Consider the following 258,296-nt stretch of genomic DNA (forward strand, 5'->3'; position numbering starts at 1 on the left):
TTGCCGCCTGGCCCAGAAAGGGTTAAGAGACACCATGTAAAAAATCTAACATTAAAATTTTCTAATATTTTCAATTATTTTTTTAGAATTTCAGTATAATTTGGAAGAAGAGTAGCAAAGACAATTAAAACTCATTACCATTACATTAACATCACTGAAGTTAATGACTTGGACAAGTCAATAAAGTTTGTCCCATTCATTAAATTTTAGGTCGCAGGACTGGTTGTTAGATTGCACTGTTTAATTAATTGTATTTTTAGATTACACATTTTTGTGGTTTAGTCAAGAGAAAACTGTAGGTTACAATTTTACTTATTAACAATGTATTGGTACATTTCTGGGAAATTTTATTTATACCAACAGAAATGTCAAGCTGTATTTTGACTTGAATGGTCCATGTTTTCTCTTTATGAACAGTTTTATTTAAATTCATGAAACTAAAACTACAATGGTGATGTAGTTGGGTGGTGTCCATGGTTTATTCAACTTCTCAAAGAAAGAGTTTTGTTTGTTATTACATTTGATTTTTATTATCCATTACAGACACTGTTTATCATTTATCCACTACAAATTTAAACATAATCTGTGACTATTGAAGGAGGAGCCCTCCTTATTGGAAAACTATTTTCTATTATTTTTATAAAAGAAAGCTCACAATTGTCCAATAATTTTAATTTTTTCACTCGATTGTTGGCTGACGATGGTATCTTTGATGTTGAAACACCTTGTGTGAAAAATAAAAATTATTGGATAATCGTGAGTTTTCTTGTATAAAAATAATAGAAAATGATCTTGATATTTCATCTAAATCAATTTCTTTTACATACAATTATAACTCTCAAGTATTTATTATTTACACTTCCCGCAATTCAACTTTTTTAGCAAAATAATTGGATTTTGCTTAAGGTTTTTATTATTTTATTTAGTTATAAAGAAGAGATATATCCATCCAATCTGATAAAGATAGATGCCTTTCCTATCCTATTTAAATTCTCTTATAAAAATTTGGCTTGTGCCCTCATTAATCATAAACCATAACTAAGAATACAATATGTTAAATGGTTTTGTTATTACTAAAACAAATCTAGCCAGTAGGAGCAGACAGCCAAAAATTCCAAATCACCTTTAGCTATGATAAAAGATTCATCAACACATTCACTGTGTTGGTAAATTTATTTTTCTCATATTGCGTCGTGAGTCACAGATGGCTCAAAAACATGCATTGTTCAGGTGCCAATGGCTCATGGAGATGGTGGAGTTAAGCTTCTGATAGTCTATTGTAAACCACCATTAGAGTGCTCTAGTTCAAATTAGATATACCACATAGTATTATGTTAGGGAGTGGCACTGTGTAAGGTCTTTGCTTTTTAACTGTCATCAAACACTGTTTATATTCAAACCATTATTGAATAAAGCTCTAATACAGGACAAAATGTAAAGGTCTACCTGTACCTTGGAGGCTGATGCAGTAACGTAGCAAAAAGTCAACTGTGAATCTCTGGTTCCATTAAATCTGCTACAAAATGTATATTTCAGAATGTTTATTAAATAAGTATAAAATTATTGTATTAGCTGTTGAATATAAAGATTTTTGGCCATTGCCATGAGATAACATTTTTTAAATGTTTCTTAGTGATCAAAATCATTACACCACACATTGTTTCATTTTTCCATCTCAGGTCTATAGTAAAATAATCTAATGTCTTTATGGTTAGTTATCATTTAGGTTTTCAATATCCATGTGAAATGGCTGTGTAATGTTTAGGTAATTTGGCAAGTCCCTTTCAAATCCTGAAATCATAATAAAATAAATGAATATTTACAATTTTTTTTTGTATTTATGAGTTTAATAATTAAAAAGGTTTAATAACTTAATAAGATTTTCAAAAAATAAATAATTTTAAAAGTGGAAGAAAGAAAATTAATTTTAACAATGCTTTTTTGAAACCACGTAGAGGTCTCAATAAATTACTTTAGCTTTATACAAAAATATAAAAAATAAATTAGTAAAATGGTCAACACTTGATTCAGTCTATGAATAATTTATCTTTCAATGAAAATTGTTAGTTCTTAGAAGACAAAGATATATTATTTCAAGTAAAAATTTTAGGATGGAGTTATATTTGTGGCATGGTTTGCTTTTGTATAGAAAACATTTCTTCCTCATTAAAGTACATGTTATTAATTAAAAAAAATACTTTGTTCACTGTATTGGGCCTAGCCTTATGGAAGTATGTCGTCCCTTGTTCATCAAACATATTGAACTGTGGTAAATCATTACATTTTTAGTTTATTCATATATGTATATGAAATAAGATGAATTTGTTGGTTGAGCAAAGCAAAGGCTGTAAATTGTGAAGAAAGTTTTTGTTTGCATATGTGTATGTCCATACATTATAATGAGAACAGTTGTATACAACAAGGAGATAGGACTCAAGTTGGTATATTGAGTAAAACCAGACTGCCCAGCAGAAGTTCGGATATTTGACTCTACCCTTTAAAGCAAATTTTATTTCACTGAAGGTTTATATATGGAATACATCATATATGGTGTGTGTAAATGATATATCTCTCTCTCACACACACAGTGCACACACTTCTTAATTGGACCAACAAGGCAACGGAAATATAATGGTTCAAAATCATGAAAAGTTTTATCAGATGAAATTATGTAATTGATTGTATATATTTGTACAGTAATAAATTGAGAAATGTTAAATTGACATCCCAATACATAGATTTAAAAAAATTAAATGATCTCAAAAAAGCTATATTGTATTAATTTTTTGTTGACAGTTTGAATTTGGAATGCCTTGTTTTATTGTAGTTTATTTTTATTGACTATGGCATTTTAAAGCTGTGCAATGGTTTTAAATGTTATTTTTTACTTTCTTTACGTTACTTTTATGCCTTGAAAATCACTCTTTGATCACTGAAAAAATCTCAAAAATTTGTTGATGATGTGTAGTGTAGAATATAGGTTATTTGGATTGTGCCTCTTTCATATTGTTATTTATTACTGTTTTACACATGGAATATTTCCAATGTTCTATTTCTAGTTTTGTAAGTTTATATCTCGTTATACCAGTATATAGCAGTTAAATTTAAAGGCTTAAATTTATTTATCAGACCTATTTAGTTGTACCATAGTTGACTTGTACCAGATAATTCTCAATTTAATACCCACTCCAAAAAGAAGTTTGGAAACCTTAACCCTTTAATCCAGATGTCCGTATAATTACAGACGTAAAAATGGCGTCAACTGCCAATTCCATATAGTGTGGACATGATTTTTTTATTATTTTACTAGTTACTTACTTACTTTACCAAATGCTTTTAAAAATTCCACAGCCTTGTGTACAGAGATGGGGTTGCATCAAAATATATTAGTTAGACTTTGTAGTTTATCAGTCCGTCAATTGCAATTCATCTCAGCTGTCTGCTCACTGATAGTAGCTGTATTTCACTGCGTTGTGAAATATTCTACCTTGCTTTAATGTTTAAAGGTTAACATGGTATAAAATACGGTAGTTTAATATTAGTTTGTTATTTATTTGATTTGAGAATGAGTCAAAGTGTCCCGTAATCAAAAACACACTGATTAGTAACTTAGTAGCAGGTAGTGTGGGTGTGGATAGTGACGACAATTTGGAGTGATAGCTATCTTGACATTTCTGAAAACTTTTCATACAAGAAAACTCACGATTATCCAATAATTTTTATTTTTCACACAAGGTGTTTCAACATCAAAGATACCATCGTCAGCCAACAATCGAGTGAAAATTTCAAAGCTCGTGTTACATTTACTTGCATAGAATTGGCAAAAAGGGGAAATAATAAGTCCTTACAAAAACTTACTTGACTTTGAATAAAGTATGCCTATAATTTTTGTTTTCAATTTAACGTAAAATAAATAGATATTTGTGTCAAATATTTTTCTCTATATGGTTTTCATTAACAAACTTGAAATATTACAATATATATATTAGCTTGATAATTTATAAAAGTAGCCTAGTTTGATGTTTACAAAACTCATACATTTTGTCTAAATTGGCTTGGGATTTTTGGCACATCATTTGATGTAATGGCCAGGATTAAAAGGGTTAGTATTTTGTTTTTATTTAGACAAATTATTTATCAGACCGCCTAATTTATAAAAATGAGTGATACCATAGTTAACATCTATCAGATAATTCCTAATTTAATACCCACTCCAAAAACAAATTTGTAAACCTAATGTTTTGATCTTGAAAATGTATTTATCACACCCGTTTAGACAAATGAGTGGTACCATAGTTAACATGTACCAGATATTCTGATATTCAGATATTATTTGATCTTGAAATCTTTATATAATTCCTTCTTGTATTTAAATGAAATTTGCTTTATTTTTAAATTTATTCAGCACTTTTAAATATTTTAGTTTTGTATGACATGTCTGTTTGTTCAAGCTTGTTTGATAAATAAATCCTGTCTAACAAACATTTAAATAATTATGAAGTAAAATATTTCAATATTGGTTTGATTTTTTATTCGTTGGTAAATAATATGTACATCTTATATTGTATGAATTAGTTTAATTCAATGCTAAAAAATTGCTGAAGAGGTTGTACATCTATAGAACCAATGTCAGTTAGAGGGTAAAACCCTTTTTTATGTAGGAATAGTTTATGACTTTTGTAGTTAGTTGAAAATAGAATTACATTGTGTATGAATGAGAAATCTCATCAAAATGTTTTATAATGAAACTTTAACAAGGATCTAAAGCAATATTGTTGTTTCTGTCTTCCCTTTGTTCACTTATTTCTGAGACTTACAAAGGAAAACTGACTCAGTAAGTTTAACTTTTGATGAAAATATCAGGGATTCATTTATTATAAGCATCAAGATCTTGTTTGAAGTGTTGTCAGTTTATGCATTGTTAACCACTACTTGATGGTACTAGGTGTTCTTCAGCTTTCACCATCCTCTGTTAGATGTGTACACGTCTTAAGTTGTTCATGAAGTAAGTTCATTAGCCTCATGAGTGGAGTGATTAAAACGTAACTACTCAGTAGACACTACAGTGTAGGTGATGCTTTATTCTGAATCAGTGTGATTAAACAAAATCTGACACTTTGAAGTTATATCTTCCTTGATCCAGGAAATCTGAAGATACAAGTTCACTAATAGTTATAAATGTCTTTCACACTTTTTTCCCACTCTGTGTTCTCCCTTCTTGGCAACTCACTAGGAAGTGTCGCTGTGATTGAGTAGAGTAGTTTTTTTTTTGTGAAGCTTAGTTGCTTGTTTTTTTTGTCTTGCATATCATGTATTTCGTATGTCATGCATATCATAGAGGAAGATGACAATGACAAGAAAATTACGGACTGAGAATAGTTTATCAAACTTCCCTTTTGAGATTGTACTATCTTTATAGAAATTTAGGGTCCCAACAGTTTTTTCTGAGACAAGAAGGAGTGGGAAAGTTTATAGTTAGATTAGTCCCAAGCAACAGAGACTCTTAACCTTTACAACTCGTACGTTAGACCTCATCTGACATTGTACTATCGCCGTACCACTTGTATGTTAGACAGCATACATCGCCATGACATCAGTTATCTTCCATTTGTAGCAAGTCTGCGATGTCTTTGATTGGTGCTGAGGTCGCACAGTAATCTTAGGAACGAATACTAACAGCTGAACAAAAACAATCGTTATCTGTTGTTTTTGTTTCTAATAGTCAATGTGTTAACCTCATTTGGTGTTCTTGTCAACTGAATGTCGTTACCAGGCACGTTGTTTCTTTTTGATTCTGATAGTATTAACGAGTTAGAGAATGATGACGAATCGAATAATGAAGAAAGTAATTGTGAAATTGTCTTGTCAACACTGGAAAATTTGTTAGGTAGTGAAAGTTATGAAGGCCTAGTCCCAACCTGAAATAATGATGTTGGTGGAAATGGATTTGACAACTGTTGGGCTGTTTATGACTGACCAGATTTTCCACATTTTCATTATTCTTTAGTAGGTGGGTATAAGAACCTAATCAAAACAAACCTGTGAGTATTTCAGACTTTTTAATTTGTTTTTAGTGTTGAAATACTAAAAGAAATTGTTCCTGAAACTAATTGTTAAGCAGAAGAGAAAATATACAAGCACAGAACACTTGGGCGTTGATATATATATGGTCCATTTGCATAAATGTCTCCTTAGAGGAAATAAAGGCTTTCTCAGATGTTATCCTAAACATGGCACTGAATCTTAAGCCATGTAAACAAGATTATTTTTCGTCTGAATTGTATACTGTGAAAGAAGTTGGATATTTAGAATTGTACTCTGCTGGCTGTGTTTAAACAGGTAAGAAAATTATTTAGCAGATATGTTTGGTTGATGGTTGGTAAATGAATGCTTTCCAAGCTTTGAATATCAGCTATACACTCTGTAAACGAGTTGGTTGTTCTTTGGACTTGGTAAATTGCCTCCTTAACTGTTTGTTGTTTAGCTCTATACAGTAAAATTGTATCCATAATTTTGTTGATTAATAATTTTGCAGATGTGTCTTCAGACAGATCAGTCATTATAACACTACACAATTGTCTTTGAATTTTCAGAAGTACCATGAAAATTAATTTCCAATCATCAGCCATCTGCATATTGATCATTTAAATGAATTTTACTAAAAATTGTATGAGGCGGTCAGGTACGGTACCATTGCAGTTTGATGAAGAATGAACCATCTGTTATGCTTTTGGGAGGTGATGTTCCTCTTGACCGTTCTTAGTTTTGCTGTGAAACCCATGCAATAACAGTGGTAATTTGCAATCCGATTTCTGAGGCAGAAACTAGTATTACGCCACTAAGGTCTGCAGAAGGTTGTTACTGAGCTGTATATGACACTTCTTGCTTGACAATGGTACACAATTTTAATTTGGCATTTCGTTTAGTAGACCACGATTGACAAAATATTGGTCTACTCCTGTTTCAGTTAAGTACACTTGATTTGCCTCGAGAGTATAAACACTGGCATAATATACCATTTAATGCATTGCAATTTTGCTTCCTCAGTATTCAAACCCAACTATCTCCCGATGGTTGCTCCCCAAACAAATACAGAAACGCTGTTTCAATGTAGATATAAAGATATGTGAATACCACTATAAAGCAATCAGGAATATTTCAATTCAATAATTAACAATTTACGGTTGAGGGACAAATGAGGCTGAAAGCACAACTGGGAACTAAAAGATCCTATAAAAGGTAGCCATACATAATGTGAATTTATCACACAGCAGGGATTACTTATGGCTGGTTTATACTTTCCTACCACTGGGCACAACAGAAACAACTGATGTATTATTTAAATCTGGGCAACCTTATTGATGTCCAGGAGCGGCACATCACTAACACTTTGTAATTTTTTGTTTGAAAAAATATATCAAACCTTCAATAACACGGATTCACTTATATTTTCAAGGCAATTTCTGTTTCATGCTAAATGTATTGAATAAAACTACCATTACTGAAAAGGTTTCAAAGTTAGTTGTAAAACGGATGTTAAAATTGCTTGGACAAAATACGCTTGACTTTAAACGTACATTATCTGGTCTTGATGAATCACTGTAGAAGTTGTTTAATTCAGATGGAGTAGTAATTGACATTAAGTCATTAAGAGAAAGCTACTTCATCTCTAATGATCTGTATGAGGAGCACAGAGAGGACATGGGGAAGTAGCCCAAAAATACTAAGATAATAGTGAGATCCAGAATCACTTAGAGCCATTGCTTAGGCTAACAAACTAAGACACAGTAACATCAGAACAAAATTGCAAAGGTGAGCATATGTAGCTACTACAGGAGCTATGAGATAAGTCCTGCTCGACAGCAGTCGTGGAGGTATTGCTAGACTTCTTATCTCTACCAATTATAGAGGAAGAACCATGGGAGAATATCAGTCAGAATGGTGAAATCGAGTTTCATTGAGAGAAATATAGTTGGTGCAGCTCAATCGCTACAGACAACCACCTCCTAATAGTGCAGTCATTGAAGCGAAAAATACGGTCTTACCTCCGAATTTTTTTACTGTGAACCGATTTGCATGAAATTTTGGAATTAGGCTCATTTTAACCCTTAACTTCAAAAGTGAAAATGATCTGAAACTCTGCTTATTATTTTTAGGGGTGTAAACAACCCCTTAATTGACATTGAGCCCATTTTATCGCTAGAAAACATGTTTAATAGTAAGTGGTGAAAATTTAAAGTGTTTTCTAACACAACTACTTCATATTAAAATCATTTTCAACCCCTTGAAAATCTTACAACCCTTGCAACAACCCCTAAATTGAAAAAATCACAAAAAAATACTTTTGGTATGACATAAAAAGATGTAATTATAGAGTAAAGTAAGATTTTATATTCCTCTATAATAAATGTTTAACCCCCTTTCAACCCTTGAAAACTACCCCTTGATAAAAAAATGGTTAAAATTTTTTTGATAAAATGAAATTTTTTGGATTTAAATATTATTCTACACTCTCGAAAATGATTATCATATTCTTAACCCTACATTGGACCTCTAAACGGAGTTTTCCTCCGTGTATTCTTTATTATTAAAAAATAGTACTACTTTTCTGATGTTGCAGTAGTTTCCCGCAGTGTACTTCACGAGCATCTTTCGGGGAAGCGAAAACAATAGCCTCCCGCTTATTTTTGTCAAAATCTGCCAGTATGAGGTCTAATTCCGTGCGAGAGACCGGACTATTCCTCCGTGAGCACCTGATGTTGTATTTGTAGTGTTTGGACGAAATCTCCGTGAGCGCCTTATTGTTTTTAGTTTTTATGGAGTAAAAATAATCCTTGTGCGCCTACATGTGTGGCCTGTGATGGTTTCTTTTTTAAGTTTTTACAATATATTTTATTTGAATTTTGTGAAATGGAGAATGAAGACGAGAGACTTGGTCAGTACAGTACCAGTGTGCTAGGGAACATTTCAGTACTGTTTATGGAGTGAACATTGTCGTTATAAGAACCAGAAAGAAAATGTTTTTAAACTTTGTGTAAAAAGATTTTTAGTAAAGAATAAATTTTGATTTCAGAGTAATAATTGAAATTACAATTGTATAATATCTCAAGAATTGAAGTAAAGTTGTTTTTGTAAGAAGTTAAAAACTAAGTTAATTTCCATATATTATTACAGTAGGTTAAACATTTTTATAATTAATTGCATTATTCCTTAAAATAAATCATGTTGTTGTTATACAATAACATTTTTTAAGATTTTGAATTTCTTATTTGGAAAATTCATTACATAAGAGAGTAATTTTTATTTCATTTCTAAAAATGAGTATATTACATTGTAATGAAATCAGTATGAATATTTTAAACAAATAAAAACAGTTTAAACGACTATGATATCCATTATTCGCTAACCTGGAGGAAACCTCCGTGAGCGCCTGATGGTGTTTCTAATTTTAAGCGCCTGATGGAGGGTTAAGCTTTTCTACCCTTAAAACTACCCTAAATTAAAACAGTAAATATATATGATTACATATTTAAAAATAATTTAATTTAAAGTAAAAAATTGACATTTATTGAATAAATATTTACAAATTATATAAACTTCACTCAAATGTGCTATATATACATATAAGAGAACGTTTGTATGTATTCATGCCTACGTTTCCAAAATATATGAGCCATATTATGTATATATATATATATATACATATACATTACAATAGTTTTGGGTTTCTATTATACTGGGTACTTTCACATTGCTCCAATATTCACAGTCCGAAATTTTCAGTTACTAAGTAGAAAAAAATATGATAATTTTTGGACCATAACTACTTCAATTTTCATGCTATCACAATTTATAAAAAACCATTGTAAAGGTAATTAAGAGAGCTACAACATCCTGCATTGCAATATATAGTAAAAAACCTTTTTCTCAAACGGTGAAGGGTTAAAGGACTTAAGAGAGGCTGTGACTGCGCTGCCACGCGCTCTTTAAACAATCATATCTCCGTCAATTTTTGTTTGACAGAAAAATCAAAAAATCCACATTGTTTGTCAGAAAAGTACCTACATTTTTGATCCCTACACTTTTATACGTATCTGTTGTCATTTTGAGATATTATGAAAAAAGGTGGTTTTTTTTAAAAATTTAAATTTTTTTTTAATTGTGACTTTTTATAAATATATGTGTCCTGAAGCAGCCAAACTGTTACAATCTATCAAACTCTTCATAATAAAGTTGATTCTAGGCGGAATACGATTAATTTTAATTTTGGTTGAAATGGCACTTATGAAACCCGTCGATTTAAAAGAAAAACATTAGATGCTCCTCTTATTTGCAATACAGCTCACTTATTTTACCTGCAATAGACTTTTAATAGTGCTCTTTTTAAAGCTTATTTCAAGCACTACAAAACCCTTTTTTTTATTTCGAATGCCTAAAATGCATCTGGTCGCCGCTAGATGGCATTGACCACATCGATTAAATTTCAGACAAAATAAAAAAACAGCTTTGATTTTTAATATCTAGCTTAATATTGCACTTAGAATACTTTATAAAAAACCCGAATTGTTTATTGTTTTACCTGCTACAATTGTGTTCTTTATAAAATTTTCGATAAAACGTATATTTTTGGAGATATTTGCAAAAGACCGATGAAAAACGTGAAAAAATGTGAATTTTCAATTGCCAATAACTTGAAAAGTATTGGATTTTTTCGAAAAAACTTTATAGATGATTTTTTTGCTTAAAATTAGGGCCTTCTATCGACATCCAAGGTTATTTTGAAAAATAAAAATTCACCCCGAGAAGGAGTGGCAACCACCCCCAGGGTGGTTGCGGAGTTCAAATCATTTTCACTTTTGAAGTTAAGGGTAAGATGAACCTAATTCCAAAATTGTATGCAATTTGGTTCACAATAAAAAAATTCGGAGCAATAATGCTTCAATGACTGCACTATAAAGTCACCTACCTATAACGACTAGGAAGAACAATTTAGAAGAAATTACAATGTGGCTTTGAGCATAAAAAAGGAATGTGCACAACATGCATACAACACACTTAGTAGCATACCATCAGGTGGTATACAGATGGGCCAAAGACTGATGAGGAAGCTGGATCAGACATGTTTGGATCACGAATCAATCATTGTGAGGCTCTCTGAATCATTGCAAGAATCACTCACTATAAAAATACAAGACATTGCCATCTTATCCGAGATTGAAGCAGTGAAATCTTTTGTAATTAGCTCTGATAAGAAGTGGGACCTTAAGCACATCCTCAATGATGTGGGGTGAAGCAATAAATTGGATGTTAGGACACATATGAAACACAGTGAATAGAGTAACTGATAAACTAGCCAGGAAAGAACTACTATGACTGGGTTTTCCTCCACCACGTATATATTAAAGAAGCACAATTAAATTGACCTCTATGGTCGTGTTTTCCCCTGACTTCCAACAAATATAATAAAAAGTCATTACATTACTTGTGGGGATAGACATATGTATATCAGGACTCAAATGTTTGAGATCTGGAGGCCAAAACACATCTCCTGCTCAGTTCAGATAGTCTCAGGTGGTTGTCCTCTAGACTTGTCTGGCCACGCATAGTGACCTGCTGTGTTCTGTGCCACCACTCAGTGCTTGCGTAACCACTCGCTGCTTTGCTGTTCGCCTCACCAAGTCACTGTGTGTGGCCTGCTGAGCTGAGGGACAGGACGTGGTCATAAATCATCAACCTAACACAGAGAACAGTCATGTCCAGGCAATCTGAGAGGGCAATCAATGCCAATATCGAGCAACTTGCTGTTCACAACTTAATGTACTAGATACATACTGTTTTTTACTACTGTACATTTTATATTCAATAAGATGAAAAGGTGATTAAAATATTCTTCAAAAAATACAATTTGGTTTATTAACAGTTTGATATCAATACAAAAGTTGGACTTAAAATTATTTAATACTCAAGACAATTACTAGCTACACAGTAAGTGCTCAAAATGAAAAGTATTCAACAAAATTTACATGACTCTTTTAAGTGGATCACATCAAAACATATTTGTAGGCAGAGGACGCTCTTCCATCCTTCTGAGAATTGTTTTGTACTCTTTCTCAGTCTCGGTAAACATCTTATCCAAAGTATCAAAACGCTGCTCCGGAGTCTTCAACCCTAGAGCCGTTGATAATTGGGGATCTTGCTCCAACTGAGACTTCAGCTTTTTAATCAGAGCTGTCTCTTTCTGTTGACACATTATACAAGTTAGAACAAATATAGCTAAACTTGTTTTACAGTTAACATCAACATTTAAAATTAAATCAAATATGTTTACATTTTAATAAATAATTATTCACTTTCAGATACAAATGTTTTAGTGTTATTGCTTTCAAAACCATACAAAATAAATGGCATTTATATTTAACATTTTATACACTACAAATTATAAACATCACTCGAACACTCTTAGATAGAAAAATCTAAATGTTATTTTCAATCTAGATCAAGTGTTGTTTAATAAAAAAATTATAAAACTACAAAATTCATGTGAAACTAGGTACTAAATAAATTGTAATTCTAAATACATAATAGCAATTTGGTAAGGCCTATTACTCAATGGGGGCTGTCAAATAATCTCTCTTAGTCTTTCTACTTACGATATCTCTAGGAACAAATTGACCTATGGATGTGAACTTTAGCATTAATCTTCATTACTGTATATATATGAGTAGTAGAGAATATCTTTACATTAGTGTTAAACCATGAATCATGTTTAAAACTCTCTGACAAATTTGTGTTTTAACTAATGAAGAATTATTCATTAACATTGTCACCTAGTCACAGACCACACGTTTTAACATGCACAAGTAGTGTTGCATACATAACTATATCTCATATGCAGAATTTATGTATAGTAGCTATGTTAACTAAATTTGAAATATGTGCTCTTTGAAACAAATTTCGTTGATTAAAAAATATATATGTTATTTAGTTTGAAATAAACCTCCTACTACTGTAATTTATTTTCCTTGAATTTACATAAATTATTTCAATTTTTAAGCCAGCTAAACTGCATAGCTGTTCTTTATACTCATGAGGGGAATCTGGTTCGGGTTTTAGTAAAATAATTTTCTTCACTTTATAGAAGGTAAACAATCTTTTTTTGTTATCTTTACATTTTACAGATACTATTCTTTATAGAGTATGTTAAAGTTCAATTTGTATTATTTATAAATATGCAAAGACTTTAGAACATTTTTCTTATTTTTACATCATATTTTTCAATATCTTAATTTTTTATTTCGTAATACTGAAATAAATAGTACAGACTCCAAAACTTATTTTTAGAGACTTATGTTGTAATTTAAGTAGAAACACTCTTGACAGATTATGATGAAACTTCTTTTTTTGTAACAACTATAGTTGTAAGAAGTGTATTATCTGATTTACTTTGACAGATGGCCATAGTACATTTTAATTTAGTACATATCCACTTTATTTGAGTTGCTGTTTCACATATAAATTTGGCCTTATTTGGCCTTTATCAAAATATAAGCCATAAAATTGTGGAAGGTGGCAGAAATATTTATCACATGGCCATTTTCAACTTCTGAGCTTTTATCTCTGTAAACTTGATATTTTAATTAAAGCCAGTCAGTGTTGATCTTATTGATATTTCTTCGTTATTTATGAACTAACATCAAATTTAATAGAATGCTTCATGTTAACTAAGTTTCCACAGTACCCAAGGTACTCTCTGTCTCAGTTACCTCAGTCAATCGAGATTCTAATGTATTACATTTTTTGTTTATTTAAACCTATGAATCTAAATAGTTCTTTCAATGCAGTTGTGATAATTACTGATAGCGATCACTTTAAAGCACTTTAACATATCAAACTAGTATTAACGTACATTGGGTTTGACTGTAAATAATTATTTTACAAATTAAAAACAAAAGATGAGACATGGGTTTAGCTATTGCATAAGTAAACAATTTGATTTAAACATGATTGAATACAACAACTAACCTGGAATGGAATGTTGAGCCGTCTTTTTACATCAAGACGATATGAAGAGTAATCACTTTCATCGTGGATGTTAGTTTCCTTCAGCCGAAGTATCTCATACACACGACGAGCTTGTTTCTGCAACATGATAAATGGCACATAGAAAACCAGTTTTAGAACTGTTCCAACTATTTTAAAACACATATTTTATTACCAAATCTTCAGAAAAAATTCCCTGAACTGAGCTCCAAGATAACCCACTAACTTTAGACATTTGATCAATGGTCTGCCGACGGTTTAAAAGTACGAGGGGGTAAGTTTCCCTGTTCTGTAAAAAGACGCGTACGTAACACAGCGTGCAGCTGTGGGCGGGGATATGTAGCGCGTTTCTTGACCGCCAAAAACGAAACTGCCGTTGAAATTCATCGTCAGTTGTGTCAAGTGTATGGTGAACATGTTATGGTCCGTTCAATGGTCCGTCGTTGGCGTGCAATGTTTTTGGGAAGGAAGAGAAAATGTTCATAAGCTCGGCAATCTGACGTCATTAATGCTGTACGAGCAGTTATTGACAATGATAAGCGAGTGACTCTCGATGAAATTATGGATAAACTGCCGTCAAGTGTTGAAGTTAGCCGGTCATCTGTGCATAATATCATGACAGAAGATCTTCAGCTTGCAAAAGTGTGTGCAAGATGGGTGCCTGCCTCGCTTATTGAGCAATGCCCATAAACAACAACGAATGGCTGCTGCCCAGTCTTTCTTGCGATTGTTTGACGATGAAGATGAAAACCTTTTCAGTAGAATAGTCACTGGTGATGAAACATGGATTCACCAACTCAACTCCAGAGACCAAACGCCAGAGTATGGTGTGGCAAAAAAAAGGAGAGGCAGCTCCTTAAAAAAAGCCAAAGTTTTTGAGTCGGCAGGAAAGGTAATGGCTACAGTTTTTTTGGGACTGCCGTGGAGTGTTATTGATTGACTATCTTCCTCGTGGCGAAACCATAAATGCAGAAAGGTATTGTGAAGTTCTCACCAGACTTCGGCGGGCAATACAGAATAAACGGCGCGGACTTTTGTCGCGCACGGTTCTGCTTATTCAAGATAACGCCCGACCACACGCTGCTCGTGCAACAATGGAACTTTTGAGGAAATTTAAGTGGGATGTTTTTGGTCATCCTCCATACTCACCAGATCTTGCGCCTAGCGATTTTCATCTGTTTCGGAGCTGAAAAGACACCTTGGCGGTCGGCGATTTGCCAACAGCGATGACCTTCAAAATGAGGTGGATACTTGGCTTAAAAATTTGGCGGGTGAATTTTGTGATGCTGGAATAAAAAAACTACTTCCTAGATACCAAGAGTGCTTTAGAAAGGGATGGTAACTATGTAGAAAAATAAGGTATGATGTAAAAAGTTGAATAAATGTGTTTCAGTTATTTTCTAAAATCTAAAGCTGTGGGCAGCGATGAAATTTCTATTGACATGATTCAAGTCAGTGAGCCCTACGCAGTCAAAAACCATTACACACCTGGTAAACGTTTCCCTGGTTGGCAGCGTGTTTCCAAAGTCATGGAAAACAAGTATTGTTCGGCCAATACCGAAAGGGCAAGCTGCCAATCAGGTAGACCAGCTTAGGCCAATTTCAATACTCCCAGCCATGTCTAAGATACTGGAAAAGATTGCCATTAGACAAATAGACAGTTTTATGAAAACATCGGATATTTTACCGAAGCTGCAATCGGGCTTCAGGCGCAATCATAGTACATGTACAGCCCTGACAAATCTTTTTCAGTGATATGATTGACGCCAAAGACAGGGGTAAATATAACTCCATTGTTATGTTGGATTATTCTAAGGCCTTTGATTCAATGGGACCATGAGATGCTTTTAGCGAAGATGAGCTATTATGGCTTTGACTTGAGCGTAGTCAATTGGATAAGGTCATACTTAGACTCCAGCTGCAGGTGACGCGTCTAGGGAGTGAAACATCAACCCCGCTTGTGAAGTATCGAGGCATTCCTCAAGGTAGTTGCCTAGGGCCTATTCTGTTCAATATGTACACAGCCGATATGCCAAGCTGTGTGCAAAATTGCACAGTTCATTTGTATGCTGACGACTCGCAGCTGCACTTGTCTTATGAGCCATCGCAGATGGTGTCAGCCATTGATATGATCAATGTCGACCTTGAAAAAATATTGGGGTGGTCAATGGCGAATGGGGCTGAAACTAAACATAGGCAAGTGCACTGTGTTGCATACGGCGCCACACAACATTGTGCAGTCCCTCAGTGAAAGAGGAGTGATTGGTGAGGCTCGATGGTCAGAGTTTGGCTGTATTTGATAGGGCGAGAAACTCTTGGCGTTGTGCTAGACAGTGGCCTCACGTTCTCTGACTATGTCACGCATGCCTGTCAACGAGCACTCGGTAGACTGAGGGGGACTCTACAGATTTAGAGATATTTTACCTGAGTCTGCGAAGCTACGTATCATGCAGTCACTAGTCCTGTCCGTTTTCGCCTACTGTTTCCCAGCCTACGGGGAATAGCATTTCTGGAGAAGACATGCATCGCATTCAAAAGTTGCAAAACTCTGCTATCCGTTTCATTTTTAATTTGAAACGATTTGAGCATGTCTCTCCTTACAGAGATGCCGCTGGGGATGATGTCGGTAGAGACCGTCTGCAGGGTCATGACGTGTTGCATGGTCCACAAGGCTCTTGTTAATCAGGAGCCTCAGTACCTTAGTGAGAAGCTCTCATTTCGGGATGAGGTCTCTCAGCGCAGAACCCGCCATGGGAATCTTCTTCACTTTCCCAAAGTTAGGCTGGAGTTGGGAAGAAGGAGCTTCTCTTATTTCGGCCCGAAATTGTACAACGACCTCCCACCAAACGTGAAACAATGTTCAATAGCTACATTTAAGAATAAGATGAGGCAGAATTTGCTTAATGTATAGATTTTATTTATTTATTTCTATTTAATTTTCATGTATATGTTGTATTTGACGATAGTTGTTCTGAAAAGCAGTTTGTTCTGTATGTAACTGAGATAAATGCTTGATGAAAATAAAGACAAACATTATTATTATTATTATTTTTTTGAGTCTTTAACTTTTTCATAATTAATGGAAACTTACTTTTTGGATATCCCTCGTACAATTTCTTCAATTTTCAGAACATTTTTATCTATTCAAACAGTTGGTTGGACATCCGTAACGAGGCTTGTCATAAATGGACATATCAACATTTTTAAACTAACAAAACAACTTGTACACTTGAGCTTTTCCACAAGCAGCATCTTTGGAGGCTGTATTCAACATTAACAACATTTTTATCAAGTAGGAAATAAAATTTCACACCTACGCTGTTCACTCAAACTTGCCTTCATAAAAAAGGAAAATAGCATAAAACTGCAACGTCAAAAATTGTCACTACAGAAGAACCGAACAAGCTAAGTCGACAATTCAGGCGGCACTGAAATGGCGATAAGTTATGCTACAGACACCTAGCAGCGGAAGTTTGTATTGCACAAGCCCTGTCCACAGCAGAGCTATTCCGGGAACGTTTGGATACCCCCTCGTACCGAAGTTTGTATGTATACAATATTTGAACTAAGCAATTAAATACAAATCTTTAATTTTAAAATTTCATAGAAATGGTTATCTCCATTTTATTAACTATTATACTAACATTAATTTAATATATAGACACAATGTCCGAAATGATATCAATGTCCTCAAGCCTTGACCCTGGAACTGTAGTGAGTGTCATAAGGACTCCAGACATCATAAAGTCATTCTAGTTTGTCAGTTTGATTTGATGGTGTGTCTGTCTGCAGCAGACACATTTGGAGACACAGTCATTTTAAAGCCCTTTTCAGTGCAATGTACCTACTTGTAAGATTATTTTTTGCTATATTTTAAGCTTTAATGATATACATTTTGAGTTTTAAATATAAATTTATGGTTAAGTTTATTTTCATTTAAGTTTGACAACAGATACAAATCAACACGAAAGACTGTTATGGCTCCCTGAAGTGTTGAAAAAGAAATTAGAGAAAGCGAAAGCACCACATTAGAAAATAGAGATGACATGAGAAGGCAGTTATTTTTTTGGCCCTGAAAACAGCTGTGAAGCAGAAGAATCAGATGATATTGTCATTGAGTGAGCGGGATTGGATATATTTGAAGTGCACCAAATGACAACAGGTGTACATGATAAACAGAGTTTCACTTGAGGATTTGAGTTGGAAGAGCACGTGGAAGCTGAAAACCAAAACTTTATTTTAGATAAAGAGAGTGCTACACAGTGACCTACACATCTCAACAAAAATAATTTGCTGAGGATGTACATCACATAATTTGAAGCGAAGAAATAAGTATACGACTACTCTGTCCTCGTAATAAAGCCCGAAAAATAACATCAAGGCCATAAATCTTTTATTTTCTAACTGTATTTATCTTCTCATCAACTGTATTATTGAGTTCACAAACATGTAGATAAAAAAAATTGAGAAAGATATACCTGGAAAGACACTAAGACTACTGATGTAGTCGAGATTTGTTTAATTTAAGGCTTATTGTATTTGAAGGTGTTTTAAAATCATCACACAAACTTAATTGATTTATGGGCTTCTAATAGCATAAGAGTAGTACTTCAGGATTACAGTGTCTTTAAAAAATCTCAGTTATACCTTTGTACTCCACACTTAGATGATATACGGTAAAGGAGACATGCACTTGACAAGTTGGCGCCAATTAGAAAAAATTTTAACATTTTTATTAGATACTGAAAGACCTACTATAAACTTAGTGAGCACTCACAATAAAAGCACTTGGTGTAGATTTCACCAGTATATAGATTAAAAACCTGTTCACTAAGGACTCAAACTCTTTATAACTCCAGAACAACCTATACTTAAATCTAGAAGTTTATCTGAGAAGTCAATTTTAAAAAGAAAGTATACTATAATGAAAATTGCTGGTATTAACATGTACATAACTTTGTGAAATAATGAAACAAACAGTAGAAGGCAGTTTTTGACATCCTTGGGCATGGAACTTTGTAGAGACCATAAGACGAGAAGAACAATGACAACAATCCCGCTGGAACTCCATCAAACTATTTGATGACTTACAGGACAGTCAATAACTCCTCCACTTTCTGAAGGACAAAACAACCAAGTACACAGAGATTTTACTTGCGCGAACATGCTAAAGACAGAAAAAGGCAAACTAGATGCTGTAACTGCCACACTTTTTCTGCAGTGAACACATCAGATTTTCTTGTGTGGAGTGCAGCAGGGGAAAAGAGGTAGAAATCAGCAGATCACAAAAAGATGTCAAAGTCATAAACAGAATTTTTACAAGTCTAACAAACAAATACACTCATTTCAAATACACAGGACACACACATACAATAATTTAACACCTTCACTGTAGCTCTATTTGAGGTGATCTTGAGTAGTGGTACGAAACTCCTTCGCACTAGTGTGTCTGCCGCAGTCAACGTGTTAAATAACTAATGAATACTCTCGGATAAAAAAGTTAAATACCGGTACCAAAGATTGAAAGATAACCACAAACTAGCCAGTAGAGTCAAAATAACGGGAGTTACATTAAAATTTAGTCACAACAAGGAGTAACTGGTGTACCAAAAAGTTTTGAAGTGCATGGGGAAGCCTACATAAATATCTTAAAACAAAAAAATTTTGATTACATCTCTACACAATTACAATAAAATCACCTTATTTATTTTAAACTTGAGGCAAGCTTCATTTGCCATTGCTGGGTTGAAACCCATTCTGAGTTTGTCCGGAGAGAAACTGTCCAGCGTGGAACACAGACTTGCATCCACATAGTCTCGGAGATGTTGGAACTCTTCATTAGGATCTTCCACTGGAACAAATTGGTACAATGTTTATCAACAGAACAACTCATAAATCTTTCTGTAAAAGTAAGCTATTTTTAAAATGTGTAGAAAGTTGTATGTTGAAAAGTAACAGGTATAAACACACATAACTACACACACGCACACAGACACTAACCTATACACAGACACCCTTTCATAATATATTGCAGTCAAAACCAGGATTCAGTAAAAACTGATATTGACTAGTCAAAACTGATTTTAAACGAAAGTCATAGTCAAAACCAGCTTTGCCAGTCATGTGCTGTCTAGTACAAAAATATTTTAAATTATATTAATTTTTTGACTCCGTAGTGAAAGCATTTTCATTACCTCCCCTCAATATTATTATTCAAATTACCTCTCATCCCATTCCTTATTATTTTTTTGCAGTAAAAGTAAAATAATATTATTTAGCACTGTTAAGAAATTTAAGAAAATCAGGATTTTTAAAATTATACTTCACACAATATTGTATTACATTAAAACACTAAAATTGTCAATGACATATAACATTTTACTTTATTTCTCTTTGAAAACAAACCATATCAGAAATAGCAAAGATAGAACACTGTCAAAGAAATCAATGTCAGCATTTCCCTTCAGCACTTCATAAACAAAGAGAACATGAAGGCAATGGTTAGGACGGAAGAGATAAAGGGCAGCACCACCTATGGCCTTATATTTTGTTCCTAGACCTCAATGTCATGGTGTGTGTATGAATTTTATTGGTTGAGGTTTGTTAAATTGTTTCCTAATTAAATTTTTTCAATATTACACAACTGAAAAAGAGGAGAGATTTCAACCCTCGAAACATAGTCTCAATATTTAGGGGTTATTTTACAGAGATGAGTGATAAAGAAAAAAGCCTGGTATGAGTTATTATAATAGAAAGTTATAATTTTTAGGTTGGACTTTGTACTTGATTTACATCTTGCATAACACTTCAAAACAATGTACATATTGAGCTCTGCTTACGTTAAATCTTTTTTCAGAACTCCTTGTAGACCACCCTCCATTGGATATGAAGAGTCACTAACTACCTACTATTTCTTAAGTCCAGTATTCATTTACTAAGTTTTTAACTTTCACAACTTAAGCCGTGACAAGAACATTAAAACCATCTAGAACAGAACCTACATTGTAAATGTTTCAAACTTTACACCAGCATAATTTTTAGTGAACCCTTTGAGGTTATATTTGAGGCATTGTACTCTACTCCTAAAGACCCTTAATTTGATGTACTACTTAACATATACTCTCGTTTATGATTTCCTTCTGACAACAACAATATATTGTATAATTAATAATTGCAGTTTTCTTTTAAATTGATCTGATATATATAAACTCTTTCAAGTAGGTTAAAGTTTATTAAAACACAAAAAAACCAGTGTTTATGTTTTATTTTCGGGTTCCCAGAACCCTTTATTAATGTTATTCATGTTATTTCATATGTATGTTATTTAAATTACATGAATATGTAATTAAAAAATTCTAAAATTACATACTGAAAACTCTTACACTTAAAACTATCTTTTGATATATTTCTATTGCTAACAGGATTAATGATTGGAAATAAGGGGAAAATATACATAAAGACATAATTATGAGTGAGAATAACAAATTATTTGACAATATTAACCCTTTGAGGTCTCAATAAAAATTGCTTCAACTATCCTCAGGTCGTATTTAATTTCTGTTAGTTTACAGTTCTTTGACAATACACAAATGCAAGTTTTAAATCCCTTTTTCTGCAACTTTTTTATTTTTTTCTCTTTATATATCAATGTAAATAACCTAAAAAGAATGTTTACATTATTTTATAGTATTTTTTATAACTTTAAGTAACATTTAAAAAATATAAAAACATCATTTTTATTTTTTTATACATATGTAATAAACCAAAATTACATGAATACAGGTGAAAAGGCACTAGGATCTCATCAGATACATGTTATTCATTATATAATATTATATATAATACATTATATATATTATAATTTTGCCTTAGTCCAGCCCTAGGCCTACTTTGGGTAACATGTCTAGCTCTTCCTCTTAGTCTACTAGTTTGTAGCATAGGCCTAACTCTATTATTTGCATCTCCTTGTCCTACTTCTATCACATTATCCACGAATTGATCAAATTCTTCCCCATCATTACCTAAAGTTTCCAATCTAAACACATCACTTTCGTCGTCTAGGTTACCGGCGACTAGGTTACCGTCATTTACCACAATGTTTTCAGAAGAATTTTCACTATGATTCAACTAACAATCACTATCACGGTCTTCTTTAATAATCTGTTTTTCATTTTGGATACTAATTTCACTGAAAATACTATCACAATCATCTAATTCATCTAATATTTCGTCATCGTCAGTAAAACTTGTACTTGGACCAGCCATATTGTAAACACGGCGCAAGTGCAGACGTCAGTTGTATTGGTCTTCTATTTTCACTTCCAATGCCTCCTATATCGTGAATAAAGATCGACGTAGCATTCACGTAACCAAAATAGAAGTCCAAAGTACCGAATAACTCAAATACCGAACAGCAATAGGTTAGAAATGGACAAACAAGCAGTGACATTATCCGGTCGACCTATTGTCGACATGCGAGCGTTCAGCGAAACTGCCCGCGGTCGACCTATAGTCGACGACCAACCGCAAAGGGTTAAAACCTACAGATAAAAAGATTAATCTAAAAGAGATTAATTTCTGTGGTCTACATCACAGTTCATAATTATACTTATTTAGCTGCAATTGTTCCTACTACTCAAGTATTATTTATGTAACTACAATTGATGGAGTATTAAGTAAAGACTGACCAGTTATATCAGTGACGGCATCGACACCTCTGTAGTGTTGATAGACTGAACACAGGAGGTGTACGCCAAGACCACGGCGCTGGAAGGGAGGCAGTACCAACATCTGCGACACACGTGGTCTCGTACGGTCGGGATAGGCGTAGTACTCGTACACTGTACAGTAGCCAGCAACTGCATGACACTCGACACCAGTGGGGCTCTTGTACTTCTCATACCTGGCAATTTGTAATACACAATACTCAGCAATTTAAAAAAAATATACATTTTTAGTAAAATATATGAAATTGTTTTCATACAACAACATACACAACAAACATATTAACTACAAATTTTACATCTATTATATTACTTTACAATTATAGAGTTTTTCTTTTATTTATTTACTTTTCTGGGTCAACTCTTGAATTGTTGTAATCTTTTCTTGTATAGCTTCCAGACAGATGGATAGAATATGGAATGGGAGGGATCTACACTTTTACTACACAAGAAGGCCCTTGCCACTGCAGATCACATAACGCCAAATGTATGAAAAAGGGCGTTACCACAATATGTTTGTCAATATGTAAGTAACAAAATTCTTTATAGCTACTTCTATTGTGTATGTAGAAGCATAAAAAATATCTTTAATTCTATAACAGATGATCATACAAATATTTTTATGCATTTAGACTAAATGTTAATTTATTCAACTTTCAAATTATATTCAACTTTTCAACCATTCACATTTTTATTCTCAGATTGACCAAACTGTTTTATAGGAATTATTTTTACTATGGAAGAATTCAATATTTAAACTATTAATAAATTACATAAAAAGTAGTGGCAACGTCCAGTTAACCAATTGTTTTCAATGTATTCCCAGAAAATACCAAGGCCAACTTAATTTACTATTAGCCCTAAATTAGCTTTAACATATACTTCATTAATTGTCAAAAAATAGACCACAAACAGAAAATCACCTGCTAAACTTTGATTAAGTGCTAGCTGAGCTTTCAATGTCATGTGAGTGCTTCTAGAAAACAACATGTTAATTATACAGTAGTTGACTGCTGACAAACCCAACACCAAATTTGTGATGTCTGGTAAATACTGAGAACGATCAACAATATTTAACAGGTCCTAAAGGGCTAAACATATTGTCAAAATATAGATAATATTATAAAAAAGTTCAACTTAGAGTAAAAAAGTATCTCAAGCCAGTAAAGAAATTGCAGCTAATTTAAATGATCCATTAGTGGGCAGGAGTAATTTTGTAAAACTAAATGAAAAGTCCAGTTTCACACCCTAAAGATATATATACTGAATTTGGCTTTTGTATATGGAGTCGTTAAAAAGTATATATGGGTATCCATACTTTTTATTCACCATGTATATTGTTTTCAATAGAAGTAGTAAAAAAATTGTTTCTATACTCAAGGGGATTTTAAACAAAACTACTAGTAAATTTTAGACAACATGTGGTATATATCCATAAGAAATTTAGATTTGTAATTTGTATCTTTCTTGAGAGAGAAATTGGGCCGGGTTGAGTCCAAACTGTAATACTGGTAGGACACACACTGGTGAACCACATTAACTGGGATAATAACACTAGGATATTTAGATGTGTACTCACAAAACAAAAAATTGCCACTTTGAGTCATCAACATCTATGTAACTGGCTGCATCAATGTAGAACAGGATAAAAGTTTGCAGGCGTTCATGGAAATTCAGGAATTTCTGATTGCTTGTATCACAATGATATATATCATAAGTTTTACTTCCATAATCTGAAATACATAATGCCAAAAATTAAAGTAATTATCATGGAATGGAGTATCATTTTATAACTAAGACAAAACACATTGTTATAAGGAATAATATACAATAGATATAAAAATATTGATTTAAAAAATATTTATTGGTTTTGTACAACTGTTTAAATATTTGATTACAATAACTCTATGATGTCAAGTTACTGAAAGCTAAGGGATGCATCTCAGCTTATCACTTCATAGAATCGTGTTTAAATCCCCACTTTGGTAAAAACCATTGTCAAATTTTAAAATATTATAATAATTATAAACAATAATGGTATCCAATACAGTTTAAAAAAAACAAAAAGATCACACAAAAGAATGTTTTTTGTCATCAAATACAAAGAGTGATCTGCCATTATTTTTAACAATCATTAGAGCCTGGTCTGAAGTAATGTGAAAACCGTTTCATTTTAGAAAAATAAATCATTCCAAAATAGTGTTAGACATACGACTTAGAATTGGATAATTAACATTGTTACCAATAATACATATACATTTCCAGATCTATGTCTAAACATTGCTAATATAATTCAATTCCGGAAATATTTGTTCATTATGACACTAGCCATGTAAGCCTATGAACCAAGATAATAAACATAAAAAAATTATTTATTAACCATGTTAATTTTTAGTTGTCATTTACACAGTATTAGTCAGCTCCTGCTTGTTTGGGAGTGAGTATTGCATATTAAACATGTCACTCAATAAATATAAAAATTAATAAAAACCTCTATACATAGAACTCAAGAATTGAAAAGACTTAACCATATGTCATCTAAAAATAAAAACTGTTTCTTTTGGTTCTTCTCCATGCAACAACTACTATCGTAAAGCTGGTTCATTCTTTGGGATTTTGCAGAGGATCTTCTCTTACTAAGTGTCAATGCACAGGGAAGGTGTCTTCAAGTAACTTTACTCAGATGCTTTAAATTGTCCAAGTTCAATATTTTGTTTCTTACCAGTACAAAAGTAATTTCAGTTCTTACTTTCATCCTGTTGAAAGCTGTATTTATTTCTCAATTGCTTAACTCTACGAAATGATAGTATCTTGGAGAGGATTCAGCCAGATAGGTTGAAATTTTTACTCCTAATTTTAATCTTTACTGGATAACAACGGCTCCTTTAAAACAGCAACAGTGAAAAAGATCACTGTAATAGTACCTAAAAAAGAACTTACTGCACTTCACAAAGGTTGCAACGTACATTACAAAGATAGCCAGAATGGCAAACTGATTGGACACTGATTGTTGCCTCCTGTTGTTGTTGTTCTCCTGATTGTTGTAGGAGAAAGTAATTCCCTCCCACTTTGTTTAGAAACTGTTGCTAACCCCATAGAACAATATACCTTATTGACAACTCTTTTGATGCACTAGCTTTTCATCTTCAAAAGGATATTTTTATTATTTAGAACCATCAAATTATAAAAAAATGTATTTCGTTATCCCGAACAATGTAGTTTATGCAATTTACCGGCCCCAATGTAAAGGTTTGGAAGAACGTCTAATGTAAACAAAGGTCATGGAATGAAATAATGGTTACACTACTGAAAAGATAATTAATTCCTGCATTTTGTGACATTTGGCAATGGTGCGTCAGTTACATCCCATAAATCCTGTGATTGGTTAAAAATTAAGTATTTAGTACTTTCTTCAGACTACTGTCACAAGCTTTCGTAATTATATCTTTGTAAAGCGTTTACCAAGCTTGCTACATTATAGATACAGATATATTATTTATATATATATATATATATATATATATATATATATATATATATATATATATATAAATCTGAAATTTAGAACTTCCTGAATACATTGGTGTAAATATCATCCAAGTATCTCCCCAAATATCACTTTTTGCAAAAAATCCTGAAGCGCATCAATGATGCTCTTCACACACTGATAGGGTTAAATATCAGATAAAAACAAGACCTAAGAAAAACTAAATATGATCTTACACAACAGTTATTACGTTGTTGAATAGTTTTACTGACCTTCTTCAACTGTAAAGGAAGTCATCTTATCACCGAATGGCTGAAAACTTTCATCATCTTTTAAAGCGTTAACAAATTCATCAATATTCTTTATTACATGAGGTATCTGTAACTTTTCCTGGATCAACTGCAATACATTGTCTGGCTGTAAAAATAAATAAATTATAACATTTAAAAACATATATTGTAAGTATACATTTTTATCTTATAAAAATCATACAATATTACAGGCTTGAATATTTTTTAACATGCTTACACAATTTAACAATAACAAAAATTCTACTGTAATATAAATTAATAAAAAAAAGAAGGGATTTGACGATTCATTTGGGATTGTATAGCATTTTTATGAGTCAATTCATACATTTCTAAATTAATCCTAACAATCAGTTTCTTACCTCTACACCATCGAAAGTGTCAGGGTCGACAACAGTTTGGTACTCCTGGCCAAGATACATAGTGAGACGACATGCAGAGTAGTACAGTTTTACCCGCAGACCCTTGTAACCAAATATACTCTCACTGAAACAGAAGTAGATTGAAAAATAATAGGAGTATGATAAAGTAATAATACTACAAAATATTACTTCGTGTCGATGATATTTACTACAACTCTTTAAGTGCCATCAAGTTACACTGCATGTTATATAATTTACTCCATGTAAACATAACTAGATCATATGTTAATTTAAAGAAGATATTAAGTAATTGTTATACATTCTGATTGAGTTTATACATTGAATATTTAAGGTTATCTAGTTGAATTTTGTTGATTAAAGCCTTAGTTTGTAAAAAGGTTTTCTTAGTTTCATTACAATTTTAATCAACATTTTTTGCTATACTAACTTCAATACTCTGTAATGGAAAAACTACTGAAACCTGAGAAATTTGCATGCAGCCCTGAAACAACAAATGCTTCTAAACAATGGAAACATTGGTTTCAAACGTTCAATACATTCATAGAAAATGCTGAAGTTAAAGAAGATAAGAAACTTGGAGTACTAGTGAACTTTCTATCCTATGAAAACTATGAATTTATCAGTGAGTGTAAAGATTACAACAATGCTATACAAACTTTAGAAACATTATTCATACCTAAGAAAAATGTACTTTTTGCTAGACACTTGCTTGCTAATCATAAACAACAAGAAGGAGAATCAATAAATCACTATTTGCAAAACGCTTAAATCTCTTAGTAAGGAGTGTGATTTCGTAAATGTCGATGCTAAAACCTATAGTGATGAGTCTATCAGAGATGCCTTTATTAGTGGTTTAAATTCTTCTCGAATCAGACAACGTATTCTGGAAAATAATGTTTTAACCTTGGAAAAAGTTGAAGAAATAGCTCGTTCCTTAGAGTCAGCTCAGAAACATGCGGACGCTTTAATTCCATGACTTCAGGTGTACCTCAATCATATCATATTACTACTACGTTGATACGAGTAGTAATTTAAAGATTCCTTCAGGACAAACTAAAAACTCAAGGAAGACAATTCTACTGCTGCTGCTGTATCAGCACACAGACTCCGACAGAAATGTTATTTTTGTGGAAGAGCAAGACATATTTCAAGAGATGACTGCCCTGCAAAAGATGCTATTTGTAAAGGTTTGCTCGAAAACTGGTCATTTTCTCAGAGTTTGTTTATCTAAGAATCTTAAAAATGGTAAGATAAATTCAGCCTCTTTAACAACATGTCCCATAATAACTTCAGCAGTAACACCCAAAGTATTATCTAAAGCAATTGTATCCGGAAATGTAAACGGAATTTCTGCTAAGTTTTTAGTTGATACTGGAAGTTCTGATAGTTTTATTGATAGTAGTTTTGTAAAGGCTAACAACCTTAAAACATTTCCAGAAGTCAAACAGGTGTCGATGGCATCTAACGTCACTCGTTTCACCAAATTAAAGGGTATGTTAGGGTAGATCTGTATGTACAAGACAATGCTTACAAACAAATCAAATGCTTGTAATTGAAAGGTTATGTACTGATGTACTGATAGGACATGATATCATGAAACTACATACAAATGTTACTGTAGACTTTGGGGGACCAAGATCATCTTTCTCTGTTTGTAACGTTGCTGTGCTAATGTGGAACCACCATCATTATTTCAGCACATGACTAAAGATTGTCGACCTGTTGTGACTAAGACAAGGCGGTTTTTTGGGGAAGATGAAAAATTTATACAATGTGAAATACAGTCTCTTCTGAAAGATGGTGTTATCGAGGAAAGTGTTTCTCCATGGCGAGCTCAAGTGCTCATTACCAAAAAATGAAAACCACAAGAAACGACTTGTAATAGATTATTCTCAGACAGTAAATAAATTTACATTATTGGATGCTTATCCTTTGCCCGATATCGAATCACTTGTGTTAAAAATTGCTAAATTTGATACTTTCAGTTCATTGGATTTGTCTAGTGCTTATCATCAGATACCAATTCCAGAGCATGAAAAACAACTTTACCGCTTTTGAAGCTAATGGGCAATTGTATCAGTTCAAACGCATTCCTTTTGGAGTAACCAACGGCGTGTCCGCTTTCCAAAGGACTATAAATAAGATTATTTTCAGAAGAAGGACTCGAAGGTACTTTCGCATATATTGATGATGTTACAATAGGAGGAATGGGTAAACAAGATCATGATAAAAATTTTAGAAAAGTTTATGGCTGTGGCTAAGAAATACAATCTAAACATTGAACCTGAAGAAATGTAAATTTGCTCAAGATACTATATCTATCCTTGGTTATCAAATCAAAAATAGAACTATACGTCCCGACCAGAGAGATTACAACCACTTTTGGACATGCCTCTGCCTCATGATGCTGCTTCTCTTAAACGAACACTTGGATTGTTATCATACTACTCCCAAATGGGGATACCAAGGTTTTCTGACAAAATTAGAAGTTTGGTAAGCTGTAAGAATTTTCCTATTGAACCAACCTCCATTGCCGCTAGTGATTTTCAAAACATTAAGAAGGATATAGAAAGATCATTTCTTGTGACTGTTGAACCGGAAAATCAATTGATAGTCGAAACTGATGCTTCAGGAGTTGCAATAGCTGCTACACTAAGCCAAAATGGGACGTCCTGTTGCCTTCTTTTCTAGGACTTTGTCTGGAAGTGAAAAACAAACACTCAACAGTAGAAAGAGAAGCACAGGCCATCGTAGAATCTATTAAGAAATGGAGACATTTTTTGTTAGGGAGACAATTTATTCTCTTAACTGATCAAAAAGCTTTGTCATTTATTTTTGACCAAAAACATTCTAGCAGAATTAAAAACGACAAAATCATGCGCTGGCGACTAGAGCTTTCTCCTTTCTCGTACGACATTCAATATCGACCTGGTAAAGAAAAACGTTTCTGCAGACGCACTCTCTCGGATCTGTAATGCATCTACGACTGACAACAAACTTTTTGAAATGCACCAGGGCTCTTTGTCATCCAGGAATAACGCGTTTCTATCACTGGGTACGCAGCAAGAATTTGCCATATTCTTTGAATGAGATCAAATCAATGACTTTATCTTGTCCTATTTGTTCAGAGGTCAAACCTAGATTCCACAAACAAACCAACACATTGATAAAGGCCACTTCAACCTTTTGAAAGACTCAATATTGATTTTAAAGGACCACTACCATCGTCAAGTAGAAATCGATATATGTTAAATATTATTGACGAGTAGTACTCTCGCTTCCCCTTCTCTTACCCCTGCAAAGAGATGACTTCGAGTACTGTGATAGAATGTTTGGAAAACTTGTTCTCTGTTTATGGGATACCAAATTACATCCATTTTCTGATAGAGGCAAATCATTTTTGTCTGATGAAATAAGGGCATATCTTCATCAAAAGGGGATTGCTACAAGTTTAACCAGTCCATACAATCCTGCAGGAAATGGACAAATTGAGAGGTATAATGGAATTATATGGAAGACCGTTACAATGTCACTAAATCCAAAAGGACTGGACCAACGATATGGGAGTCTGTACTTCCAGAGTCTCTACAATTCGATACGCTCTTTACTATGCACAGCAACAAACTGCACTCCACACGAGGAGAATGTTCATACATCCACGCCGATCAACTAAAGGTACTTCACTACCAGCATGGTTACTGCAACCTGGTCCAGTACTAACTAGGCGAAATGTAAAGAAGCAGCAAATACGAACCACTAGTTGATGAAGTTGAATTAGTAGAAGCAAATCCACAATACGCTCTAATTCGTTACCCCAATGGAAGAGAATCTACTGTTTCACTAAAACACTTAGCTCCCCGAGGTGATAAAAAGTCTAATGGTGACAGACTTATCCAATTGGTCGGAAAGTACAGGAAGTGGAGGATGAACATGAAGATGCATCACAAGGAAATAAGAAAGATTTTTCAAAAGACACTGAAGTTGAATCTGAACAGTTCAATCAAGAAAATAAAATAGTTTTTCTCTCGAAGAGGATCAAGAATAAGAAGGATCCCTGAACGTTTCAATGACTACCTCTTAAATTCAGTGGGGGAGAATGTTATATAATTTACTCCATGTAAACATAACTAGATCATATGTTAATTTAAAGAAGATATTAAGTAATTGTTATACATTCTGATTGAGTTTATACATTGAATATTTTAAGGTTATCTAGTTGAATTTTGTTGATTAAAGCCTTAGTTTGTAAAAAGGTTTTCTTAGTTTCATTACACTGCATATAAAAAGCAAAAAAGACTTTTGAAATATAAAAAGAGAGAAAAATAAAAAAAAAAAAAAATATAAAAAAGTATAGCTTACTAAATTTTCATTAATATGACTCTAACTAAATTGTCTACTGACATTTGAATATAATAGACAAATAAACATTAAAGAGTAAGCATATTTTAAAAACTTTCTGTAAAAAATGTTATTAAATTGTCTACTGACATTTGAATATAATAGACGAATAAACATTAAAGAGTAAGCATATTTTAAAAACTTTCTGTAAAAAATGTTATTAAATTAATTTAAGATTGTTAGGTTTTATTGATTGTTTGGTTGATAATTTATTACTCGAGTAGTAATTTAATTTTTAGGTAATTATTGTTATTGGGGCTTGTCATTGCCGTTTAATCATAAAAGTTGTAAAAATGGATTGCCTGTTAATAAATAAATAATTTAAAAGATGAACTTCAAATTATAAAATTAAGGATTTAAGAAATAGAATTATAGATATTGGCTTTAAATTGTACAGATCACGATGTTATGAATTCAAATTACATACATCTATTCTCAAATTTCCACATTAGAGTCCTATCATTTTTACGAATAGTGTAGTTTTATCCAAGGATACAAATTATTTTTCGTTTGTAGAGGGTTTGAAATGCTTAAAAATGTATTTATAGAAAGATTAAAGTTAATATCTTTCACAATAGTCTATTATCAAAAACCCTACATCTAAAACTAAATACTATGTCAAAGTCAAAGTAAAAAAATCTTTATTCGTTTTTGTTACAATGATGTAACATTTGAATAGTGTCAGTTAAACTAGCTAAAAACTAATATAAAATAAGCCTATAATAAAACTAAAATAAAACTACCTGATTTGCAAATCAAAATATTCATCTAATGAATATAAAGCCTTGTCTATCAAGTATGCCTTAAGCTTTCTTTTAAATATTTTATTTTCTGTTTCTTGTTTGATAGCAAGTGGAATGGATTTAAGAAATTTGGATCCAATGTATGTTGGTTTTTTTTGTGTAAAAATTTAGCCTATGGTGAGGTATTAAAATATCATTTTTATTACGTGTATTGTACAAATGAATTACGTTGGTCATACCAGTATTTAAGTTTTTAATTTTAGAGCACATAATTGTATCCATTATATATTGACCGTAGACAGTTAAAATTTTGAATTCCTTAAAATATTCTTTCACAGAATCATTTATCTTTAGTCCTAACATAACTCTCAGAGATTTTTTCTGTATCCGGAGAATTTCATCAAGATTTGATTTTTTCGTAGCACCATACAAACAGAGGCCATATGCAATATAAGAGTGTATATAAGAGAAATAGATTGCCCTCAATGTATCAGTGCTACAGATAAAAGACATCTTCGTCAAAGCATAAATTCCAGAGTTTAATTTTGTAATCAACAATTGTACATGTTGATCCCAATTAAGATTTTCATCAATAGTCAGACCCAAGAATTTGGTACTCTGATTTTTTATTACCACTTGGTTATTTACTATGATCATTGGCTCAATTATTTCCTTTTTTTGTTGGGTTTTAAAAGATATATAATTTGTTTTATTTATATTTAATTAAATTTATGTAATTGAAGACTGTAAAATACTTACTTATCTCCAAATATTTGATGGGACATTTCTGGCTTGAAGGATACAGAGTCATTTTCTATGTCCTTGACAGAACGAACTGTAAAAAAGTTAACAGTACTTTTTACATGGGTTACAATAAGAAAAATATACTGTAAATGTTACTTTTACCTGCTTTTAAGGAAATATCAATACATAAGTATAATAAAGTTGATGTAATCAATTTTGGATAGTTTGGAAAATATTTTTTATGTTATGCATTTAAGATAACTTCATTAAATATAGAAAGAGTATAAACAATTTTGTTATCACTAAATGTGAAATGACAAGAATCTCAAGATGAAAATTTATGCATTTTGTAATCAGGTCTAAACAAATCACTGAGGATATGAAAGTTTACAATGCTGGCCGAAGTGACATGATTGAACCAAAACAAATCGAGGACCAAAGGAACCATACCGTGGTAAGTGTTTTGGCATCTATTCTATAATCTTTATTGTAAAAGATGTAACTGGAGCGTCAAGGAATATAGCTGTCTTTTTAATTAGTTCTTGAGAAAACATTTCCTAATTTCCATTTGTTAGAAAGTAGAGAGGATGATTTACCTCATCTACCCAATGGATAAAAAAGAAATACACAGTTAAGTCAGTTAAAAGAATTTAATGTATTAAATATAGCTTCAAAGTATTTTCTTGTCAAGAGATCTACAGACATTTTTTAAGATCCACAAACAAATAAACTTAGTACTACATCTATCATCTTCTAGGTATAAGTATTCGCTCAAAAAAATTATTTGTTCTTTCATCGTTATATGTTAGAAAAGATGTAACACAACGTTTCAAGGATTGGAATCCATCCTCTTCGTCAGGTGAGGGAGGTATTAATCTCTCAAAAGTGAGGTATTAAAAATACAATACAAATACAAAAGGTAGGTATTAAAAAAATTTGTTAAATCTTTTGCAACATATAATGATGGCAAATGTCCAAAATCCTGTTATCCTTTTAAATCATCGTCAATAACAAAATTTAAATAAAGAAGTATCCTTTCAGCTGAAAGTAATGAATGAGATAAAGTTAGGAACGTTTAAGTAATGACAAATTACCTAGATGGCAATGTTGATTTATAGTAAAATGAGTTACTATAGATAAAAATTGTATGCTAATTTTACTAGTACTAGAATATTAAATATTAACTGCTAGCATATTAGGTGATTGAAATAGCTGATTAAAAAAATATGATAACATTCAAGATTTCAATTAATAAAAATGCTGTTATTCCCTAGCGTTTCCCTGGTACATCAATTTTTTAGAATGAATATTTTCAATTAAACATAAAGTAAAATAATTATATCACCATAAATAAGCATGTACCATAGCACTTTTTTTTAATTTACCTTAAAAGTTATTGCACAATAGTGGTTTAAAAATCATTGGGGACTCCATTGTACAGTTTGGGGCCAAAATATGAAAAACTATTCTTCTCTAATTTAAGTTCACTTTAGGAAAGTGAAGCCTTTTGATATCATGGTAAGTTCTGTGCTGAGACACCTCACCATGGAAAGAGAGTCTCTTGTACAAGTAGTCAGAATCATGGAGCATCAAATCCTATGCATCATGCAATAAGCCAATGTCCTGGATACATCTTCAACAGGCAGTAGATTAACGCTTCCCAGTACAGGGGCATATAGTTGAATCTCTACAAACTAAAAATAATATGAATGGTTATGTTTTGTAATCTTTGTATGTGGCCCATTTCCTCTCTAGAAATGATATTGCCAAACAAAGGGAAACAGTAATAAAATATGGAGATTATCAGTGTCTGCTCTAATTGAAGTTTTGCGGTCTCTGGAAGAAGACTTCTAACCCCATATAGACCTCTCAATCTCCCAAATCATGCTGGGACATTTATGTGACATGTTACAATCAATTATGACACCGAGTGTCTTAGCCTTGTCTTACACATCCAGACTCCCACTGTCAAGTGAGATGCTCACTCCATTATTTTTAAGAGTCTGTACTAGGTCTTGTGGTGCTGTGAGTAAAACAGTACACTTGCCTGAGTTTAGTTTTAAGCCAATAATTACTGTCCATTCTGATATCCTCTCAAGATCTGCATTAATTTAACTGCTGATCTTCTGTCATAAGGCCTGGTTCATAGGGCAAGTTTAACTAGAGGGTCTCCTGCATACAAATGGGGTGTACAGTTTTTCACAGAGCTAGCAAAGTCAACAGTATACAGGACCGACCGGCCCCAGGCAGGTCCCCTGAGGAACGCCATACAACTTTCCAAGAGGTGTGGATGTCTCACTCCCAAGTCTTAATCCACAGCCTGACTTCAAGGTACGATCTTACCAACGCCGTAACATCATTACTAAACCCATAATAACGCATCTCTGCAATCAAAATTCTGTGTCATAGAGCCAAAATCTTTAGAATAGTCGAGCATTATAAGGAAGCTATATTTCCCCTTGTCCTTGGTGTCAAACATCACTAAATAAATTTGTCAATGCATTACAAGTACTATGTATGACTTTTTCTGAAGCCCGACTTAACTTTTGGAAGTAATTTACTTCCATTCATGTTTCATGTGATTTGTTGAATTACAGTGCTATTTTCTCTAGGAACTTGGATATTGCTAGAAGTAAGGATATTGATATGGGTCTCAGGTAGCCTGAGGTAGACAGGATGTCAACTTTTGATAAAGGGCAAACAATGCTTTTCTTCCAAGCTTGTGAAAATAACCCATTATTAGTTAGTGATTCATTTATCAGACAAGTAACACCGCCAATGGCAAATGGACTTACAATTTTAATCATTTCTATTAATATTTTATCTCTACCTATAGCTTTTGACTTAATTTCATTCATTACTTTCTTTACTGTTTCTTCAGTACAAATTCTGTACATCAGTTAGTATCCAAGAAAATATACATTACCTATCAAGTTTTTCTGATTACTAACAATCAAGCGCTTTTCTCTAGGGAATGTTAACAGAATATGATTTTATTTAAACCTATTGATGTACATTAATAAAAATTACATTCCGATTAAGAGAGATAGTGCAACCATTTTTAGAGTAGTAAATCTGTTTTAATATTATACAAGGGTCTGTTCAATAAGTATCAGGACTGGTTCACTGTATCCTCAATAGTTGGAGGATTGGTTGGAGCGGTGGAGGGGGACCAGTCGGCCTCGACAAAGAGGAATTTTTATCGTGTTATTGCACAAGTTGGAGCGGACCATCAAGCAAAGCTACACTGTGAAGTTTTGCTTTAAGCTTAAGAATTCTTAGACCCTTGAACTTGGGCTTGTGGGGATGATGCCTTAAACTGCACAAAATGTTTAAGGAAGATTAGAGGTTGTCGAAGACAATCACCACGTCGGATGCCCAATGACTGCTCAAACCAATGCTCTTGTGGCCAAAGTGAAAACCGTTTTGGATAGGCAATAAGGTCAATGGTTAAACAACCATTGTCCTTATTAGTATGGAGACCGGCCTTTGAGTTAAAACCGTCCACACCATTGTAACAGAGAATTTCAATGACGAACATGTATGTGAAACTGGTGCCGAAAGTCTTGAGCGTCGAACAAAACTGTCGCAGGTGGAAATGTTGCAAGAAAATTGGAACTGCATCCACGAAGATGAAGATTTTCTCAACAATGTTATTCAACTGGCAATGAATCATACGTGTTCCAGACTTTTTCTTGTTTCCGTGGATGAATAGGGAGTTCAAAGGGCATCACTTGATTCCATTGAGGCGGTTCAAGAGGCGAAGACAAAAGTTCTAACAATATTTCAGAAGCAGACTTCCAGTGGGCTTTTGGCTTAGAGTAGCAGACGCCCTGAACTAAGTGTATCGATGCAGGTGCAATGTATTTTAAAGATTATTAAGTAATTGTGATAATACCTGCAATAAACTTTGATTTTTGGAAACAGTCCCGATACTTATTGAACAGACCCTTGTAAATTCCACTTGTATATCAATGGATAATGGTATTGTAAAATATCTATAAAAAATATATTTATCAAAGCAAATATAGTATGATTGCTAATAGTGACCTACATCAATATAAGACAAAACATCGTCTACATTTCTTCAAACTACAAGAAGACATTACTCTTTTTATTAATATTAAATTTAATGAAAAGCTACTACATAACTCACCAAGTTTAAATTCCAGAACTTCATTACTATCACACACAAACTCTCCTTCTCTGGATCCAGCAATATCAACCTCCATCTAAAAAAAAATCAGAAAACTTAATTATTTTAGAGCTCTATAATTTATGACATTTCTGTAATATGACCTAATTCTGCAAAACAAATTTCAGAATCCAGCTACAAGATTTTGTACACACTTTTAGAACAGGGACTTCTTTTTTACAACATAATCATCAACAATAGCATTATCTGATCTCCAAAAAAATTACAATAAAATAATGCATTAAAACATTACCTATTCAACAATTGGCATATCACTACTGAATAACACAAATCGGTATCAATTTACAATAACGTGACCATGGAAAGGTATGTTCATTTTTTTTCCCCTGAAAACTACAATTTTTCCTGAAAACAATAGTGAAGAAAAAATTCGTCGGCAACGAAAATCAAAGGAGTTACGATTTTTTTGAAAACTCTGTTTTTGACAGTATCTCTGGCAATTTTACTGAAATGATGCTGACAAGTACGTTAATTCTGTCAACGATGCCTGCCCGCTGCGCAGTGCTGCGCACTGCTTGCTCTTTTAGAAAAAAAATTAACTCGAGCTTGCAAAAGTCGAATCCCAGATCACGTGATGCCCCTGATCCTTAACCCTCCAAGTGTTGTTCGACAAAATTTTGTCGGTTATTTTCCATTTTTAACGCAATAATGCCCGAAAGGCATCAATATAATACAATAATATACTTTCCCCCCAGTTTATATGCACCTGTGATAATAATACTTGGCTATAAATGCCCAACCCATGAAAAAAAGTCCATTTTTCATGGTCACGGTATTGTAAATAAATACCCACAAATCAATTACAACTAGGTAGGTTAACCATTTTTTCACAAATAACATGATGATAATTAATACCGGAGAACTGACTCTTCAAATACAGGAAGATTTTCTATAAAGGAAGATGCCTTGTGAGAAGAATGATATTTAATATTTTTCTTGAAAGTTATAATTTTCTTTGCCTTAACCCTTTAAGTGCTGTAAACATATCAAGTGGACCCGGTTTTTATATTGGATTGGCACTTAATCATAACCATCATGATACTGATTAATTATTTTGAACAATTAACTTAAATAATCTATATCAACAGCTGTAAACACTCTAAAATAATACATGTAGGATAATATTTCAAGTTTACATAAGTAATTCTGATTATTAAAAATGGCAGTCAATTTTAGAAAACTACACGATGTTGCTTTTTCGTGGCTTCAACATGTTGGACTCGTACCAAAAAACCCATTATGTGAAATTTGTGGGAAAGAAACAACTGTAACTGTGAGAGGAGTAAATAAGGTCGTCTTCAGTTTTCCTAATTTTGGTTATAATAATTTGTTTGATCACTGTAAATATGAAATTTATATTTTAATTTAAAACATATGATTGTTATTGAGGACTATAGGTACTTTTATATCGATTGATAGTCTAGGATTTGAGATGCGAATATTAGGTATCGATGACTATATTCTTCGATATAAAAAACTGGGTCCGCTTATCGTACCCTACCCATCAAGTTTGCAGCAATCAGGTACTTAAATGCTTATGATATATATATATACTCCTTGTTTTTGTGGTGAAACCGTAGATCATATCATAATGCTTAATGTATGATGTGACTTGTTCATCTTTGTCTATTGGCTACAAAAGATCCACTTGCACTATGGACAAACATACTGTATACATACATATATGTTTGGTTGAGGTGAGGAGGAGGAACAGATTGTGGGTAGGGTACGATAAGCGGACCCGGTTTTTTATATCGAAATTGGCAAAAGATATTACTTAATCATAACCACCGATATAATCAATCGATACTGATTAATTATTTTGAACAAATAATTTAAATAATCTATATCAACAGCTGTAAATACTTTCAAATAATACACGTAAGGTAATATTTCAATTTTTCATATAAGTAACATATGATTATTAAAAATGGCAGTCAATTTAAAAAAAACTACACGGCATTGCTTCGAAAGATGATAAGACATATTTTACGTGGCTTCAACATGTTGGACTCGTACCGAAAAATCCATTATGTGAAATTTGTGGGAAAGAAACAACTGTAACTGTGAGAGGAGCAAATATGATCGTCTTCAGTTATCCTAATTTTGTTTATAATAATTTGTTTCATCAATGTACTAAATATTAAATCCATATTTTAATTTAAAACATATGATTGTTATTGAGGACTGTAGATACTTTTATATTGATTGATAAGTCTAGGATTTGAGATGCGAATATTAGGTAGCCTATCGATGATTATATTCTTCGATATAAAAAACCGAGTCCGCTTATCATACCCTACCCCAGATTGTTTTCACCTGCTATTGTCATAGCCTATTTTTCCACAAGTACAAATTACTCTAAATAACAACACAATAAACTTGTAAAGAATACTCTCAGGTGGGCCACTGACCCTCAGGTAGATCTCACAAGTCAAGTTGTTAGGTTAGGTCAATTTTCGTTAGTGTATTTTTTGCATCAGCAGGTCTTTCCGGTCACCTATCATTAATTTTCAATACTTTCCTAACTAAAATTAGTGATAGGACAGTAATTATAGTTCATATTCCAGAACATTTTAAAGGTGGTTTTAGAAGTTTAAGCGAGTCTTACTAAAATCTATATTTACCTTTCATTTACATAAATATAATAATCGAGTTGTCGCTAATTCATTTTAAACTGTACAAAAGATTATGCAAAATAACTTAGCCTACGACAAGGCACATTAAGTTGCCGTTTAGTTGTAAAGAAAAACTCACCGTAATTTAATTTAAAATCCTAGTATCTAATAATTAATTACAGTCAACAGTATAAGTTCAATGGCTGTTACTTTTTACGGTTTTATTTATATAAAATTTAGGTTCGAAATCTCATTTACCCGTATCAAAAAGTACTAAATGAATAAATATTTCACACCAAAACCACAACAGCAAGATCTATTGAGATCAAAAACGAAATGTCTACAGTACACTCAACGAAAACGAAAGATAGCATAGGATCAGAATGGACTTAAGACATAGAAGAAGACATATGGCGGGAAAATAAACAAAAAGTTAAAGACCAACGTCCAACACAGATCAGCTGATCAAATTATCGTAAAGCTTTGATTAGTCTAAGATTGGGTAATGTTCAATCTGTTTTAAAAATTGAACCGTTGTTTTTGTACGCTGTCTAGCGGCGAACGGAGATACAGCAATTATAAAAGATTGAGTTAAAACTCTGCATAAAATATCTACTGATCCCAATAAGATATATGTTCATCAGAGAGAGCAATGAGAAATATGTGTGGTGTATAACTCTCGCCGACACACTGTACACCCCTTTTCAGAGCTTGGTATACTAATTGCAACTTCCATTTTTGACGTGACAACGTCTTAAATTAGGTTGCGGCTCGGAGTCACTCATGAAAAAGTGTAACGCCCGGTAACGTTACGATGCCCGTCCAGTGGGTCCGCCGCACGGGATCCGCACGGGATAAAGCAGATAACTGTGGGTCCGCCGCACGGGATAAAGCATATAACTATGTTTATTCGTGAAAATGTGGAGTGCTTAGATTCGTCATTTACAACAACTACAACAATAAAGGTAAATAATTGTACACTGATATTTCATTATCGTAAACTATGATTGATTGATTAATTGTTAGATTGACACAAAAGTTGAGAAACTGAGTTTATAGGTTATGTCATACTATTGACAAATGTTGATAGTGTTAAGTAAATTATTAGTTTAAATCACTCTGCAATCAATCGTAATTCAATCGATTGAGAAGAAACAGCGCGTATTGCTAGTCAAACATTTAAAATAACAAATTATAACCTCTAACCTGTCATAACAGTGCGACCAAACAAACGAACTAAACCGACCAATCACCACGCGCGGAGTTAGAATTTAACTGTGTTTAGCAAGAATTTCAAATTCCAATTTTAGTAAATGTTTTATTCAACTTTACCATTTACAATAACAAATTTTAATTAATTTCAAATTATGTACAATGTTTTAGTAAACAAAATATATTTCTATAGTTAAAATTTGTGCAATTCTTATTTTCATTCAATTCCTTGTTCCTATTGTGCAATTTAATAATATTCATATCAATAAATATTCTACCGAGAAAAAGACGTTGTCACGTAAAATCTTCGCCCGTAAAACCGACTTTACAGGCAACAATAATTTTTTGTTTTTAGCTCTCTATTTTATGTTAGGAAACTTTAAGAAAGAAACATCTATGTTCACTATACATGACTATCATGAAAAATCTAGTGTGGCATTGTTACTAGAATGCTTAACAACTACTCTTGATTGTATACAATGGCTGCTAAACAGAAACGATTTGTTTATCACGGAGTCAAAATGTACATTTTTTCACAAGTATTCTGAAGGAATTACTCAATTTAATATTTTTAAATAATGAAAGACACTCGTAAATTTTTAAAATTAGTTTTATAAAATAGTATTTTGTAGTCTTCTGTTAAAAAAACCTTTGAGTGTGCATTCTGGTTTTTCATATGCCATAGGCCAGTTAACATTTAACATTTAAGCCATTTTACGGTGTCCTTCTTTAAAACGAATTCTTTCTTTACTTAAAGCCCCCCCCCCACTGGCACAAAATACTTGGTTTTAAAATAAAAAGAAAGGAGCGATGAATTTATTGATGAAATAGCTACGATGAGCGATGTCGATGGATGGCCTTCACCTAGCCTTCTACAATATGTTTAAAGACATGAATAAAATCTTGACAAAAATGTTTACCTTATTTAAAACTCACACAGATTTAACAGTATATTTATAGTTTAATCGTAATCTCATCGTGCACTTGTCATTGTGTATGGTAAACGTGTTTGTTGTATTTTACATGCCATCTACTTTGTTTGCATAAAAGTTTACTACTGGATAAAAATACAACTAGTATAACATTGTACGTTTAAAGCAAATACGTGCTCAGATTCTGGTTACACATTTAGCCTAGTCATCCCTTGTTACAGTATTTAACACTTCGTCGGCGAGTTTCTCTAATTTAGATAGTCTGATCTGACACTACCACGTGACTCCTTGAATTTGAAGTCCACATAGGTACGTCAAAAGTGATCCAGCAAGAGCATAATACTAGATGATCAATGCAACTTGCCATGATTTTGGTATCCAAAACACGCTCTTGGCAATTCGATGAGTTCTTGATTCCATTTTTTCGACATTACAGATACCTAGGCAACAAAAGAGCTCCGTCTGGCATACCCAGATAAAATCCAGTGTAATCTATATGACAAATCTCGTTTGTCTTATCAGGTGAACAATTGAGTCTAAATTAGATCTCAGGTGCTGCACAAAGCCGAAGGCGAAACTGAGCTAAAATCAAAATTCACATTCAATCAACTTTTCCCAGTTCCGATGATAGCTATGCATGTAGGTGTTTAAAGTGAGTTAAATCTGGATTATGTTTCGTAAATATAATTATTACCCCGAATAATAAAAACATATTCCTCGAAACTTTTACATGTCTCTATAAAGAACCTCTGTCAAATTGCAGCGAATATTTGAAAAAATATCCAAATTGATCCGCCAGTTGTCGGGTTTTGTGCTCACATTTAGTAATTCGTTTTTATCAGTGGCACAAAAAATATAATGGAGGTTCATCGCAAGGCCGGGGGCATGGAATATCCCTATTATAAATGGGGATCTGAGGGTTCTTCCTCAGAAACAAATTATTAAACAATACACTAAAAATAACCATATTAGCAATTAAAAAGACTGACAAATCTTTGTAGAAACAGCTAATTCTACAATTAAATTTTTAATCGTCTGACATTACTTTTATATGATTTTTTAAATACTTGTCCTGTGGTAGGTTTTATGGTTTAGTAAGCCAACTAATTTATTCAATATAAATAAATATAATGGATACGCTCAACATCTTATCGATCATTCCTTTATCCTCTGAACCTAATTTAAGCTCATAAGATGGGGATTATTTGCTTGACAACTTATACTGAATACTTTTAATTTGGAAGAAGAATAACATTATAGTTCATAGTAGGGCTTCAGACTCAGTTAACCTGAAACCTGGTCAATGGTAATTTTTCAACCAGAGAGAAAAATCATGAATGTTGTACAAGGTGGTAATGAGCATTTATTCCGGTACCGGTAATCAAAATTGTAAAAGCAACATAGACATGCAGAAGCGTAAAAATCCGGTCTTGCAGAATTCAACTTGCGAAGTCTATCTATTTAATTAATTTAGGCTGTTCACAACAGTATTAATCGGTTACAACGTTTAAATTACTGTTTACATTTTTACTCTTTACGTTGTTTTAAAATGCGTTCTTGATCAATCTTTTTACAACTAACTATACTAGACATATCTATGTCAATAAACAAGTTTTGATGTCTTTAAACAATTAAATTCTAACAACTTAAATGTTTAGAATAATTACAAAAGTCTTGTTTCACTGAATGATGGCAAATGTCCGGAAAAATCCTGTTTTCTTCATAATTTACATTACTCTTTTTAAATATTGAATACTGAGGCTTGAAATATGGATTTAAAATTCGAAAAAGTGTGCCACAATGATGGATTTAATAGTGCTCGATAATATCCACTAGATTACGGGCCTGGTTCAGTTTGAAGATTTAAGAGTGCGATGTTCTGACTACTATCACAGATTTTAGCGATGTTTGGGACCAACATAAAGATGCGTTCAAACCTACAGCTAGAACAGCAACAGTCATGTCATTTGAGATAAATGTCAAGGTTTTATTTCAACTTTAAACTTTCATTTCACTGAAACCCATAATCGGATCGTAATCCAATTTTAATACAAAGTGAGCAAGATTGTTTTGTTCGTAGTCAAGCCTGAGGAGGCTCAGCCATGCCAGAGACGATAGATGCTTTAAATGAGAAGCTATCATAGAATAAGAGTTGAAAGAGGCTGACAAAGACCTGTAAGAGACCAGGCTGAGCCTGTTGGAGGCTGCCGAGGGCGGAAATCCTATACTTCAAATGCTCTCAGATACTGTAGCTGTTAGAGGATATGAGCTCTTAGAGGCTGAGAGTTCTCGAAATCTGGGAGTTCCCAAAACCCCAGACTCCGGATGTTGATGTAGGCCGGGAGTCCTCAGAAGTCGAGACCTTAGAGCCTTTCAAAGAAGTCAGTTTAGTGTAAATGATTATGGCTTTTACGAAACCAGTTGGTTTGGTTATGTAAGTCTCAATGTAGCTGTCAGTCTTATAAACTGCAACAAAAATCTGCCTGAATCTCGCAGCCTGCGAGCCAAAATGTTTGTTGTAAATATGATAAATTTGGCAAGCTTAGCAAATAGATACATTGATTATTGACAGACTATTGACAGCTGTTATATCTAAATTAAGATACTGATTTCTTTATAATTAATCGGCGGTTGAAATACCAACGGCTTGGCTCAACATAATCAATACACTAAGCTTATTATTATCATTCACACAATAGATATTATGCTTATATCTGAAACTTATTTTACAAATCTGAATTATTTGAAGCTTTCAGATTTTATTCATAACTCCACAGATTATCCTGATAACATTGCTCACAGAGGAGGAGTCTTGTTAATTAGAAAACATTTTAAACACCATAATATGGACAAATAACAAAATTCCAGGAATGATAATTTTCGTGAAATACTGGACAAACCCTCCTAACTATTTTGCAGTTGATTACCTGTCAAGCACAATACTAATATTTAATAGTTTGATATTTTTTAACTGCCAGGTCCTCGATTCCTGGCAGGAGGAGATTTTAATCCAAACTGTAATCTGAGGTTCCATAGACTAGTGTTAAACCTCATAAAAACCTTACTGCAATGTATGGGGATAACTATAATCTACATTTTATTTGTTAACAGGTAAACCTTCTGGCCAACTCGTAGAAAATAAAGTTCCGTAACTTCCAGGTTTTTTGTCACCAGAGGATTTTTCAAAATTATATGAATATTGTTCATATATTGACATTTTATCAAACCATAATTCCCTGTTAATAATATCGCAAGGCTTTCAAATTCCCCCCCCCAGTCTAATTAAGATATACCTAGTGGGAGACTTTTTATAACATGTTATATAGCACCTGAGACCCAACATTCCTTTGCATTGTAACGTACACATACATACAATGCTTTTGAATAACTTAACTAATCTGTACAAGCTTCTGATTGAAGATGTACACTCGATTATTAAGTATAGTAAGTAGTTACATTAATTTTATTATCCCATACAAATAAAGTAAAATTAGCTAAAAAGCGTCTTCTGAGTAGTTTTAAATAATATGTGGAGGTGGTGTGATGTGCAAGGTTGTCTATAAATTAACAAGGCTAAGTCATATTGTAAGAATTAAATAATGGAAATGATTGGATAGAACCCTTACGAATTAAGTAAGTTTTCGGGGTGGAGATAATATAAGTTGTGGCCAAACATCTTAAGGTTGGGACACACATAACCGCACCGTGCCCGACACGTGAGTCGGCCGATTGTCGGTGCGGGCTCGGCTCGGTTACCGTGAGGCCACACATGTCCGTATGCAGTCCGAGCGCAACAATCTCACTGTTTGTACTAGAACATGTTTCTTTTGAAATCGAAGTGACAGATACTTAAAAAATATTCGGAAGATTAAGTATTGCTTGAGAAAATTGTTAATATCATTGTTGTTATTTTTAATTAATCGCTGTGGTGAATGAAACATTGTAATGCTACAGTAAAGCTTTGTACAATCAGCTAGTATGTAAAATTTGTAAATATCATTATCTTGGTTATATTTTTTTATCCCTATAATTTCTTGTTCATTGTGTTTCATTGCAATGAATTTCGGTCAAATACACTATAAACAGTATATTTAGTGTTTTTTTGTCAAGAGCTATAGTGTGATGCCAGAGAGTTTGCCATGTTGCAAGCCCTTTTATAATAATTTGTAAAACATAGTAAATATTTGTAAAATATATACTGGAGAACTTACAAAAAACAGATTTTACAAAATGTTTTTCTTTTATAGCTCCGAGGACAAATAATTTATTGCCAGAATTAGTCAAAAATAGTAGAAACATAAATATATTTTTCTAAAAAAATTAGAGTATGGTTGATCGGTCAAAATGATATTGAGTATTTGTTTAAGATAATACATTAGTGTATGGTTAGTCTTGTCTGCTAAGTTATAATAATATTTTAAATAGACACGTTAGAGCATTATAAAATAATTATTTATAATATAATATTTAATGTTTACATGTGTAAAGCCTAATATTTGAATTGTAAATCATGCATAAATCCTTTATTGTTTAATACAGCACACTATTATACTAAATGTAAACTTTGAAACGTAAGAGTACATTATTTACTACATAAGCTACAATAACTCATTGTTATCATTTCATTCTTGCTCGATTCCGCTATTTTTATTTTTTTACCCTTTTTGTATATGTAGTATCCCCAACACAGACACAGCCTCTTATGGGGTACCTAAATTTCCCTTATTTTGTAAATCTATTGGCCTAATTATTAGTTAAAAAAAAGAAATAAAAATCTAAAAGGATGTAACCTACTTTTTACATTTTATTACTCTAAGTACATAAATTTGTAATAAAGTAAGTAGAAAACATTTTTTTTATTTGTTATTTACTGCTATTTTAAATACGTTATGTCATAGTAATTATTTATTATTAAGCACTGGCAATAATATTTATTTGTAATATTCAGTTTGTTATATGTGGAAATAAATTATTTTATTATTATTATAATATTTTTAACATGGGTTTTTTTGCTTGAAAATCTTATTGTAAATAAAATATTTTTATTTTTACTTTATTGAAGTGAAAAGAATAAAAAAATAAAAATGTCATAGAAACATTCTAAATACGACGACCCTTTACAAAATACCGGAGTAATGTATCAAGTAACTTCAATACATCAAAGAAAAATAGATTTTCGCGCAAATAATTACATGCTTGTTATTTTTTAATTAATGAAAAATGTTTATAGATTTTTCATAATTCGAATTTAGTTGTTTAAAATCACTTAAGGTACAACATGGGTTTTCAAATTTTGTTGTAATAAGAAAATATGCACAATAAGAAAATATATGACTAGTTTACTCTAAGGTAAGAAAATGTAATACTTTTAATAATAAATATGATTTTGTACGCGAACACAGGATGTAGAGTTAGTAGGCTATACTAAATAATTCACTAAAATAGAACGTGTAGACTACTTAAATAGTTTTTAAAAAGAAGAACGCAACAGTAAACAACATATGATGCCGCTCGTAGACCCGCACCGTGCCCGTCAAAATTCAAACTAAACATATCGGTGACGGTGCGGGCACGGTGCGGCCACGACGGTCTGGTGTCGGTGCGGACTTGTGTAGACTTGCAGGTTGAAAACTGCGCTGCAATTCTTTCACCGTATGACGGCCAGCATACAGCCGACTGACGTGTCGGGCGCGGTGCGGTTATGTGTGTCCCAACCTTTACTCTCCTTCTTTCTCATCCGTAACGTGACAAAATAAGAGGTTATAACTAATTATTTACAAAACCCATCAACCTCTGACAGTACTCAGTTTGATCCACAATACAACCACTAAACCTAGAGCTTAAGCTATCAAATATAAATCAATGGGTAGGTAATTTAACTTTTTTAAATGTATTTTATGAAGGGAAACATTAGTAAATACCGCATCAATAAAATTAATTATTGATATATTATACTGGAGCATAATATCACTCCAAGGTATGTTGTAAGCACTTTTCTGTTACTTTAAAAGTCTGTTGGTAATGATGATTGGTTGTCTGTTTTTATTTTTCCAGCCAAATTTAACGGTAGGAAGGCTGTTCAAAAGTTAGGGTTTCGGGATTTGTTTTGTTTACGTTTAAATTATTTGTTAGAGATTCAAGAATATCTACGTCGCTTTAGTACTTTATTACGGTAACTCAAGAAATTCCGAGAAATTGATTCAATTAATTATTAGTAACAAATCTACTCTGGTAAAATCTTAAATCTAATGGTGTGATACAAAATGTTTATTTGTGAGTGCGATGTTGATGAAGTAAAGAGGGAAGCCTCAAAATTTTTAAAACGTTTTGGTCTAAAGCTTAGATTAAAGAAAATTGAGTTAAAGCCAGTAAGTACTCATAAACCTCCATATGTTTTATCATATTTTAACATTTATTCTAAGTAATAGTATAAATAGGTTAGAAATATTTGGATTTATTGTTTATTTTATTATTTCAGTTCACCCTTAACACTTACTAAGGTACTAGCTATATTATTATTAATATTGATATTATTATCGATCCTTTAAAATTTATGTATATTTTATTGTTATATCTCAAATTGGCATTCAAACTCTTTAGCTGGAATAGTGTTTAGGGGTAGGGTACGATAAGCGGATCCGGTTTTTTATACTGAAGAATGCAATCATCGATACCTAATATTTGCATCTCAAATCCTAGGCTATCAATCGATATAAAAATATCTATACTCCTCAATAACAATCATATGTTTTAAATTAAAATATGAATTTAATATTTACAGTGATCGAACAAATTACTATAACCAAAATTAGGAAAACTGAAGACAACCATATTTGCTCCTCTCACAGTTACAGTTGTTTCTTTCCCACAAATTTCATATAATGGGTTTTTTTGGTACGAGTCCAACATGTTGAAGTCACGTAAAACATGTCTTATCATCTTTCAAAGCAGTGTCATGTAGTTTTATAAAATTGACTGCCATTTTTAATAACCAAATGTTACTTATATAAAATTTAAATACATTATGAGTATTATTTAAATGTGTTTACAGCTGTTGATATAGATTATTTAAGTTAATCGTTCAAAATTTAATTAATCAGTATCGATGGTTATGATTAAGTAATATCGTTTGCCAATTTCGATATATAAAACCGGATCCACTTGTCGTACCCTATCCGTGTTTAGGTCAATAACACTAGGCTAATTTGGTTTAGGTTTTCTTCTGCTAATTTATTCTCAACAACTTCTTTAAATGTAGGATGTTGTACATAATTTATCTCTTAAAAATACGTAAGTGAAGAGTTTGATATGCTGACTTGGTCTTTTAGATCAATTGTATACTCATTGATACGTAATACCCATATATTGAATACAAGACCATCAATCGATATCAATATTTATAGTCATAATAACAATCATGTTTGAAATTTAAATACTTTATTTAACATAAACAATGAGAATCTCATTAATGAAGAAGCCATAATGATCGAACAAACGTTACAAATATATAACAGGTTGGTAAATGTCTGAAATCCAATTATCCCTCATATGATTATCCCTTCAAACTTTTTGGATGCAGTATAATAAGTGGACACCACGATAACCAAATCAACTATTGATTAGAAATATCTAAACTATTGAATATAAAAAACAATTTAGGCCTACCTATAGATATTCATAACTAATATTTTCCAGCTGTTTTAATTTTACAAATTTACAATATAAGCCTATAATGTAATTCGGTTTGACATTATTGTTCCAAATTAATTCAAACCAAGTAAAATAATGTCTATGGTAATTGAGTCATGGCTAAAATTACGATGATGATGTATATGTGTTATTTGTCTCATAAGCTGTTAGACAAGATTTTCCTTCAAAATAGTAAGAAGTAGCTAAATTTAGGCTACAATGTTTTGTTTGTTTGTAACATTTTAGACACACATAACCTAGATAGTTTTTAAAATTCATTTTTACTCTCTACCAACATTCCTATATTTTGGTATTTTTTATTTGCTAAAAATCCATAGACTGTTGATATATTGTCATGATTTTTTATTTTATTTATCTAAACAAATATGGGTTTCTTCAAAAATTCTGAACTGACTCCAAATAAACTTAAAATGGATGTGTGGTAATCCTTGTCGAAGAATTTGTTCCAGATTAGCTGGGTTTTTTTATATGTTATGTTAATGTAACTTTCAATAACCAGTGACAAATATTGTATTTAATGCTAAGTAAGTTGGTAGAAATGTATTAACTAAAGCTTAGTAAAGTTCAGTATTTAATTCATGTAAAAGTACCATATTTTGGTTCATTTATAGTGATAAATTGGACTTAAATTGAATGTTATATTATTTTTAGGTTGATAAAAAAGATGCGACAGGACTCTTTAAGGTCCGTTTGGAAAAATTAAGGCTGAAAAAGGTAAAAATTCATCAATACGAGCAGCCAGTTGGCATTCCAGCCTTTGTCGTTGAAGCATGCAATTATCTGAGAGACAGGATAACTACCGATGGGTTGTTTAGAAGACCTGGAGTAGCGATTCGTCAGAGAGAATTAAAAGTAAGTTCCCCCATCAAGCATTTCATTAATTCTTTTGGTGTTTATAAATTCAGGGATGAAGAAAGAGTTGAAAGGACTTTAAGAGTTATGGAGAGTTTGTAGTCTACATAAAAACATATTCCAACACTTATTCAAGGCCTTAGGTCCCTCTATTGTGAGATTAATGTGTAAAAACAGTTCAGATTCAGTTTATTAGAATTAAATAACTGTGTAACACATTATTTTGCAAACATGTAATAACATGCATAGTTGTTCTAAAACATGCACAAAAATAAATAGCTGAATGAAATATTTACCTATAATTAAGTAATGAAGTATAGTGTTAATAAAATACTGAACGTTGTAATGTTGGTAACTAATGGAGGAATGATTTTGTCTAGGAAATGCAAAGAAATCTACAAAAAGGTATTCCTTTTTGAGATTGATTAAAGAAGTCAAGTTCTTTATTGTTGTTAAATAACATAATATTGTCAAAATAGAGTTTATCGAATTCATTCGAAGTTATTTATACTGACATGTATTACTAAATAAATAAATAAAATTTAAAAAAAATCAGTCTTGCTTGTTTGATATTCCGTATAAAAGATGTGTGTAAAATATCTAATAAAAAAAATTATAAAATTCATCCAAACTTTAAAAACTATTTCTTAAAATCTATTTATTTTTAAACTATTTACAGTAATTAACTGTGGTAATTTAGTGGTAACATTTAATGGTAATAATAGACATACACACTGATCATCCATAAGATTTTTATTTTTAGTGTTGTATCCATGCTTACTACTCCTGAAGTAATTCTAAATAGAACTCTTTAACATATATAAACAACTGAAACATACATACAAGATAACAATAAAATACTGAGACTATTAAAATGAAGAATTCATAAATCAGTCTTTCATTCCTTTTAAAATGAAGTATGTATGAATCAGTGTCCTTAATCCCCATAATACATCTTCCTTTCTTTTTTCATATAAAAACTGTTAAGATGTAGATCATCTTTATCTAAGTGTTATACTGTATGACACAGATGACAATAAAAAATAATTATTATTATTAAAAACAAAATATACAGCTCCACATTATAGAATATCTTAAAAACAAATTGTTGTTAGTTTTTATTATCTATTTTGTTGTTATTGTTGTGACTTGTTGACTGTTTCTTTTCATACTTTATTATTGTTGTTATTCTTATTACATATTACTTTTAAGTTGCTACTATCATTGTTAGGATCTCGTGTTATGTACATTTTTTGCTGTCTTTGTAAATGTTGTATTACTACAATATCCCTGGAATTCAGTGCCACGCCAGAGCCTTGATTCAAATAATCCAAAGAAACCTAATTTGAGAACATATTTGGATGAAAAAGAGAGCTATATAAGTGCCAAAGTAGCGGAATTGAGTTGTTTAACAAGTTGGTTTACGTGAAAATCACATTTCAGATTGAAGATGATATCCAAGAAATTTTGTTGAGGATAAACAATCAAATCAGTGGTTATTAAGATAGAATAGTCGAGATTATTTAAAATTCTTTGAGCTTGAATTCAATAATATGGGTTTTCAATAGATTCAGAAAGAGTTTATCAGCAGAGAATTAATCTGAAAGTCAGGATCATGCTGTGATGAAATGCTGGGAGAGAGTATCATGGCCAGTGTGATCACAACTTATACTTGTGTTATCAACAAATAGTAATATACTGTAAGTGAATTTCAATATGATTATTGATGAAATAATTCGGGAGGTATGCACAAAAGAAACAGCAAAAGTCTCAGCATAGAGCCCTGCTCCAGTCTTTACAGCCACAAAATTTGAATGGTGTTTGTTTTCTTGTTTTATTGGAACTCATTGGACTCTACCAGTAAGATAGGATTGAAACCAACTTATCAGTGAAATCCATAGATGCCATACTTTTCTAGTTTTCGACAAGGAGGTAGTGTTGAACTACATTGAAGGCTCTACTTAAATCACAGAATAGTCCTAGGGCATGTTTTGGAAGTCAAAAGAAGAAAAAAGTTATGGAAAATGCTGAATCAGATGAAGTATTAAAATATGGCCTAACTCCATATTAAAAAGGAGTTAGAACATCGTTTCTCTTAAGAAAGTATGAATAGGTAGAAGTTATATTGTATATTTCTTAACAAGATAGAGGATAAAAATCTAAAAATATCAGTTGAATGCTATTGATAGAATTGAATGAATTGTTTCAAAGGGATCAATAAATGATTTGTAAATATGTCTCATTGAGGATATGATATACTATATTGCAGAAGGAAAACTTGTTGAAGTAGATTGATGTAGGCACTCTGATATGTTTAAAAATGAAGACTTTTAAAATTAATATTTCTATTTAAGGTCACAGACAACCACTTTCTCCATAAACACTAAGATGAATCCTTATGGACGAGTAATATTCCCAGGGATGTCTGATAGAGATTCCCCTCAATCAAAGAATAGAATAAAAGCTTGTGTTAAAGATTACTATGCCAAAGCCAGCAGCTTTGTTGTCACAAGCTCTTGAAAAATCAACAACCTTCATTTTGTACATTTATGACCATTTCTAATACCTTCAACGGAACTTTTCTTATGCAGTGGTAAGACCAAACCAACTTAAAAGAGTAAATAATTGGTTTTATCTTACTTTTGTTATCCATAGCAAATGCTGGTGAACGAGGGACGGCTACTGGCTGAGTGTGAGTACAGTGCTGTTGATGTGGCAGATCTGCTAAAACTGTTCTTCCGAGAGTTGCCTGAGCCCTGTATTCCTTATGTCTTTCATGATGTTTTACAAAGGTAAATTAAAGGCCATCAAAAGTTATTTAATCTATTGCAAGAGTTTTATTTTGTTTTTTTTTTAAGTAAAATGTATAACATAAGCTAATATGTAAATAACATCCAAATAGTTTTTTGGTAGATTTACAAAAATATATAGTATATTACATGTTGTAATATACTAATAAAAGAGAGTATGGAAGGATCCAACAATATAACAAAAGAGTTATCACAGTGATGATTGAAATGCCTTTTACCTTTTGACCCCAAAACCAATAAATTTTCTTGGGCCAAGAAAACCTATATACACTAAGTTTCAAGTATCTTGGACCTTCTATCAACAGTTATCACACAGACAGACAGATGGACTGTCATTGAGCTTCTAACCCCAAAATCAATAGGTGTCTTCCTTCGATTAAGAGGAATCTACGTACCAAGTGTCATGTCTTTAGGAACTTTTTATATATAGATACTTTTTAAATACTTTCAATCTCTTTAAGTAAAACTAATTTTTGTTTCTTTTAAAGAAGTATTCAAATTTGTTTTATGTGTTCTGGAAGTTTATTAAATTTGTTAAAATTGTTTTCTTTTATGCATTCCTTAAATACTAGAAACTGTAGAGATTCTGCAAAGTTAATTTTTATGTTTACTTATATAGCACAAATTTGGCTATTTAGTAAAATAATTTTGAACGATTTTCTTGAGTTTGAATAATTTTTCATAATATAATTTGAAATTTTATTAATTTTGTTACTATTTAGTGATTTTTATAAAAAATTAAGAGATTTTTGTAAATTTTCAAATGGCTCCGACACTTTATAATTTGATTTTTAAGATTCATTTTTAGTAAATAATTTACAGATTTTTCATTTCTTTTGATGATGGCTCCCTACAAAGTTGTAGGAACATTTACTATATAATTTTATAGATTTGTTTATGGTGTTTTAGACAGTATTTGTATTTAATTTTGAATGGCTACGAAAGTGGATTAAGGATGACAAAATATGATCTTATGTTTATCAGTATGTTTGAGAGGAACTATTCTTGAATGTTTCTTGTTGGTAGATGTCTGGAGGTAGCAGAGCGAGAACGACAAAGAGAAGCCATCCAGCTTACTCTTCTGCTCCTGCCTACGGACTATCTTAACACTCTTGCCTATCTCATGCAGGTATTTCATCGCTCATTCTTTCAGCAAAATAATTACTTATATTTTCTAATCCAACTAAAATACTAGGAACTTTGTATTATTAGAAGAATACATAATTATTTATTTACGTTGGTCACTAAACATTAGTGCAAAAAAGAAAGTAGAATTAATTTCAGTTATAAATTATGCTCAGTCAGAAAATGTAGACAGAATAATCCAGTATACAGATATCACTATTTCAAGTTAATATTATGTTGTATGAAAGCTGACAAAAGTAACACAAAATTTGACATAATTAATATAAATTGATATTTTATTATACAGAGTGATTGCGATGAAATTGCACATTTTGCAGGATTGATAGAGGATGTGAATTCTGCCAGAAAAACGCAAAACTTCTGAAACTAAATGTTTTTCTTCTTAATAACAAATAAAAGAACAACTTATTGCAAACAAAAATGTAAAAAATATTAAGCAGCAAAAGTGGGAGGAAAATCCCGACTTTCAAAAAGTAAGGCAGTTAAAAAGTAAGGCAGTTAATGTTATGAAGAGTTCAGCTTTGCATCAACACAAACTAGAGAAATTTTCAACATTTGCTGTAATAATAATGTTTGTTCACATCATATGATTATTTTATGTGTTATTACGAAGGAAATAAGGTTTTGCCTACAATGAGGCAATTATCAAGTTTCTCAGAAACAAAACATTTGTGAACCCCACATGTATAGGACAAAACATTTTTGTATTCACATTCTTTATCAATCCCGAAAATCACCTGATATACATTAGAGGGATGCACTGTTAAGGTATTTTTCATGTTTAAACCATTCAAATAGAAGCACTTTTAATACTGATACACAATTTTTTAATCTACATTGAAGTCTGTCACGTACTACTTCAACCACTGGTTTACAATGATATGCAGTTTAGTGTCAAAATTTGTGGTAACCAAGCTTTTTAGTTTAAGCTACCACAATTTCATGCACCAAACTCTGTGAAATTCCATGAATAAGATGTGAGATGTCTGTAAACCTGCGGTCCTAATCATGAACTTGATATGGCAATTTTTTTATATCAATGCATTATTGCCTCACTCAAAAACAGTTGGTAATAAGTTGCAAATGGTTTTTGATATTTTCCCAACAAAAACCTAATCACATAATGAACCTCACAAGTAGTGGGATTTTCTATTAATTATGTGCATTTAGCATACCACAGAGAGCAAAATTAGAAGGGCACAGACCATGTGTTATCACAGTTGGATGCATACTGATTTTGCTGAAATGTTTTGACACAAGATGGTAGTTCTAGCTCCACCCGCCACTGTGATAGGTTGAGACGTCTGTTACTTTTGTACAGCCCTCTTATTTTCAAAATGTAATAGTTAAAACTGTTTACTGCAAAACCTTGAACTTGGAAGATAAATGAATTAATTTAACTAGAAGAAATTTAAAAGTCAATTAAGTATTTGATAGATTTTATGACCAGTGATCTACAGGAAACATTTGATCTATTTCAGTTCCTACAAGAAGTGGCTGCCCACCATCATATCAACCGGATGGATGTCAACAACTTAGCCATCGTGTGGACCCCTAACCTGATGCCTTTCAAAACGGGCCAAGTGGATGACAAACTTAAGAAGCGTGTTACTATTGTCCAGGTTTGAAACATATTTCAAACACACATTTCTTCCATATCGTGTTAGTGATTCAACATCTTGTAATCTGGACTAATAGAGGGGAGACTAACCACAGATTATACTACAAACCACAATTGATAAGAATTGACCGTTACTTAAATAAAGCAATACCTCTCATGCACTTTTTAATTTTTTATATAGTTAATTAATCTAACTAAAATGTCAATTAAATTCATAATCTGTCCAAATATAACATGAAATGTTAAAACCTGCACCATTACTAAAATGTCTTTAATTATAGATAATCTATATTTGATAATTTAATTGTTATATTACAAATTAATTACTGTTATACAAAGTAAACGTCTTTTGAAAATAAATTTGTAACAGAAAATATTTTGTTAAGTCATCAAATCTAAACAATATTGCTCAGACTTTCTCTTAATTGTACTAAATTCTCCATCCCTCAATCGCAGATGGAGGTTATAGTATGTTGTGCATATGCTTTTAGTTTTCTTTTACTTTTATTATTATTTTATTTCTTGTCTATATAATTGATCTCTGTGAAATAAAATAATAAATTGATACTCTTTTATTGTTATATTTGTAACAAATATATTTCTTATTATCTGCTGTAATCTATTGTGTTTTTACTGTATTCTCACATTATCCAGTTGTTCTTATATCTGAATTACCTTCACCCCAATTAATCCGGATTTATGTGGTTGTACTATACCTGTATTGTAATAAGCAATTTAGTTATTAATAAATTAAAGTTTTGACGATTCCACAGCTAACATTTCTGCAATTCAACCCTGTATGATATTGTTCATAGTACGAAATTAACTATCTGGTGACATAATTAGAACATTGGTGGTAGTTAAAAATTAAATAAATAACTAACACAATTACATTAACAACCATTAAACTATTTCAAATGTGGATTTTGAGGATTAATTTATATTTAAATCAAATCACATGGAGTTCCAGCAACAAGTGAGAGCATTTTGGTTAAGGTGGATCGAAAAAATAACTAATTATTTTTTAGAAACTGTTGGTGAGGAAGCTGACTATTGTGATAAAAAGAAAGATATACAAAATTAAAATCAATTACTTTCTTTTGCGCATTTTACTTACAAATTGTGAAAGATTTCAGAAAATCAATATATTTGGGTAACATTTTAAACTGATTGAAATGTTTTCTTTTTACATAAACATACTTTGGTTATTTTATATTTCATTTATGGTCTAACTAAATGAAATAAATTAAAATCCATTCATCACATTTTTTGTTATTCCTTTGTCAAATAAAAAATAAAAAATGTATCAATTATTTCACAATTTTTACTGTCCAACTATATGGTTTGTCTTCAATAAAAACGTTTCTCGGTCTGAATAAAAATTAATAAAAAACAGCTGATTCAAATATTGTTAAAAAATCTACCATTAATTTTTCATTATTCTAGGTGCAGGAAATAAATGGCGTATCAGTACGTTGCTTTACGAATAAAATTCATACAGTTCAAAGAATTTAAAATAATTTGAGTAGTCCAGAAATTATTATCAATGTAAACCACAAAAGAATTATTTTCAAAAAAGTTAAAATAGTATTTATGTATTAAAAATTACATACATATATACAGAATATATATATGCTGAATGTATATATGCTGTCTACAGTAAATTTACTAAACAAAAAAAAATTCAATTCAAATGACAATTTACAGATGCTGATTGAGAACTGGAGCAGTATTGGAGTAGTGCCGGAGTGTTTGTATGAACATCTGTCGTGTTGGCAGCCTTCTGCCTCTCTCTCAAGTCATGATGATCTTGAGACATCACACCACCGCAAGAAGAAGAACCGCAGAAGTGGATCCCTCACAAGTAAACATCATATTGACGTATTTATTACAATCTCAGAAATGTCTCTAGTACAATAGTAAACTCATCATTTAATATGATAACTATGTACAGCAAATGTTTCAACAGTAGATTCTCAATTCAAAATCAAAAAAAGAGAACATTTGTTTTTTGTTTTTTACTGCCGAGCACAGAAAGTATACACATCGACGCAGCACAACATACCTATGTTGTAGGAATTAGGGACTGCAAGCTTAGATTTATATACTAAACTCTGATAAAATTTGTTGATTTGGTTACTTATCTTTAATACAATAAAAACAAGTTTTACCAATCAGTAATTCAGACATTGCCAGTCAGCTCTGATTAGCTGTTGTCCGCAAATAGACTTATTTGAAGATTCAGCAGATTCTAAATCCATTTTCACTAGTCGTGGTATTGTGAAATCATGACTCTTCAAGAATTTTTGTAGTAAAATACATAGGTATTGGAATTGAGTGATTAGAACCGTAGAAATATTGGAATTAAACCATCCCTACTAAATAAATATACTTTGATAACCTTCCTGTTGAAAGGTCTCACAAAATAAAACATAATAACTATTAGTCCTTTGTGATTTAAAATTTAGGGATCACAAATTGAATAACTAATAAATGATAATCAATATATATATATATATATATATATATATATATATATATATTTATATTTATATTTATTTATGAGGCGTATTTGGAAAGTAAGTACCGTAACAAAAAAACTAATTACACTTAAAATTACTTATTTAAAACAAAAACTGAAGTTTCTTCATTCTGTATAGAACCAATCTGTATAATCTGGAGGTCCGACTAAACAAGGTTGTCATGTATTCTCTTTAGTGTGCCAATTATGTATTTATAATGTTTCAGTCATTATTTATTCACTATATTAACTGATGTACACCAAGTTACACAGAACTATAAGTGAGCTCCAATTGCAATGTAAAAATATAAACCATATATTTTAGCACTTTCATATTTTAATATTATTATCAAAAGAGAAAAAAAGATGTACTTACGTAAATTAGACAGTTTAGGACAGGCATCTACATAGTACAGTAATATAACAAATTAAAAATGAACATTTATTTACAATGTATAAATTGCATATGGTTTTTTCCTGCATAGATTTAATCTATACCTAGACAAAGACATTTTAGAATAAAAACAATAATAGTAATCCATTTAAACAACAACAAAAACTGAACAATAAAAAAAGTTAAGGCTAAGAAAAAAAAGCTAAAAGATAAGAAATGTGAAAAAGAAATTTTATAAGCCTAACAGTAAATGTTTGTACTGCCATTATACTGCAAATTGTAACAACTAATATTTTGGGATTCTATGTGTTCTCTTTGGAGTTGGCCTTCCCTCATATACAATAGCTCAGTTAAGGTAGCTTGTGTGCATTTGTGTTATAAACATAAATACAAATATAACCTTGAATTTAATCTAATTACCTGATTTATTACGTGTTTACAATCTAATGTCCTGCGTATGTCACAATGTATTTTGTGAACTTATTTTTCTTTTTAATTCTGCAGAACATGGTTCTATGCCAATTAATATGTATATTTCCTATCAAATTAATTTGAAAAAGAGTGTAGTGAGTGCCAACTTTTAATAAAGGATTGTAGCAAAGGACAATAATCTTTATAGTTGATAAGTACTTACTAATTTACTTTTTTTAAATTATACTTTAATGAATATGAAATGTACTTTTACTTACTTGATTTTACTATACAATATAAAATGGTTCATTTCTAAACTAAAATTGTTAATAATGTACTTTATACTGTATTAAAAATAAATAAAAACATTATACAATATTTGGTGTGAAATAAACCAATTTTAAATTATAAATTAACATAAAATCAAAATTAACATGGTAATTAAAAATAACTTTTTTGTGAAAATAAAAATAAGGATATCTGTAACAAAATTCCTAAGTTTATAACAATTTAAAAAACTCAACTAAATTTGTTAAATTTAAAGTAAGTCTTTATTTTGGCCTAAATTACTTGGATTTACTGTTCAGTTCAGCGGCTGCCCGAAAAAGTAAGAAATAAGTTTTTTAGATTATTCTTATGTAACCGACAGAAATATACATGGTGTTGCTTGGTGCAGGAATGTTGAGTGGTATAAAGCGAATGGTAGGGAAGAGCGGTTCCGAGGAACCATCCTCTGCAAACACTACCCCAGAGAATCCGGTACAAATGCCTCATACTCCTTGCATCAAGTCAACCAGCAAGAAACGGAAAAACAGTGAGTCTGACCTGCCCAGCTCTTTAACTAAAAAGAGGTTAGTATTGAATGCTTTTGCTATTCTTCAAAGTACAAGAATCAGTGTATCTGTGTGTGTAAATATTCATATCGGAAAGCTCTCAATTTGTTACATTAATTTTGTTTCTAATATCATTATTAACTATTCAGACGTATGTTACATATGTCTTAATGGGTTTTGTCTTGACTAACACTAATGAAAAATGCAGTAAATTCATGTCTTTTTTACAATTAATATTGTACTACATACAGAATAGTCTCTAAAAAAGTTAAATCTTTGGCATTACAGGGGTTGGAAAAAACAACATAAAACCAGGTTTGTGGCATCTGGTTTTATTTTGGACAGTCTGATGATTTGCGCGTTCAAACAAGTAGGCTTCGACAATGGAAAATTAACGATATCTGGCTCAATTAAATTTGTGTTAAAAATGAAACGCCCAAGATAACGAATTTAAGCACTCCATTAGGTTACAAATGCTAATTTTTTTGAAACACTAAAGTGAAAGTTGTTTGTAAATAATTATTTATTTTAATTATAAATAAACTTATTTACAACAAATTATTTACTTTATATGTATGCATGTAGAAATAAGCATACTAAATTTAATTTATCTCTCACTATTGTAGCTCAACTAGTTAGTTTGTAGTTAACTTTCAAACTCCAGTATCTATACTCTTTGATCCGAGAGCATTTATGTCCCATATGGTACAGTTGCTTCTACGTTCATTCTCCATCAGTTTGTCTTTTAGCGCATCTATGTTTGCTCCTATTTAGTTTATGTCTGCCTTAGCCTTATCCTATCATCAATGTTGGGAGCATTTCTTGTGTTTTTCATACTTCCCAAATTGTGTTTCCTTTAAAAGTTAGCTGTGTTGACTACATACTACATATATTTATTTGACTTTGAGACAAACAAATTCAGTAAATCCAAATGCATGGGAAGTACCACATTGCTTGTTGGAATACACTGTATGGTAACATTCTGTACTTTGCATGTTGTGTTGTGTGTCCGCATGTAGGAAGGAGGTGCTTGACTCATTGCTACATGGTGAACTTCTGCCCTCAGTGTGTCCTACTCACCTCACTCCTCGCATTCTTGTGGCTCAACCGTAAGTCTTCCTTTCATTAGTGCTGGCTACATAGCACATGTTTTAATGTGAAAAACTTGCAAATCACTTAAAACTTGTATTTTATTAAAAACTTGGTATTTAAACAAAATTCACATTACGTTTTGTATGTGTTCTAATAAATTACATCTTCGGAACACCAAAGTCCAATATATTATTATAATTGCTTACTTCAAGTCAAATAAAACAAATTTTACAATTTAATGTATATAATATGATAGAATTACACACCACTCTTTTGTCATTCTGTCTATTAAGCTTTTGCTATGAATTAAATGATATTCAGCACTATTTAAAATAATAAATATTTAATTACCTTAGTGTCTTGATGTAACATGGAGTGATTTAACATTGAATTGTATAACAGTGATTTCTGGTTTCCAAACCTGTTTTGATAACATAAATTAATTTATAAGCTCCCTTACATTATTGATTTGCTATATCTATTTGCTACATTTAAGCTATTTACTTTGTATACGTTTGTGTATTATGTAATGCTTTTGTCGTGTTTTAGTTGCTGTACACATGTTCATTTCATTTTTATTCTTACTTTGATGACTGTCAACTGTGTCTTGCTAAACATATATTAATCAATCCTAAACAGAACAGTTTCTTGTAAGAAGAAGAACGTATGTAATCTGGTAATTTCCCACTTTTTCTGTGATGGGACAGTTCAATAATGTCTTGTTTATGTTGAAAAACAATAACATGTGAAAACAAGAAATGTATGTGTGTTTGGTTTAAAGAATGCAGTGAATTTTTTATAATGAATTTCTGATTTCACAATAACTACTGATGTAAAAACATACTCTTCCCTTACACGCAGATATCTGTATTGTTATACAAATCATTAATAAATAATATAGAAGTAGTGAATGGTAATAAATAGTATTACATGAGTAAGTATAAAGTATGTCATGACTTTTTACAAACGAAAATAAATAAATAAAATAAAACACAGTAAGTAAATATATAAAATTGGCATTAACAATAGCTTGAAACTTGTTGAATGCCATTATGTGAGTAATGGTTGAAATAATTGCTTAGTAATTAAATATGAAAATAATGTTGTAAATCATTGATGTATCAACGTGGGAAATTTTGTACAAATGGACATTAATTTTATAAAAATTTCACTATACTGTTTTTTTGAACTCAAAAAATTGCAGTTAACTAATTGCTTGAAACATTTATTAAAATTATTTATTTTTATTTTATTAAAAAATTGTATGTGTCATTTAATATGCCAGTGGAACAATAAACTACTCATGGTAAACTAATCTAATAATTAACTAAAGAAAAGTATTTGTTTAACACTTTAAAAAGTATAAAGAAAAGGAGCTCTGAATATAATAAAAAAGGTAACTCAAGTACAAGGTATCAGATACTGTCAAAATCGCTTATGAGATTGGATCCAGAATCCAGGTATTGGAGTTATTCTACAATTTTAAAGAATGGAATTGCGCTGTATCCTGTGCAAAATAACCAAGGCAAATTCAACTGTTCCATCAGAAATATAATTAATTCAAAATATAAATAATCCTATACGTTCAAAACCTGATATAAGAAAAGCCAGTCACAATTTTGCTTAACCTCTGATCCTTTTAACTAAGAATACTGAAATAATGCATATCTGATTATACCTATGTCCATTTAAAAAAATATTGTAGAGTACCATAATATTAGATCAGAAGTGCTTTCACTAAGAAGGCTACAGGTTTTTAATTTTGAAAATTGTGTTTGAAGCTCTGGATAGCAGCTAGTTATTAATGTCTCAGAAACCTACTTGAGTCAAAAAGTGTCAACTTCCAGCCCTTGTAATCTATTTCCGACCTAAGACATTTTGAGTATCATAATTGAGTTTGTCTTGCTGGCTCATATATTATATTTTACACACACACACACACACACACACACACACACACACACACACACACACACACGCACGCACGCACGCACGCACGCACACACACACACACACACACACACACACACACACACACTCTATGGTCAAAAAGTGTTGATTCCATCTGTTTAAATTCAACTCTAGTCTAAGATTTTTCTGGTGCTATAGTTGATTTTGCTTTGTTGCCTCCCCCTCTCCATCAAGAAAATATATCCATATCTAGGCTTCAAAAGTCTACATGGGTAAAAAATCGTCTACTTCCGGCACTTGTGATCTATTTCCGGTATAAGCGGAAGAGTTGGAGTCCTTACTGAGTTCATGAAATAATTCAAAATAATCATTTTAAAAAGTGTTTGCGTCATTGAAGTCTTGTTGTTTTTCAGGCTATAGTCTGGAAAGAATAGCTCATTGGACATGTTAGTGTCCAATCCTGTTGTTTACTTGAAAATGTAGAAATGCCATATCACAATATCAAGCCAGCTAGTTTTGAGTACCTTATGTGCAAAAATTCCCAGCTTTCCTTATTAATATGGGTTTTATAAAAGTGTTTATGTAGTATTTCCAATGCGTTATATGGTTTACATTTATCACCAAAGCAATCTTTAGTAAAAGTTAAATAATAACTTTGTTTTAGTTATCTGCATTACACTAATGCTCAAGTACTGTGTTTTCAATATTTTCTCAAATTTAAATGTAAAATGCTTGAGCTTTTTGTAGCAAAACTCAGCTGAAAGTCTAGTTAGTTAGTTAGGATCAATTAAATTTGGATTGTGTTTCATAAATATATTATCATTATTTACCCAAATTCCAAAATACTTGGAAAAACTTTTGCAATTTTTCTCTTTTTAAAATTTTTCTCGTATTTCAAGGAATATATTTTTCTACTAGCCAAATTGGTACAGTTGTTCTTAAAATTAGCACTTAGTAAAACATTAAGCGATTAATTTTTATTATATGCATCACATAACAGGATAGTACTATTGGATTATATTGTTGCCTATATTTTGAAATATTCAAACCTTTTGGTACTCCAAATTCAGCACCCAATTAGATAATAAAAAACCCCAGTAAGTTTTTTTTACTTATATTTAGAAATTTGGTATTATTGTTTTTGTGATCACATTACACATCTTTTAATTACTTATTACTCAAAACCTTCGGTTTCCATGAAGTTTGGTGAAAACATTTTTATTAGTTGTAGTTTTAAACTGTACATTGCATAATATTTTTATTTTCTACCATTATAAAAAAAGGGCACTCAAAATATATGCACCATACTTAAATGCTATAGCTTCAATAATAATTTTGAAATAAAAAGAATCTTCAGGTATGCACAATATTAAGGGCGGTTAGGAGGTAAATTTATAATTCAAGAATGTTCCAGTAGTAGGAATGAACTGTATAAGTATTCTATAAAATATACAGACAGACATATGGAAAGTAGCATTTTTAAGATATGTTTCGTATAAACTTTTCTTATATTGATCCCTGAGCCGATTTTTAAAATCTTGGTCACCCATCTAATGACACCTAGATAGTGGTTTATATTACGTAATGAACATTTTGATAGCTATGGCTTAAATCATTTCATTATAATTTAAAATGAAAAATAAATGGTAAATCTACTTTATATTAATATTAATTGATATTTAACTAATAAATTAAATTTATATCTTCCATATAGTTTGTTGATTATTCTAATAACTTGTTGCTGTGTTGGTGTTTAGTTGTTCTTAATCAGATATCAAAGTAAAATCAACAATAATTAAAAAAAATCAATAGTAAAGTATTTAGGCTGTATTTTACAATTACCAAAATGTATTAGGTTTAAGTATGGGTCCTTAGTAAAAAAACTGTATATTGTTACAGAGAAGGACACAAGTCTCTTAGATCTTTGTCTGGTACAAAACTCCGGATATCTCACTTTGGTCTGGGCAGGAAACACAAGAAGAAAACTGTGGTGAGCCAAGTTTTACTATACATTACAATACTATATTATACCATATAATACTCCTTTTTTGTTTGAGAAAATGGTCACAGTTTCAAACACTTCTCTTATCAATACAGAATGCAGTTCTTTTATTTTATAGATACATTTTTATCCTGTTTAATCCCAATTAGTAAAAATCATTGAAATTATTCAACATATTACTCCTTATTTCCTTATTTAATTGTGTTTTTAACTAATGCCTTTCTAAAATTCTTGAATGTATTGAATTACCGCTTGTACAGTTAATGTTTAATTTACAGGTCGTCGAAGACTCTGGACATTCTGGGCATGAACTGACTGCCACTCCAAATGGACTTGATGTAACATCGAATTCTGAAGACTATGTGCGCATATCTAGAAGTGAATATGAAGACATAAAAAATCGAGTGTCTAGAATAGAATCGAGGATCTCATCAGAATTTGAGAATATTGTAGGTGTCTCTATGAGTGATTTGGAAATGACTCCAGACAGACCATCAGTAGGTAATTTACAAACAGTTCAATCTGCTTATAAGAAGACACTTGAATCTGCAGAGAAACTGAACAGCCCCACCTCAGACGAGTTAGTTAGAAGATTCAGTAGGGAATTGAAAATTCGAGGAAGTTCTGAGAAGAAAGTTATCCGGTCTCCGAGTGCAAGGAAGATTGGATCTTTGCGGAGAAGATCTAAAGAAAACACTCCTCAGATCAAACGAAATCTATCCCTCAATGTGCCCAGCAGTCTTGCCTCCCGTCACAATTTCTATCCTCTAAATGTTCTACGAAGAGGGAAACCCAACACTGTTTCTAATGGTCTCCCTGATCCTCTGTTGATGCCAGTAGATAAGTCAGAAGAGCATTTAAGAAATTTAACAAATCTTAATTCTGGATCATTTGATTCACAGAGAGAAAGTTTGGGTGTGACTTTAGAGCAAAATGATTTTGATTTAGCTACTTTTGGTGTTTTAACAAGGAGTCAAGCTCGAAGAGCGTCTTCATTCCACGGCTGTGATCTTAGCAAGGTGCCAAATTCTGAGGCATCATCTTTTAAATCCACAAGTAGATCATCTGTAGATGCAACTACTTGGAAAAATGCAGAAGACTTCTTGAATGAAGAAAAGCCTGAAGAGAAATCAGTAACCGGGCGACCTTCTGTTGCAAAACTTAGATCACAAAATGCAGGTATGGTATTGGCTAAGGCTAAGCTTTTCAACACCATGGTGGAGTCTGATAGTAATGCTTCATCTAAAGCCTTCTCAAACAAACCAGTTCGTACTAAACCACGGGAAATAAAAAAGAGAAATTCTTCAAAGTCATCTAAGGAACGCAAAGTGCAGAAGAAAGATAGCATGAATTCAGGTAGAAAAGTCAAGAAGGAAAATTCAGTTCCTAAACAACACAGTGAACCCACCGTTATCAAACCTTCGAAGATAGATAAACATGTTATGTCAAGGAGAGCTGAGACTGCTAACACTTTGTGCAGTGGTAAAGAAAATTTGCCAAAAAACCAGGTTGTGCAAAACTCTTTACAAAGAACTCCTGTATGGATTCGGAAAACTGTAGAAAGCCAGTCAAGAGAAAATATGAATAATGTGTTCACCCCAGGGAAACGTTCAGCTCGAATTGTCTCACCACTGAAGGAACGTAACTGTCACGAAAGTCCCAGGTTAGCCATACCCAGGCACCCTAACAAGTTTATTACACCAGGGAGATCACCACGGATTGCTAGTCATACACTGCCAGACAACCGTGTAACTCCTATGAAGAACACCTCTTATGTTCCTAGAAGATCTCCTAGGCAATTGTTATTGAAATCTCGCCATAACAACTTAAACCGTAATTAGGTGTTTCCTGATTTTAGGTTTGTTATTATTAATTTGAGTGACTAAGAAAAATGTTGATACATAAAATTTAAATACATTATTTATAGTGTCTCACTAGAAGGATTTCTGTGGGTAGATCAATGGCCTGTTTTTAATTTGTATTGATGGTGATAACTTTTTTGTAAATCTTTCCATTTTAATGATATTTATTAAGGCCGTTTAAGACTATAACACAATAGAATGGAATGTGAATTATGATTGAAATAAATTACTAAGTATAAATTTAAATGACTATTATATTTTCAATTTTAAATGAATGTTAGACAAATATTTATTATATTATAATTTTATTATAAAAATTTTGATTTTATGGTTAAATAAGTAGATAATCTAGTTTATCAAAATTCTTATTTCAAAGGGAATTGAATTGAAGGATGTTTTTTAGTTTTGGACATTAAAAATAAAATCTAAAATTTCGTCAAATTGTATAGTATGTAGAAACAGTAATGTTCTATAGTTGATTTGAAAATATTCTTCACAGATTAAAGGTTAATAATTTGCAAATGATTGTCATCTTATAAAAAAAATTAAGTCTGGCATCGGGCTACTTGGTAAGAAAATTTCCAAGATTTAATATCTTTAACTTAAACAGTAGGTGTAATTTTAACTAAAAATTAGATATTGTATGAATGATTCAAACTGTGATTATATTACAAGTCAGTGTTTATAAAATATTAAATTTCTTTTCCAGTAAACCTAAGTGAGAATAATGGTGATTATTTGTTCTTCAGCAGTTATTTCTCATTTCCTAGTGTAATATTATATGTATATCCTCCAATATTTTTAAGTTTTATCCTTAGTGGTATTTAAAAATTTTGACTGCTCCCAGAATTCCTTTAGTAATAAAATCTACTATATTATTTTGTTCTTGTTGAAACATTAAATTTTTTATATATTTGATTAATTTGTATGTTTTTTTAATATACATATTTTATATAGCTTCATAATTATAATTGTTTGTTTGTTTATCAAGTTAAAATGGGGTACATGAAATAAATACAAATTGTAAATACACCAGTTTGTTTTGAACATTAAATGTATCTGAGTGATATTATGTAGTATCTGGAATATCTCAAGGTACAAAATAGAATTATTATTGAGAATTATAGTTATTACTTTAACACTTTTCCTATGTTTTATACAAATCTTTGCATTTTCAAAATTTCACGTAGAAAAGCATTTCCAAACCATAATCCCAAATTAATTGTCAACAAGATTTAGAAACATTCTGAGATATTAAAATCTTTTGATAACACATAATAAATATTCAAATTATTTAACCATATATTTATATACACACATATGACAAGATACAGATATATATATATATATATACACATATATATATATATATATATATATATAATATATATATATATATGAGACAATTTAATCCTTGATACAACACTCCTGTAACAAATGTGATTTTAAGACTTAACAAAATCACTATGCATCCTAAAAAGGAGCTGCTGTTTGAAAGCAAAGTGACTGTCATTACTAGGGTTAACTATGATTCAGTAACTTTGTTAAAAGGTCAATTAGGTATTATGTGAATGAGACCGATATTTTCTAGTAAATTTAGTGAAAATTGTTTTAGGTAAAAAAGGGAGACAATAAAAACTACATTTTATTTAACACTAGTGACTGTTGTACAAATAAAAGAAGTTTGAAAGTTTGTAGATGAAATTAAAAATTCTATTAATGTTTGAAACTATACTTGGTTATAAATGCTAATAAAAAATTTGTTGGATTCCAGATTTGTGTATATATATTTTTTAAATCCTCTTCCAATTTTTCAGGTATTCTAAGAAAAGGTACTAAAAGTAAGGTCAACGTAGTTTTGGCATTTTTTATGAAATACTGGTAGTATAATGTAATTGCACAAGCATTACTTGTGAAACAAGGGAAGAAACCACAGATCAAAGAAAGAAATAGACTGGATAATCTCAAATAAGGACCATTACAGAAGTTGAAACCGAAACATGCCTCTTTGTTGGTGGTAACATTGAACTACTCTTACTGTAATGTATTTCAAATGTCACAGCATTACTTGTAAGATAAGGAAAAAAAAAACCACAGACCAAAAAAAGAAATGACTGGGTAATCTCAAATAAGGACCATTACATAAGTTGAAGACAAACCATGACTTTTTTGTTGGTAAACTAATTAATGTCCAAAACTAGTACTATGACTAAACATGTTGAAAAGTTCATGTATTTGTATTTTTGCTATGCTCACGCAGGAGGAACGAACGGGATCTGTCCCTCCTCCCCTCCACAAGAGCATCATTTCAAAATAAACGATTGCCTAATAGTCTGTTTTCTACTAAAAATGCCATTTATGTTGGAACTTTGAAATCAATCATGATAAAATACATAAACTAAAACTTTATAACTATTTTAATTTACGAAATACATGGCACTGCATATATAGTAAGCTACATAATTCAATTTTGTTAAAAACTCTAAATATTTGAATTTCACAGTCAGCACCACCTACGAAATTGAGGTTAGTTTCTACTGATCTTGTGACTACTACTACAGTACTTGTACCCGACACTTTCAGTATCCAAGTACAACATGTATACTGATTTAAATCATACGTTAAAAAGTACTCTTAAAATGTGCAAGTAATAACAGCTGACGTATGCTCGGAATTATGAGTACGTCTGCGACCCGTAAGGGTTCGTAATATAGACCTCACTTCACGCGTTTCGGGCGAGAGACAGCCAGCAATGGCCATGAACCAGTCATCTCTTTGAACGAATTTGTAATAGTCTAAACATAGTTCTCGTCATTTTCGTTGGCGCTAGTCTTATATTAGTGACGAGTTATTAATGAATACCATTAGTAGTAGTACTAACAAAAATAAAATAAAATAACAAAACCTATAGATTGCTGATTTTATCATTTATAAGTATTATAACTATTAAACATGATTAAATTTTACTTAGGTACTGTTACTGTTTTATTTTACTGTTACATTTCTCCGGTATTGTTTCAACCAAAACTATGTGAGACGTGGACAAAATTACATGGTTATCAAAAAGTATTTTATGATTGACCTACCTGAAAAAGTAAAATAATGAACTTTAAATCGTTTGGTGGTGAAATTCTGATATAGCTAGGTTTATGGAATAGCCCATTTAATTTATTTTATCACATACTTTAACCAAATGTTCACAAAACCTGTTAAGTCCCCAATCATAGTAAACAAAATATCGTCGTCATTTAAATAATATCTGACTTGAAATTCGTTATTTTTAATGTTTTATTTTAAATATTAGAATATGCTTTGCGTAAATCAATTTCGGAAATAAATTTTTAATAAATAATAATATTAAAATAGAATAGTTGATCATTTTCTACATTGCCCTCAAAGGGTTGCCAACAGCAACAATTAAGCCCGTGGCATGGTTAAATTTTACTTTAGCAATAAATGTTATCTTCAAAACTTCTTTAATTTATAATAACTATTAATTCTGATGGGCCATTGATATATAAAATATAAGTATTTTGAAGTTTTCGACTGTTAATTTCTTATTTTTCGATTTAACAACTTTGGCTGTAAAAAATAATGATTTGTCTTTTAACGTCTCTTTCATTAAATACTTTATTCCAATTTCCATGTTGTAATTTTTTTCGATACTTTCCATACTAAAAGTTATCAGTTTCATTTTTTTTTCAGATTCTGCGTACTTGCTCCTAAGAAACTGCTAAATAAAAGACTAATTTGTTACGTGAAAGATTAAAAAAATATCGTGCCTCCCCTGTCAGATTTCAGGTTAATGCTAGAGTTATTTTTCGTCGATTTATATTCGCGTGTGTTAACTAATTATTACGATAGCTATTAACCATTCGCTATAACGTGTTTCAATCACGCTTTGTGTACGAAAACAAAAAATTACACAACCGAAGTAACGAAATATCGTACTTTGTATCGTATTCATATTCTGTATATTCATTTGTCCATCGCCGAGCGTCTGTTACGTCAATGCACAATATCTATAGTGTACGTCAGTCGCGGAAAAATCACAATTATGAATTTTGTCTCAAAATTTGCTTAGTTGTATACACAGTTAATATATTTCTATGGAAATACATGTCAATTTATGTCCCAATATTTTTGATCAGGGATGACATGGTATGAGATAAAAAAAGTTTAAATGTAAATTTCATATTATTTAAGTATAATACATTAAAATAAACCCCCATATTTTCAAGTAAAATATATGTAACCTGGAAGCCCATATTAGAATGAATAAATTCTAAGTATAAGGTGGAGAATGTGTATTAGTTCTTAAGATATAGACACTTTTCCGAGCCTCTGTTATTTTCATTAATACAACGTAATTTTCTTGAAAAATTCTTTTGTGCTATCGGGAGGTCTCCAAAAATGTAAATTTTAGCTTATGTTATTATAGCCATTTGTTGTAGAGAATAAAGTAAGATTAAGAATAATGCCCTCAGACGGCTGTTAAACTACAATCTTTAATATCATTAGCATTTAACATATTCCGGGTGGGGGGAGGGTGGTCCCGTACCCTAGCTTGACTGGCAGGTACGGAAAGTTTGTACTGGTTATCCCCCCCCCCCATTAGGTCATCCTAGATACGCCTATGGGTACAGTTAAATGTTCAAGTTACTGTTGCTGCTAAACGGGAACAGAACCGTATTTTGTGGACCATCCAGTCAAGAATAAAAGTTAAATCTAATGTTGATAATTTAAAAACAACTTTATTTCATACTATTGTAAATTTTAAAATTACACACTCAATTACAGTTGACTTGTATCTATCTTGATTACACATTTGGTTATAATCGAACAAGCAAGTTCCGAGTTTTGAATTTTCACAGTTGCAGTTTGGTTGAAATGTGTCAAGGACCGGTATTTTTTCACTGTTATCGATATAAAAATTAGTTATTGTTAGTGAACAGTTTTGTATGCAAAAACACAGAAATAAACAAGCTAAATTTAAATTTTTAACTTCTGTTATTGTAGCTATATTACTTAGTTTGTGGTCAATTTCCGGGTATATATATACCTACTTGTTGATCCGAGAGTAGACATCAAAATTTAGCGTTGGTCTTCATATGTGATTTAAACTTAGCTGTTTTGTTTAATATTTTGTCAATGTTATGGTTAAGTTTTGTTTGTAGTTGTTTTGTTGTTTGACAAGCTTCATATAAACTGTATTTGTTTCAAAAGATTTTAATTATCCCAGTTTAAGCTTACAGGTGATTGGTGGTCGAGTGATTTTACTACACTCTGTATACACTGTGTATAAACTCTGACTCTCCACTTTGCACTCCTTTTATTAGGTCAACTGATCAACTCCCTACTGATCTGGGGGTGTTTTCATAACCCCTGCTCTACGGTGTTACATACAATTCTTCCCAGAAGATTTTTGGGTGCACCACTTAACGAAAGGTTCCATTACGTTAATCAGTCTATGAACTGCATTGTTAGATAGTTTCTATAGAAACTACATTTATAATGATTTCAGTATTGAGTTGTCTTAACCGTTGTGATCTTTATTTTTGTTTTGTTTAAAATGTCGGTACAATGTCTAACAGTGATGTTAATGTTTGATATCAGGTGAACATGTGATTGTTATCCTATCAAGATCTTAATATATGATCAAACTTGCCTATAATAATATCGATATATCTTTCTAGTCAGCACACTGTGCACTTGAAAGATTTGGTTAGAATTTGAGAAGACTTTGGCGTGTGGTTTTACGTACAAAAGGTTTTCTGGAAGAAAAGTTGTCATGGAAGATCGGATGTAGCCGCTATCAGATGTAGTTTCCTTCTTGAAATTAAGGGGCTGGAAAAAAGGGTGGTACTATGCAAACTCATGTTGGAAAAGGTAAGAGGCTGAATTTAGCGCACGCGGGGTCCTCGACAGTTTTGTCGATAACTCCTTATTAATATTTAAATCTAAGAAAACTTGTGATTACTACCAAGAAATGGACCATGATAAATAATGTTATACTTGGTTTGGGAAGTATTAATAAAAAAATGTAAGAAAGTCTCAGTTATTGTTATGGACAATGCAAGTATAATTCAAAATAAATAGACAAAGCACCTACGAAAAAAACAGTAAGGCAGAAATCACAGAATGGTTGACCAGGAAAGGAGTTCTTTTTAGTTCAGATATGAAACATTCGAACTTTTAGACATAGTTAAGTTCCACAAGTCTAGCAAGATAAAATATCACGTTGGTGAACATTTTAAAGAAAACGGCCACACAGTGATTAAGCTGCTACCACGTCTTTACCACTTTAACGCGATAGAACTAATATGGGCTCAAATTAAAGGTTATGTCGCAACAAATAACAAACAATTCACTATTTATTCTTTTACAAAATTAGTAAAAGAAGCTTTGGAAAAGACTGCACCTGATTGTTGGAAAAAGGTTGTAGGCCTATACCAAAAGAAAAATTATTCATAACGCTTGTACCAGCGAAGGATTACTAGAGGACACTGTAGAGGGACTAATAACTCGACTGGGCGACAGCACATATGACATATGTATGACAATACACTCTAATACATGGGTTAATGTTACCCAAATAGTACAAAATTGTTCCCTAGGTAATATAGGTAATATTTTAATGTGGTAGAGGTTTGAAGTGAGATGCTTAGCGTGTGAGATAGGCCGCTATTACAACAAACTACATGTATAATGCGGGAGAAGAGTATTACATAGGTAGAAGGACGACGACCTGCTGAAGGACTGGCCCTAGTACCATGTAATGCCCTAACCTGGGTGCGCATAACAGTGCTATTGCAGCCATTGTTGTAGATCTTAGTTAACAGTGGTCAATCCCTGCCCAGGTTGATCATTTAAAGTTTTTAAAGAAAAAATTTAATAGATCTGTAATACATCCTTCGTGACATATTTTCGGGCAGATTTTGTTTTAATTTTCACCAATCGTTGTGTTACGAGAGTACCATGCCAACCAGTAAAAAGGATAAAGTTTCAAATAAAACATGAACGACCAAGCATGTTGCTTGGCTTAACCATTACATATTTGTGAATTATATTTTATTGTGTTAGAACCAAATGTATAAATATATAAACTAGCTCAGAATTAGTGCCAAAGTAATACAGTTGTTGTAAAGAAAACCTGATACGGATAGGCGAGCATGTCGCTTTGGCTTGGCCACCACTTTTTTGTAAACAACTATTTACTGTGTTGAGTAAATATTCTAATTCTGCATTAAAACTTACAACAAATAAGTCCTAATTCGTGGTACAATTGTTTAAACTGTGGCATGCCGAACAAGCGTCACTGGCCCAGCAGCATTTATTTGTTAAATACAACTTTCTGTGATGGGTGTATATTCTAATACTGCTGTAAACATTTGTACTGAATGAGCGTAAAACGGTACCTATTTTATATTTATTAAAATAAATTTCCTCGGGTCGATAAAGCGACATGCACATAATGCAGTCACACATGAAACCTCTCCTTCCTTTGGCGGCTGAAAGGACATTTAAATTTTAAACTTAATTTTATTGTCAGGTTCGATTGCAATCTGATAAAAATGTATAAATCAGACACAATGAGCATTACTAACTGAGTGCTACTCTGCGTTTCTGTCCTTGCTCTAGAAGTATTGTAATTTTAAATTTGTTCCACTTATTAAAAATCTGTAATCTAAGGAATACTTATTAAATTTAAGTAACACATGGTGATAGGCGTCTGGTCAATATCCCAAATGTGGTAAAACGATTTCCACACCAGCGTGTTTTACAGTAGGAGTCCTTCCCCAATGTCAAAAAGAAACACCTTAAGGTACACCTAAAGGAAGAGGATAGGTTCCAATTCTCGAAACTTAATGTTCTATTTTTTATCGTTATATGTGCCCAATGTCCGAAATCCTAATATCCTATCAAGAATTCCTATTGATACAGCAGTGTATGACAATGTTTTGTACGTGCACTGGTGGTATGAACGCGTTCGTCGTTGGCTCTCTTAATTACCAATATCCTACGTTATTTACTATAACACTGATACCACTTTATCTCAAATGAGCCAAATTCTAAAACTTTGTATTCAATTTCTTATTTTATAGATTTAAAAGTTACTGTGTAGAAGTTTTTAGACATTCAGAATTTCCTAACCCTCCATATTATAACTGCTAAGACAATATATTATAAGTTCTAAGACAATCTCCAAGATGTGAATACAATTCTTGTTAACGATTAAACTACAAGAATTACAATAAAATAGATAGAACATTAAGTCCAACAATAATACTACACCCAAAGTCTGTATGAACACCCAGCGGCTATTTCAGATTAAAAACCGGAGTGTGTCCTAGTAAAATAAACAAGGATTTGTTTGTTGAAAGCTTGGAATTGTCTGAATAAAACACTTTCTCGTGGGTTTGTTGACGTAAAGTTCCCAAAATTATGAAAAAAATGAAAGTTGTGTGCACTAAGATAAAGATAAACATTCAGGGGTGCACCGAAGGTGGGGGGAGGGGGCGAACGGTGCCTGGTCCTCCTCTCCAAGAGCATTTAATTTGAAAACAATCGATCACCTAATAGTCTATTTTCGACTAAAAATAATACTTATGTTAGAACTTTGAAATAAATTACAATCAAATGCATAAATTCAAACTTCATAACTATTTTAATTTACAAAATACACAGCACTGCATATATAATAATTAATTTTGTTTCAAAATTCTAAATATTTTAAATTTACCGTCACGCAGCAACCTAGAAAGTGAGGTTAGTTCCAACTATTTCTACTGATTTCTACCTGTACTCGGTACTTCAGTAACCGAGTACAAAATGTACTCGTATGCATTTAGACTCATACATTACAGAGTGCTCCTAAAATGGCACAGGTACAAGTTCCAACTGTTGTTACTTCTAAGAGCCCTAGTACTTTGTACCAAGACCGCCGTTAAGTGTTTACAGTATCTGTATTACAAAAGTATTCGTAACAGTAACCTGCACCGGGTACTTTCGGTTTGCGGTAACCTGTACTCTCTGTACAGATGAGTAACCGGTATAAAAAGTATCTTTAACAACAGTCTTCCTGATATGATCAGTCGTTACAGTTGCTGGTTACTATGAATTAGTAAGTGTTGCTCAATTTAATATGTGTTTAAATTAGACGTTTTAATTCAAAAACATTACACACTCAAGATAATGACTAAGCTCCGTAATGTGACCAATGCCGAATTGTGTGGACCACATGGCCAAGAATAAAAATTAAGATTGTAATTTAATGAGAACGTTTTATAATGTTATTCTTAAATTTACATAACACAGTTACAATTAGAGTATACGTGTATCTATCTTGTATAAAAATATTTGATCTTAATCGGATCACCAGTTTCCGAGTTATGAATTTTCAAAGTTGAAGTTTGTTTGAAAATCACCAAAAACTGGCATTTGATAGTTGATATAAAAACCGGAAGTTATTCTTAGTAGACAGTTTTATATTTAAAAACGCAGAAATAAACAAGCAAATTTTGAATATAACTACCGTCATTGTAGCTCTATTAGTTAGTTTATGTTCAACTTTTAAACTCTAATATCTGAACTTTTTGAGTCGAGAGTCAAAAAGCTCAAGGTTTAGCTCAAGGAGTCAAATCAAGGTTTAGCTTTGGTCTTGATTTATGAACTGTTTTGTTCAATATTTTGCTAATGTTAGGATTGTATTTTGTTTCAGTTAAATAAACTTCATATAAACTGTATCTGTTTTAACTATCCCTGTATAAGCTTCCCCTGGTGATTGGTGGTATAGTGGTTTTACTGTAAACTTTATACACTCTAATATGATCTTTGCTCTCCTTTTACTATTCAGAAGTACTATATTTAACGATTTTAGGTGCCCCCTGCTTACGTCATCATTTACAAAGGATAAGTTGGAGGGCGAGCCGCCCAGGGCCAAAAATGGTATTGACGTAGTGAGTGCGTGTGGCCTCGCACCGACGCGACGCTCTTTGCCCCGTGATTTTCGTCTAGCCGTTGTGCGTTACATAAGTAAATTATACATAGTTTATAAAGTAATATACGATAAATGTTTTAGACTTGTACTTTTTCCATTATTTTACTTCTTATAAAAACTTTAAAGGAAAAACGCATAGCCTACTTAACTTAAACGAAAAACAATGTTAATATTAAAATAATAAATTGATTTTATCTCGACAAAAGTATTTCGACTTGGATTAGAGTTATATTTTGCAGAATTAAACATATACGAAACAAAATTGGTGCTCATTATTTCAAATTAAATTCTGTTGATCCAAAATAACTCGAAGTGAGAGTGACATTGAATTAAGGATTTGCTAGTCACTTCAGGGCAGAGTTTGAAGAACGTATATACATTACAGTTTTTATAGAATTTTCAATTAAGATAAAGACTTTGAAACGATTGCTGAGAAATTTTCTAGATAGATACTTTTTCACCATTTTCATGTAGCAATAGTTTTGGTAAATTTAAAGGTTTAGGAACTTCATAAAATAGTATTAGTATTTAAAAAATTAAAAACAATTTATTTTGTATAATTCTGGAAACTTGTTGTGGAATCCATGCTTGTTATGAGAATCAAAACCTGTCTTAGGAAAAAAAAGACAAATATTCGTGATATTCGTGTCATAGTATAATGACTTATTCTGGCAGATCGTTAGACAAAACAAAAAATTACCAAAAATAAAAAAAACTTTATTGCAATCAGACGTGAGTACTGAAAAATGATAATTACAACATTATTCAATGTAGATACACACATATCACAACTAAATCCAAGTTAATTATAAACATATTCCACGTTTATTGTCCTACTCTGCTGATATATTAAGTCCGGTAGCCAACAGAGGTTGAGCATGCACTGAAAACCTGACGCAATTTTATTCTTGATTAATGTTGAATATAGTGGTCATGCAACAAGATGCTGTGGTCTCCCAGTGTGGTCGACATCAGTAGCGGTGGGGGGGGGGGGGTTGTCGGGGGCGCAACCTACTTAACAACCTATTTACCAAGAACCCTCAGGGATAAAAAACATTGTAATTATAGTGATTAAATAAATAAAAATATTTAATTTCGGAAAGGTTATTGTATAAAAAACGTATCTTTATTTCTTTATAAGTTAAATCCAAAATATCTTTCAATCGTAAACTTTTTCAATGATATTTTTAAGATTAGTTAAGGTTTAATTTTTAATCTTTACGAAATTAAACCTAACAAATCACAAAAGCATGCCTTTAGTATGATTTTAAATAGATTAGACATTATAAATAGTAATGTGTGACTTGGTGGAATGTGGGAACAGTTACCAAGGTGCCCGCGTCATTATCCTACTCACAAAAGACTAGAACAGGCTGACGCGTCTAGTCCAGGAGATAATAAGAATTTATTATTTTTCGTCAACATTGGCGTCGGAAATATAATTCACCTGAACCTAAAGTGTTCATACACGTGCAAAGCGTACGGAATTGCGAGGCCGCGGGTAACTGCTAGTAAAATTATATTTACCTTGATAAGACATTTCATAACACAGTAACAGAGTAAACAAAATATTAAAAACAAGTGGAATAGAACAATGATTTGTATTTAGATATATAAAACTCTCTCACTCATATTTTAAACTGTCTTGTAACTAACCAGGAAGCCGTCTCTGTCGTGGCGGTTTGGGTTGACTGAAGACGGTCTAGTTACATGCTGCATGGTTCTCATTATGAATTATTTGAGAAATTTGTAAATTTGTTAGTTTGATCTTGGAACATTGAAATATTCTGTAGGACCAAAAAATCTAAGTCTTTAGGGAAAAAAGGAAACTGCAGTTGATTCATATGTTGTTTTAGAATTCTTGCAGACTCAATATAGCCTGACAATATAATTAATTACTAGATCCAAGTTTCTTGGTTACTTCACTGAATCTCCACGTGGATTTATTGTCTTGAAAGATTTACCTTTCTCCCCCACTGAAAATGATCTAGTTGATTTTAATGCCTTGTGGAGTGGTATAGAAAAATATAATCAATCCTGATTCGTATTTTCCTAGAAAGATAGGTACAACTCGTCTGGAGATTTTCCACGTGCAAGTGTACCGCAAATACCGCTCTACAAGTCCATTAGTCGCTAGATATCCGGGTGTAATATATTTTTGAAAATTTCGGTTGTTTAGACACTAATAAGTGAACTCTTCGCCGATGAAATACTTGCATTGTCGGATACAATAGCCATGAGTCGAAAATATGACTAAAAATGTAATAGTTGAAGCACTGGTCGGTGCATCTGTCATTGGTATTATTTCGGCCTATTTTGATTTTGCGTCAATGCGTATAAGAAAATTATAGTGTTTGAAGGGACTAACATAATATATAGGCCTATGAATTCTCTCCCAGTTGGATATAGGATCCTCCCAGTGATATTCAAGAGCCTTTACAAGGTTTTATCATGTTATTGCGCAGTTTTCACATTTGCTTACAAAACTTTCTTTCTCATTATCAATACCGAGCCAATATACACAGCGCCGAGCAAGTTGTTTAATCTTGGCGATCCCGAGATAAATTTGATGAAGCACGTCATATACAGTGGAATGCAGTGAATTTGGAATTACCAACCTGTATTTCCATCATAGACAGTATATTCAGTGTCTTCAGAATTTCTAGCAAGTTTTAGAACTACTTCATTTAAAAATTAGTATTTTTACGTCTCGTTCATGATATTAACTGAAGTGATTTGGTCTTAGATATTTATACCAACGAAATAAACAATTACGGAAATTTGGAAAGGTGTAAAAATATGTTTGTAAGGGCGCAAATCATATAAGCATTACTTGACATTTGTGTAAGCAGTCTGGACCCCTTAATTTTGATACCACTCTGTACAAATATAATATTCTTTACTGTTGAATTATAACCACTGGTTGTATGACAGCGTCAACAAATATAAAATTAAATATCACAGTAAATAAGATTCACAATTAATTATCAACCATTAGTGTTTTGCAATTACATTATTTCATCACCATCAACATACACGTCATATTAAGAGTATCATTGTTGTTTGTCAAAAGTGCAACTGAATTGTTATTGCAAGCTAACATCGCTGCTTACTGTAAAGTATTTTTTTCGAACTATCTTTCTCTGGTATACTGAAGATTCCATTAATCCAAGGTGAAAAGCTAACAACAGGTTACAAATTCTTATTTCTCACACTTCAATCCAGAGCCATTTAACACTGTAAAGAAAAATACGTTTGGGATCAAAATTTGGTTGACAAAAGTTAACTAACACTTATAAACTAAGCCCCACCGATATACTATTAGTTGGGGTTTACAGTAAATTTCAAACTAACGAATAACAATACAAAATCGATAGTTGGTTCTAAAAGGTTAAACTACGGCCAAGACACTAGTACTTAGTATACGAACCACCATAGACGTGGAGCTACCAAAACAAAAATGAAATTATAGACTTTTTAAAATAATGTGTTGTAAATACTAGATCACACCAATTTGCTATACTTTATAGCTATTTTGGTTTCTTTATAATGAAGACTGAATTTTGAATTCGTCTTGTGTGCTATCTAATACATAGATAAATTAAAACACATAGTTGTTTGCGTAATTGAGATTTGAACTACACTAATGCCTGACCTTTAAGCACTTTTATTAACTAAAAAATTAAATATGAATACTTTAATTAATTAAAGACTAACATGTTAAAATATAAAATACACTACATTCTTAAACAGTTGGCATGAGCTAGGTGTATGACAGTAAAAGGGAAAGAGAACAAAATGTTTGACGAGTTAACGATTTGGAAATAAAATGAAAGTGAACATTTGACAGCAAGTTAGCACTTATAATCGGCGGCTTCGGTTTCGGTGCTGGTATTTTGTGTGGGAAGGTTGGTACTTGTTGCTGAGGTTGTACAACCTGTGGCGCAGGGTGTGACGCGAGGGGGTGGACGTCTAGGTGCCTGGCTCCAGTAGCGACGCTCAGTCTGGTTTCAACCCTACTGCCGTAAGTTCGTCCTCGAGTCGCCTTCCCCGGCCGTCTTTTGGCGGGAAATCATCTCAATTCTTGCTCAATGTAGCCTTTTTTGGAAATATTATTGTCGCCATTTTAGTTTGTTCCTTTCGCGCGTGTTGTGAACTGTGAGTGAGTTTTGATGTGGTGTTGCGACAACGTTAGAATTTGTTATCATCTCTTTAATGGTAGCTGGAATTGTCCATAGCAACAGCTTTTTTAAATAAATAAAACATTTTTAATTGCTCACAGAGTAAGTCCTACATGCTTTTCTTATGTGCTAGTATAATGCAGTAAATAACACTGAATTTAACAATGCAACAGTGCAATTGGTGTAGAACCTAATATAAACAAAAGAGGTGGAAAGGCTAGCCTTTGATGATCGGATCTGCTGTTGCTCACACCTTATACTCCTATTTTTAGCAGCAATTAATACATTTTATTATTGCCGTCATGTAGAATTCAAATGAGTTGAAGTGGACAACAATCTAAATGTTGTACTATAACTGAACAAGACCTTAAATTTTATAGAGTTGATATTTGTATTTAAAAAAATATTATCTTTAGCTACCGATGTAAAATATGGTGTTATCAAAACATAATATCGTAATTTGACATTTACACTTTAACCAAATATATTAAGAGTCCTTAAATTTTTTGAACAATTTGAAATTCCATAACTGAGTTGTTTTTATTATAAATATAATTTAACACCCTACTGTAAACAGCAAATACAAGACATTCAAAAACGTAATCGACAATCAACAGAAAGGATATCATTTTATTTGTAACATTTACCAAATCTACTATACAGACTAATTTAATTTATTTTTTTAATCTTCTTCCTTTTAATGAAATTGATGGTGGCGTTTCCACGGGTTCAGAAAACTTCATCTCTTGACATAAAAATTAATTATACCACAGAGGGAAAAAGTTGAAAATATTTAGGCATTTGTATTCAGTAAAAGGTGTTCTTTATAATTAAAAATCTAGAATAATATATTAATTTTGCATATATCGTATTTCACTGTCGAGTGTGGAACAACAACATACAAATCTTCGATACCTTTATAAGCCGATATCTTATGTTTAAAATCCCTTCCAAATCTTATTTTCAGTAAACATATAAAAAAGATGAAGCAAGGGATATTGCAATGTTTGTAACGCGAACTATATTTCCTTTGTTGAACAGGGTCCTCCCTCCTCCCACAAAACTGCTGTTGTCCATCTTTTCGACTTCTTAACTTCCTGAGGACAGTAGGGCCTTAAAAACTATTACATAGTGTTAAGGTTTTTGGCAATAGGGAGTAACATTTAACAAAGCTTATAATAATACCCCTTATCAAGAAATAGTGCACAGTATGACATTTGTTATGAAAAAAAAAAACAATGTAACGTGAAAAAACAAAATTAGCTATTACGTTGTAATGATATAAGTTAATATCCCAGACATAAAGTTATATCTACAATTTAGTTTAGTTATAAGTCCAAGTATTTGATTTGCGATCTGAAGAGGATTAGTTTGTGGTTAGTAGTGTTACGTGATTGATACCTAGTATCACATAGCTAATATATTCCGTAAATTTATACCATTCTGTAAGTTTATTTCCAATATTGTAATGTTTAACTTAATGTCGTGTTTGTGTCAATATGACTGCATTTTGTTGAGCAAACAAATTGAATGGTGAAAATGAAACAACTAAAATCATCCAGGACTGACTCGTCCACTTAGACTGAAAACTAAGAATATTGATCCTGGTAGTATGGGCTGTGCTCAGGCTTTTAACAAAATCAAATAATAAATATTGTTTTTCTGCATTAAACTTAAAACTAAATTCTTTAGCAATATATTCTTAGCAGGATTGACAAAATGTAAACAATTAATAAGTTTATTCCACAATTTTTGGCTAGTACACAACATATATACAGTAACTTACGTCTGCAAGAGCAACGTTCTACAAATTATGTCCAATATTGTGTATAATGGATTGTCGAGAACGTCATAAATTTTACTTACCAAGTTGCTCTTCTATAAAGTTCTTGTTATTAAACGGGAAAAAAATATATAATGAAAAAGAAAATCAATTCTACTTATGTGACAAAAAATATTGCTGAGAGTTCGCAGAGGAGAATGAATACCATATTATATAAGATCTTCAAAATTTCCTACTTTTCAAACCATTATCACTCTGAAATTGCACGTTTTTCTTACTTAAAACTCAATGAACTAAGTAATGACTAATACATTTGATTGTGTGACACAGTAGATAATTCATTCATACGAACAAGATGTGCTAAGATCTTGGGGATTATTTCAGTTAGTTTTGGGATCCGACGTTAAGTCTTCGACTGTTAACGTTAAAATATTTACCACCTGAGTTTCCGGGGGCTCGCACTCTACAGAGGGCAGTCTGAACGCTCACAATTTAGTGCCTTAAACTAGAACACTGATGAGTTGTTTTTTTGTGTAACGTAGTACATCAGTACAATCAAAGCTAATGTTCAAAAGATAGTTAGCCTACAAAACAATATTTTATGAACTTCTTGTAGTAATATAAAAGTGATTTTGTAATATTACCATTTTCTTAAAAGAGATAAATACAAACATTACCAGAATTAATCCTATGTTTGCGCAATATGAACTTACTAATTATTATATAAGTTAAAATACACACACACTTATATAAGTATATATACACTTAATGGACATATTTATGGGTAACTCACCCATACGTATGATATTGTGTTAATACGAAATAATTGGTGTATTGAATACTAAATTCAATTGAAAGGGGCATACTGCTTCCTTGTTATAATACGTATCAATATCATCTTTTAAAACAACAGAATGCTCTTACATTGTAATCCCTGACATTGCAAATAAACTCATTAAAAGTACTGATATTTTTAATTTAATCTGGAAGTACAGTATGTTGTAAAACTTACACCATTATATAAATTAAAGTTTTGTTCAGAAATATCTTATTTTTGGGATTAGCCATTTAATTTGTTTTATCACGTGATTTAGTTGATTAGTATCCTAAAAAGTATCTTTATAAACAACCGGTATAGTTACCAAACCAAGTTACTAAATCTAAAATTTTGACAGATTAATCTGGGCATAACTCATTTGTGCCCGCTTTATACTTTTTGGAATAATCAGCTTGACTAGTTAGTGCTCTGTGCTGTCTAGATGTAGTATAGTACATCAAGCTTATATAAATTAATTCCTTATTTATATATTCTGCCTATACTTTCAGTCATTTGACAGGCATTAAATGCGGAAAAGAACGGTGTAATATTCTTAAAAGTTAATGTTAAACAATACAATTCATGCTTTAGACTTGTATAACTAACTAGTATTGCAAATTCAAAAATACTGTAAATAAAACATAGAAATGGTTGGATCCTTAAATTTTTGAATGATGATAGATTTACAAAAAAACATTCAATTTATCCAGGTAGCTTCTCATTACAACGGTGTAGGGACTGTTTCTGGTAATAGTGGACTTGATTGTAAACGAGCTACATTAGCTTGATTAGAACAAAGTGTGACACAGTGGACAACCCTGCTAGTGTCAGGGGATCACGGCGAGATGACATGTTAGTGCCTGGGTCGCAATAATTGTTACTCCGACAGAATGCCACACTCCGCTGAGAGACCTGAGTCCATCCAGCTCGAGCATATGGACAAGTATGGACACAGTAATTCCCCAAATGGTGTTATGACTGCTCAAGGTAAGATTCAAATTCGCATTCTTTGTAGTCTCTATGTTAAACCGCTGTTTTTTGTAATTAATTTAAATAACTCACTTTCAGACAAAGATCATTTTATCTTTTTTATAATTAAATGCTTGGTTCATTGTTATTTTTAAATGGTTTATTTAATTAGCTTATTACAATTTATTCTGGATGTCTGTTTGTCGTTATGATAATTTTCTATGGCTGCGTTACTTTTTTATTCCAAATAGCCATTCTCTAATTCATGCTTTTTAGGTTTCGGTGTGTGTTATTGTGTAAGATTGTAAATTAAAACATCTATCAATGCATTCCCCGTACTCGTGCGTTTGTTTGGAACTATATGCAGAACATTGTTTTGATTTCATATTATGTTTTGTACGTGTTTATTCATGTGTTATTTAACACAAACGCTTTGAGAACAACTGACGTAGTAAGTTTATTCACATCAATGCCATTGTTGTGTGCACGGGGGTGTCACAGGTGCACAGCCACCTGCTAATAAGTAGATTTACTGTTAGGCCTATATGACTTTGGAGCAAAAATTATACTATTACTGAAGTACAAGAACTATGTTATTCGGCACGCCGGTGCCGGGTTTTACGTATTATTTTGTACAGGTATTGTTATGTTTGTAATGCGTTGTTCCTCTCTGAACTATTTCCTACTGCCCCTCCTCACCACCACTTGAATGGTGTATAGCCCACTACAAAATAGTACTGTGGTTTGTAGGAGTTATATGTTTAAACCCAATTGTCTAAAGCATCAAAATTCATAATTTTGAGTACAATTTTGAAATATTTTCCATGGGTGGTCCTTCCTTGGTCAGTTTTAGTTTTTGAATTGTTTGCTTTTATGAACTGTTAACTTCTTTTGAGGAAATACTTTGTGGATGATTTTGAATAACGATGGAACACTCATGTATTTTTAAAGCAACAAGTGAAAACTAATTATGGAAGGAAGGCAGTTTTAATCTAAAAAATCGCGTACACTTTAAGAAGATTTTTCACTCCACAGCATGACTTTTGAGTTGTAGTGTCGTGAAATACTACGATTGTTGGCTGTTCTAGGTGAACGGCAGGGCAGCTCTAGGTCTGGTCGCGATAGATGCTGTCTCGAGTACCTCTGTTTCTGCTTCTGGTGTTGCTGTAGACCAGGTTAGACACATCAACATTGTACACTTCCACACCACCATTCACTCTTTCAGGTCACTGGATAGTTTTATCCTCATTAAGTTACTCGATAATTCACTGGCACTACACCGCACACAGTATTACTGATGAGTCTGACAATAGATAAGAGAGTGTGAAATATGCACATATCCTAACACCTATTGAATAAGAATCAAATTTAAGAATCAATGCACATGTAGTTATAATTTTTAAGAATTTAAACCAAAGAACTAAATCCGATGTCACTGAACTGAAATACTTACTTTTAGCCGTAAAGTCAATCCTTCGTAAGGACCACCAATTGAGAACATGAGCACACCTAGAGACGGTTTTAATTTCAGTTTAGGGTCGGGCGTCGCGTCGTAGACTAAGGTACCCATATGAACAATCTGCCCGTGGACGTTTGATGCGATGCACGGCAAGGAAAGAGGGGGGAGGGGGTCAAAATGGACCTTCCAGGCTGCGGCCCAGACGGGAAGAGCGTCGACGACGGAATGCCATAGTAAATATACTAGGTTTACCACCGGTTACGGGTGGGTAGCTCCCTTACTTCGCGAGTTATTCTAGATGGCGTCACGAGTCTCGAGTGTATAGTAGAGAATTTATAGCATGACCGGTGACTTCGAGATGCGCCGTAGGCAAAGACGGAACTAAAGTGGTGGGGGGTGGAGCGGCTCAGTCTGTTGCCGTATTTAGCCTTGTGAACTTCGGTCTCCAGTCTTCTATACGTGCCGCCCAAAAAAACATTCGCTTGTGCCAATTCACGAGTTGTAATACAATTTGTGAATTAATTGCGTTGTGCTCATTACGTTTTAAGTAGGCTAAAGAGTTTGAGATGGATCATAATGTAAAAAGTAAAAATTGGAGGTAGAAAGGTTATACACGGCCAAGCAAGAGGTGCTTCCCATTTCATGAAACGGGAAGCAGAAACCAACACACTTATAAATTTGAAGAAAGTTCAACAGGGTGTCGTAGAGGCAACTGGAATTTCTGAATGTACGCTGAGACGAATTTTGAAGGAGGAAAAAAATAAGTCCAATTGGCAATTCTTTTAGTACGCCTAACAAAGTAAGAAAACGCAAACATACTAAAAGTAATCTGGACAATTTTGATTTGGGTGTAGTTCGAAGAACAATAAATAATTTTCATCGACAACGGGGTTTTATTATGTTAACTATTGCGCGTGGATCGTTGGCGTTATTGTTATTTTAAGTATACATCATAAATTAACTTGATACAAGTTGGTAGATAAAACTGAGTTTTTTCTTATTCTACTGTGTATATTGACAAATTAGTTTAACCAGTTTTATATTAATTTTTAATTTAGCAGCTAGGCAATGTCAGTTGAAAATTTTGTAGTGTATAATTGTATCTACTATCGTAAATCCTGAAGCTTACACGGTTAGTATATGATAAATTGAATTTTAATGGCTAACAAAGCGTAACAATTACAATTCTGAACTGTTCTCGTCATTGCAGATCAAGAATAATATAAATTCCTACCCTTTCCCAATTTATGAGAACCCTTTCTTACCACCAGGTATCTCTACTGCGAACTCATTAAGAAGGGTGAGCTATGAACACAATTTCGGCAGAACATAGTCATTGTTAAGATCACGTACATCCGGTCCCAATATTTCCAAGATTTCCTGTATTGAATTCCCCATCATAAAAGTCCGTCGCCGTAACTTCAAAAGAGTCTAGAAATGTTCAAATATTCTCAAGGTCTCCTATACTAAATTGCCCATCATAAAAGACCACCGTGGTAAGAACATAAGGGTCTAGAAATGTTGGCAAACACTACAATATTCGGCTCCCGCCACCACTATGAGCCGGGAGCCGAAAACTCTCAGTAGGGTTAGTAGCACCGTATTCCCTCCCGTACTTTAGATTGTTCCCCCACGCGCTCAACTCCTCCACTCCTCACGCGCAGCCCACCGGTCATGCTATAACTTCCCTAGAGTAAGACAGGTGCTAAACCTGGCGTAGGGGGATTTCATTGAACATGGTGTAACCAGAAAGATTGAGTTTAAAAAGTAGTGTGCGCTGTTTCTCGTTGTTTAAAGTGCCGATAAATTGAAAATGGATAATTCGCAGCGATTCTAAACGGCTGAACTCTTTTGGGGGAGGCCTTATGTGACAGCTCTTGGAAGTGCGAGGGGAATGCCGTTTACAGAAATTCCCAAAACCAAAATGGCGGTCCCGAGTTTGTGGATCTCGGACGTAGTACGTGTTGAGGAGAATTTTTATTTTTGGACACTGTTCTACGTCCAGAGTTGGCGACAAACAGTGCTACGAGCTATTCTTTGACGTGATAGGTGGGAGAGGGGAGGGTTTCAAAATGGTCCGCAAACTGCAGCCTAGGTGAAGAAGTTAGCTAACCAGGTATTTTTGGCTCTTGTCATGGCTCTGGTATAAAAAATAGGGTTACTGTGAAGAAATAGGCGGTTCGAACAATTATCCGGCCCTGAACTCAAGAAAGACGATTTTCGTTATTAGCGTTTTTCATCGTTTTTCCATGGAACTTTTTTACTGGACGAGTTGATGTCATTGATATAATTTTTTCTCATTTGTGCCGAACCAAGGGATCAGGGGGCGGGTGAACCAAGGGGCAAATTTGGTTGTCCAAACTGGAGGCCCATTGTACACTACTTGAGCCGGTTTTTTTTGCCTTAAAAATCGTTAAAAAAAATTTAAAATTAGGGCTTCGTTAAAAAAAATTTGCCCTATATGGAATTATCCGACACTGGTGACCAAAAAGGTGGCATTTTTTATTTATGTATTATTTCGATAAGGATCGAATTTGGGTCTGTATGAACAAGATACTCTAAGCAGGATCTTGATCTTCTTCAGGACTCAAAGTTGATTTTCTACTAACACTTAATCAGTGTTGTTTAGAAAATTAAATAGAGATTTGGGCCATGCTTTGTGAATCCCCAAACTTTTCAACAATAAAATTGTTGTCTGACACATCACAAATCCTTGGTCCGGAGTTTGTCACCGTTGTCGTCCGTTGTCCGTAACAGAAACCGAGGATACACATTTAGGGGAATCAAGCGGGTAACGGAAATTACTTTCGTGAATGTTATGAAGGTTTCTGGAGCTAGTTGAAATAAATGTGGAAAAAGAGCTTCAATTTTCTCCTCTTTCAGCTAGCCTCTAGCCTTAGTTTGGTGGCCTACGTGTTATACCTATAGAATTCTACTTGGTCACGACTTTCCAGCAGAACATGTGTTTAGTTATGGGTCTGCAAGTTCCGAGGTATTTCTTTTTATGAGAGACCCACTACTTTGTTCATATTTTAGGTTATATGACACGATAGTTAAATGTATTGGAATCCTAAACTCTTTAACAATTTAGGCTGTTCAGTACGACTTTGGTCAATTTATATGTCACGAAAAAAAGACATGCGAGCTTCACTGACTGCGTAACTTACTCAGGTACTCAGGTTATTAGTAGGGTTTCATTTCTTGAAAAAGTGCTGTTTATAATCTTTGAGATTTTTAAAGGTCTGCTGCTTTAATGTAATTTACCAATGGTTGGACGAATTTGTGTGGTTAAATGTAGGCCTCACTAAAAAGAGTAACTTTTGGTTTTCAATACCCAAAGTACCAACTCTACTATTGATTCGTCACGGATAATCAAATCGGTTCATGAAATATAAATGCATTGTAAATTAATCTGTAGGCGAGACAATAAACATACTTCAACCATTTTTCAACATCTGAAGTAATAAGGGTTGTATTATTATTTTATGCAATAGTTACTATTTTTAGCTAGACAATCTACGCTGCTTCTCAGTGTTAACTGGTATTTTAATCGAACATTAAAGCTTGATTAGTTTATTTTGAGCTAATTTAAACTGAGTGCTAAAGATACATTAATAAAAGATGTTCATACAATTTTAAGGAAAGCAAAGTTCTGTGGTCCTAATCACCGTCTGTATCCGCATAATATTTGTAGAATGTTCCTTTCGCCTATGTACTTTAAGCTTTGCATTAAACTTCATTTCTACATGGACAAGATTGGGTTCGTTGATCGTCCTTGTCCTTCAATGAAATTTGGCTGAATCGTCATTAAAGCATATCACTTAGGTCGCTGGCAATATTTCTCTGCTGTAAATCTGCGGGGTGCTAAAGGCTTTTCCGACTGGCTGTTTGTCTGTCCGCAGGATATCTCGAGAATAGCTTGAAATTATTCATACAAGTTAATTGAAGCCTCGTACGAGACCCTAGTCTGGCGTACTCCTGCCTCGTAATTATTATTCATCTCAGTAACGTCTATTCTATATCTATTTTAGTCTTGTCAACGCAGTACATTTCAACAAGTTAATTTCTCATTTCAATATTTATTTTGCACAGTAAGTAAAGTAAAATAAAATGTACAATACTAAAAGCACTGAAAGGTGTGTTTTATACTTCTTAAATACTTAACTTTAACAGGCAATAGTAATTCTGTTCTCTCATTCATGTCGTAGCGCGGCGCGGCGGTGGTACTGTAGACACAGTAACAATGAATCCAATAATAGCAATCAGCCAACAATGGACCGACCAACACACATAGTGGGCGGGCGGACGTTTGTTTGCTTGCAAACCTCAGTTCAGCTTATTGCTGGGGGTTATTCAACAAAACAATGAAATTACAATCTCACTACTGTTGCCATCCTGCAGATAGCAGATTAGTTGTAAACGATACTTGTGTAATATACTGTCCTTTTTGATAGTCATATATTTTTTATTTTTCAAATGAATTTGTCCAAATTATTTGTTTAAGGCGAATGCTAATCAGAATCGGTTGGAGCCTCCCTAGAGACACCATTTGATATAATGATAATTAATTTGACCCCTATGATTAATATAAAATTAATATTTGTACATTAAGTTCAAGTGATGGATACTTATAAACGAAGTAAGGGTTTCATAATTATTTTTGTCACTCGGCTCTTCTCGAGTTTTAATTATAGAGCTGGATATCAATGGGCCACGTAATCTTGGTATATACGAGTAAAGCTCTCTGGTTGAGTTTCAATACCACGAACTAAGAAATTCTTAGTAAATAAAAAAATGTATTAAGTTAGTGCAATTGGTTTTAAGTTGGGTAAATACTTTTAAATCTTTTTAGTCAATGACATACTGTATGTCACGAGGATGGCCCGCAAGGAGTCAGAAGGAAATCTTAAATTAGAGCATAGGTCGAGTAGTACTCTTTACAACCAATGGAGGATGGTCTACAAGGAGTTCGGCAAAACATGTTTACGTAAGCATATCCCAAGATGTAGATTATTTTAAATGAACAATATTTGTTTTTAAGAGTCAAGAACTATCTCAAAAACAATTTCTTAAGTCCAGTATTCATTTACAAAGTTTACCTTTCACAACTTGAGCCAAGACAAGAATATTAAACCACCTAGAACAGGACCTACATTGCAAATGTTTCTATCTTTAAAACCAGCGTAATTGAACCTTTTTAGGTCGGATTTACGGCATTGTACTCTACTAATAGAGACCTTTACATTGATGTATTATTCGACCTATGCTCTAATTTTAGATTTCCTTCTTACCATCCCCCTAACATGACAAAAAACTATGTGTATATATATATATATATATATATATATATATATATATATATATATATATATATAGTATAACATTAATTTTTTCGTTAACTGTTAACTGGCAATTTCTTATAGAATTATAAGAAGTTTTAAAATTAACAACCAAAGAACGAATCCGCCACCTAAATGAAATATTCAATGTTCAGTGTATTTTGTAATTCTGAAGGAAATTTTCGGGGATTCTACCTTGAGTCAAAACAAAAAGAACATAGTTATACGTCAAAGGTGCGTAGCCTTTTGTCCGTTATGTGGACTGTGGGTTTTCCTTAAAAATTTTATTTTATTATTTTAATTTAAAGCGTTGTAATTTGGGATGGCTCTATAATACGCTTACACCTTAAAATGTCCAAAATTAGTCTTCAGTATTATAACCTAATTTTGGGATACGTTTATAAAACTGTTCGTAATAATTTAATCATGGAGACTGACTAAAACTTTAATGGCATATTTTATCTAATTACAATACGTACTATAAAAGTATGCTGAAATAAATTGAAATATGCATGTATGTATAAAACAGGCAATCAATTTGGTATTTTAAAAAAATAACTTAAACACTTCATTTTCCCTCTCAAAACTTAATTAAATTATATGATTGGGCAAAGCCAGCATAAATATATTTTCATCAAATTTTAACAAATAATATAATAGGTACGTTCTTTCTTTGAATCTTTTTTGTTTCTTTAAAATATTATTATTATTATGTTGGGTTCTGTGGAATTTGAAAATAAAGTTTTACAATATCTGCCATTATAAAGATAGTGTAAATGATTTTGATATTGTTGTCTGGAAGGTTCTAGTAACACAAATAACAATGCACAGTGATGTAACTTAATTCACTTGAAATGTTAATTTTTAAGTAAAAACACGTACGAGATTACTTTCTATTGTAACATGTTTATGTTGTATTGTCTCAATGAACAATAGGGTTTATTATATAATTAGCAATACTAACAGTCTGGGCTAAACCACATATGGTAATAAAAAGGACTATAACCATATATCCTCCTTCGCACCGAAAGTAAGTTCTGTTACGCCCCAGGAAATAAATTGTGCTGTCCTATGTTACTATGTACCGTAAAATACCTAGGAAGAGTCAATAAAGGCGTTCATTATTATTGTAGAGTGCTATAGTGAATAGTGTTTCTGTACCGGAGCGTTATATAAACATACACTGTGACCGTGTCGTTATATAAACATACACTGTGACCGTGTCGTTGTATAAACATACACTGTGACCGTGTCGTTGTATAAACATACACTGTGACCGTGTCGTTGTATAAACATACACTGTGACCGTGTCGTTGTATAAACATACACTGTGACCGTGTCGTTGTATAAACATACACTGTGACCGTGTCGTTGTATAAACATACACTGTGACCGTGTCGTTGTATAAACATACACTGTGACCGTGTCGTTGTATAAACATACACTGTGACCGTGTCGTTGTATAAACATACACTGTGACCGTGTCGTTGTATAAACATACACTGTGACCGTGTCGTTGTATAAACATACACTGTGACCGTGTCGTTGTATAAACATGCACTGTGACCGTGTCCATGATACAGCATTCTGGATATTCGTAAATTCGGATGCCAATTAATTATAAAATAATCAAAACTTGTTTCGGAAGGATGAAATATCCTGATTTGTGGCATGATGGGTTCTTTCAAATTATATAGATATCTTGTTCATTTTGTAAGAATCATTCTCACACAAAAGGAATTTGTGATTGTTATTTTTAAATAGTGACAAAATGCCTTCTACTTAGATGTTAATTCCTCATTTTCATGCCATTGAGGTAACATAATCGGTTTTGGTTGGAGTCCTACTTTATTTTAAAGTTGCAATCTTTTAGATAATTTCCCCGAAGAAAAAAGACGATATATTTTAATCTCTCCTTCTTGGATTACAGGTATTTAAAGCAGAAAATGTAGATAATGTTGAAATCAATCCAAATTAAAAGTGTCTGGAGACAAAAATGTGAATTTTCCAATATTTACACGAAGTATTTAGCTTCAGTAAGAGACTATTTATAATGATTTATGAGTTAGGCACATTAATCTCGTATGAAACATAATCAAAGAAAATTGTATTTTTGTAATGGAATTTTTCTGAATTAAATTGGGGTTTTGTAAAGATATTAATGTTTATTTTTCTGGTCACTTTCATATACACACACAGTTCTGTAAAAATTGTATATCATTATCTTCAAGTTTTTCTTGGGCCTGATTATAATATGTCTCTTGTTCTGATTGAAATGCCTACAACTGCTAGTGGAGTAATCGAAACTTTTCCCATTTTTTAAAATTTTTCTGTTTTTAGAAAAAATATCTTAAAGGTATAACTTTGCTAAAAATGTAACAAAGACTATTCCAACTGTACGCCGAATTCACAGGTATAGTATGTTTGTAAGGTGCTTGTAAGGCCCTTAAACGAAAAAGACCCTTTGATTGCACCAACCTCTTAGAACTACTGTGAAAAGTGTATCAGGTCTGCAAGTCTACTTGTGTTCTAAACCAACATGATAACAATCCGGTAAATCACCATCGAGACAAATGGTTATTACCGGTAAGTAGGTGCTTGTAAGGTTTGAACGGCGTTTTACCGTTATCCAATAACTGCATAGCGGTGGCGGGTGGTAGCTGTTGGACTTACGTAAGCCTCACAGTGTCAGTCCTATGGATTTGTCAGTGGGGACTCACTGAACTTTACTGCCCCCTTAGTGTTTACGATTAAGTCACAGAATCACAAGCAGTTTTTGTTTTTTTTTTCAGCGTTGTTTAAGTACCGATTGTTGTGAAACAAGTTGTTATGACAGAGAATGGACGTGAAGATAACGTTTACTATTTATCATCTTTACAACCTTATTCTTCAAGTTTTGTAATTTAAATGTTCCGCAAATGAGAAGAGTTAACCGAATTATATTTTGTTATTTGATTATTAAAACTAAAAAGTAATTAAAATCTGATGGTGTTCCTAATTTTCAGCTGTAGCTAGGAAATAATAGTACTCGTGCATTTATGCTTTGGTCCAATCAATGTTCTACAGAATAATCCAAATATTTCGGATCACACCTATAATGATGCAACTCCTGAAAGATTTCGTGTCAGAAAATAAGTAATAGGAATGTCTGGAGAAACGCTTAACACGAAATATATCAAGAGTCGCTCCACTATATGTGAGGTCCACGATATTTAGATTACAACCGTAAAATTAGTTTTAAGCTGTGTTCTGGTTGCTTACGCTTTACACGATATTATTCTCTGCTGAGTAATGACAACTATCGATACTTTTATTATGAATTTAACAAAACCATTGCACATTTGTAACAAGTAGCTACAAAAATAATAAGACACAGTTTGGTACATAACGTTAATATTACACGCATTGAGATTTCAAGTAATGATGAAAGGGAATAATAGTCTATAGTGTAAGTATTAAAATAACACATTGATGGAGTATTGGCAAGAACTTTGGGTTTTAGTTACTCAGCCTAGATGTGTAATAAGCAGTCAAAAAATGTTCCGTAAAATTCGAAAATACTTTTAGACTCGTATAAAATGAAAATATAGAGAATGTGAAGGTACGTTAAGTATAGAAAGAGTAGGATATTTCCTATCTCACTACAGGTTAATTATTGCCTAAGAGTAACCGTTTAAATACAGTATATCCCATCTAGAAGAAAATTAAAGAAATTTGGAAGGTTAAAGTGATACATGTTGCTATAAATTTGATATTCATCCAACTAAACAAAAGTACGTAATAATTTATCAAAAAGGTACGTGAAGAGACGCAATTCCAAAATATCTTCGTAAGTTCAGTTCTCATTTAGTCATATAAACATTGATCTTCGGCCAACCTTTACGGCCTGTGGATAGTTTTGTATATAACACACACCAGTAACTGGGTGCTTTATGGATTCCGTCTTCAAGTGTTTTAAAAAAATATTAAAATATTTTGGTGCTGACATTTTTACGATATTTTTACTAACACAACCCAATGATCGATTTTAAAAGAAACATTTTGTATCGTAAGCAGTATATAATTATTGAGTCAGTTCATGAAAAGTGATATATTTTTTTATAGAAACGCGCGACTTTGTTGCGCAGAATTTTACACATTATAATGGTCATGTAATCAAACAACCGTATTTTTAGACTTTAGCCAACCATTTTAGCTCGACGAAAAAAAACGAAAGGCTGTATGAGTAATGTGTATAACACACAAAAATATGTAAGTCACATTGTAACAATGGACTACGGAGCAGTATCGACCGCCCGAGCGGACGTCTACCATGTCTGGGTAATGTGGTTAACACTCCAAGATACGTAAGTCACATTGTAACAATGGACTACGGAGCAGTATCGACCGCCCGAGCGGACGTCTACCATGTCTGGGTAATGTGGTTAACACTCCAAGATACGTAAGTCACATTGTAACAATGGACTACGGAGCAGTATCGACCGCCCGAGCGTACGTCTACCAAGTCTGGGTAATGTGGTTAACACTCCAAGATACGTAAGTCACATTGTAACAATGGACTACGGAGCAGTATCGACCGCCCGAGCGGACGTCTACCATGTCTGGGTAATGTGGCTAACACTCCAAGATACGTAAGTCACATTGTAACAATGGACTACGGAGCAGTATCGACCGCCCGAGCGTACGTCTACCATGTCTGGGTAATGTGGTTAACACTCCAAGATACGTAAGTCACATTGTAACAATGGACTACGGAGCAGTATCGACTGCCCGAGCGGACGTCTACCATGTCTGGGTAATGTGGTTAACACTCCAAGATACGTAAATCACATTGTAACAATGGACTACGGAGCAGTATCGACCGCCCGAGCGTACGTCTACCATGTCTGGGTAATGTGGTTAACACTCCAAGATACGTAAGTCACATTGTAACAATGGACTACGGAGCAGTATCGACCGCCCGAGCGGACGTCTACCATGTCTGGGTAATGTGGCTAACACTCCAAGATACGTAAGTCACATTGTAACAATGGACTACGGAGCAGTATCGACCGCCCGAGCGTACGTCTACCATGTCTGGGTAATGTGGTTAACACTCCAAGATACGTAAGTCACATTGTAACAATGGACTACGGAGCAGTATCGGACCGCCCGAGCGGACGTCTACCATGTCTGGGTAATGTGGCTAACACTCCAAGATACGTAAGTCACATTGTAACAATGGACTACGGAGCAGTATCGACCGCCCGAGCGTACGTCTACCATGTCTGGGTAATGTGGTTAACACTCCAAGATACGTAAGTCACATTGTAACAATGGACTACGGAGCAGTATCGACCGCCCGAGCGGACGTCTACCATGTCTGGGTAATGTGGTTAACACTCCAAGATACGTAAGTCACATTGTAACAATGGACTACGGAGCAGTATCGACCGCCCGAGCGTACGTCTACCATGTCTGGGTAATGTGGTTTAACACTCCAAGATACGTAAGTCACATTGTAACAATGGACTACGGAGCAGTATCGACTGCCCGAGCGGACGTCTACCATGTCTGGGTAATGTGGTTAACACTCCAAGATACGTTAGTCACATTGTAACAATGGACTACGGAGCAGTATCGACCGCCCGAGCGGACGTCTACCATGTCTGGGTAATGTGGCTAACACTCCAAGATACGTAAGTCACATTGTAACAATGGACTACGGAGCAGTATCGACCGCCCGAGCGGACGTCTACCATGTCTGGGTAATGTGGTTAACACTCCAAGATACGTAAGTCACATTGTAACAATGGACTACGGAGCAGTATCGACCGCCCGAGCGGATGTCTACCATGTCTGGGTAATGTGGTTAACACTCCAAGATACGTAAGTCACATTGTAACAATCATGGACTACGGAGCAGTATCGACCGGCTGAGCGGACGTCTACCAGATGATGAGTCTCACGGCCTCGGGCTTGTACTGTTCTGCAACAGAAGATTATTGTCAACATGAATATAATATAAGATTTATGACATTTCATGACTATGGCAAGTAACTCACAATGCTTAACTTCATTCAACTTTGTGGTTAACAGTAAAACCGACTCATTATTCGTAGATCATGATTTGATTCAGGAAGGAAAGGGGTAACTTTTAATTATTAGAATGGAACTTTTATTTGTATATTTTTTATCATAACCAATTTTTTTAGTCATAACCATTCAGAAATACTGTTATTGTGTGCGTAATAATAATAATAATTCTTTATTGCAGTAAATCAATTAACAAAATTGTATTGTAAGCGTCATTTCATAATATTGATTAAAAAATCTATAAACTAAACCCATCTTAAGTTATCACAGGCACAGTCAATTCCACATATTAATGTGTGAACCTAACAATATTTTGTATTTTGCATTTTTTGGATATCAGAAAAGGCGAATTAGAATAATAATAAAGTGCTAATTTTCAGCCCAGCAGCCCATCGTAAACCCATCAACGGAGTAAAATGCCTTTGACAACAAAAAGTGTCTTAATCGGGATTTGAATTGTTTGGGTTCATTAATTCGTTTGAGATCTCCAGGGAACTTATTGATTATCTTGACACCCACTTGAGATGGCAAGTGTTCGAACATACTGTAGTCGTTCTATGCTTGTTCTAAGTTGTTCCTGCCTCTGGTCTCGTACTGGTGTACGTCTCTGCCCTGAACCAGTTCACATTTGAATCGGCAGTGCAGGGTGACATCGAGAGTATAGAGGATGAGTGAGGTCAAAAATCCAAGCACCCTGAGGGCAATTTTACACGACTCTGGCTTTTAATTTCGAAATTATTCTAACAGCTTTCGTTTGTGTTCTAAATACTCTATCAAATTTATATTTAGAACAACTGCCCAGTAGTCTCAAACCGTAGGTCAAATGTGGATGTACTATGCCAAAGTAGGTCCATAATATTTGAACCTAGCTGTATTTTGGTACTTACGGCGTATTGAAGTGATTAAACAAACAATTGGGGGAAACAATGATCTCAAAACTAAACAGCATACGTTTTGTTTATACTAGCATAACATGACATATTTAAATATTGGCTAAAACAGCAACGTTGATGTTATTGAGCCAGATTATTTATTTTGAGCCAGACAGCAACAGTTTTTTCTCTAGAAACTAGAAAGTAGGTTTACAAATATACATACATACACCAATAAGATTTATTCTAGAATAGAGGTGTCAAAAATTATTACATATGTGGCGGATAATTAATTCCATTAAATGCGAAAGTAAAGAATGAGCAAGAATAAATAATGGTAGCCTATGAATGTAAAACTACTCACATTATCTGTCACATCACAGCGTGAAGACGATTATTTAATCCAATGTTAAAGGCAGTTTACACTTTACACCGTAGACAGCCCGAAGCAGTTTATTACATTACTTCAGACTATGTTTATTTGATTAGGGAGTAAAAATGCCGTGCTTAAATTCGAATTCGAACCCGAATTTTTGAGATACTATCACGCGGCGTTAGTAATGGAGAGGGCTGCTGGGTTAAGGGGGTTGGGAGGAAATGTTGAAACAGCTATGTTATCATATGGCCTAATTCTACAACTCTTCCCCTACTAAACACGTACAAAATGTATGCCAATATTTTTCGTAAGTTCCATGTTGATAAGTCAATGCAGCTTCCAGGCAGTTCCCTTTCAGAGATCTATCGCTAAAGCATTCGTCGCTGGAAATTCCAATTCATCATTATACGTTTACGCCACTATTAAATAAGAGTAAATTTTAACTATACACCTAATACAAAGTAATCGAGCTTGGCAAACCTAATTATTTAAGTTTGTGTTTTGTAATAAAATCTAAATTATTCTTTAAATTAATTAAAATGCTCCTTATTGCTACAAGGACTGAGAAGTAGGGTGGAGACCATGTGGGATTTACTAAGAAATATGAATTCAAAATAAAAAGAAGCTTTAGACTGTCTATAATGGACCCATACAAAAAGAATGTTATTCGAAGTAAACGATGGAAACTTTTGTTTGTATAACGTAAAACATGGCAACGTGCGATTTTACCAAAACAATAGAAGCCAAGGGTGGAGCAACTCAGACAAAGAGAGGCATATATAAAAGAGGCAGTGGACGAAAAGAGAACGATTTCTCCAACAAAGGGTTAAGTATAAGTGTTTTGCGTGACAAAGCACTCAGTTGAGAGCGGCAAACAGCAGAGCAGCGCAACAACCCAACAACCCGAACCCTCAAAGATAATTATCGGCCGAAAGCGTCTCCATCTCGTGTGTGTGGGCGGGGGTTATATCGATGTCCCGACATGTTGCGACGTCTACACATCTGAACCGAACTTTCACGCGTACAGTCACATTCATTTCGTTACCATGACGGATTTTTAATTGTACTCATTCAAGAGTCGAACAATACATATATAAAATAGAATCGACTAATAAAATAGAAAACGAGTTACTTTGCCCCCAGAGAAACAATAACAAATTTTGTTCAATAGTACCATAACTTTCTGATGAAGCGGGTAGTGTATATAGATAGTACATATACGCTCAATAAATCCATAGTTATCATACAATATTACCTTTTTGGTCTGAATCGGCGTTTTGATAGTTGAAAACTGTTGCAATTTCGTAACCGCAAAGGAAAAAAATACTGGCACCTTTCATGGTCATTTTGAGGATACTCACAATATGTGTGTATCACATTTCAGTGTTGTAGCATATAAATTGTATTAAAAGGAAAATATATGTCAATAGAATATATATACTGACAGACGCAAAAGAAAGCAAAACAACCCACCAATAGCTACCTCAATAGCATGACTTGTAATGATATCATAAATAGTGAAATACTTCTTACACTCTTTTAGGTAAAAGAGCAAGAAACATACATCTCAGAAACGTATTCCGTACAATGGTTTCTAGTTATGTTTATAAGGCCTCCCAGAGAAATACTGATAAATTGAAAATTGTCGCAAGGATCTGTGGGGTAAGCTATGTTTATTTGAAAAACGTTATCTTTGATTATACTAGTTACACAACCTTATGTAATTAGTATAATAAAAACGTTACTCTGTTGCCTCTCTCCTATCTCACTGGTATTAGGATAGATTTTACACTGCCTCCAGTAGGAAATGCCTCACTCAGGCAATTATTATTAACATTGTTTTATTCCTTAGAATCTGAGCAAGTTATGGCGATCAAAACAAAATTATAACTGAGCAAATTATTTTGTCTCGTTGCTTCGTATAATAGACAAACAAATGATCTTTTTCTGAAACTTTAATGAGGACTAAGAAGCTTCCCACAACAACTCTCAGGTAACATGTGGTGATGAAAAGTTCCAATCTCAACATTCATGTACCATATTAGTAGTTATCCTCGGCCTCGCACGTAATTTGACAAAAAACGGACACTATGAGCGTACTCTTTTTAAATGGCATTTCTAACAATCCTGAGATAAGTTAAAGCCACTGAAATGTATTCCTATCTTGTCGATCCAATTTATATTTATGTTTAAATCGGATTCAGCCCTGAATTCGGAAAGTAAAAATGTTTTTCGTAACTACTTCTGAAATTTCTAGAATTTATCTCCAGTATTTAATTATATTTTATTAAATAGCTCCAACAAGTTCAGTAACAATTGAACTATTTTAGTCCTGTGAACAAATCGTTAGTATAAAGTGAACTGTTTCAGTTAAAACACTCGTGATAAAATAAATTATGCCATTTTACTGTAGTTGATTAATCACAATAACAAATTACCGAAACAATGATACTAGACTTTGACAAATGAATAACAACAAATATTTACTATGACGTGTTTTAAAAGCGCAGAAAATTATTATACCTGTTATTCTTGACTTTGACATGTGATTAAAAACAGATTTCCTATCTGCTGATTAAGCCAAGTCCATAAAATAATGGATAGAGGAGTGTTAAGAGTATTGGGAAATAGTCCGGAGGGATTTTCGAAATAGGGATAGGACTGTGTTAACCAGGGATCCTGTGTCCATATAAAATTTCAGTACAATCGGTCCAGTATTTTTACGTGACTGAGTAACACACACACATATACCATTAGAGGTGTATATAATAGTATAGTAGTAGATTGTGACGCCTGTGATGAAGTTACTTGTTGGCAAGATTTTCGGTAGCGTACTTTCTGTATTCGATACTCCATAGTTTCAGCTATCTGAATCTTAATATAAAATGTGTTTAAATATTTAAATTTTTAAAACTTACAGATTTTATTCACATCGTAAGAAAGAAATGTGTGGAGTGAAAACCAAAGAGTTAAACTGAGTATTTACATACTGTTCTATAAACATCAGATTGTCTTGGAATCGGCCCAAGACGATCAATGACCATCCCTCCCACTACAGGAGGGGTTGGAACCAATAATCATGGAAGCCACCCTATTCAGTCCAATACATACATATTTATGATTACGAATCTGTACAACAGCCTAACCGTATAGATCCGTCTCATGCAGTATTGTCAACTATACCCTACGCACATCACTAATAATTTCTTGTACCTTTAGGCTTATCAGTTACCTTATGCTTACGCTCACATTGTTATTTGTGTGCCAGAAGTGAAGACAGTGTTTTATGGACTTTATAACTCAAACCATTGTTGTATGTTATGGAATTTCTGTGAACTGCTATAATATTATTAGGGTAAATCCTGTTTTATAGCATGTAAATAAAATAAAATACATAACATCATTGGAAATATTAACATTAAATTATTCAACATTGTTGTAGGAGTTAAAGCATCGATTATTTCAGAGTTTCACGATTATCAGAGATTATTATATAGTCGTAACGGCAATACCTGGTCTTCTAATCACCTTTACATGTGTCTGGCAAAATGGCGCCGAGAATGTTAAAAACATTTGAACGTTATATTGCGGATTATTACCAAGAGCACTTGCAATTTCGTCAGATTTTTAGCGCAAGGAGTATCTCACTGTCTCACAATATTTGATTGACTCTTTTCCTTGAATTACTAACTGGACTGAATTTAATAACTGGCTACAAGAGTACGAATGAAGATAGACAGCACATTTAACAACCTATTAGTAAGCCGATTACCTTGTGCCTGAGAGTGCTTCATGCTGAACGTTGAACATCTAAGTTGAACATTTAATGATTACTTGAGATTCCATTAGAGCCAATGTAACACAATGGTTGTGATTCTATCTGATGCTGTTTGGATAGTAGCACATTTGGAGTTATTAGATACTGACTTCGGGACACGGTAACCTCTCATAATAATGTAGTGGTTTGTAAATCGCAAAAGTAAACAAATATCAGAATTGCCATTGATTAGCCAGACTGTTTCTCACCTAATGGGCATTTCCCTGAGGTCATATCAGAACAAGAAGTTTTAGTAATTTATTGTCCACAATCCCATTTTCAGAAACAAAGACTGTGTTTAAGAAAAAGAAAACGGTAAACAGTATCAGCATATGCTGCATGAATTAAGACATCATAAATAAGATAGTATAATATGGATAAATATAGCAGTCATAACAACCTTTCTAATAAATATTATTGATCTTATGAGGAAATTCCTTTCTGTGATTGTATGGAAATCCTCTTGAGTTAATTGGAAATTCCTTTCCTTCCATCTTTTTTCATATTCGCCTTCAGTGGTAGCTGTAAATTAAATACGAATACTTATAGAGCAATTCATGGTTTTTTTTCTTTTGATACCGCGGTTTTGAAAATGCAAGGAAAACAATTTGAACCAGAATTCTTTTATCTAGATACGAAGAGAAGATTCATGATGAATTTTGTTCAGCAATCGAGAAAGGTACTATAGTTAGTTGTCTTGACATAGCCAATGATGTTAAAGCTCTATTTACAAGGGAAAATAACAGACGAGTGCTCGGTAGGCAAGAGTGTTCTACATTATATCCATTCCAATCTACGAAAGTACTTCTATCAGCCGCCGGTGCGATTTCAAACGCCGATACGCCTTTGCCAAGCCCGAATCAAGAATAGATTGTCATTGCGGGTGAGTTGAGGGTAATGCACCTACATCAACCACTAAACGATGGAAGCAAAAATTAATTCAACAGGTAGTACTTATAAAATCTAAGCACAAAGAAACATATGGTAGATTATGGACCTAAAGACGTATACGCGGTTTTAACCTTGCTCTGAGAATGAATGTGTTTGTCATCTGATGTTTAGTACAGAAAATTAAGGAATTTAACTCATCGACGTAAATAGAAACATAAAGAGAGCCAAGCATAGACACATCTGATTGACAGGTTTTATGGCATATCTCTGACAGACATACTATTGATATCAGGAAGTTTATTAATAAGGCATTTTAACTGCCGTATAAGCCATATTATGATTTAATGCACGCAATGGTAATAAATAAATCTGTGATGTTTATGTCAATCAATTCCACATAAACTACTATTAAATTTAGAACTTAAGACCTGAACCAGAACGAACCAACTTGGGCATAAATGTTGTGTGTACTAGATAAGAGCTATTGACCTAGTTTCCCTGGCTTTACGACCTATACTGAGTTATAGCTACATACATTCTGCCCTGTCGACGTTATGGTACACTATTTATCTCTGGATCGAAGTTTCGATTTAAAATTACTAAAAAATAGTTGAATATGTAAATACTAGTATTAGTTACAAACCTTGTTATAAACCATGTATGTGACTATAACCATTATGAACTAAATACGATTTAAACAACTTCCCTAGTACGACCTATACTGAGTTATACATACATATGGCTACATGTATTACTAACTAGTAGTTACCCGCGGCTTCACACCCAATTTCATTGGTTTTGCACCCTGTTTGAGAACTTCTGGTTCGAGTTAAATATATTTTCGACCCCAATATTGTATTTGTCTTGTTGCCACGATCAAGAAAATCCGTAAAAAAATGTATATTTATTTGCCATTGTAATTTTAAAAGGTTTTAGTATTTTTTTATTCCATACTCGATTTTACCTGTTTCCGGATCAAGGAACTAGATCACAGATCATATAAGCCTTCCTATATCAAAAGACAACTAAGATGGGTCTTTAAATTTAAATTAAAAATTATATAGTAGCTTTGTCTTTTATATCTAATACTTTATATCTACTAAAAATGTAAAGTTAACAGTACATGTGCAATGACAATATTTACGTGTTTGTTTCTTTATAAAATGAAAAATATTTTAAATATTTTAGAACATTTAGAGCTGTAATTAATGCATTAGTTCCAAAGTACAGTTCAGTAGACTTTCATCTAGTATAGCTCTTTCCGACTGGTTGAAAGGGAGTTTTTGGAGTCAAATTCTGACCATCTTATAATTAAGGACATTTTCTAAGGTAGATGAGCACTTCCCTAATCGCTGAAGTATAAAAACGGCGTGAAAACTAATGATTACTTCTTAGAGAATTTACACACTTTAAGTGTAAACAATTTGAAAATATTGGTCACATCAATTAAACATATTGTTATGCTGTCGTAAAACAAAGTTTACACTAAATAGTTGATGGCATTTGACAGGCTCTTTCAATTATTATTTCACAATTTTAGAGTCAAAGAGGGGGTTTTCGCTACTTTAAATACAGGTGGGGCGTAACCCGGCGGGATTTTTGAAATAAAATAGCCAGGGACATTCATACCAGGGACCGTAAGAATGTTCATGTAAAATTTCAGTACAATCGGTTGAATAGTTTACGCGTGAAAGCATAAAAACAAACAAAGGCACTTTCTTATTTATAATAATAGGATTCTATGTTATGTTTTCCAAAGCTCACATACCTTATGTTATAAAAAGTCTCCTTCGGCGTATCCTCAAATGCAACCATTGTGTTTTATTTTTGAAAAAGCAATCTCAGCCAACGATGGCTTTGGCCCAATACATTTAATAAATATAATCTAAAACAAATTTAGACTCAAACATAAACTTGAACAAACTTAGTTTTAAATGGTTCAATACTTACAAGTAGGATAAAGTGAGTGGTATTCAAAATATATGTTTATTCATAAATACCTATTAAAGTGTAAGCATGTAGTAAATATAGTGTAAGCTAAAGTGTAGAAGTAATATAGTATAATGAGTGTAATAAGTAGCTAGATTTAGAAGTGCTTACGGTGCTAGCTACTCTGATTGTATGAACATTAATAATAAATATCAAGAACAAACCGATGAGCGCGTTTGTTCAGTAAGAGACCTCAGATGAATGGAAAGTAGGAATTGAATAACACAGCTAATTTACTACATTTTGCCAGTTTCCTTACTCTGCTTCTAAGGACAGTGAGTAAAAAAATCAAGACTAGTGTAGTAATGAGTCAGAGGATATTTAACTTAACATTTGACAAACTTGTGAGAGTTATGTAATAAGTAGCTTTTCTTCATATTTGCAGTGAATTTACTCTGCCTGTAGAAACAATGACACCCGAGAACATTCTTATAGCGATCTTGTGTTTCTTCAAGCTGAGAATATTTAGTACTAGACTAATAGTTAGTGCGTTGTTCTTGACGTTTGTATACTAATGTTTCTACAAGTAAAGAAGAGATCCTGGTAACTCTGTGGCAAAGTATCTCTATTATTTAACTTCCACCTCCTGTCAAATTCACCACTCGCCTAAAGCTTCTGTACTTAAACACACACGCTCAGTACCACAGTGTTCTTGATGTTTGGATGTTTATATTCCAAAAAAGCAGAATATAAAATACTAAAAACACTGTGAGAAATCCGCTATATTATTCAACTTAGACCTTCATATCAAACTGACCTACTACCTTAATAAACATGTTTCCTTTTAGAGTATTACGTACACTAACTTAATACTCTATAACTGAGTCATATGTCCAACAGAAATGGAGGATATTAGACCGATAATCTAATGGTCTCAAGGGCGTTATGTGACAAAAAATTGTGGACTTTCTATGGCAAATAATATCTGAAACCTATTTCAGTTATGTTTTTGTTTTAAGGATTGTCAAAAAGAAAATATTCATTTTATTCTTTAACAAATTTTAATTGCGCTCCCCAAGAGTTATTGCTTGTATATAGAAACTTTTGGCTTTTAAGTATTGATTTGAATGTGAATAAATTATATTTGTCATATTTTATATAACATCGTATGAAATATGGTATTTAATACTTTATCTACATATTTCGGGCAATATATTGAATCACTAGGCTTGGTTTCACTCAGCGCGGGAACAAAAGTATACATACAAGTGGCCCGTGTACCAGTTTATACGGTTATAGTTGTGTGCCACCATTACGTCTAAGACGTTAATCGATTAACACGATTATAGCGGCAATTCCAGCCCATGATATTCTGTGTTAATTGTTAAATCGATATATACGGTAATATCGTACAGACACGAAACAAGAGCAATCGATACAGGCACATGCGCGATGTATGTTATATCTGTCAGTCTAACTTACAGCATAATTACATAGCGATGTAAAAAGGACAACACTTTGGTTTCTCGTATTACTAAACTATTTAAAAAGCTACCTTACGTAACTAACCTAAAGTAACTTAAAAGAGTCACAGACTATCATATTACAGCTTCGAAATTTGCTTGAAATTTAGTTAAAATATAGTTCTGTTCGGGTAATTCTTGGACCGTTACTTCGTATCTTATAACGTTAATTATTGCTTTGCTGTGTTTTTGAGACTTCATGAACGTATAATTAAAAAATATATTGACTTCAATACAATATAAGTATACCGGAAAATACTGTGTTTCTGCAAAATCATCAGGGGGTTAACAAAGAAAATGTGTATCAATATCAAGGTGTATTTGTTTAATTTTAGATATTGTGTATTATTAACATTACGGTGAATACACAAAATAATAAATACTACTATTTCAGATAGAACCTAACAATTATGAAATACAAACCAATAAGGTACGTGCCATATAAATTCAATACTGAAATATTTTTGATAAGTTTAGAAAAGTGCCAAATGAAGACAGAGCGAGACAGATCCTTTATGTGCAGTAGGGCGGGGAGATACTGTTCCTGATGAAGCGCCTCTCAGTACAGATACACAGCACCGAGACTGATAACACAGTGTTACCCACAGCTGATGTTTACAATACAGCCTTAATGCTGGCGAGATAGAGTCTTTATGTGCAGTAGGGCGGGGAGATACTGTTCCTGATGAAGCGCCTCTCAGTACAGATACACAGCACCGAGACTGATAACACAGTGTTACCCACAGCTGATGTTTACAATACAGCCTTAATGCTGGCGAGATAGAGTCTTTATGTGCAGTAGGGCGGGGAGATACTGTTCCTGATGAAGCGCCTCTCAGTACGATACACAGCACCGAGACTGATAACACAGTGTTACCCACAGCTGATGTTTACAATACAGCCTTAATGCTGGCGAGATAGAGTCTTTATGTGCAGTAGGGCGGGGAGATACTGTTCCTGATGAAGCGCCTCTCAGTACGATACACAGCACCGAGACTGATAACACAGTGTTACCCACAGCTGATGTTTACAATACAGCCTTAATGCTGGCGAGATAGAGTCTTTATGTGCAGTAGGACGGGGAGATACTGTTCCTGATGAAGCGCCTCTCAGTACGATACACAGCACCGAGACTGATAACACAGTGTTACCCACAGCTGATGTTTACAATACAGCCTTAATGCTGGCGAGATAGAGTCTTTATGTGCAGTAGGGCGGGGAGATACTGTTCCTGATGAAGCGCCTCTCAGTACGATACACAGCACCGAGACTGATAACACAGTGTTACCCACAGCTGATGTTTACAATACAGCCTTAATGCTGGCGAGATAGAGTCTTTATGTGCAGTAGGGCGGGGAGATACTGTTCCTGATGAAGCGCCTCTCAGTACGATACACAGCACCGAGACTGATAACACAGTGTTACCCACAGCTGATGTTTACAATACAGCCTTAATGCTGGCGAGATAGAGTCTTTATGTGCAGTAGGGCGGGGAGATACTGTTCCTGATGAAGCGCCTCTCAGTACGATACACAGCACCGAGACTGATAACACAGTGTTACCCACAGCTGATGTTTACAATACAGCCTTAATGCTGGCGAGATAGAGTCTTTATGTGCAGTAGGACGGGGAGATACTGTTCCTGATGAAGCGCCTCTCAGTACGATACACAGCACCGAGACTGATAACACAGTGTTACCCACAGCTGATGTTTACAATACAGCCTTAATGCTGGCGAGATAGAGTCTTTATGCAAAGCTGGAATATTTATATCAATAAGAGTAAGAAGAGATAAAAGTGTTGGTTGTTGAATAAAAGTGAGTTAAATATTTTATTTAAAATCATAAATATTCTGTAATATTTTATAAGGATTAGGGATTTATTACATATTTTTGAATGTTATTAACTCATTTAGTTATCATATTTATAATAAAATTGAAAATCAATGAAACGTAAATATTTACGGTTTAGCTACATATTTTAAGAATGCTTGAATTAAACATTTGTTCATTATTTTTGATTATGTACCATTATACCATTATATGATTAAATATAAATACACCAGATATACAGCTCAAAACTGTAGCATAAAAACATAAATATGTATTTTTTTTATTTGTAGTGTCGTCACAAGGCTGCTAAGACCTATCGTAATCCCCAAACGTATTATGATACTAGTAACAGTGAGTGAGTGAGATAAAACAAATTATTAATCATACGGTGAAAAATTACAAAAAAGTTGAATAAATTCTGAGTCGGTAATGTAGCTGGACGTATTGACTGCTGGTGTCCTGATTAGAGGCTTAGCCTAGGCAATCCGTCTTCAGGACATAATATAGCTATTAGGTCAGATATCTAACTAGGATGTATTCCGTGTGCTTGTAAAGTGGAGTTCTCTCTACCAATCTAATGCACCCACCACAAAGTGTTACTACTGTAGTCTACTTTAACATTCAGAATCGACACTAATACAATTTAATCATACTGTTCAATAACATTTCATATACTGTAAGTAAATCAATTAATTAAGTTTTTATTTAGCTGTTCACAATATATCTTATTTTATCCCTTAAAATACTTTACTAGATATAGTTCTCACCATGTTCAAAATTCTAAAGGAATATTGCCATTGTACGCTTTAAACCACTTTCTCCAAATAGGTCTTGGTCAACATATTTAATTGTTTCTAAAAATTAACACATCGTGACATCTGTGCACATATTCATGCAAATTTTGTAGCTTTTTGAAAATTGTTATGTCAGTATGACCGTTCGTAGTGCGCTTGCAAAGACTTCTCGTTAGCACATACAGTATGTGGTGACATTGACATTTGAAGAACACTTGTACTCACTTGACCTTTGCAAGTACACTGCCGCCAAAATGTTTGCATTTCATGTTGTTTTAAAGTATAATAGTTAAAAAAACCTCTATTCCTTATTTGTATGTGCTTTGCGTAAACACTAACCATAAAATAGATTGTATAATTAGTGTTCTCAATATAAACAATGTAACATCGGATTATAATTTTATTTTTGATAATCACAACATTGTAAGCTTTTCCATTCGCTAGTCAAGGGTTACATTTTGCATTTACGAATGTCCTACATAGTAAGTCACATTTACTTGTGTGAAGACGTTATCCATGGAAAATTTTAATGGTTATTGTATGGACGCAGACAAAGAAAGAAACGAAATATGTAGTCTTTTTCATTCTACTCGCGAGAGAAACTTTGCTTCCGCTCATCAAATACACTAATTTCATTCCAGGCATCACTGCTAAATCCTGTTCAATGTAATTACATATGTTGTTTAATGGAAACCGGATTGCAGGATAAACGAAGAGAACAACTGACTCATCCTGTGGGACCTCTTACTGCCCCACAGACTGTTTATGTTACACGTTGTATGATGTAAGCCGGGTATAGAGTGCAGGGTAAAGGAAGAGAACAACTGACTCGTCCTGTGGTACCTCTTACTGCCCCACAGACTGTTTATGTTACACGTTGTTTAATGTAAGCCGGGTATAGAGTGCAGGGTAAAGGAAGAGAACAACTGACTCGTCCTGTGGTACCTCTTACTGCCCCACAGACTGTTTATGTTACACGTTGTATGATGTAAGCCGGGTATAGAGTGCAGGGTAAAGGAAGAGAACAACTGACTCGTCCTGTGGTACCTCTTACTGCCCCACAGACTGTTTATGTTACACGTTGTATGATGTAAGCCGGGTATAGAGTGCAGGGTAAAGGAAGAGAACAACTGAATAAAAAATTCACAAAGATTTGCTGTGAGAAATATTTATAATTTAAAGAAATATGATAGAATTTCACATTTATTTAAGGAAGACAACATTTTAACTTTTAATCAACTTTATGTTTATCATTTTTTAAATGACATCTATAAATTCTTAGACAGTTTCGACATTAAAAAAAAATGTAGTTAATACAAGATCATCGCAAGTAAAGCAAATTTCAATGCCAAACTACACCAAGGAGTTGGCAAGAAAGCAATTCACTTATACAGCCATTAAACATTTCAATGCATTCATAATGAACTATGGTGACAGTCTATTGTATGAATCCAAACCAAAATTTAAGATGAAAAGTAGAGAATATGTCAAAAACCTAAATTCTTAATAATTTTATTTTTATTGTTGTGTCACATTAAATATAGTTTATCTCATAGTTTAAAAATTGTTATGTTTTAAGTTTGTTATCAATGTCTGTTGTTAAGCTGTTATTGTTGAAATTGTTTGTTAGATCTATATTGCTGCATTTGTTATTGTTATATATGTGTATGTATATATATTTTATATTAAATCCTGTTATTGTTGGAATTATTGTTAAATAACTTAATATATTTTGTAACAGTTGATTAATTTTTGTATTTAATCATGTACTACTGATATGTGTGTATATGTATATAATATTTATGGGTATGTATATATATATATATGAATATATGTATATAATCTGCCTAATTAGTCCTTATGTTTGTTAAGTTTTTACTATTATTTGGTTTTGTTTGATTTGTGTAACAGTTTATATACTTATAATATCTAAAAAAGTTGAAACATGCAAATTATTTAAATTTAAGTTCACCTTCTGCCAAAATAGGCTTTAAATGTACTTTGCCAACTGTATGTAAAATGTATATATATAATGCCAATATATTAAAAAAGAACTTGTTTTCCTTTTCCACACGTGCTTTGTGTAGCACATGGAATTGTATTTTTTTTGTAAACTTTCTGGTAAATAAAGATTTTTGTGAACTGTGAACTGTGAACTCTGAACTGACTCGTCCTGTGGGACCTCTTACTGCCCCACAGACTGTTTATGTTACACGTTGTATGATGTAAGCCGGGTATAGAGTGCAGGGTAAAGGAAGAGATCAACTGACTCGTCCTGTGGTACCTCTTACTGCCCCACAGACTGTTTATGTTACACGTTGTTTAATGTAAGCCGGGTATAGAGTGCAGGGTAAAGGAAGAGAACAACTGACTCGTCCTGTGGGACCTCTTACTGCCCCACAGACTGTTTATGTTACACGTTGTATGATGTAAGCCGGGTATAGAGTGCAGGGTAAAGGAAGAGAACAACTGACTCGTCCTGTGGTACCTCTTACTGCCCCACAGACTGTTTATGTTACACGTTGTATGATGTAAGCCGGGTATAGAGTGCAGGGTAAAGGAAGAGAACCACTGACACGTCCTGTGGTACCTCTTACTGCCCCACAGACTGTTTATGTTACACGTTGTATGATGTAAGCCGGGTATAGAGTGCAGGGTAAAGGAAGAGAACAACTGACACGTCCTGTGGTACCTCTTACTGCCCCACAGACTGTTTATGATAAACGTTGTTTAATATAAGCCGGGTATAGAGTGCAGGGTAAAGGAAGAGAACAACTGACTCGTCCTGTGGTACCTCTTACTGCCCCACAGACTGTTTATGATAAACGTTGTTTAATATAAGCCGGGTATAGAGTGCAGGGTAAAGGAAGAGAACAACTGACTCGTCCTGTGGTACCTCTTACTGCCCCACAGACTGTTTATGTTACACGTTGTTTAATATAAGCCGGGTATAGAGTGCAGGGTAAAGGAAGAGAACAACTGACACGTCCTGTGGTACCTCTTACTGCCCCACAGACTGTTTATGATAAACGTTGTTTAATATAAGCCGGGTATAGAGTGCAGGGTAAAGGAAGAGAACAACTGACTCGTCCTGTGGTACCTCTTACTGCCCCACAGACTGTTTATGTTACACGTTGTTTAATGTAAGCCGGGTATAGAGTGCAGGGTAAAGGAAGAGAACAACTGACACGTCCTGTGGTACCTCTTACTGCCCCACAGACTGTTTATGTTACACGTTGTATAATGTAAGCCGGGTATAGAGTGCAGGGTAAAGGAAGAGATCAACTGACTCGTCCTGTGGTACCTCTTACTGCCCCACAGACTGTTTATGTTACACGTTGTTTAATATAAGCCGGGTATAGAGTGCAGGGTAAAGGAAGAGAACAACTGACACGTCCTGTGGTACCTCTTACTGCCCCACAGACTGTTTATGTTACACGTTGTTTAATGTAAGCCGGGTATAGAGTGCAGGGTAAAGGAAGAGAACAACTGACACGTCCTGTGGTACCTCTTACTGCCCCACAGACTGTTTATGATAAACGTTGTTTAATGTAAGCCGGGTATAGAGTGCAGGGTAAAGGAAGAGAACAACTGACACGTCCTGTGGTACCTCTTACTGCCCCACAGACTGTTTATGTTACACGTTGTATGATATAAGCCGGGTATAGAGTGCTAGGTAAAGGAAGAGAACCACTGACACGTCCTGTGGTACCTCTTACTGCCCCACAGACTGTTTATGTTACACGTTGTATGATGTAAGCCGGGTATAGAGTGCAGGGTAAAGGAAGAGAACAACTGACATGTCCTGTGGTACCTCTTACTGCCCCACAGACTGTTTATGTTACACGTTGTATGATGTAAGCCGGGTATAGAGTGCAGGGTAAAGGAAGAGAACAACTGACACGTCCTGTGGTACCTCTTACTGCCCCACAGACTGTTTATGATAAACGTTGTTTAATATAAGCCGGGTATAGAGTGCAGGGTAAAGGAAGAGATCAACTGACTCGTCCTATGGTACCTCTTACTGCCCCACAGACTGTTTATGATAAACGTTGTTTAATATAAGCCGGGTATAGAGTGCAGGGTAAAGGAAGAGAACAACTGACTTGTCCTGTGGGACCTCTTACTGCTCCACGAGGAATACAACACAACGGATTGCTTGTTTAGGTTTGCTCTCCCTCACGTATAGTCGGGTATAGAGTGATGGATGAAGGAAGGGAGTAACTCACACGTCCTGTGGGACCTCTTACTGCTCCACGGGGAAAACAACACAACGGATTGCTTGTTTAGGTTTGCTCTCCCTCACGTATAGTCGGGTGTAGAGTGAAAGATGAAGGAAAGGAGTAACTCACACGTCCTGTGGGGCCTCTTACTGCTCCACGGGGAAAATAACACAACGGATTGCTTGTTTAGGTTTGCTCTCCCTCACGTATAGTCGGGTGTAGAGTGAGGGATGAAGGAAGGGAGTAACTCACACGTCATGTGGGACCTCTTACTGCTCCACGAGGAAAACAACACAACGGATTGCTTGTTTAGGTTTGCTCGGTCTCACCTACACCTGTAGTTTCGTTGTAATAATAAACAGTTTCTCTCACATGAAGGCTAAACAAAGCTTTCCGTAATAATGTTGTGTTTTATGTACATGAATTCTTCAATAAAGTTCTCCCAAAATATTTCAATTAATTTCGAAAAATCTTAACCACAATATCATAACATAGACGAGTTAATGATCTCTAAGAATTATAAAATGTACTCGTAACTGTTTATTTCCCCTGAGCTACAGCCTACTTGTAGGTAGTTGATTTGAGAGGTCAGGGAGAGAGAAATGTTTTTGAAATTTTCAGTGAAATATGTAACATGAAAAATAAAACAACTAAAATCTTGACATCTGAAACCTTAAAGGACGTGAAATTTAGTTCAGAAGTTCTAACTGAATTAAGTTCAGACAATTATTAAGCTAGAACAATGCATTATAACTTTTAGGGATATCCTACTGCCAGTTAGTTAAACTTTGATTATTTAAATCAACGGATAGATTTAAGGGTGTTATTAATTATTTAATATTAAAATGAAATCACAAAGTAGAATAATAGATTTTAAAATTGTGACACCATATGCTGAACCAACTTTTGATTTTGTATATACAGTATTTGAGAGGGCAGGGAGAGAGAGAGAGAGAGAGAGAGAGAGAGAGAGAGAGAGAGAGAGAGAGAGAGAGAGAGAGAGAACTTTTTGAACTTTTCAGTGAAATATGTAACATGAAACATAAAATCTTGACACGTGAAGCACACACATATATATATATATATATATATATATATATATATAATATATATAGGTAAATACATATTAACTATATAGTGAATATGTAACGTAGGCTTGTTTGGGGAAATCCTGCCAACACGTGTTATTTAACGGCAGTCGAGTTAGTTAAGGCGGTTTTGTTTCAGTTAGTTCCCTTTGCACGTATAACTTTTGTTCGTGCAAGCTGATTTTTCTCTTTGTGTTCTGGCTCGGGAAACTCGAAACGACTTACCATGTCGGATAGTCGAGGTTCGGTTAATCGAGTCTACTGTCATATCGGTATTATCAGCTATAAAATCGATAATGGATTCAGAGCTCTGATAAGAGCGAAATACGTGTACCAGCCTGGCAATTATTATTGGAATGCGGCATCGCCGGTGCGGGGGTGTGAACTATCAGTGGTCTGGGGGGTGGAGAGGGGTTTAATACAGAGGCGATATGTCTTTGTGCTTCAACTCTGTAGTCAGTGAAAATCAATAGCAGGCAATATATTTTACACTCCATAAAATTAGAGAAGACTATAAAATAAAATTTTAAACAATAAATCCAGGTTAATGTGTTTATAAATCACAATTACGAAAAGATTAGTATGTATGTTACGTTTTTGGTGAACAATTAATCAGTGCAAAGTATTATATGTTTACATCTTTTGTAAATATTGGTTTGTTAAACATTATTTTATTATTGTCTATTGTTCAACTGTATGAATTTTCTATGGTTTGTTTTGAGATTGGTTATAACCTTTATTCTGTTACTTTATTAACTGTGTTTTATATTTCATGAGAATGTAATCATCTCATATTATTTAAATGTTAAATAGTATGTTTTAATTGACACGAACAAGTTTTTAAAACTCAATAGCAGAGATGGAAAGACAGTTTCCCTGAAACACCGCCGTACTCTGGAAAGATAACAAAGATCAATCTATTTTTGTAGCGGACCAACCGGGCATTAATATCTCTGAAGAATCACAAATATAAAATCGGAATATATCTATGATAGATGCGACAAGTAGCTCTTCGCTGGATCATGATCATCTTGCAGCACATCCTCATATATCTTAACCATGTAATTCATACGGTTAGCCATAAGACATTGATTCCCCAACTAAACAAATCCATGATTCAGACTAGCCGCCATTAAGACAAACTACAAGAAATAGATATATATCTTCCAAAAAACGTAGAAGACAATTCTCTATCAAGGAGGGATGAATGTGGTGGAATAATTAATTAATAAAAACTATCATATATTTACACCACATGTGAATACTGTTTTGTAAAATCTTATTTTATTATTCTCTATTGTTCAACGGTATTCATTTTCAATGGTTTGTTTTGAGACGATTAAAGTCTTTATTCTGTTACTTTATTAACTGGTTTTTATATTTCATTACAGTGTTCTTTTATGTGTATTGGTCTAACATGTTCGCTCCCAGAGCTTGTACGTGCTGACTCCTCTGGGCAGTCCATGTGTAGATGTGCCGCTTGGGAGTCAATATTGATATTTAAAAAATCATTATAGTTATAATTAAAAAAATAAAAAACTGAGATTTATAGTAAATTAACTTTACAACTTTTTTTAAGTAACTACATTAAACTTTAAGTTGAAAATAAGGTTAAACCTGTAAGAAATAGAAGAGACATTTAGTTAATAGAAATTAAATTTTACTGGATTCAATATAATGATAATATATAAGCTTCCAAGTATTACAGGACTGTCATATATTTCTCGTAAAGCGTCACATTTAATGTAATTTAATTATGGTAATAAAAATGTTAATAATTAAAAACAATCCTTTGTGCATTATTAAGCTTATATAGTACTAGCTTACTCATGGTCCCCTATAACATCATAATTTGTGTTTACCACATAACCAAAAACTGTATATGAATGGCAAAAAGTAAATGAGGAGTTTTAAAAACAACAGCGTCCATATTTTATTTCTGGTTAGACCTTTTTGTAAGTAAAGCCTACTGACCATACTATTGGCAATAACCATACTATCGAAATACGGGATCCTTTTCAAGTAAATGGATTTATAAACTACGAAAGATGTTAGTTGTAACAAGAAACTTATATTTGTTTTGTTAGTTATTTAAATTTAGGGTTTTATAATATGATTTTACACATTGAATTTGTAATTGTTAGATATTTAGACTATATACAGCATAACTTCCTTCGCTTGCTGTGAGTCAACTAATGCTTCTCACAACCTTTTTACCGACCTCAACATCGGAAAATCATTAAGTAAAGTCTGGCTACCGTTTATATTTGGAAGTGTTGCTAGAAGACAAGTATATCATTCCTAGACTTATCACTAAAGCGCAGAAATGTAAAGTTTTATCGGTTGATAGACGTTTCGTAAACATAGCTGTAAAATATAAACGTTTGATTATCCTCTTCAGTGAGTTGGTGTAAACACGCGGACGAAGTTTGTGATGGAAGTTTATTATTAATTTTCAACGGTGTAAAGTTTCTTAGTCCACTTTAATAAAGTATTAAATTTGTTTGAGTTTTCTATCGAGTGTATACATTTTCTGTGACTACTCTGCAAAAAATGGATTTTAAGATGATAAACTCAATTTACTTTTGTAATTTTACTTAAGTGATAAAAATACTGTGTGCGTAATTAGAAGGTCTGTGTGCAAAATTTCAAGTCTATATTTTATTTCTTTCTTGAAATGTCTTCCGCACATACAGGTACAAACAGGCAGAAAAAAATTCTTAGGATTCCAGAGAGACAGAGAAATTTTACCAGCCTACTTAATACAAGCTTTAATCATGATCAGCCAGCCAATATATCAACCAATCAAAATTTCAAGCTCGTCGCTCAAATCTTTTTTGAAATGTCCAGCGGAAAACCTACACGGGCTCATAAGATAGGCAGACAAACAGAAGAGGAATTTTTCCAGAACTTAGTGATAGCTAAACAAAATATATCAGATTTTGTAGTTCCAAAAAGTTTATAGCTACTCGATTTTCTCGTTGCCATTAATTATGGTTATCGACAGGACCAAAGTAAAAATTTTTGGTAACGCTCAGTAAAATCTAATGGAGTTGTGACGACCCCAGCATATCTAAGACCAGACCGGTAACATCGTATGCGGTCTTAATCAGCCAATTTAAAGTATTAAATTATCAGTAATATATTTTATTTTTATTCAGCATAACATCTAATTGTAGTAACGAGTAATGAATATATGCAGTCAGACTTATTAGGTTAAGCAGTGCAGGTGGAGAAGTCCAAGTCTGTCAGCAGTAAGCCTGGTAACTTTCCATACCCAGGTCAGCTGCGCAGTTACTGGGTGGTAAACAGGCAGGAATTTGCTGAGGTAGCGTCTGGAACAACGCTGCTCCCTGGAGTTCGTTGTTCTGAGTCGCAGTCGTGCCGGGGTTTTGAACGCGTCAAGCTCGCGTGAAATCGCTCTCTCGCTCTCTCTCCCGTTCTAAATTTGTAATTGTTAAACTGATTCTAAATTATGCAATAAAATTAAAATTGTTTTCGAAATAAACTAAATTGTTTTATTTGGCCAACCGAGGAGAGAATTTTTATTACAGCAACCTGGGCTAGTTTCCATCACCGTGTCCGAATTAGAACCCGAGAACTTTTAAAATTAAATTAAGTGTGGTCTTCACGCCACAGAGTGACATGAACCATCATCGAACTTGATGTTACCTATATAGAAATGGAGGTTCGTGCAAAATTTCAGATCAGTTATATCAATGCAGTCTTCTTAATATCAATGCAGAATTAAACTTTAAACCTGAAACTGAAATATTCTGTTCTAAATTGATGCGTCTACCAAACGAAAGTTGTGGAGCGAAACGATTGCGGGCTCTTAATAGTTTGCAACAAAAAGGTAATAAACGTTGGGTAAAGTTTCAGATTTTCTCAGTTAACGTAACTAGTTTAATTAAGTCAGATAATCTAAAATGTACTCTATGTTGTGTATTACCCAGACATTTAGCCCCGTCCTTACAGCAGCGTTGGTACGTAGTGTCTGCGGTAATCCAGTTTAGGAAATACAGATACCTGTTAGTGGTGTATTAATGTAAAACCCTTCTTGAACATTCTAAACTGAACACTTCTAAACTCCATTTAATTAGCTCTTAACCAAGAATAATATACTTCTATTTATTTACGGATTTATTACGATCTTTTCAACAAGTAAATTCAACCCTTTTTTTTGTCTCTTCACCATGTAGGCTAGTGTTCCTTACAAAGTTTTTCAGTCTAGTGCAATTGATAAACAATGTAATTATTGCTTTTTACAATGAATTGAAAAATAATAAATTAATAAAATTATTTGTTCTTACAGAAAAATAATTGATATTTTTCAGAACACATCTGTGCACATGTTTACAAGTTTAACTGGTCTTATTGAGTTGTAATTTATAATCTTAATTACTAGACTTACGAGGTTGTATGTATTTGATCCACCATGAAGCTCTCTACAGTTTGTATTCCAACATGAATGTATTAAAATTCCAGTCGGAACGAAAATACAAAAACTAACCAATTTTAATGTTCCCCAATTTACTCATTTCTGTATTTTTATATGGTTTATTTGTGTTTTGAGGTCAATTATACAGATGTTTTATGAATAGACAGAAACTGTATTTATACAATATTTTGTTACAGGTATTTAAATACAAAAAGCATCGCCATTTGTTCGTGGGTTGATCGACCGCAATTGTCAAAGAGGACTTAGGAAAATTCATGGGAATGTCACGAACAGATCTCAATAAATTAATATTACTTTTTTTCCGGCCTAACACAAGGACTATTTCCACTTACTCCCCGAGTTTGTTCGCCTTGTAATTAGTAAAGTTGGGAAAGTTGAATGAGATCGTTGTGTTCATGCTTTGGTTGCGGCTGGCCAAAACAACGCCTCAGGGAGATGTGCTTTGGCGCCTCTATTGGGTTCAAATCTAATCATGTTAGATGGGAAATGGAACATGCTTATATACTTATAAGCTTCAGATCTACATCAAAGTGCAATTCATGGAGCTAAGTACTTAACAGTTTACTGAATATTTACCTAGTTTAATAAACATATATTTTATAATAATTATTTTATTGGGAGTTTTCTACACAATAAAACGTAATTAACAAAAACTTAAACTAAACGAAAAATTAATCTTATTTCAAACTCTGATTAAAAGTAATTTAGTATGTTTTCAGACTGAAACGATTTTTAGCAATTAAAACAGTTAAAGCTGTAGGGTACTGCAATAAAGCTTCACAAAAAGAACAGCAATTTAAACAAAACCATCTCAGACAGACCTCGGCCTTTCTCAAAATACCAAATAAAATCAGGGCTATAACTAAATTACTATGTGGCTTTGTCACAGCCAATACAACTCCCTCTCTCTGTTCTCGAACAAAGTTATCCCAGCTTTGTAGTTACTACTCTTTTGCTGAGCTTCTATATTATATTATAACCTTCAGTTATTTTTAATATATATTTGATTTGTCGTACATTGCACCTATGAGCGAAAGGGCTGCATTTCAAGCCGTCATTTGATAATGGTAAAAAGCAATGAAAAGATAATGGTATTGTCTTTAGTCTTAGGCAGAACTAGTGTCTATGATTAGTCATTCGATACTTACTTATTTTTAATGGCCGATTTTGTCATCAATTTGTTATCAAGAGAGTTCTTACAGACTCTTCTAGGAATTTAGTCGAAGAAGATAGGAACATATGAGATAACCTCAGCCGCTTCTATGCCAAAAATAGTATCTTCTATGCACGTACTTTCTATGCAGTGTCTGAGACACAGCCACTTCCAGTCTGCTGGATATCAGAAACTCCGGATACGCTTCAGCCTCGGATGGTCAGGCTAAACGTGAATGATCCTTTAGGGCTGTATAGTGGATGTCATTCATGAATCATCCGTTCATAATGGACCACACAAATATTTCTCTTTTAGCAGAGACAACATTTTCTTCAGCAGTTGGATTCGGCATATGAACCACCAGGTTTCGGCGGACGTGCGGAATACGACCAACTCAGTCCAGTGGACTGACAAGCTACTTGGCCGTATTATTAGTAGACTAGGGCATACCTGCTTCGCCTGACCATGTCTCACATGCAGCTCAGGTCTAAGCAAATGATGTATTACACCACAACCTACGGGAGGAAATCACAGCACTCAAGCTCATCCTGAGTTTGGACGTATGGATTATTGCACACGCAGGGATTTATCCAGAAGAAGCTTCCACGTGGAATACGCGGACGGTATTGTTCCCGTTATTACTGTGTTGATTCTCAAAGAAGTTGCACAACTCTTGTATCCAATATTCTAATTCTTACAAACAAAATATGTCGGTAGTGCAGAGTAGGGATACTATTTTGATACAGCGCTTAAAACTTAATATTGGAACCATCGACCCTAGTGACTGCGGGGAGTCTACTTCATTGATTTGCCGCTCTTGAGAGAAACGAGGTTCATGGGGGGAAAAGAAGTGATAAAACTTCTGAAGCCCGATTTCGCAACATGAAGAATTAACTGGCAAAGACGATGGCAGAGCAAAACAGGTAAATGGAAAGATAAATTGATCTGATAGAGTGGGTCTGGTAGAATAATTGATCGGGCGGAGTGAGGATGTGGGACGGTGAATTTTAACTGATCCAGTTCTTTACGAAGCATGATGGGTTCCAGTGCAGTTTAGTCTTTGTTTGAAAAGCACTAACCGGTAACTAACATGACAGAGAAGAACCAGTTACATGGCCCACACGTTCTTCAGACCTCAATACCTTTGGATTGTTACATCTGGGACCATCTTGAATAATTTCAGCACACAATTCGGTTGGTTAAACACTTCATCGACATGTTATGGAGGCCTTCGAAACCGTGTGGGGGTATTGGTTTACCTATCCAAATTTTATATCAGTATTCGAAATTTCTTATAATTTAAATATATGATTTTACATTTACTAATAGAAAATAAACTATTTTCGGAAATATTATTATAAAGTCTTTTTTGGTGTAAGGAATCTATTCCTAACGTTTTTTAAACCCTTTTTTTAACACCCTGTCTAAAGAAGATGCTAAAAGAAAGCAGACTAAAGGTGATGTGCAAGCGCTTTTGTCCAAACTGACGGATAATATTGCAAATATTGTAACAAGGAGTCTGCTGAAACTGAAGTGATGGTGAAAACCTTGTACGAGAAGGAGCATCCTGGGCCAGTGGGAGAGTCATTACCATTCCTCGGAGCTTACATGTAAGGCACACGATAGATGATCTGTATGTACGCATTTTTTTACCAGTTGCTACCTACCATTGATAAGGGCAGAGGTGATATCTATACTGTTTCTAAAAGAACGCGTAATAAATTTTAACTTGTCAACGGTTATTTGCACAGTTCGCATTTTGTTAATCATTTATTCTGATGGAGGGCTATGAATTATAACGTTTGAACATGACTATGTTGGGTTTTTTATTACCCTAAGTTACATTTCACGATCATACTTTTATGAACAAATATATTAAAAATCAATCTATACAAGTAACGAAAAATACACTTTAGTTGTATTTTAACACTTTATTGCAATGTTTGTTATAAATTTAATTTAAGGTGTTACCCCTTTTGGATTCGAACCTAACCTTTTCTTGACCATTGTAGGCGGCTACAGAGCGAGAACAGTAGCGACATGCGAGCTTCTGACAATCAATACTCTAGCCTTGAAAGCAGACTTCAGTCTCTAACTCTATTTTATGTTTGGTAATGAGCTTTTACTACTCAACTGTTAGATTTTTTTGCTTTTTACGTTCTATATTTAGAACCAATAGACCCTTTATTATGAGTCTAGGATAGAAATTCATAAAATCTTTTTAGTTACTTTATTAAAATGTATCTTATTACAATAAACTAGTAATTTCCTGACTAACCTTGTTTGTTCTTAACTCTTATTAGAGCTACGAAGTCGTCATCAACACGTAAAGTCGATAATATTGTAACCAATATGGGCTCAGTTAACTAAGTCTCGATTATCCGTGACGTCACGCCACTTCGGATTAACCGAATCAGTAAAAGAAGGAGAAAACCCAGTCAATTACCTGGCTTTATGGACAGTTTCTAATTACAAAATCGAAAGTAGTAGTTCGTGAAAAAGTAGTTAATTAAAAGTGATTGTGACAAAAAAAACAATTAAAAGTATAAAATTTTATTATAAGAAACTCAAATGTGTAACTTTCAAAATTTAAGATGTTAAGGTATTATGAAATCAGATTTGTTTCAAAACAATCAATTAATTATTCACATATTTAAACGTACCCTGCAAAAACGCACCGCGATGTCCGTAGAAAGCTTTGCTTTAATAAAAACAATTACACATCATTTAACATCCATAATCGATTTAGAAAGTAACTTTTCATTTAAATTTTAGACAAACTTCGTGCTGTATTGCACACTCACTATATACTGCCAAGAAAAGACTTTAACTAGCTATAGCACAATTACAGGTTAACCCTTTATTTGGCATGTATCCCCTTTAGATATATCATCCTGGCTGTGACTATTGCTCGTTCGTGTGGCACACTCACTATAATATACTGCCAAGAAAAGACTTTAACTAGCTATAGCACAATTACAGGTTAACCCTTTATTTGGCATGTATCCCCTTTAGATATATCATCCTGGCTGTGACTATTGCTCGTTCGTGTGGCATACTCACTATATACTGCCAAGAAAAGACTTTAACTAGCTATAGCACAATTACAGGTTAACCCTTTATTTGGCATGTATCCCATTTAGATATATCATCCTGGCTGTGACTATTGCTCGTTCGTGTGGCGTACTCACTATATACTGCCAAGAAAAGACTTTAACTAGCTATAGCACAATTACAGGTTAACCCTTTATTTGGCATGTATCCCCTTTAGATATATCATCCTGGCTGTGACTATTGCTCGTTCGTGTGGCATACTCACTATATTTCGTATCAGTATATAGCGAGTGTGCCACACAAAACATGCTTCAAAGTAAAGGTGTCATGCTTCAAAGTAAAGGTGACGTCTTAAGACAAATGTTGATATTGTGAGCTAACCTGTACTAAAATATAAAGGACGATTGGTTGTGTATACATTGAAAGAAACATTCTTATCTTAAACTGGTTAAGTAGCTTTTAATAGTAATAACCAGTAATCCCTTTAATCGTTCTTGTAATTATTTACAAATCCTTAATTCTATACAGTACGTAAATAACGAATATTATCGTTATCGTTATTTGTAAATACCAATATATTGTTAAAACTCTAATATGGTGTTTCAAACTCTGAATTTATCACCTTCGTCTTGACAAGAGAATAATTCTTGTTCACATATATGTGGCCGTTGTGTGACAGAAACATTGTGCAGCACGTCGTTGTGCACACGTCACCGTGCACAATACTTGGTTTCGAAATGTGAATCTTTTTTGGATCATCGAGTATACGTCTTCATTATTTTAATTTATTAATGGAATTTTGATCTTTTGTAAGAAACTTTTGTATTTTATTTCTACACATTTATTGCTACGTGAATGGAAAATTCTTATATTTGTAAGTCCTTTTGCTGTTGATTTTATTCCTACAGTAGTAAATAATGCCTTTATTGATCCAGTTCTCTTTATTAACATTAATATCACGTTAAATTAAAACAAATGAATTTGAGGTAAAATTAGTCATAAATAATGAAATATTTCTTTAATGTCATACATGTAGAATAGTGTTATATTTTGTTTATAGCCTACGTGTAAAAAGTCCTTTCCTCGATTTCTACTCGTGACGACGTAGATCGATGGCGATCCTTACGAGTAATCTGCAGACTCACCCTTTTAATAAAGATCAATTTTATCATGAAATATTCAAATTTTCCAGATGGAACATTGAATAGACTAGTTGTCGACATCGTTTCAGAAAGGCAACAGTTTTTAGCACTGTACCACATAATTATCTTGTGATGGAATATTGCACTATGAACTGTGTGTGTTAAGTAGTATTTAACACACGGAGTTTACCGTGCGGATTACGATCTGTTGTTTAACTGTGGTTCACCTAAAATAGTAATACCAGCAAAGTTTTTGAATATATTGAAAAAAAAACCGTTTTAATGTCAACGTAACATTATCATTCGGAACATTCTTCATAGTAGATTCTTAAATTAAATAATATACACAATTCTCATGTTAAAAATGATGGCACGACAAAAAATTATCAAGCAAATAAAATAACCGCTTCCTCCAAACTTTACAACTTCCCCAGGACTAATTTCTAAGCAATTTCCTCAAACATGTACGCGTTACTTATGAAGATTTTCCAGACCCTGGTCAGATTATATTGATTTTCTTGTGATCATCCATGCAGGATGCTCTTCAGGGTTATTCTAATGTAAACAGTGTTTTCTCTCTCCAGAGGGGGATACTGCACCGAGCGATGGTTCTGGACGCGCACCCTCTTTTGAGCGTTGCTCCCCTCTCCCCTTTAGTGATAAATAATATGAGCATGGTGATAAGGCGAGGGGGGGAGGAAGGGAGGATAATTGGGAATGACGGGAATTGCATCCCTTCACAGTTAGTAATCTGCGTAACGGAATATTCGACCACATAGATGATTCCAGTGGAAATTGTACAAAAAGTACGGCTAAAGTGTTTAAAAATGTCACTTCGGAATTATGAATTTCATGTACATTTCTGGGTGATAACTATGTATCTACTTCTACTTTATATTTGTAATGAAATGAACTTGAATGGATTCACAATATGTGTTAGAAATAATATACAGTGAAAACTACAACAGCCCTTTCATAAATCCGTAACAAATAAACCAAACTTTGTAATACCGAGTCCGTCAAGATTGGTAGATATACTCGTAAATGATACGGTTGTGGTATATTACATCTTACGAAAAATCTATTTTATTTAGCATAGGGATTAAATTTTTGTTTGTTTTTTATATGTTATTTAGAACGAATGTAAACAGTTTAAAAATTGAATAATAAAACAGTTTATTGTACAAAATTATTAACATCCTATTCCGAAAGTTGCAGTTTCTTCTGTTGATACCTGTGTTGTTACAACAGTGCTTTTGCAGTTACTCAGGGGGACTTCTTACTTTATTTTAATGCACAATTTCTCTTTTTAATTTTAAATAAATAATTTTACTTTAAACACTTGGTGATGATGTTCATTTTCAATTCAAACTTTATGTATTAGGGAGCTTTGTGAAAAAAGCTAATAGGTATTATTTTTAGTGGGTTTAGTGCGGACTTCTATTGCAGTTAAAGATGTATGCATAGGAACAGAATAGTTAATGAATGTCACGTATTCATTCATTGATATTACTACCGATATTCTATTTTTTTACATCCACAAGGACGCCTTACTTGTTCTCATTCCACTGACAGCAAATCGAGCCATTTTCGGTAGTTCGTATGCAGAACAGGTTAATTTTACTGTGTGTTGGTACTATGTATGTAACAGAACGTAGTATCAGAACAAGTATTCCTCCATTAATAACTCCAGTCCAAGCTGTGGCCGATGTCCTAAAGTCGGCAGAATTCGTTTCCTCTATTATTAGAGGAAGACGGAGTTACGTGAAAGCTAATTTAACTTCTCAAAGTAACTTTAACTCACGCTCTCCCTCCCTCATTTCTGAACATCACTTGACAGTAAACACTCCCAATTAAAGAAACACAAAAAACAATTATTTTTAAAACTTTACTACAATAAAGCCTGCAAAAATTAAGTAAACATGTCTAGTTCACATCAGGCTGTCTACTTGAGAATCCATAATTCAAACGCAGTAGTGGTTAAAACTTTGCTCAAACTTTGCTTCTCTTTGAACTCAATGTATTACACAGGAAGTTGGAAAGTTCACAAACTTTGCTTTCCTAGTAACGTTGAGCAGCCACCCCTCTCGACTTGCTGCTATTTTCACCGGTTGTTTTTAATAAAAACAGTTTAAATCAGCCGTGTTCTTTAGGAAATAGTACCCACTTTTACACTATACAGTACAGATGGAGAGAGTTAGCTTCACTGCAGCGGGGTTTTCTGTTGTATTCTACTTTTATTTTACATGTTCATAATTCTGTTGTTACTTGACCATGTAATTTCAATTGTATATTGTTAATCAAGTATACCATAGTGATTACTAGTATACTGTGCGTTCGTGATTATGAATTGGTTTTTGCTTTTATATTGATCAGTATTTTGTTTTTTATATAACAAAAATAGTTTCCAAAATGAGTTCTTAGTCCTAATTCAATGACATCTACTTTGAGTCTACTTATTAATTTGTAAGTTTCAACTCTCAGTATGATACAGTTTAACACGTAGAAACCTATGGTACAAACTTATGGTAAGCCGTTGGTTCGACCTGCCAAATTGTTACGTACCAGGTCTATTGTAGGCTTCATAAAAACCCAATGTTTTTATTTTGATGAATTCCTGAATGGTATATACAAATATAAACTTAATGGGTATCAGTACATGTCACATAAAAACACTGTCCTGAAAACATATTTAATTTTAAGTGAAGGGGGAATGGTCATATACGGATAGAAGAGCTTCTGTATCGTTGCACATTGCACGTCCATGGTGACCTCGGGGGTAGGGTGATTTGTAAGGGGATGAACTTCACTACCGTCATTTCTCTTCCATTCCACTCCAGTGCACGTCCTGTCCTGTGTCCCGTGTCTATTACCCACCTCAAGTACATCGACAAAAACTGTTATGTTTGAGATATTACAGTGCCAATAATTCTCCTTCAGGCATGCTGACATGGAAAGAGCTAATATCCAATTATTGCCTTTAAACTTATATAAAATAAAAGCTTATATAAAATAACCTCTCCAATCTTCAACTAGCATTTCCTTCATGTTTATCATTGCATAGTTCTTTTATCTATATCGTAAACTAAGCTAACACCATTTATTAACTTATAAACTGAAAAGTTTTACAACCTGAAAACATTTTCACTTCTTACACTTTTCAGACAACAAATCTCTCAAATTGTTGTCTACTTAGTCTAACTGAGTGACTCCCAGGTGCCAGAAATAAATATTATAGTAAAAATTGTGTGGAAATCCATTTCAGTGGAGTATGGAATTGAATGTAGTTTAATTTAGTATGATAAAATTATATCAAACATTGACTAATCTCAACATCCAAAAATTTTTACTTTGTGGAAATTGTTTCTATAATGACTTAGATAGTCTCGGGCTTTTACTGATGTGTGAAGAGGAGGGAAACAGAACATGTCCAAACGTGTTCAGGAAATATCCTGAGAACTACGAGGTTTACCACAAACATTAATAAGTACATAGTCTACTTAATTTACATTATATTTGGAATTAAAAAGGTTCAATTTATATTAGTCCTGCGCAAAGTGTTACGGAGATATGTAAGGGTAAAATACAATTATCTGTATTACAACTATGTTTCAAAATACACCAAAGTAATACAAAGCCGTAGTTTTTCGCTTAAAGTTTATTACGTTACTTACATTGAGAAAATATTTTTTCCTGAATAGGTTTAATAGCTGTTATGTTTTATAGTAAGAAGTGCATTATCGCCTGCGCACGTAACGTTGTCTGTAATAATGTGTGACTGTGCCGGTTGGGCTTACTGGCTCGTGAATTAGGGTTTATCCTATAAGAGTATAATGTTCATTGTTTCCTTTTTTATTGTCACAATTAGGCGTTGAAATGGGCGGCAAATACTAATATTGATTTTCAACTTCCTGATGTTCTAGAGAGATACAACTTGATAAGTTTGTGGCTTATGCTGTCAACAGACAAAGTAAAGGTTTTTCATGAAGATTAACCATTCGTAGAGGGTTGACGTAGAGGTTCTGCAACCTCTAGAGGACCTATATAATTGATTATCACAAATCTAAATGCACAAAATCTAAGTGAACTAATTTTTGTCTATGTAAAAACGATGTTACTTGCAGAATTTCCAAGTCCATAGCGTCATTCGTTCTTGAGGTGTCCAGCGGGAAACAGACACATAGACAGATAGACACACGTACAGACAGAAGAGCGTTTTGCCAGAACTATTTGCCAATATTAGCTAAACAAAATATACAAAATTTCAAGATATAGCTCAAATTCATTCTCGAGATATCACCCTGAGTTATAGGATTTGCTAACGTTCAGAAAAGTCCCATGGAGGAACATGCCCAATCATCAAAGTCTACTTTGTCTATAAACAAATAAACTGATACAACGAAGTATCGAAGGATCCAAATTCAAATTCATGCACTTTCCCATTTTGGAGATAACACGTTGTTTTGCAATATCAGGTTTTAAACGTTAGAAAATCTAATCTAATAGATAATAATAATAAATCCATTCATACTTAGAAGCATCTCGCAAACGCGCAGCCATTCAATTTTGTACACCAATTTTGTACAATCCGAAATTCGGCTGATTTTGGACCAATACCATTTAGTTAAATTCCTGATAAACTCACACAATACGACAGGTGTGAATAAACCAGACCAAAATATGCCATTTTTAAGATGTCACGAGAGCAATACTTTGTCAAATTACGCAAAGCATAAAATGCCTGAGACAACTCTAGCACAGACGGTGTTAATATAATGATCAGCCTAGGCACATATAAGAGAAAATCTGCCAGCTTACTGACTGATTAGTCTTCAATGAAGCTCCCAAATACTTGGAGGATTGTTTCCTCTAACAGTACATTATCCATAAACATAATTGGTCTCAACTCCATCTTGTTCATGTTGTCTAGAGCTAAATTTAATGAAAGAGGACTTTGAATGATTTGAGTTTAAGTTTAACCAACCAATCCATTAAGTATTATATGTTTAAATGGCTTACGTCCACGATCATTATGTACAAATTATTCTATGATAATTTTCTCGCTGTCTTCTTGGTTAACCATAAGACCAATGTGAAAATTATCGCTAACGTTCAGCCAAATCCCATGGGGTGACATGCACCGACATCGAACTTGACATTTCTTATGTACAGCAGAAATGAAGCGTCAGGCAAAATTTCAAGTCTATATAGGTCAGTAAATTCTCGAGATATCTTGACAGACACACAGAAACGGTTTTTTTCCAGCTCCTTAGGTAATAAGGCTTAGAAAACGATGAGCCAACATAGCGTTTCTAAAACAAAAATGTAATTAATTAATGAAATTCCATATATTGTTATCTGGCTGGTGAGATATTATAATATTGTTAACTAATTAGCTTGTAAAGCTGGTAGGAAAAGTAATAGCTGGATGGGACCACAAGCAAAGTCGAGGTCGGATATGAGTGGAACGGTGTTAAAAGATTAAGTGAGGTGAGGTCGGCTAATTAAGACCTCAGTAACGAGGTCGGGACTGTTGTACAGTAGCTCGCTCGCCATCTCGGCCATAGCTTTACAAGATCTGGCTGTCATTAGCGATGAGAAAATACCGCATCTCTTGCATCCAACCGCGACGCGACTTACATTTGCACTCGAGTTAATGAATTTACCTTCAATTCAGTTTTGTCAACGGAATGCGCATCAAAGAATTTAGGATTTCTGGAGGAAAATACTAATTCAATTAGTGCTTTAATCTTGATCCAAATGCATAACCAAGAATTATAGTAAACTTTTGCTGTTATTTTTTTTTCGCCATATTTAGTAGAAACTTTTACATCGATCTTGCTAAAATTAGTATTGTTTGAGTAGTGCTTATTGGAGATATTTGTAATGAGGAAATGTACATAGTGATCGTAATATGACTAAAACGAAGTGGATGATGGGATATTTGTAAATCTGTTCCCAGGTCCATCTTTGGTTGGCAAATAGAATTTTTCATTGAAAGAACTACTTTTAAAATTTACTAATTTAGTTCAAGGTGAACCAAGTTCTACTTGGAAGTTTGAGACTTCTGAATAAAAACGCGAAACTTTTCAGGGTGAATCAAGCATTTTTAGATTTGGTTGTATTAAAACTACTTTTTACTCCATAAGAACAGTACCAAACTTCAAACACTTATACGCTCTTGTGTTTGATCGTAGAATTATCGCAGATATGATTTTAAAGTATGATAAATGCTCATCCAAAATCCATACTGAATGGCGACGTTTAGATTTAAAACATTAAAATAGATTTTTAGTAAGCACTAAAACACTGATTTTAATGGAAGAACCATTGTAAAATACCACAATAAAAAGAAATTATGAGTGAATTCCAATTCCACTCGGGCAATTTAAAGTTAATTTACATTATTTTGTGATCATATTTACTGTTTTGTATTTTTATAGCACTATTTAATATTTGATAAAATTTGTTATACTCTGCTGACTGTTAAACCGAAATACAGAATGTATTCATTATTTCTTACTATGAAGATTTAAATAAATAAATACATAAATGTTTAATATTATTTATTAAACTAATTCTAGAATTGTATATCTATACTTTTAAATAGTTTATGTATATGTAATATACATGCATGTACATATGAAACTAGAATTATATTTTTGTATTACAATTATATTAATAAACATAAATTTTATATATTATACATACAATATAATTTTTGTTAAAAGTAGTTAATAGTTAAAATGCAAAAATAAAATAAAAGTTTCATATGCCAGGGAAAACATGCAACCGAAAATAGAGCTGCATGAACGTTAAACAAGATTTCATCTGTTGAGATTAACTTAGGGGATAAGTTCAATTTACACAGAAATCTTGACACGAGTTAATTGGCTGTTCAATACTTTCTGAGCGTGTCAAGAGTATTTACTGGATACCTCTTGTCAGATATTTGTGAGATCTTTTTTTTGGCTCTAAACTATATTTTGTTTCAACAGGTAAATTATTACTGTTTCTGGTAGCTGCGGGCTAGAGGTTCTGTTATCGGTTTCAAACATGTTTAATGACATTTTTCCAGGACAAGAACATTTTTCTTGATGACCGAACTTAAGCTGAACTAAGATGATAAACGATCTTAGACTAGACTTCAGATTACCTGACACCAAAGAATTGTATTTGCTCTATGCAGATGTAACTCTGGACTAACAGTCTAATAAGAACACATTGAAACTAATTTCGAAGTCGTTAGTGATACAAAAGTACCGTAACGTATACATTTATGTTCGCTGTACCCCAAGGTGTCCTAAAAAGATAATATATACGTTTTTAATTAAATAAAGTGCATTAAGAACTGATGTTAATAGTTGTATTAAATTTATTTGGATAACTAACTGTTAACCTAAGAGTTATAGATCTGTGCAAGAACGTAGCCAGCGAGGGGTCCGGATCCCCATAAATTTTCATTCTTTTTCTATTACTTTTTTAGTAAACGATTATTGTTATTTAAAAAATTCATTATTATTAACATGTACTGCTGAAAGATCGGTCTCAACAAAGAAACGAACCAAAACCTTTTAAGGAACCAAATAGGGCCTTACTCTTACTCTTGTCCACTACGGGAAAATATCAATTTCTGGACCACTAAATGTTTTTTTCCTGGATAGGTTCTAAGATCTGTGTATAAATGCACAAATAAAATTAATACATTACGTTCTAATATCCTTATACTACAGTGTTATGATACTTTGAACTCAAACAACCTAACCAGCTTTTAAACATGAAGGTTGTAACTTGGCAACGCCAAAAGGGGAGGAGGTGACCACAGCTAAGCAGGTTGAGGTGTTCCCTAATGTATAGTATACTAAATTATAATTATAACATTAAAACTGAAATATTTTCATATGGCTTTATTGCTCATACTATGTTATTTGATATATTTATGTTTCATGCTGTAACAATTACTTTCAAACAGTGTTACTTTCCTTTGTTTGAAGGTTATTTTTGACGATGGAGGGATTGCGAAGGAAACAGGATTTTTCCGAACATTTGCCATCGTTCAGTGAAACAAGAAATCAGTAACACTACGTTTCGAGATCTGCAATCTGATCTCTTCTTCAGGTTTTTTTGTCTGCCGTGACGATTGCTATTGGCTAGTGCCCTCTGGTCAGTCGTAGGTGGTTAGTATACGAATGCAGACGTATTGTGACCTGTATTCTATAGTTCAGTTTTAATGATTAGTGTTGTGTATAGTTTTTTTATTAAGTGCATGTTTATAGAGTTAGTGAAGTTGACAAACACCATGGTGGTTGTGATTCCTGATTTAGGCGTGCCACAACGCTTTGATATGATTTGTTTATTTTAACCTAGTTTGTAATTATACAGGGTGGCCCATAAGTCAGTTGTCAGAAATGAAAGTAAAAAGTTACCAGAAACGTACAAATACTTTATTTATACAAAGTACAGTATTATTAATGTAATTATTATTATTTATTTTTAATTATTATTTTAAAGAGTATCTAACCTACAATAGGTGCTCTAAGTGGCTTCCACGTTGTTCTATACAAACATCGTCTTAAAAAATTGCAAGTGACAACTGACTTATGGGCCACCCTGTATATTAGGTTAGTTCTTTACCTGAAGAAGAGATCAGATTGCAGATCTCGAAACGTAGTGTTACTGATTTCTTGTATCACTGAACGATGGCAAATGTCTGGAAAAATCCTGTTTCCTTCAGGGTTACTTTATTTTATTTTGGATTTTTATTTAAGTGTAAATACTAACTTTGTTATTTTTATATAATAGTTTATACTTTGTCACAAACACACTTCAACTGTAACAATTAAAGAATATATGGACATTTAAAGCTTTAATTACACCATTTTCTTATAATATAGAAGAAAATTATCCTCCGTCAAGAGTTGGACCATTACATTCATATGTCCTTCCCAGTCACACTGTCCTTGTAGTTCTTGAACTAATGTAATGTGAGGTGTTTGTGCTGAAACAGAATGGCCAAGCGAGGCATAAATCGAAGCAAGGTTGAAAACATTTAAGGCAACACAGCTCACATTCAACAATAACAGCTCTAACTCAGCGCGGTGGGTGGTGGGGGGAGGGAGCTAAACAGCCCTAACTCTACCTCAAAAATAAAGACATATTTCATTCCATTCACAGAAAGTAAGTAAAGCTCACGTTTAAGGTAAGTTCATATGTCACATTCTGTGATAAAATTTCAGCAAATACACGCAGTCTTGGTTCCATTGTCTTCAAATTTCTCACCAAAATCTTTGCTACTTCTAGAAACTCTTCACCGCAGACCTCTGGCACAATAATGTTTAAGTATTTGAAGATCAAGCCTGGAAGCTTGAATAGCAATGAAGCTGAGTGTTTTCATCTTATTTCCTTTCTTACTTCGGTTGAGTTAAGATGTGAAGTTGGCTGATGGTTGACTTGCTCAAGGTAGAGATTTGTACTGCTCTTCACCTCTCACCATTTGTTCGTTTGGAAATTAAGTAAATTCCCTCTTGTGAAATCTGCAAGTGAAAGTAACAAGATAAGTACTTGCAGTGGCTTAAAGTATGCAAACAGTAAATTTGAAATGAAGAGTATGGGAATTAACTCAGATTTACAAATACACAGGAGTATCTACCAAAGGCCCTGAATAAACGTTATGAAAGAGTTACACACAAACGGACAGACGGAAGGATTGACTGAAATTTGCTCTTCTTTTCCCAAAATCAAAAAGGTTCTTCCACGGAGCAAGAAGAACGTATGCATCAAGTCTAAGTCTCTAGGGTCTTTCTATCAAGAATTGCCGCACGGGAAAACAGACGGACAGGCATACGGACAGATAACGATAATGGAATTGTCTTCGTCTTATACACATATATTGCTACTAAAAACTCATATTTTTTTTTTTTTTTTTTTTTTCCTTTGGGATATTGGGGTGGATTCATAGATCCTCACACGTCAACCTGAGCTTATTGTGTGCCCCTTTGATGTTAGAGGGGTAAGCCTATCTTCGTGCCCTTAATTAGGCTAAGAAGCTTTTCCCCGATACTAGCATCTGGTTCGTCGCCTGGTTGTTTGTCACCGAAAAGAGCCCTTCTCCTTGCTCCCAGTCTCTCACAGTCCAGTATTATGTGTTTTGCAGTCTCTTCAGACTTATTGCAGAGTCTACACTCCGAGGCCTCATTTCGTAAACCTAGAGTGTTTAGGTGTTTCCTGAAGTGGCCGTGTCCAGTGATCAAGGCAATCACTTGCTTAACCCGATCCCTGCCCAGCCCCATCAGCCATCTGGTGAATCCGGAGCTAGAATCGGCAAGCAGTCTTTTGCCGAGTGCTTGTCCTTGGTGACTCTGCCACCGCACGCGGTGTGTCTTCCTGGACCATTTGGACTTTGGTAAGCGGCTGACTTGCTTATACCACAACTCGGTTCTGGACCGGTGTATGGCATGCTTGCTCCGCTTTTGGCAAGCCTGTCGGCGCATTCGTTGCCACCTATGCCTGTGTGGCCCGGTACCCAACCAAGACGCACACAGTTGCGTGATCCAAGCTTGCAGAGAGTGTTAAAGCACTCCCACACAAGCCTGGATGAAATGCTGTTGGAGTCAAGAGCTTTAAGAGCTGCCTGACTGTCTGACATTATACAGATGTTCATTCCCTGGTACCTTCTGGTGAGGCCTAGGTTGGCACAGGCTAGGATACCATAGATTTCGGCTTGAAATATGGAGCAGTTCCGACCCAAACTGCCGCTAAGGGCAGTTCTAGGGGATTGACTAAACACTCCATATCCAGTTCTACCCTTAATAAGCGAGCCATCCGTGTACCAGACAAAGCTCTTTCTTATTGTTGGGATGTTATCTTGCGATTTCCACTCATCTCTGGAGTAGAAGTCAACAGAGAATGGCTTATTGAATACGAACTCCGTTCTCATTGTGTCGGAGACCATTTCGAGAATAGCGCTTGGGTTTACAGCTTCAGTGATGGCGCCATGGCTCGCGTTAGACGCGCCATTCCTCCACAAGCCAGCAACCATCAGCCGATAAGCTGACTTACGCGCTTCAGCTTTTATATGGACATCAAGAGGTAGAAGTCCTAAAGCCACCTCGAGGGTCGCTGAGGGACTGCTCCTGAATGCTCCGGTTACAAAGATTGTGCCAAGCCTTTGTAAGCTTTCAAGCTTGGCTTTGGCAGTTACCTGATTCACCTTTGTCCACCAGACTAATGAACCATAAGTGATTTGAGGCCTTACAACTGCTTTGTAAAGCCATAGTGCTATGTGGGGTTTTACGCCCCATGAGAATCCTGCAAGTCTCCTGGACGTCATGAGCGCCCACTTTGCTTTGTGCAGGATATTATTAAGATGATCATTCCACGTAAGCTTATGATCTAGAGTCAGTCCTAAATATTTGACTGTCTTTGACCACTCCAGCTGAGTGGATGCGAGTTTCAGCCTAGAAAGAGACTCTAGGTTCTTTTTCCTAGTGAATGGTACAACTACTGTCTTAGAGGGATTTACTTTCAGTCCCTCTCCCTGACACCAGTTGTGTACATGTTGAAGGTTGGTATTCATGATATCAACAACAACATTTGTATATTTTTCCCTGTACCATAAGGACTATGTCGTCTGCATATCCTTGGACATAGATTCCGTTGTTAGTAAGGTCCTCAAGTAGACCATCTACTACTAGGTTCCACAGTAGAGGTGACAGGATGCCTCCTTGAGGACATCCCCTTGTGGGTGCGATCACAAGCGATACTTCATTAAGATCGGCCCTGATCCGTCTGGAGCACAGCATGGCCCTAAGCCACCGGCACAGAGCTGGCTCGAGGCCACGTCGCTGTGCTCCACTTACCATTGCAGTGAATTTGGCATTGTCGAAAGCTCCTTCAATGTCTATGAAGGTGCACAATGCCAATTCCTTGGCGGACAGGCTATCCTCAATCCTACTGACTAGTTGGTGCAGTGCTGATTCACAGGATTTGCCTTGCTGGTATGCATGTTGGTTGCGATGAAGGGGAGTGTCTGAGAGAACTCCCTTTCTCAGGTGCCTCTCCACCAGTCTTTCTAATGTTTTCAGTAGAAACGAAGATAAACTGATGGGACGAAAAGATTTAGGGACAGAGTAGTCCGCTCTCCCTTTTTTAGGGATGAAGACCACCCTGTTGAGACGCCAGACTTGTGGTATGTACCCATAGGCTAGGCTCGCCCTGAATAGTTCACATAGAAGGGTAAGGAGATTCTCCGGCCCTTGTTGAAGCAGGGCCGGAAAGATTCCATCCCCTCCTGCAGATTTGAAAGGGGCAAATTTAGAAATTGCCCATTTGGCTTTAGAGAGAGTGACAATCCTTCTGGCAATGGCCCAGCTACCACGACAAGCTCTTGGCCATGAGAATGCCTCGCGGTTACCAGACGTTCCAGTGTCGTCATTCTCAAAGATACAGTCAGGGAAGTGAGTCTCAAGGAGAAGTTTGAGGCTATCACTAGACCCGGAAGTGTGTTGACCTCCCTGGGACCTTAAAGATCCCAAGTGACCGGTTGGACTTGAGGCTAGTAAGCGTTGCAGTCTAGCTGCCGCGCTTAACTCATTTACCTTCTGTGTAAACTGCCTCCAGGAACTTTGTTTTGCTTTTTTAATCGCTAGGCTGTATTCTGTAAGAGCTCTATGATAGGACTCCCAGATACGGCTCCTTTTGCATTGATTGTACAGCTTCCTGACATTAGCCCTTTTGCGAGCGAGGTCCGCAGTCCACCACTTAGTATTGGTTCGACTCTTCCCCCGTCGCAATGGGCAATTGTCGTGGAAGCTATTGATTATAGCATTCTGCAGGTCAGAAGCTATCTGATCTATGTCTGTGAAGCATCGCACCCTTCCGCCTACCGATCCCAACTGTGACTGAAGGTCAGACTTATATCCCAACCAGTCAGTCCTCCTGGGATTGCGATAGAGGACCTCTGCAGCCTCATCTTGCAGGTTAAAGAGGATATACCTGTGATCCGATAATGAGGCCTCTTCGCTTACGTGCCACTTATCAACCATTCCAAGTATACCTTGTGTGCAGATTGTTATGTCAATAACTTCTTGTCTAATTCGTGTTGCGAACGTAGGGCGGTTACCTTTATTACATATAAATAGGTCCCTACTTAGAAGAAATTGTAAAAGTGCCTCACCTCTGGGGTTAGTGTTTGTGCTGCCCCATCCAGCAGAGTGATGGGCGTTGGCGTCACAACCTAGAAGAAGTTGTTGACGTCTGGCTTGTGCTTCTTCCACCAGGAGCTCTAGGTCTCTTGATGGAGGGAGTTCCCTGGCATCATATGGCAGGTATACGGAGCCTACAATTGTGCTCTGCACTGTGCCTCCATTCTTCCAGGTCAGTGTGCCCACAGTAAGATCTCTGGAGCAGAATTCGTTGAGGGTTAGAAAATCCAAGCCTCTCCTCAACAGGATGCAGGTTCTGACATTCCTTAGAGAGGTGCAGTAAATTAACTTACCTTTGGTTTCATTTAGGCCCGCCACTCTCCCTTGGTGAAGCCATGGTTCTTGTATCAATGCCAGATCAAATCCCTCTTGGAGGAAGAACTGGCAGAAGGCTGCCGAGGCAGCTCTACTGTGCTGGAGGTTGATTTGTAGAACTCGTGGCATTGTCCTTGACTGTCGAGGAGACAATTGAGACCTGCCAGAGTCCTAAGTTGGCTCTACAGTTGGAAGCCTTCACAGCCTTGTAGCAGACCTCGTCCAGGAAGCAGACGAATCCGTAACCTTTCGGGTCTGGCTTGGATGGAAGGATTTTCCACTCGTTTACATTCAGGTTGGGGTTCTGCTTATTAAACATCTCAAGTACCTTTTCAGGTGTCTTCTTCAGAAGCTTCGGGTGAGCTCTGAAAAACACCCTAGTGGACCTCAAGATGTCCTTACGCAGTCCCACTCTCAGAGAGATGTCATCTCCCAGAGGTTTTATCCTTTGAATAACTTCTTCCAGCCAACGTTTGGTGTGTTCGTTGATGCAGGAAGCAATTAAAACACCTTTCTCTAGGTAGGTGCCCGCAAACGATGGAACGGAACCATCCTCCAGGGGTTGGATTTCTTCCATAATTGCGTCCTCGATGGCTTCTCCTTGCTCTGCACTTAGCTTCGCTTCCGGGTAGCCTTCGAGGGCTATGGCCATTTTGATTGCTGCGACCTCTCTGTAGGTAGCCTTGGGTGTGCTACCAGAGGCCTCGGGATCGTGGGCTTCGGGCTTTTGGGTTTCCCTCCTAGCCTTCTTTGCGGGTCCCTCCGCGGAGGGCGGGGTGACCAAAGTGCCTCTGGGGCGCTTTGGCCGACCCCACCCCCGCCTTGGCACCCGCAGTTGGGCCCGGAGTTGAGACCTCCTGCCGTTCTTGATTCTTTTTCCTCTTCTTTTTCCCCCTCCTCCACTTGGAAGGGTCAAAAGCTTCACCCTTTTCGAGAAGTTTAGCCTTTAGTGCTTCTCTTCTTTGAGCAGTGGTGAGATTGGGCCTCTTCATTCTAAGGTTGCCGAGTTGCTCTGTGGCATCATCCAGCGTACCTGTAGACTTGGGAGTGCTTGGGCTGTTGAGGAGCTGATCTTCTATATCTTGAAGGGATTTTGCTTCCTCAGCGCTTGTGCTGCCTTCCTCAGATGAAGCCTTGCCATGTATGGGAGCTTCAGTGTGCAATGGAACCTCCTGTGTTCCTAAGGCACTTTGTTGAGGAGAAGGTAGGGATGTTGGCATAACAACCTCTTGAGTTGTGTTGCCAGGTGGTGGTATGTGCGAGGTAGCTTCAGGAGCTACCTCAGCAGGAAGAGGTAGGTTTGAAACAGCTTCAGGAACTGTTTCAAGGGTTGGTTTGTTTTGATTTTTGTGTTTGTTTTTTTCCATGTTGTTCCCACGAGAAGCTAGGGAATGGAAGGTCCACCCAGACAGAGCCCCGCATGCCTGGGTAAGCTGCTTTTAAACTGGAGGGTCGCCGGTGTCCAGAGTCCGCATAGTAAAGACTGGTTTGCCACCAGCCATTCAGCCCTGGCCTACGCTGTTCCACCGTGGCTTGGCCCCTAGTGGGAGAAATGAAAGGGAAACTAGATCGAAGAGTTGAGGAACTTTACCTCAGATAGAAGAGAGTGAAGAAGAGAGATAGGCTGACACATAGAAAAGTGTGCCAGCCATAGGCCTCCAGAACAAGAAGAGAAGGGATCTGGAGCATTAGCTAGGGTACCTCGGGGTCGCCATTACCCGTACGGCCTTGAAAGTAAGACCGCCCCTGAGGCAACGTTTTAGATATAGTCAACACATGTCAACTCCCTTGTTCCTTTCTCTTCATATTTTGTTTGTCACGAGCTGTGTGCTTCGTCTGTGTGTTTATATCTTGTGATACACGTTTTAGATATAGTCAACACATGTCAACTCGCTTGTTCCTTTCTCTTCATATTTTGTTTGTCACGAGCTGTGTGCTTCGTCTGTGTGTTTATATCTTGTGATACACGTTTTAGATATAGTCAACACATGTCAACTCCCTTGTTCCTTTCTCTTCATATTTTGTTTGTCACGAACTGTGTGCTTCGTCTGTGTGTTTATATCTGAGGCTTGGCTACCGCTGGCCACACGTCTCAGATTATTATCAATACATATCAACTCGCTTGGTGGATTCCTTCATATTTTGTTTAACACGAGCTGTGTGCTTCGTCTGTGTGTTTATATCTGAGGCTTGGCTACCGCTGGCCACACGTCTCAGATATTATCAATACATATCAACTCGCTTGGTGGAGTACATATCAAACTCATATACTCTGGTTTCCTGTACTACAGTCAAAAGGCATTTTAAAATTAAATGCATATTTATTGTTGTAAAATATGAATCTGGTTCATTCGCCTCATATAACATTGAACATATTAGCTCTTTAACTGGCACAGTTTTATTGTTGGTTTTGATTATAGATTATAAGGATAACAAAAGAAAACACACAATTTTATGCATATCTGATGGAGCAGTTCTGTTTTATTCCGAGTTTGGCAAACTACTTGAACAAGATCTTCAACTGCCTGCCCCTTTACCTTTCCTTAACACTGCACTGTCGATCGGTTTGTTGCCGATAAAAGTTCGATTTATAAGTGTCTCACAAAAACGACACAGAATGAAAACTTTGCTATGATTTAGAGGAAAAAAACAATAACATTGGCTAGGTGCTATTCTGCTTTCTTCAATTGTGCAAACAAACTTACTTAGTTTTTGCGTTTTTACAAAATGTTTGGTTTATTTTTTGTTCAAGATATGTAAATCAGTACCTTTCATTGTTATATTATGAAATTTAATTATACTTCCTCCACCACAGCTTAGGAATAATCTACAAGTACATGCACCTTTTGTTGTATGCCTTAAGAATGGTAAAACAAGCGTTAAAATCGTAATAGGACATGTTCATTTATATTTCAACACAGGTACTTGGTACGGTACATAAGAAAACATTGTACATTTGCTTTACTTACTGTATATTTAATGCATCAACAAATATAACAATACAGTACATGATTTCTATCTGTATAAGAAATTTTAAGAAATAAAAATGTAGAATGAATATTGAAATTGCCGCTAAAAAGAGCTCAATTACTTGTTTCCATCAAATGTTCAATATAAAAAATTAGCTATTTTCTAAAGAAGGAGTGGATTTTTTATATTTTATTTTATTTCAGTGTATAAAAGGTCCACCCATGACCATAATAAAAGAATGGCATATTTTATAATAAAAGAATATTATTGGTTTTGGGGTATTCCTATCCTACATTTTAAACATTTATAAATACTAACTGTTTCGTATACTTACATAATCTAACCTACCCTCGTATCAAAATCTAAAAAATATATTTAACTATGTAAATATATGAAAGTATTCGTTGTAGAAAAAACAGAAACACGGCATTGTATTAAAATAAATTAGAATTTGATTTCTATGAGTAAAAATAGATTTAGAAAACGAAACAAAAAGAACAAATTAAAAGTCAAGAGTCAGCCTGAATAAAAACTTTGGTTTAATAGAAATAGAAGAAATGTGTAAAAAAAGGTTTTCCTATCTATACAACACACAATTTTTGTCCTAAAAAATAACTTATCACATCACTAAAGAAACTAAATGACTATTTCACAACACTCGCAACGGAATAATAATAAAATATGTTATCACTAATACAGTATACAGCACAAACAGAGAACAGAGCAAGGGAAATGTGCAAAAGACGACTGGTCAGACCAGCGAACAACGAAATAACTTATTTCATAATTATTTTTTATTCCCTAGGTCCGATTGACAAATATATGGACGTTATGGCAATTAAGTAAAGAAAAAGCCAAGGCTCGTTCTAACGGGTCAACGAAAAAATTTCAATTTTTGTACAGGTTATATTTTTATGTAACTCCCTTTATTGCAGTTCTACAGATTCGTTTGTAGTTAACTTTCGAACTCGGGTATGTAAACGTTTTGATCCGAGAGTATTCCCTTCACACCTCTAATGGGACCTGAACCAGAATTTTCTTTATAAGAAAATTTAGGGTACTAGGAGATACCCAAAGAAGAAACTTTTGGAACAACCACTCAGGGTTGATACAAGCCCTGACCGTTATTACTTGGTAACTATGACCAGGAGGACCAGTAGTGAGTTAGGAAGCTTATCAAACTCTGTAGTAACGTCATGCAAGCTCAGCAACAATCGCTTGTAAAAGTTTGATTTGAGATAAGACAATACCTGATAAGACTATACTGTGTAGATAGACATACACAACGTACCTCTTAATAGAATGTGGCTGAGTAGAAGAGAAGTGCTACCCGATTGAAGTGGTTGGTTTCCTCGAGACGGAAGTGTTGGGAGAACTGCTGTAACTAGGATTTTCTCCAGTATAAGCTCCTGCCTAGGGGAGCACAATAGATCTTTTATATAGGTCTCGTCGCCTTTCTCCTCCCTGACCCATACAATGAGTTAACATATTTTATAGATAACCATTTTGCTGTCGAACAAAAACATAATTCAGTGACTAAATTTGTAGACTAACTGAACTTACAAAAGATTTTTTTCATTACACGGCATTAAAACTGGCCGTATTTCATGCGAGCATAGTGTCTATAAAAATTATAGAATACAAAAAAATGTACAAATAAAAATATTTGTTTTGAACATGTTGCCTATTCGCTGTAGTTTTCAGAATATGCAGGTTAAAAATAAAAATTATTTTGTTAAACTTATTGTTTATCGTTATTCTCAAGTAAAATATACTGTATGCATCATGATTAGAAAGAGCTATTTTTTATAACTCGTCCACTTTTGCATTTAAGATCTCGATCGTATTATTAAAAGTTCGATCGGTCTTATACCAAAGTGGCTTACTGTACAGTAAAGACAGTCCAAAAACATACATTACGTCTGGTTCAAGGTAGCATCATGACGTTCGGATTTCGCCGGATTTAAAAAATACGAATCCCAGAAAAGATAGAACACAGAAGTCTCACTGGAATGCTATTCACAGCACCATCCGAACGGTCCACATACGAACTACCACCACGGCTAGACATAGAGTATCACTAGCGAACTCTGTTGCCTGGTTCAAGTTAACCTCAGTGAAACCGGCTGGTTTGGATTGTCTTGATATTCAGTTTTTGCATCAATCTTACTGTACGATTGAACGTCAGATCAACGGATTCACATTACAAAAATCCTTTAAGTTTCATCTAAAATCATTGTGACATTTGATTATTAACCTAATTTAAATTATAGATAAAACGTTATAATTTAAATCTTTTAAATCAGGCTACTGCAGCTTTATACAGAATTAACTTATTGCGTGACTAAGCGCAATAAGCCAGACCAGAGTTTTTAAATCAGGGTGGCATTCACCACCCACAGGACAATGAGGGAGTAACGTTACATAGTCATTCCAGCCGGATTACATTTAAAATTCGTGTACACAAAAAACAATTAAAATGTATTTTAACCTAAATATAATATAAATTAGACGCAATAGTATTATTGTTTTAGAGCATACACTATACCTATGTATGTTATAATTAGATTTTAAACGGATTATAAAAAGCAGTATTTTTGTGTACATCTTATATTGTACAATATGTGATACATATCAGTAAAACAGTCAATTGAATGATCTAAATTAATAACTGTATTAAACTTTTGTAACATGTGCTAGTATGGTCTAACTACCACCCAGGTGTATATACCGACTACAAGGTGTCTCGATAGGGTTTTAAAGGGTTAATGTCTCACAATTGTTTATGTAATAAAAAAATGGAATTAAACCATTTTGGACTATAAAAGTAAAGAGACTTTAGTCTCAACCTCTCAATAACAATATTTCCTTTGTATCTTGTACTATAAGTGAAAAAATAAATTTTGGATACTTAAATCATAGTATAAAAAAATTTTGGGTGAAGACGAGTCAGAGCACCATATGATCGAAAATGCTACCTACAACTCTACCTGCTGGAAAGTTTCAAAATGGTCCGAATGTCTCTTTTCTGCAGAACGAACCCCATGTTGAAAGCTTGGTTGCTACAAATTTCCAAAATTTTCTGATAAGCAAGGACTCAAAGAGACCAAAATATGTCAGCCGGGGAACTTCTCTGGAAGCAAAACAGAACAAACACTGCCGGGCAAATATTGAAAAATTAAATATTTGTATGAGTTATTATCATTTAACGTGGCACCGACTGTACATTGTTAGTTACTTTCTATCTCTTCATTTTGGAAAAGAGATCAAATAAAAACACATTTCAGAGTAGAGCAGGTGACTTTATCTCCACCCTATAAAGATGGCACTCTAAAGCTATGCGCGTGGAAGTCGGAGTGCTACTAACCGTCCTGATAACATTTGGGAGGAACTGAAGTGTGATATTTGACCCTGAACGAGTGAGTCAATGTTTTCAGTACGGTACATCCGAGGGCCGCGCGCTCAGTAATTCTGGTTTAACTATATACTGTATAGTACGCATCTGTGTTTTTGTTGGGAATGTACGCATGTCTTCATTAAAAATGCTTCTGTACTTGGTAGATGGTCCATCTTGATGCATTCATTTCTTTACTTCTGTTTAAATTTATGTACATTCATTTATAAAATTTGTCTTGTAATTTCATATATTAGCTGCCTTAAAACGATTGGTGTTTTTAACTACATTGTGCATGAGTTTATTGTCAATTCGCTTTCTAGAATTGTCCAAGCTTATTCTTCTTCAACACTTTTAAATCTATTTCACCTATTCATCTGAAGACTTTTTGAAGAAACTATGAAAGATTTAATGTTTACTAAATACCAGAACTGAGAATGCGGAGAGAACACGTCTAAATTATTTGTTTATGCTGTTGGAAATGTTTTTGTATCCTCGTAAAATGTATGTGAATTGAAATCTAGTACTGTTGTTGTGTAGGGGATTTATTGAAAAACTAACATTTTCTGGGATTTATAACTGACATGTGTAGGTTTGAAGCGTTCCGAAAAGTTAGTATATTTATTTCTGTGAGCATTGGGCAGCCATCATTGTATATTATAGTCCTGCACTGCAATGCATATTATTTACAAAAGTGAACAATAAGATTATATATTTTAGTGTAAAATAGTGTACCTATGGGGATCTGTTATTACACTAATTTCAAAACCTTGTGCTGAACAATTTTAATTTGCAAGTTTTACTCTGAAAATATTTGTCGATGGGAAGTCGTACAGAATGGCATATAAAATATTATTGTGATAAATATTGGCTTAAGATGTTTTATGTCATAAGTTGGCATTTAGAAAAATGTAGCCGCCAAAATAGTGGTAAAATGGTAATTTCAAGTGGTTGATTCAATAATAATCAACAAACAACAGACATTTTTAATATTTTCGTTAAGCATTTTGAGTACCAAACTTATTTTTACTCTCATTTCCAAATAGAAATGAAATCGTATTATTTTCTTAATATTTTACTTATTAAAATATCCGCATCTGAAAATATATAAAATTAGTTTATTCGTGTAATATGAAGTAGACAATACATTCCTAGATATTTTTTTTAAGAATTAGACTTTGACTTTAGAAAATAAAATAGTTAATATGTGAAATGTCACTAAGGTTCATTAGTTTACAAAATCTCGAGTTGAAGAGCACGGGCAGTCCTGCGAATGTCTCAACACCCCAGATGAGGAGGAAACAGTTGCAAGACTCGCCGCTAGGGGCGGGCTGCGGCGCGGCGGCCGAGTTTGGTGCGTGAGATTAATCAATACGAAATGCCGATTGAATGTTAAACCGAACTTCATCCCGCCTTAGTTCTTTACCGACTGCAAATCCGTTACTTCCGTACTAACAAATCTGCCGCATATCAGTCGATACCCGTAGCTCGTAGTTTTGTTCTGTGACGTGATCAGCACGCCTTCCGTCCCCCGCTAGGCTCACGGCAACACACCGGGGCCCCCGCGTAGCCTAGCCCTCGGACACTCGGTCCAGTTGAAAGAGTGGCTTATTTTGATTCTCGGGACAAACTCATAAAAGTGTCGGTAGTGTCCAGTGTTCGAGACATAGACACAGTCGTCTGGCGTCGCAAGCACCTAGTGATGAGTGAACAGGATGTGGACGACGTTTGCGTTCCTGACAGGTTTGGATCACTTATTTTTGACATACGGGATTTAGTACCTCACATGGTACATGTCTACCTCGTTATAATTGGGCCACTTAGGGAAATTAAATTTGTTAAAATAAATCTACAGTGGTTTAAAATGCTGTGCTCGCATTTAAATTGCAATAATAGTAGCCTACTCTACAAACCTGTTTACTCTAAAACAATTTTAAAGACAGTCAAGATACAGTTGAATTATTCGACCATTTTAAATCTAGATTTAAATTAACTTACATATGTTTACATTTATGCAACAGACCTTTTAATATAATAAAATAACATGCTCTGGCATTTCTTTAAAAATTAAACATCTAAAATGCCTATATGAACAAGTAGGATATTCTCATATTTTAAAAACATTAATACAATTTGAGACAAAATAAAATTTCTTCATAACAAAGCGAAATTTCCCATTTAATGTCTTCGACATTAGTTAATAAGCGGTGGTCACTTAAACGCTAATTGGGCAGTTTCATGAGGTTTGATTGATTCCCACCTCTCTAAGCACCTGCTATTGACGACTTCACAACGTCAAAAGCTTTTATTTGCTCTTTAAAGGATTCGTCATTTGGAAAAGATAGCCTATTCGTAAGTGAACGGAATCTTAATTTACCTAAATAATGGGATCACTTTGACGGTGTCAGAGTTATTTAAAGAAGTGATGATTTTGTGTCATTGAAACTAGGTCGTGTCTAGTGCCTGAGTCAAACGACTGAAGTTCAAACTGGTGTTTACGTGAGAATTAGAATGCGACTATATTGCGATTACATCCATCTCTACTCGAAACTGTACAATATAGAAAAGATTCTTAACTTTTCGGATCAATGTATGGCTTACATCTAGATTGTAAAAACTCTTCTCTGATCTTTTTCTAGTCCGTTTATCTTCAAATGTTCCTTTCTCACTATCTCTCTTCTGAGGTCAGCATTCCTAATTCTTAACTGGGATTGCATTGGCAGTAGATAACCTATTACTTACCGCACGCGATCTCTTTACCACTGATACCGTTAACTAGAGAATTAATTGTTCGTGATATTGTTACAACTTGCATAAAACTTAATTCTAATTTGATCTAATACTTAGAGAAGCTTCATCATTTGTCACTTATCACAAGTGCGGGCACTACAGACCTGTTACATCGCACATTGCAATGATACTAGTTTAATTTCACAACGCATACTTGTAAGAGTATTCAAGTGTTATATTTCAGACAAATGTTGGATATCAGTTAATATTTGATTAACCCTTTTACTGCCGGACACTTTTTTTTAGTTTGTTGAAAAATGCCAGACTTTAATTTTACTGACTTGCTAAAAATGCCGGGCTGAAATTGACTAAAATGTAATGATTTAAAAAAAAATCATGGATTCATTATTTTTTATCATAAATTGATAAACTTTATCTTGTTTTTTTCCTTATAAGTTGCAATTTGCTACAAAAAATAATTTAAACATTTTCTGTCATTAAAAAAATATATATATTATGTCATGAAACAAAAATTTTTAAATAAATAAAAATTATTTTTTGAGTTTGCACTTCAACAACTATATTTAAATATTAAACCACCACCATAATTATAATTTTTTATTATATAGTAATTATATATAAACATTCCCAAAAAGTTTTAGGAACATACTTTGAAAAATACCGAAGCTGTGATGAATTTTTGAAATTGGTGCAATATCCTCGAATTTTAAGATAACACTTATTGATAACACTATATCACTTTATAACACATAAATCATTTTATAATACATAAATCACTGTCCACTGATATGAAAATATAATATATAATAGAAAATTAAAGTTAAAAGGCACTTTGATCAATATTTACAAAAATATATATATATACATTTTTTAGGTTCATAGGCCTGCTGATTAGCACTTGTGTTCCCCAAAACATGTGGGATGAACACCTTTTTTGCAGTTTTTGCAGAGTCACTGACAGGTGATCTTCTTCTCTTACTCATTTTATTAATCGTAAAAATATGTAGATTTACAAATATAAATGTCAAATAAAGTGTAAAACACGAAACAACACAAGTGGAACTCACGACTAACGAGATCGACCATAACCTCATCAAACCAAACTCGAGTTATAACCAAAGATGTTCAGTAACAAAAATGGCTTCCATAGATTATAAAACCTGTTTTCTGTGTGTTGTCCATATAGTAATGAATAACACAGCTGAATTTCGATTCATTTGGACAACATTGAAAACCAGTATAAAACAAATACGAGACGGCTTTTATAGCGCACGTCGGCGATTTTCGCACAAACGGCAGCGGGCGCAAATAAGCACGTCGGCAATTTTCGAACAAATCGCAACGTGCGCGATTGCGCACGTCGGCAGTAAAAGGGTTAATTGTAGGTTACAGAAAGGGCTATTTTGTTTTTTAAACGCAATAAAAGAGCAACCAGTTGAAATCCAGTCCCAGATCTATTCTTCACCGTTGGGGTGATGGTGTGTAATATTAAGCGACGTAGATTTGACCGACGCGACGTAACTGATTCACCTTGACCGAGTGATTCGCTGTGAATCGCTTCGTCAGAGCCACTACCGTCAACATGGCTACATTTCAGCAGAAAGCTAATGTGTTATTTTAATTCCTTGTCACTAGTTCTGATAATAGTGTACAATGGACCTTCGAACATGAGAACTGCGAGTGATGCAACAGGTCATAATACTGCTGTCCTTATGTAGATAAACAAACCGAACTATTCCAGCAACATGGGTTTCAGTCGCAGTATTTTGATTGTTCGACTCTAGTTTTGTTAATGTGCAATGGAACTGCAGATAAAAGCACTGTTAGTGACGTTACTGGTCTTAATACGATCATAAGGTACCACGCTGTGCCAATACAGCAAGAGTTTCCTTAGTTTCAGTGTATTGTTTTCCAAAAATAAACAGGAAAGAAATCAACAACAAATCAAAATACCTACGAGTATTTTGATGCTGCAAAAATTACATTTAAAAAACTATGTGAACGTTTGGTGATAGAGGTGTTTAGTTTTTGGTGTATGCTTAAAAATACTTAAGAAACAGAAGAAAATTGTAAAAGTTCTGGGTTGTACGACATGTTACATACAGAGAAAAGTCATGTTCAGGTTAAAAGCATGACATATGATCCATTTTCATGATGCAGAACAAAATTATAAAATAAGTTGGTTATGGGTTTATGTTATAAACAAACATAGATAAGTGGAGAATTTTTTTAAATCAATAGTGAAAATATACAGAAACAACAGAATATATTTTATATTTATGTTCAAAGGCTGAAAAAAAATTATTTTATATATTTTTATGGAACCAAAAACTGAGGATTTTCTTATCACTATTTCCACATTATCTTGCATTTAGTATATGCTGTTTCAATACGTATATACCACAGAAAAAATTAATCACAGATCTCTGTTAACAGCTAGTCACATTGATCATACCGTTAAGGCCTATTATTATCATTGATGTGACCTAGTGTAACAGTATCAAATTCTGCTATGAAATCAATCATACTAAATGAACAGTAGGCACAGTAAATTAAACAAATTTATCTTGTAAGGTACATTTGTTTAATTGCTCCAATTCCTTTTTTAATGTTTTTTTATACCACAGTATACAAGAGATTGAGATTGAGTAATAAATACTAGAGATACAATTATAAAACGAATCTATAAAAAAAACAATAAAAAATGCCTAAATTCCAGTTCATTGTTGAGTAAAATGCTTCATTTTGTAACAAATTAATATTTTTGCCTGCGTCTTGGATTCACCATTTTGATACTAACTTATTTTATTTTAATGCATATGGGGTGTTGTGGCTGATGATTCATGTTACATTTTGTGCTGAAAAGAACTCAACTAAACTTGTTTATTTTGCTGTTCTTAGAATACTAAGAATTGAAAAGTATTTTAGTTCTAGCTTTCCATGTTCTTAGTAATAACGTATAATCATTTGATATAGAGTTTATTTCAAAAACATCTGTGCAAATGATAATTTTAATTGTAATTATGATTTTTTATTTCTTATTTGTCTCACTTGATAAACTTAAAGGAAGTTAACAGCCAAAAAGCCCCTAAATTATAATTACATGAGGAATATTAGACTACAGTTGACACGATATACTATAAAACATATAAATGGAAGATTAGTTTAATATTAAATATATCTAGATAAGTTGATTATGAAGATTGTATTAAAACTCTTAATATCATGAGAAAAATAAAATAAATAAAAATTGAATGCAATATAAAAAAAAATTATGTTCCATTATTTACATCTACCACAGATAATGAGCACAAATGTCAATTATATCAAAATAAGTATTAACTAGTCAGCAATGATAGGCAGTGGTACAATATAAATGTTTAATTATGTAAATGGTTGCACCATTTTTTATAATGCAGCAGATTAAGTACACAAAAATATAGTAATTCAAACAAAATTACAGTAAGTATTTCAAACAAACAACAATAAATATTTTAAATTAAACTACTCAATAATTACTTAACACGCAACAACAAAAAGAAATAAATGCTTCAAAAAGACAACATCTGTAGTCTACCAGTAGCGAGAATTCTCAAAGAGAAAGACTTTTTTAACAGTTGGTTTGCTATCGTTGAACAAATTCAGATGTAGAGGCACCCGATTGCCAAACCTATGGAAGTAGGGTGGAGTACATAGGCTGCAGTTAGTTGCTACACTTTGAAACAGGTGGGAATGTCGTATTTCACAAGGCACTCTGAGATTAGAAGGTTAAGTAGGTATGGACAGTCCACATCCATAGATGATAAGTTACCAAAGAAACACAACGCCATGAAAGCTGCGTATCTTTATGTTAAAAAAATAGAGAAAAATAATGAAAAGAACATTTAAAATTTGTCTTCTGTTTATTTTTAACCAAATTAATCACATTGTTCGACATGTTGGTAAAGACAAAGGTAATTTTAATGGTTTATTTTTAATCCAATTTTCACGCTATTATAGATGATACTTTGTTCTAGCAACCTGCATGGCAATGTATTTATCTACAGTGAGCAGACAGTTAAATGTGTGCCTAGCAAATACTTGGTACTTTACAATAGTGTAATGTAAAATGTAGCATTAACCAGAATTGAGTGGGATACTAATAGTTTTGTTTCATGATGGTGAAGATTCGTTATGGCCAGTCCCTGTGTTCTGCGGTGAGTGTACATCTTGTATTGTGTCACTGCCTAGAGTGTGTATTGTGTAGTATTGTACAAAACATGTGGAACAGTGAATGTGTTATGGTGCCGTAGCGTTGTTACGTATAAACACATAGTGTAGCCTTATGTACATACGTAGGTAGATTAACAGTTGGAACTGAGGTTCATACTCGTATTTAGTGATGGTGAGCCACCACGTTATCTGCATGAAGAAAATTATGCTGTGTCAGCATCAAGAGAATTAAAAACTAACAAAGTGGTCTTGTATTGGCAGTGTTTTGTTTGATCAAATGTAAATACATGTAACTACAGTTTTTTTTCTTTACTAACTAATGACTGGTGTAACAATAGTTTTTTTTGATCAAGTATGAGTATTGTACGTACATGAGACGTTATTATTAATCTTCTAAGTTTGACCCTGTTAGAAAGACATTGTTATGTGTGAAGTTTTAAAGTGCTAATTCCATGACATTGTAGATTGAATCAACATTGAATCATTGTTGTTTAATTTCATTTCCTTCCATGTAAGTTTGTTAAAATCTTGTTTGAGATGTTGTCTTTGTGATTTTCCTGAGTAATTTCATAACTCTTCTACTCTTCTTCTTTCTTAGTGTGTAGTATATTCTTCTAACCTGTGTCCTTTTAAACATTATTACCTATATACAGTACTGTAGCAAAGTTACAAAATAGTACTCCCTTTTATATGTATTGTAATGTAAATTAAAATTAAAAGTAAAATATTCGAAAGCCTGGTGTACATGCTTATTTAGGGACCTGTATGCCAACTGTAGGCAACTAAAGATCAATTTCAATCATCAAAACCTATTAAAATAGTGAACATAATACATCTTTCTATTCACAATACATTTTTTTGTTTCCAATTATTAGAAAATGTAAAAAATGTATATTCCTGCAAAAAAGTAAGAACGCTGACAATTTTGTCATGAAATAGATGTAATTTCTAATTTTAATGGATAGTTCAAAGTTTATAATGAAAACTTATGTTACGATTAGTATAACAATCAAAGACTATAAGAAAATACAAATAATAAGGTAATACATTTTTATTTTATTCTTTAATTGTGTTTATTGTTCCTACATGGAAACAAATTACCCATTGTTTATTCATAGTATAAGACTACATAAAATAAATCAAATTCAAATTTAAACTTAACCTTCTGTGTTAGGTGACAATATGATGGCACTAAGCATTATATTTAGTATATAGTAAACTCTTCAATATCTAGAGTTTTATCCTGTAAGCTCTTGTTTCTGGTTAACATTTTTTTTATGGACAATAAATTATTTCAATTAATGATAAAACAATTATAAATATTTGCAATCTTTATATTTGAAAACTGAGTTAAAACTCAAAAATTGGTGTCTGTCTTTTACTCAGTTAAACACTAAATCATGAGGCTTGATAACTTGAATGTACACTTAATGTTTTAGACTTTCTCACATGAGGAATAGAACAGATACCAGTTTCCAAAACCTTATTTTTAGTGGTATATAACATTTAATAGTATAAGTTTTTTCATTCCATGTTATCATTAGAATTCATTGTTATTTAGACCTTTGATGATACTGTAAAATAATGTTATTACCGACTGGTTTATTGATCATAGTTATGTCTCCTCAAGTAATTAACTTTTTACTATTAAAAATATTAAATTAAATTCATTCTTACCTTGTAGGAGTATACCTAAACACATCTGGATAATCCTTTAAATTTATATACAGCAATATATATTTTATTAAGATTGGCTCTAGTGTTTTTGGTGTCCTAGGTGAAAGCAAATTTTGCGCCCTCATTAAATTGTTTTTTCATAGGTATCTACACCTTGCACATGGTCGGCCAGGCATTGGAACTTTGTAAAACATTAAAAAGTAATGTTGTAAAAAGAATTTCATTTTATTACCTTTTATTAATGGCTGGGATATGTAAATAAAATGAATTATAATTTTATATGAAATACATGTAATCTAATATCCCAAATCTCAATGTATTATGGTACTTCTAAAAGTAGTATTAACAATGGCTTTGTATAGAGTAATAATTATAATTCTAAATTAGTATTGGAAAAGCTACATCAACATAAAGTTTTACATATGGGTATATGGCAATTTTAGTTTTATACTAACATTGTGTACAGTTCCCTCAATAACAAACAAAAACTTAACTTAAATAAAGTAAAACATCATTTACCTTTCATTATTTAGCAATTTCTCTGCATAAGGTAGTAATGAACAGATGTACTAAATTTTTATTATGTATGTGTTTTCAAATCCCAACTTTTTTTTAAATCGTCGATTTTGCACTCTGAAAACTTTGTGCCATATATGGAGGAGCTTGCCCTGTATTTAACAACTAACTAAATCTAGCAGCTTTTAGGATATTATATTTGTAAGTAAATTTCCAAAGGGAAAATGAGTTATTTTGATACGCTTATAGCATCTACTCATTGCTACGAGTAGATAGATCTTAGCCTCTAAAATGCATTTTTTTCAAGTCTATGTGTATTAATATTTTTTTTAATTTTATAAATTTCCTATTTAATTGCCTTGGATAGCTGTAATAACTGGAGATTTTTGGATTTTTCCTTTAAAATATATCAGTTTTACAGGTTCTTCTAATATGTTTAAAAGAAAAAAAAAGATATATAAATTCTTTGAGCCTCTGTGCCTTTCTAATTTAATATTGCCTTTAAAAAAGTGAATGTAAAATTTCATAACAATTACTCAAAAGCATTAATGGTAATTGTAGAATTGCCAAGATCTAACAGAACATTTGTCAACATTTACATTTCTTGAAGAATTCACTATGTCTTTCCTACTAATTTTGTAGTTAATACTGGACTGAGAGCCAATCAAAATAAGTGTGTGATAGTTTAGTGAAACAATATTTGTTAGTATCATTAAAATCACATTTAAGTACTTAAGTTAAGATTGTAAGTGTAATGAAAATTAAAATTATACAAATATTTGCAACTTTATCAAAATCAACCTTATCAGCAAATATCATTACATGTGGCATGAGTGACGAATTAAAAACTACCAACAATTTATGCAGAATTAACAACTTACAACTTCTGAACTTTTGTTCTTACAATATCTGTACCTTTGTACATATATACATATTACCACACATGTGCTCACCAAGAAACTGTTATACCTTCCTTCCCCCCACCCCCCTTATTTAGACCTCCATGATTCGGAAATGATTCCAGAGAGGGTATCTTCCAATGATCATAAATTATATCAAGAATCCATGAGATACTAACCAAAGAGAAGTTAGCTACAATGCCCCTGATAGGTGCAAAACTGAGAGTTACAGCTAAGAATTTTGTTGGAATGTGATGAATGTAATGGAGCATTTAAAATGGAAAAGTGTCCTTTTTAATATTATTTAACTTGGTTGCTATAATGAATATTGTGAATGCAAGTATACTCTTATTGAATACGTCAATTCTATTCAAGACAGATTGGAGGTCTCAAGACATTGGACTGATTTTGAGTTCTAAATTTCAGTGAATAAAGTTTAAACAGCAACAATATATTTAAATAATCAATATCGTAAATATTTAATTAAAATATAACATTCATCCGTTTTGTTAAACTTTTAATTTATTGCCTAAGTCTATATTGGTCTCTAATGCAGATATAAGTTTTAAAGGTATATACTTTCACAAACAGGGTTAAAATATTTTTAAATTAGGTTTGTGTGTAACAGAACATATGTTGAATGATTTCTACTGAATCCTGAAATATCAACTCAGTGGAAATTAGAGTGGAAATTAAATTTGAACATGATATAAAGTCAAACCAGAGGAGTACTAGATTATATCTTTGTTTAACCATGTGTCACAAAACTTTTTGTGAGACCAAGGCTAGAATATTTCATAATTGTATATTACGCTTAGAAAATATTCATTGTGAGAATTAAAGGACCATTTTTTTAGTACAAATAATGAGTTATACTAATGGTATGAGTATACATTGTTGTTTGTATAATACAGGCTTGATAGCATATATACCATATTTCATCTATACACAGTTATTAATTGCCAATAATATGTTGTATAATAATGTATTTATTACAAAAGGAAGTACAGTAATGCGTAACTTAGTTAATATTTCAGTTTAACAAATTTATAACTTTTCATTGTAATTGTATTAATACTAATTTTTATTTATTATTATTTTCTGAAAATGTTTTTATGGTTTGGTTTTGAATCGGTATTTTATTTCTGTATATTGTTATTCATTTTTCTGAAGATTCAGTAGTTAATAAGGCACCTTGCCAATGGTAATATATGTATTACACACTGGGTAATGTGTGCGTGTGTGTTTTTTAAGGGGTTTTAAAATTTATATTTCCTTTAATCTTTCAGATAATATATTAAGACGATTTTAACATCAACATTAAGAATCTTTGCACATTTCACACTCTCCAGACTACAATGATATTTGCGTTTCATTAGTTTATAAGCTTTACATAATAAATATTTAAGTGCTATAACTTATTTTATAATGATTACTAATTAAAAGTTGTATCCTATAAAGTAACTGTTATGTGATCATGTACAAACACTAATAGGTTGTAATAAGCATTAAATGCAACATTGACAGGTGATAGCCAAACTGGGATCCACAAACGCAGTGTCTACGAGCACAATGGAGTTGCAGTCTGTTCCCAGAAGAGAGCACTATGTATCGCTACTGTTGTCATGGCAATACTCTTCACCATATCCCTCATCATCGCCTATGCTGGGCCACAAGCAGGTTGGTACATACGTTAAGTTGATTTTCGCTCATTCTAAAGATAATGTTTACTCACTGAAACATAATTAATAGCAACCAATTCCATGTGACAGTAAGCCAATAAATTGCAAAACCATTCTATAAATCTTTGTTTCCCTTCCAAGGAAACAGACGCACACTCATTGTGCATGATTAAAACTCATGGTTATAATTCAAACTGTAAGGGTATTTCCTCATCAAAATTGGAAATTCTTCATTTTTTATTCTAAAGTTGTCAAAGTTAAAACCATCAATAATTTAAAATTTTGGAATAAAAATATTTTAGGAGAGAATCTCAAGTAGGATGGATATATTTATATAATTCCCTGTAAATCTGGATACAAATAGATGCGTGCTATGTCTAGGATAGCTAAAAGACTGTTTTCTGGCTTCAGTAAGCAAGAGGGTTGGCATTTAGTCAATATAGGAATAGTTTTAAAATTTCAAGTGCCATCGATATGGCAGCACTGCTTTGAATTATAATAAATTTTAGTTTGTAGCAAGTCTAGGAGAAACTGGTACCAATTTTCAGAGATTTAAATTTATACTGTATGTTTAAAATTTTTTTGAATCATGCAAACAGTTTTTAGTTATTCCAACAATTCTTGTAGTGTTGTCCAAAAGTGGTTTGTTGTTATTTCATTGCAATCCAAAGACTTTCATTTTTTCTAGTTGACGAAACATGGACTCAGCTTTACACATCTGAAAATAAATCACAATCCAACAGTAGATAGCCAAAGTTCGTACCAAAAAGAGCAAACATTATTTCTTCAGCTGTAGATACTATTTTTGGAAATTTATTTCTTGACAAATCAGTCTCATGTTTATCATAATCATTTTAACATATTAATGCACAGGCTGTGGTGGACACAGCTTATTACTATTCCGGCTGTCCTAAAGTGGGTACATGATTAGAGTTGCAGTGAAGGTGTTAATCTTCACGTTTGAAGATAATTAAGGTATCGTACAATTAATGGAACATGTGTTCAAAGTCAGTTCTGTGTCTTTTCTCGGTAACAAGATAGTAGCTAATAATAAGTGAAGCCCTTACAAGTGCATGTAGTGATTGAAAGCAAGAAGCAACAGGACATAGTGATTTACAGGCTTCACAGTGTTGTGTTAGTATCAACAGGTTCACTCTAACACTCTCCTCGCTTACTCACTATTTAGAGTGCCCTTGTGCCGGTGAGAAGCCAGCATCATTGGACGGAGAGGATGAGGAAGGGGTCAGAAACGTGATCCCAATAGCGACCAATGGGGAGATTTTCCCCTGGAACAACCCTAGGCTTCCGACTTTTGCCAGACCTACAAGATACCACATGCATATCCATCCCAACTTAACCACACTGGATGTAAAAGGTACACTTTTTATAAATTTATTATTTGGTAATAATATTGAGTGATTGTTTCACACATCATAACTATATGTTTCATTTTTTAGGAGTTTCTTTCTATGCAGATGGTATTTTTAATTGATTATACTAAAAGCGTTAAGGGTAAAATAGTCTAAACCATCTACAAATATTTGTAAACCTACCTGGGAATTGACCCTGTGACCTCTCAGTTATAAAGCCACAGCCTTAGCATTAGAGTACAGTGAAAGTTAGTTTTAATTCTGTATATACGGCTTCATCTTTTAATTTCCTATTATTGGTATTCAAATTGGTGTCCCCATATTGCTGTAAATGCCCTAATAAACTATAGTATGATGAATTGACTTGTTCTCCTGAATTGAAACTATCAAAAAGTAGATTAATAAAATTACTGTTGTAATTTTATTAATAATTTCTTTTTAAAAATTTGATTTTATTCAAATGTTAGGAATTAATTGTTTTACAAGTAAAGCTGATAAGTTGAAAACAAAACTGGACCAGTCCAGATATAATTTCTTCTGTTGGTTTGAGAAAATAACTGCAGAAAGTTTGTTTCAATTACAAAAATGTAACTTGTTGATTCTTATTTTCTAATATTTAAGTGTAATGAGTTTAGTTTGGACAGTTTTTTATAGAAATATAGCTTTAGAAAAAGATTTTTTTATATATACTAGAAAATGTTCCTGTAAATGTCTATTAAGTCAATTTTAAAAAGTGACTTCAAATATTATAGTTACAATTGAAGAAAAAACTACATTTTAAAACCCAAATTTTCTTACTGAGGCCACATATTATAAGAGTACAAAATTTTCAACCAGAAAATTATAGAAGAACATTCAAAGCATTTGGAAAGGGATTACATTGTGAAATGTCTGATAGATGTTGATATACCTTACTTATAGTTCATTCACTGTAAAATATTAAAAAGTATGATTTATTGTTTACCATTTCAACTTTAATTTGAAGCCATACTCACTGTAAATACATAATACATAGAATATACAACTAACATAATATATAAAAAACAAAAGATTTTATTAAAAATCAGAAAAATATTTTTTATTTACATTTTAGAGAAAAACTGATTATGCTTTTTTATTTCAACACTGGAATGAGGCTTCCACTCAGTCCAAGGTCAAGAATATTAGGAAACCCCTCATTGTACTTCCTTCTACAAGAATCTCTGCACTGCTTCTGGAATGACAAAATATTCAGGATGGGTAAGGTTGGGGGTAGGGCCCGTCTCCTGTCAAGATCCTATGAGGAGGGATATGGGCAATATCTCATTCAGTCACCTTGGAAGAAGGGACTCTGTTCCATCCTCTCCTGGTCAAAGCAGGCTGGGAGTCCGGTGGGACAATACTCCCTTATGTTCAGGCTTGAAACAACCTTTAACATTATGGGAACCCCATCCACTCCAACAGTCATCCTCAGCAGTAAACTAGACATGTCAACCAACCCTTTTTATCCCCAATATCTCAACATTTATAGTTAGTGATATGCAGCTTTTGGACATCTGTTGTGTCCACTACACAAACAAGGAAAGAAACATGAAATGAAAAACTTCAGGCCAATTTCCTTATTACCTACAGCCTCAAAAGTTATTGAGAAAGTTGTATTAATACCACTTTTTCATCACCTACAACTGAATAAACTTTTACCTGCTGGACAGCATGGCTTTTTACCAGAAAAATCAACATTGACTGCTCTTACAGAACTTGTAGAAAAAATTATTGACTGCATCGAAGCTGGAAACACGGTTAATAGCACATTTTTGGATCTTAGTAAAGCATTTGATTGCCTTGACCACAGCTTAATTTTAACAAAACTTGACAGGCTAGGAATCAAAGACACTACACTTCAATGGTTTCATAGTTATCTAAGTGAACGAAGACAAATAGTAGAACTGAAACAGATTATTAATGAAAGAACAGTAAATATAAAATCTGCTTCACGAGAAGTAAAAGGAGAAGTCCCCCAAGGGTCTGTGTTGGGACCAGTCTTGTTCGTTCTGTTCACTTGCGACCTCTCCACATTCATGGAACCTTACAGTCAGACAATCATGTATGCTGATGACACTGTGCTGCTATCCAACAACAAAACAGCTGAGGCTTTGGAAATAGCCTCATACATATCTGTCAGCATGGCTCATGATTACTGTATAGCAAACGACTTGGTCTATATAAAGAGAAGACAACACAGATGATTTTGGTTAAGCACAAGAACAAAGTCTCTGGAAACACCCAAGATTGCAACTGTTGAACAAACGAAGCACCTTGGAATGATTCTTGACGACAAACTTTCATGGGACAGCCACATTGATTCTCTTTGCTTAAAACTCAACACCGCTTTGTATGTACTGAGAAGAACCACGGCAGTGAGTACAGAATTGACTACAAAGACAGTCTATCACTCGCTCTTTGAGTGTCATGTTAGATATGGAGTGATTCTATGGGGCAGCTCGTCCTCAAAGAACCTTCAGCGGATCCTACTCATTCAAAAGCAAGCAGTAAGAATCATGGCTTCTCTCCAACATCAAGATAGTTGTAGAGAGGTATTTAAAACACTAAGAATATTGACAGTAAGTTGTGGCTATTTATATAATTGAAGTCATTGTTCATGCCTCCAAACAAGGACTTACTAGAAATGGTGATCTTCATGGCCTGCAAACAAGACATGCTCAAGACTTCAGCCTAGCAATACACAGGACATCTCTATTTTCCAAATAACCATCATCTGCAGGAGCAAAACTCTATAATCTCCTCCCACCTAAGCTGAAAGAAGACAATCCTGAAATTCTAAAATGAAGACTGAAGACCTGGTTGCTGAGAGAATCAATCTACAGCCTGGAAGAATTTGTGACATGCTGTAGAACATCCCAAGGAGAGACATAACCTTATTTATTACTTAGATTTAATTTTTAAAATTTTTTTTATCGATTGTTGACCCTTATTCTGTACTTGATGTTCACAAATAAAGCCTACTGATTGATTGACTGATTGAGTGTCACCTAGATTTAAGTGACACATAGGTTTTTGTTGTACCCAGTATAAGTTCAACTGACCAAAATAAACCAACCAAAAGAGAACCTTCCTTTAAGCACAAAGGGTTAAATTCATGATTTCTGCATTGCACTCATAGAGAACCTCTAAAATACAAAAGATAACACAAATGAAATCAAAACTTTGTATTTTTCATTAAAACATATAAAATTGCATGGAACATTGTTACAATTATATTATAGACATAATACTATTTATAAATGCTATTTCAAATTTAATGAGATCTTTAAAAATTAATATGGCTATTGTTAAATAAAATTTAATAAACTTACACCATCAGAGAAGCCTCTCAAGAATTCCTCCAAGGTATGACAGACTCTGTTCATGAGATACTTATTTTGTCTTTTTTATTTATTGAAAAGGTTTCACTAGTTTTGATATATAGTCTGTTAGAATATTAAAATATTTTGGCTCAAGAAAGTGGTTGTTTTTTTTTTTTTCAAGAATTCATGGTGATGCACTGGCTCCATATGGCAGGTTTTGAATCGTGTGGAATAAGGATGTAGACTATATGTACTGGAAAAGATGACAGGTTTTAAAAGTGAACACACACACACACACACACACACAGACAGACAGACAGAATATATGAATAAGGATGGAAGGGTAAGGAAATGTTCATGAGGGAATACTTTTCGACAACTCTCCTGGCTCCCGAGACCACAAATCACCCTCACAGCCATTTTCTGCATTATAATAAAAACCCGGTTGAAAGAGGATGACGATGAAGTTTCCCAGAAGAGGATACCATACGATACCAGTGGTAAAAATGACTATAATACACCATTTTAAGAATAGATTTATTTAATAATTTTCCAGTTAAAGTCAGGATCTATGTGCATCCCTAAGAAACAAATGGAATTAGATTCAAAATCTGCAACCCCATTATATAATGTGACAAAGTTTAGGATTTCAGTTGAAGTTCTGTGTGGTCTAAAATAAAGTATGCTTATTTTATCCATGTTTAAAGACAAGCTGTCTTTCGAACCGCACACCAAAATTCAGTAATACTAACTGCAAAGTAGTATCAAGTAATTGAGTTTACTTACCTCGGACTACAACACTTGTGTCATCAGCGTATTGTACCAAGTGTTCCTTTAAGTGGGTGTTAAGATCATTTGCATATAGCTAAACATAAAATCTGCTAAAATACATCAAGGTGAAAGAGCAGCAAGAATAAGCTCCAATCAAAGTGAAAACCTTATGGAACAGAATTGCTGTGATGTGATAAAGGAACATTGTTAGTAAAATGGAAACAAACTTTCACATACCTAAATAAATTAACTAAATTTGATCATTATTCACACCACTTAATGAAACAAGTATAAAATAACAAAAAAAAGTCCTAATATTTGTGGTAAAAATTATATGTAAAAAAGATTTTAGGGGTACTACATTTTGTATCCCTGTATAAGAAAAAATGGCAATTCCATAAAAGAATCAATTAGTGATTTTGGTTCCTTTATTTGGATTAGTCTTTATTCTGGACACAACCTTCAAGGAAACGGATGCATTATTAGACATTTGGTACAATTTGTTATTAGTTTTATTATTATTGTAATAATCAGTTAAAATATGTATTTTTATTTTCAGGTCAAGTCACAATCGACTTTAATGTTGAGAAAGACACTTTTTTCATTGTGCTACATTCAAAAAACCTCACTATTACTGACAAAGTAAGTATTAGCACAAAACAATATTATTTAAAAAATATACGAGTTGTAACATTGAGTTCAAATTTGTGTTATTAATATTTTTTATTTCTTTTGGAAGGAACCAAAATTCAACTAATTACATATTTACTTCATGCAGCTCCAAACACTTTATTTGGGTATTTCATCTATGAGCACCTTGCTGTTTACATTTTATCTATGTTTATTTGTGAACTTGATAGATTCACTAACTTTGATATATTGACATTATTCGTTTTAGATCAAGCATTAGTTTTATGAGTCAGCCAAAACTCCTGCCATACATGCACCATTGAGTTTGTTGATGGTGGACATCTACTCAAATAATGCAATAGACAGTTAAATATTATGTGAAATTTTAACATAAATATAATTAAAAATTCATTTGAAAAGGAGTCCTTTCTTAATTTATTACGCACTTACAATATGTATTGCTTGAACCTAGAAAACACAAGAGGAGAGGCATGTTTAGACAACATTATCACTAATATAAATACAAGAAAACTTAAATGTAAAGTAGTAGAACCTCACCTGTCTGACCATGCTGGCATCTTAGCTAGCTTATATAAATCTAATCTGACAAACATACAATGTGCTGTAAAAACGAATGACATGTACAAAAAAAATAAGAGTGATGACGCCTATCACCATTGATAGTTTTAAAAAACTACTTCTTGAAGTAGATTGGACTAGGCTTAAGTTTTTTTATACTGTTGACGAGGCATTTTCTTATTTTATTAATTTATTGACTAGTTTATATGAAGAAACATGTTATTTAAAAGAAGTTATAGTTAAAAATTCAAAAAGGCCAAATATTCAATGGTTTACGCCAAAACTTAAGAATTTTAGAAGTTTTGTTTTAGTTTGTTATGACAATTTAAAAAATAGTAAAGGTACAGAAGGAGAACTGTTGGCTAAATCAGTGTACAAGGAAGCTAGAAAACGGTATAAAGCCTTGATTAAGGAAGAAAAGCTATTGGCAAATGAAGATTACATTAAGAGGTCTAAAAATAAATGTAAAGCTGCATGGAATATTATCAAAGCTGAAAAAAGCACAGAATCGCAATCTAATGAGTCTTATATTGATTCTAATGTTTTTAATGATTATTTTATAAATGTAGCACTAGATATGAATAAAAACTCAAGTACCTGATGATTTTAGTGTAGCTCTTAGCCTAGTAAATAATTATGTAAATAGTTGTACTCCAAGAAATACGTTATATTGGAAAGTAATTGTTGTTGAAGATGTCCTAAAGTGTGCTTCTGAATTAAATCTATCGGGTAGTGAAGATTACTATGGTTTTTCGAATAAGATTACTAAACAGATTATCAGTGTCATAGCTGAACCACTAACTTATCTATTTAATCGAATGTTAATTGAAGGCACATTTCCTCAATGTTTAAAAATAGCAAAAGTAGTTCCTATCTATAAGAAGGGTGATAAAACAAACCCTTCCAGTTATCGTCCCATATCTTTAATACCTATTTTTAGCAAAATATTTGAATATTGTATCAAAAACCAATTACAAAACTTCTTCATGCTAAATGGTCTCTTATGTAAAGAGCAGTTTGGGTTTTTACCAGGACTGAATACTACAAAAGCTGTAGAAACTCTAGTTGGTAATGTTATACATAATTTTGAGTATAAAACAACATCATCTGCAACCTTAATTGATTTGTCTAAAGCCTTCGACAGCATACCTCATGAGTTACTTTATAAGTAAACTTTATTGCTATGGTGTGCAAGGTAGTGAGTTGAATTTGTTGGTGTCTTATTTGAAAAATAGAAAACAAATGGTTGTTCAGGGTTCTACTTCGTCTCTCATAAAAACAATTCAAATTGGTGTGCCACAAGGCTCAGTTTTAGGTCCTTTTTTATTTATCGTTGCAGTTAATGATTTTCCTTTCAATTTACCCTGTATGTCAGTTTTGTTTGCTGATGATACTACTCTTCTAAATCACCATAGTACACTTAATGGTTTAATAAAAATACAAGAAAATGCAATGAAGGTAGCAACTGAGTGGTTTCAGGCTAACAGGCTTGTTGTAAACAATAGCAAAACAGAAAATATAATTTTTTCAATGGACCATGTAATTTACAAATGTTTTAAGCCTGTTAAACTATTAGGAATCTTTTTAGACAGTAGACTAAGCTGGGAAAGTCATATAGAAAATCTTTGTACTAAATTGGCGAGAGTAATTTTCCTATTGCGCAAATTGAAACTCTGCATCACCGAAGAAATGCTAATAACCTCCTACTATGCCTTTTTCCACTCCCACTTAGTCTATGGAATTTCTTTATGGGGAAATAGTTGCCATTCAAATAAAGTGTTTGTCTGGCAAAAAAAAGCAATAAGAATTATAAAAAATCTTAATGAAAGGGAATCTTGCCTGCAAGCTTTTAGGGATTTAAATATCATGACATTGCCCTGTTTGTATATATATTATTGTTTACTGGATGTGAAAGCAAATCTGCAAAGTTATACTGTTAGAGAAACCATACATACTTATAAAACTAGAGAAAAGTACATGTTAGAGCTGCCAAGGACCAGGCTTGAAAAAACAAAATGTAGTCATATCTATATGAAAATAAAACTATTTAATAAATTACCAAAAGGAGGATGGATTGTAAATATAAATAGGTTTAAACGAGTTGTAAGCAAATGGCTTTAAAGAAAAGGCATTTTACTCTGTGAATGAATATTTGGCCTGTGATATTAGTTCCTTAAGTTTATAATTTTGTCTAGTCAAGTTTTAAGTTTTTTAACCTTTATTTTATAGTTTGGAGATTTTATGTTTTAACCACCTGACTTACATATTTTAAATATTTATATTGTTACATTTTTCATTGGGTTTTAATTGTGTGTGTTATTTGTGTTTCTTGTCCAGTCTGTGTTTTTTATATATATTTACCCTACAATGCTTTCTTATTTCTTAAATAATTTTATACAACCACTCTCTATTTATATCAATTATTAGTTTTGTAAGTTCCTATATCTTGCAACATTCCTGTTAATTTTAAAATAAGTCTCCAATTATAAAATTGTTAATTTTTTAAGTATTACTGCCCAATAATGTGACGAAGTCTATTGTAACTAATTATGTTACTTAATGACTAATAAAGACATCTTGAATCTTGAATCTTGAATCTAGCATGCAAACTTTGTAATATAAATCACCCCTTTAGTAAAAGAAAAAAAGTATATATTAATAATATCTGCATTATGTTTATTCACTCCACATCACAGGGTTATCTTTATATTAATATAACCATCAGCGTCATAATAATGATTAAATACTGAAACACGAGTATGGCAATAAAATGTTTTTAAAAAAGGGTTTTACTTGACTGTTCATTATACTAGTATACATTAAATATAAATGGGGCAGATTTTTTTAAGGTTAAGAACTTTATTTTACTAAACTTTCAAATATATATTATTGTTCTACATATATTCCCACTCTTGAAATACATTTTTCTCATCAGATAGGGAGCTTTTGTGTACTCCATCATCATTAAAGTTCCTTGGATGTTTTCTTAGCCATCAGAGCACAAACACCTCTTTATTGTCCATAAAACACTGACCTCCAAGCGCTACTTTGAGGGGTCCAAAAATATGAAAATCAGAAGGTGCAAGTCTGGGTTATAGGGTGAATGTCTTATCCTAATGCAATCAATTTTTGATTTGTGGTGTTAGCCGCATGTGACCTGGCATTGTTGTGCAGATGAATGACACTTGTAATAGATTTCTGCTTTCTTTTCCCTTAAATTGGTAATTTTGCAGCATCCATTATTTCACTATAACATTGTGCACCAAACACTTGCACCAATCATCATGTTGATCACGATGAAAATCAACATAAAATCACCTAGCCAATCAAAAAATATTGTTGCCTTTACCTTTCCAGCAGACTTGTATTTTTTGACTAGGGTGTGTAATAGTTCTCCCAAGTTTCATCACAGGCAACATTATGATTCAAAAAGGCTTTAGCCTCTTGCTGGAATCAATCAAAAAACCACCAATTGATGTCGCTTGTGATCCTCTCATAAAAGACACTATCAAACACTTTGTGATATCCCAAGTCTTTTGTCATGTTCTGTTGGACAATCCTGTAATTGGTATAGAGTTCCTCAATGATTACTAAGAGTGTTATGTGCTAATGTTCTTCAATGTGTTTTGGATTGCCTCAATGTAAGTTGACCACGGTACATGTGTTCATGGACGACAATCATGCCTCTCGTTCTCATCCTTTTCATGCCCTTCAGAAAGTTCTTTATCTTAAACAGATACACTGGTTCTTGACAGGGTATTGCCTCCAAAATATGCTTATAAATCACAAAATTTCGGTTGGACTCACCCCTTCTTGGGTTAAAACGTGAATATGATCAGGTGCTCCATAGAGAGCACGCACTTCCTGTTCACTTGTGATTTATTTTAATAGTAAAGGGATCTAAGAGAATTGTAATCAGTTTTCCCCTCTCCTTAACAGTACATGGTACCTGCGCATTAACCAATTGTAGGTCAATGACTCCTTCAGAATTTTTTACACAACTAGTCCTGTTTATATTTAACACACCTTGTACAAATAGAAAAATGTAACAAACAATAAAATGTATCCATAAATTAATAAACATAATGTTTAAATTAAAAATACTAAGATCACAAATAATGCGGTTATTAATTTATGAAGTAAACACTTGGATTTTTATCCACTTTTCCAGGAATAGTAAACGTTTTTATTTTGAGACAATTTAGTTTTGATGCAATCTAATTGATGGCAGATGTTACGAAGAGTTCTTTTTTGTATAATATAGATGTACATCTGGTCTATTTGTGGAGCTATCTAAATTTTCTTTAACCCTCAAACTGGTAATCAACATTATAATGTTGATCTTATTCGTTTTATAAGTGACAATCAGCATCCTAATGCTGATCTGACACATACGTGTTTTAGACAGTTCATATAGTATATAAATCAACACTACTGTAATGTAAAGTATTATAAAATAAATTAATGTATAAACTAAAATCATAATTTGAAATTCTCTAAATATTATTGGCAAACAAGGTTTCTCACCTAGATCTCGTATTCTTCATAAATCTCAAGATAATTAATATAGATTTAAATATTTGGTTCTAGAATCTAGAAGTTCTACACCAAGAAGTGAGGGATGATTTGTGATATTCAATGTTGTAGATGGTGACTACAGACCGTAAAACGAACAGGCTGCAGATAGCAAGGTTTCTGGAGTATCCAAACGGCCAACAACTGTACCTGGAGATGAAGGAGAAGTTTCGAAGACGAGTGAACTATACACTGATCATGAGGTTTGCCACTCGACTCACAGCAGGGAACTTGAAGGATTCTATCTCAGCAGCTATACTACCAAGGATGGAGAGCGGAGGTGATTGCTGTAGACATTCTAGTTTTACATCTTATAAATTATTTTTGGTTGAATTAATTTATGGAATTCAGATTTTGGATTAGAACACACACAGCTTAACCTGGTTCTAATATCTTGCTAAGGATTAGCACATTTGATACACCAGGCTTCAATTAGGTCTGTCTGTACCGCGAAACACAATACTTCAAAGCTTGAGTATCCATTAATTCTCATTATACTTTTACCACAACAAATGGGTTGGTTAAGATGTTTCTTAATCAGCTGGGGCCTTTAAATTTTGATCATGGTGTCATGTCACATCGTCGAGGCAAGAACTTTTATAGGTGGTGGCGAGGGGATACTGATAAATTACGATCATACTCATCATCTCTAGGCACTCCTAATTGCATGTGGTACCAGTGAAGCCATGGTGGAAAGAGAAATAGGTGTGCCAGTCTGGTGGTCCAGTTTCATCTGCCAACGGGCAAAACGTCATTCATGGATAACATGGTGTTACGGCTGCCTCTGTTTGGCTCAGCAGCAATACAGTTTATGCTTATTGTATGACTTCATATATATATATATATATATATACACAGCGGCGTTGTCATGAACCAAAAACCAATTGTTTTCCACCCATTTTCAAGAGCATTTACTTCTAAAGCAATATTTTTAACACCTGAGAATGTTCACATAAAATTGTTTGGTCACTGTTCGTCCCTATTGAATGAACTCATGGTGAATTAAACCTTACAGTGAAACACTTTCAGCATAACTCATCTACTGTTTTTGTCCACGAAAATTTTTCTTTTCTTAGAGATGTTTTTATTTTCCATTCAGAGGACTGACGTTTGGTTGAGGATCATAGAGAAAACACAATGTTTCGTCACCGCTTACAATTTATTTTCTAACAACTCTGGATCTGCATTGGCCATATCAATAAACTCACTGGTCATTAGGGTTCAATTTTCTTTGTGGTTGTCAGTTATCATTTTTTGAACCATTCACAAACAAATTCAATGTATATTCAAATGATCATGGAGGATGCTGGTTACACTAACATGTGATAAATTTACCTCAAATGCAATTTTGTCAATTGTTAGTCTCCTGTTTGCTCTTACAACTTGCCATACTTGCTCAATATTTTCATCACTGGTTGCTGTTAAAGGTCGTCAACTACAAGGGTCATCTTCAATGCTTACATACGATCTTCACAAAAACGTTTGTGCCATTCATAAATTTGAATCATCTTACCTCGTCTCCCATGAATTAAAAATTCTAGAGCCTCAGTAGATGAAGCAAAACACAGAATTTAATGTTTGGTTACTGTTCAGTTATTGTTATTTTTTAAATATAGAAAGTTAACTTGCAGACACACGAAAAACCTATCCACAAGTAAGCAGTGGCAACTGAGCTTATACCAATAGCACATATATTCTCTCTCTAGGAGTAATACCAACTGCTGCAAAACAAATTTCCCTCCTGTAAGTGCGTTGGGTGTATATTTAAATCTATTCCTGGCACTTTTTGACTCTAGCTTGTAGATATAAATCATGTATGAATTCTAATGAAAATAAATAAATTATTTTTTGTAGAATTTTGTTTGATTTATATGATCTATAATTAACACTGCTAATCTAAGGAAGTGAATGAAGTGTTTGCACCAAGAGATTTAAACATAGTACAAGTTGCCAAGTCTAATAATGATTCAATTAGATTCATTTTCTGAGTCACTGGTGAGGTGTTTTTGGCAGCCTTAATCACCACACCAAAATAGCTTAGGATAATCTTAATTATGATTCAATCAAGCCTTCAGTAAATGGAATAATATACCTGTCAAAATGATAGACATATGGTGTAGGATAATACATTAAACAGTTTTAAATGGTTTGGATTGAACGGAATTGAATTTTTATTAATAATTTATCAAACTAATAAGAAAATCTTAATTTGACCAAGACTCTTGAGATAATTGATGATAATATTTTACAGATATCTCGCAACAACCCACTTTGAACCAACCTACGCTCGCACAGCTTTTCCTTGCTTTGATGAGCCACAGTTTCAAAGCACGTTTCAAGATGTCCATATTTAGAGACAGATTCCACATATCTCTTTTCAATATGCCAATCATAAACACAGAAGATGCTGGCTTCTACATGGGAACAGGATTGGTATGGCCTGATACCTTATTATTTTATTGATTTAAATTTATGAAATTGGATAAATTCAGTAGCTCTGACACATTAATGCCACTCCTTTTTGCCCAAACATTAGATTTTTACTAGTCAGGCAGAAACCTTATCATCAATACTTGTAGACCTGCCAAACTACCTCAGGTAATAATGCATAGAAAGATTAGATTAGTAGAAATGGTTTTTTATTCTTTTTTATTTACACCAAAATTAAGAATCAATTTTTGTTTTGCTAAGAAAACAATTCCATACATATATATATATATATATATATATATATATATATATATTTATCAAAACACAAATTTTTAATTTTTTATATTTTTATATAGATAATGTAGTTACAATTTAAAATACTACATTATTATACTACATACTACAATTAGATATTAAAAGTACTTGATGATCTCTGATTTTACATGTAAAAATATACAGCATTCATGTAGAAAAGAACACTATCAACTTTTGTTAACCTTTCAATAATAATGCATCAATAAAATCTAGTCTAGTTCGACAAACTTCATGAAAATGTTGGTGTATTTTATTTTGATTTACTTAATATAAAAACAAGTACCAAAAGATTACTACTAGTTTTTTTTTAAATGATTTTCATCCTTACACAATAGAATAAATTCGTCCATATCCTATGCTGTCTATGAAAACAATTTGTCATGAAACAAGTAGTTTATAACCTAGAATAGCATTGTTTTGAATATTATTGATATCTGGACAGTAATGAATCTAGAAAAATGTAATTTTAGATGTCCAACTTGTTGGAATTGAGCATATACTAGTTAAATGAGTGACATTCTGTATTCTAGTGTACGTTTTGCTATAATTTAAGCTTATATTTTTTTAAGAACGATTATTTTATTTCCCGCAGTTAAGAGATGACTTCCAAGAGTCAGTGGAGATGAGCACATACTTAGTGGCGTTTGTTGTGTGTGACTACAAGCATATCAGTGGCCGGACAAGCAGAGATGTATCCGTGTCCGTTTATGCTCCCCCAGACTTGATCCCTCAGGCAAAGTTTGCACTGGACACAGCCGTCAGTATGATGGATCACTATGAGGACTTCTTCGGCGTGGATTATCCACTTCCCAAACAAGGCATGTACACAGTACAACAATATTTAGATGTATTTCATTTAAATAAGGATTCATTACAATATTACAACCTCAAAATTAGATAATAACAACTATTATCTTTTATTTTTATTGAATAGCTACCAAACCTAAAAATTCCAAAACCATATACCAAGAACCTGACATACTTCTCACAACTTGGTAAATAATCCATGTCAGTATTTGAAACTTTAAGTGTAACTAAACAGATTCTTGCAAAACAAATCATTCCTAGATATCCAAAAATATATTAAGCCGTGAATACAGACCACGTCTTTACAGAAAAGGTATCATTGATGGTGTATTATATCCATTGCTCTTGTCTTGGTTCTCTCTCATTTCTCTTATCTATTTTAGCATTCTAGTACTGTATGATAGTATTAATTATCAATTAATGCAATACCTGGGAACACATTGTACAAAAGGTAACAATAATAGTGTAAACCAATTTAAAATTTGATCTCTTTGTAAAATTAACTAGAGTCTGTGACACTGTACCATATTAAGTTGTATAACAGAAATTATATTTTAATTCAGTTATAAACATTGCTGTTGGTTCTTTTGATCATATTTAAACAATATGTGGAGACAGTATTTTTGTAAAAGGACCCTTTTCTACTGCTGAGTTCGCAAGGCATGGTATGCCTAAGGGTTCTTGTTCTGTATATGTTGTATATAATAAACTATCTACTTTTCGTGTTAAGTTTACTAAATAATTATTTTTATTCTTATATGACAATGGTCTTTGTCTACAGGATTCTTCTTTGCCTTTAGGAACTAATTTCTTACACAAAGGCATTGATTGGTGTAAACTTTTACATTATTAATCTGATTTATTAAACACTGATAAGAGCCACGATCTTACACTTAGCTTTAGTAATAGAGAACATGTTCAGTCACTTACATTTATATTCCATAAATATAATTTAAACCCAAAGCATCAAAGTAATTCTGTAGATTTTGAAAATTGAAAAAGAAATGTTTGTAATTAAACACTTTAGTTGGAGTTTTTTAATCTTAATATTATCCTTACTATGACGATAGGATAAAGACCAACCTACTTAAATATGAGGTATAAATATATAGTATTAACAGACAGTGAGTGGAGCTGAACCCAGGTAACTCAACTTCAGACCCCACACACACACAAGTGCAGGTGATTAGGACTGACCGCAATCACCTACTGCACTTCCCCAATCAAACACAAATTTTTGTTATTTGTAATTTTATCCTAAAGTGAATATTATATGTAGATGGTAAACATAATAATGAGAAAAATTATACCAAATAACGTATGCTAAACTTGTCACAGAGTATTGCTTAGTCATTAGTCAAAGATATTACTGAATAAACGTGGTACAGAAAACTGCAGGTACTAGACTGACCCCAGCTCGCTCCACTCGTGAATGTGGGAGTGCGTGTATGCAAGGTGAACTGGCCACTCAGCCAAAGTCAACTATTTTAATTATTTTAAGCAATAGATGTATTATGTATCCTAATCATTCTACCACTGATTTTCAGACCTGATAGCAATACCAGATTTTGGGGTTGGTGCAATGGAAAACTGGGGTCTTATAACATATCGTGAGACCTCTATCTTGTACGATCCCAATGAGACGTCAGCAGCAGCTCATCAGTGGGTGGCTGTTGTGGTGGCACACGAGCTGTCACACCAGGTTAGTAGAGTCACAGAGTTTTGGTGTTTTAGAAACTTCATAACTTCACACCAATTATACACAAATAGATGCTATGCTCAATGTTAGCATAATGTCTTAACTTTGTCAGTTTCATCAATAGGTAAATTAGGGAAATATGTTGTATTTGACATAGCCTATTTTAATGAAAAGTGATACTATTTTAATCAAATGAAATCTTAATTGCAACACATTAATTATTACACACACACACACACACACACACACACACACACACACACACACACACACACACACACACACACACACACACACACACACACACACACACACCACACACACACACACACACACACACACACACACACACACACACACACACACACACACACACACACACACACACACACACACACACACACACACACACACACACACACACACACACACACACACACACACACACACACACACACCACACACACACACACACACACACACACACACACACACACACACACACACACACACACACACACACACACACACACACACACACACACACACACACACACACACACACACACACACACACACACACACACACACACACACACACACACACACACACACACACACACACACACACACACACACACACACACACACACACACACACAACACACACACACACACACACACACACACACACACACACACACACACACACACACACACACACATGTTTTGATAATTATTTATTTTTAAATCTATTTATATATTTATGCTTGTTGATATTTTGAATATTGTTTGTTGATCTTACTGTTTTGGGTTGTTCATGGGGATAGAAAGTGTTCTGGCCAAAAAATGTGATATTTGATATTTGATATTTAATATTTTATTATTTATATATTTATTTGTTAAAACTTAATATATTTTATGCTTGTTAAATTTTTTTTTTTTACCTCGTTTTTGTGAGATGGTTCTTGTTAAAATCTGGATTGTATAAGTAGTAAATTAAGTATATATTATGGGCTGATAGTAAGAGTATAGTATTTGTGCACCATGGTGGAAGAAAGCATAAAAATAAGAAAAAAACCTTGAATTGCCAACTGCATGTATATTTAGCCTAAGTTATTGCATTATGTTGTAAATAAGTCACACGTGCTTCCAAGCACCTGACTCTGTAAATGTATGTACATTTTTGAAATAAAGGTTTTTGTAAACTCTGTAAACACACACACACACACACACACACACACACACACACACACACACACACACACACACACACACACACACACACACACACACACACATTGGATCATAATGGACTGACTGTGTATATGTATGTATGTATATATGTGATATGATATATATATATATATATATATGTGTGTATGTTGTGTGTGTATATGTATATAATTTATATTTATTTATATAATATGATTTGTACTATCTAATAATTTTTTTTATATTTGTTAAATATAGATTTATAGATTGTTAAATATGTATTGTTTTATAGATTTTTATATAGATTTAATATTAACAGAAAATCATGTTTCCTGAATGTATTTATATAGAATTGTATGTGTTTTTCCTGTTTATTTATTTATTATTTTATTTATGTGTTATTTATAATGTTGATTATGTTGTTTATGTCATTATAGATTTTTTGCTGGTTTTGTTTAAAGAAAGTATTTGTTGTTATTGTAATGGAATTGGAGGTTGTGGAAATCTGTTAGTATTGATAATATTCACTGTTATTTAGTTTGTAAGGTTGTAATTGTGGGTTTGAGTTGTGGAATGGTAGCTGCACCAGTAAATAAAGGACTGTAAAGGACTAATTGCCAACGATGCAAAAGACAATATAAAATTAAATGAAACAATGTTTTTCATTTCGCACGTGCTATACATAGCACATGAAATGTATGTATTGTACTGTAACTGAATACAAATAAAGAATTTTTGAACTTGAACTTGAACTTGAACACACACACACACACACACACACACACACACACACACACACACACACACACACACACACACACACACGTTTTTAGTGTACATAAATGATCTTTTGGACTTGGAATTGTACTCATCGGTATTTGCATATGCTGATGACACTGCATTAGTGTGCTCTGCATATAACAGAGAGGCATTAAAATTCAAAATTGCAAAAGATCTGGACAAAATTTCTAATTGGTTATCAAACAATAAAATTTTAATTAACAGTAGTAAATCTAAATGCTTAATATTTTTTGACCATCACTCTTCAAATGAATTTTTAAGAAATGAATATAATTTATTTTGTCACAAGCACCAATGTATATATAGTTGTTATTGTAGTAATATAGAAGTAGTAGATTGTGTGAAGTATTTAGGTTTGTACATAGATAAATGTCTTAAATGGGATCACCATATAAATTTCCTGTCAAAAAAGCTTAGAAAAGTAAACTATGTTCTTTATCACCTGAGGGATTTTGCATACAGTTATCAATTAAAAAATGTCTATCTTTCCTGGTTTGAGAGCCTGCTGAGGTTTGGTATTGTGCACTATGGGGGGACCTTCACAACTTATTTAAATACCATAGTTATGAACCAAAGGAATGCTCTCAGAATAATTTACAATGTAAAGCACATGGATAGAATGAGCCACTTATTTGTAGAAAATAATATTTTTAGATTTAGACACAGCTTTATCAGTACTCAGTAATCATGCATATTCAGAAATATCTTGGCCAATTTGAATTTAGACAAATTAATCGCTTTACTAGATCTAGTCAAAACCTGTTGTTAAAAATACCTTTGTTAACAAAAGAACGCAGCACACACACACACACACACACACACACACACACACCACAACACACACACACACACACACACACACACACACACACACACACACACACACACACACACACACACACACACACACACACACACACACACACACACACACACACACACACACACACACACACACACACACACACACACACACACACACACACATGTTTTGATAATTATTTATTTTTAAATCTATTTATATATTTATGCTTGTTGATATTTTGAATATTGTTTGTTGATCTTACTGTTTTGGGTTGTTCATGGGGATAGAAAGTGTTCTGGCCAAAAATGTGATATTTGATATTTGATATTTAATATTTTATTATTTATATATTTTATTTGTTAAAACTTAATATATTTATGCTTGTTAAATTTTTTTTTTTTACCTCGTTTTTGTGAGATGGTTCTTGTTAAAATCTGGATTGTATAAGTAGTAAATTAAGTATATATTATGGGCTGATAGTAAGAGTATAGTATTTGTGCACCATGGTGGAAGAAAGCATAAAAATAAGAAAAAAAAACCTTGAATTGCCAACTGCATGTATATTTAGCCTAAGTTATTGCATTATGTTGTAAATAAGTCACACGTGCTTCCAAGCACCTGACTCTGTAAATGTATGTACATTTTTTGAAATAAAGGTTTTTTGTAAACTCTGTAAACACACACACACACACACACACACACACACACACACACACACACACACCACACACACACACACACACACACACACACACACACACACACACACACACACACACACACACATTGGATCATAATGGACTGACTGTGTATATGTATGTATGTATATATGTGATATGATATATATATATATATATATATATATATATATATATATATATATATATATATATATATATATATATATATATGTGTGTGTATGTTGTGTGTGTATATGTATATAATTTATAATTTATTTATATAATATGATTTGTACTATCTAATAATTTTTTTTTATATTTGTTAAATATAGATTTATAGATTGTTAAATATGTATTGTTTTATAGATTTTTATATAGATTTAATATTAACAAGAAAAATCATGTTTCCTGAATGTATTTATATAGAATTGTATGTGTTTTTCCTGTTTATTTATTTATTATTTTATTTATGTGTTATTTATAATGTTGATTATGTTGTTTATGTCATTATAGATTTTTTGCTGGTTTTTGTTAAAGAAAGTATTTGTTGTTTATTGTAATGGAATTGGAGGTTGTGGAAATCTGTTAGTATTGATAATATTCACTGTTATTTAGTTTGTAAGGTTTGTAATTGTGGGTTTGAGTTGTGGAATGGTAGCTGCACCAGTAAATAAAGGACTGTAAAGGACTAATTGCCAACGATGCAAAAGACAATATAAAAATTAAATGAAACAATGTTTTTCATTTCGCACGTGCTATACATAGCACATGAAATGTATGTATTGTACTGTAACTGAATACAAATAAAGAATTTTTGAACTTGAACTTGAACTTGAACACACACACACACACACACACACACACACACACACACACACACACACACACACACACACACGTTTTTAGTGTACATAAATGATCTTTTGGGACTTGGAATTGTACTCATCGGTATTTGCATATGCTGATGACACTGCATTAGTGTGCTCTGCATATAACAGAGAGGCATTAAAAATTCAAAATTGCAAAAGATCTGGAACAAAATTTCTAATTGGTTATCAAACAATAAAATTTTAATTAACAGTAGTAAATCTAAATGCTTAATATTTTTTGACCATCACTCTTCAAATGAATTTTTAAGAAATGAATATAATTTATTTTGTCACAAGCACCAATGTATATATAGTTGTTATTGTAGTAATATAGAAGTAGTAGATTGTGTGAAGTATTTAGGTTTTGTACATAGATAAATGTCTTAAATGGGATCCACCATATAAATTTCCTGTCAAAAAAAGCTTAGAAAAGTAAACTATGTTCTTTATCACCTGAGGGAATTTTGCATACAGTTATCAATTAAAAAATGTCTATCTTTCCTGGTTTGAGAGCCTGCTGAGGTTTGGTATTGTGCACTATGGGGGGGACCTTCACAACTTATTTAAATACCATAGTTATGAACCAAAGGAATGCTCTCAGAATAATTTACAATGTAAAGCACATGGATAGAATGAGCCACTTATTTGTAGAAAATAATATTTTTAGATTTAGACAGCTTTATCAGTACTCAGTAATCATGCATATTCAGAAATATCTTGGCCAATTTGAATTTAGACAAATTAATCGCTTTACTAGATCTAGTCAAAACCTGTTGTTAAAAATACCTTTGTTAACAAAAGAACGCAGCACACACACACACACACACACACACACACACACACACACACACACACACACACACACACACACACACACACACACACACACACACACACACACACACACACACACACACACACACACACACACACACACACACACACACACACACACACACACACACACACACACACACACACACACACACAACACACACACACACACACACACATGTTTTGATAATTATTTATTTTTAAATCTATTTATATATTTATGCTTGTTGATATTTTGAATATTGTTTTGTTGATCTTACTGTTTTGGGTTGTTCATGGGGATAGAAAGTGTTCTGGCCAAAAATGTGATATTTGATATTTGATATTTAATATTTTATTATTTATATATTTATTTGTTAAAACTTAATATATTTATGCTTGTTAAATTTTTTTTTTTTACCTCGTTTTTGTGAGATGGTTCTTGTTAAAATCTGGATTGTATAAGTTGTAAATTAAGTATATATTATGGGCTGATAGTAAGAGTATAGTATTTGTGCACCATGGTGGAAGAAAGCATAAAAAATAAGAAAAAAAACCTTAGAATTGCCAACTGCATGTATATTTAGCCTAAGTTATTGCATTATGTTGTAAATAAGTCACACGTGCTTCCAAGCAGCTGACTCTGTAAATGTATGTACATTTTTGAAATAAAGGTTTTTGTAAACTCTGTAAACACACACACACACACACACACACACACACACACACACACACACACACACACACACACACACATTGGATCATAATGGACGACTGTGTATATGTATGTATGTATATATGTGATATGATATATATATATATATATATATATATATATATATATATATATATATGTGTGTATGTTGTGTGTGTATATGTATATAATTTATATTTATTTATATAATATGATTTGTACTATCTAATAATTTTTTTTATATTTGTTAAATATAGATTTATAGATTGTTAAATATGTATTGTTTTATAGATTTTTATATAGATTTAATATTAACAGAAAATCATGTTTCCTGAATGTATTTATATAGAATTGTATGTGTTTTTCCTGTTTATTTATTTATTATTTTATTTATGTGTTATTTATAATGTTGATTATGTTGTTTATGTCATTATAGATTTTTTGCTGGTTTTTGTTAAAGAAAGTATTTGTTGTTATTGTAATGGAATTGGAGGTTGTGGAAATCTGTTAGTATTGATAATATTCACTGTTATTTAGTTTGTAAGGTTGTAATTGTGGGTTTGAGTTGTGGAATGGTAGCTGCACCAGTAAATAAAGGACTGTAAAGGACTAATTGCCAACGATGCAAAAGACAATATAAAATTAAATGAAACAATGTTTTTCATTTCGCACGTGCTATACATAGCACATGAAATGTATGTATTGTACTGTAACTGAATACAAATAAAGAATTTTTGAACTTGAACTTGAACTTGAACACACACACACACACACACACACACACACACACACACCACACACACACACACACACACACACACGTTTTTAGTGTTACATAAATTGATCTTCTTTTTGGGACTTGGAATTGTACTCAGCAGAATTGATGCTTCATTGAAAGAAACATGGACAAAGCAACAGTGTTTATAGGTACATCTAAAAGTATCCACAACGAATTGTTTGATTGCATGCTTGCCGTTTGCCAGGACAACATAAAACAAGAGATAAAAACTACTAGGTTTTTATCGTTGATCGCTAAGCTGTGATGGCGCTAGTGTAATGAGTGGAAATCATTCAGGGGTACAGACTCTTGTTAAGCAAATGTATCCCCACGCATTTTATGTTCATTGCTATGCACAACCAACTGAATTCAAATTTGAGTGATTTAACCAACTTCTTTAGCAATTCTCCACAAAGAGTTGTAGTTTTAGACACAATAGTTGGCAGAAGAATCCCTCGTTCTTCCGCAACTAGATGGAACTTCAAGAGCCGTACAGTCAACACTGTGTATGAATTCAGAGAAGATTTAATTGCTTGCATGTAGGAAATAGAGGCCTCATCACATCAAGCAATCACTACCACCAAAGCAGGGCAATCAGACGTATGTTAGAGGATCCCAACTTTATATTTTGGCTCGCAGTGTTCCATAAAATCATGCCCCATGTTGACATTTTGTATAATCAACTACAGCTTACATACACCGATGCTGTGCGAACAAAGAAAAATGTCGAAACATTTATTGAATGCGTCGAAAAAGAAAGGCAAAACATGGATAGTGTCAAAATTGATGTTGATCAACTACCTATGCCTGTGAAAAGAGCCCGACGTGATGAAAATATTCATTTGACGAGGACAATTGCCGCAAAAGAGGTGTGTGATGTTATTTCCAATGAAATAAAAAGAGAGATACTCTTTTTTGACACACCATTCAGCGGTTTCTCTGTTTGATTCAAAAAAGTTCACACACTATGAGAAAACGTTTCCCATTCAACTTTTGGAAGAAACAGTGCAGGTGTATTCATTTTTAGACAAAGAACGATTGAAAACAGAACTTTCAGTGATCTACAAACGAAAAGATTTTCAAGTCATGAACGGGACTGTACCGTTGTTACAGTTCGTTATTGAGAATGACTTACAGACTTCATTTTCAGAAACTCACAAACTTTTGACCATTGTTTCTACCATCCCTATGACAACTGCGGAAGCGGAACGGTGCTTTTCGACCATAAAAACGCATCAAGACATTTTTGAGAAGTACTATGGGGCAAGAAAGACTAACAGCATTGGCTATGTTGTCTGTGGAAAAGGGTATGATCAGGAGTATAACTAACTTTAATGAGCGTGTAATCGATGTTTTTGCTAGGCAAAACGAAAGAAGGATGGACTTCAACTTTAAAAACTGTACATGAACTAATCATCTCACAAAGAGTGTTTTTGGAGAAAAACTGTGTATAAAATCCTGAACTATGATTTCATGAAACATTTAGTTAATTTTCAATTAGCCTATTTAACCTATTTTCAAAGTTACTTATAACCTTACATTTTTCTTTGTATCAATAAAAATAAGATTGTATTCACAATCTCTTTCTTTTATTTGCATTTTATTGAGACGATAACTATGTTGGCGAAGTAAGTTAATTATCTAATCCTACTGTTATTTTCTTGTGTGCACCCCCGTGACCACTTATCAGGAGCCGCCACTGATAGAGTCATTGCATTGGCTTAAAGTAATATAATTAAATTAAAATTTATCCTAAATTTAGAATACAAATTTTTTGTTGAATTTGAAAATAAAATTTTGACATATGTGTTAAATTGTATACAATTAGTTTTCATGGGATTGATTAATAAGGTTCTTGTCACTTAATAGGTCCATGATGACAGCTAATTTCTAGTCTTTTATATGCCATTGAATTTTTAATTAATAATGGCCAAAATATCGTAATCGGTTCAAGTTAACAGCTTATATGAAATCTACCTTTCTTCCAACTGAGGCAGAAGGGATATTTTTAATTAAAGACTATTATATAAAATTTCTTAGCTAGTAACATTCTTTCTTTTATTGAGGAAAGTTTTAAACATCATAATTTTATTTCAATTCAGCTTTCTAATTCAGGTAAGGTCCTGACCCCCCCCCACCCCCCCCCCCCCCCACCCCCCCCCCCCCCCACCCCCCCCCCCCCCCACCCCCCCCCCCCCCCACCCCCCCCCCCCCCCACCCCCCCCCCACAATTTTAATGTTCCCCAATTTACTCATTTCTGTATTTTTATATGGTTTATTTGTGTTTTGAGGTCAATTATACAGATGTTTTATGAATAGACAGAAACTGTATTTATACAATATTTTGTTACAGGTATTTAAATACAAAAAGCATCGCCATTTGTTCGTGGGTTGATCGACCGCAATTGTCAAAGAGGACTTAGGAAAATTCATGGGAATGTCACGAACAGATCTCAATAAATTAATATTACTTTTTTTCCGGCCTAACACAAGGACTATTTCCACTTACTCCCCGAGTTTGTTCGCCTTGTAATTAGTAAAGTTGGGAAAGTTGAATGAGATCGTTGTGTTCATGCTTTGGTTGCGGCTGGCCAAAACAACGCCTTAGGGAGATGTGCTTTGGCGCCTCTATTGGGTTCAAATCTAATCATGTTAGATGGGAAATGGAACATGCTTATATACTTATAAGCTTCAGATCTACATCAAAGTGCAATTCATGGAGCTAAGTACTTAACAGTTTACTGAATATTTACCTAGTTTAATAAACATATATTTTATAATAATTATTTTATTGGGAGTTTTCTACACAATAAAACGTAATTAACAAAAACTTAAACTAAACGAAAAATTAATCTTGTTTAAAACTCTGATTAAAAGTAATTTAGTATGTTTTCAGACTGAAACGATTTTTAGTAATTAAAACAGTTAAAGCTGTAGGGTACTGCAATAAAGCTTCACAAAAAGAACAGCAATTTAAACAAAACCATCTCAGACAGACCTCGGCCTTTCTCAAAATACCAAATAAAATCAGGGCTATAACTAAATTACTATGTGGCTTTGTCACAGCCAATACAACTCCCTCTCTCTGTTCTCGAACAAAGTTATCCCAGCTTTGTAGTTACTACTCTTTTGCTGAGCTTCTATATTATATTATAACCTTCAGTTATTTTTAATATATTTGATTTGTCGTACATTGCACCTATGAGCGAAAGGGCTGCATTTCAAGCCGTCATTTGATAATGGTAAAAAGCAATGAAAAGATAATGGTATTGTCTTTAGTCTTAGGCAGAACTAGTGTCTATGATTAGTCATTCGATACTTACTTATTTTTGATGGCAGATTTTGTCATCAATTTGTTATCAAGAGAGTTCTTACAGACTCTTCTAGGAAATTAGTCGAAGAAGATAGGAACGTATGAGATAACCTCAGCCGCTTCTATGCCAAAAATAGTATCTTCTTTGCACGTACTTTCTATGCAGTGTCTGAGACACAGCCACTTCCAGTCTGCTGGATTTGAGAAACTCCGGATATGCTTCAGCCTCGGATTGTCAGGCCAAACGTGAATGATCCTTTAGGGCTGTATAGTGGATGAGTCATTCATGAATCATCCGTTCATAATGGACCATACAAATATTTCTCTTTTAGCAGAGACAACATTTTCTTCAGCAGTTGGATTCGGCATATGAACCACCAGGTTTCGGCGGACGTGCGGAATACGACCAACTCAGTCCAGTGGACTGACAAGCTACTTGGCCGTAGTAGACTAGGGCATACCTGCTTCCCCTGACCATGTCTCACATGCAGCTCAGGTCTAAGCAAATGATGTATTACACCACAACCTACGGGAGGAAATCACAGCACTCAAGCTCATCCTGAGTTTGGACGTATGGATTATTGCACACGCAGGGATTTATCCAGAAGAAGCTTCCACGTGGAATACGCGGATGGTATTGTTCCCGTTATCACTGTGTTGATTCTCAAAGAAGTTGCACAACTCTTGTATCCAATATTCTAATTCTTACAAACAAAATATGTCGACAGTGCAGTGTAGGGATACTATTTTGATACAGCGCTTAGAATGTAATATCGACCCTAGTGACTGCGGGGAGTCTACTTCATTGATTTGCCGCTCTCGAGAGAAACGAGGATCATGGGGGGAAAGGAAGTGATAAAACTTCTGAAGCCCGATTTCGCAACATGAAGAATTAACTGGCAAAGACGATGGCAGAGCAAAACAGGTAAATGGAAATACAAATTGATCTGATAGAGTGGGTCTAGTAGAATAATTGATCGGGCGGAGTGAGGATGTGGGACGGTGAATTTTAACTGATCCAGTTCTTTACGAAGCATGATGGGTTCCAGTGCAGTTTAGTCTTTGTTTGAAAAGCACTAACCGGTAACTAACATGACAGAGAAGAACCAGTTACATGGCCCACACGTTCTTCAGACCTCAATACCTTTGGATTGTTACATCTGGGACCATCTTGAATAATTTCAGCACACAATCCGGTTGGTTAAACACTTCATCGACATGTTATGGAGGCCTTCGAAACCGTGTGGGGGTATTGGTTTACCTATCCAAATTTTATATCAGTATTCGAAATTTCTTATAATTTAAATATATGTTTTTACATTTACTAATAGAAAATAAACTATTTTCGGAAATATTATTATAAAGTCTTTTTTGGTGTAAGGAATCTATTCCTAAAGTTTTTTAAACCCTTTTTTTAACACCCTGTCTAAAGAAAGTGCTAAAAGAAAGCAGACTAAAGATGATGTGCAAGCGCTTTTGCCCAAACTGACGGATAATATTGCAAATATTGTAACAAGGAGTCTGCTGAACTGAAGTGATGGTGAAAACCTTGTACGAGAAGGAGCATCCTGGGCCAGTGGGAGAGTCATTACCATTCCTCGGAGCTTACATGTAAGGCACACGATAGATGATCTGTATGTACGCATTTTTTTACCAGTTGCTACCTACCATTGATAAGGGCAGAGGTGATATCTATACTGTTTCTAAAAGAACGCGTAATAAATTTTAACTTGTCAACGGTTATTTGCACAGTTCGCATTTTGTTAATAATTTATTCTGATGGAGGGCTATGAATTATAACGTTTGAACATGACTATGTTGGGTTTTTATCACCCTAAGTTACATTTCACGATCATACTTTTATGAACAAATATATTCAAAATCAATCTATACAAGTAACGAAAAATACAGATTTAGTTGTATTTTAACACTTTATTGCAATGTTTGTTATAAATTTAATTTAAGGTGTTACCCCTTTTGGATTCGAACCTAACCTTTTCTTGACCATTGTAGGCGGCTACAGAGCGAGAACAGTAGCGACATGCGAGCTTCTGACAATCAATACTCTAGCCTTGAAAGCAGACTTCAGTCTCTAACTCTATTTTATGTTTGGTAATGAGCTTTTAATACTCAACTGTTAGATTTTTTTGCTTTTTACGTTCTATATTTAGAACCCATAGACCCTTTATTATGAGTCTAGGATAGAATTTTCATAAAATCTTTTTAGTTACTTTATTAAAATGTATCTTATTACAATAAACTATTAATTGCCTGACTAACCTTGTTTGTTCTTTACTCTTATTAGAGTAAGAAGTCGTCATCAACACGTAAAGTCGATAATATTGTAACCAATATGGGCTCAGTTAACTAAGTCTCGATTATCCGTGACGTCACGCCACTTCGGATTAACCGAATCAGTAAAAGAAGGAGAAAACCCAGTCAATTACCTGGCTTTATGGACAGTTTCTAATTACAAAATCGAAAGTAGTTCGTGAAAAAGTAGTTAATTAAAAGTGATTGTGACAAAAAAACAATTAAAAGTATAAACTTTTATTATAAGAAACTCAAATGTGCAACTTTCAAAATTTAAGATGTTAAGGTATTATGAGATCAGATTTGTTTCAAAACAATCAATTAATTATTCACATATTTAAACGTACCCTGCAAAAACGCACCGCGATGTCCGTAGACAGCTTTGCTTTAATAAAAACAATCACACATCATTTAACATCCATAATCGATTTAGAAAGTAACTTTTCATTTAAATTTTAGACAAACTTCGTGCTGTATGGCACACTCACTATATACTGCCAAGAAAAGACTTTAACTAGCTATAGCACAATTACAGGTTAACCCTTTATTTGGCATGTATCCCCTTTAGATATATCATCCTGGCTGTGACTATTGCTCGTTCGTGTGGCACACTCACTACATACTGCCAAGAAAAGACTTTAACTAGCTATAGCACAATTACAGGTTAACCCTTTATTTGGCATGTATCCCCTTTAGATATATCATCCTGGCTGTGACTATTGCTCGTTCGTGTGGCACACTCACTATATACTGCCAAGAAAAGACTTTAACTAGCTATAGCACAATTACAGGTTAACCCTTTATTTGGCATGTATCCCCTTTAGATATATCATCCTGGCTGTGACTATTGCTCGTTCGTGTGGCACACTCACTATATACTGCCAAGAAAAGACTTTAACTAGCTATAGCACAATTACAGGTTAACCCTTTATTTGGCATGTATCCCCTTTAGATATATCATCCTGGCTGTGACTATTGCTCGTTCGTGTGGCGTACTCACTATATGCTGCTAAGAAAAGACTTTAACTAGCTATAGCACAATTACAGGTTAACCCTTTATTTGGCATGTATCCCCTTTAGATATATCATCCTGGCTGTGACTATTGCTCGTTCGTGTGGCATACTCACTATATACTGCCAAGAAAAGACTTTAACTAGCTATAGCACAATTACAGGTTAACCCTTTATTTGGCATGTATCCCCTTTAGATATATCATCCTGGCTGTGACTATTGCTCGTTCGTGTGGCACACTCACTATATACTGCCAAGAAAAGACTTTAACTAGCTATAGCACATTTACAGGTTAACCCTTTATTTGGCATGTATCCCCTTTAGATATATCATCCTGGCTGTGACTATTGCTCGTTCGTGTGGCACACTCACTATATACTGCCAAGAAAAGACTTTAACTAGCTATAGCACAAGTACAGGTTAACCCTTTATTTGGCATGTATCCCCTTTAGATATATCATCCTGGCTGTGACTATTGCTCGTTCGTGTGGCACACTCTGATATACTGCCAAGAAAAGACTTTAACTAGCTGTAGCACAATTACAGGTTAACCCTTTATTTGGCATGTATCCCCTTTAGATATATCATCCTGGCTGTGACTATTGCTCGTTCGTGTGGCACACTCACTATATACTGCCAAGAAAAGACTTTAACTAGCTATAGCACAATTACAGGTTAACCCTTTATTTGGCATGTATCCCCTTTAGATATATCATCCTGGCTGTGACTATTGCTCGTTCGTGTGGCATACTCACTATATTTCGTATCAGTATATAGCGAGTGTGCCACACAAAACATGCTTCAAAGTAAAGGTGACGTCTTAAGACAAATGTTGATATTGTGGGCTAACCTGTACTAAAATATAAAGGACGATTGGTTGTGTATACATTGAAAGAAAAATTCTTATCTTAAACTGGTTAAGTAGCTTTTAATAGTAATAACCAGTAATCCCTTTAATCGTTCTTGTAATTATTTACAAAACCTTAATTCTATACAGTACGTAAATAACGAATATTATCGTTATCGTTATTTGTAAATACCAATATATTGTTAAGACTCTAATATGGTGTTTCAAACTCTGAATTTATCACCTTCGTCTTGACAAGAGAATAATTCTTGTTCACATATATGTGGCCGTTGTGTGACAGAAACACTGTGCAGCACGTCGTTGTGCACAATACTTGGTTTCGAAATGTGAATCTTTTTTTAATCATCGAGTATACGTCTTCATTATTTTAATTTTTTAATGGAATTTTGATCTTTTGTAAGAAACTTTTGTATTTTATTTCTACTCATTTATTGCTACGTGAATGGAAAATTCTTATATTTGTAAGTCCTTTTGCTGGTGATTTTATTCCTACAGTAGTAAATAATGCCTTTATTGATCCAGTTCTCTTTATTAACATTAATATCACGTTAAATTAAAACAAATGAATTTGAGGTAAAATTAGTCATAAATAATGAAATATTTCTTTAATGTCATACATGTAGAATAGTGTTATATTTTGTTTATAGCCTACGTGTAAAAAGTCCTTTCCTCGATTTCTACTCGTGACGACGTAGATCGATGGCGATCCTTACGAGTAATCTGCAGACTCACCCTTTTAATAAAGATCAATTTTATCATGAAATATTCAAATTTTCCAGATGGAACATTGAATAGACTAGTTGTCGACATCGTTTCAGAAAGGCAACAGTTTTTAGCACTGTACCACATAATTATCTTGTGATGGAATATTGCACTATGAACTGTGTGTGTTAAGTAGTATTTAACACACGGAGTTTACCGTGCGGATTACGATCTGTTGTTTAACTGTGGTTCACCTAAAATAGTAATACCAGCAAAGTTCTTGAATATATTGAAAAAAAAAACGTTTTAATGACAACGTAACATTATCATTCGGAACATTCTTCATAGTAGATTCTTAAATAAAATAATATACACAATTCTCATGTTAAAAATGATGGCATAACAAAAAATTATCAAGCAAATAAAAATTCCGCTTCCTTCCAACTTTATAACTTCCCCAGGACTATTTTCTAAGCAATCTAACATGTACGCGTTACTTATGAAGATTTTCCAGACCCTGGTCAGATTATATTGATTTTCTTCTGATCATCCATGCAGGATGCTCTTCAGGGTTATTCTAATGTAAACAGTGTTTTCTCTCTCTAGAGGGGGATACTGCACCGAGCGATGGTTCTGGACGCACACCCTCTTTTGAGCGTTGCTCCCCTCTCCCCTTTAGTGATAAATAATATGAGCATGGTGATAAGGCGAGGGAGGGGGAGGAAGGGAGGATAATTGGGAATGACGGGAATTGCATCCCTTCACAGTTAGTAATCTGCGTAGCCGAATATTCGACCACATAGATGATTCCAGTGAAAATTATACAAAAACTACAGCTGATGTGTTTAAAAATGTCACTTCGGAATTATGTTTTTCATGTACATTTCTGGGCGATAACTATGTATCTACTTCTACTTTATATATGTAATGAAATGAACTTGAATGGATTTAAATTATGTGTTATATACAAATATAAACTTAATGGGTATCAGTACATGTTACATAAAAACACTGTCCTGAAAACATATTTAATTTTAAGTGAAGGGGGAATGGTCATATACGGATAGAAGAGCTTCTGTATCGTTGCACATTGTACGTCCCTGGTGACCTCGGGGGTAGGGTGATTTGTAAGGGGATGAACTTCACTACCGTCATTTCTCTTCCATTCCACTCCAGTGCACGTCCTGTCCTGTGTCCCGTGTCTATTACCCACCTCAAGTACATCGACAAAAACTGTTATGTTTGAGATATTACAGTGCCAATAATTCTCCTTCAGGCATGCTGACATGGAAAGAGCTAATTTCCAATAATTGTCTTTAAGAATAAAATATAAAAGCTTATATAAAATAACCTCTCCAATCTTCAACCAGCATTTCCTTCATATTTATCATCACATGGTTTTTTTTTTAGTTATGTCGTAAACTAGCCTAAAACCATATTAACTTGTACACTGGAAAAATGTTTACAACTTGAAAACATTTTCACTTCTTAAACTTTCCAGACAACGAATCTGTCAAATTGTTGTCTAATTAGTCTAACTGAGTGACTCCCAGGTACCAGAAAAAAATATATTGGTAGAAATTGTGTGAAAATCCATTCCAGTGGAGTGTTAAATTGAAGGCGTTTAGTTTAATTTAGTATGATAAAATTAGATCAAACATCGACTAAACCTCAACATCCAAAAAGTTTTACTTTATGGAAATTGTTCCAATGACCTAGATAGAGTCTCGGGTTGTTACGGAGGTGTGAAGAGAAGGGAAACAGGATACGTCCAAACGTGCTTTGGAAATATCCTGAGAACTACAAGGTTTATCAGAAACATGAATGCGTACAAAATTAAAATCTCGCTTAACGTTTATTATGTTACGTTAGCAAATATTTTCCCTGAATAGTTTAACTTTTGTTTTAACAGATTTGTTAAAGCACCTCAAGGACGTAGCCAACGAGGGGTCCAAGGGTTCCAGACTCCCCTCCCAAATTTGCGATTTTTTCAATTACTTTATTTGTAAACGATTATTATTATTCCAATCATTCAGTATTACTGACATGTACAGCTGAAAGATCGTCCATAACAAAGAAACGGCCCAAGAACTTTTTAAGGAACAAATGGGGCCTGTCTTACTCTCTGCGGCAAAATATCAGTTGTCTGGACATCCCCCCCAAGAATTTTTCCTGGCTACGTTCTTGAGCATTCTCAAGAGAATCAACCACAGGGGATGAAACTGGGTTTGTAACAGTGGAAGATTACAAGGCAGTTCCCCTTATACATTGATGGGAAAGGCAATGCTAACGAATTCTGTTGACTCCTCATTACTAAACTCAGTGTGACGTCCAAGTTCTGATAGTGTTATTAGTGAATAAATTAATAACACGGTTGTCGAGAAACCAAAATAATAATAATACTGTTTTTTACAACCAATAATTACTTAAATCCAAGTAGTGACCTCAAGAATAAACACTCTCGGTTTAAACTTTTCATTTCGTGAGATATTTCCTCTTATTTAAATTAGTTTATTTATCCTTCATTATATTTAAATTTAACAAATTGGCTTGTGTTGTGAACTAACTGAAATAGTTTTGGTTTTTTAATCTTTGTATTATTTCAACACTGAATTTTATATATAACTATGAGTTACACACAGCTTTGCACGCAATTTCCTATTTAATAACAGATATGTCATAGGCATATCCTTTTTAAATGGAATAGACTTTGGAGTTTAAAGAGAAATGTTCTGTGTTCCTAAAAGTGTCTACTTCCGGTCATTGTATTCTATTTCCTTTCTAAACTATTCCCAGTGTCATTGTAGTGTTTCCATTGTTACCCCAAACAAGAAAAAATATACATATGTGGATCTGGAAAGTTTCTTCAGTCACAAAGAGACTACTTCCGGCTATTATAATCAATTTCAGGTCTAAGGTATTACCGGCCCCGTAGTAGCGTTTGTCAAAATAGACAATATAAGTCTATTTCGATAAAAAAATCTCTACATTTTGTTAGTGTGATCTACTTTTAATCTAAAGGATTTCCGATGCCGGTAGTCTAATAAGAGCGTTAGACACGTGTGCAAATTTCACCTTTCTAGGACAGCGGGAAGTTGGAAAAATATAGATCTTCATAAAAATGCTTTTGGTTTTCTATTTAAGGCATGAGGCATGTGTGTGTGTCAAATTTCATCTTTTTAGGGCATCGGAAATATGAAAAAATAAATATATGCCCAATGGGTAGTGGTTATTCCGGAACCTATAATTGTAGGTTCCGGTTTTATTGTCTGTTGAGAGCCTACGCTATATGTGTGTCAAGTTTTATCATTTTCGGATATCATAACGTCGAAAAAATATTTAGTTCTTCTAGAGGTGCAACTCCATTTTAACCCCAATAGATGTTTGATTTTTATGGAAATGCTCTAGTCATGAGGTATAGATGCACCAAATTTTAATTTTCTAGGATATCGCAATGTTGGAGAATTAATTCTGAGTAGGCCTAAGTGAGGGGTTTGCCTTTTATATTTAGAGATAATGATACCATTTAACAATAAAATATTTCATTTTTTCAGTTCAAACTTAAGTGTTACAGATTTTTGAAAGTTTTCCAGATAAATTTTAATTATGATATAACATATTATTAATATTTTATTAAAACACATCATAGTTCGTATAATGAACTATTTAATGCATATATCGTTTTGTAGGCCAAAGGAAATATTTTTGAACAACCTAACATTTAAACGTATTAAAATATTATTTACAACTAAAAGAAGGGTGTGTGGCTGTAGCGAAGAACGCTATTTTTCTTTAAAATGCAAGTATGTAGGATAGGAGTACGCAAAACCACATCTCGCGTAACAGGCTTCGCTGAAGTTGCATGAACAATTTACGTAAATAGCTCATTTTGCTGGCGAGATGTCCAGTGGACAGCCAGACAATCAGACAGAACCGAAATGTTTACAGCCCCAAGGTACATATAAGAGAAAATCTGCCAGCTTACTGACTGATTAGTCTTCAATGAAGCTCAGTTGTATCCAATGATTAGAAATGCACCTTTAGTGAACTAATTTTTGTCTATGTAGAAACGATGTTACTTGCAGAATTTCCAAGTCCATAGCGTCATTCGTTCCTGAGGTGTCCAGCGGGAAACAGACACATAGATAGATAGACGTCTGTTAGCTAAACGAAATATACAAAATTTCAAGATATAGCTCAAATTCATTCTCGAGATATCACCCTGAGTTATAGGATTTGCTAACGTTCAGAAAAATCCCATGGAGGAACATACCCAATCATCAAAATCGATTTTGTCTATAAACAAATAAACTGATACTACGAAGTATCGAAGAATCCTAATTCAAATTTATTTACTTTTTAATTTTGAAAATAACACATTGTCTTTTAACATTAGGTTTTAAAAGTTAAAATTCTGATATAATAGTTACATACATTCATAATTACAAGCATCACACACACGTACAATCATTCAATTTTGTACACCAGATCCTAAATTTGGCTGATTTTGTACCAATACTGTTTAGTTATTCCAGCAACTCGCCATGAACTCACCAACCGAGTAAAACGTTTTCGCCACCAGATGGTCCTTTAAATCAATCTCGAATGTGATTGAATTTTCTGTTTGTTTGATGCATGCGGGGAGATTATTAATCAGATTATTAAACACCAACTTGAGACGACAAAAATGCTGCCGTCCAATGCTGTTGTACTCGCAAGTTGTCTCTCCTCTCGTTCCATACTAGTGGATGTCTCGGCCTTGTACGAATGTACACTTGGCCCAACAGTACATAACCATCTCAAGCACATAAAGGGAGGGTAAAGTAAGCATTTCTAGACTTCTAAACGCATCTATGCACAACTGTCTAAAATTTAGTTTGAGCATGATTATAATTGTCTTTTTTGTAGTCTAAAAACCTTTTTCAGTCTGTATTTGGCGTAACATCCTTATAAACTTCCTCAATACGACATGTGTAAGTAAACCAGTCCAAAACAGGCCATTTTTAAGATGTCAAGGGAGCAATACGTTGCCAAATTACGCAACGCATAAAATGCCTGAGACAACTCTAGCACAGACGGTGTTAATATAATGATCAGCCTAGGCACATATAAGAGAAAATCTGCCAGCTTACTGACTGATTAGTCTTCAATGAAGCTCCCAAATACTTGGATGATTCTGTTTCCTCTAGGAGTACATTATCCATAAACACAATTATTGGTCTCAACTCTTTTTCATGTTGTCTAAAACTAAATTTAATGAAAGAGAACTTTGAATTATTTGAGTTTAAGTTTAATCTACCAATCCAACAAGTATTACATGTTTAAATGTCTCACGTCCGTAATCATTATTTTTACAAATTTGTATTCTATGATTTTCTCGCTTCTTGGTTAACCATAAGACAAATGTTAAAATATTCGCTAACTATAAATAACATAATATGAATAAACCTTTAACACTTTTAAACTTTTATTTTTCTTACGATGTACATTTCGAAATCAGTGATTTCATCTTCAGGTACAAAGAAGATGAAATCACTGATTTCGAAATGTACATCGTAAGAAAAATAAAAGTTTAAAAGTGTTAAAGGTTTATTCATATTATGTTATTTATATTTATAAAACACTTTTCGAGGCTACATCTCTAACATATTCGCTAACGTTCAACCAAATCCAATGGAGTGACATGCACCGACATCGAACTTAACGTTTCATATGTAGAAATGAAACGTCATGCAAAATTTCAAGTCTGTATAGGTCATTAAGTTCTCGAGTTATCTTATAGACAGACACACAGAAATGATTTTTTCCAGCCCCTCAGCTTAGTAAATGATAAGTCAACATAGCTTTTCTAAAGAAAAAATATAATTAATTAATGGGATTTCATATATTGTTATCTGGCTGGCAAGATACAAAAATTGTTAACTAATTAGCTTGTAACGCAGGTAGGAAAAGCAATAGCTGGGTGGGACCACAAGCAAAGTCGAGGTCGGATATGAGTGGAACAGTGTTAAAAGATTAAGTGAGGTGAGGTCGGCTAATTAAGACCTCAGTAACGAGGTCGGGACTGTTGTACAGTAGCTCGCTCGCCATCTCGGCCATAGCTTTACAAGATCTGGCTGTCATTAGCGATGAGAAAATACCGCATCTCTTGCATCCAACCGCGACGCGACTTACATTTGCACTCGAGTTAATGAATTTACCTTCAATTCAGTGTTGTCAACGGAATGCGCATCAAAGAATTTAGGATTTCTGGAGGAAAATACTAATTCAATTAGTGCTTTAATCTTGATCAAAATGCATAACCAAGAATTATAGTAAACTTTTGCTGTTATTTTTTTCGCCATATTTAGTAGAAACTTTTACATCGATCTTGCTAAAATTAGTATTGTTTGAGTAGTGCTTATTGGAGATATTTGTAATGAGGAAATGTACATAGTGATTGTAATATGACTAAAACGAGGTGGATGATGCGATATTTGTAAATCTGTCCCCAGGTCCACCTTTGGTTGGCAAATAGAATTTTTCATTGAAAGAACTACTTTTAAAATTTACTAATTTAGTTCAAGGTGAACCAAGTTCTACTTGGAAGTTTGAGACTTCTGAATAAAAACACGAAACTTTTTAGGGTGAATCAAGCACTTTTAGATTTGGTTGTATTAAAACGACTTTTTACTCCATAAGAACAGTACCAAACTTCAAACACATGAGGTACTTGTGTTTGATCGTAGAATTATCGCAGATATTACTTTAAAGTATGATAAATGCTCATCCAAAATCCATACTGAATGGCGACGTTTAGATTTAAAACATTAAAATAGATTTTTAGTAAGCACTAAAACACTGATTTTAATGGAAGAACCATTGTAAAAATACCACAATAGAAAGAAATTACGAGTGAATTCCAATTCCACTCGGGCAATTGAAAGTTAATTTACATTATTTTGTGATCATATTTACTGTTTTGTATTTTTATAGCACTATTTAATATTTGATAAAATTTGTTATACTCTGCTGACTGTTAAACCGAAATGCAGAATTTGTTCATTATTTCTTAATATGAAGATTTAAAAAATAAATACTTAAATGTTTAATATTATTTATTAAACTAATTCTATAATTGTATATCTATACTTTTAAATTGTTTATGTATATGTAATATACATGCATGTACATATGAAACTAGAATTATATTTTTGTATTACAATTATAAGAATAAACATAAATTTTATATATTATACATACAATATAATTTTTAGCATACAATTTTTTATACTGTAAAAAATAGTTAAAATGCAAAAATAAAATGAAAGTTTCATATCCCAGGGAAAACATGCAACCGAAAATAGAGCTGCATGAACGTTAAACAAGATTTCATCTGTTGAGATTAACTTTAGGGGATAAGTTCAATTTACACAGAAATCTTGACACGAGTTAATTGGCTGTTCAATACTTTCTGAGCGTGTCAAGAGTATTTACTGGATACCTCTAGTCAGATATTTGTGGGATCTATTTTTGGCTCTAAACTATATTTTGTTTCAACAGGTAAATTATTACTGTTTCTGGTAGCTGCGGGCTAGAGGTTCTGTTATCGGTTTCAAACATGTTTAATGACATTTTTGCAGGACAAGAACATTTTTGCAGGACAAGAACATTTTTCTTGATGACCGAACTTAAGCTGAACTAAGATGATAAACGGTCTTAGACTAGACTTCAGATTACCTGACACCAAAGAATTGTATTTGCTCTCTGCAGATGTAACTCTGGACTAACAGTCTAATAACAAAATATTGAAACTAATTTCGAAGTCGTTAGTGATACAAAAGTACCGTGACGTATACATTTCCGGTCGCTGTACCCCAAGGTGTCATAAAAAGATAATCTATTCGTTTTTAATCTTTAATTAAATAAAGTGCATTAAGAACTGGTGTTAATAGTTGTATTAAATTTATTTGGACAACTAACTGTTAACCTAAGAGTTATTGATCTGTGCAAGAACGTAGCCAGCGAGGGGTCCAGATCCCCATTAATTTTCATTCTTTTACTATTACTCTTTTAGTAAACAATTATTGTTATTTAAATAATTCAGTATTACTAACATGTACTACTGAAAGATCGGTCTCAACAAAGAAACGCACCAAAACCTTTTACGGACCCAAATAGGGCCTTACTCTTACTCTTGTCCACTACGGGAAAATATCATTTTCTGGACCCCCAAATGTTTTTTCCTGGCTAGGTTCTAGGATCTGCGTATAAATACATAAATAAAATTAATACATTACGTTCTAATATCCTTATACTATAGTGTCTTATGATACTTTGAACTTAAACAACCTAACCAGCTTTTAAGGATGAAGGTTGTAACTTGGCAACGCCAAAAGGGGAGGAGGTGACCACAGCTAAGCAGGTTGAGGTGTTCCCTAATGTATAGTATACTAAATTATAATTATAACATTTTAATTGAAATATTTTCATAGGGCTTTATTGCTCATACTATGTTATTTGATATATTTATGTTTCATGCTGTAACATTTACTTTCAAACAGGGTTACTTTCCTTTGTTTGAAGGTTATTTTTGACGATGGAAGGATTGTGAAGAAAACACGAATCATCCAGACATTTGCCTTCGTTTAGTGAAACAAGAAATCAGTAACAATACGTTTCGAGATCTGCAATCTGATCTCTTCTTCAGGTTTTTTTGTCTGCCGTGACGATTGCCATTGGCTAGTGCCCTCTGGTCAGTCGTAGGTGGTTAGTATACGAATGCAGACGTATTGTGACCTGTATTCTATAGTTCAGTTTTAATGATTAGTGTTGTGTATAGTTTTTTTTTATTAAGTGCATGTTTATAGAGTTAGTGAAGTTGACAAACACCATGGTGGTTGTGATTCCTGATTTAGGCGTACCACAACGCTTTGATATGATTTGTTTATTTTAACCTAGTTTGTAATTATACAGGGTGGCCCATAAGTCAGTTGTCAGAAATGAAAGTACAAAGTTACCAGAAACGTACAAATACTTTATTTATACAAAGTACAGTATTATTAATGTAATTATTATTATTTATTTTTAATTATTATTTTAAAGAGTATTTAACCTACAATAGGTGCTCTAAGTGGCTTCCACGTTGTTCTATACAAACATCGTCTTAAAAAATTGCAAGTGACAAATTGTCAGCAAGTGACAACTGACTTATGGGCCACCCTGTATATTAGGTTAGTTCTTTACATGAAGAAGAGATCAGATTGCAGATCTCGAAACGTAGTGTTACTGATTTCTTGTATCACTGAACGATGGCAAATGTCTGGAAAAATCCTGTTTCCTTCAGGGTTACTTTATTTTATTTTGGATTTTTATTTAAGTTTAAATACTAACTTTGTTATTTTTATATAATAGTTTATACTTTGTCATAAACACACTTTAACTGTAACAATTAAGGAATATATGGACATTTAAAGCTTTAATTACACCATTTTCTTATAATATAGAAGAATATTATCCTCCGTCAAGAGTTGGACCATTAAATTCATACGTCCTTCCCAGTCACACTGTCCTTGTAGTTCTTGAACTAATGTAATGTGAGGTGTTTGTGCTGAAACAGAATGGCCAAGTGAGGCATAAATCGAAGCAAGGTTGAAAACATTTAAGGCAACACAGCTCACATTCAACAATAACAGCTCTAACTCAGCGCGGTGGGTGGTGGGGGGAGGGAGCTAAACAGCCCTAACTCTACCTCAAAAATAAAGACATATTTCATTCCATTCACAGAAAGTAAGTAAAGCTCACGTTTAAGGTAAGTTCATATGTCACATTCTATGATAAAATTTCAGCAAATACACGCAGTCTTGGTTCCATTGTCTTCAAATTTCTCACTCAAATCTTTGCTACTTCTAGAAACTCTTCACCGCAGACCTCTGGCACAATAATGTTTAAGTATTTGAAGATCAAGCCTGGAAGCTTGAATAGCAATGAAGCTGAGTGGTTTCGTCTTATTTCCTTTCTTACTTCGGTTGAGTTAAGATGTGAAGTTGGCTGATGGTTGACTTGCTCAAGGTAGAGATTTGTACTGCTCTTCACCTCTCACCATTTGTTCGTTTGGAAATTAAGTAAATTCCCTCTTGTGAAATCTGCAAGTGAAAGTAACAAGATAAGTACTTGCAATGGCTTAAAGTATGCAAACAGTAAATTTGAAATAAAGAGTATGGGAATTAACTCAGATTTACAAATACACAGGAGTATCTACCAAAGGCCCTGAATAAACGTTATGAAAGAGTTACACACAAACGGACAGACGGAAGGATTGACTGAAATTTGCTCTTCTTTTCCCGAAATCAAAAAGGTTCTTCCACGGAGCAAGAAGAACGTATGCACCAAGCTCAAGTCTCTAGGGTCTTTCTATCAAGAATTGCCGCACGGGAAGGGGAAGACAGACGGACAGGCATACGGACAGATAACGATTGAGGTTGAGTGGTAGAGAGGGCTAAATAGCCCTAACTCCGCCTCTTGAATAAAGGTATATTTCATTTCATTTCATTTCATTTCATAACGATAATGGAATTGTCTTCTCTTATACACGTATATTGCTACTAAAAACTCATATACCCTGGTTTCCTGTACTACAGTCAAAAGGCATTTTAAAATTGAATGCATATTTATTGTTGTAAAATATGAATCTGGTTCATTCGCCTCATATAACATTGAACATATTAGGTCTTTAACTGGCACAGTTTTATTGTTGGTTTTGATTATAGATTATAAGGATAACAAAAGAAAACACACAATTTTATCCATATCTGATGGAGGAGTTCTGTTTTATTCCGAGTTTGGCAAACTACTTGAACAAGATCTTCAACTGCCTGCCCCTTTATCTTTCCTTAACACTGTGCATTGTCGATCGGTTTGTTGCCGATAAAAGTTCGATTTATAAGTGTCTCACAAAACGACACAGAATGAAAACTTTGCTATGATTTAGAGGAAAAAAACAATAACATTGGCTATACGCTATTCTGCTTTCTTCAATTGTGCAAACAAACTTACTTAGTTTTTTGCGTCTTTCCAAAATGTTTGGTTCATTTTTTGTTCAAGATATGTAAATCAGTACCTTTCATTGTTATATTATGAATTTAATTATACTTCCTCCACCACAGCTTAGGAATAATCTACAAGTACATGCACCTATTGTTGTATGCCTTAAGAATGGTAAAACAAGCGTTAAAATCGTAATAGGACATGTTCATTTATATTTCAACACAGGTACTTGGTACGGTACATAAGAAAACATTGTACATTTGCTTTACTTACTGTATATTTAATGCATCAACAAATATAACAATACAGTACATGATTTCTATCTGTATAAGAAATTTTAAGAAATAAAAATGTAGAATGAATATTGAAATTGCTGCTAAAAAGAGCTCAATTACTTGTTTCCATCAAATTTTCAATATAAAAAATTAGCTATTTTCTAAAGAAGGAGTGGATTTTTATATTTTATTTTATTTCGGTGTATAAAAGGTTTTAATAAAAGAATATTATTGGTTTTGGGGTATTCCTATCCAACATTTTAAACATTTATAAATACTAACTGTTTCGTATACTTACATAATCTAACCTACCCTCATATCAAAATCTAAAAAATATATTTACCTATGTAAATATATGAAAGTATTCGTTGTAGAAAAAACAGAAACATGGCATTGTATTAAAATAAATTAGAATTTAATTTCTATGAGTAAAAATAGATTTAGAAATCAAAACAAAAAGAACAAATTAAGAGTCAGCCTGAATAAAAACTTTGGTTTAATAGAAATAGAAGAAATATGTAAAAGAAAGGTTTTTCTATCTACACAACACGCAATTTTTGTCCTAAAAATAACTTATCACATCACTAAAGAAACTAAATGACTATTTCACAACACTCGCAACGGAATAATAATAAAATATTATGTTATCACTAATACAGTATACAACACAAACAGAGAGCAGAACAAGGGAAGGTGCAAAATACGACTGGTCAGACCAGCGAACAACGAAATAACTTATTTCAAAATTATGTTTTATTCCCTAGGTCCGACTGACAAATATATGGACGTTATGGCAATTAAGTAAAGAAAAAGCCAAGCCTCGTCCCAACAGATCAACAGCTGATACTAATCCGTAAACCAACCTCAATTTGATATTTATAATTTTTTTTTTTTTTTTTTTTTTTTACTTTAATTTATTTACAATCTGTTTATATACAACAAACAATAAGTAAATTTGATGATAAATCTTAAGGACATGGTTAATCAAAGTTCATTAACCTTAATTAACATAAACATTTAAGAGATTGTTCATCTTTAAAATCGATCAGCTAAGTTTAAGAAATCATGTCTTTTTAGCCGAAATTGATGGTCACTGTTGTCCAGCAGATTAATAGCCAAGTAGTTAGGATGAGAGTTTAATTTGTTTTGATACTTGATGCAGAACTTTGGAATTTCTTCAGTAACAAAAGGGATATTCGTGTCTCTGTGAATGACTTCATTACGAACATACCATGGGGCCTGTAATATCTTTCGGAGAACTTTAGATTGGAAACGCTGTATAATTTCAATATTTGATGTAGAAGCAACTCCCCACAGTTGAATTCCGTACGTCCAGATGGGCTTTAGAACAGTCTTGTACAACAACAGTTTGCTTTCTATTGATAAATGGGATTTGTTCCCAAAAAGCCAATTTAGTTTTGAAAATTTTGAATTTAATTGGAGCCTTTTGTTCCATATGTGTGGTTTCCAAGTCAGCTTCCTATCGAGATGTACACCCAGATACTTAGCTTCATTTCTTTGAGGAATTTGAATGTTGTTTAAAAACACTGGTGGACAGGTGTCATGTTTCAACGTAAATGTGACGTGAACAGATTTAGTTTCATTCACTTTAATTCTCCAAGTTTTAAGCCAAACTGTGATAGAATTTAAGTTAGTTTGTAGAATTTGTGATGCTACAACATGGTTGGAGTGGGATGCCAGTACGGCAGTGTCATCGGCGAATGTTGCTGTCAAAGAATTTTGATTAGTTGGAATGTCTGCAGTGAAAATTAAGTACAGCACTGGTCCTAGTACACTTCCCTGAGGTACACCAGAGTTTATTTCATTCAGATCTGAAAGACAATCATCAAACTTGATTTGAAAATACCTTCGTTCTAAATAAGATTTTATAATGTTGTAAACAGTGTGAGGTAGATGACTTTTTATTTTAAATAGAAGCCCTTCATGCCACACTTTGTCAAAGGCTTGACTCACATCGAGAAATGCTGCAGAACAAAATTTTCTTGATTCCAAATCTTGCCTTATTATATATTAGCTACTCTATGGACTTGTTCGATAGTGGAGTGGTGCACTCTGAAACCAAACTGATGATTGGGAATTAAATTGCATTCAGTTATAAAAACCTGAAGTCGTTTTAAAAATAACTTTTCGAATAATTTAGAAGGTATAGGTAGTAGACTGATTGGCCTGTAGGACATTACTTCGTTTTGAGGTTTTCCTGGCTTAGGAACAACAATAACTTGAGCCACCTTCCATTGTGATGGGAAGTATTCAAGCCTCAAAATAGCATTAAATACGAAGGTAAGAAAGAGTATGGCTTTCCTAGGAAGCTCTTGTAGTATCTTACCTGTTATTAACTCATAACCAGGGGCCTTTTTGGGATTAAGATTTTTAATCTCATCATATATTTCAGATGGTTTAAAGGAGCCAATAGGTAGTGAGAGTTGGTTAGGTGAATCAAGAAACTCCTTTACAACATGTCTATTATCAAAGTTGTTATCTACTGTTTGAAAACATTACTAAAATATGCAGCAAACAAATCAGTTTTCTCTCTGTTACTTTTCGCCCAAGAACCATCTGGTTTAGATATTGGAGGAATGGGCACTTGCGGTTTCTTTGTGCTTTTTGTTACTTTCCATAAAGAATAGTCTGTTGCTTCAGTTGGGGAGAGATTTGAAGTGAATTCTTGAAACCATATGTTTTTTAAGTTTTTAAGCAAAATCTTTAACTGTCTTGATGCTCTGTTAAACATTGTTTTATCTCTTACATTTCTAGAATTTTGCCATATTCTTCGTAAGCGACGTTTTTGAGCAATGTGCTGCTTAATATATATTGGGTAATTGATATTGCCACACGTTGTATTATTAAGTTCAGGCGTTGCACTCCAAGCAGATTTCTGAACAGTATAATTAAAAATTTCCACAGCGTTGTCTATTTCCTCTCTTGTTTTAAGTGATATATTAAGACTTAAACTGTCATTTAACGTTTCACGAAACTTCACCCAGTTTGTGCCTTTATTCGATAAGGACGCTGCCTTTTCTTTCAATACAAATGATGAACTTATTGATAGGATGACCGGAGAGTGATCGGACGACAAATCAAGAGATGAAACAGCCTCCATATAGTTAGGAGAAATACCTCCCGTAATAAAGAAATCAAGAAGATCTGGAATTTTGTTGGGATCTGAAGGCCAATAGGTTGGTTCCCCTGTAGATACGTAACTCAAGTGATTGTCATTCATGCAATTTAACAAATTTCTACCTCTAGGGTTAATCAACCTTGAACCCCACATGACATGTTTGGCATTAAAGTCACCACCTGCTACAAAACGAGGCCCTAAAGTTTCGAAAAATTCGTTGAATTGAAGTTTGGTAATATTGTGCCTCGGGGGGCAGTAAACACCAGAAAATGTAAGTGGTCCCATCCAGTCCTCAACCACTATGCTTGTAGCTTGAATATGATCTTCTTGAAATCTAGGTAATTCATAATGTTTTATTTGTTTTCTGATTAGCACAGCGCTACCTCCATGCGCCGTATTGTCAGGGTGGCTTTTTACAAATAAAAAGTAAAATTTGGGATTTTGAAAAAATTTAAGTTTGTAAAGTGGGTCTCAGAAATTAACATAATATCTATTTTGTGTATTGAAATAAAAAGTTGAATATCTTGGCCATGTCGGGCCAAGCCATTGGCATTCCAGAGTCCAATCCTATAAAATCTATTCATTTTAGTTTTGATATGACAGTTGTCAATAGGTTAATTAATGTACCTATTTGCTGGGCTTGTTGAGACATCATCATTTCGAACTTATTTAAAAATCCATCAATTATTTGATTCAGATTGTGATTTGCTTCTATATTTGATTGACCTGATGCCACTCTAGCATAAGATAAGGTTGGTGATACTGGTTGAGACTGATTACCTGTTGAATTTTGAGTACGAACAGATATAGGTCTATCTACTTCTCGATCTTGCACTGGAGGAGGAGTGTCTTTTTTTAACGCTGGTCTTAGAGGTGGAAAAGCCTTTTTCTTAATATCTTTGTAAATAGAGCAACCTTTATAGTTGGCTGGGTGCTCACCACCACATAATACACATTTGGGAGGAACATTTACAGATTTATTACAGCTGCTAGTATCATGATCTGAGCCGCATTTTACACAGCGGTTTTGGTACCAGCAGTAAGCCTTTGTGTGCCCATATCTTTGACACTTTTTGCACTGCACCACATCATTACGTTTGTAAGGGGGCTCAAGTACAATTTTGGCATTTAGTAGGAATTCAATTTTAAAAATGTCTTTGTTGTTTGATGCTGGCTCTAAGTCTACAAAAAAAATTGACAGTGGATCTTTAGATTTGCTACTTCTAAGGTTCGACACATTCCTAACTTTGTGGTTATAAGCTTCTATAGCTGTTTTAATTTCCTGGGGTTCCGTAGAGAAGTGCATATTCTTAAGCACTACTCTATAAGCTCTGTCACCCTTTATTTGGTATGTATGGAAGTTTACTTTCATGTTAGTTAAATGTTTGACTAATGCGCGGTAGGCTTCAATAGTATCAGTGTTAATTTTTACTTTATCTCTAGCTATGCATTTAAATGAATATGACTCTTTTTTAATTACTTGTTCAATGTTTACCATCATTTTACTTATGTTGACAATGTTGGGGACAAATATAGGTGGAGGCCTCACCTTCGTCCTACATTTGTCGTCATTCATCGTTTCTTCTTCAGAGCCTAGGTTGGCGTTACTCAGCATTTCAAATCTGTTGTGCAATTCAATAGGTCTAGCAGTTTTTGCAACGTACTCTGTAGGTCTACAAGGTTTCTTAACATCTGAAACGTTGGCTGTTGACAAATGTCTTTTGTTTCTAGTTGTTTCGATTTGCCACTCGTTTTGATTATTGACATCGTCATTAGAAATAGTTTTTCCTGAAATGATGTTCATTGTTTGCTTATTAGAACAATAATTGTGATCATTAGTTATGGTATCAAAATCCAAACAGTTTGAGTTGTTTGAAGGGGCAAATTTTAAGTTGTCCATTACCTTCTCACTTGAAAAACTACTAATAGTAAACAAACACTGAAAACAATTAAAGTTAACGGGTAAGGTTAGTTGTAGGAAAAGTACTGGAAAAAAAAGATTACGAAAAAAATCTAAACATTTTTATGTAAATTATGAACAAAAATGTTTTAAGAACTGTTTTATATAGTTTTAACCACTAATTGGCTAAAAAAACTACATTTTAAATTAAAATAAAGGACACAACACTGAAACAGCACAGCTGGGGTTCATATTTATAAATGATATTCTTCTGCTAAACGGAGAATTTAACACAACGACTGCTAACTAAAAAAACAAATTATTCCAAGATTCTTAATTGGCAGGTTCCGTTTTGTTAATTAAGAAATGACAAGTGAATCAGCCAGAAAATCTAATTATGTACTTAGTTATATAAAACAATATGTATTCAAAATTTGACAACGCCACTCATATTTATAAAATGCTTGTACCTTAGAAATGTGTATATAATATTTACATTGGACATTACAAACTTAACAGATGTAGTTGATTTTAGTGCATAACGTTCAAGACATTGTTATAGGTCAAACAAAAACGTTTCATTAGTTGCAACAATACTCGATTTTCTGTGACAAACAAAAGTTAGGTTATATTGAATAATCTATTGTACAAAATGTAAACATTCATAACACGACATTGTTGTCAATATGTATGAGATGGTTGTATAGTGCAATATAGTTCCAGACTCTGTTATTCCCCATTTTATTCGACATTATTCTAGTTTTCTGTGACAATAATTTTCGTAGTAAGACAATTTTCATTCCTAAGATTCGACTTTGTCCAGCAGCAATAATCGTACTGAATGTTTTACGTACAAGCAGATGGATAACTTGTAATCATACCCGTAAGGTGTTGAACTTTCGTCTGGCTGCCTAGACACGGAGGAGTTAAAGAGAACAAAGAGGATGACCAACTACCCAATTATTAATAATATATGTCAAAACGAAGAAAATTTAATTTTTTGTACAGGTTATATTTTTATGTAACTCCTTTTATTGCAGTTCTACAGATTCGTTTGTAGTTAACTTTCGAACTCGGGTATGTAAACGTTTTGATCCGAGAGTATTCCCTTCACACCTCTAATGGAACCTGAACCAGAATTTTCTTTATAAATAAATTTAGGGTACTAGGAGATACCCAAAGAAGAAACTTTTGGAACAACCACTGAGGGTTGAGACAAGCCCTGACCGTTATTACTTGGTAACTATGACCAGGAGGACCAGTAGTGAGTTAGGAAGCTTATCAAACTCTGTAGTAACGTCATGCAAGCTCAGCAACAATAGCTTGTAAAAGTTTGATTTGAGATAAGACAATACCTGATAAGACTATACTGTGTAGATAGACATACACAACGTACCTCTTAATAGAATGTGGCTGAGTAGAAGAGAAGTGCTACCCGATTGAAGTGGTTGGTTTCCTCGAGACGGAAGTGTTGGGAGAACTGCTGTAACTGGGATTTTCTCCAGTATAAGCTCCTGCCTAGGGGAGCACAATAGATCTTTTATATAGGTCGCGTCGCCTTTCTCCTCCCTGACCCATACAATGAGTTAACATATTTTATAGATAACCATTTTGCTGTCGAACAAAAACATAATTCAGTGACTAAATTTGTAGACTAACTGAACTTACAAAAGATTTTTTTCATTACACGGCATTAAAACTGGCCGTATTTCATACGAGCATAGTGTCTATAAAATTATAGAATACAAAAAAATGTACAAATAAAAATATTTGTTTTGAACATGTTGCCTATTTGCTGTAGTTTTCAGAATATGCAGGTTAAAAATAAAAATTATTTTGTTAAACTTATTGTTTATCGTTATTCTCAAGTAAAACATACTGTATGCATCATGATTAGAAAGAGCTATTGTTTATAACTCGTCCACTTTTGCATTTAAGATCTCGATCGTATTATTAAAAGTTCGATCGGTCTTATACCAAAGTAACTTACTGTACAGTAAAGACAGTCCAAAAACATACATTACGTCTGGTTCAAGGTAGCATCATGACGTTCGGATTTCGCCGGATTTAAAAAATACGAATCCCAGAAAAGATAGAACACAGAAGTCTCACTGGAATGCTATTCACAGCACCATCCGAACGGTCCACATACGAACTACCACCACGGCTAGACATAGAGTATCACTAGCGAACTCTGTTGCCTGGTTCAAGTTAACTGTACTGTACTGTACGATTGAACGTCAGATCAACGGATTCACATTACAAAAATCCTTTAAGTTTCATCTAAAATCATTGTGACATTTGATTATTAACCTAATTTAAATTATAGATAAAACTTTATAATTTAAATCTTTTAAATCAGGCTACTGCAGCTTTATACAGAATTAACTTAGTGCGTGACTAAGCGCAATAAGCCAGACCAGAGTTTTAAATCAGGGTGGCATTCACCACCCACAGGACAATGAGGGAGTAACGTCACATAGTCATTCCAGCCGGATTACATTTAAAATTCATGTACACAAAAAACAATTAAAATGTATTTTAACCTAAATATAATATAAATTAGACGCAATAGTATTATTGTTTTAGAGCATACACTATACCTATGTATGTTATAATTAGATTTTAAACAGATTATAAAAAGCAGTATTTTTGTGTACATCTTATATTGTACAATATGTGATATCAGTAAAACAGTCAATTGAATGATCTAAATTAATAACTGTATTAAACTTTTGTAACATGTGCTAGTATGGTCTAACTACCACCCAAGTGTATATACCGACTACAAGGTGTCTCGATAGGTTTTTAAAGGGTTAATGTCTCACAATTGTTTATGTAATAAAAAAATGGAATTAAACCATTTTGGACTATAAAAGTAAAGAGACTTTAGTCTCAACCTCTCAATAACAATATTTCCTTTGTATCTTGTATTATAAGTGAAAAAATAAATTTTGGATACTTAAATCATAGTATAAAAAATTTTAAGTGAAGACGAGTCAGAGCACCATATGATCGAAAATGCTACCTACAACTCTACCTACTGGAAAGTTTCAAATTGGTCCGAATGTCTCTTTTCTGCAGAACGAACCCCATGTTGAAAGCTTGGTTGCTACAAATTTCCAAAATTTTCTGATAAGCAAGGACTCAAAGAGACCAAAATATGTCAGCCGGGGAACTTCTCTGGAAGCAAAACAGAACAAACACTGCCGGGCAAATATTGAAAAATTAAATATTTGTATGAGTTATTATCATTTAACGTGGCACCGACTGTACATTGTTAGTTACTTTCTATCTCTTCATTTTGGAAAAGAGAGCAAATAAAACACATTTCAGAGTAGAGCAGGTGACTTTATCTCCACCCTATAAAGATGGCACTCTAAAGCTATGCGCGTGGAAGTCGGAGTGCTACTAACCGTCCTGATAACATTTGGGAGGAACTGAAGTGTGATATTTGACCCTGAACGAGTGAGTCAATGTTTTCAGTACGGTACATCCGAGGGCCGCGCGCTCAGTAATTCTGGTTTAACTATATACTGTATAGTACGCATCTGTGTTTTTGTTGGGAATGTACGCATGTCTTCATTAAAAATGCTTCTGTACTTGGTAGATGGTCCATCTTGATGCATTCATTTCTTTACTTCTGCTTAAATTTATGTACGTTCATTTATAAAATTTGTCTTGTAATTTCATATATTAGCTGCCTTAAAACGATTGGTATTTTTAACTACATTGTGCATGAGTTTATTGTCAATTCGCTTTCTAGAATTGTCCAAGCTTATTCTTCTTCAACACTTTTAAACCTATTTCACCTATTCATCTGAAGACTTTTTGACGAAACTATGAATGATTTAATGTTTACTAAATACCAGAACTGAGAATGCGGGGAGAACACGTCTAAATTATTTGTTTATGCTGTTGGAAATGTTTTTGTATCCTCGTAAAATGTAAGTGAATGGAAATCTAGTACTGTTGTTGTGTAGGGGATTTATTGAAAATTACTGACATGTGTAAGTTTGAAGCGTTCCGAAAAGTTAGTATATTTATTTCTGTGAGCATTGGGCAGCCATCATTGTATATTATAGTCCTGCACTGCAATGCATATTATTTACAAAAGTGAACAATAAGATTATATATTTTAGTGTAAAATAGTGTACCTATGGGGATCTGTTATTACACTAATTTCAAAACCTTGTGCTGAACAATTTTAATTTGCAAGCTTTACTCTGAAAATATTTGTCGATGGGAAGTCGTACAGAATGGCATATAAAATATTATTGTGATAAATATTGGCTTAAGATGTTTTATGTCATAAGTTTGCATTTAGAAGAATGTAGCCGCCAAAATAGTGGTAAAATGGTAATTTCAAATGGTTGATTCAATAATAATCAACAAACAACAGACATTTTTAATATTTTCGTTAAGCATTTTGAGTACCAAACTTATTTTTACTCTCATTTCCAAATAGAAATGAAATCGTATTATTTTCTTAATATTTTACTTATTAAAATATTCGCATCTGAAAATATATAAAATTAGTTTATTCGTGTAATATGAAGTAGACAATACATTCCTAGATATTTTTTTTTAAGAATTAGACTTTGACTTTAGAAAATAAAATAGTTAATATGTGAAATGTCACTAAGGTTCATTAGTTTACAAAATCTCGAGTTGAAGAGCACGGGCAGTCCTGCGAATGTCTCAACACCCCAGATGAGGAGGAAACAGTTGCAAGACTCGCCGCTAGGGGCGGGCTGCGGCGCGGCGGCCGAGTTTGGTGCGTGAGATTAATCAATACGAAATGCCGATTGAATGTTAAACCGAACTTCATCCCGCCTTAGTTCTTTACCGACTGCAAATCCGTTACTTCCGTACTAACAAATCTGCCGCATATCAGTCGATACCCGTAGCTCGTAGTTTTGTTCTGTGACGTGATCAGCACGCCTTCCGTCCCCCGCTAGGCTCACGGCAACACACCGGGGCCCCCGCGTAGCCTAGCCCTCGGACACTCGGTCCAGTTGAAAGAGTGGCTTATTTTGATTCTCGGGACAAACTCATAAAAGTGTCGGTAGTGTCCAGTGTTCGAGACATAGACACAGTCGTCTGGCGTCGCAAGCACCTAGTGATGAGTGAACAGGATGTGGACGACGTTGCGTTCCTGACAGGTTTGGATCACTTATTTTTGACATACGGGAGTTAGTACCTCACATGGTACATGTCTACCTCGTTATAATTGGGCCACTTAGGGAAATTAAATTTGTTAAAATAAATCTACAGTGGTTTAAAATGCTGTGCTCGCATTTAAATTGCAATAATAGTAGCCTACTCTACAAACCTGTTTACTCTAAAACAATTTTAAAGACAGTCAAGATACAGTTGAATTATTCGACCATTTTAAATCTAGATTTAAATTAACTTACATATGTTTACATTTATGCAACAGACCTTTTAATATAATAAAATAACATGCTCTGGCATTTCTTTAAAAATTAAACATCTAAAATGCCTATGAACAAGTAGGATATTCTCATATTTTAAAAACATTAATACAATTTGAGACAAAATAAAATTTCTTCATAACAAAGCGAAATTTCCCATTTAATGTCTTCGACATTAGTTAATAAGCGGTGGTCACTTAAACGCTAATTGGGCAGTTTCATGAGGTTTGATTGATTCCCACCTCTCTAAGCACCTGCTATTGACGACTTCACAACGTCAAAAGCTTTTATTTGCTCTTTAAAGGATTCGTCATTTGGAAAAGATAACCTATTCGTAAGTGAACGGAATCTTAATTTACCTAAATAATGGGATCACTTTGACGGTGTCAGAGTTATTTAAAGAAGTGATGATTTTGTGTCATTGAAACTAGGTCGTGTCTAGTGCCTGAGTCAAACGACTGAAGTTCAAACTGGTGTTTACGTGAGAATTAGAATGCGACTATATTGCGATTACATCCATCTCTACTCGAAACTGTACAATATAGAAAAGATTCTTAACTTTTCGGATCAATGTATGGCTTACATCTAGATTGTAACTCTTCTCTGATCTTTTTCTAGTCCGTTTATCTTCAAATGTTCCTTTCTCACTATCTCTCTTCTGAGGTCAGCATTCCTAATTCTTAACTGGGATTGCATTGACAGTAGATAACCTATTACTTACCGCACGCGATCTCTTTACCACTGATACCGTTAACTAGAGAATTAATTGTTCGTGATATTGTTACAACTTGCATATAACTTAATTCTAATTTGATCTAATACTTAGAGAAGCTTCATCATTTGTCACTTATCACAAGTGCGGGCACTACAGACCTGTTACATCGCACATCGCAATGATACTACGAGTAGTTTAATTTCACAACGCATACTTGTAAGAGTATTCAAGTGTTATATTTCAGACAAATGTTGGATATCAGTTAATATATTTTATTAATTGTAGGTTACAGAAAGGGCTATCTTGTTTTTAAACGCAATAAAAGAGCAACCAGTTGAAATCCAGTCCCAGATCTATTCTTCACCGTTGAGGCGATGGTGTGTAATATTAAGCGACGTAGATTTGACCGACGCGACGTAACTGATTCACCTTGACCGAGTGATTCGCTGTGAATCGCTTCGTCAGAGCCACTACCGTCAACACAATGGCTACATTTCAGCAGAAAGCTAATGTGTTATTTTAATTCCTTGTCACTAGTTCTGATAATAGTATACAATGGACCTTCGAACATGAGAACTGCGAGTGATGCAACAGGTATACTGCTGTCCTTATGTAGATAAACAAACCGAACTATTCCAGCAACATGGGTTTCAGTCGCAGTATTTTGATTGTTCGACTCTAGTTTTGTTAATGTGCAACGGAACTGCAGATAAAAGCACTGTTAGTGACGTTACTGGTCTTAATACGATCATTAAGGTACCACGCTGTGCCAATACAGCAAGAGTTTCCTTAGTTTCAGTGTATTGTTTTCCAAAAATAAACAGGAAAGAAATCAACAACAAATCAAAATACCTACGAGTATTTTGATGCTGCAAAAATTACATTTAAAAAACTATGTGAACGTTTGGTGATAGAGGTGTTTAGTTTTTGGTGTATGCTTAAAAATACTTAAGAAACAGAAGAAAATTGTAGAAGTTCTGGGTTGTACGACATGTTACATACAGAGAAAAGTCATGTTCAGGTTAAAAGCATGACATATGATCCATTTTCATGATGCAGAACAAAATGATAAAATAAGTTGGGTATGGGTTATATGTTATAAACAAACATAGATAAGTGGAGAATTTTTTAAAATCAATAGTGAAAATATACAGAAACAACAGAATATTTTATATTTATGTTCAAAGGCTGAAAAAAAATTATTTTATATATTTTTATGGAACCAAAAACTGAGGATTTTCTTATCACTATTTCCACATTATCTTGCATTTAGTATATGCTGTTTCAATACGTATATACCACAGAAAAGATTAATCACAGATCTCTGTTAACAGCTAGTCACATTGATCATACCGTTAAGGCCTATTATCATTGATGTGACCTAGTGTAACAGTATCAAATTCTGCTATGAAATCAATCATACTAAAATGAACAGTAGGCACAGTAAATTAAACAAATTTATCTTGTAAGGTACATTTGTTTAATTGCTCCAATTCCTTTTTTAATGTTTTTTTATACCACAGTATACAAGAGATTGAGATTGAGTAATAAATACTAGAGATACAATTATAAAACAAATCTATAAAAAAAAAACAATAAAAAATACCTAAATTCCAGTTCATTGTTGAGTAAAATGCTTCGTTTTGTAACAAATTAATATTTTTGTCTGCGTCTTGGATTCACCATTTTGATACTAACTTATTTTATTTTAATGCATATGGGGTGTTGTGGCTGATGATTCATGTTACATTTTGTGCTGAAAAGAACTCAACTAAACTTGTTTATTTTGCTGTTCTTAGAATACTAAGAATTGAAAAGTATTTTAGTTCTAGCTTTCCATGTTCTTAGTAATAACGTATAATCATTTGATATAGAGTTTATTTCAAAAACATCTGTGCAAATGATAATTTTAATTGTAATTATGATAATTTTAATTGTAATTATGATTTTTTATTTCTTATTTGTCTCACTTGATAAACTTAAAGGAAGCTAACAGCCAAAAAGCCCTAAATTATAATTACATGAGGAATATTAGACTACAGTTGACACAATATACTATAAAATATATAAATGGAAGATTAGTTTAATATTAAATATATCTAGATAAGTTGATTATGAAGATTGTATCAAAACTCTTAATATCATGAGAAAAATAAAATAAATAAAAATTGAATGCAATATAAAAAAATTATGTTCCATTATTTACATCTATCAAAGATAATGAGCACAAATGTCAATTATATTAAAATAAGTATTAACTAGTCAGCAATGATAGGCAGTGGTATGATATAAATGTTTAATTATGTAAATGGTTGCACCATTTTTAATAATGCAGCAGATTAAGTACACAAAAATATAGTAATTCAAACAAAATTACAGTACGGTAAGTATTTCAAACAAACAACAATAAATATTTTAAATTAAACTACTCAATAATTACTTAACATGCAACAACAAAAAGAAATAAATGCTTCAAAAAGACAACATCTGTAGTCTACCAGTAGCGAGAATTCTCAAAGAGAAAGACTTTTTTAACAGTTGGTTTGCTATCGTTGAACAAATTCAGATGTAGAGGCACCCGATTGCCAAACCTATAGAGGTAGGGTGGAGTACATAGGCTGCAGTTAGTTGCTACACTTTGAAACAGGTGGGAATGTCGTATTTCACAAGGCACTCTGAGATTAGAAGGTTAAGTAGGTATGGACAGTCCACATCCATAGATGATAAGTTACCAAAGAAACACAACACCATGAAAGCTGCATATCTTTATGTTAAAAAAATAGAGAAAAATAATGAAAAGGACATTTAAAATTTGTCTTCTGTTTATTTTTAACCAAATTAATCACATTGTTCGACATGTTGGTAAAGACAAAGGTAATTTTAGTGGTTTATTTTTAATCCAATTTTCATGCTATTATAGATGATACTTTGTTCTAGCAACCTGCATGGCAATGTATTTATCTACAGTGAGCAGACAGTTAAATGTGTGCCTAGCAAATACTTGGTACTTTACAATAGTGTAATGTAAAATGTAACATTAACCAGAATTGAGTGGGATACTAATAGTTTTGTTTCATGATGGTGAAGATTCGTTATGGCCAGTCCCTGTGTTCTGCGGTGAGTGTACATCTTGTATTGTGTCACTGCCTAGAGTGTGTATTGTGTAGTATTGTACAAAACATGTGGAACAGTGAATGTGTTATGGTGCCGTAGCGTTGTTACGTATAAACACATAGTGTAGCCTTATGTACATACGTAGGTAGATTGACAGTTGGAACTGAGGTTCATATTTAGTGATGGTGAGCCACCACGTTATCTGCATGAAGAAAATTATGCTGTGTCAGCATCAAGAGAATTAAAAACTAACAAAGTGGTCTTGTATTGGCAGTGTTTTGTTTGATCAAATGTAAATACATGTAACTACAGTTTTTTTTTCTTTACTAACTAATGACTGGTGTAACAATAGTTTTTTTGATCAAGTATGAGTATTGTACGTACATGAGATGTTATTATTAATCTTCTAAGTTTGACCCTGTTAGAAAGACATGTGTGAAGTTTTAAAGTACTAATTCCATGACATTGTAGATTGAATCAACATTGAATCATTGTTGTTTAATTTCATTTCCTTCCATGTAAGTTTGTTAAAATCTTGTTTGAGATGTTGTCTTTGTGATTTTCTTGAGTAATTTCATAACTCTTCTACTCTTCTTCTTTCTTAGTGTGTAGTATATTCTTCTAACCTGTGTCCTTTTAAACATTATTACCTATATACAGTACTGTAGCAAAGTTACAAAACAGTACTCCCTTTTATATGTATTGTAATGTAAATTAAAATTAAAAGTAAAATATTCGAAAGCCTGGTGTACATGCTTATTTAGGGACCTGTATGCCAACTGTAGGCAACTAAAGATCAATTTCAATCATCAAAACTTATTAAAATAGTGAATATAATACATCTTTCTATTCACAATACATTTTTTTGTTTCCAATTATTAGAAAATGTAAAAAATGTATATTCCTGCAAAAAAGTAAGAACGCTGACAATTTTGTCATGAAATAGATGTAATTTCTAATTTTAATGGATAGTTCAAAGTTTATAATGAAAAACCTATGTTACGATTAGTATAACAATCAAAGACTAAAAGAAAATACAAATAATAAGGTAATACATTTTTATTTTATTCTTTAATTGTGTTTATTGTTCCTACATGGAAACAAATTACCCATTGTTTATTCATAGTATAAGACTACATAAAATAAATCAAATTCAAATTTAAACTTAACCTTCTGTGTTAGGTGACAATATGATGGCACTAAGCATTATTATTTAGTATATAGTAAACTCTTCAATATCTAGAGTTTTATCCTGTAAGCTCTTGTTTCTGGTTAACATTTTTTTTATGGACAATAAATTATTTCAATTAATGATAAAACAATTATAAATGTTTGCAATCTTTATATTTGAAAACTGAGTTAAAACTCAAAAATTGGTGTCTGTCTTTTACTCAGTTAAACACTAAATCATGAGGCTTGATAACTTGAATGTACACTTAATGTTTTAGAATTTCTCACCTGAGGAATAGAACAGATACCAGTTTCCAAAACCTTATTTTTAGTGGTATATAACATTTAATAGTATAAGTTTTTTCATTCCATGTTATCATTAGAATTCATTGTTATTTAGACCTTTGATGATACTGTAAAATAAAGTTATTACTGACTGGTTTATTGATCATAGTTATGTCTCCTCAAGTAATTAACTTTTTATTATTAAAAATATTCAATTAAATTCATTCTTACCTTGTAGGAGTATACCTAAACACATCTTGATAATCCTTTAAATTTATATACAGCAATATATATTTTATTAAGATTGGCTCTAGTGTTTTTGGTGTCCTAGGTGAAAGCAAATTTTGCGCCCTCATTAAATTGTTTTTTCATAGATATCTACACCTTGCACATGGTCGGCCAGGCATTGAACTTTGTAAAACATTAAAAAATAATGTTGTAAAAAGAATTTCATTTTATTACCTTTTATTAATGGCTGGGATATGTAAATAAAATGAATTTTAATTTTATATGAAATACATGTAATCTAATATCCCAAATCTCAATGTATTATGGTACTTCTAAAAGTAGTATTAACAATGGCTTTGTATAGAGTAATAATTCTAATTCTAAATTAGTATTGGAAAAGCTACATCAACATAAAGTTTTACATATGAGTATATGGCATTTTTAGTTTTATACTAAGTTTTATTGTGTACAGTTCCCTCAATAACAAATAAAAACTTAACTTAAATAAAGTAAAATATCATTTACCTTTCCTTATTTAGCAATTTCTCTGCATAAGGTAGTAATGAACAGATGTACTAAATTGTTATTATGTATGTGTTTTCAAATCCCAACTTTTTTTAAATCGTCGATTTTGCACTCTGAAAATTTTGTGCCATATATGGAGGAGCTTGCCCTGTATTTAACAACTAACTAAATCTAGCAGCTTTTAGGATATTATATTTGTAAGTAAATTTCCAAAGGGAAAATGAGTTATTTTGATACGCTTATAGCATCTACTCATTGCTATGAGTAGATAGATCTTAGCCTCTAAAATGCATTTTTTTCAAGACTATATGTGTATTAATATTTTTTTTTTATTTTATAAATTTCCTATTTAATTGCCTTGGATAGCTGTAATAACTGGAGATTTTTGGATTTTTCCTTTAAAATATATCAGTTTTACAGGTTCTTCTAATATGTTTAAAAGAAAAAAAAGATATATAAATTCTTTGAGCCTCTGTGCTTTTCTAATTTAATATTGCCTTTAAAAAAGTGAATGTAAAATTTCATAACAATTACTCAAAAGCATTAATGGTAATTGTAGAATTGCCAAGATCTAACAGAACATTTGTCAACATTTACATTTCTTGAAGAATTCACTATGTCTTTCCTACTAATTTTGTAGTTAATACTGGACTGAGAGCCAATCAAAATAAGTGTGTGATAGTTTAGTGAAACAATATTTTTTAGTATCATTAAAATCACATTTAAGTACTTAAGTTAAGATTGTAAGTGTAATGAAAATTAAAATTATACAAATATTTGCAACTTTATCAAAATCAACCTTATCAGCAAATATCATTACATGTGGCATGAGTGACGAATTAAAAATTACCAACAATTTATGCAGAATTAACAACTTACAACTTCTGAACTTTTGTTCTTACAATATCTGTACCTTTGTACATATATACATATTACCCATGTGCTCACCAAGAAACTGTTATACCCTCCTTCCCCCCACCACCTAGGGGAAGGAGGGTATAACAGCTTAAATAAAAAGCTACGAAGTTTCAGGGTCGTTTGCGAGTGTTGCAGGCGGAAAATAATGAGTCGTGTCGTTCAAAAGCGTGTAAAAACGACCTGCAACGGATGTACAACTTGTTTGAAGTATGAATGCTTTCTAACAAAGCAATCGTCTGACAAATATTACCCAGGTGCCCAAATTTCTCATAACGAGCAAGGGCTAGGGGATTGTAATTGTAATAAGGGCTGTTCAATGAATTACCTTAATCATGTAAAAGAGATGCATGAGGATTGTAAAATTTGCCAAAGCAACTTAGGGCATCTGAGGATACACGAGCAGTCTATATACACGCTAGAAAACATTCCCGATGCAAAGGAAAATAACCAGCCTTCAAAAGCCGGTGAAGTTGAAAACTCTCTCAAACCAACAGAACATGTTGGCGTCACTCAAGAGCAAATAAACACCACGAAAAACTCATCAAAAAATATAAAAACTCAAAGTATGTCTTTATCATCCATTTTTAAAATGTGTGTATGAGTAAAAAATCATCATCGTCAGAGAAATGTCTCGATGAAGATGTAATCGTTGAAAGTAACAGAGTTAGATCTAAAACGAAAGCATTTCTTAAAAGAAACGATGGAAAGAGTGATACCAATCAGGAAAGCCATATACATTCAGAAGAAGCAGATGGAAATCCACCCACTAAGACCACCCCTTATTTAGACCTCCATGATTCGGAAATGATTCCAGAGAGGGTATCTTCCAATGATCATAAATTATATCAAGAATCCATGAGATACTAACCAAAGAGAAGTTAGCTACAATTCCCCTGATAGGTGCAAAACTGAGAGTTACAGCTAAGAATTTTGTTGGAATGTGATGAATGTAATGGAGCATTTAAAATGGAAAAGTGTCCTTTTTAATATTATTTAACTTGGTTGCTATAATGAATATTGTGAATGCAAGTATACTCTTATTGAATACGTCAATTCTATTCAAGACAGATTGGAGGTCTCGAGACATTGGACTGATTTTGAGTTCTAAATTTCAGTGAATAAAGTATAAACAGCAACAATATATTTACATAATCAATATCGTAAATATGTAATTAAAATATAATATTCATCCGTTTTGTTAAACTTTTAATTTATTGCCTAAGTCTATATTGGTCTCTAATGCAGATATAAGTTTTAAAGGTATATACTTTCACAAACAGGGTTAAAATATTTTTAAATTAGGTTTGTGTGTAACAGAACATATGTTGAATGATTTGTACTGAATCCTGAAATATCAACTCAGTGGAAATTAGAGTGGAAATTAAATTTGAACATGATATAAAGTCAAACCAGAGGAGTACTAGATTATATCTTTGTTTAACCATGTGTCACAAAACTTTTTGTGAGACCAAGGCTAGAATATTTCATAATTGTATATTACGCTTAGAAAATATTCATTGTGAGAATTAAAGGACCATTTTTAGTACAAATAATTAGTTATACTAATGGTATGAGTATACATTGTTCTTTGTATAATACAGGCTTGATAGCATATACACCATATTTCATCTATACACAGTTATTAATTGCCAATAATATGTTGTATAATAATGTATTTATTACAAAAGGAAGTACATAATGCGTAACTTAGTTAATATTTCAGTTTAACAAATTTATAACTTTTCATTGTAATTGTATTAATACTAATTTATTTTATTTATTATTATTTTCTGAAAATGTTTTTATGGTTTGGTTTTGAATCGATCGGTATTTTATTTCTGTATATATTGTTATTCATTTTTCTGAAGATTCAGTAGTTGTTTGTTTGATGGTTATTTTTGACGATGGAAGGATTGTGAAGGAAACAGGATTTTTCCGGACATTTGCCATCGTTCAGTGAAACAAGAAAACAGTAACACTACGTTTCGAGATCTGCAATCTGATCTCTTCTTCAGAAAAATCCTGTTTCCTTCACATTCGGTAGTTAATAAGGCACCTTGCCAATGGTAATATATGTATTACACACTGGGTAATGTGTGCGTGTGTGTTTTTTAAGGGGTTTTAAAATTTATATTTCCTTTAATCTTTCAGATAATATATTAAAACGATTTTAACATCAACATTAAGAATCTTTGCACATTTCACACTCTCCAGACTACAATGATATTTACGTTTCATTAGTTTATAAGCTTTACATAATAAATATTTAAGTGCTATAACTTATTTTATAATGATTACTAATTAAAAATTGTATCCTATAAAGTAACTGTTATGTGATCATGTACAAACATTAATAGGTTGTAATAAGCATTAAATGCAACATTGACAGGTGATAGCCAAACTGGGATCCACAAACGCAGTGTCTACGAACACAATGGAGTTGCAGTCTGTTCCCAGAAGAGAGCACTATGTATCGCTACTGTTGTCATGGCAATACTCTTCACCATATCCCTCATCATCGCCTATGCTGGGCCACAAGCAGGTTGGTACATACGTTAAGTTGATTTTCGCTCATTCTAAAGATAATGTTTACTCACTGAAGCATAATTAATAGCAACCAATTCCATGTGACAGTAAGCCAATAAATTGCAAAACCATTCTATAAATCTTTGTTTCCCTTCCAAGGAAACAGACCCACACTCTTTGTGCATGATTAAAACTCATGGTTATAATTCAAACTGTAAGGGTATTTCCTCATCGAAATTGGAAATTCTTCATTTTTTTATTCTAAAGTTGTCAAAGTTAAAACCATCAATAATTTAAAATTTTGGAATAAAAATATTTTAGGAGAGAATCTCAAGTAGGATGGATATATTTATATAATTCCCTGTAAATCTGGATACAAACAGATGCGTGCTATGTCTAGGATAGCTAAAAGACTGTTTTCTGGCTTCAGTAAGCAAGAGGGTTGGCATTTAGTCAATATAGGAATAGTTTTAAAATTTCAAGTGCCATCGATATGGCAGCACTGCTTTGAATTATAATAAATTTTAGTTTGTAGCAAGTCTAGGAGAAACTGGTACCAATTTTCAGAGATTTAAATTTATACTGTATGTTTAAAATTTGTTTGAATCATGCAAACAGTTTTTAGTTATTCCAACAATTCTTGTAGTGTTGTCCAAAAGTGGTTTGTTGTTATTTTCATTGCAATCCAAAGACTTTCATTTTTTCTAGTTGACGAAACATGGACTCAGCTTTACACATCTGAAAATAAATCACAATCCAACAGTAGATAGCCAAAGTTCGTACCAAAAAGAGCAAACATTATTTCTTCAGCTGTAGATACTATTTTTGGAAATTTATTTCTTGACAAATCAGTCTCATGTTTATCATAATCATTTTACATATTAATGCACAGGCTGTGGTGGACACAGCTTATTACTATTCCGGCTGTCCTAAAGTGGGTACATGATTAGAGTTGCAGTGAAGGTGTTAATCTTCACGTTTGAAGATAATTAAGGTATCGTACAATTAATGGAACATGTGTTCAAAGTCAGTTCTGTGTCTTTTCTCAGTAACAAGATAGTAGCTAATAATAAGTGAAGCCCTTACAAGTGCATGTAGTGATTGAAAGCAAGAAGCAACAGGACATAGTGATTTACAGGCTTCACAGTGTTGTGTTAGTATCAACAGGTTCACTCTAACACTCTCCTCGCTTACTCACTATTTAGAGTGCCCTTGTGCCGGTGAGAAGCCAGCATCATTGGATGGAGAGGATGAGGAAGGGGTCAGAAACGTGATCCCAATAGCGACCAATGGGGAGATTTTCCCCTGGAACAACCCATAGGCTGCCGACTTTTGCCAGACCTACAAGATACCACATGCATATCCATCCCAACTTAACCACACTGGATGTAAAAGGTACACTTTTTATAAATTTATTATTTGGTAAATATTGAGTGATTGTTTCACACATCCTAACTATATGTTTCATTTTTTAGGAGTTTCTTTCTATGCAGATGGTATTTTTAATTGATTATATTAAAAGCGTTAAGGGTAAAATAGTCTAAACCATCTACAAATATTTGTAAACCTACCTGGGAATTGACCCTGTGACCTCTCAGTTATAAAGCCACAGCTTTAGCATTAGAGTACAGTGAAAGTTAGTTTTAATTCTGTATATACGTCTTCATCTTTTAATTTCCTATTATAGGTATTCAAATTGGTGTCCCCATATTGCTGTAAATGCCCTAATAAACTACAGTATGATGAATTGACTTCTTCTCCTGAATTGAAACTATCAAAAAGTAGATTAATAAAATTACTGTTGTAATTTTATTAATAATTTCTTTTTAAAAATTTGATTTTATTCAAATGTTAGGAATTAATTGTTTTACAAGAAAGGTTGATAAGTTGAAACAAAACTGGACCAGTCCAGATATAATTTCTTCTGTTGGTTTGAGAGATAACTGCAGAAAGTTTGTTTCAATTACAAAAATGTAACTTGTTGATTCTTATTTTCTAATATTTAAGTGTAATGAGTTTAGTTTGGACAGTTTTTATAGAAATATAGCTTTAGAAAAAGATTTTTTTATATATACTAGAAAATGTTCCTGTAAATGTCTATTAAGTCAATTTTAAAAAGTGACTTCAAATATTATAGTAATGTTACAATTAAAGAAAAAACTACATTTTAAAACCCAAATTTTCTTACTGAGGTCACATATTATTATAGAATACAAAATTTTCAACCAGAAATTATAGAAGAACATTCAAAGCATTTGGAAAGGGATTACAATGTGAAATGTCTGATAGATGTTGATGTACCTTACTTATAGTTCATTCACTTTAAATATTAAAAAGTACGATTTATTGTTTACCATTCAACTTTAATTTGAAGCCATACTCACTGTAAATAACCTAATACATAGAATATACAACTAACATAATGTATGAAAAACAAAAGATTTTATTAAAAATTAGAAAAATATTTTTTATTTACATTTTAGAGAAAAAACTGATTATGCTTTTTTATTTCAACACTGGAATGAAGCTTCCACTCAATCCAAGGTCAAGAATATTAGGAAACCCCTCATTGTACTTCCTTCTACAAGAATCTCTGCACTGCTTCTGGAATGACAAAATATTCAGGATGGGTAAGGTTGGGGTAGGGCCCGTCTCCTGTCAAGATCCTATGAGGAGGGATATGGGCAATATCTCATTCAGTCACTTTGGAAGAAGGGACTCTGTTCCATCCTCTCCTGGTCAAAGCAGGCTGGGAGTCCGGGTGGGACAATACTCCCTTATGTTCAGGCTTGAAACAACCTTTAACATTATGGGAACCCCACCCACTCCAACAGTCATCCTCGGCAGTAAACTAGACATGTTAACCAACCCTTTTTATCCCCAATATCTCAACATTTATAGTTAGTGATATGCTGCTTTTGGACATCTGTTGTGTCCACTACACAAACAAGGAAAGAAACATGAAATGAAAAACTTCAGGCCAATTTCCTTATTACCTACAGCCTCAAAAGTTATTGAGAAAGTTGTATTAATACGACTTTTTCATCACCTACAACTGAATAAACTTTTACCTGCTGGACAGCATGGCTTTTTACCAGAAAAATCAACATTGACTGCTCTTACAGAACTTGTAGAAAAAATTATTGACTGCATCGAAGCTGGAAACACGGTTAATAGCACATTTTTGGATCTTAGTAAAGCATTTGATTGCATTGACCACAGTTTAATTTTAACAAAACTTGACAGGCTAGGCATCAAAGACACTGCACTTCAATGGTTTCATAGTTATCTAAGTGAACGAAGACAAATAGTAGAACTGAAACAGACTATTAATGGAAGAACAGTAAATATAAAATCTGCTTCACGAGAAGTAAAAAGAGAAGTCCCCCAAGGGTCTGTGTTGGGACCAGTCTTGTTCGTTCTGTTCACTTGCGACCTCTCCACATTCATGGAGCCTTACAGTCAGACAATCATGAATGCTGATGACACTGTGCTGCTATCCAACAACAAAACAGCTGAGGCTTTGGAAATAGCCTCATACATATCTGTCAGCAAGGCTCATGATTACTGTATAGCAAACGACTTGGTCTTTAACGAAGAGAAGACAACACAGATGATTTTGGGTAAGCACAAGAACAAAGTCTCTGGAACACCCAAGATTGCAACTGTTGAACAAACGAAGCACCTTGGAATGATTCTTGACGACAAACTTTCATGGGACAGCCACATTGATTCTCTTTGCTTAAAACTCAACACCGCTTTGTATGTACTGAGAAGAACCACGGCAGTGAGTACAGAATTGACTACAAAGACAGTCTATCACTCGCTCTTTGAGTGTCATGTTAGATATGGAGTGATTCTATGGGGCAGCTCGTCCTCAAAGAACCTTCAGCGGATCCTACTCATTCAAAAGCGAGCAGTAAGAATCATGGCTTCCCTCCAACATCAAGATAGTTGTAGAGAGGTATTTAAAACACTAAGAATATTGACAGTAAGTTGTGGCTATTTATATAATTGAAGTCATTTCATGCCTCCAAACAAGGACTTACTAGAAATGGTGATCTTCATGGCCTGCAAACAAGACATGCTCAAGACTTCAGCCTGGCAATACACAGGACATCTCTATTTTCCAAATAACCATCATATGCAGGAGCGAAACTCTATAATCTCCTCCCACCTAAGCTGAAAGAAGACAATCCTGAAATTGTAAAATGAAGACTGAAGACCTGGTTGCTGAGAGAATCAATCTACAGCCTGGAAGAATTTGTGACATGCTGTAGAACATCCCAAGGAGAGACATAACCTTATTTATTACTTAGATTTAATTTTTTTTATTTGTTTTATCGATTGTTGACCCTTATTCTGTACTTGATGTTCACGAATAAAGCCTACTGATTGATTGATTGATTGAGTGTCACCTAGATTTAAGTGACACATAGGTTTTTGTTGTACCCAGTATAAGTTCAACTGACCAAAATAAACCAACCAAAAGAGAACCTTCCTTTAAGCACAAAGGGTTAAATTCATGATTTCTGCATTGCACTCATAGAGAACCTCTAAAATACAAAAGATAACACAAATGAAATCGAAATTTTGTATTTTTCATTAAAAAATATAAAATTGCATGGAACATTGTTACAATTATATTATAGACATAATACTATTTATAAATGCTATTTCAAATTTAATGAGATCTTTAAAAATTAATATGGCTATTGTTAAATAAAATTTAATAAACTTACACCATCAGAGAAGCCTCTCAAGAATTCCTCCAAGGCATGACAGACTCTGTTCATGAGATACTTATTTTGTCTTTTTTATATATTGAAAAGGTTTCACTACTTTTGATATATAGTCTGTTAGAGTATTAAAATATTTTGGCTCAAGAAAGTGGTTGTTTTTTTTTTCAAGAATTCATGGTGATGCACTGGCTCCATATGACAGGTTTTGAATCGTGTGGAATAAGGATGTAGACTATATGTACTGGAAAAGATGACAGGTTTTAAAAGTGAACACACATGCACACACACACACACACATACACACACACACACACACACACACACACACACACACACACAGACAGAATATATGAATAAGGATGGAAGGGTAAGGAAATGTTCATGAGGGAATACTTTTCGACAACTCTCCCGGCTCCCGAGACCACAAATCACCCTCACAGCCATTTTCTGCATTATAAAAACCCGGTTGAAAGAGGATGACGATGAAGTTTCCCAGAAGAGGATACCATACGATACCAGTGGTAAAAATAACCATAATACACCATTTTAAGAATAGATTTATTTAATAATTTTCCAGTTAAAGTCAGGATCTATGTGCATCCCTAAGAAACAAATGGAATTAGATTCAAAATCTGCAACCCCATTATATAATGTGACAAAGTTTAGGATTTCAGTTGAAGTTCTGTGTGGTCCAAAATAAAGTATGCTTATTTTATCCGTGTTTAAAGACAAGCTGTCTTTCGAACCGCACACCAAAATTCAGTAATACTAACTGCAAAGTAGTATCAAGTAATTGAGTTTACTTACCTCGGACTACAACACTTGTGTCATCAGCGTATTGTACCAAGTGTTCCTTTAAGTGGGTGTTAAGATCATTTGCATATAGCTAAACATAAAATCTGCTAAAATACATCAAGGTGAAAGAGCAGCAAGACGAAGCTCCAATCAAATTGAAAACCTTATGGAACAGAATTGCTGTGATGTGATAAAGGAACATTGTTAGTTAAATGGAAACAAACTTTCACATACCTAAATAAATTAACTAAATTTGATCATTTGATATTCACACCACTTAATGAAACAAATATAAAATAACAAAAAAATGTCCTAATATTTGTGGTAAAAAATTATATGTAAAAAAGATTTTAGGGGTACTACATTTTGTATCCCTGTATAAGAGAAAATGGCAATTCCATAAAAGAATCAATTAGTGATTTTGGTTCCTTTATTTGGATTAGTCTTTATTCTGGACACAACCTTCAAGGAAACGGATGCATTATTAGTCACAAATTTCTGCAGAACACAACATAAATATGGAGGAGTAGTTATTTTCACAAAAAGATGACACAGTGATTGAGGCAGAATCTATGAGTGTGGGAGATCTTTGTGAGGAACTTACATGTGAAATAGCAGTAGCAGCCCTAAACATCAGTAAAACCAAACATTACTAATAATTGGAGTGTACAGACCCCCACAAGCAAATTTAGAAGATGCACTCAGAATTTTGTCACAAGTTTTTAGAGCAAACTGAACCACATAAAAGTAGCGTTGTTCTGGTAGGTGACATAAACATTGATTGTTTAAAAGGTACACAAATCCAAAAACAGATTTGAAGAGACTCTAGCAGCTTATAACTTTAACAGACTAAACCTTCCGCCAACTAGAATTACTTATCACTCAGCTTCCTCGATTGATTGTGTTTGTACAAACTTCCCCATAGAGAGCCTCAAAGTGCACATACTTGATACAGGTCTATCAGATCACAAAGGACAACTTTGTGTGCTAGATATTACCACCCGAGCAACCAAGACAGACATCCCAAATCAGAAGACAAATAAATGTTAATACAATTAACCACCTTAAACTTGGCCTTGCACAACAAATGTGGAGCCGAAGTCTACTCAACGATATCAGCCGATGAAGCCTATAACAATCTTCTAAATACTATGACTATGGAAATAAATGCTGCATGTCCACTAAAGAAACTTAGGGCAGAGAAAAAGCAAAAACCTATGTTAACTACAATGACATAGAAATTACCCAACTAAAGCAGGACTATCTTCAGTTTGCTTCGTATGTATGAATTGACAGGGGCTAGAGAGAAACAGATCTGCCATGGCTAGTAAAAAGAAGCAATATGACCTAAGACTGAGGAAATTAAGGCAAGAGAGTGCAGCAAACCATATACAGCAGTCCAGCAATAAATCCAAAGCAGCTTGGGAGATAGTGAACTCTGAGAGGGCCACAAAAAGAAGGGAGAAGAACAATCCACTCATCAAATTAATTACTGAAGGGAAAACCATAGAAAAACCTGAAGACATTGTAGAAGAACTCAACACCTATTTCTCAAACATCGCAGAGGACACATTAAGAGCAGCTAACCAACCTAAATCAACCATCTACTAGAGTCACAACACCTAGGCCCCCCTAGGCTAACACAGACAAAGCTTATTCTAACAGACAGACACAACTGTGAGGGAAGTTGAAGAAATCATCTCCTCCCTGAAGAATAAAACCTCCAGTGGTCTAGATGAAATCTCTGCTAAGCTAGTAAAACACTGTGCTGAAACAATCATTGCTCCTCTTGTTGATGTTATCAACAAATCCTTCAAAAGCGGCATTTTCCCCCTCGGCTCTCAAAGTATCAAAAGTGTACCCAAAACTGAAGAAAGGAATCTCAACCAACCTCAGTAACTATCGCCCCATTTCAATAATTCCCCACCTTTTCCAAAATCTTTGAGAAAATCGTCCTGAAGAGACTCATAGACCATTTGACACAACTTGACCTCCTCACTAACTGCCAACATGGTTTTTTTAAAGGGTAGATCTACAGCCACAGCCTTAACAGACCTAGTAGAATTTATTATTGATCACATTGACAAAGGCAGAACACCACTGCTGTTCTCCTTGACTACTCAAAAGTGTTCGACTGCCTTAGCCATGATATCATTCTTGATAAGTTAGAGGCACTAGGGGTCCAGGAAACTGCTAAACACTGGTTTGAAAGCTATCTCAGAGGACGGAGTCAACTGGTAGAGCTCAGTTACATGGAAAATGGTGTTACTCGAACAGTAAAAATCAAAGTTTACGTTCGATTGAAAGAGGAGTACCACAAGGATCGGTTGCTTGGGCCTGTACATTTTTTATACTTTTGACAAATGACTTCCCTGATTTACATCAAGGACTACAGTTCGGTGGTGATGTACGCAGATGACACAACCCTTTTACTGAAAGGAGACACACACCAGAGGACATCAGCATCAGTGCATACATTGCCCTAAACATGACATACGACTACTGCCTTACAAATAACTTGGTAGCAAACCCTTCTAAAACAAAACAGATCACAATTTCAGCAGAAGAGGTGAACAAATCCCGGCCCTTCCTGATATTGACCTTGCAGACCAAACTGACCTTTTGGGTCTCACTCTAGACTCAAATTTGACATGGGGCCCACATGTTGACATCCTATGCAAGAAGCTCAACTCTGCTCTCTATGTAATAAGAAGAATTAAATGCATCAGCAACATAGAGGCAGCAAAGATGGCATACTTGCTTTATTTGAGACATACTTGAGGTATGGTAATAGTAGTATGGGGTGGCACATCAACTACCAACTTAAATCGTATACTCACCATCCAGAAGTCAGCTATAAGATCCATAGCAAACCTAAAAGCACGAGACAGTTGCCGAGAAGAATTTAAAAACCTCAAAATTAAAACAGTAATCTCAATTTACATACAGGCAGTCATACTCCATGTTGATAAATTAGGACTCCCAAAAGAAACAAGATTACATTTTCATGACACTAGACATTCATCAAGAATCCCCGTTGCGAGACATAGGACAGCTCTTTATGAAAGAAAACCATCATTCATCGGGGCTAAACTCTACAACCATCTCCCTGCTGACTTCAAGCTACTGACAGGCGAAGCGCTGAAACACAGATTGAGCTCCTGGTTGACAGATAATCCAGTCTACTCAATCGAAGAGTTTCTTGACAAGACCAAAGACAGTGGACTTAACTTAAGAACATGATAACATTGTATATTCATCCAATATTGAATTGTCTAACCTCAACATACTTGACACCATTCTCTGTACTTGATGTTCAGAAATAAAGCATTATTCTATTCTATTCTACATTTGGTACAATTTGTTATTAGTTTTATTATTATTGTAATAATCAGTTAAAATATGTATTTTTATTTTCAGGTCAAGTCACAATCGACTTTAATGTTGAGAAAGACACTTTTTTCATTGTGCTACATTCAAAAAACCTCACTATTACTGACAAAGTAAGTATTAGCACAAAACAATACTATTTAAAAAAATATACGAGTTGTAACATTGCGTTTAAATTTGTGTTATTAATATTTTTTATTTCTTTTGGAAGGAGCCAAAATTCAGCTAATTACATATTTACTTCATGCAGCTCCAAACACTTTATTTGGGTATTTCATCTATGAGCACCTTGCTGTTTACATTTTATCTATGTTTATTTGTGAACTTGATAGATTCACTAACTTTGATATGTTGACATTATTCGTTTTAGATCAAGCATTAGTTTTATGAGTCAGCCAAAAATCCTGCCATACATGCACCATTGAGTTTGTTGATGGTGGACATCTACTCAAATAATGCAATAGACAGTTAAAATATTATGTAGCATGCAAACTTTGTAATATAAATCACTCCTTTAGTAAAAGAAAAAAAGTATATATTAATCATATCTGCATTATGTTATTTACTCCACATCACAGGGTTATCTTTATATTATTATAACCATCAGCGTCATAATAATGATTAAATACTGAAACACGAGTATGGCAATAAAATGTTTTAAAAAAAGGGTTTTACTTGACTGTTCATTATACTAGTATACATTAAATATAAATGGGGCAGATTTTTTTAAGGTTAAGAACTTTATTTTACTAAACTTTCAAATATATATTATTTTTCTACATATATTCCCACTCTTGAAATACATTTTTCTCATCAGATAGGGAGCTTTTGTGTACTCCATCATCATTAAAGTTCCTTGGATGTTTTCTTAGCCATCAGAGCACAAACACCTCTTTATTGTCCATAAAACACTGACCTCCAAGCGCTACTTTGAGGGGTCCAAAAATATGAAAATCAGAAGGTGCAAGTCTGGGTTATAGGGTGAATGTCTTATCCTAATGCAATCAATTTTTGATTTGTGGTGTTAGCCGCATGTGACCTGGCATTGTTGTGCAGATGAATGACACTTGTAATAGATTTCTGCTTTCTTTTCCCTTAAATTGGTAATTTTGCAGCATCCATTATTTCACAATAACATTGTGCACCAATCATGCGTTGATCACGAAGAAAATCAACATAAAATCACCTAGCCAATCAAAAAATATTGTTGCCTTTACCTTTCCAGCAGACTTGTATTTTTTGACTAGGGTGTGTAATGGTTCTCCCAAGTTTCATCACAGGCAACATTGTGATTCAAAAAGGCTTTAGTTTCTTGCTGGAATCAATCAAATAGCCATTTTGAAACCACCAATTGATGTCGCTTGTGATCCTCTCATAAAAGACACTATCAAACACTTTGTGATATCCCAAGTCTTTTGTCATGTTCTGTTGGACAATCCTGTAATTGGTATAGAGTTCCTCAATGATTACTAAGAGTGTTATGTGCTAATGTTCTTCAATGTGTTTTGGATTGCCTCAATGTAAGTTGACCACGGTACATGTGTTCATGGACGACAATCATGCCTCTCATTCTCATCCTTTTCATGCCCTTCAGAAAGTTCTTTATCTTAAACAGATACACTGGTTCTTGACAGGGTATTGCCTCCAAAATATGCTTATAAACCACAAAATTTCGATTGGACTCACCCCTTCTTAGGTTAAAACGTGAATATGATCCGGTGCTCCACAGAGACACGCACTTCCTGTTCACTTGTGATTTATTTTAATAGTAAAGGGATCTGAGAGTTGTAGTCAGTTTTCCCCTCTCCTTAACAGTACATGGTACCTGAGCATTAACCAATTGTAGGTCAATGACTCCTTCAAAATTTTTTCACACAACTAGTCCTGTTTATATTTGACACACCTTGTACAGATAGAAAAATGTAACAAACAATAAAATGTATCCATAAATTAATAAACATAATGTTTAAATTAAAAATACTAAGATCACAAGTAATGCGGTTATTAATTTATGAAGTAAACACTTGAATTTTTATCCACTTTTCCAGGAATAGTAAACGTTTTTATTTTGAGACAATTAAGTTTGATGCAATTCAATTGATGGCAGATGTTACAAAGAGTTCTTTTTTGTATAATATAGATGTACATCTGGTCTATTTGTGGAGCTATCTAAATTTTCTTTAACCCTCAAACTGGTAATCAACATTATAATGTTGATCTTATTCGTTTTATAAGTGACAATCAGCATCCTAATGCCGATCTGACACATACGTGTTTTGACAGTTCATATAGTACATAAATCAACACTACTGTAATGTAAAGTATTATAAAATAAATGTATAAACTAAAATCACAATTTGAAATTCTCTAAATATTATTGGCAAACAAGGTTCTCACCTAGATCTCGTATTCTTCATAAATCTCAAGATAATTAATATAGATTTGAACTATTTGGTTCTAGAATCTAGAAGTTCTACATCAAGAAGTGAGAGATGATTTGTGATATTCAATGTTGTAGATGGTGACTACAGACCGTAAAACGAACAGGCTGCAGATAGCAAGGTTTCTGGAGTATCCAAACGGCCAACAACTGTACCTGGAGATGAAGGAGAAGTTTCGAAGACGAGTGAACTATACACTGATCATGAGGTTTGCCACTCGACTCAGCAGGGAACTTGAAGGATTCTATCTCAGCAGCTATACTACCAAGGATGGAGAACGGAGGTGATTGCTGTAGACATTCTAGTTTTACATCTTATAAATTATTTTTGGTTGAATTAATTTATGGAATTCAGATTTTGGATTAGAACACACACAGCTTAACCTGGTTCTAATATCTTGCTAAGGATTAGCACATTTTATGCACCAGGCTTCAATTAGGTCTGTCTGTACCACGAAACACAATACTTCAAAACTTGAGTATCCATTAATTCTCATTATACTTTTACCACAACAAATGGGTTGGTTAAGATGTTTCTTAATCAGATGAGGCCTTTAAATTTCGATCATGGTGTCATGTCACATCGTCGAGGCAAGAACTTTTATAGGTGATGGCGAGGGGATACTGATAAATTACAATCATACTCATTATCTCTAGGCACTCCTAATTGCATGTGGTACCAGTGAAGCAATGGTGGAAAGAGAAATAGGTGTGCCAGTCTAGTGGTCCAGTTTCATCTGCCAACGGGCAAAACGTCACTCATGGACAACATGGTGTTACGGCTACCTCTATTTGGCTCAGCAGCAATACAGTTTATGCTTATTGTATGACTTCATATATATATATATATATATATATATATATATATATATATACAGCGGCGTTGTCATGAACCAAAAACCAATTGTTTTCCACCCATTTTGAAGACCATTTACTCCTGATGGAATATTTTTAACACCTGAGAATGTTTACATAAAATAGTTTGGTCACTGTTCGACCCTATGGAATGAACTCATGGTGAATTAAACCTTACAGTGAAACACTTTTAACATAACTCATCTACTGTTTTTGTCCAAGAAAATTTTTCTTTTCTTAGAGATGTTTTTGTTTTCCATTCAGAGGACTGACGTTTGGTTGAGGGTCATAGAGAAAACACAATGTTTCGTCACCGCTTACAATTTATTTTCTAACAACTCTGGATCTGTATTGGCCATATCAATAAACTCACCGGCCATTGGGATTCAGTTTTCTTTGTGGTTGTCACTTAGCATTTTTTGAACCATTCACAAACAAATTCAACGTATATTCAAATGATCATGAAGGATGCTGGTTACACTAACATGTGATAAATTTACCTCAAATGCAATTTTGTCAATTGTTAGTCTCCTGTTTGCTCACACAACTTGCCATACTTGATCAATATTTTCATCACTGGTTGCTGTTAAAGGTCGTCCACTACGAGGGTCATCTTCAATGCTTACATACGATCTTCACAAAAACGTTTGTGCCATTCATAAATTTGAATCATCTTACCTCGTCTCCCATGAATTAAAAATTCTAGAGCCTCAGTAGGTGAAGCAAAACACAGAATTTAATGTTTGTTTACTGTTCAGTTATTGTTTATTTTTTAAATATAGAAAGTTAACTTGCAGACACACGAAAAACCTATCCACAAGTAAGCAGTGGCAACTGAGCTTATACCAATAGCACATATATTCTCTCTCTAGAAGTAATACCAACTGCTGCAAAACAAATTTCCCTCCTGTAAGTGCGTTGGGTGTATATTTAAATCTATTCCAGGAACTTTTTGACTTTACCTCTTAGATATAAATCATGTATGAATTATAATGAAAATAAATACATTATTTTTGTAGAATTTTGTTTGATTTATATGATCTATAATTAAAGTCTAAGGAAGTGAATGAAGTGTTTGCACCAAGAGATTTAGACACAGTACAAGTTGCCAAGTCTAATAATGATTCAATTAGATTCATTTTCTGAGTCACTGGTGAGGTGTTTTTGGCAGCCTTAATCACCACACCAAAATAGCTTAGGATAATCTTAATTATGATTCTCCAATCAAGCCTTCAGTAATTGGAATAATATACCTGTCAAAATGATAGACATACGATTAGGATAATACATTAAACAGTTTTAAATGGTTTGGATTGAATGGAATTGAATTTTTATTAATAATTTATCAAACTAATAAGAAAATCTTAATTTGACCAAGACTCTTGAGATAATTGATGATAATATTTTACAGATATCTCGCAACAACCCACTTTGAACCAACCTACGCTCGCACAGCTTTTCCTTGCTTTGATGAGCCACAGTTCAAAGCACGTTTCAAGATGTCCATATTTAGAGACAGATTCCACATATCTCTTTTCAATATGCCAATCATAAACACAGAAGATGCTGGCTTCTACATGGGAACAGGATTGGTATGGCCTGATACCTTATTATTTTATCGATTTAAATTTATGAAATTGGATAAATTCAGTAGCTCTGACACATTAATGCCACTCCTTTTTGCCCAAACATTAGTTTTACTAGTCAGGCAGAAACCTTATCATCAATACTTGTAGACCTGCCAAACTACCTCAGGTAATAATACATAGAAAGATTAGATTAGTAGAAATGGTTTTTTATTCTTTTACATTTACACCAAAATTAAGAATCAATTTTTGTTTTGCTAAGAAAACTTTACGCATAAAAACAATTCCATATATATATTTTTATCAAAAGACAAATTTTAATTTTTTATATTTTTATATAGATAATGTAGTTACAATTTAAAATACTTCATTATTGTACTACATACTACAATTAGATATTAAAAGTACTTGATGATCTCTGATTTTACATGTAAAAATATACAGCATTCATGTAGAAAAGAACACTATCAACTTTTGTTAACCTTTCAATAATAATGCATCAATAAACTCTGGTCTAGTTTGACAAACTTCACGAAAATGTTGGTGTATTTTATTTTGATTTACTTAATATAAAAACAAGTACCAAAAGATTACTACTAGTTTTTTTTAATGATTTTCATCCTTACACAATAGAATAAATTCGTCCATATCCTATGCTGTCTATGAAAACAATTTGTCATGAAACAAGTAGTTTATAACCTAGAATAGCATTGTTTTGAATATTATTGATATCTGGACAGTAATGAATCTAGAAAAATGTAATTTTAGATGTCCAACTTGTTGGAATTGAGCATATACTAGTTAAATGAGTGACATTCTGTATTCTAGTGTACGTTTTGCTATAATTTAAGCTTAGGCCTATATTTTTTTAAGAACTATTATTTTATTTCCCGCAGTTAAGAGATGACTTCCAAGAGTCAGTGGAGATGAGCACATACTTAGTGGCGTTTGTTGTGTGTGACTACAAGCATATCAGTGGCCGGACAAGCAGAGATGTATCCGTGTCCGTTTATGCTCCCCCAGACTTGATCCCTCAGGCAAAGTTTGCACTGGACACAGCCGTCAGTATGATGGATCACTATGAGGACTTCTTCGGCGTGGATTATCCACTTCCCAAACAAGGCATGTACACAGTACAACAATATTTAGATGTATTTCATTTAAATAAGGATTCATTACAATATTACAACCTCAAAATTAGATAAAAACAACTATTATCTTTTATTTTTATTGAATAGATACCAAACCTAAAAATTCCAAAACCATATACCAAGAACCTGACATACTTCTCACAACTTGGTAAATAATCCATGTCAGTATTTGAAACTTTAAGTGTAACTAAACAGATTCTTGCGAAACAAATCATTCCTATATATCCAAAAATATATTAAGCCGGGTATACAGACCACGTCTTTACAGAAAAAGGTATCATTGATGGTGTATTATATCCATTGCTTTTGTCTTGGTCCTCTCTTATTTCTCTTATCTATTTTTTGCATTCTAGTACTGTATGATAGTATTAATTATCAATTAATGCAATACCTGAGAACACATTGTACAAAAGGTAACAATAATAGTGTAACCAATTTAAAATTTGATCTCTTTGTAAAATTTCTAGAGTTTGTGACACTGTACCATATTAAGTTGTATAACAGAAATTATATTTTAATTAAGTTATAAACTTTGCTGTTGGTTCTTTTGGTCATATTTAAACAATATGTGCAGACAGTATTTTGTAAAAGGACCCTTTTCTACTGCTGAGTTCGTAAGGCATGGTATGCCCTAGGGTTCTTGTTCTGTATATGTTGTATATAATAAACTATCTACTTTTCGTGTTAAGTTTACTAAATAATTATTTTTATTCTTATATGACAATGGTCTTTGTCTACAGGATTCTTCTTTGCCTTTAGGAACTAATTTCTTACACAAAGGCATTGATTGGTGTAACTTTATATTATTAATCTGATTTATTAAACACTGATAAGAGCCACGATCTTACACTTAGCTTTAGTAATAGAGAACATGTTCAGTCACTTACATTTATATTCCATAAATATAATTTAAACCCAAAGCATCAAAGTAATTCTGTAGATTTTGAAAATTGAAACAGAAATTTTTATAATTAAACACTTTAGTTGGAGTTTTTTAATCTTAATATTATCCTTACTATGACGATAGGATAAAGACCAACCTACTTAAATATGAGGTATAAATATATAGTATTAACAGACAGTGAGTGGAGCTGAACCCAGGTAACTTCAGACCCCACACACACAAGTGCAGGTGATTAGGACTGACCGCAATCACCTACTGCACTTCCCCAATCAAACCCAAATTTTTGTTATTTGTAATTTTATCCTAAAGTGATTATTATTATATGTAGATGGTAAACATAATAATGAGAAAAATTATACCAAATAACGTATAACATGCTAAACTTGTCACAGAGTATTGCTTAGTCATTAGTCAAAGATATTACTGAATAACGTGGTACAGAAAACTGCAGGTACTAGACTGACCCCAGCTCGCTCCACTCGTGAATGTGGGAGTGCGTGTATGCAAGGTGAACTGGCCACTCAGCCAAAGTCAACTATTTTAATTATTTTAAGCAATAGATGTATTATGTATCCTAATCATTCTACCACTGATTTCAGACCTGATAGCAATACCAGATTTTGGGGTTGGAGCAATGGAAAACTGGGGTCTCATAACATATCGTGAGACCTCTATCTTGTACGATCCCAATGAGACGTCAGCAGCAGCTCATCAGTGGGTGGCTGTCGTGGTGGCACACGAACTGTCACACCAGGTTAGCAGAGTCACAGAGTGTTGGTGTTTTAGAAACTTCATAAGTAACTTCATAACTTCACACCAATTATACAAAAATAGATGCTATGCTCAATGTTAGCATAATGTCTTAACTTTCTCAGTTTCATCAATAGGTAAATTAGGGAAATATGTTGTATTTGACATAGCCTATTTTAATGAAAAGTGATACCATTTAATCAAGTGAAATCTTAATAGCAACACATTAATTATTTTATATATATATATATATATATATATATATATATATATATATATATATATATATATATAAATTGAATTAACATTTCAATTTAAATTTAGGAATGAATTCATAACATTTTGATACAGTTTAATTCAAATTTGGATCAAGATATTGATCAAGATAATTTTATTCAATTATTATGTTAATTTGAAAATTCAATCTCATATCGAATTTGATTCAGACCTGATCCAACTTTTTATAGTGTTTGAGTATTAAATATTCATATACTTATACAATTTAAGATAACAATAGTCAATATATAATTTTGTAGTAATATTTAAAACTTTAATGTAACATCAAGTAAATTTAATGTTTAATAAGGTTAGTCAATACAGTTCACCTTGGTTATAATAAAAACTAACAATAAAGAATGTAAATAATAGTGATAGAGTGAACATGTAATAGGACATTGTAACTTGCTCAAAATGACATCCTGAGTGCACCATTGATGCTGCAACTATATCTCATTGACTCCATACATAATATCTCTAAAGCGTTTAGTTAATAAAATTAACACTAATTATTATGAACTGAAATAACGAACTTGGGTCTCAATACGAGCAAAAGCAACCAAAGATCCCCACGTTCATATCTACTTGAAAAAGAACCGGAATGCAGATCTTGAAATGTAGTGCTACTGTTTTTGTTAATCTGAACAATAGCAAATGTTTGAAAAATTCCTATATACAAATGTTCCTTAAATCTTCCAACGTAAAAAATAAATTCTAAACAAACAGTATTTTTGATGTGGGGTTTGTGCAAATTATTACAGATGTAAAATTCCAGAAATCCCATGATTTGTAATCCATTGCAGCAATCCTCTTTATGTAGAAATTAATATGACAGTCTTGTGTTGGTGGGTGAAAGTGTCTACCCGTGGGGGTGTTTCAGTGGTTCGGGAACTTGGTGACAATGCGTTGGTGGAACGATTTGTGGCTGAACGAGGGGTTTGCCAGTTTCTTGGAGTACTTGGGTGTGGACCATGTCATGCCTGGTTGGAATATGATGGAGCAGTTTGTACTGGAGAAGACCCAACCCGGATTGAACCTGGATGCCCTCACCTCCAGTCACCCCATATCTGTGTCTGTTCATGATCCCACGGAGATCGAGGCTATCTTCGATACAATCTCATACAGTAAAGTAAGTAGAGATATTTTATTTTACAATTACTAATAAAATTAATCATTCTTTGATTTGAACTCTGAGAGATAATACAAAGGTGTATTTAAGTAAACTAAATATTTTTAACGCTTTTCATTTTTGGAATTTATAACAGGCTAATTAGAAATGCTAAGAAATATTTTTCCAACCATAACCACATAACTTCATTTTAATAATTGTTTCATTTAAAACTAGTCTTGTTTTTTATACAATGTCATAAAAGCTTTCCGGATGAGCCTCACATGTCATTTATTTATACATTTTGAATACTGTGTAAAAGTTTCACATTTGAGCTGTTAGTACCTAAGAATATTATTTTTGTTTCTGTTTTGACAAACTGAAACACTTATTTAAGTTACTGGTAAAAACATTTAAGGTATTTAATATTTAAAATGATAAAATTATTTGTAGATATAAAAGACGTCTCAGGAAAACAGTACAGAGTGGGTACTAAACCCATCCACTAGCCTGTAATTCATGAAAACACTATTTTCATCTGTGGTAGTGACTTCTAAGATTCAGCTAGACAAAATTAGAATGCAGACTGGTAATCCATAAAAATAAACGTTTACATTTCCTATTGCACAGAATCAGAGACCACCAGGTTAATACTAAAACTGCTTTTTTTTGTTAGCTGACATTTTCTATAGCTGGAATAATAAAAAAAGCAATTTGTACAGTGCAAAAACTTCCTATTTATATTTTTACTGATTTATATGTCTTATTCTAGGGTGCAGCGCTGTTATACATGCTGGAGAAGTTCTTGGGTCAAGACACGTTCCGTAGTGGCCTCAACGATTATTTGAATATTCACAAATATGGCAATGCAGACACAAAGGATTTATGGACAGTACTGAGCAAACATGCCAATAACTCTATACAAGTCAAAGTGAGCATTGTGTACTGGCATGTAAATGTGTTCAGTTGAATTTGGAATTTCACCAATCTATTAACCAATATAGACTAGAGAAAAGCTATCTAAACTTGGTATATATGTAGTCTATTCTCTTTATAATTTGTCCATAATATTCTCTTTTTACAAAAAATTACAAAAATTTCTCGTTATACTTAAAGGATTATTGTAACCAACATTTTGCACAGTAAAGGTTCAAAGTTTATCCACTATGTTACAGAAATATTCACTTTTAATTGTTATTGCTGTATTTTAGCATAAAACTGGGAAAAAAATACCATAACAGTTTAAGTAATTATTTGTACAAATACAAACTCAGTTAACATGATGGATCTGACCTCAGTTATATTCAGTGTTATGGTACTTGATGTTGCATTATGAATTTTGTGACCCATTGCATATGTTTTAATATTATAATTAAAAGTATTGATCACAACTCATATCAAAGTTATTTTTTATGTTTACTTTTGATTTCCACACAAAACTTAGCCCCCCCCCCCCGCACACACACACACACACACACACACACACACGTTTATGTTTGATTCTAGTAATGAAATGATATTCCAATTAAACTGAAAATAACTACAGTTTATGTATATATAGTTGTGGTTGATATTGTGCATGTAATTGATTTCTGCATCTCCTGGCAAATAAAATCTAACTCTATTTCATTTAACGTTTCTTCACCATTCATATTTTTAAGGAAAAGTACTTAAAATAGCAGTGTGTGCACCATATGACTACCATCTAATTTTTTCACACATATCAAAACAATATCAACACAATTTAAACGGTTTTAACATCTGCTGAATGAATACGGCACTACAAGATGAGGGTGAAATAACTCAGAATTTTAATCGTGTTGGCAATGGTTCAATGTGGAATGAAACACAAAACTTTGATGATAGCAATGATACTATTTACAAAATCCTAAGAGCTAATATATGATTTATTTAACCAATATATTTACATATACTCTGAAGTTTAAAAGAATTTCCATTTCAAAAATATTTGTCTTTGTCATAATGATATAGTGCCAGTATCCACCAGTTTTGTTTAGCACATAAGTCTTTCCACCACATTTGTTCAACCTATGTTCTTCCTGTTTCTATTACTCTTTCTCCTTTCACTAAACACACAAACTTCCATTCTGAGTTCTGATGATATAGAAATAAACTTGCAGACAATAATGGACACATGGACAAGGCAAATGGGATTCCCATTGATATCTATCGGGCGTGAGGGAAGTTCTGTGTACGCCAATCAGAGCCGCTTCCTACTGACACCTGATCCCTACAACGACAGCTCGGCGGCTTTGGATATGCCCCGCTCGCAGTTTGCCTACAAGTGGTACGTGCCACTCAGCTACTACACGGACCTCAGCGATGTCGAAGAGACCGTATGGATGAACATGACTGACAGTGAGTCAACTAATCTTTGATTGGCAGTTTATTGTTTATCTTCAATATGGTTAACATGTGTAAGACAATTAATTTACTGTAGACTGTAAATATATCTTTAAACTTTCTTTGCTTACAATGATCATGATATCCAGTGTATGTGATAGATAATTAATATGACTTTCTTACTATGGTCAAATCCAAAAATTGATGAAGCGTCCTTTTCAGTTACATGTACTTTCTTTAGAAACTTCATCATCTGACTAATTGTGCAAGCATCAGCTAGATAGTTTCATTTTAAAGTTAAATATACAATAACACAAAACATGAAACACAAAACAAACAGTTTTATAGATCAAAGTAAAAATATTAAAACAGTGTATGTGATATTGTGACAGCCTTCATTTGAAGGTGCAGTTCAATAGCTGTCTGAGAATGTTCCTAATGTAATAACCATGTTTTCTCTTTAGTACTGTCATGTATTTGAACTGGGCACTGGATTCAAACCAATATAATACTTTGTTTTTCAGTTAAATTTGAAGTGGATCCGAACATCGAGTGGCTGAAAGCCAATGTGAACCAGTCTGGGTTCTATCGGGTGACCTATGAAGATGAGATGTGGCAGGATCTGATCACGGCCCTCAAGTTGAACCATACAGCCTTCAGCCCAGCTGACCGAGCCAGCCTCATAGATGATGCATTCACCCTCTGCAGGTACTCATATCACAACTCCAGTTAAATCTTCAGACGTAAACTTCTTATTGGTACGTAATTTATAAAAGTTAAGACACTATGAATGTTTGAAAAATAATGACTTGAAGAATTGTAAGTATTTTTTTGAAAGCCCCTGTCGTTATTATTACACACAGATGTATCTGAGCCATTGAGCAGTGTACATCAATCACAAAAGGAATAAGGAATAAGTTATTAGGGAATTAATAACTCATCTAGCAAACAGGAAAAGGTGAGCTTGCTTCACCTATTCAGTAAAATTTTACATTCTGGATTTAAGCTCTCTTTATCAAACAAATATAATTGTGCTATTATTATTGAATACATTCACCATATACATGTGGACTAGTACTTGCAAAATAAATAAGCTTCACACTGCTCAGATCACAAAAATTAACAATATTTTGGATAACATATTATCAATCACAATAAAATTCTCTGGAGCCAATAGCAGTGTCTGATGCATTGCAGTTGTTAGTCTCCTCTTGGTCCTGTAAGGGTCAAAACAAAAAGGTAAGAACTGAGATCCAAAAATAGAACCCTAATGTATACTACACTTAATAATATTTTAATTCTAAAAATAATGTTAATTTTTTCATATACAAAAAAGGGCAGTTTTAATCTATTAGTCATTGAAACAAACATGTGATTTCCTTACTGATTTTTATTTAGTGTATTTTCTGTGAAGGCAAGGAGGATTGATGTTGGTGCATATGTTTATCACAGAGCTGGCCTACTGAACGTGACAATAGCAATGGACTTGTCCCTGTACCTACTACGGGAGCGGGATTACGTGCCTTGGGCCACTGCACTGGAACACTTCCAGGCCTGGAGCCGGTACCTGTCTGAGGCGGCTCCGTACCGGCTATTTCTACGGTATATGAAACATCTACTGGGGCCCGTTGCTCATTCACTTGGCTGGGATGACTCTGGCACACACATGAACAAGTAACTCAAAACATTATTCAACAAATATATATATATAGATTAACAAGAGCAGGCACCTTTTTGCCCCTCGATGATTGAACTCTTATAGAAAAATATTCAGTTGTTGCATATGAATTTTAAATAGAATATATTTGGGATTTAATTGGACATTTTATTATAGTGAACAATAATAACATAAACACTATCAAATATTGTATGAGAATTTATATTTAATGAAATTGGACATTCACCACCTCATACTATTCCAAATTTGAATCCAACAATTGTGGAACTCATCACATACATTTAAAAAAATTTGACACCACCTATGTGGAGCAATAAACAACACAAGAGATGATTAATTACAAATTGGCACCATCAGTGTGAAACAACCCAAATCACTTACAAATATTGGTATAACAACATGGAAAATTCCAACCCACATCAAATTGGCTTAACCGACGTGGGACAATTATTCTGACCCATATCAACATTTTCTTAACTTTATGGAAGAACGTGTGTGTGTCTATATCATAGACTTCCTTTTTGTCTCAGAATTAACATCTTCACCCATTTCTCATCACCAATTACAATTTCATTCATTAATAAAGAATTCAATATCATGTTTATCATCAAAATTTCATAGTCCAGGAGCCGAGAGCCGACTTGCACTGTATAAGCAAGCACACAACCTGGTTCTGTTAGAGGAATTTTTCCTATGAAAGAAATCGATCATCAGAAACACTAGTTTTAGTGGAGGTTGATATGGGGTGGGGAGGTTATCAAAAACCTTTTTGATAAAAAACATGTTAAAGGTTTATAGTATTAAACCTTTAATACTACAAAAATAGTCACAGAGAGAAAAGAATAGGAGAGATACAGACTTCCCATTACCACAGTTCAATGCTTACTGAGAGCAGGCACCTTTTTGCCCAAGATGGTGATGGCATTAGCCCCCATCCACTGAAAAACTAGTGCAAAACATCTGTTACTTTTTGAACAACCTCGTAATAAAGTAATATTGAAATGTAAAATATATTCAGGTTGATGCGTTCAGACATCCTAGCATCGGCAGTTCTGTGTGATGTGGAGGAGACTGTGAAGGAAGCAAGGGCTAGATTCCATGCCTGGATGACCAAAGGCGCAAGAATTCCTCCCAACCTCAGAGAGGTTGTGTATTCAGCAGGTCAGTGTCATTTGTTGCATTTACCTCGTGCTTCAGTGTAATGTAGATTCACCCCTTATTTTTAGTTGAAAGTATAAATTCAAATTAAAATGCTTCTGGTCAATGCTCTCTTCTACAATTTCCTCAATCATTTATAAAATTCAAAATTTGCATATATTTCAATTTTTATATAAAGGGGAAGAGCTCATGGGCTCAAGCTTTCCAAAATTATGAAAGACAAACATTAACATTGCACGTAGTAGTTTTTTTAAGCTAGAACACATTTATGAGGTTTTATAAAAGCTCAACAAATTCTGAACCAATATTTCTGAGCACCTACTTTTGGAGAGTATTGTATACCTCCAAAACCACCCATTGTGTTAGCCCCCTCCGACAATTATATCTGATCATGGACAATGTAAAATTATTTGTAAATAATACATTTTTAATCTGAAATCATTTATGAGCAAGCCCTCGTTCAAGAAGGCTGTGAGAGAGTTAAACATTTTAATACAATTCATTGTACATCATACTTCTTTTAAAAAATGAAGTGTTATAAAAAGCCCAATTAACCGACATATGACTTGTCAAAGTATCAGGTGATAATAAATAAACTAGTACCTTTGACTTTACGGAGAATAGACCTTGCATCCATATGGGTATTTTATACAAAAAATTCTGTTTGATAAAGCTAGTTCTGTTTGATAATGCATAGAGCGCTACCATACTAAATCTTTTGTTCAGAGTTATAATCCATTTTAACTGTATAGTGATTACCTTATTTTTATGAATTAAATTTAAAAGGTTTAGTATTTTTATTATTGTCAGAGTTTACACAATATAACCTGTAGATAACACAATATTTCAAGGGGTGATAGATTTTAGCATTGGATGCAATATCTTCTCACAGGCTAATACCTAATCAAAGCTAATACTATTAATCATTATTTACATTCTTTACAGTTTTCAATAACTTTTGTAATTGTGATTTATTCACATTGCCGTAATTATTAATATTTGTATTTATTGTATTGTAAACCACGTATTTATGGCACACAAAATATTTGCTGCAGTTATCTTATCTTACTGTATTTATATTTTATAGTAAAGACGACCCGTGATAACGGAAACGTCTGATGATGATGATGAGTAAAGAATGTAAGTCTAATTAAAAACTATTGACCATTTTGAGAAACATATTTAGAAATCAAAATCAGCAAAATTTAAAATTTATTAGCAGAACAATAATACAATTTAGATGAATTTAACTTTGCTACCATGTGGGACATGATGAAAACTAGGACAGTCCATTTCTGGATAACTAAGGAGAGTAACACAACGTGAAAGCACAAAATGGTCAAATTTAGGAATCAACTTATAACATGGATTTTCCACTCTATTTTTCGTTCTTTACCGTATGAAGTATTATAATGAAGAATTAATGGATGATCACCTTAGATTTTTTTAAACAATCATTGTTATACAATAGAAGATTCACAATAGAAACTATTGCATTATGTCTAACAGTATAACTAATTTATGGTTTTGCTGATAGTTTAGATCAACAAAAAATTAACTAAAGTAAGTAAGTATTTAAGTTAAGTAGTAAGAATATTTTTTCATATGTGGTTTTGATGGACACAAAAAAAATTAAGTTTCTTTATTATATTAGGTCTAGAAGGACACCAGAAGTTTCTTCCTGTGACATTGGAGTATCCAAAATTATCCAGGACCTCAAACCTAAACAGTCATGTATTATGACTCTCGTCTGTGTAAATGCTCACATATTGGTACTTCCCTCAAAGCTAATCAACCCCCTTTATTACAAATATAATATTCCCACCTTTATTTAACTTGACTTAACTCTAAAATAATAGAAAGCAAATAGGTTTTTGAACCTAACACCATTTGTGTATTTTGAACTGTACTCGCTGAAATTTCAGCAGAGCTGATTGATTAGTTGTTTTTTGTTAGGGAAATATAATTTTAAATTAAAGTCATAGACCTTGAGACAAAAAAGTAGACAAAAATGTTTTTGATCACTCTACTAGGAATTACAGGTATTCAAAGTAGGAAAGGTGAGTAATTTTGTAATCATAACATAAAAATGTAAAATGTGTACTTTATATACATGAGTTATAGCTTCATGGGAGTCATTGGTTTTTTATTGTTTTGTTATTTAAGGATTTCATATTATATTTTTAATGGCAGTTTGTTTGATTAAATTAACTTTTTTCAAAATAAAAACACGTAATTTCCTTCAGTTATTATCTTTCATGTACTCATACATTCTCTAAAAGATTAATATCCTGTAAGATAACTTTAGCTGTTTTTCTCTTGCCTTGTATTAATTAATATGCCTATGCACTATTTTCACATGTTTAAAATAAAAACTGCAGCAGACACCATAGTGCACACTGTGTTGTTAGACTACTAGGGGTCACTTAGTATAAATCCACAGAGATTGTATGAAATAGTATTGACATACTATTTTTTTAGGAATAAAATATGGAGGTGTAAAGGAATGGCAGTTCTGTTGGTCAAAATACAATAATAGCGGAGTCCCTAGTGAGCGTAAACTGCTCCTCAGAGTCATGGGAGTGGCCTCAGACCCGTGGATCTTACAAAGGTAAGTTTTATCCCAATTTAGAATATTTATTCATCACTTAACCAATTTGTGTTATTGTTTTTATGAAGAGAGGCATCAACAATAGACTTGTCTTTATAACAAACCATTTAAAAACTGAAAATTGTAACAATGTCTCTATGTATAAAAAGAATAAAGCCCTCACTCACTCACTCACTCACTATTATTTTTCCAACTTCCTAATATCTCAGAAAGTTGAAATTTGGCACCAACTATTGACATATACCTTATGACTTAAATAGAAAAACTAAAGCATTTTCATAAAGATTAAATATCTATATGGGTTGAAGTGGGGTTGCAATCCCTGAAAGAATCGTGTTTTGTTTTTCAACTTCTCAATCTTCTAGAAAGGTGGAATTTGACAAATTGCTCTTAATAAAAGGTTTATAACAATGCTGGAAATACATTAGACTGTATATACTATTAGTGGAAGTAGATGCTTTTGACTGTAAAAGACTTTTTAGACCTATAATATGTGTATATATTATATTGATTGAGGCAACATTGCAAATGTTACTACAGTACTGGGAATAACACTTACTGGAGGATGATTAAGTGTGCCCGTACACACTTTGTGACTGTAAACTTCTTAGACAAAGTTGTATTCAAATTTAAATTCATACACTTTTATTCATTACAGTACTGTATACATACAGCAAATACAGATTGAATAGAGTCATTGTATTGGCTTAAAGTAATATAATTAAATTAAATTTATCCTAAATTTAGAATACAAATTTTTTGTTGAATTGAAAATAAAATTTTGACATATGTGTTAAATTGTATACAATTAGTTTTCATGGGATTGATTAATAAGGTTCTTGTCACTTAATACGTCCATGATGACAGCTAATTTCTAGTCTTTTATATGCCATTGAATTTTTAATTAATAATGGCAAAATATCGTAATCGGTTCAAGTTAACAGCTTATATGAAATCTACCTTTCTTCCAACTGAGGCAGAAGGGACATTTTTAATTAAAGACTATTATATAAAATTTCTTAGCTAGTAACATTCTTTCTTTTATTGAGGAAAGTTTAATACATCATAATATATTTCAATTCAGCTTACTAATTCAGGTAAGGTCCTGAGCAATCAAAAAATCATTACGGTACCTAATTCAATACCTGGGAAAAATATCTAACTGCTAAAACATTAACCTTAGAAAAATATCAAAACACCAGATAAGGAAACAAGTTATAAATACAACTTTTTATAAACAACACTTTTATCTTTTAGAACATGCCAGAAGCAAATGAAGAGTTATCTATTTCCTCGTCATTATAGGTTAATCAAATGGGAAAAAACTATGGTACAAGTTAGGGTTGTCTTATATACAAAACTGTACACAGCGGATGGAACATTGTTTATTATACTACAAAAGTGAGAAATGCCTTTTTTTAGTAAAGTGAATTCTTTTTGAATATTTAAACAATGAGGTACAACAATGTCTTACAATTTTTTTCTCGATTACCCATTAACATATTGAGAAAAATTAAAAAGAGTTTAGATACTTATTATTTATATCTTTAAAATGAGACATTCTCATAATTCTACCACTAATAGTAAGGGCGTAAACCTGCATGAGGTTTAACATTGTTATTCTAGAGAAAAATTGAAGATGATTTTATTACAGCTGGCTCTTAATGAATTTATTAATAATTTACTGGTAAAACATGATTGTTTCCCAGGAGAGCCTACATTTGGTACTACATATCCATGGGCGGATTTACATGGGTGCGAGGAGGAAATTTTGATATAAAATTTTGCAATAATTAATGAGATTGAAATGCGTATAAAATAACCAGTACTAAGAAAAATGAATCACTGTGTACAAGTGGCACATTCCTGTGAAATATATAGAATTAGTACCTACTAAAAAAATATTTGGTCTGAACTTTTTATTTTGTATTAAAAACTGGAAAATATGTGACCCTCCGTTATAATTGCACCCACAAAGATCACAACTTAAATCTGCATATGTAGTTATTAAATATATTATTATCTTATTAGGAACATATTGGTGAACCTTTCAGAAGTTTAACATTTTACTTAACAGTTTTGTAATTAAAATATTATAAAATTTAAGGTAATAACTTCAGAAAGAAGCATTTCCTTCTCTCATGTATGCATTTGTTTTGCAGGTACCTGCTTGCTACTCTGGACAGGGACAAGGTGAGACCACAGGATGTGAAGATTGTCATAGCAACAGTTGCCTCCAACCCTGAGGGTCGACTTTTGGCTTGGAGGCATCTGAAGGCTCACTGGACCACTCTTCAGGGTCTCTTCGGCAACGCCACATTCACCATGGGCAGTCTTATCTCCACAGTCACCTCTCACTTCTCATCTCAGTTTGACTACAAAGAGGTAACTTTAGTTTACCTACAGTTCACCTTACTTCACATACACTTTAAAAGTAAATGACAGTATAATAAAGATTAGTAAATGGAATCAAGCATGTTGAATGTTGTAATATTTGTCTGTACAGGTGGCCAAGTTCTTCCGTCATCTGAATGTGGGATCAGGAAGTCGCTCTCTGGAACAGAGTCTTGAGACCATCCAGCTGAACATTCACTGGGTGCGACGGAACGAGGAACCACTTTTCCAGTGGCTAACAGGCTACCTGGAAAGATAGTTCCGATACACCAAGCAGTTTGCCAGGGTCACTCTGTCCTGTGGCGACTCTCAGGTCATGCCTCTTTGTCTCTAATCTCTGTGATCTCCCCATCCCCTGTATTATACCGTACTTTCCAGTTGTTGAAAAGCCATCTGGAAAGATAACAACTGACCAGTTGGCCCGTGTCACTCTATATGGTGCCTCCTACGTTATACCTAACTGTTCGTAGTTTTGTGACTGATCGCCCTCAGTACTATACCGTACCTTCCAGTGATATGTGCTTCCTGGAGAGATAGTGAAATTACACAAACTTTTTGGGTAGTGTCTCCAGGTCTTATCCCTCTGTCTGTTGTTATCATGAGCCCCACTTCCTGACCTCTTCTACACCATACCGACCAGTGCCGCAGGTTAGCTGAAGAGATTGATGTAGTCCAATATACCTCGATAAACTTCCTTACATACCTTTAGTTACTGTTAAAGTAACTCAAGAGACCTATTGACATATATCAAACAATAATTGTTATTTCTATGTTCTTTCAGGAATAATTCTTTTTCTATAATCTCACTGTGTTGTACCTTGTTTATAACGATTCACTGACTCAGTAGTTATCCTGTTTCCAATGACCTAAGAACATTTCGTAAATCATGACCAGATTTATGTTGAATAAATAATATTGTAGTTGTCAATTTTGTTTTAATGGTTCTGAAAAAAATGTTATTCCAATGTTTGCCTAATTACCTTTTATGGAAGTACGACAACAACACTCTTGAAATACCTAAAGTAAAGCTCAGAGTAATTTAAAAAATTCATGGATTGCTCAAAGTTTGTTTGTTACTCTAAACATTGAAATGTTGTAATTTGAATTTAAATTGAAATATGCCAAACTTCTCTTCCCTGTTGATACTTTCAAGTTTGTTTTGTCAAGTGTAATAGTCAACAGTTTCTTAGCTACTTTGATACAATTCATATAGTAGTTATTGTCGTACTTTTTGTTTTCCAACAAACTCATGTTTTAACTGTTGGGTTTTTTTGTGAAACATACTAAAAATATTTTATTGAAATGCTCCATTTTCTAGATAATTTAGAGATTTCTATTAATGTTTTTCATCATATTTTGAAACTTGCACTATTATTTTTTCAGAGATTGCTGATAAAGGTATTACAAATCAAAAGTACATCACATGTCACTTAAACTGTATTTAGATTGTATCTATTACCAGCCGTTCATGATTATTTAATATATCGTCAATAAAAATATTCTGATTAATTTTTTAAATAAGATACATTTTTAAAGTTTCTTATCATAGTGTCTGGCCATAGTTGTTTAATTGGGGAGGTATTTCTCATACAAACAAATCATGTAGTAGTACTCATTAAAAATATGTATTTTGCCTAATAATTAGTTTTATATTTAGTTGTATAACTAGAATAGTATTCTTGGGTTGTATTTAAGACTTTTTTTGTTTGATATGATATATCTATTTCATTGAATACATGAAATTTGTTCTCTAGTGTAGAATATGAAAGTGCCAATTTAAGAGATAATATAACAAAGTATTGTAATATTTTAATTTGAAAGATAAGTATGCATGTGTATTTAGAAGGTGTGTGTATGTGTGTATATATTTTATCCAAAAAAGTATTCAGTCACACATTTTAAAATTGTTTGTTAATAATAAATTAACTACTTTCTCCAAAATAGTTAAATAGATAATAAAACGAAATACTCAAAGTAATCAATAAATATTTAACAAAACAATTATGTGATTGGTTGAAATTTACTTGATATTATTATTACAGTACAGTATTGCAAAACTCAAAAGTATACACATACACAAATGCTGTAACACAAAATTAAAATGTAATATAATAAATAATGATAGGCACCGTAATGTTATATATTTTAAAGTTGAATAATGTTAGTAATTTACTGTGACTTAATTTAATACTATTTTGAAAGAAATAATTGTGTATTGTTTAAAACAATTGTATTTATAAAAAATCTTTAGAAAGTAATTTATTTCACTATATACAAGTACATTTAAAATCATAATCCTATATTGAAAAATACTTTATTGTTTATTCTATACAAATTCTTCACAAATTTGTTTAGTTAAAAAAAGTATTTAGATTTACTTATCAAACAAAATATTTTATTCAAATTTTCTCTCGTGCCCTCTTTTCTTCTTTTACAACTTTTAAAACTGACAGATTGTTAATTCTTACAAAGGTGAATACAGCTGGGGCTTGATAAGTTTTTCAACATAATAGTAACAAGTTTAATCTTTATAATATCAACTCTTAGAAATATTATTTGTAATTAATGTTTGAAATAATATAACTTAGTTAATGTTGGATCGTATCATTGAGTTTTACTAAATTAGGTGAGGCCATGATTACATAAACAAAACTAATGAGAGTAAGTAAAATGAAATAATCCTTTGTCCATTTGAATATAATTACAAATGTTGGTCAGATTCTTGAATTTTATTGAAAATCTAACACTGAAGAAGAAGAAACATTTTGTCAGGATTGATACTGAAGAGGACTTGTCAATTACTTGACCAATTCGTAAAGTTGTATCATTCTGTAGACTTTTATATTCCTATGATAGCGTTTCCTACATAGAACTTCGCACTAGTATAGATATTGAGTTTCATACTTTTAAATCAAGTAGTATTTTAAAATCTAATAGATATTCTAGAGTAGTTTTTTTAATTTTGTACTCAGTGACAATTTACATAAAATAATTATTAAAGACTCTTTTTGTTCTTGATTATTAACAAATAACATTTGTTTGTAGTCACAAAATATATTTTAATTTTTCTATTTTTGTATTTAAACATAAAGTACAGTAGCTAAATAGTGATAGACAGAATTTGTAAATATTTTGAGTGCAATCTGTCCATTATTTGACCATATCACGAATTTTATATTTTGTAGAATTTGTAGTCTGTGGCATAGCTAGTGAACTTAGCACTAGGGGTGAAACTGTATAGACTTCACACCCCATATCCTCTAACAATGCATTTTGTCCTATGGGAATTATCTCTATAATGCAGTAATCATGTTCTACGAGTACTGCTGCGATTTTGCATAAGAAATATTGTAATTTAAGATAATTACTACTTGTTTCAACTGTTCTCATGATATTTTTGTAAATTACCAATAAAATGAAGTTTTAAAGCATTAGACACAGAGATCACACACTAAAGTTACAAGTTACAATATTTGTTTTACACTACTTCATTGTTCACTAACTGAATGTAGAATCAATGTTCCTGGTTCCTGTTTAATGACTACTAATTACTAGAAATTACTCCTTGTTAAAATAATGGAAAAATTAATTCGATATCGGCAATTATGTCTGATGGTTCATCTTCTAAGATTCTATGATGGCATTGAGATCCGTTTGAGTCCTAAGTTGAGCAGGGTTTGCATCAGTGTTTCCCACAAAGTTTGGAAGAGATTTGGAAGAATAACTTATCGTGAGAACATGATTCTCTGATAAGATAAAGATTTTTTTGCCTATACAGTGTCTCTCTATTTGCAGTAGGGTAAAGGTGGCATAGATTTCACTGCCTTAAAATGAAGTACATTTATTCCAAAATGGCTAAGACACCCACTTATTGATATTTTGATCCCGACTGAAAATGTTGAATTCTGATTTGGTCCCTATTAGTGTACCATCAGTAAGTGCCATGCTACTTAATTTGGCATGTGTAACCTTTCATTCTTACTAACCCATTCCTGTAAGGTCAATGTGGACTGAGAGGAAGCATTAAAATAATTTTGTTATGTTGGTATGGTATATGATTACATTTCAAGTAAAGGGCAATTGAAATTTTCTTTAAAAGTGAATATTGTACTTTAAGTACACTTTTCCTCCAGTATTTGACAATCAGATTATGTGCTTCAATTTATGATTCTACTTTGAAGGGGATGCTAAATGTTAATAGATAAAATAATACTTCCAACGACATAGAGGAATAAGAGTACTGTAAAGAGATCCTGTGATACAATGATCTCTACTTTGGTACAGACCATGGCACTGTACGCAATCTACGATCTGAACTGCCATATACAGCCAATGGCTGATGCACAGCTTTAAGCCTTAGAAGGGCCTATCAGAGCATCAAAGGGCCATAAAGACCATTTTTTCCATCTAACTTAAAGAATTTGTCATGTAACTTAGAGTAATTACTGGGTGCTTTATTTTTTTAAAGATACTCAAATAAGCGTAAGATTTTCAAGGCTATCTGATTTCTTTTGTTTGTGAATATTAGTAAGGCTGTTTTTTTTCAGGATTCGTTGCAAGATCCTTACCAGTCATAAATGATCTGCAGGTTGTTATTAAGAATATCACATAGTGAACCATTCTTGAGATAGAAAAATATGCTGTCTGCATAGCAGTAGGTTTACTGTTCACTACTTGAAATTTCATGATGAAAACTCAATATCTAGATTCCAGAGGAGTAATGATAGAACATCTCACTAACTTCCAATAAGCAGCTTCATGTTGGTGTTATTTGAACTGTGGTCAGGAGTTGAGATTGTACTATCCTCTTTCACGTAATGGAAGTTGTTCATCTGCATACTTGAGCCTTCTATCTTTCTCCTAGACACTTAAATCATGGAGCTTTATGAAGTTTTATCATATATCCCATCAACGTCTAGAAAAGATTTCCCTCCTTTAAAAATAATTCTCAATCCTATACAACATCTGGTGCAAATTAGTGACTTTATCAGTTTTTACAAGTGTTGGTTTCAATATAGTGTTTTTTTGTTGACACTTTTTTTATAACATGGTACTCCACCAGTGTCTCCAATTTAATACGAAGAAACAATGAGCGACTTGTAAGTGGTAATGGTTTTATGGCCATATAATCACAATAAACTTGTTTAGGAATAAATACTACTTTATTTATTATCCGGGACTGAGGCACCTGGCCAAATACTTCGCTTGTCCTGAAGACTTCACACAATGTGTTGAAAAGGGTCTCAGTTAATTCATGCAGGAGGGTTGGGCAGCTACCTTAATAAACAGGAATCTTGAATGAGCTGAATCTGTTGATAGCTCATTTAACCTTAGAGGCAGTGTGACCTTACACTTAGCTTTTTGGAAGTTTTAAACTTTCAATTCATTATTAAATATGTTCAAATTACAAAAAAGACACTATTGCGTATCATTTTCACATTTTTGAAATTTTCTTGAAACTGAATATTATGTCTTACATGTTTTTTTGTATTATTATGTGGAGACCTGTCTAAATGGTTTAATAGATGACTTCTTTAATTTAATTTGTAGCAATCTCACAACTTGCCAAATTATTATTGAAATATTACCTTGAGCAAAACAATAAATTGAGAACTTTAAAAAGTTTTGTTGAAGATTTGTTACAAATTAACACATCCATTATGATTGCTTTGTCTAATGGTAAAGAGGGCAGCACCACTAGTCGAGGCATACTCTACTGTGTAGTTACTTCAGTCATCCATGTGACAAGTTTTATAAGAATTTGTTTCTCATTTTATTTTTTGTAACTTATAACTGGTAACCAGATTTGGTTACAAACCTCTTACTTGTACAGTATTTTTAATTTAATTCCATAACTCTTCCTTAATGTTCTTTATTTTGTTTATTTTTCTAAATTTAAGTATTGCCTTGATGTGGAGCCTAGAATAATCACCCCCTAGCTATGCCACTCTCTGTAGTTATTAAGTAAGTAGATGGTTTTCTAATGGCTATTACTTAATGTTACATTGTTATTTTTGCGTATTTTGTAATATACCTGCAGTTTGCAAGTGAATTTAAATGCTCAGTTTATTTGTGATTTGATTAATAAACAGCATTAATTTGACAATATGAAATAAAGTGTTTTAAATCTTCTTTGTTAGTTAATATAAGCTGTAATCAATTCTTCTTCACATTTTAACGCAGCTTAACCAAATAATATTTATTGCTGACATCAAATACAAATACGAGTATTAGAGCTATAATTTAATGGTGAATGGTCTTTTTATTAGTTAATATCACTTGGTCAGGTTTCTTTTGTTACAGGCCAACACGACTAGTACATATGACGAAATAAGGAGTGCAGTAGAGAGGATGTTATATAGGTACCTATTATAATTAATACTTGATCTGAATTTTTGTTTTTTAAGTACAGTCTTAACTTTCTCCCAGTTTCCATGCCAAGCTACTGACAGTACTAACTGAATTATTCCAAGTAATTTCCAATTAATTAATCCAATCAGTCTGACACAGTAGTATACTTGTTGCATTTTCAAACTGACAGAACTGTTAATTGTGGAACAGCGTCATAAAACACATTAAATTAAAGTTGTTAGCACAGTTTCTGAGTGAAGTGTAGAGTTTAACTAGGAGCATATTTACTACCTAAAAAACTTACAATACAAATTTTTTTAGTGTTTACCAATCACACCCACATGTCATATTTTATACAAATCGGTCCTTTTATTTTGTTACCGTAATAAAACTTGATCTGAACAACCTAAATGTAGGCTTTATTCATCTTGCAATTATTCAGCTATATTTAAACACAGATTAAACAGTGTAAACAAGATAAACCAACAAAACAATATAGCATGTGATAGATATTAAATGTCAGTTTGACATATGGTTTTATCACATTCACCCTCCTTTAGTTAAGTATAAAATCATGTAATTTTTGTGGAAGTTTCCATCCAGATTCAATCACCTTTAGGTCCTGAGGAATCTCCTCACAAGCTTCAAAGTTGCTTTTTTCATGTAGAGAGTGGTTGTCTTTGTTCTGGACGACAGGCTCCATTTCTTGATTCATTTCTTTGCTTGGGTGCTAGATGGCGAGTAGAAACAGTGTTTTCTCCGCCATCAGTAAACCAGACGTGAGCATATGAAGGGTTGCATTCAATCAGAGTAACTTCATCAATCAGATGTTTATTTGTTTGCTCTAATATAGCATTTTAACAACACTGGGCCAGGATGGAATAACCAAACAGGAAGCGTTAGACCTTGAGTTGAACATCTATTGTGGTTGAATATTCTTATGTGAGGGGTCACATTCATGGAGGTGCACAGAAGAATGAATAGAATCTAATGTATTTGGTAATACAGATTCTCATTGAGACATCTTAAGTCCTCTTGACCTTAAGGCCAAATTTATTGTTGTCCATATCATTCCATTGTATCATTATACTTGACCATTATGTTCAGAGTTATATGGTTTAACTTTTAGCCATTCCATGAGATGGTAGAAATGATTTGATCTCTTAGGACATAAAACTTGACCCTTGAACAGAATAAACATAGCTTTGTACCGAACAGAGTGAAGAGTTTGGTTAGACATTGTACTACTGTTGCAGATGTCATATTAGCACATGGGAAAGCAAAGGGAAGCAGAGAATACGTCATATCAACTGTGGTTAGCATAAAACACGTTTGTGTAACAGATGGCAATGATCGTTTACTCATTTAAACACTGTAGTAGATTTGGTTAGTGTCCACGCAAACTTGCTGTAGCCAAGTAAGTTGATCTGATTCAAGGACAATGAGCTTTCTGATTCAGTAATAGTTAAACTAAACTTCTTAGCAACAGCAAGAAGAAACTTCTCCAGATTCTTATCATGTTCTTTCTAGTTGCGACCTTAAACAGTGACATCATCTAGATATGCAAGTGTGTCAGACAACCCCTCCTTTCTAATTAAATTATCTGTAACTTGTTGGGAACTTAAGATCCCATTTGTAACTTCAAAGAGAATTAGACAAAACCGATACAAATTTCCACATGCTTCAAAGGCAGGTGTGGAGTTATTCTGTTTTAGAATATAGGTCTGGTGATATACACTTTTTTAATTAATGGTACTAAACACGCTGTACTGGAATGTTGGTGTAATAATATCATCAATTTTTGGTAGAGTATAAGCATCCAATGCTTACAGTCAACAGTAAGCTGGGCAAAGAGTTCAGCCATGGGGCAGTCACCAGGGTCTATTAATGCAACTGCCTTCTTTCCATTCAAAGTAACATCAACTTTAGCTCTAGATAAACGACTTGAAAAATTATTATATATGGTAGCTACCAAAGTACAGAGTTGTTTAGTATTACTCAATCTACATACAGTCTTGTAATGTTCCCTTTAATTACAATTATCATTTTCCGCATTTCTGGCCTTCTCCTGATGTTAGACATCATTTTTACATTTAGCTGAGGTCGTAGCCTATGCAGTTTCATCAGTATCTTGTTCTGGTTGGTTATTCCGAGGTATGATATTAACTGACAGAGTAGACTCTGAATTTGTGTAAACTACAGATTGATGCTGCATCATCTAAAGGGCACAAAGCTATGAGAAGGTGGTTGGTAAGTCCAAGGACATGTTTTCTAGCAGTATCTGCTGAATATGAGGACAAAAGTCCACTTATAAAGGAATCTCAATTTTGAATTGTTGTTCCTGCCTTAAATTCATAATGTTTACTTAACTGTTTTAGAACACTAAGATGTGAGTCAACTGTTTTATTAGGTTTTTGTTTACTCGAGGCTAATAAGTGCCTAGAAAATATTTCATTCGTTTTAAATAAATTGCTGTCAGAGTCTCTATTGCTTATTTATAGTTTTCACGCTCACTTATGTAACTGTATATGGAAGAACTCATGTGATTGTAACTGATGTTTTTGAGACGTAGAAGCATTGTTTACAGAACCAAAGAAATTATTGAAAGTTTTTAAGCAGTGAATCCAGTGCTAAGTTACTTCTGGAGAGTTAGGTTCTACTACAAATTTGTCCAGTTTCGATAACTTTGTATTCATGCTTCTGTAAAAATAAAGAGTAATTAAGTTGAATAAATTGTAATAAGACTTAGTCTGAACAACCTAAATGTAGGATTTATCCATCTTAAAATTCAGCTATGTTTAAACACAGATTAAACAATGTATACTAGACAATACAACATGTGACAGACATCAAATTTTAGTTTTACAAATGATGATGTTATCACAGTTACATCCAGTGCTTACATATACATATTCATAATTACATACATAAATTATGAGGTTAGTGGAAGAGAGGGCTAAAACAGCTCTAACTCCACCTCAAAATAAAGAAATTTTTCATTTACTTTTGTTTAATTTCAAATATATTTTTCTCAGGTGTTTCTTAATACTTTTAATGAAAGTTCAATGGAGTGTTTTGGTCATTACTGTGCAAGACAGAGAAACTAAAAATAAAACATGTATATATTCCAAAGTAATAGTTTTAAATTACGAAACTTGAATTTATTATTTTTGTTATATTTATTTTACACGTTCATACAATATGTATTGCATGAAACAATTTTTAGCCAGAGAAAATATTAGTCAGCTTATAAATTTTAATTCATGGCAGAAAAAGCATACATTTAAAAGCTGTCATTTAAAACAACACATAAGTTTTTTTTTAATAGAGTATAATGAAAAAGTTTCATCTTAAAATGCAGCCATAATCTGGCAAATAGCCATTTGGCTTGTTATATTTAAGAAATTGGTGGGAAATTTTCAGATAAAGTAATGAAGGGAATGATTCAATTAATCCTGAACTATCTTTCTTATAGGAGCTTTGTATAAAACAAACCTTCTGAATAACAATACCAAATAATAACAAATTTAAAGGAAATAACTCAAATGTGAAAAGCCTGAGTTTTAAACTAATAATTTAATTCTGGAAACATTCAGATCATTCTTTGCTTTATACAACTTTTATGATTTCACCCATATCAGAAAAATAAAACAAACCTGACCAGACCAGTATCTTTTAAATATTGAAAGGAATTAAATTAAAAGAAAATGTACTTTAAACCTTATCAAAATATTAGTTTAAAAATAAGTGTTAGTAAATTGTGTTTAGTGTATTTCCTAACACATGGTTCAGTAGGTATAAGTTTCTGTGATTATGTTTTAATTGAACTGTTTTTGTTATTGTTTTGTCTGTGCGTGTCTGGCAAGTAATGAATCGGTTGACATACGTCCTCTGCTTGAAATAAGCCAATAATGTGCTCACAATTGTGTAAGTTACTGTACTATCTTCAGTTACCAAAGTATGTCTGTGTGCAAACTCCTTTGCTTATCATAATTTTATTCCAATTAGATTTAGGGTGCTAAATTAAGATGTATATTATACAAGCTATAGCTATATTTTTACAACCAAATGAAATAAATGTCTAGTCTAAGTTACCGCTATTTATGTCTGATTTATGATGATTGTAAAACTGTTGTTTTTTGTGAAGAATGAAATAAAAGAAATTAACAAGAGTGTATTTACATTTTCTGTTTCATAACCCCAACTATCATTCTTATTTTTCCTTCATTTGTTCTGTTTTGATTTGCATTGACTCATTGACTACATTTGTTTTGTTAACATTTTCTGTGTTTAAGTGCATCTCATGAATTCATACCTGGAAATTTCATGTGGAACCATCATAATTTTAGTGTTGTCATTTGAACGCTACACAATATACATTATGTATTTTCTAGAACACATAAATTATTATTATTCCTTGTACTGAGCAAAAATCATTGTTTGATATAAAATATAATGATTATTAGCTATGCTAGGAAAGAAATAGTATTTCGTGTGATTCCAGAATTGAATTATTTTAGTTAATACCTGATAACCCATAAATTGCCTGTACACAAAATTAATACAACTTGGATGTGCATAGATTGTTACTTAGTTTTAATTTCAAAATTACTTTTAGTAGGAAATCTCATCTTAGAGCTTGGTGTTTAAACGTTGCTAGAAATACATCCTTTATAAAATACAGATATCAAATACAGACCTAATATTTCATTTGGTATAAAATGTATCACTTTTGT

General features: G+C 33.3%; 4 protein-coding genes across 5 annotated transcripts; 3 read left to right on the forward strand and 1 right to left on the reverse strand.

The window, feature by feature from the left end:
- Positions 1 to 11,894: 11,894 nt before the first annotated feature.
- Positions 11,895 to 40,058, reverse strand: LOC124375211 (histone acetyltransferase type B catalytic subunit). Its single transcript, XM_046833329.1, has 10 exons — positions 39,800 to 40,058; positions 36,983 to 37,058; positions 32,842 to 32,917; positions 26,921 to 27,044; positions 26,523 to 26,667; positions 24,343 to 24,496; positions 22,728 to 22,942; positions 19,740 to 19,891; positions 14,023 to 14,139; positions 11,895 to 12,238 (listed from the first exon to the last, which is right to left on the reverse strand). The coding sequence occupies exons 2-10, from the start codon at positions 37,056 to 37,058 to the stop codon at positions 12,047 to 12,049; spliced, it is 1,251 nt and encodes a 416-aa protein (XP_046689285.1). The 5' UTR covers positions 39,800 to 40,058; the 3' UTR covers positions 11,895 to 12,046.
- A 7,805-nt stretch (positions 40,059 to 47,863) lies between these two features.
- Positions 47,864 to 68,744, forward strand: LOC124375213 (rho GTPase-activating protein 11A-like). Of its 2 annotated transcripts, XM_046833330.1 has the most exons (10): positions 47,864 to 48,172; positions 50,166 to 50,366; positions 53,022 to 53,158; positions 54,203 to 54,305; positions 55,804 to 55,944; positions 57,651 to 57,807; positions 59,946 to 60,120; positions 61,122 to 61,211; positions 65,005 to 65,095; positions 65,386 to 68,744. In XM_046833330.1, the coding sequence occupies exons 1-10, from the start codon at positions 48,068 to 48,070 to the stop codon at positions 66,946 to 66,948; spliced, it is 2,763 nt and encodes a 920-aa protein (XP_046689286.1). In that variant the 5' UTR covers positions 47,864 to 48,067; the 3' UTR covers positions 66,949 to 68,744. The 2 variants fall into 2 exon arrangements, with proteins under 2 accessions (XP_046689286.1, XP_046689287.1); XM_046833331.1 differs by lacking the exon at positions 61,122 to 61,211.
- A 15,896-nt stretch (positions 68,745 to 84,640) lies between these two features.
- Positions 84,641 to 183,282, forward strand: LOC124353828 (endoplasmic reticulum aminopeptidase 2-like). Its single transcript, XM_046803852.1, has 11 exons — positions 84,641 to 84,737; positions 85,808 to 85,894; positions 151,526 to 151,576; positions 156,212 to 156,364; positions 157,553 to 157,741; positions 162,411 to 162,493; positions 167,708 to 167,915; positions 169,887 to 170,068; positions 170,973 to 171,198; positions 172,735 to 172,889; positions 183,187 to 183,282. The coding sequence occupies exons 1-11, from the start codon at positions 84,641 to 84,643 to the stop codon at positions 183,280 to 183,282; spliced, it is 1,527 nt and encodes a 508-aa protein (XP_046659808.1).
- A 25,572-nt stretch (positions 183,283 to 208,854) lies between these two features.
- Positions 208,855 to 249,423, forward strand: LOC124375214 (endoplasmic reticulum aminopeptidase 2-like). The gene is given in 18 exon segments (XM_046833332.1): positions 208,855 to 209,253; positions 218,871 to 219,023; positions 220,213 to 220,325; positions 220,327 to 220,402; positions 227,965 to 228,047; positions 230,453 to 230,658; positions 232,641 to 232,821; positions 233,712 to 233,937; positions 235,470 to 235,624; positions 236,777 to 237,025; positions 237,777 to 237,935; positions 239,146 to 239,383; positions 239,893 to 240,076; positions 240,821 to 241,042; positions 242,065 to 242,207; positions 244,686 to 244,815; positions 246,978 to 247,200; positions 247,322 to 249,423. Coding segments are annotated over 18 exon segments (2,928 nt in total). The 5' UTR covers positions 208,855 to 209,213; the 3' UTR covers positions 247,469 to 249,423.
- Positions 249,424 to 258,296: the final 8,873 nt, after the last annotated feature.

The sequence above is a fragment of the Homalodisca vitripennis genome, chromosome 1 (genome assembly GCF_021130785.1).
Source record: "Homalodisca vitripennis isolate AUS2020 chromosome 1, UT_GWSS_2.1, whole genome shotgun sequence".
Taxonomy (NCBI): domain Eukaryota; kingdom Metazoa; phylum Arthropoda; class Insecta; order Hemiptera; family Cicadellidae; genus Homalodisca; species Homalodisca vitripennis.

What these genes read in the sequence shown, in the direction of transcription:
- LOC124375211 (XM_046833329.1), bottom strand. Translation starts at nt 37,058, where the DNA reads ATGGAGGTTGATATTGCTGGATCCAGAGAAGGAGAGTTTGTGTGTGAT. An exon ending in TTCCTTTACAGTTGAAGAAG is followed by an intron (nt 24,497 to 26,522) that starts GTCAGTAAAACT and finishes TATGTATTTCAG; the next exon opens with ATTATGGAAGTAAAACTTAT. An exon ending in TCAAGTTTAAAATAAATAAG is followed by an intron (nt 14,140 to 19,739) that starts GTGATTTTATTG and finishes ATCATGTTGCAG; the next exon opens with AAACAAGCTCGTCGTGTGTA.
- LOC124375213 (XM_046833330.1), top strand. Translation starts at nt 48,068, where the DNA reads ATGTTTATTTGTGAGTGCGATGTTGATGAAGTAAAGAGGGAAGCCTCA. An exon ending in AGAAAATTGAGTTAAAGCCA is followed by an intron (nt 48,173 to 50,165) that starts GTAAGTACTCAT and finishes TATTATTTTTAG; the next exon opens with GTTGATAAAAAAGATGCGAC. An exon ending in AACACAAGAAGAAAACTGTG is followed by an intron (nt 65,096 to 65,385) that starts GTGAGCCAAGTT and finishes TTTAATTTACAG; the next exon opens with GTCGTCGAAGACTCTGGACA.
- LOC124353828 (XM_046803852.1), top strand. Translation starts at nt 84,641, where the DNA reads ATGCCACACTCCGCTGAGAGACCTGAGTCCATCCAGCTCGAGCATATG. An exon ending in CTATGCTGGGCCACAAGCAG is followed by an intron (nt 156,365 to 157,552) that starts GTTGGTACATAC and finishes CTCACTATTTAG; the next exon opens with AGTGCCCTTGTGCCGGTGAG. An exon ending in AACCACACTGGATGTAAAAG is followed by an intron (nt 157,742 to 162,410) that starts GTACACTTTTTA and finishes TTTTATTTTCAG; the next exon opens with GTCAAGTCACAATCGACTTT.